We start from the raw sequence: 238,569 nt of genomic DNA, 5'->3' as shown, positions 1-238,569 counted from the left end.
ATCAAGGAGAAACACTGTTCATGCAAAGCTGGGTAGGTCTCTATACACTTATATAATCGTTATTATTTATAAAGCAAACGGACTACGCGAGTATAAAGTTGTATTTATTAGCAGCGTGTGCTAGCGTATCAACAATTAGGGCAGAGAACCGAAATCATGACCTAAACCAGCATAAAACTGTCTAACTAGTATAACTTCACAGTAAGGTTAAAAGCTAAATGTATCTTAGAGCAAAAGTGTGTTGTTGATCTTGAGGGGTTTCGCTGACTGAGGACGTCCACACAGTTTAATCCAAAGACGACACTTGTCAGTATTTAACTTCGGTTTTGGGAAGGGGAAAAAACGGACACCCCCTCCAACCTCTCTGGGAAACGCGTATCTGTGTTAGAAATGCCCCAGGCACAACGTTTAACCATATTTCTGATAAAACGACGACGTAATAGCCTGCCGAGACCAAAAATATGAGCCGCCTGCGTTGAAGTTAATGGAGCGCCGTGAAAAAGTGTCGGACCCTCTGTGGGAGCTCGTTCTTGGCTGCGCTGTGATTGGTCAATCTACATTCTAGGGCGTGGCTTAGCCAAAGGCGAATTACTTTATTTATTTATAGTTTATTCGGTCAGGACAGATACAGTGAACATAGATTATCTTCTCAAAGCAATCTCATGTCAGTATCATAGTGTTTATAGCCAAGGCTAATTCAATGGGACATCCTCGAGTCCCAGTGGAGGTGAAGACATTCCATGCCTGTCCCTATGAACTTCGCAGGCAGCGTTTGCGCACAAAGGTACCTCACAAAACGGATTTCAGACTTCTGAGGCAGCATAACTGTTTAATGAAATACAGCACTATATAGCTCAAGCTTTGTCTATAAGTAAGCAAATATTTAATTACTAAAAAAGTAATTTCTTACAACAAATATATATATATATATATAAATGTGTTATTCATTTTTCATTCTACTTTCTAGTTAGAGTGGGGATTTTTAAACTTTTTCATGCAAAGGACCCCCTACTTGGATGAGCGTAGGCAATTAAAAAAATATATTATCTCCTAAAAGTGGGGTCCCACAGTTATAATGGTTGTTGCACTCATAGGAACAAGAGAAAGGAACTCAAATATAATGCCAGTTCCAGGGATGTGTAAAGGAAAGGTTTTATGGGGCATGGAAATAATGCTTCATAAATAGAAAATATATTTAGGCATACCTGATTTGTGAAATGAAAGTCTTTGCTTTCACTAGAAGTCCTTTGATCATACAAATGCTATTTAGAATTGTGACCAGAGCCTTGTTGATTTGTGCCTGTTAAACACACAAAAACCAGAGAGCTTTTGGTTCGATGATAAGTTGAAAGCATTTCCACCCGATATAAAATGCTGACCGCTGATGGATGTTCTACCTGCATAATCAATTAGGCCTGCATGACAGTCTCCACTACAACACACTTATGAACCCTTTTCTTTCTTTTCCACCAATCTGATAAGCCATAATACATGGCATGCCGCACACTGACACAACGCATAAATTGTATCTATGCGATCACAAATTATAAATTGACTTTCAGCCCTTTTTGATAACGCATTTTCCGGTGGAGTAATCAAACTCGCATTACATGTAAACGTTCTGTCAGTGTGCGCTCTCTCTCCTCTATTAGGCCGGAGGACATGCCTTGTCTTATTGTTTTCTTATGCATGCTGTTGTTCCTGCTGAGGATGTTGGGATTCTAGGAGCAGCCTTTCATTGAACAGTGTCTCAGTGCTGAAGCAGATTGGACAAAGCAGCTGCCCCGGGCTGGAACGAGCGCTGCCGTGAGCAACTTAAGGGTGTTCTTTGTGGAGCTTTATTCACTTCTCTTAATGCGACATAGCTCTAGACACACTGCATAATAAGCAAATTAAACAGTTTTACATAGGACAGAAAATGTGTGGCCTTTACAAATAAGCACAAACCGAACCTACTGTGCAGACCCCACAGGGCCATTCTGAATCACCCAAACAGATGTTGAGGAGCCGCTTAACCCAGCTAAGTGCTTGAATATTTCTATATCTAAATCAATACACTTAATACAAGTTTACATCATTGCAGAAGCTGGTATTTCTATTGCTAGTGAGCTGCCTACTGCCTACTTATGCTGCTACCATCTAAGACAGCATCCTAACCATCATAACACCTCATAATGGACTTCCAGAGTGTCCAGCTTCCAGTGGATTTTTAATTGAGTGTGATTTTAGCATGTGGCTAAGCTAATGGCACAAAACTCAAATAAGCATACAAACTGTATGGAATAAGTATAATAAGGGGGGGGGGGGGGAGTTTGGTTGTGCAGCTATTTTCTTTTTCGCCGGCTGCTCGGAGGAAGTCATTTTTACTTTTCCCGCTGTTATATTAGAAGTTATGTGTGTGTCTGTCATGGATTTGCACTGAATTGATTCTCAAAAATACGGAACAAAGTGCGTTCCGTATCAGTTCAATACGGAACAAGACTTTTATGTGTCAAATACGGGACGATTCTGTATTATACGGAACGGTTGGCAACCCTAGTAGCTCACCTGACACAGCAATGTGGAGCACTTGTGTAGAATGGGGAACATGAGTCCTGTGAAACACATTTTTTTTCATTTATGCCTGCTACCCCTCCTGGGGCATAGGCCGCCAACAAGAGCTCTCCAGGCATCCCTGTCTTGGGCTTTTCTCTCCAGCTGGCTCCAGGTGTATCCAAGTTCTTTGGTATCAGCTGCCAGATCTCGGCGCCACGTATTTCTTGGCCTTCCTCTTTTCCTTTTGCCTTGGGGATTCCAGGTGAGCGCTTGCCTGGTGATGTTGGGAGCTGGCTTGCGGAGCGTGTGGCCAATCCATCTCCAGCGTCGTTTCAGGATCTCGTCTTCTGCAGGAAGCTGGTTGGTTCTCTGCCAAAGGTCCTGGTTGCTGATGGTGTTTGGCCAGCGTATCTGGAGGATTCTTCGCAGACAGGAGTTGACGAAGGTCTGAGCTTTCTTCATCATCACCACTGTTTTCCTCAATGTCTCTGCACCATAGAGAAGGACCGCCTTGACATTGGTCTTGAACAGCCTGACCTTTGTCCTTAGGCCCAGTTCCTTCGAGCTCCAGATGTTCCTCAGCTGTAGGAAGGCTGCTTTTGCTTTACATATCCGTGCCTTGACATCAGCGTCTGTTCCACTCTGCTTGTCGATGACACTGCCCAGGTAGGTGAAGGCCTCCACTTCTTCTAACGCCTCTCCGTCCAACTGGACTGGGTCGTTGTTGATGTTATTCACCTTAAGGATCTTTCTCTTCTGTTTGTTGATGTTCAGACCTAGTTGAGCGGAGGTGGCAGCTGTGCTGTTTATCTTTTCCTGCATCTGCTGTCGGGTGTGAGATAGCAAGGCAAAGTCGTCCGCAAAGTCCAGGTCGTCGAGTTGTGTGAAAGGTGTCCACTGGATTCCTGTTCTTATACGTGCCGTTGTAGTCTTAATTATCCAATCGATGGCTAGCATGAAGAGAAAGGGCGAGAGCAGGCATCCCTGACGAACCCCGGTTCTCACTTCAAAGGTCTCCGTAAGCTTCCCTCCATGGACCACTCTGCTGGTCATACCGTCGAACGAGTTTCGGATGATGTTAACACGGATGATGTTGACTGTGAAACACAACCCACCATAAAACAGCTTAAAGACTTAGAAGCAAGCCAAAATGACAGTGCACTACTCACCGGACACTTTATTTCAGAACTGAGACGATAGATCAACCAACATAGTAAAGCGTTGGCTGATTATTCTGTTTCGAATAAGACTGCATGCACTTTTAGTGGGCTTCACTGAACATTTCACTGCGAAATTGTTGCGAAACCTGAAGTAACGTAATATAATATTGCAGAAATGTTGTCACAGGCACGGGTTTCCAATTAGCATGTTTGTTTCTAAACTTTCTAAAAGTTAAAAAGTTCTTGTTCACAATCTTGGATTTTTTTTTTTTTTTTTTACAGAGATGAGCTCATCTCAACGCATTATGGGATATATGCGATGCTGCCTTGGGCCTGAAAGTGTCAAAATTAACCTGCCTTTAATTTGAAATAGTCTTTGTGTGATGTGAACGCATTTTTATGCTGGCATCTTGCTAGTTTGGAACAGAGCTCTTTTATACAGACCTTGAAGGAGCGAGAATGAGAAGGAAAAGAGAAAGAGTACAAGAGAGCCTCACAGGGGGTCAGAAACAGAGAAGGTGAAGATCATGCATACCTGTCAGACTATGGTTACACAAAGGTGAAGGAGGAATTTTATAGGCTGCAACACTTGCTTCCTCCAATCCAGTTCTCAAACTGCCTGGGGCTTCCTCTGCTATTTCTCTTTTCAGCTGAGAGAGAGAGAGAGAGAGAGAGAGAGAGAGAGAGAGAGAGAGAGAGAGAGAGAGAGAGAGAGAGACATCCACTTTTGCATTATTTAGACTAACCACATAATGGAACAGGCAATTCCCCAAACTCCCCTCTGATGTGTCAGATTTAAAGTGGAATAAAAGATTTAGCATTCTTTGTCTTCTTGTACTTTGAACTGCGGGAGATCTGTGATTCAGCTCTGAGTCGTTCGCTTGGCACTGAATTATCTGAGTTGAATAATTCTTGGTTGTTAACCCTACATGGTAACTAATAGAGCATTCAGTAAAAAAAAAAAAATTATATATATATATATACCGTATTTAATACTGGATTTTCTAGCTTACTACATGAGACACTCATTTCGCCCCTCCCCCCCCAAAAAAAAATCACAGAGAGAAATAGATACTTTTTAAAATCCCAAAGACGGTAAAGCCCATATTTAATTTATATGTATTGTTGAAATATTGCATGTAATTATTATTAAACAATTATTACAATTGCATTACAATAGAATTTAAACATACATTAAAGGCAATTACTGCTTCATGTATAATTTACTATTTTAATAATATACTTTATTTGCATTGTGACACAATTCTCCCAAATCCTCTTGGTACGGTTGAAGTTTCTTTCTTTCTTTTTATATTTCTTTACATTCTCAATCTGGGACGTCTTCCTAGCGGGTTTTGTGAGATTCACTGCTTTACAGAAGACACTGAGAGTAACCCACACAACAAAGATCCTCTTGCCCCTCCTGTGAACTGCAAATGCTCCCAGAGTGACAAAGGCGAGCCATTGGAGACATTGATCTCCCTTCCACAATCACCTCTGTCGAGCATGTCCTGTAAATCTGGCCACCTAAATCCTGCACATGTCGCAATTGACTAGTCTCGAAACGGACCCAACACACAGTCTCAACTGGCATTTACCAAGACCATCGATCTGTGTAGCCCAAATACTCACGCTTAGACAGGAAATGTAATGACCTCTGCCTGGGGAGAATTAGACGACCGGGTGCAGTGAAGAGCAACAGAGCTGTGATGACAACGGGGGGAAAAACAAAAGCAAACTCTTATCAGTATGTGAAGCATCGTCTTCCTGTCAGAGGTGTAATCCCACAGATGAATGTGTGCGGGGACGTCCAACCGTGATTAAACTTTGTGCAACAAGCCATAACACCGCCACATAATACTCACTCTCCATCCCGCTATCTATCCCTGGCTGCTTTGCTTAACTGGCTCAATAAATTAGCTTATGTTTGAGCCTAAGAAGCTGCTCCATATGAAACATGTTCCATATGAAATAATCTCTCTCTCTCTCTCTCTCTCTCTCTCTCTCTCTCTCTCTCTCTCTCTCTCTCTCTCTCTCTCTCTCTCTCTCTCTCTCCCTCTCCCTCTCTCTCTCTCTCTCTCTTGCACAGTGTGGGGTGTGAATGCTAATCAGCGAAAGCAGCTGACGCTTGTTTAATTGGTCTAACCTGCTTTGCTGAACTGTGGCAGTCCTATGAGAATATCTTGGCTGGTGTGGTAGGTTTTTGTCCCTATCCTATTCTGCATCCATTCTGTTCCATGCTACTATTTTTATTGCTCTAACAAGGTTCCGGGCAGGGTGTGCAGGAGGGCTGCAGGTGCATCGTGGGAAATGAATGGCCTTGTCACGGCTGGAGCCCCCTGTGGAGCATGAGGGGGCGTTGCCCCAAGGTGCTGTGGCAGCTGTGGAAGGTCAAAGAAGCATGAGGAGGCACAGGTGGCTTACAATGGAAGGAGACTGAGCGATAGATAGACACATCTAACAGCCCTGACCTTCACTGCCAGAGTATGCAATTTACAGCTTTTCTCAATCGCTTTGGCTTAAAGTCGGCATGAAATCAAAATTGACCCTATTTACTTTGTTAGCGGATATTACTAGTCTTGTGGTGAACAATTAATCAGTGCAAGTTAATACACAGAAAAAAATTGTTTGCCGAAGTTATCTTTAATCAAAGTCTGAAAAGTTACTTCCGGGTCTGGAATGGTTCTTTTTCTGATGACATAGGTTTGACGGCTTGGGTTGGTTAATCGCTTAACCACTCCCCTCAAACCGTTACTCTTTGTAACTTTGGTCACCTTTTCAAAACTTATTCAATGCATTCAATAATCACATCTTTCAATTACATTAATAGTTTTCTCACCCAAATTTAATGTGCCTACAGGCCAATTTGCATGTTTTCTCATGTTTTAGTGTATTTTGGATGTGAAATGTACTGCACTGCCAAGCTAAAAATTGCTAAGGAGAACTGTGTGAAAAAGTGACTTTAGATATACATGTTAGACATACTGTACATATATATTCCATAAATATCTATGATTTGAGTGCTTGTTTTGTCTGCTAAACTGGCAAATGACCTGCCATAGTGGTGAAATAGGTTCATAATCTTGCCAAACAACCGTTGACTTTCCCCCATTAATTTGACCAACTATTGAAGTATTTATCCAAAATGCTCGGTGTAATACACAAAGGTATTGAGCTGGACAAATCTGACATTCTTGTAGTATAATATAGTAAGCAGTCAGTGTCAGGGTTAGTTAAAGGCACGATATGTATGATTTTTGCATTAAAATATCCAAAAACCACTAACACACGTTATATATTTTTTTCATCGTGGCAAGTCTATGGCATTGCAATTAAAGTCTCCCTGTAGTCAATAATTGAATCCCTTAAAACTCTTTTTTTTATCACCAAAATGGCATATTTTAAATATTTTATCATGTGAAAGTTGTTTTATTCATGCTTTAAAATAACTTGAATATAACTCTACTCCCTTTCTTCATTTAGTATACATGGATTCATGAATATGCAAATGAGCCCCGCCTCCACTCACTCATACAGGCTCGTTTACATGTTGATGTATCAGAATGGTAATGCGTTTTATGTATCGCTATTTACAACGTCGGACACATAACAGTAATTAATATGATTAGCCTTTTGCTTGACAAAAAGCCAATAATGTGTTGCTAATGTTACACAAACCATATTCCCGTTCTCCATCTCAGAGTCTGTCAGCTGGCTTCTAAATAAGCATCCTTAGAAACGCTTTGAACAACTCAGAACGTCAGTGGAGAAAGGCATGTACCTCATCATAGGATAAAATCAAGATACATTTTTGTTGTTGATATGGACTATATTGACAAGAGTGATGTAGAGGTATTTACTGTGAAGCTTACACTGGCAATGTATCTTTGCATTAAGTGATCTAATTTTCAACAGTAAGAAAAAAGTGTTTTAAAGCTTATTGTTTTGCAGAACATCACAGTTATATAGGGCTATGATATGAGAATAGTAGCACTTGTAGTTAGGGAGTACATGTTATTTAAGGAAAATATTCAAATATATAACCTATGTTAATGATATGCCAAAGCCTGCCCGCACGTTGACGTGATTGGTTACAAGGTAGTTTGTGACGTAAGAAACATTGGCGACCGTCTTTTTTCACTGCAGTTTTAAGGACAAAATACTCAGCAATGGTGTTGACTCATTCATTTACACATGGTTTGTATTAAAGCATATTAAAAACACCTGATGGACATGAACAACATAAAAAACTTGATTTTCATCACAGGGGGTACTTACTTTCATTGAAGTATTTGTTAAACATAAATAGTAAGTCAGTGTCAGCCTTTTTGCAAATGCTGTGGGTACGTTCAAATGTACTTTCAGTATGATTGTTTTAAACATGTAAAAAGTGAGCTGTGTTACCCCACCATTTAATTTGACAAAAAAAGTGACATGTATGATTAGTAATTTAGCGTTAAACATTACGTTACTTGCAGATAATTCATTAGAATGAAATACAATGATGTGATAAATCTTTATTTTATTACCTCATCCATGAACATAATTTGTGAGTCCCATCGGATTGATTTCCATTGGCAGTGGGGGTGAAGACAACAACTCCCATCATTCCATAGCGTCATCAAGCTATGCCTTTGTCATTGTTTTGAATATGCGGCATCTAGCAGTGAAAATTACATACTGTGCCTTTAAATAAAATCATTAAAAAACATTTTTGTTACTTGAAAAAAAAGGTTAAAAAAAACCTTACACTTATTTTATTTCACCAGTACAGCTCACTTGATGAAAAAAAAGTTGTAACATTTTTGGTACCATTGGCCAATTTACTGACACAATAAGGTTACTTTGAAGTTGTGACAATTGCACTTTGATGTTCGACGTTGAGACTATTAAACCTGTTTAAAAATAATAATAAGCCAAAGCGATTGAGAAAAACCATAATACAAAAGCATCTCTTCCAGATGCCAAAAGAATCACTACCTCATAACCCACAATGTCAGATTGAACGCAAACAAAAACAGAATGAACTCCGAGCCGTCACAGGAAACGTGAGCAAGAGAGGAAACAATTTGTCAGGGAAAATTAACAATGATAAATTATTCAGCGGATCGATAAATGGGGACAAAAAAAGAGCCCTGTCTGTAAGCACAGGATCCGTATCAGCAGCCAGGATACTGACGGATGCGAGCGCTGTGACAGATGAGAGCCCAGCGGTGTCTGAGGTCAAGGTCAGTGGCGGGGCCCTGATGAGAAGCGCTCTATGACTTCAATCTCCCACTTTCAATGAGCGATGCCATAAATCACGGCCTGCGTTATAGGAAAGTACGAAAACAACGGGCCGAACGGGCTGCATAGGCCTTTTCTCACAACACTCTTAATTTCCTCTCGCATCCACATAATACAGCAATTTAACTCCAGTCTTGAGTGAACGCCGTGCCTGGGAATGCTTGAGTGTTTCATGGTTGACTGTGATGAGTGTGTCACTGTTTCTTTCTCTCGGGACTGTGCAAAGGGTCAGAGGTTCAACCTGATAGTGCGTCATTTGCCTCGGCTCGGCCTGATGTGGCTCAGCGGTGGATCTGATGTATGGAATTACAACTGTGAATGAGTCAGCTGAGGCTAATAGTGGGAGGATTCAAAGATGTCATGCTTGAAATGACGAAGAGATAGAAACAAGAACAGTGAGAAAGAAGAACCAGTATAGTGCTCGCTTGGAGATTTCCATTATCTAGCCACTCTTGAATCTTTTTGATAAGGATGGTGAAAATTAAATGATTTTGCAAGCATAACTACTGATGTCCCTTTCAGGGAGGGATTCACTGATCCATGTATTTATTCACAGCTGCGCTCTTATCGCCGTGACCGATTCGAATGCTCTCCACGGTCTTAAGAGAGTGAATGAAGTGGAGGTCTGAGGATGTGATCTAACTGTCTACGGGCTGCAGCCCTCAAAGTGCAGAGAATTCAGGAGATGCTTCGTGACCGCTGGTGAAACTGAAACAGATGTGCTTTACAACGCAACAGGCTCAGCGGATCAGCCTGTCAATACATGGAGAACTTGTTTGTCACCATCGACAGAAAGGCGGACAAAGAGAAAGAGGCAGGACTACACTGTAAAAAAAAAGGTTCCTAGATCAAGGAAATATGCACAAATAATCATATTTACTTGACAGCATCTAAATGTTGCTTTTCTATTAAGACCAAAAAGCATAGCAGATGAGTTTAATTCATCTTTTTTATGTAAAAATATACTACTGTACACTGAATTTTAAAAAAAAATCCTGGTAGGAATAATCCATATGGTGCATTGATTAACTGTTTGCTGGTTTAATTTCTATGTTTTTTTATCTTTTTTTTGTCACGTTAAGTAACTTCTTGTCTTGTGTCAGAATTAGTTTGTTATTCCACTCAAAATGATCAAGTAAATGTTATTCTTTTCATGGTATTTTTTTTTCCTACTATGGAAGTCAATGGGTACAGACTACTGTTTGGTTACTGACATTCTTCAAAATATCTTTCTTTGTGTTCAGCAGAAGAAATAAATGAATACAGGTTTGAAACAACTTGAGGGTGAGTAAATGATGACAGAATTTTAATTTTAAAGTGAACTATCCCTTTAAGTCTTGATGTCTGTGTCATTTCAAAGTATTTCAGTTTGGTCTTGAAACAAATATTCTTGTGGTGTTGTCGGTTCTCCATTACGTTTAATGAAACATACTTTTTTTATATAGCCTAACAGTTTAAAACCATGTAAATAAAGGGAATGTAAAAAAATGTCCTTTTAAATTGATCCTTAATAAATCTTTCTAAATTGTTGGTATAATGTAAGTCATGGCAACTTGACATTTGAAGTTCATTCAAGATATTTACTTAAATGTCTTTTTATTTACTTGAAATAAAAAAAAAGTTAATGAAAAAAACACCTTTGCAAACTGTTGACATCATCACGTGCACCTAATTTTTTAACCATGGAGTGGAGAAAATAGGTGTCTTAAGGCCTGTGTGAGTGTCATTTAAGGTATTTCATGCATCATGTTTTTATCTTATGATGAATGTTCCTGTTTTGTCGATACAGTTAGACAGCACAAAATTTCCTTGCCATGCCATTAAGTTGATAAAACGTAGGAAATCAGATATAATACTGTTTAAAAGTTAGGACAAATAGGCCTATATATTTTTAAATAAATAAATAAATTGTTCCAAAAGATTTCTATTTAAAATAAATGATGAGCTTTTAAACTTTTTACTCATCAAAGAATCCTGAAAAAAAAGTATTATGGTTTCCACAAAAATATTAAGCACCACAAATGTTTGCATTGATAATAATAAGAAATGTTTCCTAAACATCAAATCAGCATATCAGAAGGATTTCTGAAGGATCATGTGACACTATTTCAGTGTCTTTAAATTGTACTAATAGCCTATTTCACAATATTACTGCACTCTAAAAAATGTTGGGTTGTTTTAACCCAATTTTGGGTCAAATATGGACAAACCCAAACATTGGATCAAAAATGCTATTTAAAAATTTAACCCAATGGCTGGGTTTGTCCATATTTTACCCAAAATTGGGTTAAAACAACCCAGAATTTTTTTGAGTGTGTTTTGACTGTAATTTTGATCAAATAAATGCAGTCTTGGTGAGCATAAATGACTTTATTTTAAAAAAAAATCTTACTGACCCCAAACTTTTGTAAGGTACTGTACTTAATCTAAATAGGTAAATGTTACAATGATGGCAGATTTTAGCCATGTCAACTTAATGATATTTAATGAAAAAAGCCATGCAAACTGTTGCCATCAGTTCACCAGGAGCCCTGGAGCAGAGAAGATTGGTTTGGAGACCATGAGGAGTTCTTGCAGAGGAGGCATATGGAGAGAACGTCTGCCCAAGGGCACGAGTTCCCTGGCATCTTACTCCAATTCCTCTTCTGCCAGATCTAACGACCCACTCGCACATATACTGACAGTGAATGTCGCCATCCGTAGCCCCTCGTAACTGCACACCTCAGCATCTGCTGCCCGGGGGACGTTCTGCCGGTTCCACAGCCATTCTGCGAGGGGGAATGAAGTGTGACTGTGCCCTGTGCTTTCTTTCAAATTCATCAAAGCCTTGTGATCTCCATCTCAATGAGAGAGCTGTGAATTATAGAGCAGCCACATCGGGGTTGCTGATTCAACTTTAATGATGTCAAGAATGCTGTGAACAAACAGCAGTGCTCGCGTAGCTCTGAGATGTCTAAGCAGAATCGCATTCTCAGATATCTCTCTCTCCCGAACTTCTAGAGGAAAGGAAGAGGGACACTGAGGGTATTCCCATGGAAACCGAGTCTCGTTGTCGTGCGAGCCTGTGCCGTGGGGGATGAAAGATGGCCTCAGTCTTGATTAAAAAACTGTAGGCGATGCTTCACCTGGGTCCATTGTATTGGGAATCATCTTGATGGTTCTCCAGGGTTATCTCTCTTTTTCTAAATCTGACAGGTTAACACTATCAATTAGCAGCCATTGATCGGGTGAACAATAATAAAGGCTGTTTGAAAGATGATGTTGCCATTCATCTTCACCCATGAGGCTATTCTCGCTCATACAGCTGCACACACAACCATGTGAAATGACTGACCAAAAAGGGGAACCTAAAAATTTTTTTACACAGACACACAGTATTTTGTGGTTTGGGGTATTTTTATAGATTTATTTCTATTTACATTTTACAAGAAGTCTCGCAAAAGATTTCATCTTGAGCCAGCAAGATTTTCCTGATCCTTTCAAAAAAACATCACATGGGTCATTCCCCAAATATGCCCTGATACTATTTTAAGCATTTTTCTACAAAAATCCAGTAAATGTATTTATTTTCTTCTTTCTTCATGAGGATGTCTGTCATTCATGTCTTTGCTATATTAACAATTGCACTTTTTATTTGAAACAAAAAAAATGCTAATGGAAGCAAACATTTTTATTTCCTCTATTTAGGTTTTGGTAGACATATTTTATTAAAAACACTTCTAGTGGCACAAATGTAAATATATTTAATGTGTCATATCATAATAACCGTCTTTATATTTGTAGAAATATCAGCATTAAATAATTTTTGGTAACACTTTACAATACGGGTGCACTAATATGCATTAATTCATGCTTAACTAATAATCATGTGTTAATATGTGACTCATGAAGAACTAAACCATTAATTAATGATTACTGCATTAGCAACTAATACAGATTCTAAATGATTAATAGATAAAGTAATATATGAATTGTCATTAATTAAATGTGCATAATGTGTTAATTCCTTAATAACATATTTTATTAACTAATAGTGTAAATTAATGTGTTAATTACCACAATGAGTTGAAGCCATGTACTTCAACTTCAAATTGTCTGCTTTAATTAATCATTAGCTAATGATTTGCAAATGTACAGTATCATTATGTTATGACTTTACTTGTTGAGGCACATGACTATTAACTAACTGTTAAGTAATAAAATAATACTTAAACTGGAAAGAAAACAGAACAAATATATTGTATGACAAACAGTTCCCTAGCCTTTTGATATATTTGAAAAACAAAAGTATTGTGATACTGTAGGGTCTTGTTTTGTCTAGAATTGCCTGTGATTCATCTGGGTAAGAAGAAAAACACATATAGTAATTAATGTATACATTCTCTTTTAAATAAACCCTTTGTAGAGTCATGACCTTGCCTTGAGCACATGGATGGTAATGAACTGCAAAACTGTCAAACTCTAACACAACAATTTAGTCATAGTTTCTCTTTCTCTGATACAACGTTTATATTGAACTGATAAGAAGGCACCCATTACATGGAATGACCCCCGTGTAGTTTACCTGTGTCACCGCGAGGGGGCGCAGGCCATATTTCATCCGCGCGCTCTCTCTCTCTCCTCCAGCGGAGCCCTTGCCAACCGCCCCCTCTCTCCCTCTCCACGCTCCTTTCGCGACGCTGAGCCACAAAGCGGACTGTCGGCGCACGGCAGTGGCACCTCGCCGCTTCAGGGTGAAGATGTTCGGCAGTCTGTGCGCCCGTAAGCTGGCTCGCCGATCGCGGTCCGCGTTAATAGCCGCGCTGACAGTGCTGCTGGTCCAAACGCTCATCGTGTGGAACTTCAGCAGTCTGGACACGGGAGAAGACCGAAAAGACAACGGCAGAGAGAAGAGGGACCGATTCGGCATCAACAAAGCCTACAGCGAGAACCCGAAGAGCGGCTTCCTGAGGAGGCATCACCAGCCGCCGCTTGGGAAAGCGTCCATTCGACAAAAACAGCAGCCGGTAAGGCGGAATTTCCCCGTTCATCGCGCACCATTCATTCCTCACGGTCCGCCGTCATAACGGGCCCATTCTCTCTCGGAAATGATCCCCAGATCCAACGTTTCGGGGTGTTTATGTTTACACGAACGGTGGCTGGATGATTTGTTAGAGATGTGCTGAAATGTAGCCCTTTGTTGTCATGACTATATAACGTTAAACCGCAGCTGAGAATGTGACCGTCGCGCGCGGCGCGTAAGATGCAGTTGTGTTGTGTTGGATACTTTAGCATCTCGTGTGACGGATCGCTGTCCGTTTAAACTCACATTAAGTTGTTGCTATTGTAATTGTGTATGTCGGAGGAATAGGCAGTTCAGCTCTCATGCGTTGCTTTCAGATCATCTTCATGTCACATTGTTGGTGATATGTGCTGGGAGTGATCTCGTCGTCATGACCTTTATGAAGATTGAAATGATTTATGATAATCCGGTTCCATCGGCTATGGATATTGTGTAAAGTAAATACTTCGATTTTGTTATTAAATGCCCTCTATTTCTTATCCCCATATCAATCACTCTTACAATAAACACTATAGAAATGTTTTGTAAGGTAAAATAAAATATATTTCATATGATAACAAAAAAACTGGTATTCAACATGTCTTAAACATGTAAAAAAGTTTTACCTTGAACCCCTTTGCTTTTAGGCTCAGTTGGTTTTATTTACTTTTTATATATAAAGCACCAACATTGTTGTCCTCACTGACACCTCTAAAAAAGATAACTTGTGGCAGTTTAAAGTCCACATATTTTGCTATTGATTTTGTGGATTCGTAACGTCCTCCATTCAGTTTGTGCCTTGAAATGCTGGCTGATCTGTCTGGACACGATGCTCCTGCTCTGAGTCTTTGCCTGCAGCTTTGCTGACAGACCCTCCATGCCTTGCGTTGAGGACAGTGACCCGACTACATTAGGTAACATCAGTGAGAGTATGGTCAGTTCAGTTTAAAATAGCTCTTTAGTTCAAACCAGAAATGTTTTTCATTGCAAATGTTGCACTGCACTTGAGAGCAAAACCGGACTATATCCATCTCTATGACTGTCTAAAACCTAGTTGGCTATATAGCTACCTAGAAAGCATTTTTGGGAATTGATGCATGTTAAACTACAAAATGTATGATGCATGCACATGCCTAGGTAGGCAGCTTGCTCCGTTTTGAGACACAGCCAAGGTGTATAAAGCATGAAAGTGTTTGTAATTCATTCGCACAGAATAAATTAAACACCGCACCTCAGTAAAATCGCTACACTCCCTCATCAGTCTGCATAATTTTTTCAATTAATTGATGCTAATTATCATGTAGCATCACATTAACATAATGCTCCCAGACATAGGTTTGCCTAATCTAATTAGAAATCTTTCTGTCATCAATAGCTGTGTTGTGTTTGAACAGCTTTTTCCTCATTGAAGAAATATCATCCTAATTGTGTTCATGTAAATCTGAATAATGTAAAAATGTGAAGGCTGGAACAGATTGACACTGCAGGCTAACACTAACATCACCATTTGGCAACAATTTTGTACCGTACTTTTTAATTGCAGAGGTGTTCATTTAGCTTTCTAATCCAGGTGTAATGTAAACTACAGCGAGCCTGGAGCGACGTTCCATCTCATTTAGTCTCTCGCTAATATCCCCACAGACTTGTTGCTCTATCTGTGTCTAATGTGATAATTCTATTCTTCTGTGGTCGTATTTAATCCTGCAGTCTAAAGTGCACGTTATAATCCCTCCAGCACCAATCGACGGCACCTTCGGATGCCGAATTCTCAGCAGGACTTGCTTCTCAGACAGTTTTGCCTTCAAGATGTCGCAGTTTGGCAGGAGTGTTAATGTCCAGTAAATGTGTGCATGTCAGCAGAAGTGGCTCGGTGCCATCCCGCCTCGGCGGTGTGAAGTGTGTCCGTCTTTCGGTGTCGTCTGCTCTGAAATGCTCCCTGTAGAGCCATCATCCTGCTTGGATCTGACTCTGCTGCATGAAGCGCCCTATTCGACTCGATTCCTCCGTGCAATAATAATAGAGTGTGGCGTGACCCCAGCGCCGGTCACCTTTTCGTCCGTGCTCTTGTGTACACGCTCTGCTCTTCCATATCTCGGATTTGTTTGTGGCCTCGGTGGGCTGTTGATTCTGGCAAACAGGATTGGCAGAGGATTAAAGTGGGAGCCCGTAGCCGTGCGATTGTTTCAGCTGGTTATCTCGATCCTCGTCCTGAGACGGCATTGAATCGGCGAGGTGGGAAGTCTGGAGCGAGTGTTAGAAACCCGAGAGTGTTTCAGAAGATACATCCGAACCCCCTGAAGGCTCTCAATCCCACAGACGAGAAATAGATACCTATCAGTCTGCTTTTGTCCGAAATTAATCTTCATTGTGAAGTCACATAACCATTGGATTTCCTCATGGCTAATTTGTTGTTTCGAGCAATTTCAGGTAATCTGTCTGTTCTGGCTTTGCCGGTACATATGATTAGAGTGTAGTTTTCAATTCAATTCACATGTATTAGTATAGCTCTTTCCACAATACACGTTTCAAAGCAGCTTTACAGAAAATGCTTGTGTCTACTACATTAAAATGTAGAGTGATCTGTTATCAGAGGTGACTGTCAAGTAATGTAGGCCTATTTCAGAAATGTACAATCATGCAGTTAGCTAAGCTGACAATGTATTAATATAAGGCAGAAACAGTGAGCTGATAGAAGTAATGAGTACATTAAAAAATGATTAGGATATAGAAAGTTTGCATTGGTGCGTGTTGATTCAGAGTTTGCATCATCATGTAATGTGTTTGTGTCTGTCTAAAAAGCAGCATGAGTCTTTGTTGTCCGTGTGTTTCGGTGTAGTGCTACACTCTACCTGGCCTCTGTTGACTCAAAGAGAGCAAAATAGACAGGGGAGTGACGATCCCTTTTTGTTCTGCACTTTATGCCGACTGCTCTTTAATACCACAGTCACAACTCTGCCGGCACAAATTGTCTGCTCTTCAGCCTTTCTGATTAAAGAGGTGTGAGAGACAGATGACCTCTCACCTTTTGTGGGTCACTGCTGCCTTCTTAAACATGACATTAACCCAAACCCACACACAATCTGCGCCCACCAAAAACGCTTCTTCTCTCTTTTCTTTTATTCTTGCATGTTCTTATTTTGACTCATTTGACTCTGATTAAGATTTTTGATTGTTTAAATCTATTTTGCACAATTTCCACAGACTTCGCCTGGTCTTACATTGACCTCACTATTTGCATGTTATTTGGGTATTCAGCACTGGATTTCTTGTATGGTTTGTGCACTGTGTGTGTATTCCTTCCTGAAACCAAAACTGGAAGTTCCATTGCTTGTGGAAATGGCTGGGGATGTTGGCCGTGCACAATGGGAAGTGGATTAAACCTCAGATAAGTGTGGGATTTTCTGTAAATGGCAAAATTGGCTCATTTGGTCCATTTTTGTTGCAACTTTTTGGGGATTCTTTACTTATGTGAATAAATGCTTTTGTACTAGATAAGCAAAGAATTTCCAAGCCCAAATGGAACTTCAGATGTTGCTAGATTAAATTGAATTGAACTATTAATTGATTTGCTAAACTAGATATTGTAATACATATCTAGATATTTTCAACCCTAGTCAGTGGGTTGGGTCAATGATAAATTGATTAATCTGTCTTGGGGAAACCTTACTATTGTATACGTAATTTTATATTTTGATTTGTAATCCATGTTTTATGTATATAGTCTATTTCTCTTTCTCTATTAAAATAAAAAATGCTAGATAAATTGTCAACCTCACTAATTGAAATATTTCTGAAGGCACATTTAGTGCTGAGGAAAACAAGCCAGTGAAGGGTTGTGATGCTGGTGATGAAGTTAATTCCACTGACGATTCAGTTAGGCTAATTCCACATGTGTTTGGTGTGTTTTGGGGCCTGTGTTAATGCAGCAATAAACGGTACTTCCTTCATTTGCTTTAACTCGCTCTCATTAGCCAGGTGCCGCTGCGCACCAGGTGAGCTGAACGCCACATTTGTCTTGTTACTGCATGTTCTGATTCTCCTCAGGTCAGCCGGTCCCACATGCTCAAACACTGCTTGGGTTCCTGATGTGAGGGGAGTCTGGTTTGATGGTGATCAATCTCATATGTCGTGCTCAGCATGTGAATGTGCTCGTTATCTGCCGACCGCTCGCCACCTGAATTAGTGGTGGGATCCCAGAGGGAGGGGCTCTGGGGACCAAATGTGACATAAGTGCCCACACACACACACACACACACACACACACACACACACACACACACACACACACACACACACGTTAACATGCTACCTTGTGAGTTAAATTGTTTATTATTGAAAAGATGAATTGAATGTTGGTCATTAGATGATGAGCACATGCTCAAATCAGGTGAATTCGGGGAACTAAAACAAACATGACGGATTGAAAATAGTCAATGACAGAAATGTTACAACTCAGTCCATCAGAAAGACAGATAATGATTGTTTGTTACACTCCCTCTGCTGCACAGTCCATCGTGTAACCACACAAAATAAACACTAACAAAAAATTCTGCTTTTGTCTGGCCAACTGTGTCATTCCCAGTCACGCAACTACTTTTCTTCGCAGAAACTATTGTGGATACATTGTCTTTCTCTCAGTCTTTTCCTGTTATTGAGTTGTTCCATCCTCTCCTCGCCGTGCAGTGCTGACTCACACTCCGTCAGTATGCCTGAGTGCTTCTCTCTCTCTCTCTCTCTCTCTCTCTCTCTCTCTCTTTTTCTCTCTCTTTCTCTCTCTCTCTCATACTCAACATTTGATCCAGGCTGGTCGTTGTTTTGCTTGATCATCAGAAGTTGCCCCAGGGTGCTCGTTTGCCCCAGCTTCAGTTGGACAGCTGCCCTGTTAGCATTTCCTCCTCTCCATTAGCTCTTAAACAGAGAGGGGAGTATATCTCAGACCTTGTAAAGATTGATGACGGTGAATCAGTAACATTGGGCCAGGCTGTTTTTGCATGGCTTTCAAAGGCTAGAGGCGAAGTCAGATTTGTTTTCATGATGTTACCTTCGTTCCAGAAGTGCAGAAAAGACCAAACAGAGCACTTTCAGCTCTCTCTGACTGTTACGTAATGAACCGAGCCAACACCTATTGATTTGTTTCTCTGTGTTAAGCTGATGGTTATCAGAAACAATTCCATGATGTGCTCTCTTAATGAGCGGGCTAGGTCCCATTGCCTTGCCAATGACTTCATCTACTAAAAAGAAAGCAAGCGCTCGGGCTGATTTTATAGTTTACACTGAGCGCCGTGATAAAGACTTACTTTTCCTGGCGCAGCCATCGTTGTGAAAATGCTTTCAAGTGGCTGAATGTCTATTGCGTTAGGGTAGAATATTTAGCTAGGAGTGCTTTATGTCCTTTGTAAACATGTCCATAAAAAGTGAGTTAATTGTTATGTAAGCTTGACAGCACAATAGTGGGCTGTCACAGATATAGGAAAAACAGCAAATTGGTGCACCGTAATGCTACCATTAACATAACTGTGGTCGGGTGCTATTCATACTTGGCTAAGTACGCTGCTACAGGCCCTTAATTCCATCTCACCCCTGTCATTGTTGGCACCTTGTTATCACTCTTTGTGTGGAAATAGGAGGGGCGGGGCCTAAGGACGCTTGTGAGTAGTGGGCGGGGTAATGGAGTGTCTTTTGTGTGAGGTCTTTTTTGAGACGTGTGCGGTTTTGATTAATGCATTATATGCAGAATATTAGGGATGAACCAATATTAGAATTCTTTCTGAAGCCAATCATTATTTTCATGCTATGGCCCGATATTAAAATTCTGTACATTTTTGTCGAATTAAATAAAAAATAAAGCACTGAAAACTAAAATCAATCATGCTATACTCATTTTTAGCCATCACAACATTATAATGTACTACAGTATGAAATATGGGTATTCATTTGGAGATGTGCTAAAGATTACATTTAATAGTGTTAAGGACCGGTCACACTGCACTTTTCGTTCCATTGACTTCAATTCATACGCATGAATGAGACGGGAAGCATAAGCAAAGAAGTTATGCATTTCGCTGCGTTAGAAAGTTAACATTGGGTGAACTCTGTCCTGCGAATTCGTGTCACGTGAAGACGTGTGACTAATAGAAGATTTATACTCCACAGCGTAACAGTTTAGCAGAAAACGCTAACTTTAAACCTGTATGATTGCAGCATTGCAGTATAGATGGCATATTTTTATATTTTTGATTGTTGGATTATGTTTTTAAAAAAAGATGCCGCAGAGTGTAATGCCCTTTTCTAACTGTTGCAGTGTCTGGAAAACATTTTACATGCTCAAAAGTCTAGTGTGACCATGGCTGTATTAGATTATTATTGTAGAATTGTTTTTTAAAGATTAACTTTAGATGATAGATTAGCATTAGATGATCCAGGTGATCTGAATGTAAATATAAGGGAAATGACCATGCACAAATATGCAATATCAACTGATACTAATACATTTTAAAAAACTATAATATTGGCCAAGAACCAATATGGAACTGAGATATTGTGCACATGAATACTGCTTAACTGCTTAAATACACCGATATACAAATACATCAGTAAACGCACTAATGCTGTATGTGTTAGAGTTTAATATTATTTTTGTGTTAAATTGACGATTGGAGAAGACTGTGGTTAAGCAGGAGTCATCAGGGCGAGCGGTTGGCGCTGTAGATGAAGCGAGGGATTGTGTATTCATGTGAATACATTCCCTGTGAGCAGTGGAAAGCGTTGGTCAGGGTGTGTAACTGTGAGTGTCAAGGTGTGTCAGTATGACTATGTAACCGTGTGTTGGTCACATGAATGAGGCTTGTGTTACAGCTCAGTCAGTGACTGCCGAAAGAAAACAAACTCTGCCGTTCACTGGCTGCTTTACCTCCACCATCCAGACTCTTTGCTCTCTCTCTCTTTGTCTATGTGCTTTATTGGCATGATAAATAATGGACTCTCTACTCACGATCGCTTTCACATTTAGTCTCAGTGGCCACATTAACTTCCAGTGCATGCATTATTTTGCTTTATCAACTATTCATTTTTTGTATTATTCTTATTTGACTAAATTCTAACATTTTACTGTTTTATGGTAAACCATTTTTGTGTTAGTTGTATTGATTGATTGATTGATTGATTGAAAACCTCCATTTTTACACTAATGTAACACTCACTTAAAGTTAGGCTAATTGAATAACACCTCAAATTGAATATCCATTTTTCACACTGTACATTATAGTACTGTGATGCCTAAATGTACATGTTATGATTTTAGTTTTTATATATATATATATATATATATATATATATATATATATATATATATATATATATATATATATATATATTATGATTTAATTATGCAAAATATAATATAATTTTAATATTGGCCATTTATCAGTATCAGCTATAACATAAGTAAATATTTACTGACTTATTGGTATCGGCCAGAATCTATGCATCCCTACTTTGTCTTTCTGTCTTTTACAGTTCAATTCAGCTTTATTTTCAGTAACATGCACGTTTGATGTGGAGACCAAATTCAAGTTTATCGTGGTCATGTTTTATATTTGTAAATTTCTAAAAGAATGATTTTAGATTTATAACCAGTTTTTACTCAAAGTTCTGTAATATGAAGAATTACGCTACTCTGAATCTCTCTCCTGTCTCTATTTCCCCCACACTACCACACTCCCTCCGTAACACTCCCACACATCCAACAATATTCACATGGCATTGAAACATATGACACACACACACACACACACACACACACACACACACACACACACACACACACACACACACACACACACACACACAGACAGAGTAATCTTCTTTAGCTAAACAGGTTGAAGGGACTCAATACATTAGGTTTCTGAGTCTGTTATGTCTGTCCGTCTCTCTCTTTCCTGTCTCCTCTCCGAGTTGGTCTCACAGTCTGTTTCTCTTCGCCGTGTATATTGTGTCCTCTGCATTCCTGCGCTGAATGTGGGCCAAACCAGCTCGTCCGTGTATCCGTCGACATCACGCAGCCACCATAATCCACCCAGCATCAGATAATCACACTACTCTACAACAACCTCATTACACAAGGTCTAATATCTAATATCAGCCACGGATTTTAGCAGATGCAATAACAAATACTTCAAATCCATAATCCCAAAGGGAAAGACAAAAATCCCATTGGTAAGCATCTTAAACTAGTTTTTGTGTTTGTTTGTTTTTGTCTTATGCAGATAGCGAGAGGCATCCTGGGAATAAGGCCTGGTGTTGTTTTATGCTTGCGTGTGAAATTCAGAGAATTTAAATCACGATGTGAATTTTCAAGGCCCCGTTTGCAGGCATCTTCTGTTTTCCAAGACCTCTCATATCTCATTTTGGTTTTGTAGATGCCATAGACGTCAAAGCTAATGATCCTCTAGTCATTTTTGCATTCAACAGAGAATCATTTGTTGGACGTCTGTGAATGTTAGTGATTCATTTATTGTGGTAAACGAGGAGAATATTATCTGAAGATATTTTAATCACAAATAGCTTTGTCTACAAGCCATCAGGTGCTCCCAAATCTCCACCTTTTTCAAGCCACAAATGCCATTTCACCCATTCCATTATACAATATGCGTCCCGCAACAGAGACCTAATTAAAGTGCGCTGGAAGGGCATAATTCTAGGCAATGCCTGCTGGGGCTTGTGAGTCATGTCGGCTACATGTGACCAAGACGCAGGCTCTTTCAAAGCCCCGATCATGTGACTCTTCCGCTCTCTTTTTTAGCGGCAAGCGAGAGAATGCGAGTATATCACACGCTGGTGTGAATTCCCACTGAGCCTCTGAATGCTAATAAACTCCCTCTGCCACCCACGGTTAGATCCCCCCCCGACTCATCCTGGCAGAACAGAGGGTCCTGTTCGCACTCTTTTAGACGTAACCCCTGTGAATACCTCTAAACAGCTGGTCTGTGCATCTCTGATCGTTGTTTGTGCAAGCAGCAGGAGTAAACGCAAAGTTCGCAATTGATTTCTGACAGCGAACTGGAGCCCACTGTTGAAGAGCGACTGGAAGATGCAGTCGCAAGCTAACCAGAGAAGCGTCTGGAGCATCCAGGCTTAGTCTCTAGGAGTGATTAAGTGCAGGCTCCATGTTCAAGGAGAAAACTGCAATTTATGTATATTTTCTCCCTTTAAAAAAAAAAAATCCCTTAATCCGGCATCTACTCAAATCCCTGCGTAATCCTCAGCAATCCCAGAGGGTTTGACAATACTTTGTTGCTAGAGTATCTTTATTAAACTCATTGTTTGTCCAGACCACTGATACCACCGGACTGCTCGCAGTCCTTTTTCAGACTATCCTATGCATATTGCAGACAAACCTGGAAAGTACTTTCTTAGTCTGGCAAGAAGTAATCTGATTGTATAAAATTTTATAAATGTATCTTTTACTAATCAAATAAATGCAGCCTTGCTGTGTGTAAGAAACTTCTTTCATTTAAAAAAAATTTACTGATCCCAAACTTTAACTCATTTCTAAATGAATATGCTGTGCATTTTAATGTTTTGGTCCTTAAATTTACTTGCAGCATTTACCTAAGTAACAAATTATAATTTTTTTAACCAATTTAGACAAAATAGTATAGAATATAACGTATCCTTTCTAAGTGGGTGGTTCTTAGTGGGCGGAAATGTAGACCAGACCTTTTGCCATATAGGCCCTATCCCAAATGGCACCCTAAGGACTTGCGGTCTTCCTCTGAGTCCGCACTTTCGTGACGTAACGCACTTTGACTGTCGGGAAGAAGTCTGCTGTGGAGCTTGCATCAGTGCGGGCTCTGCAAAAGTGCGCATCGAGGGCGCAAATCGACCGCAAAGGGGGCACTCACGAGCACCCTTCTGAGACCTAAAATGGCAAATGGGACACCCTACGGTCTCACGGACTAAACGGACACGCGCACGCGGCAGCCATTGTAAGTCCACAAGACCAAAAGTGCATATGAAGTGTGCCATTTGGGACAGGGCCTTAGTCAAAGGTCTGGCTGTGAGTTGTATAACGTGTTTGGTAGCCTGGTAAGGTGTCCGCCTCTCGGGAGACAGTTTTCTTTTTTATTTGAGTGGGATTCGGTGGACAGGTGAATCATCTGATTATGAATCACCCTACCTCACAGTCTGTGCTTTTTCGCTTTAAGCTGGAGAGAAAGAATCGCTTAATGCCATTGCCAAGTGTCTGGTGTACATGGACGGACCAGTCACTAAAGCACAGCTCTCTGTTCGACTTTTTCACTTTGGGGTGCCCTTTCAGAAACTCTAAAGAAGAGAAATGGGGTATCCATTTAAGGCCAAATTCACAACCTGAAAAGGTTGAACAGCCGAATGAAAAGAATACTAATGAAGTGAGAGAATTGGCTTATTCTGACTTTGCTTGTGTCCTCTTTCTCCATAGTTTAGAGCGGATGGATAATGCCTCTGAACTGAGAGGTGTCAGTTAATGGTCAATTACAATTTAAAGCTAGAGTTTTAGTGTTGTTCACCCATGCAAAAGGGTTGCTTGCTTTGAGTGGTTGCCAGGGCCTTTTTTTAGCACGTTTCTTTGTGGTTGCTAGTTGGTTGCATGCTAGCCAAATGAGTCTTTTCTGAGATGTGGCTTAGGTCTCTCCATCAGTGTAAGTCTCTAGGACGTTTTTTTTTTCATCATCCATAAAAAAAAGCATTTGTCTAATTTCCAAAGTACGGTACTTTTCATTTACATTTACATTTATTCATTTTGCAGGCACTTTTATTCAGAAACTTGCATTCAGTGTTATTTTGGTATAATTTATTGTTACATATTATATATATATATATATATATATATACACGTTATCTTTAATTTAATTTGCAGTTAATTGTAAAGGCAAAATTTCTAATTTCAACATTTCTAACATTTATCTTCAAGTTTATCATGTAATATTTTTTTTTTTTTTTTTTTTTTCAGCTTGACTTCAAAGAATGTAATATATTTGTAATTTTAGAACTTTCAGTTAACAATAGCGTTACCCAGAAAGTACCCAAAAAGATGGAAATAAGGTAATAACTAGGGATGGGCATCTTTCAAAAATATTCTATTAGAATATTTGGGCTCATAAATTTGAATATTCGTTTATTTAAATTACGTTTAATGAGAGACTTTTTTTCAAGTTTTTGTCATTTGAATAAATGATTCAATGACTCAAAGACTCACAATTGCTTTATCACTGGATGAGTCAGCCTTTTTGAATGATTCTCTTAAATGAATGATTCAATGATAAATACATTAAGTTACTTGTCGCAACCTACTGGTGTAACAATGTATTTGATACAATCTTTATTAAGATGATTTTGACATTTTGATTGCTACCATAGACATTAGTGTTTATATCTGAAATACAAACTGTTATCCCAGTATATAATTATATTATATCCAATAATTTGAATCTTTGTAAGACAGAAATAACAGTACTTTGTGGTTTTTGAAGCTATTTCATACCTGTACACGACAATTGCTGTCTCTGGATCAGTGGCAGCGCAAACACAGATTTGAATGTTTCACTGTGGCTGTACTTGTCAAAGATTTATTTGACAGCCGAATCGTGTGGGTGTTTGAATCGAGATCACGATCGTTAAACTTTTAACGATTAATTAAGTACCACCAAGAAACATCATGGACATGCTGATATGCATGTACACTACACGAGTGAGTGCAAGTGCCTCATGATTTTGAACTCGCTGAAAAGATCCAATTGAGAGACACACCACTGAGTAATGGTGACTGAAAGGCTGCCAAAGCACTGGCTCAAAGAGTCAAGCTTTGCTTCTGTAATCCACTCTTGCGCCAATAGGAGGGTGCAAATAAATGACCATAATTATCCTGAGAGCTGTTATTTGCATATCTTTGCGTCCTTTTTCTCTGACATTAGTTTTCAGTCGCTTTGCCATTTAAGTTTCTATTTAGGTTGATTTAGTGTAAGTGTTAGTTACAGCCTCCATGACATTAAGGCAGCGCTGCTCATAAAAGACATCACCGAGTGTGTAAGTCTTGTTGCTAATCTACCTCAGCCCGCTGTTATTGCTCTTCAACACAGAGGCAACGGGGAAGGATTGTCCTAGCCTGCCACTGTGCCCGCAGTCTGTGTCAGAACGGTCTGCGACGCATTTTAGGGCAGTTTATGGAGGTATTAAAACACTTCCCCTCCAAACCAGCATAGTTAGTGTAATTAAAGTCTATGGCTGCCTCAAAGTTCTCTAATCACCCCCCCCCCCCCTCTCTCTCTCTTTCTCTCTCTCTCTGTGTGTCTCTGCTTATATTGCTCATCCTATTTCTCTCTCCAACTTTGTAATGGGAAGGATTTAGTTGTCTGATGAATAGCACTGCACTGGCTAACTGATCCCATAGGGTCTGAAGGGATGCTGATTCTGGCCAAGAAAAAAAGGCCACAGCCCTAGAGATCATCTGATGATGGCGGTCACACACTCCTCCAGCTGCACCACTTAAAGTCTCTACCGCCCATCGCAGACCAGTTTTGCCCAAGATAGGGAGTCTCCTTGTCTATTACAGGTCCTCTGTCTGTCCTGCCTGTTAATGCACCAGTCAACCGGCCATAAATCGGAACCTAACGGATTTTGCTTCAAACGCACGATCTGCAACCGGATTATTCGGCTTCAAACATAATTTCACAAAAGTCAGACTGTTCAGTATTTGCTTTAAATCTTGATATTATACAATCTAGTCTAATTCAAATGAAAAAAACAACTGCTCATGCTAAGTGTGTAGCATCTTTGTTTGGATAGTGATTAAAACGCAGTGCCTGCCTCTAATTACAAATAACATATTTTTCAAGCAACCTGTACAATAATTTTTTCACAAATCAGCAATCTGTAAAAAAATAATAATGGGTCTTTTTTTATTTTTTTTTTTAAAAAAAGGAGGTGATATAATAAAAAATAGTGTGTATGTTTTAAGGAAATTGTGGTTTAGTGTTGTAGAGAAAATACTGAGAACATACAAGAGAAACATTTTCCTCTTTTTTAATGAAACTTAAGCAGTTTTGAGACTTGAATTGAGGAACCTATTAAGCTGATAAAATTAAGGAAACAAGGCTACATATTTGTTTTAAGAGAATTAGTTATTTTAGGGGGCCCCATTTGGCGCTGATTGTTAGTTCCCAGCATGCTTTGTAAATGGCTGGAAATGAAGAGTAAATATTGAAGTTAAGTTATTTTATGTGTTTTTGAGTGAAGTGAAACATCTGTTAATGATTAATGATCAGTTACATTTTGACATTTGAAAGAGTTTCTATTATTTTGAAGTTTTGATCGTTACCATTGTGCAGAATAATTTTATTTCAATTTAAAATAATTTATTACTTTATCCTGATTTTTTTATGACATGGCACAAAACACAGTTTTTATTTTCTCTCAGATTGGCAGTATTTTTAAATAAAAATAAAAATGTACATTTAATTTTATAAATAATTTTTTTTAAGACATTTTATATTATTAAAAATAGTGCTATACAACTGAGCAAAATGCATTTTAACAGTAAAAAAAATTCTCTCCTTTCTTGCAACAAATGCATGTTATATGCATGTTTCTTCCTTCTAGGGAGTTTTGCAATCAATGAGGATGTGTGATTAAATAGTATTTTTCCCACCACTGTCTGTATTATCATTTCTCTATAAGGAATGACATAATGGTACTGAACAATTACCATATTTATATGCCATCCAAGATACTTCAGTCATACCATGGTATTTCCATGGTACATGTCCACGTTGCTGCTTTTTTGTGTGACAAATCCCTTTTGCCAGGAGAAAAGTGCATTGTGGGATTGCATCTGTAGTCACAGTGTCAGACTCATCCATAAACCTCTGTGTTCTTTTTTCTTTTCTCCCACAAGCACAGTGATGTACAATGCAACCACATTCAGCACATAGCCCTGACCACAGCCACATACTGTAAAGGAAATCAATACTTCATAACAGCTCCCAGGCAGGCAGGGAATCCTGCATCTGTGTCTACAAGTTGTAGGGAGAGACAGATAACTTCAGGTGTAACAGGATCAATGGTAGGAACCATCACACACACACACATAATGATAACTCTCCTGATATGATGCTGACGTGACGCTGGCCTGTGTTAGGATGGAAGTAGACTGGCAGCATGTGGAAGAGCTGTCAAAAGAGCTCAGGAAAAGCCAGATATGAGGGCCAAGGGGTTAGGCTCAGCCCCAATCTGAGGATCCATTTTCGACTCAAATTCTTCACAGTCATTCGTCACCTCTGCATTCCATTCATCTCTCTCTCTCTCTCTCTCTCTCTCTCTCTCTCTCTCTCTCTCTCTCTCTCTCTCTCTCTCTCTCTCTCTCTCTCTCTCTCTCTCTCTCTCTCTCTCTCTCTCTCTCTCTCTCCGTAGCCTGGCAGTCCCTCTGACTGTGTCATGTGAAGAGTTGTTCTAATCTCTTCTTTCAATTTTTGTGAGGCCTTTCCCTCCTTTTATGAGATTCTTTTCATGTTTTAATAGGCACATGAGTCTTTGAAGTGGGGTTCTCCACTCCATGTCCCATCATTGTTTCAAATTAAGGGCTTAAAGATAGCGCAGTTCCCTACATCTCAGCGTTTTTGCACAGCCTTTCCTCTCATTTCACTGCACACTCAAATTGATGAGCTCTGTGTAAACAGTTCTTAAATAAGTGTCTGAAGGGACTAGGGATGAACTCGTATTAATATTCTGGCGATAATTATTTTCATGTTATAAGTGATAACTGATAAAGGGCGATATTAAGATACTAAAATTAATGAACAAATAAAATTAATACATTTTATACTTTTAAAAAGTATAACATAAATTGCTCTAAAAATATACTCTTTATTTATATTATTATATTTATATTATAAATATATATATATACATTTATAAGTCTTGCTAGTTAAGATGCCTGGTGGGGATACTAGCATGCAAAACATTTGCATATGCATATAACAGTGCATGGTTAAGCCGGTCTCAGACCGAAGCTGTTAGAGATCAGGGTTAGCTGTACTTTGTTGGAAAGTTGGTTGCGCGTGGGCAAGTGGTGGGCAGGTTTATATCGGAGCCTGCAGCTACCTTCTACTATTATACATCTCGGACTGAGCAGAACAGATTGGCCTGAAGTTAGAACGAACAAAACTTGGGTACCAGGTTGGGCCATGTTTTTGAAACAGTGTGTCAATTACAGGTTATACATTGGTACTGTTCAATTAGATCACTTTTTTTGTTTGTAAAAGTTGTTGTTTCCACTTCAAATGAATAACACCCATTCGCAAAGAATGCACACTTGAATGCACAAGAATGCAGATGCTGTGGTTGTTTTTTAAACAAATGAATAGGCTATTTCTTTTTAGCAAGGATGCATTCAAAATTGACAGTAGCAATGGTACAAAAGATTTATATAAACAATGCTGGTCTTTTGAACTTTATATTTCTTACAATCCTGAAACATTTTTTTATTATGGTTTCCACAACAATATTAAGCAGCATAACTGATTCCAGCATTGATAATAGTAAGCAATGTTTCTTGAGCAGCAAATCAGCATGTGACACTGAAAACTGGAGTAATGATACTTTGACATCACAGAAATTGTTTTTTAGAAAATATATTAAAATAGAAAACAGTTATTATAAACTGTAATAATATTGCCCAATGGAAGAATTTTACTGTATTTTTGATCAAACAAAAATAGCCTTGGGGAGCATAAGAGACTTCTTTAACATTTTTTTTATTTATTTTTTTATCAGGTAGGTCACAAAAACACATTCTTACTTACAAGGACAGAATGCCAAGAGGTAGTTGGCTTCTTCAGGGAATACTGAGAATTAAACTGCTGAGACCTGAAGGAGATAAATCAAGCAAATGCCAGGCTGAGCTTGGATTAAATGTAGAACTGGGACGTCAGATGTGGATAATATTGTTATTTGGTTTCCAATCTGAGGGGCACATTAATGCATGGACAACAGGCATGAGCTATTATCAGAATTGGGTATGAGATGATGGAATTGCGCCGTGATGGATGGATGTAAATGAGATCTCTTAATGGAGAGGAGAGGTGATCAGTACAGGGCTTTTTTTTTCAGATTTATTGTGCTCTGTAACCAAAAAAGAAAAATGTCTTTGTTTCAGACAAACAACAGACCTCAGAACTCTCAATCGGATTGCAAGGTGTGTGGAGAAATGATGTGTGAATATTCAAACAGCATGTTTTGTTTTGCAGTAGTAGCAGAGCAGAGAGAGCAGCAAAAGTACTGAGTCATGAACAGAAGGAAAGCGTTTTTCGAGCGTCTGCTGGCATTGAATGCAGTTGCAGTGTTTTGCTGTCCGTGAAAGGGCACCCCGATGCTGAACAGGACTGTTGCATCACTATTCTAGTCAATTGATTTTCTCGTATCGCCATCCGCCCTGCATTACACTCAGATAAATGATGAATCGCGTGTTCTGCCAATGTTCTTCTAAATTGGTTTCCTGCTCACATATAGTCTATAATTGTCATTAAATATTTTTAGATATAGGCCTACAGTGACTTGTAGCAGAGAAATTTGGATGTACCTTCTGTTCCCTTTTGCATGACTGCAAAAGATTCTAATTATAATATGGCTTTCAGTTTGGTTATTTTTTACTGTTTGCTTGTTTTGTATCATTGCATGGTTTTATAAAGTAACTCTTAGTGGCGGATAATTAGGAAATGGCCTGTTTGAATGATTTGTATAGAAACTTACTTTTTATGTAATCAACACAATGACTGCAATTGTTGTGTAATTAGATTTCACAAGGGACTGTAGTTTCCCACATGCTGGCTTTCTACAGATTAGTAACTATTAAAGAAAATGGCTGGATTGCTGTTACCAACTAATATATATTTTATTCATTTGCTAACTATGTAAATTAATGAAGTTTGATTGTTGTTTTCAGACAAAAGTGCCCTTTCATTGTGGATCCGGGTGCTAATGCATTACCAAAAAGTCAAATTGAGACCTGCTGAGTTGTGCCGTTGGCCAGAGCCTTTGAAATCGGGATGGCAAGGATGGAATGGTATGCCAATTAACGGTCCAGTGCATTCTCGGGTTTTCTATTACAGATGGTGTATTGATACTCTGTATGCTTGTGCACGACTGGACCGTACAGGCAGAGAAGCCATCCGTCAAGTCCCATGTGTGTATAACCTAATCGAGCCAAACTCTACATCTGCAGTTTAGGGGTGTTAGCATGGCACCGGCATTTGCTGCAAAAACAAAGCAGGGGTAGACTGACCCAAGACGAGTTCTGCCGGTCCACTTTTGCGAGTCTGTTTGATGTTCTAATTCCTTCACATGGACCACGGAGAGCAGCCTGGATGTTTTAGTTCTCTGTTGGTTGATGCCTCCCAAATAACAGGCCTGTAAAACCGCCTTTTGCACTGACCTTGCTGCTGTCATTATGTCCAAATCTGGGTTGTTCCATTCATATACCTTACTATTAGCAATCACAGAAGAGATTAGCCCAAAATACACCCCATTTCAGTGTGCTGTTGGTGGTGCATGTGGCTGAGAGAACTGAAGGAACCAAGCCAGGGTGGGGCTGTTCTCGGTCCTGGTTCGTGGAAAGGTATTTCTGAGCACGTTGGGTTTTAGTCTGTTTACACAAGCGGAATGAAGGAGCAGTGGCTCTTCCTACACAGACCTGCTTTTTACACGTACGCCCCGCGGTCCTGTCGCCCACACAAAGCTGTAGTTCTCCCACGCTTCCTGGCTGAAAGGGGTGGTTATGTAAAGGCATTGGGGCCCAAGTCCCAGACCACTTCTTATGCGAGGAGGCCACATGTCGAGCAATCTGTCTCACAAGCAGCACCTTGAGCATTCATTAAGAAATCCTTAGCCGAGAGTGGCCGCATCCATTGTGGATTCTGTCTAATTGCTGCGCTGCCTCATTTGTATGCCTCTTTAAACATTCTGCCTACAAGGCTATACCCCCCCCTCATTAACGAAGGTTTCCTGTCGACGGAAAGGTGGTAGTTTGTTTGTTTTGATGCAACGGGTTTATTTAAAGAACAATCGTGTAATGTGATGTTGATCTTTGAAACAGATCAGGGGCCAGAATTAGGAAATTCTTCTTAAGAAAGATTTTCTTAAGGAATTTCTCAAGATAAATTCTAAGAATGAAAATTAGCCCATGATTGAATCACTCTCAAGTCATCCTAAGTGTACTGTATATGACATTCTTCTTTCAGACGAATACAATCTGAATTATATAAAAAAATGTCCTGGCTCTTCCAAGCTTCATAATGGTCGTTTCTGTCCATTATTCTGTAGTAAAAAGTCCATTAAAGTTCATCCATCCATGATAAAAGTAATCCACATGTCTCTGAGGGGTTAATAAAGGCCTTCTGAAGTGAACCGAAGCGATGTGTTTGTGTAAGAAAAATATCCATATTTAAAACTTTATAAAGTAAAATAACAAGTTTCTGGCATAACAAACATACGGATCCCACTTAAGTCTGAAGTGCAACTTATGTGAGTATTGCAACGTACTGCTGATATTTTCGTTACGCCTTGACGCACTGCGCTACTTCTGACGTGACAATTTGCCTACGTTTCGCTTTAGGTGCAAGTAGACTGCGTAAGCTAGAATTTTACTTCGTAACGTGTTAAATATTAATATTTTTCTTACACAAACTCATCTCTTCTCTTCAAAAGGTTTTATTAACCCCCCAGAGCCGTGTGGAGCTCTTTTATGATGGATAGATGCACTTTTATGGACTTCAAAACAGAAACGGCCATTCACTGCAATTATAAAGCTTGGAAGAGCCAGGACATGTTTTAATATAACTCCGATTGTATTCATCTGAAAGAGGAAAGTCATATACACTCAGGATGACTTGAGAGTAAATCATGGGCTAATTTTCATTTTTGACGAAATCGAAATAAGTTTTTGGAAATATAAAATATTGTGAACTTTATTCTTAAGTTAGAAAATAATAAGAGGAAAGCAGTTAAGAAGAATAATAGTTTAAGAATGTTTCATGTAACCGGTCCTAGGGTTGTGTGCCATTCAGAACTGATTTGAGAACGACTTAAATTCGATTTCAATTCCTGAATGTGAACTAAATTGTATTTATGGGACGTAGAAAGAAAGAAAGAAAGAAAGAAAGAAAGAAAGAAAGAAAGAAGAACCATCCTAACCTCCTGTGTGATGTGCCAGTTCTATTCAGTTCATTTCTTTACTTTTGAATTTTGCCCAATCCTGATACAGAAGAACAGAATGTGCAAGACTGATGAGATGTGGTGCTGGCAACTGGAAACCTTCTTAAAATGGCCAGCTTTCACTAGTTGAGCTGCGTGACTCCGTATCCCTCAGACTTAGGAAAGCATTTTCTGAGACAGTGCCAGAAATCCCTACCATAATGGATTACTGTTGACCACTTGATACAAAAGCCGCGGCCTTAAACCTTAAAGCAGCAGGCTAAGCCTGGCTTAATGTCTGCTCATTTGCACTGGTGAGAGCTGTGGGCCCTGCTCTTCAGCGGGAAGAGGATGATGCCAATCAGGCCTCATGCCAACAGGTGCTCAGCAAGCTTGGGGCTGTGTTCAATAGGAAAAACACCACAAAGCGCCTCAAGCAGAGGCTTTAGGGGGAATCTCAGCACTCTTCACAGAGAATCCAAAACTGATGATTCTGAGCTTAGTCCAGCACAGCTTACTAGCTTAGTGCACAAATCACAGACCAGATAGAGGTTCAAATGAAATCTTCATGCTTGAGGCACTGTCATTAATGCTTGAACAATTAGAGCTTGTGTCCTTGTATTAGTTCTGTTAATCTGTTAATGGTGAAGGCTGTATGCATGTATCAAAGCTAAAAGCAGATGCAATGCTTTTGAATACTATTATGGTTTTATTCATAAACTAAACATATTATTGTCTGTAATAAAGCACCAAACATAATCTAATGAGCCATTTCTTTAGCTCTTTATCATAATAAACCCCAAATAAGGTTAATTTTTAACAATTAGTGGAGTAAATACAGCATGCATAGTAAGAAGTAGGTCAGGGTGTTTTTCTGTGATTTTTCGTTATAGTTGGGTAGATTTGTGCTACGTCTGTGTACAAACGATCAGTCATGTTGTGGCAGGCCGTGATCAAGGACTGATGATGGCCTCTATCCTTACGTGCTGGAAAAGAAAGCTGTGTGCTTTCAAGTTCAGAAGCTTCATAAACATTGAAGTTGCCATGCAGAGGAGTCATCTTTTGAAGTCCCGCGATCTTGTTGCGTAGCGAGTTATCAAAGACCGTTTGAGCCGGTTACATTTTCCATCCATCATGAATGTTTGTCGGGATTCTAAATGGGTTTATCTCAGTGTTTTTGGGTGTGCATAGTGGAAAGTAACTAAGTGATTCTAAATTACAGACTTTAATGTGTGGAAATGCGATGGAAACTGTCATATGAGTGTTCCTGGTCATATTGTGATCGTTTGATCGTGCACATTTTTCCAAATAGCAACGTTTTGTCCTTTAATTAAACTGTAATAACTTGCTCTTCCTTTGAAATATGGGTAATTTAGATAATGTTAACAAATAGAGAAAAATATAGATGGGCACTATTTTAGCAAGCTCACGTTTGATCTGGCCTCTGTTCACGATTCAAACAATCGCGATGAATTGTTTGTTCTTGAAACTTTTTCCGTACTGGATCTCACAGCGCTGTATAGACCGATCAGTGAGTAAAGAAAGCCGAGCAGATAAATGGTCTGCTTGGTCTCGCTGTTTCGCTGTTAAACATCTTTATTGAAAAATGTCAGATTGTGGAAGTTGAAATTGTGCAAACGTAGGTTTTTTGTTTTTTGCCTGCACATGTTTTTTTTAAAGTCTTGATTAACCATGAACCACAGATGAAGTTCTCTTCCTCTTGTCGCCATTTCCCACATTCGCTATCTTTTTAGCTCTTATTCCCTTTTCTCTATCTTTTTCTCTTCTTCTAAACATTTGTCTTGTCTGCTTGGTCTCTGAGATAAACAATCTTCTCTAATGTAATATCTTTGTTCTGGCTTTGCGGCATCTCTTTGACTCCTGTTGGCCTTTTAGAAGAAGGTGTTGTAGCACTGACAGTCCGCTGAGTGTCTCATGCAGACCTGCTCTTCTCCACCTGGGGGGCTGAGCTGGGCTTATTTGTCATCTCTAGTGGAAGCGCTTTTCACTATTTTTCCCAGTAGCCCATTCAGAGCTGTGAGCAGGACTGGCTACGGGACCAGCCCCTTCATTAGACTGAATCACACAGGACAGGAACACTGCTCAGAGCAAAACAGTGTGAGATAAAGAAGGCAGAGCGATGTCTCTAGGTATGCGAATTGCGAATACTGTACTATACTGGTCATGTTTTTGTATGTGTGGTTGTTGCATGCATGTGTGTAAGACTGCATGGCTTGACAAACAACGAAAGACTTCCTCTGTGTTTTTTGCTGTTTGAAAGAAAAGCCAAGTTATGCATCAAGTTGTTTCTCTCTGCCTGTCCTCTGTGTCTGCCTCATTGTAAGGAACAACTGTGTTTGCAGAGGTGATGAAAGCCCACAGGCAATTCTCACTCAATCTGCCTAATATTCGAATCAATTTTAATTCAGTTCTGTTTAGCTCTGCCTCCATCTCCAGGATGAAAGCACAAGGTGATGGCAGCAAGATATAAACACCCTGAGAGTATGGTAGAAATTTTGGATGATGCCATTGACCAACATCTTGTGCTTAGCTTTATTTGGAATAGCATTATTCTGTAGTAAATAGCTTGAATACTGTGCACAATATGCAGATTCTTTTTTTTTTTTTTAAAGCTATTTGAATTGGAATATGAAGGGGAATTTAAGGAAGCTATATTTATTGAATTACATTTTTAAAATAAATTATATTTAAAATTCAACAGTTAATGGCATTCTGGGAATAGAAGTGTTCTTCCAACCTGGTCTATTTTTATGACATATAAAGTATATATAAAATGAGTAAACCTCAAGGCCTATACCTTAAATCTTTGAGTTTTGAAAAATCTTTTTTTTTATCTTTCAAATGCATGCATTAGTTATATGAATTTTCCTTTATTTATTTATTTATTTTTGTCTTCCTCCTTAAATTCAAATAGCAATTTTTCAATCTATTTGCTACCTTAAATTTTGGAAGTTAGGCTAAATGTTTTCCAAATCAGTTCTGAATGGCTCACTACCCTCATAATGACCTTCTGTATTTCATGTGCCCGATTTGAACCTCCATTTCCATGTGACTAATTTCAGCCCTGATTTTTTTCTTTTCTTTTTTCTTGACTCATTATTTGATAATACTGCCAACAACAGCTATCTCTCACTAGTCTTAAGTGTATAATGTGCTGTATGCAGTACACCAAACATAGCCCTAGTGTTCTTTTGTACTTGTCCACAGTTTGACCTTTACGAGCAGGTCGACTGTGGCTGTTTTTATTAAGATTCAGACACACACTCTGTGAATGAGGATTCGATGTGGATCGCTGCCATCGGTTCAGTTTGATTGAGTAGCTTGTAGACAGTCACAGTGATTGATGGAGCTGCTCACTGTGGTGTAGGAAAGGTCAGAGTTGGGTTTCAGTGCCCGTCCCGCATGCTATAACCGGCTCGCAAGCTCACCTTCTGTGTCTAGTCTGCACATGTGACTGCCCCAAACAACGCCCCTCCCCCCCACTCCCCACTATCCTGCCGGAGTTTTATGTGACTCATCCTGCACTGACCCTGCGCAGCCACCCAGGAAGGGAGGTCAGGGAGAGGGCAGCCTCTAGGAAGGTGACCCCTGCAGCCCTGGGGCACAGGGTGAGGCAAACTTTGCTGACCTTCTGCTGGGAGAAGCAAACTGTAAGGTGTTAGATATGGTCAGAAATAGCATGAGTAGTGATTGGTTGGATTTGCAGCCAGCTTTTCCCTGTACAAAAGCCTTATCATCTAAGCAAGTTTATTGCATTAGCAAATATAGGTGAGATGTTATAGGTCAGAGGCTATGAGATGCTGTTCATGAAAAGTGATGCTTTAGTTCCTGGGCCATTGTCTTGGGTCATAGTCGCATAGTTTCATTGCATGACTGCACATTTCATGTCTACATCCATACGTGCACCAGCTCACACATCCGTTCCCCTTGCATTTTTCCTCTTCTTTAAGCTTTAAGCTGAGTCATGTTATGTTTCCTGATGTCCTTTTGCTTCAGCTTCACAGAGGACTGAAGTATTTATGACTCTTATAATAGTTGACTAACAGTGCTTCCATTCAGTCCCATTGCTGTTAGTCCAACTAGCTTCTGCTGAGATGTGATTCACCTGTAGGTATCCAGGCGACTCATCTCCTGCACTTGGGTGCTAGTGCTACTACTACATGACTTGTAGGAGTTATGGACGACCATTATCCGCATTTTTTTATAATTGAATTTGAATACATCTTTACTTATTAGTCAGGCCATACAGATTGGTTCATAGCAGCTTTAAAGTGATAACAGGAAAATGATGCATTTCGGCTGTTGTTCAGTTCAGTGTTGAGTGGTGGTGCATGCTAAAAGAAGAGCATCAATATTATTGTTCATACTTGGTTAGAGCTGTGGTTCATAATCTTTTTGACTCCAGGATGCTTCATTGTCCACAACAATATTCAAAGGCCCTGTGGCTTTTCCAATTTATTGTTAAAAAATGAATGCATTTATTGCTTAAATTCTACTGTATCTTAAATAAAAAGTGACGGGTTTAATGACCCTTGAAGTCATATTATTTTTTCTGTTTGTTAGTGTGAAGCTGCTTTGAAACCATTTTTATTGTATAAAGCACTATGTAGATAAAGGTGACTTGAGATGTATCTCACACAAACATGTCCAGGTCAAATATCTATCAATTATATAAATGTCATTGAAATTGTCTTGAAAATATTGTAAAGAGGTTACTTTTTTATGCCATTAATTCGTTCTTTAATATTCTTTAAGAAATTAAGTTCCTGACAGGATTCATGTGATTCACCCAATAGGACTCGGATCAAGAGATGGAGTCAACCTGGATCAGAGCATTTTTCATAAATAATATTGTATTATTCCCACAGTATCCACATATTAGCTGCTGGACTGTGAAGTCGGAAGACAATCAGGACAGATTAAGGGAGTGTTGTTTGGTTTAAAGTTTCATGTGTGCACTCTCCCTCAAACCTTATTCATTCATTTAAACCATTAAGGTGTACAGTTACATATAACTATAGTTGTCAAACAGTCTCTGATGTGAGGCATTGAGAGAACAGGCAAAGCAGCATTCCATTCTTGGAGCGTTCCTCACCGCTATGCCAATGACTGCAGGGATGTCATCTCTTATATTTTATGTCATTTATATCAGCAATCATACATATCCACAGTTACACCAGAAACTAAAACTAAATTGCTCTTATTGTCATCAATCCAGCTGTGTACACAAGAAGTGCTCATCTGTGGCACAGTTACAGTAGACTGTACTTTTCGCTTTTCTTCTTAGATTTTTTAAATCGTGCGTCAGTGTTGACGATATAGCAGAATCTCTGCCGGTTGACACATATCTACGGTATACACTGCCGTACCTCCCAGTTCTAGTGTTTGTGTGTGTGTGGCCCGTGATGTTCTTCGCCATCAGAGAGGCAGAAAAAGAGCCAGATAAAAGTGTGCTTGATAAACGAGTGTGTGACTCCCACCCTTCCTCTGATGGATGATGCAAGAGAGAGGGGAGCCTCCTCCCCTTGAGAGAGAATACAGAAGGTCTGCGACTGCCAAGGTGCTCAGCGGTGCAGAGCAGGGCTCCCAGAGCACCTTGGGAAATGACAGATTTTTGCAAGCGATCGATAGTCTTCTCTCCAGCAGCCTAACTTACCTCCTGTGGTTGCTCAGGCTATTAATCCGGGGCACTGTAATTTCCTCCTGAAAGCTCCTGAAAGAGGAGGAGGAGTAGCAGACAGGAGTGTAGTCGGCTCTAAACGGCAGCCTTTAGAGGGCCAAAGTGTGGGTGACGCGACAGGGATTTGTCTTCGAAAGTTTTCCCTCGCAAATAATACACTCTCCGAGTTCACCAACAAGCATTAATAAATGTTCTGTTGACAAATTGCACCATAACAATAAGGAAATGAGAGTTGCAGCAGTGTAGTCTTACTTCCTGTCCTCATCTCCTTCTCTTTGATTTTCTGTTCGTTTGTCTCCATTTCCTCCTATTAATGTCTCTTGCTGTCTACTGTTATGTATTCTTTAAGACCGCCGCTGTAATCGGTGAACAAAATGAGTCGAGGAGGAAAAATAAGAGCAGTTGACAGGGGCATAGGAACTGTTTAAGAAGTCGGGAGACTCGATGCGTGGGGAAGTTAGTGAGAATGTTACAAGTGGTTGTTGTAATGTTGAAATGGTTGTTGTCACAATTTATATAAGGCTGAGATTTCCAAACACTCAATATGTTGTATTGACTGTTATGTAGTTCCACCTTGGAGTTAAAAGAATTAATCACATGTTTGATAATTCTGACCAGAAACTTTTCAATGGTAGTGTATTGTGTTTATGTATAGCCGTTGTTGTGTGAAAATTTTATATGAATTAATAATCAACATCTTTGTTCAGTATAAGACTGAGTTGGTTAACTTGTATGTTTAAGCTGAAATGGGCAAATGGATTGCTAATATGATCAGCAAAATATATAAAGAGATAAAGTGAGAAAAAAATAGCGCATTTATTTGCAAAACACCATTTAGATAGATCGTCATCCTGTCATGTCAGAGATCATATCCTCTCCTAAAGCTTTCACAGCAACCGAGACGTCTCCTGCAATCAGATCAGCGCTTAGGGCATGGCTGTAACCTCCTTCCTGTTGCACACCGTTGCCTGTGGAATATTTCATCAACAGTGACATTTGCAGGAAACTGCAAAATATCAAAAATGACCCATACGAAGTCATGCTCCCTGTGAATTACTGTGTGGTTAAAGGCAGATAAGGTTACATGTTCTTCTGAATATATTTACTGTTGCCAAATAACTCCTCATATACCCGTACACATGTAAATACACAGGCTTTTACAGCACACAAGTAAATGCTTTCTGAAATGTAAAACTAAGTAGTGCTGTGGGCGGTTGGCATGACAACGATGTTCGGTTGGTAGCAGTAACTGATTTCAGCTGTTTTGTCTTCATCTTTCAGGAAGGCTACTACTCGCACCGGCCCAAGGAGAAAGTCCGTGTGGACAGCAACAACGAGAACTCCGTTCCCAAAGACTTTGAGAACATAGACAACAGTAATTTCGGGGCACGTTCGCAGACACAGAGACATGCGCCTGGCAAGCACAAACAAGGCCTTCTGGAGAAGGCGCATGCGCAACAAAGCCTGGGCAAGAACTCTAATGAGGTCATTCAGTATGCACAGAACAAAGGGGGCTACAATCAGACGCACACCGAGCTTCACCGGAGGGCCAATCCCACCCTTCGTCCTCAGCAAACCCAGCAGCACCGGCACCACCTCCAGCAGGCCAAGCGATCGGCCACACCCACTGCAGACATCAAATACGACCAGCCACCCAAATGTGAGATCAGCGGCAAAGAGGCAATCTCCGCCCTTTCTCGCGCCAAGACCAAGGAGTGCCGGCAGCAGATAGTGGAGGTTTACTGCCGCCACAAAGAACGCCAGCTCATGCCCGAGAAGGTCACCCGTTATTGCCCCGTAGAGGGTGAGTTGACTTTCTTTAAACTTCATGCTCCATGTTAAAGGCATCATAAAATCAAAATAGGACTTTTGAGGCTTTTAGTCCATGTTTATTAGCTTTTTTTTTTTTTACCTTGTAACGTTTAATCAAAATGTCTTAACTCAAAATAACAGACTTCTCTCTGGTGACGTATGCTGGACTTTTCCAGTTCTTTTAGTCTGCATAAATCCAGCCCTCCACAATCGCCTACAAACTCACATTAATTTAAGTCAACGCCCACATCTCAAAATCCAAAATCCAAATCCAACAACAGATAGATGCAAGTTCCCGGCTTCTCGTCCTACTTATTAAAACCTGTTACACTCTGTAGATGTGTCGCTACTTCCATTTCATCGTGACTTTCCGATATATACATTTAAAAGTCTATCTTTTTCAGGAAAATAGACCAAAATATTGATTATTAATTCTACACAACCTTCTTACACTACATACTGTAGTTTCAGATGCTCTCTAGAAAGATAATGTCCCACCCCTCTGCAACTGACCAGCAATAGAAAATGGTTCATTGCTGTGATGTTACTAAAGCCTTTTTTTAAGGGGATGAGCTATTTGATATTTACTGTTCAAACTTCCTGTTTAAAAAGAAAGTACGTCACCACTGGACAGAAAACTGTGCGTGTCGGGTCTTTAACTCAATGTTATGACGTTTTCTTTTGGGATGAGGACTAATTAAAATCATCAACCTGTACTAGCATGAAGCGAAACATTAGCTGGAGTTTATGGGAGTTTAAGATAAATAATGCTCAAAATAATGATGGTTTTCCTGAAATAATTGCCATCCTGTCTTTGGAGGTTTATGGAAGTAGTGTATTAAGAGTCAAAGGGCTGGTAACAGACATTCACAGCACTTGTAATTACAATCAGAGACAGGCTGGAAATGAGATTCTGGATTTCCGCACGAGGTTAGACGGATGTAATTGCTGCACAGTGTCTTTTTTCCCTCTCCATCTCCCATAGCTGACTACAGAAAACATATTCATGCAATTATGCAGTGCTCAGTCTTCTGCACACAAATCAGGGCTATGGATGCGTTCAAATAGAACAGTGACATATCTTCTCGGGGCTCAGAGCCTCTGCCTGAAGAAACTTCCGTAAACCAGAATGGGTTTTGACAGATATGACAGGGACATCACCACAGAGACATGAGAGTCTGGGACATGCAGAGGTTTTAAGGGGGTGGGGCAGGGCAGGAACTCTTCTATTTCCAGCAAGTACAGTAGACCGACCTAGCCACATGGATGGTGTTTGAATGTATTTATAAACAGTAATTGCATTATGCGGTAACCGACGAAGACATTGATGGCGAACAAGTGAGTGGTTTGCCTCAATGTTTGGCAATTAGCACAGAAGCAACGCAAGTTTGAAGCTGGCGGCAGGTTTTTAATGAATATCGTCAGATGAATGAGTTTCAAATGTGGTCCAGGCTGTCGGTCATGAGGGCCCACAAGAAATCTGTGCATTTTTAACATTTGCTCTTGTTGACTGTTGAGAGAAGTCTGAAGAATAGATTTACTAAACTGAGAATACTGCCAAAGTTTCTAAACTCGGTGGCCCTTTTTGACAGCTTTTTACTTGAATGGAGAAATATTGAAATTTCCAAAGCTCTTTGTGAAGAATTATTTTCTAAAATCTGACAGTGGTGTTATGAAATTAGTCTCTGTAGAAAACATATATTATCCAGGCTGGTCCATGCGTTTACTAGAGTAAAAACAAGCAATGTTTCTAACCAAAAGTTAAACTCTTTTAACTGAAGGGACTGGAAGCACATCCATTCTATTCTTTTTTCTTTAGGGTCCCATCTACTCCTTTTTAATACTGTTTGCACTGTATATTTGTTCTGCTCCACTGTACTCTGAGATTTATATCCTTAGCTTATGTAAAAACAGTTTGTTTCCTCTAAAAAAGCACTACTGTTCAAAAGTTTAGGGTCAGTAAAAACATTTTGATTGAAATTAATACATTTATTCAGCAAAGATGCATTGGACTGATCAAATTACATTAAAGACATTTATAACATTACAAAAGATTTCTATTTTATATTCATGCCTTTCTTTTAAACTTTCTATTAATCAAAGAATTCTGAAAAAAAGGTTTACTGTTTCCTCAAATACATTTGGTAGCACTGTTTTTAACATTGATAATAAGAAATGTTTCTTGAGTAGCAAATCAGTATATTAGAATTATTTCTGATGGATCATGTGACACTGAAGACTGGAGTAATGATGCTGAACATTCAGCTTTGACATCACAGGAATAAAAAAAAAAATCTGTTTAGTAAAATAGAACACATTTATTTTAAATTGTAGTAATTTTACAATATTAGCTGACTGTTTTGACTGTATTTTGATCAAATAAATGCAAGCTTGAGAGACTTCTTTCAAAAAAGTAAAAATTCTGACCAAACCCAAACTTTTATTATTGGTGTTTGTCTCTATTACAGTGCAAGTCTATTAACACTGTTTTTAAATTCTTGCATTGTGGGCCGTGATTGTGTCAGCCTCGTGATGGAGCGGTATCGGAAAGATCTTGAAGCAAGAAGCAACACAGATGCTCCGACTTTTAAAAATGCTCACCGCTTCAGGCGAAATCACACAACTCCACTTCTATTCCTAGATGTTCACATACTCTGATAGAAGGCCCAGTGTTTCACTGAGAACAAGTAGGAAACAAAATTAAGCATAGGGACAGATGATGAACTGGCCAGTTCACACCCCATAGAGACAGAGGACACTGAGGAGTTAAGATGGTGTAATTGCCTTTAATAAAGGACATTCATGCCTTTCCCAGCCTCCACCCATCCAGGGTCAGCCAGGTCCTCCCTGAGGGCCAGGAGCGGTGCCTTCTCCTGCTCCCTCACAGGGTCTGGGAGACCGGTGCCGTTTGGGACAGTAACGACAGGCTCAGATCTCAGATTATAGTCATTACCCCCTCATGGTCCATGTCTTCAGTCAGCATGGCCTTATGCCAAAACATAGTGCCTTCAGTGTAATTTCATATGAGCTTTTAAAATTAACCTCGTGGCCTGTAATGAGTAATTCAGCTTGCCCTTCTTTAGAAGTGGCAGGCTATACCATGACATGGAGAGAGAAGTCCGCCATGTATTTATTCTGTGTGCATTTTTAGAAAGCCACAAATGACCGAGGCTCAGCCCTTGTGGTCTGTGCCAAGCTATTTGTGAGCGCTGAATATATGTCTGAAGGAAGGCAGGGATGGTGTCTTATATCTGCTATTGTGGAGATTGTATCAGTGAAACACTTATAGGCCAATAGGTGATCATGTGGTGGATTGCTGCGGTTCTGGATTCCGGCGCTATAGCAGTGTTCTCGGATGGATTGAGGTGCCCTCAACTCGGTTTAAGTGTTACAGAGGCTCATCTGTTTCATCTGGGACCATTGAGGGAAACTCTCAATGACTGCACCACACAGTCAGTTTTTGAGAGTGATGGAGTTATTTACTAACAGGAGTGTCTCCTAAATTGTCCTGTTCTTATATTAAACAAAGCCCTTTTTCTATTCCCACAATATTCATGAATAATAACTGTAACTATATTAGCAAAAGTAAATATCAAAGATGGCGACTGCCAGAATGAGTTGTCAGCTAAAATAGTGTTTTTTCATTAATTCTCTAAAATGAAAGCATTGTTTTTGCTCATTTTTTGCAGTATTTTTGCTCCCTTTAACCTCTAAAATTTGTGATCACATTGAAATCAAGTGACAATATTGACCAAAAACCAGTGAAAACTACTTTTTATGACAGCCATAATTATTCAAATGAAAAATTTAGAACTACCATACAATGGTTTGGTAAGATTTTTTTTAAAGGTTCACTATGTAACACTTTGGCACTCTAGCAGTTAAATGACAAAACTGCATGCATTCTGCAGAAGAACAATGTTTTGGTTGTGCTTTGGCTCTGCATGACTGTGTGGATGAATATGGTTATCCTGCAGCTCGTAACATATTCACTATTAGGCTTAAGAGAAATAACCAGTTTAGATGGAAAGGATCTTATGCTTAAGACTTTACTGTAGCTATAAACATTAATAGACACTGTATTTCATTGAAAATAAATTCCAGCAAAGCGCTACAACAAACATAGTGAAATGACCCTTCACAGTAATGCTTTACAACTAACTACGAACATATGTAGGGCTACATATGGCAATTCATCTGTCCAATAAAATAGTTAACTCACCTGTTGAGTAATAAAAATGGCATTTGCACATCGCTTTTACAACATTTCAAATCCCTCAGTTCTCGCCATCTCCAAAAAGCCAAGCCAATGTTGATTCTTGTTTTATTATGAGCTTTGTTGTGTTCTCTTTTTGTTAGCAGAAGCTCCTCTGTTCAGTTTTTTTTTTTTTTACGAGTGATTCCCTGGAGGTTTGAGATTTAGTTGCTTCATGTCAACCTTTATCGCTCGTTGTGACAACTAACCTACGCCACTCACACATGCGTCAAAGTAGAAAGAACAACTTTTCTCTATTTACGGATATGATACGACACGCACGGGCAAGTGACGGCAGAACAGCAATTATTTGAAAGATAAGTCTTTTGTAACATTATGAATATCTTTACTATCACTTTTGATTAATTGAATGTATCCTTGACAAATAAAAGTATTCATTTCTATAAACAACATTAGTGTACATCAATAAAATGATTAAATGACAGGTTTTGCCAAACTAATCAGATTTTTATTTGTATTTGTGAATGGTTAGAAAACATCATGCCCTCATAAAAGTAAAAATGCCTCTGAAAATCAAATACCAGGTGCAATCATTGCCCTTAAATTAATTTCTGACAACTGACAGCCTAAATATGTGTTATATCAAGAAACGGCTAATTTAGTCTAGAGTCTGTTTTGGCTAATGTGTGTGTGTGTGTGTGTGCTTGCGCAGGCAAAGTGAATGTGAATGTGCAATGGGAGGACGACTCGATGGAGACTGTGCCTGTGGTACCGGTGCGGATAGCCTTCATGTTGGTGGTCCATGGACGGGCCTCTCGCCAGGTGCAGCGTCTCTTCAAGGCCATATACCACACATCTCATTTCTACTACATTCATGTGGACCAGGTATGTCTTCAACACGCATCCGATTTTTATATTTGTATAATGGTGAGAATATTCTGAAAAGATTGAACAGCAGGAGAGGAGTTGTGGAGTTGTAAAGGTGTTAACAAATATATTAATATATAAATAAACTATTTAAACTCCCTAATTAACTAGGTGGTTGTTGGGTGAATTGTTGATCGTCTCTGAGAGCAATAGTGGGGGATAGGAAGAGAGGAGGATGCTGGGTAAACAGTGGGCTCCAAACCACTCCATTCATTCAGTACGCTGTTTCAAAAGTGTGATGGAGGATTATTAAAGAGCCATACCTCAGTGTCTTTCACACCATTCACTCTTTCAGCTTGGCAAGTGATAGAGTGTGAACATGAAAGGCTGTTTGTTCACACACACACACACACACACACACACACACACACACACACACACACACACACACACACATAATGTTGCAACCCCCTCCCTTAATTACACATACAAAAATACACTTAATAAGCTACTTGAATTTATGGCAGGAATGCGTAGGGTGAGTACTCTGTCTTGTAATTTTGAAAAAGCAGGATAAAGAGCTGCTTTTCAATCAGTCCATCATCGTGGAGACGAGCTTTATGGCTCCATAAAACGAGCAGAGGAAAAGAGGTGTTAAAGGTGGGGTGATGTAACACGGAAGCATAGGGAATCAAAGACTGTGATGTCTGAAGACCAACATAGTGCTTCACACTCACAAGTTTATCACAAGCACTATACTACCAAAAAATCACTTGTTTAGGATTTTTGTCTTGTTTTCTAGTAAAATATCTAAACATCATTAAAACAAGATATATGTACTTGAGAAGTAAAATTGTGTTCGCTTAGATAAATATTTATTTTCAGCATAATCTTCACTAAAAGTTTAGGGATACACAATATTGTGTATATATTAGAGAATTTTTAAAAATGTATCATTCAATATTGGATGTATATCGGTCTATATTTAATTGTACATTAATTGTTTAGGTTTCCTTTGCTGTCATCTAACTCTTAAGATTAATATTTAAAAACACTAATATTTGAATAACACTGTTCAGTGTAATGTTTAGCAAATCTCAAAATGATTATACATTTTTCATATTGTACTAAATTCATATGACTGATTTGAGTTTTTTGTGTTTTATTATTATACATTTTTTTAGACAAAGTAATATTGCATATCAATATCTGGAATTTATCGGTTATTGGCCATAGCATGTAAAGAATCCTTGGCTATTGAACATAATTTTAATATCTGTGCATCCTTGCTAAATTTTCTTGATTTATGCTTGACTTTTTGTCAATAAGGTAAGAAAAGTACATTTAATTAAATTTAATTCTTTGATGATTGTTACATACACCTTGTGATGCACTTTTGGACACACCATCAGTTATAGTTCCTGGGGTCATAGGGGGTTTTGGGTCTTTCAACTTCAGACCCCCTCACCCAGGCAACCCGACCGGGAGTGATCAGTTCCCAGCCTGTGTCCAAGAAGCGTTCACCCACTGTTTGTCCCTCCTGATCCACAACCATCCTGAGGCTTTTTCTGCAGCCTCTGAAGCTGCACTGATGGCTCTTCTCTTGCGTGCTCCTGTGATTCCCAGGAGGCTGTAGGCCCCGCAGAGTGACTTTTCTGCAAAGCCCCTTCCCCCAACCTCGATGGGAAAGCACTGTGCACGCCACCCCCATCCCCGACACTCCTCCACCAGCTCTGCATATTTCTCCCTTTTCCTTTCCCTCGCTTCCTCCATCCTCTCCTCCCAGGGCACTGTTAGCTCCAATAAGATAACCTGCTCCGATGTTACTGAGAACAGAACCATGTCGGGTCTAAGGCTAGTCTCCACAATGTCTCGGGGGAACTTGAATCGCTTCCCCAGTTCCACCCTTAGCTGCCAGGCATTCGCTGTTCCTAGCAGGCCTGTCTGAACTGTAGGTCGGGAAGGCGGGGGTTCTCCTGCTCTTAAGAATTAAATTTTTGCGCCTTGGTGGTTGTAAACGCTTGCTCTGATTGATGGCAGTAGTAATGGACTCAGCAACCACCTTCAGCACTTGGTCATGGCGCCAGCGGGTGCGGCCATCCCCAAGTGCTTTAGGACAGCTGCTGAGGATGTGTTCCAGCGATCCTCTTCCCTGGCACAAGGTACATGCCGGAGTCTCAACCTTGCCCCAACATAAGAGATTGGATGGACTGGACAGGGTGTCATTGACAGACTGAATGAGAAATTTGATGCGATAGGGCTCAGTCCTCCACAGCTCCGCCCATGAAATCTTTCTTTCCATGGCATCTTCCCATCTGGTCCATGCACCCTGTTGCCTCAATCCCACCATCTGGCTTGCACGCTGCTCCTCGATCCCTGCCCTCACTTCTTTTTGGACCAGGTCCCACCTGTCCTTACCCTTCAGTTTGTTGTAATGGGTTGTTGGAGTACTTCCCAGTCCTGCACGGCCAATCGCCACGGGACCCACCAGTTCCTTATGACGCAGCTGAGATTCTGCCTGCTCCACCGCATGTGATAGGTGATCATGTGCCCTCCACTTTCTGCCAGTCCTGACCTCAATGCCCTCTTGAAATACTCTTGGGTCCTTGGAATCCCTGTATTGAAGCACCTCCCTTGCTCTGGTAACCATGAACTCCTCACTAAGGCTGTTGATCGGCAGCGTTAGCTTGTTCTTTTTGCCGTAGAGGGAAATGCTGCTCAGACTTCTTGGCAAGCCCAACCACCGTCTAAGATAATTGCTCACCCTCCTCTCAAATCCTTCCACAATGGAAATTCGAAATTCGTACACCAACAATGGCCACAATATCCTAGGTAGGATTCCATGTTGGTATAACCAAGCTTTGAATTTCCCCGGTATGCCTGACTTGTCAACTGTATTCAGCCAGCTCTCCAGTTGTTCATTTGTTGCCCTGATGGAAGCGGCATCCTTTAGAGAGCAGTCAAAGGTTTTCCCAAGGCTCTTCACAGGATTCTCTGTGACTGATGGGATTTGGGTACTTCCTAGGGAGAAGTGAAACAGGTCTGTTACCTTCCCTCTCTTCAGTACCATGGATCTGGATTTTTCCGGCTTGAAACGCATCTTTTCCCAGGTGGTTAACCTCTCTAAGCCCTGAAAAATCCATCTGCATCCTGGGACTGTTAGAGTTGTTACAGTCAGATCGTCCATGAATGCCCTGATGGGGGGCTGACGGATTCCAGACTTGGTTTTGGGGCCTCTGCATTCCGGCTCAGCGGATTTGACCAGCATGTTCATGGCCATGGAAAAGAGAATCACTGAAACAGTGCATCCAGTGATAATCCCCTTTTCCAGATGATGCCGCTCAGATGTAACTTTGCCTGAAGTGATCCTCAGATTAAAGTTGTTATAATAATCCATTATGAGGATCTTGATGCTGCTTGGAACACGATGTCTCCCCAATGCTACCTCCACTAGCTTGTGGGGTATGGAGCCATACGCATTGGCTAAGTCCAGCCATAGTACAGCCAGGTTTAATTTCCCTTCACAAGCCTCTCTAATCAGTTGTGTCACTACTCCACTTTGTTCTAGGCACCTGGGAACCCCTGGGATCCCTCCTTTTTGACAGAGGGGTCGATGAACTGGTTCTTTAGGGAGTCTGACAGCCGTTAGGAATGAATACTGAAGAATATCTTCCCCTCGACGTTTAGCAGCGAGATGGTCCTAAACTGCTCTATAGTGGTTGACTTTTCTTCCTTCGGAACCCACACCCCATCTGCAGATCTCCATTGTTGGGCAACTTTCCCCCTCCTCCAGATGACCCTCAGGATCTTCCACAGATGATGCAGGAGCTTGGGGCACCTCTTATACACCAGATATGGCACACCATTCGGTCCTGGTACTGAGCTGGTTCTGGCAGCCTTAACAACAGCTTGAATTTCTTTCCAACCTGGTACTTTGATGTTGAAGTCAATGGTTGATATAGGTGGATTAATGAGGTGTCTGCATTCGCCAAGGTTCTCTTCCCAGGCTGCATCGCTATAGGTGTCATGCAAATAGGCACCTATCTCCTCTTTTGAGCAAGAAAGTTGGCCACTGCGCTTCTGGCCTAGTAGCTGTTTGGTAAACCCAAAAGGATTTACAAGGAAGGCAGCTCGTCTTTTGGCTCTCTCCTTAGCCCGCCTCCTATGCCACTCTGCTCGGCAGAGGGCCAGCAGCTTCTTTCTGAGGATGCCCCGTAGTTCTGCCAGCCCTGGCTTCATATCCTCGGTCGCCCCCTTTGAACTGTAAGGCTGGAGAAACTGGTTGGAGAGATAGACTGGTCTATGAAACAAAGGAACTTGCTGGAAATTAACATCTGACCTCCCCCATACAGTCTCACTCCCTCTCACGCCTAAAGACTCACACAAGAATATATATGTGGTTTAATATGAATGATTATTATGTTTAGTATCATTTAAAATGTCTCAGAGTGAGTGGTACAAATGTCTCATTTCCAACTTAGTTAAACAAAAAGAAATCAGGTTTTGAGAAGTTTAGAGAAACTGGCACAGAAAGGAAGGTTGTCTCTAGGCAAATGGTCTCCTACCCCCAAAAGGTGTCAACTCTGAATGTAAATTCCCATTGTTTAACATGTGAAAGAGGTTTTGGCTATTTAATGGAATGCGGCAGAGGAATCGGGGCGCTTTCTGTATCTAGACTGGCCCGTGATGGCTGGGAGTGACCGAGACTTCCAGCCTCATGTACTTGCATCAGGTTGGGTTCGCATCTCTTCTTTTTATTCATGTTTTATATTGATTATCTTTGAATTGATTATACAATTGACCTGATACCTGATTTAATAAATTGTTACATTTGATTATTCAAACTGATTTTGACCTTGTTCATTTAATAGTCTAAAAGTAATAATCAAACATTCGCTCACTTTTAGTGATGCATAGATATTATCAAAACCTTTCATTTATGGAGTCAGATGAAATAACGAGTAAATACATATGAGAAATGTATTGCATTTAACCCAAATTACTTTGAGATGCTGGAAAGACGGAACGCGCAAGAAACCTTCCCCGTGCTATTGGAAACCCCCATTGGACCAATATAGCGCGGCTTACAGAACTCTCTCTTCAGGAGTCGGAGTTCTTGTCTCAGCTATGCAATCTTCTCTGCCCTGCGGTTCTTGGAGTACTGGTTTGTAGCAGCGTGCTTCTGGCATAGTTCCTCCTGCGTCAAAACTAAGTAATTCCTTGAGCGCTGCTCTGGCTGCACTTTCACCAAACATCCCATTTTGGTCTGGTGGATCTTCAGACCTTGTGGGTTTTTGCAGCTCTTTCCAGATGGTATTCGTCGTTGATTGTCAGTTTGCGTGGTCCGTTGCCTGGTTGACCGTCCGTTCGGGGTGCTCATCCCCCCCCCCCCCCCCTCCTCCCGGCTCCCGGCTCCCCTGGGGGTATTTTTCTCTGGGACTCTTCGTAGCTGTGTTGGGGTTCTTCCTCACAGAAGATGCGAGTCGGGTTGCTGGGCCTTCCTGCCCCGGTTGCCGTCTCTCCATGCTGTTCTCTGTCTCTCCAGCTGTTGCCACTCTGTTCGTGGTCGTCAACCAGCCTATTCCTGGCAGTCACTGGCCTATCTAGATTAACATGATTGTTACAGATTGTAACATTTGAAAACAATATCTAATATATTGAGCAATTTTTGTTCCTCAAGAAAATGTATCTTTTGTTTTAGGATGTTTAGATATTAACATGTGAACAGGACAAATATATTAAGAAAATGTGTAGGTGTACACAAGGTACATGAAACTCTTTGCTGTTTGAAAAGCCTTCATTCACTTTATTTAATCAGTTTTCCCCCACAAGGTCAGACTTTGTTTATATCTCATGATAACTCTAGTCACGTTTGACTGACTGATCCCAGATAAAGTTCTCAGGCTCCAAATTACCCAGAGCCTGTCTTTTTTCACCCTGCAGCGATCTAACTACCTGCACAGGCAGATGGTGGCTCTGGCACACCAGTATCCCAACGTCCGGGTCACATCGTGGCGCATGTCTACGATATGGGGTGGTGCCAGCCTGCTCACCATGTATCTGAAGAGCATGAAGGACCTGCTGGCCATGCGAGATTGGTCCTGGGATTTCTTCATCAACCTGAGTGCTGCTGATTACCCAATCAGGTGAGTAATCATTCTCTCTCATTACTCGACTTTTTACTGATTATTCTATTGATATCATTTGCATTGCTTGCTTTGTCATTGTTTTCTCTCAGGAACGATTCAAGTTTATTGGTTGCCACAGAACAATTGAGTTAACACCTGACTTGCGTCTAGCCGTGGGCTGTTGGGAGATTAGTTCCAAGCAATGTCACAATTTAGTTTAGCAGGGGATTATGGGTAATTGAGATCACCATTAGCTGTTTGATCTGGTGTCAACAAGCTTGATGGTTCATAGAACTGTTCAGGGATTACATTGAAGCGTATTGTGGAGATTGTACTTTTTTATTCAGAATTAGCTCAATTTAATAATGACGGAGCCACAAGACCAAAGCAAACCAAGGAACTTGAAGTCTACCCCAAATATTTGAGGAAGAGTAAAATAAAAAACTCCAGTATTTCAGTATCTCATGATTACCTGTAACTCAATGTGTCATTTCTGTCTGTAAGTCGAACTGTGTCTGAAGATTTGAATTATCACCATGATAAATGACATTAGTGTGCATAACTCTTCAGTCCATAATGAGAGCAGGATGAGAGGTTGAGTAACCCAGCTACTCCCCCGGCTACAATCAATACTACAGCCATGTCATTTTCTGCAGCCCTCAGAAATCAGGGTGTTTGAGATCGATACGGCCGTGTGATGAATTCTGGCCTGTCCCGCATAGCTGTTCAAGGTTAATCCTGCCTCTCTATCACTCCGTCACATGCCACACCTCCAGACCGGATAGGGAAGTTAGCTGTGAGCCAAAGCCCCTTTAAAAGCGGAACATCAAAGAAAAATAAAATTATTATTTTCATCTCCAACGCTGAGTCGGGTTCAGGTGCATGCTATAAGTAGCCTGTCAGTGTGTGTGTGTGTACTGCAGTGATGTAGTTGCTATCATTTGTATTATACTGTGTACAGAAACACCATTTCTCTAAAACATGAGGACAAATCGGTCCATTAAGGAGTCTGATCCGGCTCCTCCGGTTGTGGTGATGGAGAGTTATTTCTCAGTCCAATAACAGAACAGAAACAGGGGTCAGCAGAGAGGAAGCTGTGAGGAAAATAACTTCAACAAAAGATAAGAAGAGTCATAATATATATACACAATGTGTGTGTGTGTATATATATATATATATATATATATATATACATGATACAACATTACAAAACTTTAATTTGAAGCAAGAAAGTATTTGAAAATCGGACAAAATGGCATAGGTACAAGACTGTATTTAACTGCTTTAATGAGAGAAGGAGCTGCAATCCCATCAAGCCTGGCAAATGACATAATAGAAATAAAAACGATGGTAAAATATAACTATTGATTTAAAGATGTTTATTACATAGGATGTTTAGATATTTATATACAACTATATTTTGTTTATTGCAAAATCTGAATATTATGCATACAAATATTTGAGTACTTTAAGAGCATAGGGAAACTTGACTACATCACTTGCATGGGCGCTTAATATACGGGTGTGATTTACATGTCGTGATTCTATGATTGGTGAAGATTTCTCTGTAGGTTTTCACCAGAAATTCTGCTGTTGAACACGATTATTTAAAAAAGAAGTTGAAATCATGCAAGCTGATGGCTCCAACAAAAGCATATACCATCGATTAACAACCTCGTAGCTAACAAAGTTATTGTTAAAATCAGTTCCCCTACAGAGAAAATTAATGGTATTTTTACTTCTGGTACCCAGCTGTTTCATCCTATTGCTGTAGGTTAAAGATCTCCTCTGATTGGATAGAACTGAGCACAGACTGACAGATGAAGAGGACGAAGCCTGTTTGGAGTTTATTAGACCTCGTCTCAATTTGGAATTTGGCCAGAGACATAAAGGGTTATCATCCAGACATTCCATGTTTTTTTCACATTCTTGCCACAATGGCTTTGACAGAGAAAGCGAGTGTGAGACAGGAAGTAAAGGTGAGAGACAGAGACAAAGCCACAGACAATGTTCGAATGCACGCTTGACTTCCAGTTTAGAGCCACAGTGTGTTTGCTGACACTGCAGACTTTGCTCGGCTTCATAGCGGCTGCTCCCATTACCGACTAATTGCGTATGACAACGCGTGTTAGAGGTCCTGGGGGGACATCTTCAGTGCTGGCCTTCCTAAAGACCTGTGCACAGCCCTTTCGCAGAACGTTTTGTCCGGATGTCGTGACTGCTGTGCCGAGGGACATGCAGTACCTGTGTCTGGTGACTTAGCCGCTTATTTTCCCCTCTAATTCCCTCCTGATGTCCATCCTTCTGCATGGATGCCTGTGAAAGGGGCTGACAAAAAGCTCTCTCCTCTATAGGCGAGGCTGGACGCCAGAGGCGGAGGGCTCCGTTACACAGTGCCTTTGTTGGGAGCGCCGGGCTCTTTTCTTCCATTTATCCGCACCATCTTGCTCTTTTCCTCCGGCCCTGTTTTTAAGTCAGCACAGCTGTATTTATAGCCTTTCCATGAAGAGAGAAAAGGAGAAAACAATGAGTCTGGATTGTGTTGTTCTCCTCTTCCCATGTGGTCACATGGGCTCCATGATGCCCTCTTCTGGAACGGAGCAGCTCTGCAAGTGTAGGATTCTTCATCTTGAAAAAATATATATATCCGGTTTTATAAAAAATAAATAAATAAAAAATCAGTTCAATGAAATAATTAGACAAGAAAAAGCTAAACTAAGAATATTGATATTACTTCTGGTTAATTCATCACACTAGAAATGAAATGCTGAGCATCACATTGTGGTATCCATGCATATATACTGCAGCAATAGTAAGATTAGTATGATAGTATGCTATAGGTCTGGGTGATATGGCCCAAAAATCATATCTCGGTGTGTATATATATATATATATAATTTTTTCTTACATTTTTTCCATTTAGATTAAAAGAAATTAAGAAAATTAAAACAAATTATTTCACATCTTGCCCAATACAAACGATGTTTATCACATTACATTCTAGCAACAACATTAGAGTCTAAAAACAAAAATAATGCTTTTTAAAGCATAAGTTAAAGGAACACGCCGACTTTTTGGGACTTTAGCTTATTCACCGTATCCCTCAGAGTTAGATAAGTCCATACATACCCTTTTCACCTCTGTGCATCCTGTAACTCTGTCTGACACACCCACAGCTAGCCTAGCTTAGCACAAAGACTGGAGGTAAACGGCTCCATATACTGCTCCCAATAAGTTACAAAATAACGCCAACATTTTCCTCTTTATATGTTGTGATTTGTATAGTCACAATGTGTACAAATAACAAGGTCACATGACACAGCCATCTTGTAAATGTTGGCATTATTTTGTCACTTGGGAGCAGTATGCTAGCTGGAGCCGTTTACCTCCAGTCTTTGTGCTAAGCTAGGCTAGCGGTGGGTGCGTCAGACAGAGTTACGGCACGCACGGAGATGAAAAGTTTATGTCTATGGACTTATCTAACTCTGGGGATAAGCTAAAGTCCCAAAAAGTCGGCGTGTTCCTTTAAATTAGCTAAAAAATGTAAATAAATAAAAACAATTCTCCTATTATATTGCGCTCTGTCTGTTTGGCGCGCTTGTTCACTGAAGTCTATGAAGTTTAGCAGAAACTCATTTGCATAAAGCTCGTCCGCTCCTGACAGCAAAATGAACATTTTTGCTTGTCTTTCTAACATTTACAAATGGAGAATATACCTGTGAAATGGAAGTTCTGCACTGTGGAAAACACATCTCAAACGTATTAAACAGAACAAGTATCTGTCAGAGCACATGGCAGGGTAAGCCGCGTTAACCATATCTGTTATTTCTAAGCTCTAAATATAACGCATGTCTCATGTTTAGGACAAATTGTTTTCATGCACTTTCTCTGCAGCAGCTCACTCAGGATCCTCTATTTTTCAAATGCGTCGTAATATCAAGCTACTGTATATCCATATAAACGGTATTGCCTCATCCTATATAATTTATACAAAATATATCAATATATGGTAAAAAAAATTCAATATACTTCCCAGCCCTAGTATGATATTTTGAACATAGCCTTCAATCTCTGCCTCAAGCCTTCCATGTCTCTGACAATGTTCAGAATAGTAATGGAATACTACTGCTTACTCCATACTGCACCATATTTACTATGTACAGGCTACTATGTCAAAAAATAGTTTTGCTTTATGCCAGAGATAGGCAACTTCGGTCCTGGAGGGCCACTGTCCTGCAGAGTTTAGCTCCAACCCTAATTAAACACACCTGAACAAGGCAATCAATGTTTTCAGGATTACTAGATAGATACAGGCAGGTGAGTTGTTATCAGGGCTGAAGCTAAACTCGGCAAGACAGTGGCCCTCCAGGACCGAAGTTGCCTATCCCTGCTTTATGCAATAAACTATCAAACTCTACAGTGCAACATTGTTGCCAAATAACCTCATTATGTTGCATGTTTAATTCAGAATTCAGTTGTTGAAAATGAATGAAGTGAAATGACGTGTAGCAAAGTATGGTGTCCAATACTCTTTGTGCTCTGCATTTTACCCATCCAAGTGAACACACACCCGGAGCAGTGGACAGGTTTTTTTTTTTTTTTTGCTGTGACGCCCGGGGAGTGATTGGGGGTTAGGTACCTTGCTCAGGATCACCTCAGTTGTGGGTAATGAGTGGAAGAGAGCGCTGTTCATCCACCTACATTTCCTGCCGGTACTGAGAATGAACTCGTTAACCATTAGGCCACAACTAAACATGTAAATACAAATGTTAATGTGAATTACAAGGTTTATACAAATGTAAAAGTGAAATTAAATGGTACGGCACTTTTAACATTAAACTCTTCAATTTGACTTTAATTTTTAGAACATTCACGATTCCTGTCTAACTGTAATTTGCGTGCTGTATTGTGATTGTATACTCTTATGTGATTGGTCATATTATATTATTATGCATATGCAGTATGCAAATTCAAATTGTTCTATGCTACATTGTTGCCACATGGCAACTGCTTTGTGCAAAAATATCCAAATTTTTGGCAGTCTGATTTCAAAAAGGATTCAAAAAAGATATCATTCGTTTCCAGTTCATACATTTAGAGATTTAGAGATTGTATTATGATATTAAGATTTAGTTGGGCTCATTGCATTATGGGATACAATATTCCTCATGGTTTGATCTGGTTGCATACTGTGCAAGGTCATCGGAGTATTCCCTGCCTACAGAAAATTTGCATACCGTGAAGAGACCTCAAAAATAATAAAGCGTAAACATCCTCTCCATCTCTCTTTCTCCTGCTCTCTCCCACTTGGACGGATGCTCATTATTATTGCACTGTTTTGAAGGCACTGCAGTCAGATTTGAAATCTCACTGGTAGCTCGGTTACAGAATACAGCACTCTAATAACCTGAGTGACTGTCAGCTGTACATGCAATAAACACTGGAGCAAGGTTTCGTTTCAAATGCCACACTGGCTTTCCCATGCTGACCTTTTTCAAACAGTCAAGCAACAGGAAAGACACTGCAGGTCAGAGTGCATTTGTGCATGTTCATCTTTTTACCAGTTAAACATTTAATGTGGTCTTATAATGAACGGTGGATGATATATCGCCTTAAGCTATTGAAATGAAACTTGTGAGATAAAGTGGTATATGATTGACGTGTGCAGCTGTAGGCATTTTGACGACATCATGCAAGTGATGATAGAATGGCAGCGTTTACTGAGCTAAAATTCACATGTTCAACAAATTCACCTCAGCTGTTTATTACTGTTTGTTGCCTTTTTTTGAAAGATGTTCTTCACCTATTTTCACAATTAATTCAGTTCCACCCACTTAAAGTAATTTTTCGAGGATCATTTCAAACTGAGGTCTGCTGTCTGTTTTTAGTATTTCTAAGCTTTTTAAGAAGTGCATAATTTAAAAAACAAAATGTAATGGTTTGGCACCTTTAACATTTTCATATTTGCATGCTGATATAGGATTGTTGATTCTTGTTCAGAGCCAAGGATAGTAACCAACAATTTGCTGGTTTTATCCCCAAAAATGAGAGCCAAGAGCTGCTGTTCCTTTGAGCAAGGCATTTTACAAATTCCACCGCCCCATGTATTGTAGCGATAAATAAAGTTTTCTTTTTTATCTTTAGTGTGAAGTCATTTCCTCTCTACCAGAAGCCTGCAGTGAAAAAACAAACGTGAGAGAGCAGTGTGTATGGGGAAAAATGACTACAAACGCTCAGGCAATGCATTGTGACAGGCAGTGAAACAGGGCAGCTGGCATTTGGGGCTGAAACTGGCTCTGCATGTGAGCTCGGACTCGCCCAGAATCCCTCATGCTCCACGCTCATTTACACTGTGGCTCATTAGCCTGATTAGCAGACTCTGTTACTCTTTCACTAGTTTTTGGTTTTCCCTTCCAACACTATTTCAATCTCTCCTCAGGACCAATGATCAGCTGGTGGCCTTCCTGTCCAAATACAGAGATATGAATTTCATCAAGTCTCACGGTAGAGATAACGCTCGGTGAGTGCTGATGTGTGATACTGCTGATGGCTTACGGTGCCCGAGGCTCAGAACGGGTGCCTTTTATAACCGATAAAAATAAATTTGTAATTTGCATTGTTGATAATCATCGCCAACAGATTCATCAGAAAACAAGGTTTGGACCGGCTTTTCTTCGAGTGTGACACCCATATGTGGCGGCTTGGAGACAGGAAAATTCCAGAAGGCATATCCGTGGATGGAGGCTCTGATTGGTTTCTGCTCAACCGAATGTTCGTGGAGTACGTCATCAACTCTCAAGACGACCTCGTGACCAACATGAAGCGTTTCTACGCATACACGCTACTACCTGCGGAGGTGAGATGCCAAATTACGCTCCAAAATCATGTTAAAGAAGTAAAAAATATTGTTTTTCAAAAAGAAATTACAACTTCCATCTTAAAACAGCTTCAATTTACTTAAATAATATATTTCTATTTCGATAATATATAGTGGATTATGTTTATCCTTGTTGTTTCTTGTTTAAAACTAGAAAAAAATGGGGTATAAATGTAAAAATAAAAGTTTAATATTGCTATATATATTCGTGATATAATATTATACTCTGAAAACAAGTCTTATCTTAGACAAAATTGCTTGTAAATAAAATGTATTTGTTTTAAGGCTGTTTAGATATTTTAAATAAAAAAACAGACAAATAATGATCAAGAAAATGACTTTTGCATTGCACAATATTACAAAGATTCTTCTACATTAATTCACTAGATTGGCGTTCCATTAATTTCTCTCACTTATTCGCCAAAGTTGAAGTTTACGATGATAAATTGAGTAAATTTCCAAAAAGCGAGAATGAATTTGCATAGTTGTATTTGCTCATTTGCATTGTGTATTTGCTCATTTGAAATGACTGTCAGTGTGTTAGTTTTAATGAAGGGCTTTTTGCTGTGCCACGGTGAAATTGGATTCTTCACTCTGTCTAGGTCTAGTTATTCACCGCTGAGATATTGGATATTGTGGCTTGAGAAGGCAATTGGCCCTTTTTTACTGATGTAGACATTTAACACACTAGACCTCCTGACAGGGCTATTCTGTTAGACATCCATCTTCATTTTATCAGATGTCATTATTCTGTTTCAACCTCTTAGTCATCTGTTTTCTTCTCTTTCTCTTCACCTCTTGCCGTCCCTTCCTATTTATCATCCTCCTCCCCTATTCTCCTTCTGTCTTCGCAGTCGTTCTTACACACAGTTCTGGAGAACAGTCCGCACTGCGAGAGCATGGTGGACAACAACCTTCGCATCACTAACTGGAATCGAAAGCTGGGCTGCAAGTGTCAATACAAGCACATCGTTGACTGGTGCGGGTGCTCGCCGAACGACTTCAAGCCCTCCGACCTGCCCCGTTTCCAGGTGAGCGTCTTGTACTCTTCCCACGATACTCTCAGTCCTCTCGTTGTCCAACTGTATCAGTGCAGCCGGCGCTAACAGGAACAGTTCAATGAACCTGATCATTAGTTAAACTCTTTTAAAGCCTTTTCAGTGACAGCGCTGACCTCACGCCTGAAGGAGACCTACGCCGCGTCCTGTTTAGTCTGAATAAGCACAATAGGCCTTTAATTTACCTTAAACAAACACCTAATAGTGTGAGACAAGCTCTCCAGTCAGTAGCGATTTCAATCGTGATTAGAAATCCAATGAGACTCAACTAAAGGAAAGCCTTGCTAACTCGTGCCTACACAGGGGATCTGTAATTAACTCTGCCCGGCAGAAAAGGACGATGAGGGATCAATTGCAAGGCGGTCTCTCATCAAAAGGATTCTGGTAGTGAGTCTAGTATGTGGAATGAGGCCGTGGAGCTTGACCGCAGCAGCCAATTCCCTTCTCTCCCCCCTAGCTTTGGTCTGGAAGTCTCTCATTGGCCTCCAGTACAGAGTCAATCCTAACATAGTCATGCCGACCTCGGTGACTCGCTCTCCCTACTGTAACTGGAGCTACAGGCCCCGTTGAAATGAGTTTTAAACTTGTCATTCCCAGCCTGGTGATTTTCACATAGCTGGCTGTGTTTTATTTTTTCCATTCTGCTGCAATAGAACTGCAACTTTGCATTTTCTCCCCTTTTTTAGTTTTCTCTCTCTTGCTCTATTTACCTCCATGTCGTGCTGCTTGCGGTATGGTTTCACATTAAACGATGCAGCGGTCTATTCGGCAGGCCGTTTCCTCATAAACTCCCTACTGTGCGTTCGTGTGCCAAACCATGACATCATCACCATGTGCCACATCAGGCAGCTTTTGCCACTTTTGCTCACTTTTTTTTTTTTCAAAACAGCCCAGCTGAAGAAGCCACTTTTTTTTTGGAACGTCAACATCCGTAATGGTGAATCTTGATGTTTATATGTTCTAATTTAAGTACCATTTTATTTTAACATTATTTTGGTTTTATTTATAAATAGTGTTCCCTGTTGTGAATGAGGCCTGAAAACCCAGCACCATCAGCGCAGTATTTCGAGCGTTGCTAAATGTTTGCAGCCACAACTCCTCTATATAATGGAGTCTTTCACAGAGTGTGCGGTTAACTCATTCAGGCCTGTGCTGGGGGAAGGGCCTGTGAGCGTTTAGCGGGTCATTATTACTGAAGGCATACCCAAAGTGAGTGTTGAGTAATTATCCTGTGACAATACCTCCTTTCTCACAGACAGCTCTGAAGAAAAAGGACAATGGGGGAAGAAGGGATGCTTGAAATGTGTCATGACAGTTCAGTTTTTTATCCGAGCATTTCTCACCCCTCACCCTATAAAGTCCCAAACCATATGAAAGAGCCTCTTCAAATCACTTTTATTAAATGTTTTCCTCACATTTTCGCCGCCTTTAACTGTTTAAAAAGAACAAAATTACTGAATACTATTTAAAGGGATAGTTCACCCAAAAATGAAAATTCATCAAAAAAAGTCATGACTTTCTTTCTTTTGTGGAACACAGAAGTAACGGTCGCTACAATGCAATTAAAAAAAATTGGTTCACAAGTTGCAATGAATGAATTATTTATGCATCATTCTTTCCAATAACTCAGTTGGTATACAATTACCAGTCTGAATGATTAGTTCGCGACTCATACTGATCTGATACTTCAGAATTTTTCCTTTAGTGTTGCATGGAATAAATAAAGTCATAACGGTTTGAAACAACATGGAAATGAGTAAATGATGACAGAATCTTACATTTTGGGGAATTTTCATTCCTTTCGAGGTTTGTGTTTTGATTTTTCCATCTTCTTGGTTGGTCTCCTGAAAGATGTCTGACAGGGGTCTGGTGTCACCTGAAAGCTATTTCAAGCGTGAAGATGTTTTTATCTCTTTGGTTCTTCTCAGATGTTGTCCCTCTTTTTATCTGTCTTAAGTTACACATGTTAGTCTGCGGGGAGCCAAGTTGGATGTGAATAATAAGCAACACCACCGTTTCATACCAGACATATGCCACTTTGATTTTTATTTTTGGTGTCAATTATCTCTGGAGATTTTGTCTCCGATTCTTTCCGCTTTTTCCCCCTTCTAGCACATCATATTGGATGGTGTACCACGCTTTTCAGTTTTCAGTCTCTTCGCTCTGTCACTATCTCTCTTTCTCTTCTTGTTTCTAAAGTCTCAGCAGGCTGTCTTGTCTATCAGCGTCTCTTTGTCTTCACACTCACGCTCTCTTTCTTTCTCTCTCTGTCTTTGTCTCCATCAGCAAACCACCAGGCCCACATTCTTTGCAAGGAAGTTTGAAGCCAGTGTAAATCAAGAGATAGTAAACCAGCTGGATGTCTTCCTGTTCGGGAGTGTGCCGCAGGGCATGCCGGGTCTCAAGGCCTACTGGGAGAATGTTTTTGATGAAGAGGATGGTATTCACAGCCTGTCCGACGCACATCTCACTTACTATCATGCCTTCGCGCGATTGGGTCTGGCACGAACTGTCAACTCGTTACAGGGTGACACCAATGACAACAGCTGCAGGTCAGTACTCAGTACATAGTTTTTTTGTTTGTTTGTTTTTTTTTAACTGTAAAATTAGTTAACTCAATTTTCTAGATTATCTGTAAAAAATAACAACAGAGCTATAATCTGAATGTATTGTCTTTAGAAGATTTGACCACATTAAAGGTTTTTCTTGTTTTATTCTTTTTTTTTTTTTTTAGCTTGAAAATTTCAGGTTGCCATTGACTTTTGCTGTATGGCAACAAGCGGCACATTTTCGTAAATCAGTGGGTTTGCTTCTGAACCCACGTTTTACTTGAGATCATGAGAGGACCAAACACATCCGAAAATTGGTTATCAAACAATAATGAATGTTGATGACTTTGTGCTTGGCAACCAATAATTCATTGCACAAATTATAGTCGACATAAACCGTTTATCCTTATTTCAAGTGAACCTGTTTTTAATGTGGTTTGGATTGTAATTTATTTTACCTTCAGTAGTTTATTTATGGTTTTCAAAGATTTCAAGAGAGCATTTGGCTGGCCTGACAGTCCCAAATTTACACCAAAATTACAGTTTGATTAGATGCACAGCCTTTGATGTAAAAACATTTTTTCTCAATTATAGATAAATTAATCGATAATATGTATACTGTAAAATGCCAGTGGAGGATTCCAAATACCATGTGCACAGCCTAGATTTGATTTATATTTAGATAAATATATTTAATTTTCAATAAATGTACTGTTTTTATACATTTTGACTAAATTTAGTGTTCATTTTATTTTAACAGGAAATGTATTAGTTGATCTTCATTGATTTTATTTATTACTGTTTTACTGCATTAAAACCCACTAATATTTTCAATCATATTTCCACAATTTATGGATTGTGAAATATTTCTGACATTAGTTTAGATTTTTGGTTTAAATCTAGTTATTGGTAAGTAATGATTTTTTTCCCTTTTGTGACTGCGACCGCAGATTAACCTTTCTAGGTGGCGTCCCACCATTCTGCTCTTAATAACTTAGACTTATAACTTATAACTTGGTTATATATAATATATAATAATAGTATATGTTGCTTATGATGACATCATTTTCAAGTGAATTGTTTTGAACAATTGTGTGTCTGTGCTTTTGTTAGTGTAGGTTTTTCATTGTAATTATGTTTTGTTTGAAACCGTATGTATATTGGCATTTTGGATATTCTGAAAGCTAAAGTGCACCCTCATTTGTGCTTTCTGCCGAGGGAAGCGCAGCTTTGATCTCACTTGGAGCAGATCTGAAGTTCCTCAGCTGTCCAAACATCTGTCATTACGGAGATAGAGTCGAGAGAGGATAAGGGGCCGTGTTTGTCAGTCTGGCTGCTGTGTTTATGTGTTTATCAGTGCAGTAATGCCTGGCGTCGCTGCTCTTTCTGTGCGAGGGGAGCGCTGGTGCATTCTGACAAGAGAGCCACAGTATTTGGACCCTGCAGAGGGACTCATCAGGCACAAGGAGGAGGTTGTTGCTGGTCGTGGGGGTTGGGTGGTGGCGCTCAGTGAGTGAGGGAGAGCTGTTTTTTTGCAGCCCTCTGTGACATCAGTTGTGAGAGTCTGAGGTGGGCCGCTTGAATAGCTGCTCTGTTAGTCCCTGCGTGCTGCCCACCTCCTGCGGTGACAGCGGACGGAGGAGGAGGGGGGAGGGCGGCCGCACCGGTGTAAATATTTGCTGTTCTGCTTGTCAGGCAAGCGATGCTGGGATGGAGCACCTCCAGCCTGTGCTGGAATACTGATGAGAGCACGGCGACGGAGCTCAGGGTGGAGATCACTGCGAGAGCAGCCATCCGCTCCGCATGAACACCTGCGTCTCTATCAGCTCCTGCTGCTCCTCTTTCTGTCTGTCTGTCTCAGTGTCTCTCAGCCCAGCACTTCACTCGCCTCTCCACAACACAAATAAACTTCGCTCAGAATACAACATTATTGGTTCTGTTGCTCAGAAGTTTTTTCAGGTTTTTAAAAGGCTTTAGGTGTTAACGAGAAACTTGAATTTAAGTCAGAGACAATTACTAGTCAAATAATTGGTCTTAATAAAGTCCTGGATTGCGAAAAGAATGGCATTTATTTGAAATAGAAATCTTTTGTAACATTGTAAAAGTCTTCACTGTCACTTTTGATCAGCGTGATGTGTCCTTGCTGGATAAAATTATTAATTTCTTTCATTAAAAAAACATCAGCATATGGCTAGAATTTGCTTCCTGTTGGTTTGGAGTGGCTATTTCCTTCTCAGCTAACATTATAAATCTCTTTGCTGTTACTTTTGATCAATTTAATGCATTCTTGCTTCAAAAAATATATTTTTTATGTGGGAATTATAATGTGGACATTGACATTCTTCATGTTAAGCCACCAAAACAAATACATTAGGGACAAAAATATATATTATTTTCAAAGAGATATAATGCAAAATAGTTGTATTTATATCATGGCCAGTGAGAAATATTTTTGAAAAAAATCCCCAATGAAGATGTCTTGGCATGTGTGGCAAAAAGTCAATTTTGAACCCTACATGTAAGGACTGTGAATTATTATTATTATTATTATTTCATTCTGACATTGTTTTGCCTGTAGGTATTATGCCATGGGACATCCTGTGTCTGTCCACATCTACTTCCTGTCTGATGAGTTCCAGGGATACCTGGTCAGGCATCACGCCACCAACCTGGCAACAAGCAAACTGGAAACCCTGGAGACCTGGCTCATGCCCAAACAGTTCTTCAAGTTCACCAATCCACCCAATACCTTCAACCGACTGCAGTTTGCAGAGGTAAGTAAACTCACAGCCTTACACAATACTCACACACACACTGGACATGAAGCATTTTTGTATACTATAATAGCTACCGGCTGTTGGGTAGCTCGTTTATGTGTCCTCTGTTGGTCATTTTTATTTATGAACTAACTATCGTCATACTGTTGTTCATGAATAAAAGTTTTAAGACAATGCTTATTTCGTTCTGGCTCACTGCAGTAAAAATGTCCTGGCAGTCTATAGGTGCAGAATCGCCCCCACACTACCCTCAGAATGTATGCATTGCTAAGAATATTGACCTCCGAATATTATTGGCAATCTTACACTGCTGCACATTGCGCTTGACATACTCCGTTAAACAACCAATAATTCAGACGTTCTTCATTGATTTAGCTGTCAGGCAGCGCCATACCTGTCATCTTGCCCTTTGGCGTAATCAGTGATTTGTCTGCCACGAGTATGGGGATAAAATAATGACTTCACGCTGAACTGCTCTCAGTTTATCTGTTGGAAGCCAAGGGTACATGTTCAGTTCCAGACACTAGAGTTAATGCATATAGATGACTTAAAACAGGATATGAAGATCTATAACTAGCTAATATGTTTTTTTATGTAAATATATATATATATATGGTTGAAATGAAAAAATATATATACTCTTCGCTAATGCAACTGGCATAAATTATTTACTGTAAATCAAAGGTGTACATTCAATTGACTAAATGTTAAATATATTTAAATTATAATATTGTGAATAATAATCAATATAAGAAATATTATTTGTTTTGTGATGCATGCAATTTCTCAGATATGTTTTTATTTATTTTGAAGACACAAGTAATGGCTGTTGAAACCTCAGCTTTGCCATTGCAGTAATGAATTACATTTTTTAAATTACATTTACATTTTAAGTTGGAATATTATTTCACAATATTACTGTTTTTACAGTATGACTGATCAAATAAATACAGTCTTGATGAGCATAAGAGACTTCTTTCAAAAACAATAAAAAAAATCTTATCAACCCCAAAATATATATCATATGTATTATATATACACCTTTATGGCTAGTAACTTTCTAAATTCATCTTTGTAGCAAAAAGTTAATGTTGGAGTCTGCCTGGACATCACTTCCTAAAAGCATTAAAGTACCCATCATCCATCCTTTGGTGTGACACCCATAGACAAGACAGCAGAGCTGTAAAGTGCTTAAACCAAGTCCTGCTGGGTCTCAGGCGTCTTCCAAACAGAATGATCAAATTGATTTGCCGTGTTTTACTGAGGTACGGGCACGGCCGGGGAGGGATATGGGGCTGGTCAACCGTAAAGAGACTCCTGCTGTCGGTCATGTCCTCGGTAGTGATGTAGTTTCTGAAAGTGGCTGGAGGCAGCTAGCGTTTGATGGCTTTAAGCCACCACCTCCCCCCATCCCACAAGTCAAATTACCTCACAGTGGGAGAAACATTACACTGGGCACTGCTGATCGTGTGATGCAATTATGCTCATCTCAGCTGGTACTGGCGGTCCCAATTGGTGCCATCTGTTTACTTACGATGGGATCTTGTGCAATTCATTTGGCTGTATATCCGTCTGTGCGCCTCTCTTAGGGAGCCACTGGTACAGTGCTCAGGCATCCCGTTACTCTGGTTTCTTAAGGGACTGAATTTCAAGGAAACAGAAAGTTTGTTCAGCTTCCATACCAATGAAGGCCTGTGCAGTGTCTGGAGGGGGTGAACTGACACATCTCTGCATCAAGAGCGACACACACTCTCTCAGAGCCCCGGGACTCTGTTCTCATCCTCTCTCACTTGCCTTCTTTCTCATTCTCTTACTCATTCGCCTTCTCTTTTAGTGTTTCTGCCTCTCCAACTTTGCTCTAGATCAGTGATTCCCAACCAGGGGTATATGGACCCCAAGGGGTAGTAGTATGCTGGCAGGTTCCAGGGGGTCCTTGGAAAGATTTAGCTTAAAACATGTTGAAAACAGTTTTAACCCATAACATTTTATGATAAATATATTAGAAAAATATAATAATCAAATCAATTGTAATATATTTATATAACAATATAAAAAAAAAATCAATTAAAGATGATTTTTCAGTTCCTTATTAAAGAAAACAAACACTTTTTATTAAATTAAATTAATACTTTTTTTAGCAAACGCATAAGTGACATTAAAGAAAACATTTTATGTTACAAAAGATTTCTCTTTCAAATAAATGCTTTTGAACTTCTTTCTTTGATAACTTTCATCAAAGAATCCTGAAAAAATTGTCTCGACATCGAGAATAAGAAATGTTTCTTAAGCAGCCAATCAGCATATTGATTTCTGAAGGATCATGTGACACTGAAGACTGGAGTAATGATGCTGAAAATTCAGCTTTGCATCACAGGAATAAATTGCACTTTAAATATATACTTTTACTGTTTTTAATGTATTTTTGATCAAAATAATGCAGCCTTGGTGAGCATAAAAGACTTCTTCCAAAAATATATTTTTAAAAATCTTACTGACCCCAAACATTTAAACAGTAGTGTATGGGATTATATGCGTTACTTGATCTGTTGTTCACCCACCGTATAAATTGTTTAATACATTTAATTGACTTTATTAGCATTAATTTTGATGTTAAATGATGTCTGGAGAGTATCTGGCTTGTGTCAATAAAGGGGTACTTGAGTCTAACTAGTGGGACTGTCGGGGTACATTAGGCTACTTCTCTTGACTTTCTTATCAGTTTAAATGTCATATATCTGTTCTTTGTCTTTTCTCTCATACATCAGATTGGAACAGACTGGGATGCTAAGGAAAGGATATTTCGGAACTTTGGGAAACTGATGGGACCCATGGACGAGCCTGTGGGAATGCAGAAATGGGGAAAAGGGTCAAATGTGACTGTGACTGTGGTGTGGATTGACCCCACCAATGTCATCGCTGCCACCTACGATATCCTGATCGACGCCAGTGCTGAATTCACACACTACAGGCCTCCGCTGAACCTGCCCCTGCGGCCCGGCATGTGGACCGTACGTGTGCTGCATCGCTGGAGCCCCGTGGCAGAGACACGCTTTCTCATCACTCCCCTTACCCACCACAAACACCTGCCTATACGCCAAGGTGAGAGTTACTCATTGATTCACAAAGTAAGAGTTTTTCTTTTGTTAGGTAGAAGATATTTTGGAATTATAAACAGTACAGCATTTGATAGAATTGATATAGCTTAATTGAAAGCATGGTGATAAACAACATTTAACATTTTACAAAAAAAGAAGACAACCTTCTTTTTTTAACCTTCTTTTTTTAACCATTTGAATGAACAATTCCCTAAAATAATTAAATCAAACTTCTCAATGCTACTGTTTACACAAAGGTTGTTTTTGTTAACTAAAACTAAAACTGTTAAAAAATGATTTGCATTACTTGAAATAAAGCTGAAATAAAAAAATAAAAATATATAAATATTAGATGAAAACCATTCACTTCAAAAACTAAAACAACAATTAAAAATATTACCTTGGAAACTTAATTTGAACTAAACATTTTATTTGAACTAAAATGAAGCTAAATAAAATATTTTTTAAATATTAACTGATAAAAATAGAAAAAGCACATAACAAAAATACTGAAACTTAAACTGAAACTCCATTTACACTTGACCACAAAACAAAATTATAAACCCGATCTTCCATTCCCGTGCTATATGCAAATTCAATGGAGTTCACGTCAGTGAATAGATAATTTGGTGTCACTTTCAGTTTCATTTGCAGCAGTTTGCAGGTCGGCTTGTAAAGAGATACTCACTCAGCTACTCATCTGCGGCGGGCCATATCTGTGGCAATGCGTGTTGCAGTAGTGTTGTCATATCTGGCTATACCACGGTATACCACACAGGTATACCATGCTCTCACTCACACCTTTTTACATTTTAGGAGAAGTAAAATTTACAAGAATCGGATGCATCTATAATTGTTCAGTTTCGTTCGGAATGCGTCTCAAACCACCTCCTGAAGTGGTTTGAGGGATCCGATTGAAATAAGTCTCGAAAGCATTGCAGAGGGCATTTACACTTGGTCTTCATGTTCCGATAGTAATCCAATCTGAGAAAATGCATAAAGTGACAGACCAGGTGTAATCAGCCCCTAAGCTAATGTGGATGTTAAAATACTTTCTCTTTTTTTTTTCCTGACAACTCATAGCTGAAAATGTTTTAAATATGCAAACCGCCTAATGCGCCTATCTTAGCATAGCATATAACTTGAGAAAATGCAGTTAAAAAACTCTACATTTGAAGCTTTGATTTATGCATTCTCGCAAGCTCGTATATATTTAAAACAGAATGAAAAAAAAAGTCTCCTTCCTCCAGATGTAATGACTAATCCTCTGGCGTTTTTCAAGCTCTTTTTGAAGACCATTGTCTGACACTATGGTACACTGTATATTAAACTGCCTCAACCTTTCAGGTCATCCCACCCCCTGCTTTCAAAGGCACTTTCTGCCTTCACATCTAGCAATGTGCCTGGGCCGCTTGGTTGCCTATAAATAGTCCCAGCTCACAGTCACGAATGAGTAATACACCACACATCGGGTCACCTTTCATTGGAATAAACTCAAAAAGATTACTGTGCAGGGGCCACGATTGGTATCTCTAGCCCATTAGGGGACATTGTGAAATACTAAGCACGGTGTGCGGTCATCAGCCGATCTGTCCTCAAAACGCTCCTAATGAGGGAGAGGTTGTGATTGTGGCTCGACGTGTGTCGTGGGAATGGGCGGGTGATAAACGCACATGATTTACCAGACTGTCCTATGATTAATGTCTACGGCAGGCACCGAGTCCTTTCGCTCGCCGTGCTTCTGCACCCTCAGCTAATAAAAGTTTATGGAGTGTGTTTATGCGGCCAAGTTTGGTCTGCACGCTGTAAGCAACGACGCTTGCCTGTCCACGCACTTCCTGGCGAGCGTGAAATGGAATGTTATAGAAGGGAGGAGAGGGACTGGGAAGGGAGAGAGGTGGGCGAACCTGGAGAGAGGGGTCAGGAAGAGACACAGAGGGCGATCTGTGAAGGCCGGCTGGAGAGAGAAGTGTGAGGAGCCTGAGGAATTTGCAGCTTTACCTCCAGGGCCGATGTGTCCTTCCTCACAGCTAAATGAGCCTTTTTTAGCTGTTGGATGTAGCTGATATACCGCAAGCTTGTGGTCTAGTTTATATTTGAAGATGTACAAAATGAGAGATTTTTTTTTTATGCAATTTTGATAGAGATTTTGTCAAATCCCCGCTGTACATCTGTACATCCCTCAAAAAGAGACTGAATATATTCAAACTGAAACTGCTCTTTTATAAGCCATAGATGTTAAGTTACAACATAAAGTATCATGTGTCTGGAGAGTCCTTGAGTTATCATCTTTTTCATCTTTCTTAGAAATAGTCTGCAAAATTACTTTTGATCAATCGAATGCGTCTTCTCTGAACATTTCAAATAAAAGCACATAATTATCAAAACTTAAACTAACATTCAAATTAAAATTGATCATATGAAAATAAAAGCTAATTCAAAATACTATAATAGTATATAAATAATATACTCCTGTCAATCGATTACAAATTAAGTAGATTAATAAAAAAAATTCTGTGATCGATCGCGATTAAAAACACTTACGGTTTTATACGTTTTTAGTATATTTTATAACGTAATAATTTCACAGTTAGTCTTCAAATTAATGTCGAAACAACATAGACAGTATATTTGAAACACTTGTTTAAACATCTTTTTATGAATGAAGGCCAGTATCACTGATACTAATACAGCTACTGATGTGATAAATGAATTTCCCCCCCAATTTTAAACATTTATTATAGTCATTCAACATTACAGTGTCATTTATTGGGCTTCAAATTTTTTTTACAACTTTTAATTTAAGTGAACTAAAACAATCCTCACATAAACCCATAATACATGTCATATTTACCTGTGCCCTGTGAAATATACATAAATTGAATAAAGTTATTAAACAGTATATAAATTATATAATTTTAAATTTTAAATAGATGTATCCTTATTAAAGCTACAAAAGTTCTTTCTCTGTTCCCTTTGTTCTTCGATTGACTTTAATAACAGAGAATTAGTGGCTGCTGTCACTTTAAGATCTGCCGCTGCTGCACAAGTCGCAGATTTGACATGCGTCCCATTTTCTCACAACTCTTTACGTTTATTTATTGAGCTAATTTAAGACTGATCTTATGAGGATACTCGACAAAACTGACAGACAGCGAATTCTCTTTTGTCTTGTCGCGCTTGAATGGTTTAAAAGCTTTTGCATGAATAAGAGTGTGAGTGTGATCATATCATATAATGTAATGCAAGCCAAAGGATGACTGCTTTAATTGCATTCAATTCTTTTAACGCGTTAAAACTGAGAAAAATGTATCCTATGCGTTAACGTTGACTGCACTAAAATAATACTAAAATAACACTGGTTTTATTAGTATTTAGTAGTTTTTTACCCTCATTCGATCATTCTAAGCACAAACAAAACAAAGCTAATGTGGATGTTAAAATACTTTCTCCTATCCAAGTTAACAAAGCTTTAAAGTTCTTTGCTCCCATAATAAACAGCATTGTTTATTCCTGACAACTCTCATAGCTAAAGAAAATGTTCTTGAGTCATCACCTTTTTTTCCCCCAAAAAAAATGAAATCAGGAATACTGTACTTTATTTTTCATGTCTGAAAATTTAAAACGTTCCAGCAAATTCAGTCATAATCCCAGTTTTGCTTCGCTTGCATTAAGTGCTTGTGCGACTCTTTTTCTTCTCTCTCACAGAGGATGCTTTAAGAACGCACAACGGGCCGGCCAAAAACAGCTATATGGAGCAGAGTTTCCACGGCCTGAACCCCATCCTCAACATCCCGGTCCACTTGGGTCAGGTCGAGGCAGCCGAGCACAACGCAGAGCTTACGGGGTCTGAGCTGGAGCACTGGGTGGACAGTCTGCTGGGCGACGTGTGGTCAGCTGTGGACGTGTGTTCAACAGGCCCCAGTGGCTGTCCAGTCATGCAGACTTGCAGGGAAACGGTGTGGAGCTCTCTCAGCCCGGACCCAAAGTCCCAGCTGGGCCCACCTAAAACCAATGGACGAATCAGGTAGCAGCATTCACTGCCCTGAAGACTCGCCTTCTTTCATTTCTTAGGCCATTTTGTTTTTATTATTTATTTTCCAGCATCGCTCGTGTGAATATGAGCAGAACGGACCTCTTTCAAACGCAAGACGCGGGCCAAGAAAGTTTACGCTGGGAAGTTTTTAAAGATTATTTAAAAAATGTGCATCCTCTGGCTATCTCAAACTCTGAGTGCTCTAGTGATGTGAGTGCTGTCAGGCTTCTCTATATTTTATTTATTTAAATTACTGTGATTTGAATCTTTGTCAACTGGACACAGCAGGTGATGCCTATGTGTAGGTGTTACAGCTGAATGCTGGGATTGGGATATTAAGCACAGAAAGGACCTTAACACTGGTTGTAAGACCAAAAGGGATGTTTGTATAGTAAGCCTCTTTATTTCAAATCAAACACACTTGCACCTACCGTGAATTATGGAATGTGTTTTTCAACCTAAACCTTATTAAAAATCAGAGTTTCAAGTCATATATAATTGTGTTTAGCACAACATTGCTGGTTTCTTTTAGTTTTCAGAAAAATAGATCTGGATCAAATGCAGTGAAAAACAGGCATTTCAATTCTTCAAACTCCCCTAATAAAGTCTCCTATTTAGTTATAATAAGTTATTGGTTGAAAAACATATGTTTTGATTTTAAAAAATTGTTTTTGACAAGAGGTGATCCAATGCCATGCAAGATGCAGAATCCTCCACAGAATCCTATTGCCTTTGGAGGCGGAGAGGTAGCAGTTTGTAATGCCTGTTCAAAAGTGTATCGCGTTATCTTCTGTATAATCAAAAACATTTTTTTTTGGTTATACTAGTAGCCCAAAGTGGTAGCTACAAATATGAAATGGTACAAATAATTGGTGGTTGCATGTTTGCTAGGCTAGCAGGGTGGTCGGTTAGCATTATGCTAACCTGGCAGGCTAAAAATGTAATAGTATGCTAAACTAGCAGACTGAAGTGTGCTAAAAGGCTTATAGGCCAGAGATATGCAAAGCTAGCATGCTGGAGAGTTTGCAAGCTAACTGAAAACAGAACAGGAAATGTCTAATTTGAGCATTAGCAGCTTTGGTTATATATTGTGTTACGCGATATACACTACCATTCAAAAGTTTGGGGTTGATTTAGGGTTACTTTTTAAAAATGTTTTTGAAAGTCTCTTTTGCTAAAAAGCAGAAATATTATTACAGATTAAAAATAATAATAATAATAATTGAATCATTGAAAATAACCATTTAAATGTAAACTTTTTGAATGGTAAATGGACTAGCGCTTTCACAGACCCAATGGCCACCAAAGCGCTTTACATATTGCCTCACATTCACCCATTCACTCACAATATATATTTTTTAAATTATATTTTAAAATGTAATTTATTCCTGTGAGATCAAAGCTGAATTTTCACTCCAGTTCAGTGTCACATGATCCTTCAGAAATCATTCTAATATGATGATTTGCTGTTCAAGAAACAATTCTGATATTTTTGTGGAAAACTTAATATCATATATAAAAAAATATATCAGGGTTATTTTAATGAATAGAAAGATCAAAAGAACAGCATTTATTTGCAATAGAAATCTTTACAAGCATTATAAATGTCTTTACTGTCACTTTTAATCAATTAATTGTGTCTTGGCTGAATAAAAGTATTAATTTCTTTCAACAAAAAAAATAATGACCCCAAACTTATCAACGGTAGTGTAAATTAAAAGACATTAGTTGCCGTCTAGCCAACAGAACATGCATCATAAAGCAATAGTGTTTCTGTCTGTATACTAATATTTCTAATCAGGCATCAAATGGAGTACTCACTGAGCGTTCTTTCAGTTGGTAGAATCACTTTGGGATAGGGTTCTGCGGAGCGATAGAAACTTGCATGATACCGGGCCACAAGAGAGAGAGTCTAGAGTAGCTTGCGAAGCGTCGTTCTGTCTGTATGCTGTTTCCCCTTCAGGCTCTTAAAACTTGAAATGGAAGGTGCCAGCTGTGCTGGCACACCACGGAACAATGTGTAATTTCTTCATCTTTTTATTGTTTTATAATTGTTTTTTTCCTTTCCCCTGAACAAAGGTACTGGTTAGCTGAGGGTTGTAAGTTGGCTATTTATTCATGTTTATATAAATGAAATAGATATTTTTTTAGTCAATGACTAATGTCTATATGCTGTTTTTGCAGCTCATTCAATACCTTTTGTAAACAAGCTGCCTTTATTTACAAAGGCTATCATCCCAACCATATTACAACTATAAACACAAGATGTGGTACTAGTACGGGCGTTGGTAAAGACCTTTCCGCCCCTCCACCTGAGGTCCATCTGTTTCATCAACTTTGAGCAGGAAACTAACTGGATTGACCTCAAGAACTGAGATTCCAGGCATTCTGCTTCTCATTTTCTTTATTCTAGTCGTTTTATATGAGCCAGTGTTTGGTAATTTCCCATATATTGCTCAAACGAACAAAAACGGACGTCGGTTGGACTGGCTGGTATAGCATCAGAGCAGTTTCAACACGGCTTCTAAAGTTCCTGGGCTCAGTAGCTTGGAGGATGCCTCAACCGCTTTCTTCTGCACGTACGCCATTTGGATGTCACGTTTTCCAGATCGGGCCGTCCGGATTGCTCACATCCATAATAATGATAGGGTGGCCTCTCAGATCTGACTGAGATGTATTTTTAGTGAGGAAGATTGCAAGCTTGCTGGACTCTACAGTTTGCATTGGACCAACATATTCTCAGTTTATAAAAACCTTTTATGTTTCTACATTGCAAATGTACAACACCATATTTAAACTGGGCTAGTGTGGCTTGTTGCGCTCTTTCATTTGAGGAGCGCGTCTCCTCTGGGACTCTTTGACCCTGGCCTAGCCATCACTTTGTATGCAATCTGATTGTTATCTGGTCCTCAGAGAGGTGGCGTCCCGCCCAGGCTGCGCAAACAGTGAAATGTCATTGCTGTCATGTGATCCAAAGGTGGATGCGACCTTAAAATTTCAATAAAGCACTCTTGTCATTCATATGTTCCCAGCGGGGTGCGGAATTGGAATGCATTGTTATTTAGATTTTTTAATAGAGCGTCTAATGCTTGTCTAAGTGGTGTTACATCCGTACTGTACGTGTGAAAGTGCAAATTATTTGATATTCTTAAAAGAGAAATTAAATGAAATTATCTATTCACATACATCTCATTGACTTCTGACTTAGAATCTTGGCTTGTTGATATGTGAGGATTCAGCCGCTGGATAGTTGAATATTAATGTTAAGAACCATTTTACTTTTAAAGGTGAAGTGTTTTATTTTATTCAAATTTTAAAATACTTTCTACTATCCCAGTTTAGTGTCCAAATGCTTCCCAATGAGTGCAAACACTGGCGTTTCTAGAACTGCCCTGGACTGCGTTTCCCAAAAGCATCGTAAGCCTAAGTTGATTGTAGAAACCATTGGTGTCCTACGATCAATCTACGATCAATTTAGACTTACGATACTTTTGGGAAACGCAGCCCTGTTTGTTTGAGCAGTTCAACATGTGTGTTTCTGGCTCAAGCAGTGGTGTGTGTTTGGGGCTGGGCTAGTTGTTTCAGAACATTGTGAGATGGGGCATGGCCTAAGACAATAGGTTGTGTTCGACTTTAACCGACAGACGAGAGTTGCCGCATGCCGTCAGAGTACATAAAAAAAAATACTGTTATAAAAACATGGATTTGTGAGCATAAGTGTAACTGAAGGTGTCAGAATAAACATGAAATGCGTCATCAGATTAAGCCAGCCGATTGCTCTCGAATCGCTCTTACACTGATCGGTCAGCAACGCATGAAGTCAAACACGCCAAATAATATTTGCAGCTGTTTGTTGCTACACAAATTAGACACTTCACCTTTAAAGGCCAAAACATTTTATCCTGTCATGATTTACTCACCCTCATGTCATACTATGGAGCAGAAAAGAAGATATTTTGAAAAATTATTTTTCTCCATGCAATGAAAGTCAATTGGGTTAGAAAAAACATTGGACCCCATTGACTTTCATTGTACAGACCAAAAAAGACAAAATATCTGTAAATAATGACTGAAGTTTAATTTTTATCCCGTTAATATCACATTACAGGATATTAACGGATGGATCCAACCTCACAAATAAAGCAACATACCTCTTTCTTTCACATTACTTACAATTTGAAATGTATATTCTAACATTCACATTAAAATTATATTTATTACTACATCACTCAGACATCTCTTCTGTACTATAGCTATTTTGGTAGGAATGACAATGTAAAGTATTTTATATTGGACTGATGTTCATAAAGTATTGTAAATAACATTGTTTTTAAAAAGAAAGTGGGTCAGATGTTGGTGTGTTGTGTGGCACTGTAGACCATCGAAACGTTCATGTGAAAGGGTTTGTGAAGGGCTGTGCTAGTGTGAGTGTGTGGTTCGGCTCTTAATGAACATTTTTGCCTTTCAGAGAATCTCATGCCAGATTGCCGTTCTCTGTGCTGGAATGTTTTGTTGAGCAACTGTTGCACAATTTATTTCAACTCTTCAGTCGGAGGGGACCTCTGTGCCTTAGCTGTTGTTCCCAACCTTTGTTTCTGTAAGCATTGAACATGTCGTCTCTGTATCTTTCATTTCTCCACAAAACCAAAAAACTGCTGTTGTAAATGCCTTCTGTATCAATGTTCTTTCGGTTTTGCTGTTCTTTTCTTCATACTGAATTTTTGAATAAAAAAAAAAAACCCTCCTCTGTCATATTTCTCCACATCAGATATGATGCTTGAATATCACACCAATAACACACAGCAGGAGAACCATCTCTGTGAGGCTCGTACTTCTAAAGACAGTCACATTAGCAGTAGATAAAGCAGCTGACATGCGGAGCGCTGCTCTTTACCGCCGTTACAAGACACGAGGGTGGAGATGAGAATCTGGTGCGCTGTCCCGAAAGATGTGTGTGTTCCCCTAGGGCTGATTTCAGGATTCCCTGCATCCCTCTATCCAGGATCAAAGAGCCACTTTTAGCCCATCGATCTTGCGCTACTTCCACCGACTTACTGAATAGGAAAAGGAGGTCTAATTAGCGACTACAGACGGCACACACCTGTCCCACCTGCAGCGTGGAAACACAGCTGCCCCTTTTTAGTCTGTCGGTCACTGATTTGACAGTGTATACTGATGTAATGCTGCAGGGATAAATAGATATTGATATTAGCACTTAATTGTTGCTACCCTCCATCTGCAGCCTGCCAGTCGCGCTTTAGGACTCGCATATGCTTTCTTAAACAATCGTGTCATTTTTAATGTAAGGGATGATGTACAATCAGCTGATATTATCATAAATTAACCGCTAACAGGGTTATCAGGACCTTGGCAAGAAGTGCAAAGTTATCATCCTGAAGGGGTTTCTTTTGCAATATTGGCCAAGCATATCCCCCTTATTACATGACTTCTTACCAAATAAAAGAAAACGTACTGTTTGTTTATAACAACAATTAATATTATTAACATCATTAGAGCTAGCATTATTTTTTTTAATCAATGCTTTTAATCCGCATGGATGCATACAATTGATTTCAAATAAATGTTCTTTGTCATTTTTATTCATAAAAGTATCAGCACTGCTGTTTTCAACATTGATAATAATAATGTTTCTTGAGCATCATATCATCATAAATATATATATATATATTTTTTTTTCCTTTAATCCTCCCTTGTTTGGCTTATGCTACTCTGAGCAATGCCTGAACTTTGTATTTTGAGCACTTTGTTTTTGCCTCTTCAAGATTACTCACTTGCTGTTAGTCCTCAGTTGTAAGTCGCTTTGGATAAAAGCGTCTGCTAAATGTAAATGTAAATATTAGACTGATTTCTAAATGATCATGTGACACTGAAGACTGGAGTAATGATGCTGAAAATTCAGCTTTGATCACAGGAATAAATTACATTTTACAATATTAACATTTAAGTTATTTCAGTATATTGTCACGGTATCTATTATTGTAGTGTATTTAGGAAGAATATATAAATATTTTAAAAAAAATTGTTTACTATTTAATTTTTAATCTTATCTGTAGATTATCTTCTACTTCCACAAAGAAATACAGCAACCGCGATATTAATAAAAAAAATATTAATAATATTAATATGTATAATTCTATATACATATCAAGTATTAAATATATATTTATTTATGAATATTATGTATGTATTCATATTATATATAATGAATATAATATATAATCTGCCTGATAGTTACAGCTCTATTTTCTTAAATGTTCAATAGTTCAGAAAGTACACGGGCTACATTTAACTCACTAAATGGATTTTTCTCAGAAAGCAAACAAGCATCTTCCTAGGATCCGAGATGACGTTATTCTCTCTTGTACACAGTGGAGGCAGAGGACACGGGCACTTAGCACATCAGACAGTCAGCGTGTCCCTCACAAGCCCCCTTTCCAAGCCCTTCCCTCTCGCTGCGCTGATGTGTGCTAAGCTGGACGTGTCTCTAGACACCCTGTCGTAGCGTATGCCGCCGTGGTCCCAGGCTTCCATTAGGTCTTGGTCATCTGAGTGCAGCACCAACACGGCGCACTAATGCACGGCCTCTCAGGGCTCCGCTTCTACAGAGAGCCCATTGCTTTCAGCCTGAAACAAGGGAGCAGACACCACTTTACACTGCACGTGTCCCTCTGTGCAAGGACCACTTGCTAAATTTACTTGACCTGATACACAAAGCTAATGGCTTGTTTTTAGGTGCATCTGGAGCAGCTCTTGTTTGTGAAGCCTGGAAGGGTCTTAATCATCTCGTATAGTAATGGTAGCTTCTCTGTCGCACAGTTTCAAATTTGGCAGAAGATGTTTTAATAAAGACGACTTTATTACATAGATGCTCTGGAGCTTTGAAGTCCTGACATCTCTGATCACCTTGTAGTCTGTTGACTTTGAAGTGAAGTTCAGAGGCTCTACCACAACCAAATCCACAATCAAGGTGCTTCTAAATGAGAGACTGTTTAGGGCAACAGGCTTTAGTTTTCATTTCTTTTAGAACAAGTTTGAGTGTGTTTGGTGTCTGTACCAAATGGAGTCTAACAGTTTTTGCAGCTCAGGAGGCCCAGTTAGTAAAATAAAACATGAACACTTGCTTTTTCGGGGAAGTATGTCCTAACGTTTGTCCCCACATAATGCACAATGACAACAAGGTGTACACATGCCCAGAGGGAGGTCACTCACTCGGGCCGGCTGATATCCTTCCTTTCGTCCTTTCGTGGCTGATGATGTTGGCATGGCGTCAACTCTACTTCAGTGGTGTATTTGTATTAAATACCATATTTTGTATGCTTAAATACCATATAAAAGCCAATTATTTAATTTTAGGAGAAAAAAAAATGTGTCTTTAATATCACACTTGGGTTTCCATGGACAATTGAAGAGGGGGAAAAAGCAAAATTTTGCTGTGAAAAGCTCAATACAAATAATTTGTAATGCTTTATACACGTTCAATATTTTCCTGATTATATTTTAATACTTTGTTTTGGCTTTAGAATATAAAGTCCAATTGTTTCATTTTAGATAAATATTTTGTCTTTATAATATCATACCTTGACATCCCAAAATCCATGGGATTGAACCACAAATGGCCTTAAAAATGAAGACTCCAAAAGAAAAGTTTGTTTTTGAGTAAATACTTTTAGAGTTAAAGGCACGCAAACTTTGGAAAAATTATATTTATGGCAGGTATATTATATGCAATTGCATTGATAAAAAAAAAAGATACATTTAAAGTTTCAACATTATTTGTGGTCCAGATTTTCCTCCTTAAAAGAAAAAAGTATCAGCTGTAAGAAAGGGACCCACATTTGTTTTTTTTCTACCACTAAAAATGTGTACAATTGACCAATTTACTCATGAAGCCACATTGGGATCTCCATTTCCCGATTGAACCATCGAGTGCCTTTAAAATGAAGATACCAAAAGAAATGTTTGTTAAGAACCCGAATCTATAAGGATATTGTATGTTTAAACGGGTGGTAAAGTATGATTTCACTTTTCTAACTTTAGTTAGTGTGAAATGTTGCTGTTTGAGCATAAAACAACATCTGCAAAGTTACAACGCTCAAAGTTCAAAGTAAAGGAAGATATTTGCTTTTAAAGAAAAGGACTACAACAAACGGCTGGTAGGGACTACACGACATTCCTCCCGGGTTAGTGACATCAGCAAGCCTAAAATGTACATAAACCCCGCCCCCCGGGAACACGCAGTCCATGTTGAGAAGAGCAAAAGTTGTTGTATAAGATTACATTTGTGAGTCAGCTCAAACTTTAGCATCCATCTTTTCACATGAAATAGAAAGTCACTCTGTGTGCATCTCACAACAGTTCCTATACGAGCAATTCATAGAGGGTTTTCATGACACGTCATCAATCTGGAAGTCGGCCATTTTGGAGGGACAGAACGTAAACAATGCCACTGAACTAAACGGACTCGCAAATTTGGCTGATTATTGCTGCTGAAAAATGGTCAAGTTTTGGTCTGTAGGCTACTAATCGGTCGCACCGGGAAAAAACATTTCGAGTTCTATAGACTGTCATAAGTTAAAGAGAAGAGTGCAAAAAACTGATGCAAGAATGCGTTTGTGGTTGAGAGATGTACAGCTTCATTGTAAGTGAAGCGTTGGCTAAAATGTTGATGTAATTAACTATGGCTACATTCACACTGTCAGTCCAAATCCGCCTATCTTTGTATCCGATTGGAATCTGATCTAAAATTATGTTCACACTGTGAATCCACAGTGCTCCATGCAGATCTTTGGCAATGACGTTGCGTTGATGGAGGGGGTTGCATTTGCAATAGAGATGTTGTCTTAAATAAATTTTACAATATGGAAATGTGCAGCCGCCGTGCTGGACTACTGTGTCTTGAGACTGCGGCAGAACTGTAGGAGGCTGTTATGTACAGCTTTTTTCCGCGCTCTTTTCTGCGCCAGTTTCTCGTCCGGCACTTTGCAACAACATAGCCTTGTTTCAGCAGCGACTTTCAGCATGTTTCCTATAATAACGTCTGACGTTTAAATTTTACGTGGCATGACTCACATACCACACGAAATCCGATCAGAACATTCAGACTGAAGCTGATGTCCTGATTTGTGATTTGAATAGGATTTCAAACCACATATGGATGTAGCTTGAAACGGATTTCATGTGCTTTTTTGGACTGACAATCTAAACGTAGCCTATGTCGGGATAAGAAATAGAAGGAAGAATTGCAGTAAGGACTAAAGAAGCTAGCTTGTTCGGATCTTTACCACATATTAACTTTAGTTTGTAAAAATGTCCTTCTCTATATGATTTCGCAGCTTCCACATGTTTTTTCTGTGGTTTATTAGTGTAAAAATGTGTTCAGTCGTACATACACAGTGCAATCCATGCTGTTGTTTACATCCGAGTACCTCCATAATGGCCGCACATCTGGGTTACTGCCCAGAACGTGACGTTAGTGAAAACCCTCTATAGATTACTATGACAGAATATCCTAATTGAAGATAGTTAACTCCACATCAGCAACATAAATTCATCAACTTACAATTCAGAGACGTCCTGTTGCATTCTACATGTTGTCACTTGAGTCTCTCCATCTTTGTCTGGCTCCGTTTTAACATTAAAGACAGAACCGTTTCTGTCATTTTAGTGTATCTGCGTGAGGTAATCGCAGCTGCTAACACACCAGCTCTCGAAACCCCGCCCTCTGCAGCAGCAGCTCATTTGCATTTAAAGGGCCAGGCACAAAACGGTCCATTTTTGCAAACCCTCAAAAAGTGACAACTTTAAGATGCTATATAAAAATATCTGTGGGGTATTTTGTAAAACTTCACACACACACTTGTGAAAATGGTGTGTGAAAATGGTGTTTACATCTTGTGAAAATGGCATTTTACCACCCCTTTAATACTTCTTGAGTTACAGGCATTCAAACTTGAAGCAAAAAAACATAAGTGCTTTTCCCCATTTTTGAAGTGTCAAGTTTGGCATATAATGCAGTAAAGATTGCTAAAGTAAACCGATTTAACTAACAGACCTACCGATATCTATGTAAAAACTAAATAATGATGCTGCCATCTTTCTAAAGTCATTTTTGCCCCCCTGTAATATGGCTCCAAATCTCAGGTGAAAATTGTCATTTTGATCCTCCCTCTACAAAGCAGTGAATTACTCAGTAAATCTGATGACATTTAATATTTTGGCTTTCTTCTTCATTTATGTATTTCTTTCACCAGAAAAAAAAAGATCAAAATATAAAATTGTAGTCAAGGACCTCTGAGTTGACACGGAATGAACCAATTAATTTTCTCACACATTATCTCACAGAAGATTAAATAGGTCTTTATGCATACAAATGCGTATCCGCCTTTATATTTTAGGCACGAGTAAGGATATCCCTTTCGTATTTGTGAGTCGTTTGGAAATCTCTGATATAAGTGACCAACAAAAAGCCACAGGTTAGTTCATTGTTCAATCCTTAATCATGTGACTAACCTACCATCCTAACAAAGTGCACAGACACTGAGAGAGCTGGAAGATAAATCAGGCTCACTTCATTCAGGGACCAACAGGAAAACAGGGCAACCCCATAATCCCCTTCTCTGAGCCAACACTTAAGGGAAGCACAATGAGGCTCTTTCCACCTCAACCAAAAAGCTAAGTGCTTTGAGACAGCATCCACCACGATGGAGATTGAGTACTCCGTGTTCAGCGCTCCTTTTTCGGGGTTTGAATGAAAGTCGCAGCTCTAGGATGCGTTTCCACAATCCCTAACAATATCATCACAGAGCCAACAGACAGTGGATCTCAGCTCTGGCTGCGTGCTCTGTGGAAGTGTGCGAATAGAGAGATAAAGGACGGAGTGGAGATAGACGCCGAGCAAACTCCCTGCAGAGCCTTAGAACAACAGTGTCTTCGTGACAAACAATACAAATAAGGTTGACCAGCCATGCACAAACTCAAATCCCCCAACAGAACGCCTGTCAGAGCCCAGCTTTCACTTGGCACACTAACAAAGCCCGAGATGAGAGAGGTGGGGGCAACGGAGAGCCCTGCTTATTTAACAATTTATCAACAGAGCAAATGTGGCATCACACGGCATTATCAATTAGAGAGATATCAGGGCACACATTGGCGTGCTGGCATATTAAATAAGGTATTAACCGCAATGCCTCGCTCTGCCAGCCCTGAGAAGCAACATTGAGAACGGTTCCCTGTTTATCTCATGGCACCTAAAGACAAGCGGTAAGGCGGCAAACCATGCAGATATATTCTAGAAACAGCAACAAAAGCAGCTTGTTCTGTAAGTCTCTGCATTTTGTCACACAGTGGCACTAGTTTATAAATGGCACAGAGATATTTGTAGGTGCCTGATTGCCAAAGCCGAACTACTACTTTCAAAGTTAAAGTGCGGAAATGCTCATTACTGTAGGAAAACAGGAAAAGCTCTGCTGTTTCTCACTCGAGGCCTGGCAGCACATCCCCATGGAGTCACAAAGCCTGCAGCCAGATGTCTCATGGCATAATGGCTGTATAATGCATTTTCCACATATATATTTTAATGTATGTCTTTGATAAATGGGAAGTGTTCCACTTTATGACGTGAGATGTAAATGTGTCTGGACCTGTGACGGAGAGGGGCCACTATAAGAGGCCGCAAAGGGATGTTTCCAAGAAAACTTCAATTATTACATTAATAAGTAATAGTCCCTAAATGAAGAAAATTATGGTGTTAATGGGAAGACTAATTAAATGTACACAACTAAGCCACTTAGATATCTATGCTTTATGTCATATCAAAATCAAACTTGAAATGGCCTGAAAACATGACTGTCTAAGGTTCATTTTAGTGCCTGTGTTTACCAAGCTTGATGACTGATGAAAATAAGATGACGATTAAAAAGAACAGCTGAGCATCAGTTCACAAATAAAATATATAGTTTAAATTGTTACTACCTTTAGTTATTATTTTGAAATAAAAGTAAAAATGCATAAAAAACTTGATGAGATTTATATTTGGTTTTACTGTAATAGAACATAAAAATACAAAATATAATTGTGCAGTCGTGCTCAAAAAGTTTACATACACCTTGCAGAATCTGCAAAATGTTATTTTGTTCAAATGTTAATTATTTTAACAAAATAAGAGGCATGTTATTTTCTATTTAGTACTCTCCTGAATAAGATGTTTTACATAAAATATGTTTACATATAGTCCACAAGACAAAAAATATAGCTGAATTTATAAAAATGATCCCGTTCAAAAGTTTTACATATACCCTTAATACTTAATTCTTAATACTGTCGTTACCTGGATGATCCAGGGATGTTTCTTAGTTTTTTTTGTGGTGGTGGTGGTGGTGGTTGATTTTACTGTATATTTTATCAAATAAATGCAGCTAATTTAAAAAATCGTACCAAACCCACAAAATATTTTATATATTTAATAATATATTATTTTCTAAATATTAGATTTAGTCTTTATATTTTGGGCTCTGCGTGTCATACAAATATCTGAATGTGAAGCACATATCACCCACTGCCTGAGTTTCCCTCTCTCACCTGTGGTGTGATCTCTCTTGTCAAAACCAGTGAGCAGTGGCCTTTATATAACAAACACCAGTGGCTGGGAGGCCAAATGTGAGCAGTATCAGCCTCCAGCAATTGGGACTGTACCGACACTTGATTTGCACTGACCTGCTGCAGTGTTTATCTGGTAAGCACAGATCCATCAGTTGGGTCAGTATGAAGCGTTCATAAGTTACAGCCCTTAATTCAGCCACTGAAGGATTTACTGGACAACAGCTGATTTATTGATTCAGGCTGACGCAAGTTTTGGTCTGCGGCTTGAAAGACATCATAGTCCACGGTTTATTATGTTGCAAGCTGCAGCTGATTGACAGAAAATGCCCTTGAAGTTGTGCACGCTGTCACGATTATTTCAAACCCGCCTTTGAACTCATAAAGCCGCTATATGGTCTCTCACTCTCACAGCGTGGAGTCGAGCCTCTTTAAATGGCAGGAGATGAATGAGGGGTGGGATTGGTCCCTTGCTCCTTCCATTATGTTGCTGGATTTATTAGCTTTTATCTATGTGCTTGTAATTAACCCTCCTTGTAGAAGTCTGCAGCCCCAGTACTATATAACTAGTACTGGCAAATGTTCCAATTCCTCTCAGTCAACCCTGTGTGCCCGCAGTCATTATTCAGAGGGACTCACAGAATTAGTCTGGTGTCCCTGGGGCTCATACAGAACCTGGATCCACTCCATCATCAGCCTCTGAGACTGAAGGTACGTCATGACCACTTTCAGACATCTGCCTTCTCCAGAGCGACTCCGGTTTTGTATCCTGTTTTTAGTTAGGCTCAACTGATCTCATGAGGAAAAGATTCAAGCAAAAACAAAGGCCATGACATATCAAATATAATGTGACCTGGTTAAATTAGCATGGTTAAATCATGCAGTGAACATACATTGTACAAATCTGCAGTTACTAGAACTAGATACTCTCTTAAAAATATTCTTTATGACGTTGATGGTTCCATGAAGAACCTTTAACATCCATGGAACCTTTCCATTCTACAAAAGATTATTAATAGTGGAAAATGGTTCTTTAGATTATTAAAAGGTTCTTCACTCGGAACGGACGGACGGACGGACGAATGGATGGATAGATAGACAGACAGACAGACAGACAGACAGACAGACAGACAGACAGAGACAGACAGACAGACAGACAGAACGAACTAGAGACACGCATCCCAACTTTAATTGAGGATAGTAAGAGTGCAAGGGCTTTAGATATTGCTTTGGATGCGACTAGCATAGTGAACTCTGTATATTGTTCGGTTCCGGCTGAAGTAGAGCCCGTGCAGCAGAGCAATTAGGTGACTGTGAGACGGTCTAGTTGTGGGACAAAACATTGCGCTTCCGTTCCGATTACAACATTAAACCGGTTCTCCCTACTCAGTGAAACACCCACTGAGAATCCTGAATGTGCCTTAGTTATTGGCGATTCTATTACACGGAACGTGAAAATATAGTCACCAGCCAGTCACATGTTTGCCGGGAGCCAGAGCGCCTGACATTAAAGCAAATTTAAAAGTACTGGCTAATGCTAATTGTAAATTATCTAAGATTATATTCACGTCGGCACTAATGATGTTCGACTTCGCCAGTCGGAGATCACTAAAATTAACATTAAAGAGGTGTGTGAACTCGCAAGTACGATGTCAGGCACTGTAATTTGCTCTGGCCCCCTTCCTGTTCGCAGGAGTGATGAGATAGTAGTCCACCGCCGTGGTACAACGAGCACATTCAGGCCCTTAAGAGAGCAACCAGAAAAATGGATTGCAACTGGAAGAAAACAAGACTAGAGGTATTTTGCATTTCATGGAAAGAGAGCTCAATTGCATATAGAGAGGCCATAAAAGATGGCAGATCTGTTTATTTTTCAACCCTATTAGAAGAAAATAAACAAAACCCTAGGTATTTATTTGAAATAGTGGCTAAACTAACGAAAAATAAAGCTTCAAGCCCAGAAGTTTTCAAGCAGCACAGCAGTAATGACTTTATGAACTTCTTAACTTATAAGATTGATAATATCAGGGAGAAAATTATAACTATGCAGCCGTCTACTACAGTATCGCATCAGGGAGTGCATTGTAGTCTCCCTAAGGAAAAAAATTATTTATTCATTACTATAGGAGAGGAAGAATTTTCTAAAATCGTTAAATCATCTAAATCGACAACATGTATGTTATGCTATGTTTGCCTAAATTGATCATTTTGTGGTGAACAATTCATCCATGCAAGTTAATCCACACCAAAAAATGTTTTGGCTTCGTAATCTTTAATCAAAATCTGAAAATGCCGCTCCCCTCTGCATTGGAGGACCTTCCCTTATGACGTAGGTTTGACGGTTTTGGTGTCTGCTTAACAATCGTAACCACACCCCTCCAACTGACAGTAGACAGGCTGAATGAAACACCTACTTTTCTAGATCCAATCAGGTGCTAGTTGGAAAAAAAGCCACGCCCACTATTTTTCCTCATTTAGCATTCCGTTTCTCTCGGAAATACGTCACAACACTGAAATAAAGTCGGTTGTAACTTCCGGTTCACGCGGACTTTAATGCATCATTGCTGAATAAAACATTTATTTTAAAACAAGAAAACATATTCTTGCCCCAAACCTTTGAACGATATTGTAACAAGGTTGGATGTTATGGGAAGAAGGAGGCGGGAACCGGCAGACATTTCAACAACTTTAATAAATAAATAAACAGATACAAAATGAAAGTATAAGCCAGCAGTCCCTCGCGGACGATTGCTGGCTACAGAAACAAAACACAACATAAAATCAGGCCTGTTCCTCTCTCGATCTTCACTGTTGCCGCTCCTCCTTTTATTTTTCCGCTCCTCCGTGAGAGATACGAGACCGGTGCGTCGCGCAGGTGTCGCTCATCAGTAGTCTCGCGTAGCCAGACCTTCAGACTGACGGCTGAAGGTCTGGAATTCATAGCAGCTTTCTTTGGCCAAGGCCCGCCCATAAGGCCGTTTGACCGACATGTCAAACAACCAATTACAGTTCGTTTCGTTCAGCGTCACGTTTCGGGGCGTGGAAATGTCCCCACAACAACAGACCGGCGTGCAACAAGTCTCCACTAAGTGCCTCAAACAAAACTTCTGGACATCTCTTAAAGAGTCTATGCCGTGAACCTCGCATACTTTTGAGAATCCTACGTTTAGCTGATCTTGATAAATGCTCATTGTCACTCATGTAAACAACAGTTTTTCTTCCGCAATCACACGTCTGCGCTTTGTTTCCCGGCGGACCGAAATTAAACGCGACACTCGCGCCCCCCGGAAATCCGATAAAATTCAACCAATCAGATGATGACTTCGACATTCCTGAAGTGTTTCCAGTTAAGTGTACCATATGCATCAGATGTTTAGCCAACGTTCCGTGGGCGTGACGTCTGAGGCTGAGACTAGCTCATCAGTAATCACGCCACCGGTCTCGCACCGCTCTCACGTCCCTCGACCTCGTCCTGCTCGCCACAAGTATTATGCCATTATGCAATATTCTGTATTCTGTAGCCTACATATTCTTTTCTGGAGCTAATAAAGTCCAGGATCAAATTTATGTTGTTTTAATAGCTAATATTCAGGTGTGAAAAGGTGCAGTTATTCACCAGAGGCGTGTACAAATGAAATTAGGAACATTAACAGCAACATTTATAAGATAAAAACAAGGGAAAAATGCTTTCAGTGTATATGGGGTTAAAATACAGCCATTGCATATTAAATCAATTGCCATTGCAATGAAGTGTGGCAGTGAACACCTGAAGCTACATAGTCAAGTTCAACCCCTGAAAAATGTTGACTCTTGGTGGCACATGGAGTTGTATGTTGTGGCACCTCCGTGAAGGGCAGGTGTGACAGTCTTTTAAATTAATCAAGTATTAATCATTAAAAGAAAGGACAAGACATCAATTCCCAGGGCCCCAGGGAGCGATTCCAGGCTTTTCTTTCAAATCCACAAGTTCACCTTTATTCTATGAGTGGGAATATGCATATTGAACAGTCTGCAATCTTGGCGGTCCATCAGAAAATTTAATAGGCTCCTCAGAGAAAAGACAGTCACCTTGACAGTTGCTATTATTCAAATGTAAACAAGAATGAGAAAAAGATAGCTCGGGACACCTTCCCCCATTCTTAAACTCGTCCTTGATGGTTAATAATGTTACAATTCAGGCAGCTGAATATACAGTGCTTTTCAATTGCTGTGCAATAGATCCTCAGTGTAGCCAGTTTTCCAACCACACCGCCTGCACTACACGGATATGTGACACTCCACTTCTCCAAACCAGACAGCAGGATCAAGCGGCGCAGGCTAACCACAGATCCCATTGACTCAGCAGTCTAACACACACAAAAAACACATCGACTCCCTTAATAAGAACAAGGGCAGTCTATCCCGCGTGGCACACACAGTGAGTTTGGAAGGGAGCATGTTGGGACACGGCTGGTGTGGTTAAAGAGGGACGTCAGCGGGCTCGGATCCAGCAGAAATAGCACTGTACTGCACCCTGGACCTCCATCATCACTGGGCAGATGGAGAACCATTAAAGCCATGATCAATACACAACACAGACTGCAGCAGCTGAGCCCATGCCTGGAATCTATCACGGCCTTTGCTTGCCTATAGTCCCATAGTGCCAGACAGCAGGAGCCCTGAGACATTTAGGATCAGCTTCCATCTGTCTCTGCGTGTAGACGGCAAAACTGTTCCAGGAATAGCACTTCTACAAAATTAATCATTGTGAATATGCTTAAAGAGATTTCATATTTATGTTCCGCTGGCTCTTAGGCCTGTTTTACACTTCATGCATGTAAGCAGCAGTAGCAGCAAAGCAGTAGCGCATCAGCAAACTAAAACTGATTTAGGTATATAAATAAATATAATTTTTTATTGTATTTTAATTTTTAAAAAAATTATATATATATATATATTTTCCCTTTTAATAATATTTTTTATTTACTCTTGATTTCGTTATTTCATTTAATAATGATTCATCTAATTTAATTATTCTTTTAATAATTTGTATTTATTTATGTATTTATTTATTTATTTATTTTAATGCTTATTTAATTATTTGTTTTAATAATAATTATTCTATATTATTATAAAATATTTATCTTATTTAATTATTTTAATAATTATTATTTTTAAAAAATGTAATGCTAATTTGATTATTTGATTAATTATGTCTATAGTTTCTTTTAAGTTACATTATTATGTTTCTTTTTTCTACGTATTATAGTTCATATATATATATTATACTAATATATTTACTCCCTTGCGGCCCTCATCAAATTGTCATCAAAAGTAGGCATCAAAAAATTTTTGTGTATTAATCTTACTATGACAATATTGGTATTATTTTAAAATAAATACAGAGAGGGAACTGTGCTACAAAAGGCATAGTATAAGTTATTTCCGTTATTTCAGACTTCTGTCTATAAGGAAAAATGCTTGTCTAGCATTACCAGGATCCACTGTGACACCTGCCCCGGACTGAAGTAGAAAAAAAGCCGATTTGCACATGCATGCACGAGCACACACACAGCACATCACTGCCTCATCTGCTACACGTCACCTGTTATGGCAGCATAATTACCTGCTGCTGTGCCAGGGCCTCATACGAGCCTCCCCTCAGTGTCGTTATGAGACAGGTGGCTGAGATAACCATGACTCTGACTGACTCAATCTCAGACCTGCATTAAATGTGGGAACAGCAGTCCAGGGACGCCACCGCATCAGCATAACAACAGGAAAGGAGCCCTGCTGTTTGGGATCCCACTGTTGGAGTCAAAGGGTCTCTACTTAAAAAATAGCATGTATTTTCTTTCTACGATTAAGGACAAACCACTCAAATATTGACCAGGAGGGCGGCCACATAATGGATAACTTATTTCTGACCCCAGTATGACCTGCACGATGAGTGATATAGCATGGCTGTTAAAGTGCTTTACTTCAAATATGATTTCTTTTGATAGATAGGACAATAATGATAAGAAATTGAAAACGGTTAAAGCCAGGGCCAGTACTGGATAGATGTAATACCATATATATATATGATTTATTAAAAATAAATTATTATTTTTATTCAATAAGGATGCCTTAAATTGGTTCAGCTTTACCATCACAGGAATATATTTGAAAATATATTAAAACAGTTGTTTTAAATTGTAATACAATTTTACAATACTGTTGTTTTACTGTATTTTTAATCAAATAAATCCAGCCTTCTTTCAAAATTTTTTTTTATTTTTTATTTATACTAACCCCAACCTTTGTATTCGTTTTGCTTATACTGTAACAATTGTAACAGTGTCATTCTCTCTGTATTTCTACAGACATTCATAACAGCAATATAAAAAAAAAACTTCATCTATATAGCCTACCTTAATTTGATTTTCTTTTGAAATGAGCATGGAAATGACATTTAATTAAATTATCCAACAATCCTAAATGAACTTAACATCTGCCCTCCTTCTACAGTGTGATCAAACAGGATCCCCTCCGAGGCCTCAGTGTACCCACCCAGCTGTTTGAAGAGTGCGCCCCATTGTTTGCTTATACATTGTTTTTTCATCAGGTTAAATTAAATTCAATAATGAAGACAAATATGTGAGGATGCTCATCCAAGCATAAAAGCACTTCTACATGTTTGTTGAGGGAGGCCTATATTTGCCTCAAATATACACACACACTACAATCATTGGCTACAGCTGCAAACTCAAGCTGTAGAATAGATGCAAATGGACTGGAAGGGAGTGTGTCTGGGCACTGCACGTCTGGCTATGCCTTTAGCAGCTGCTCTTATACCTTCTCATGTGAAACAGTTCCACGACAATAGTCTCACTTTCCCAACTCAAGCTAATGATAAACACGCTGGCATCTGGGAGGTTTGATAGCAATTCCCAGCAGTGTCATCTGCAGAGATGTAGAGATGCCAGGGGCGGCATTGAGGGAGAGAGCAGCACAGAGATAACAGAACCAGCTGCTGAAACATAGATCCTACTTTGGGCTCGTCTCTCTCCCAGAAAAGCCAGATCTGCGCAGTCAAGCAGGCTCGTGGACTCAGTGTGCTGCAGAGAGATGTTAAAAGGACAGCACCTGGTCAATACAGCATGCAGTGAAGACATTGGGACCCTCGCAAAGCAATGTTTCCTGGCAAGAGTGCTAAAAGAACAGAGGATTTAAAAAAGTCACCCATAATTGCTCTACAGAGACGTTATTGACTTTTATTGTGCAGATTCATCAGACAAATGCATGTTACAAAACCATTCATTTTTAAAACTTTCTGGCATTACACAGCAAGAGATTCCCAATGTGAGTAAACTGAATGTCTGATTTAAGTTACTTACTGGATGATATGTTTGTGCCATGCGAATAGTGGTTTCAAATCATGTAAGAAAGATCGTATTTATGAAGCCACTACAATGTTGTAATTACGAGTGGGTAACTTTCTTTGAGCCTCGCGTTAATGAGTTGGGGGCACATCCGTGAGAATACATGGCGGACGCAATGGATGCATTATCTGTATTGACGTAAATTTGTTGAAATTAATGTTGAAATAATTTTTTTTTACTATTTTATTTTTTACAATAAAACTTGCATAATAGTTGAATGTACAAAATAAAATAGTATTGTATACTTGCGATAAAATATATAACAATTCAGTTTAAAGCACCTTCATGAATTAAAAACACTCCTGATGAGCGTTCTTTATTTTTATTAGGTCATTTTGTAAAAAAAAAAGAAAAAAAAAACCAACATAACCATCTTGCTCTAACTGATTTGAACATACCTGACGTTGTTATGACTGAACAAGATCAACTGGAGCAACTGAACTCACCAAAAGTTCTGTTCTGGCTTATGAAAATCTTTGATAAGCAGAGCAACTGCATTGTGGTCAAGAGCATATTGATTGTGTTGAGGCTTCATTTAGTTGTGTTGTCAACTTTAACTTGCTTTTTACATTTTGTTGTCTTGTGAATCTATGGGTCACCGTAGAAGCATATTTTAGTGACTATAATATTCAACAAAATACTACAACAGCAATATTAAAAGATGGACCTGAGTCGTATCTAGACTTGAATGTGGGCTCTTTAGACTTTGGCTAGTAAGTAACCCTCCAGAACACCCTATCATTTGCGAAGCAACTAAAAACTGCTCAAAACACCCTAGATTTGTGGTTGTAACATTTTGACAAAGCAAGAACCAATCACATTTTTCTGAAAACAAGAACAAAAACCTAGTAGCTAGCTAGCGTAAATCATTTAAATCATCCCTGACTGATCTTTCAATGTGTCCTTGGTTGATCCTGTTGGAGAGATCCATCTCTCTCCTGTTCGCCTGCTGCCAAGGAGATGTGTGAATGAACAGGGAAAATTACACTCTCTGAGACCCTGCTAATGAAGTCATCTCCCTCGGCCCAGCCAACCAGTCAACTTTTTAATTAGTAACTAATCAAGTCAATACAGAACTCACCAATGAGAGGCGCGCTGGCCTACACACACAAACCTGCCTTAGTCCCTACGTCCTTTTTTCCCATGCAGCGACAATATTTACAGACTCCTCTCCTTTGGCAGCATGGGTTTAGATTACGTTAATTACTTGGGCCTTAGACGGCATTAGTGAAATGTGATCTCTAGTGTATCAGCTGTACAGAACTGTTGGCTTGTAAATAGAAAACCATAGGACACTAAAAGGGCTTAGAGTCGCTCTACTGTCTGAACGCAGGGGCACCGATAGGGGAAGTGAAGTCAGAGCAGCTGCCTGAGAGAGTAAACACAAATACACAAACAGCCCCCTGGAGAAACATCTGATACTGCGTGAACAATCATCCCTTCAATCATTCAGCTTTCACTCATGCAAGCAGGAATATACTGGAGGGGACCTTGAAATGAGAAACAGAAATGTGTAGTGATCAAGTAAGGAGGAAATACATTACTAAATACCAGGGAAAAAATACATTCCTTTTGATTGGTCAGTCATAATCTGCGGTCACAATTTTTTGTATGACTTTCTCAATAGCCGTTTATGATAACTATTCATTTATAGCAAAGCTTACAAACTTTCAGAGGACACTACAGTCTCCAGGCTCATGATGTCCCGTATACCAATATTTTAATGATTCAGAAAAGATGAATCACTGTCTGGCCAACTCAGATATCAGTACAGAGATGAGATAAAGGTTATTTTATCAAGATTTATGGGTAGTACTAGTACACCGTGAGTGTATATTAGCACCATCTTTTGGGGGGGATCTTATAGCATTTCGACCCTAAAATGGTGACGTGGGACATTAGACTTAAAGTGTTAGTTTACCCAAAAATGAAAATTCTGTCATTAATGACTCACCCTCATGTCGTTCCAAGCCCGTAAGACCTCCGTTCATCTTCGGAACACAGTTTAAGATATTTTAGATTTAGTCCGAGAGCTTTCTGTCCCTCCATTGAAAATGTATGCACGGTATACTGTCCATGTCCATAAAGGTAATAAAAACATCATCAAAGTAGTCCATGTGACATCAGTGGGTTAGTTAGAAGTTTTTGAAGCATCGAAAATACATTCTTGTCCAAAAATAATAAACTACAACTTTATTCAGCATTGTATTCTCTTCCGGGTCTGTTGTCAATCTGCGTTCACGACTCCGCAGTGACGCTGCTGACGTAAGACGCTGCTGACGTGTTATCTCGTACGTGTAGTATTCGGGTTCAAATAAATATGGATGGGCAAAAAAATGCAAGTCTTCCTCTGTGTCGAAATCCTTAGACATTTTTGCGAAGATTGTTTTGTTTACATCGTGCGTCTCCCTCAGACTGTAAACGAAGCTCGGGCGCACCAGATAACACGTCAGCAGCGTCTTACGCCAGCAGCGTCACTGCGGAGTCGTGAACGCAGATTGACAACAGACCCGGAAGAGAATACAATGCTGAATAAAGTCGTAGTTTATTATTTTTGGACAAGAATGTATTTTCGATGCTTCAAAAACTTCTAACTAACCCACTGATGTCACATGGACTACTTTGATGATGTTTGTATTACCTAATACATTGTATTACCATGTATTGTATTACCAATACATGGACATGGACAGTTATTTTTGGACAAGAATGTATTTTCGATGCTTCAAAAATTTCTAACTAACCCACTGATGTCACATGGACTACTGTGATGATGTTTTTATTACCTTTATGGACATGGACAGTATACCGTGCATACATTTTCAATGGAGGGACAGAAAGCTCTCGGACTAAATCTAAAATATCTTAAACTGTGTTCCGAAGATGAACGGAGGTCTTACGGGCTTAGAACGACATGAGGGTGAGTCATTAATGACATTATTTACATTTTTGGGTGAACTAACCCTTTAACAATCGGATAGCTATGGTAGATTCGTGTCTCCTGTATCACTGAACTGTATGTCTCTCTCTCTCTCTCTCTCTCTCTCTCTCTCTCTCTCTCTCTCTCTCTCTCTCTCTCTCCTTTTTTTACCGTTTTTACCATCACATTTACCGTTGTTCAGCCAATTTTCGTAGGTGAAACCCTTTAGGGTGCGGACACATATACCGTTGTTCAGCAAATTTTTGTTGGCGAAATCCTATAGGGTGCGGACACATTTACCGTTGTTCAGCGAATTTTCATCGGTGAAATCCTGTAAGGTGTGGTCACATTTACTGTTATTCAGCGATTTTTTGTAGGTGAAACCCTTTAGGGTGCGGTCACATTTACCGTTGTTCAGCGAATTTTCTCGTTCAACGAATTTTCGTTGGTGAAATCCTTTAGGGTGCGGACACATTTACTGTAGTTCAGCAAATTTTTGTTCGTGAAATCCTTTAGCATGCGGTCACATCACATTTAACATTGTTCAGCGAATTTTCAGTGAGAGCTGTGCTTCATACATCGTGACACTATTGACAACAGACTGGATATTTGATGACCATCTCCAATGAAATTTCACTCTAAAAGATCTGGTTCATGTGCCGCAGCACATCAATATTTGACATGTTTTTTAAAAGGAGAGGAAATGGATGTAGTGAATTAAATTTTTGGGGTGGCACCCAGGGTGGCCAATCAGATATCAGGGGTGCCCATGTGCCAGCCCGGACACCCCTCTGGCTCTACCACTTTTGGAGCAGTATAATTGTTCAGTATAGAAAGTTACACACACAGCTATTAGATCCATTCCACCCTCAGCCATACATTATGCCAAAGCAGTGCAGGATGCAGTTTCCTTTCGACACAGCATTTAATAAGTATTTAAACAGATACCTAGGTTTGCCTGATTGACATTGTAATCAATATTTATTTATTCATCGGAATCTAAGAGCAGCAGATTGTTTGATAACGAAAGCATTTGATCAACACTTTCAAGACTCACTTTGGCCCATTCCGACATTACAAAGCTAATTCTGTTATCAGCCAGACCAATCTTAATTGGGGTTTTATGCCTTTCAAACATGGCTAGAGAGCACTGATACATGAGCTGGCCTTGTGTCAAACTGCTGTTAATATTAGGAAAGCCGCTACTGCCCCCAAGCTCTCAGCTGAAGAACTCCATCCTTTGGATAAACTTCATGAAATGCCTCAGCATAGATCAAACCAAGGGATCTGCGTTTGGCTAGTTAGTATGTTCCAGCTATTTCTTGCTGGTAGATGTCGTAGCAAAACACTATTTTTCCATTGATGGGTGCTGAAAAGAAATAGGTGCTTTTTTTGTTGTTGCCAGAAACTAATATCGCAAATATTTAAATGAACTATATTAGCTTGCTAATAGTAGCCTACTATTTACCAAAGCCAAAAATTTGTTGTGCAGGGTTTCTAAAGGAATAGTTCACTTAAAAATAACATTCCGTCATCATTTACTCACTTTCATGTCCTTACAAATCTGTATGACGTAGCCTAGTATCTTCTTGAGAAAAAAAAACAAAAGGTATTATTCTAAAATATATATATATATATATATTTTTTTTATATAGAATGAAAGTCAATAGGTCCAATCTTGTTTGTCTAATGTTCTTCAAAATGTTTTCTTTTGTGTCCTGCAACATAAATAAAGTCATACAGGTTTGGAACCACATGAGAGTGAGTAAATGATGACAGAGTTTTGATTTTATAGGTAACTATCCCTTTAAAAGTACAATTCAACCATTTCTTTGTTTTCTTCCAGGGAGGATGTTTAAATTTAGGGAGAGAATGATAAGAGTGTCTAAGACATGAAGGGAGAGTTTTGTAATGCAGGGACCTGCTCATAAAACAGCATCCTCTTGTTCTCAGTCCCTTGAAGCCTAGTTTTCACAACTATGGACCACAAATGCCTTCTACAAGACAAAAATCCATTTGAAACAAACTGTCAAAGTCTTTGAGTGTTCAATGGCGAGAGGTTGTTTACTCGCATGCCTCTCTCAGAAAAACAACTCCTTACCAGCATTTTTTGAAGTCCACAGAGCACACTCTGTTCAGATCCCGCAGTCTGCCCACGTCCTGAACATCACCTTGGGTCCAGACAGGCCCTCTGCCTCTGTAAACAGCTCTCCTCACAGCTCAGCACAGCTAGCGCTCATTCATTCTTACCTCCAGCATCATACAAAATGTCACCTCATCTGGATTCATTCATAAATGATGATGATTAGCTCCTGGTTTGGTTTCAACCTCTCTGAGCGGAACAGGAGGGTCGGCTGCCCTTCCACTGCCATTGTGTTAATTGACTCATCAGCTCCGTGCTTGGCCCGGCCAAACCGGCCATTTCAGCTAATGCAGACAATATGGTTCTCTGACAGGCAGGAGGGCCGGCCTTCTGTCCTCTGCTTGGTCTCTACAGGACGCCTGCTCTCTCATCACGCTCTGAGAGGTACTGCTATGCTAAATGGGATGAAGAGAAAACAGTGATTGACTGATTTATGACTGACCTTTACAGGATTAGTTCACCCGAGAATGAAAATTCATGATTTATAATATGCTTTTTTTCTTCTTCTGTGGAACGCTATATAGAGAAATATGTAATTATGTTCTAGCACATTTTTTTTCCATATTTAGCTTCAAAATGGACATAAAACCAGAGTAAAATTATATTAAAAGTAGTCTTATGAAATCATACAGTAGCTTTATGTGATGAACAGACCAAAATGTAAGTCTTTATTCGCTGATAATGTATGAATACTTAAGATTACACCATTGCAACCAGATCTGTACTTGCAAGCAGAACATGAGAACCAGTTTTGTGCACACATCATTTAGACTGGTTTGTAAAACAATTCATTGATGATTGAATAAGACTTGGCTACTTATTTGGTCAACGTGTCAAGGAGATCTAGCGCTATAAAGCTATTGTATGACTTCAGAAGACTTGGACTATAGTGTACAGGTCGTATGAACCACATTCTCATACTCTCATTGTGCCTTTCTTTGATTTTGGAGCTTGACAGCTCCAGTCTCCATTCACTTTCATATATTGGAAAATAATGCACCTTTTGGTTCCAGAATGAAAGTCATAAGGGTTTGGAACTACATATGGTTGAATAAATAATGACATAACTTTAATGTTTGTGCATTCAATTTATAAAGTCTGCATGGAATGAAAATCTATTGTCTAAATGCATGCTATTTATCTTATTGTGAATGATTTATCCATGCATGTTTAAATTTTGGAGGATGTAAATTTTAATCAAAATGCCTTTCCATGGAATGACAGACTTCTCCAAACAGTTTGTTTCATATAAACCCCACCACTTCTATACAATTGACTGAGAGATCACAATTTCTCCCTCCAATCAACAACCCATAGAACCAAGTCACACCCTGACCCTACATTCTTTTCTTTTTTCGACTATCCACTAGAATCGGATCTATATCACAATATGTGAAAAAAAAAAACTTTGTCAACTCTGTCTTTAGTTTGTGACATTGCGAAAATGATGAATTGTGAAAAGAAAAGCTGCATTCACCAGATTGAGTCTGTGGCCTTCCTAAACCTCTTCCATTTTAGGACTCTCTGAATAGTGGCACATGGAGGTTCTACAATGGAGGAGTCAGGCAAGGCAACACGGTTAAAGCCAGTTTCTTGTTTCCTTGAAAGAGTGTTTTGATAACATTTCTTGGTAAGTTGCTGAAAAGCACCTATTAGGAAGTCTGAGATGGAGTGAGCGCTATAGCGGAGCCATCTATTTACAGTGCCTGTTTGTGCTCAAGCCCCAGGCTGCCCACCACTTTCTGTTTCTTCCTCTCTGTTGCATCCTTTTAATTACCAGTTGTGTTGTCAATGTCAAAAGGCTCTGTCTGTCTGCTACAATCTTCTCCTTTGTCTGGGTTTTCCTTGAAAGTACACTGCATTGAGTGCAATGAACTCCTATAATTTCCGTTCATGAAAGCAACAAATGTGCTTTCCGCAGTAAGACATACCGACACACCTAAACAATATAAAATGCATTAGATTACACGTTACGAACAGACAGTCGATTGAATGGAATCTCCTACTCTGCAAATTACGTTTTTACCATCTATTCAACAGCCATCCACCCTATAGTTACTGTGTGACGTTTGGCCAGTGATTATAGACTGAAAACTTCAGAAGGCGCATAATGAGGCACTACTAATAGAATTATAATGATTATAAAAATGTTGTCTTAAAAGATTATTGTTCCATACCATATATTACAATAACCTTTTATGCATTTGTTATATTTTGTCAAAAAAATTGTATGTATATATTTTTATTATTATTTAGAATAGGGAATAGAAGAGGGAAATGAAAAGAAAAATGTATTGATCATAATGATTTAATTTATATATGCAATCTGACTTTTATTGAATTAAAACAAAAAAGGTAATGAAAAACAATTATGATTAATAAATAAATAACTGAATAACTTTATAGTCCATACATTGGCACTGTTGGTGTGAATCGAACATTCATAGGTGATTTGTTAAACAGTTTCTCATGTGAAAGAGCCTAAAGAAAGATGCATGTTTAAGCAAACTGACTGACGTTTTTTTTGTTTATTTACAAAACTAATAAGAATTTCTAGACAGGCAACTAACTTCCTTAAAACATATAAAGGCTTCATCCTCTATGTTAATAGAATGAGCAAACTTTTAAATTCATGTAAACATTTGCTCATGCAACAGAATCTGGTTTAGAAGTGAACTACCTAAGCTTTTTTTAAAAACATTACATCTAATGTATGCACAGAGGATATGAATCAGGGAAATGTCACTTTAATCAGAGCATAATGTTTGATTAATGATGTAATTATGGGTGTTAAATAGTGTTTTGGGCAGACTTTCACTTTTGCATCAGCAGGACATTGTGAAACACCATTAAGGCATCACAGAGGAGCCCAGTCAAAAGAACAACCACATAGGCTGCTGCTCATTACACCAGTGGCGTCTGTGAGATTCAACGCACTACCCCATCAGCCCACAGAGAAGGTCCCGTCACACAGAAACGCACGACCAAATGGGCCTGAACAGCCAACATCTACAGTCATCAAAGAAGCCCTTAGCCAGCAGGGGCAATGGCCTGGACCTGATTACTGTCTTCACATCTGATATTACAGCTTCCATACTTGAAGGAAAAGTTATTATAGATGCCCAGGAGGAAGAAATGGTGGCTGCATTTAATACAAACTGGCTGTTTTGTTGCATTATAAGTCAGCAGCTTTGAAACGGTACATTTTCAGCCATGCAGAGTTGAAACTTCTTCAAATCATTTGGTTTCAAAACTTTTCCCTTAAAATGTTCGGTTTGCAAGCAGAAATGTAGACGTAGATGCTGAGCTGTTTTACCAGTAAATCATAAATACCTCAATTTGATTTACAAGTTAAGCACACTCCAAATCTAAATTCAGTCTCGGATTCATATACTGGGATTGTCAGAAAATAAGCACCTGCGTCCAACATAGCTTCCTTGGGAGAAGAACAGTTTTCAGAGCACAGGAAGGTTGAGATTGAAAGGTACAGAAAAACACCGTAACAGACATGTCTCCTCTTTTGACTCATCTCCAGTAAGCTGGTTGTCATGGCAGGAAGGACTCCAGTTGCTAGACAGAACATCAGGCAATGCTCACAGACGCTTAGTGATGGGTACTCAATCATGTCTAGAATAGTATTTCTCTACAGTATAGTATGCTCAAATTGTATTTTCTTAAATAGCTATTTTTTCCAGAAAACAAATCTGATTACCTAATGTTAACTGATTATCAGTGCTTAAAATTATTTATTTGACACTATTTTTTGACAGCATGCTAGTAGTCTGACCAAGGCTTTGACAAACTACATTCATGTAAAGTTCCAATCTGGGTTCATGGAAATAAGAATGATTGGCAAATGCTTCTTACTGCAAGACTCCAAATAAATGTAGTGTCAGTCTGTCATAAAATGAACACTACCTACCTTTTTCTGCATCTCCTTTTGATTCTAAAATGAACTCAAATGGCACTGAGAATTGGGTAAGAGACTAACATAAATGACTTAATATTGGAAATTGAGAGATGAAACCATGCTGATGACCTGGGTCTGTGGTGGAGTATATGGATATTTAGGATATGGACAAACAAATCTTTGGGGTGCGGACTGATGGGGCAGTAAACCAGAGGTTACCCCGTGAGTCAGTCCTAGAGCTCCTCCGGTCCGATTTTAGGGGAAACCGGGTCTATTGGAGACATCCAATAGATTTATTAGGTGCGACGCAAGAACACCACAGACATTAAAAAAATATATGATACACTGGTGTTTTACCACATGAGTTTATCTAGGATCATATTTTTACTCTTAATTCTTTATATCTGTATCATTTTTACATCTCTTTTAATTCCTTTGATAACCATTTTTATTTACCTTGCTTTTTTTAAATTAATTTCTGTGTAAAGCACTTCGAATTACCAGTGTATGAAATGTGCTATATAAATAAACTTGCCTTGCCATGCATCAAGCAACAAAGCAGCAGAGTGCCTCCTGCTGGTAGATCTGAGCAAATGTTCAAGACCATGCTCACTGCAAAACCAATGGGTCTGAGAAAGATGCTGAATATCATTCAAGCAATAAGCAGTGGTGAGCTTTTATGAAGTTAAATGATTAAGTTGTTCATTCATTTCTTTTCTTAAATAAAACCATGAAAATATATTTCAAGCTTCTAATGTAAAGTCAGAAAGTCAAGAGTGACATAAGCTTGATGAATGATCAAGGAATGTTTTTTTTATCCACCAACACAATTACTATGAAAAACTGGACTTCACTAAGCTTTGAAAAACTATTGTTTAATACCTTCAAATCATAACATTAGAAACCCCACACCTATTTGCTATTTAGAGACCTTTAAACTCCAAACAGCCCGACTCTGAAGCAAGTGCCAATTGTTTCACATGCTCAAAGTACACGAGGACTTGTTCCCATCTCGTACAGGCTCAGTTGAACATCTCTCTCCAAACCACAGTCTGGTCAAGATGAGACTTGAATACTCCAAGGAATGTGTATTTCAATGTGAACCCCATTAACACACACTCATTTCATTCCTCTTCCAGTTGCTAGTCATGAAATATTGCCACTTAAGTTGAACTGAGAGACAGTGATAAGTCACTGCATCTTTTCTGTTAAAAGGTCAGTTTCACACAAATGTGCTGGTCCCAGAAAAACAGACATTAAACACTCAAACTTATTCCAGCAGGGAAGTTTTAAAGCTTTTGAACTGCAAACGGAGTAAATGAAAAAGCCTTTTTCTAATAGATCTGCATTTGTGGAATGACAGCATCGATTTTGACAATTAAATATTGTACTACTTCCAGACAAGTCAAACACAACACAATTGGCAGAACAACTGTTTTCACTTGCAGTGTGCATCACATCTTGTGATTCTTTTGCTCCTGTGTTAATGAGAACATAGTGCGTTATGCATTAAGAAAGCAAAGCACACATACAACTTATCTTCCTTTGTTTATTTGTTGGTGACTTTACATGTTTAGAAAAAGAACCCAAGGATTTTTCCTCCTGTGTGTTTCCGTCTGGCCTCCTCGTGGTCCATGATGCCAGCTGAGGTTGTCAAAACAATGAATCTGCAAAGAATAAAAAACAAAAAACATTACCAGGCTATCCAAGATGGTGCTGCCCTTTGAATACATTTCACCCTAGGCAGATGTTTAGATGATTCTGCACTGCACACTGACATTTGCAAGATCTTATTGTAAATGCAAAGCAATGAAAAGGGATCATTTGGGACAAATGTAGGCAAATTTGGGCAAAACCAGCCTTTAGTTGGTCAAAAAGACAATTCAGTTACAAATAATGAACAAAAGTTCAATCAAACATGACTATGAATGGTTGACAAACGCAGATTTTTTTTTTTAATGGATGGCTGACTTGAGTGCAAAGTGGCCAAAAGCCAACATAATGCTGATAATTAAAAACAAAACTGAAAAATCAAGTGCATAAATAAAAAAAAAACGTTTTTTTATTTAGAGCTTCAAAATATATAACTCAAAAGATAGTTGAGGCGTAGTTTTTTTGCTGTTTGCCTCGTCAGGTGCTGACAGATACACGTGCTGACATTCTTGCGCTGCTTAATGTACAAGAGGCGTTTTCCTCAGTGCAGAACTTAAATTTCATCTGCATATTCTCTATCTGTAAATGTTAGAAAGTTTTGCAAATATTTCCATGTTGCTGTCAGGAGTGGACAAGCCTTATGCTAGTCTCTGCTAAGTGCTAAGAGTGCCACCGCTAGCATGCACACTGAACAGAAGGAGCGCAATAGAATAGGAGTGCAAATAAGCATATTCTTATGACACCATATATTAGGGGTGCAGAATTGTCCACATCCGGGTCGCAATGCAGTAATAGATACACTACTGACGTTTCTCTTAGATCGTCACATACGCACTTCTCGTGCTAGCATAAAATGGTAGAGGGGGCAGAAAAAAAAAATCCACCCACTATTTTAACAGTGTGTGAGCTCAAGTGTGTGCATTGTAACTTAAGTACACTTGACAGTTTCATGCACTTTTAGTAATTACTAGTGTTTGTTCTAAATGGTCCTGTTGTCTGCTGTGTTTAGGCTTAAATTGTGGTTGATACATTCAGGAAGTGCACTTTCTTGGAGCATATAACTTAAAAAGGGAGTTCATATAGCTGACAGCATGGATTCATTGACGAAAATGTAGCCATGTGCAGTAATATTGAAAAGTGAGGATGCAACGCATTGTGATATCGAATCGAACACAATCGTAAATGAACTGAATCCTGACTGACATTCTGACAAAAAAATACAGAGAACATTTTTTCCATATCAATCCCCATTTAAAAGGAGGGGAGAACGATTGCTGCTGTGAAAGGTATTCTTACGATTTTTTTAATAACCGCTACATGGCCTTATCTTCTCGTTGAAGTCGTGCATATTTACATATATGAATGACCATTTTAAATATTGATGTTTTTATATAGCAGAAATAGCATGTATTTGACAAATTTCTGAATTGTCAGCAAACCGACATAGATGGCAGGTAAATGTTTGAATGCTTGTAAATGAATGTGACATTACATTTTATTCCAAATTAAATGTCTTGGGTTCATTCTTGCCTATTTCTTGGGGAAACATTAACGCCAAAATGAATCGGATGTCCTTCATGATTACTTTCCTACAACAACGCATTGAACTTGTAATCGACTTCACATTCTATCTGAAATTTCCTAATCATTATTTCTGAAGGCAGCATAAGTCTGCTCTGATGTACACGAAAGTCACAGAGCCTGATACTAGGTTACTATTCTGTATTACATTTCTAGCTCAACTTCGTGAAAACTATATATAACTACCAATTATCTTTTTTTAAAAATCCAATCAAATAGTCATGAAAGAAAAGTTAAAATGCTGTAACTAAGAATTATAACAATATTAATGTGACGGCACAAAAAAAAGGAATAGTTATCTACCATTTTGATATTTGGTAAATCTATGCCTCATCCACATTCAAGCATTGTTGAATTTGCAGCTAATGTTGAAAATCTAAAATCTCAAAATTCAGTACAAACAAAATAATCAGTAGCTATGTTTCCTAAGTTACGAATTTAACTTGAGCGCAAAAATGTAATATCACATAAAACATTTGGAAATAAAGCACCAAAGTTTCCCATACAGTGAGCCGAAGAGTACAAAATCGTCACTTTGATAAACTGCCGCTAAATATCACTAAGAAAAATGGAAGGTGCTGCAATAGTAGCCACTTTATAAAATATTTTCATTTAGCCTATAATTTTCTTTATTACCTGTGCCTCAGAGCGCACGGACGAAACAAATGCAGTCATGTTATCTTGAGGCAGGTTATTACACCGACGACTTTGCTCAGACATTTCAGAACTAAAACAGCATTTAAGATGCTGTGCAATAAGATCGGTCCACTGGTTGATCCAGTTATGCCGCCCCATCGCAGTCACATGACATTTTTGATGCGTATTGAGGAATTTATTTTGTAAATGTTTCCATCGTAGTTTATGCATATGATTTCTTATCGAATAATTGATCTTACTCAATTTAGCGCATATGTTTTTTTATGCGCATAACATTAAGTGGATGGAAACTGCTTGTGAAAGACAGCATAAAGCTAATAAAACAGTAAAATGCTAAAAAATAAATAAAAAAAACTAAGTATTTACTCACCCGAACTGTCTGGACGGGAGAAGGTTGTTCTGCCACTTCTCCAGATCCTTCAACTGCACATCGAACCGTGGGCTGATAACGCCACACTGCATTACAGATAAAAAGTTCAGCTAAAGTGCTATAACTCCATTTACATAAAACACAAGTAGCAAAAGGTACAGTGCATCAGTAATAAATATGAACCCTTTTATATGATACAGAACCAATTCAATAAGGCTTGTCATTATGATGTTCTAAAAAATATATTGAACATTTTAAAACCAGCTGTGGGTTTTACCTAACAATGTAGGATAGCCGGGTCTATATTCACAATATCTACCATATTGCTTAAATATAGTAACCTTGACAACGAAAAAAAAAACGCATTTACCTAGTTGCTGTCCGTTTCCCTGGGCAGAACCCACAGAGACAACTAACCTTGGCACAGGGTGCAATAGTGCCTACATGTCAAGGACTATAACGTCTTACAGAAAAAGGCACTAAAATTCACTTACAGTTTATGAAAATTTACTTTAATATTTTCATTTAATTTAATAGAACCAATAAGTAGGGTTGGGTACCGAACTCTGTACTTTTAAGGGCACCGACCGAATTACGTTGGTACTACCGAGTACCGTCTAACATTAAATCAATCAGTGGCAAATTTCGGTACCCGAGAACGCATCTGGGTGAGAGAATAAGACTATTTAAATACGAATCCTGCATGTTCTGCGTGTCTGTGCGATTGAATGGCGCAGACGTGCAGTTTAATTTAACACACTGAAGCACACTCGGCTGTTTTCAGCCTCTGCGGTCTCTCAATATGAGGACATGAATGCATGAGCATCTCCTGGAAGACAGTGACCAAGGCAACTCTGGCATAATATCAATAAAACTTCAATACCTAAAAAAAAACAGAAATTTAAAGAAGTAAATATGCCTTAAGTACTGAAAAAAGGTACCACTGGGTATCATCAACGAATTTCATGTACTGGTTAAAATGTGAACGGTACCCAACCCTTACCAATAAAGCACTCCATGTTGTGTTATACTGTGAATATAGTAGATTGTGATCTCTCCACACAAGAAAGCCCTCTAGTTGTCACTAACCATGCACAGTACAAGTCTCTCATACTTAATGGTGTAATTCTAGACATTTATTGTGACTATCTAACGTTAGTTAAGGTTTATTAAACCACACTTACCTTGTTCAGCCTCCCTGTGAGATTGACAACAATTTTCCCGGCTCGGTGATCATCAATGATCTCAAATTCTCCAATATAACCTGCAAAGACACAACCAGATTGAGCAGCTTGTTCCACAATATATAACATCATAATCTGCTTTACAAGACACTGAAATGCTCATGAATTAACTCACCATGCTTCATCATCACAGTAAGAAAGCGCACTATAACTTTAGAGCAGGGCCTGATGAGAACCTGGCGTTTCCCACGTTTCTCAGCATTGTTGATGCTTTTCAACGCATCAGCGAGAACGTTCATGCGCACCATGATGCCTGTGGAGACAAAAAAAGGTAATTTACCCAATATTCAGTTAATATATCCATTATACAGCCTCATCCTCATAGCCACTGTCACAAACCAAACCTCTACTTTAAAAACCAGGTACACATTGACAAAGCAGGTTAAAGACAAAACGAACAATTTCGGTTCGTTATACAAGTTAGTTATGTGAAAACTGTAACGTTATAACATTTTCTCCGACAATATGCGCAATGCTTAACGCTTTAGCAGTGGGTAAATTAGTTAGCAAATTAAGCTACCTTGGTTTGCCACCACAATAAACTTTCTACTTAAATATAGCATATATTTGTGATTAACTTAGAAACAAGGCAACGGACTGCTTGAGGACTTTGGTTTGACTCGGGTTATTGGTGTCTGTCCCCAAGAAACATGGGCAGAGGCACTACTGAATGGTGGAGGATGGCGAATCATGAATATCAGGGAAATATATGCGTTTATATAGCCACGATTGACCAAATGACTCAAAAATCTGGCGTTTAGGCTGCTCATAAACACATATTTCAGTTTAGCTGTTGTTGATACACAACGATGTCCGTGATTTTAAACAGATTATTCAAGCATTGTAGGAATCCTGAACCTTACCAGTTCTGCAATATGGCGGAAAGAGGAAGGAAGAGAGGCGCGCGGTGCAATTTGGGAAAATTTGTACTCTCGCGAGAGCACAGGAGGGCTGTCTGCATGTTTAATCATCTAAACGGTACTGCCACCTAACTGTCTGGAGCGCCTCTTTGACAAACGCGTTTAACTGAAAATTATATTTTCATAAATATATCCTGTTTGCTTTTTCTCTTTATAGTCAATACTTATTGCAATCCTATATGCACTAGTATTCAGCTTCTTTTTTTTTAGAAAATTGTCTGTAATATTAATGTTCTGCCATCTTAACTGTTGGTATACAGTCGTGATCAAAAGTTGACACCTTGCAGAATCTGCAAAATGTTAATTATTGTAAATAATTTTCCCTGAGTCCTAAATAAGATTTTTGCATAAGAGACGTTTACATAATAGTCCACAAGACAAAAAATGACCCCGTTTTTACATGACCTTAATTATTAATACTGTGTCGTTTCCTGATCCATGGCTGTTTTTTTTTTTTTGTTTTTTTTTTTTGTGTGATGGTTGTTCTTGGGTCTCTTGTTTGTCCTGAAAAGTTAAACTGCCCAATGTTCAGAAAAACTCTCCAGGTCCCAAAAATTCTTTGATTTTCCAGCATGTTTTGCATATTTTAACCCTTTCCATCAGTGACTGATGATATTGAGATCCATCTTTTCACACTGAGGGACTCAAACACAACTATTAAAAAAAGGTTCAAACATTCACTGATGCTCCATGAAACTGGGTGAAAACTTTTTGAATTTGAAGATCAAGGTAAATTGTACCTATTTTGTCTTCTGGGACACATGTAGGCTAAGTGTCTTCTGTAGCTTCCGAAGGTCAGTCCTCAATGAAAAAAATATGACCTTTAAACAAATTAGGAAACATTTGGACATTTTCATCCTGTTCAAAAGTTTTTACCACCCGACTCTGTTTCCTTATGGAGCATCAGTGAATGTTTGAACCTTTTGTAAAATATCAATTGAGAAACTGAATTTGAAAAATTGATCTCAGCAGCATTTTTAATTTTTATTTATTTATTGCCCTGACATTTTCTATGGTCCTATTTTCTGCCATCTAGAGGTTGGAAAAACAAAACAAACAATAAAAACAGACCAAACACATTTCATGCACATTGTTTATTCTGTTGATCATTTCAGATTAATAATCTTAACAGACTGTGTTTTTATTTTTGTATAACAGTACAAAAGGAGCAGCTACGCTTAAAGGTAGCCTATAACAAAACAAAAAAAACAGAGTCACTTAAATGTTAAATGTCAGAGGAAGAATTGTTTGGGCCATATAATCTTTGATTGATGGCTTTAAGTGCCACACAGTAGACCACAAATCTGTCTGGTCAGAGTCTATGGTGCATTTCCATTTTGCTGGTTCTTCAGTAAGAGATCCATGTAAGCGCCATCTATCAGATCCTCCTGCTTCACTCCCAGCTCCAGCATCAGCTGGTTTGCGATGGTCACTCCTTCTTCTCTGCTCTGGTGTTCTTTCATCACCACCTCAAGCTCCATGAAGTCCCCCAGGCCCTGCACAGAATCAACATGCACCCTGGTCTGCCCCACCATGTACAGCCTCCTCTCCTTCTTCACCTGCCCCACTTGCCCCAGTGCATCCGTCAGAACCTTGACAAGCCCCTGTGGGTCGCTGGTAGGGGTTATGGAGTAGTTTGACAGCTTGGGTCCTTCTGTATCAGGCCTCTCATAGAAGATCAACTGTCCTGTCCCATCCTGGAAGTCCCTGAGTTTCAGCCGTCCTGCGGGTACTTTGAAAAACGTGTCCTGCTGACGGATCACAGTCCCATCGGTACCGCTCAGCTCCCTTGCACGCTGCGTGAGATCACGCAGGTCACGCAAAACTGCCTTTATTTCTACATTTGACGGCATGTTCACAAAAAAATGCTTACAATAGCGTGCTGCAGTAGATCCAGGAGCTATTGTTGCTTTGGCGCGCTTACACACAAAACTTTAAAGCGCATGTGTGGTAGTTGGTGACGCTATTGATTCCTCCAAGTGATTCGAATCTTTTGAATCAGTTCATGAAGAAGAACAAATCCGAAACGTTATAACTCGATTCATTTAAAAAGTCAACCTAAAAACGTCTTGTTGTACTTTATTACAATTATTAATAATAATTTAAAATAATATTTAAATATCACGCTTTCCTCATAGATGGCTACAAGCACACTCCCTCGATCAAGCTAGGCAACTATATTTAAAAAACCCAATAATAATAGCCTAAATAAATGTTTAATTATGTGGTCATCAGTACAATTCTTCCCTTCCCTTTCTTATCTTGATATTGAATACGATTGACATAACGAAAATATAAATCCGAAATGAACACGTATTTGTTCAGTGAAACGTACGTTAACTATGTCCATACAATTATATATTTTGTTCTATAATCAGTCTTTGAAGGTAGGATGAAAATATGAGCTCAGAAGGTGACGAGAACGATTCGTTCACTTACAAGATTCATCCAAAAAACGCAACTACGGCGCATGCGTACACAAATATAGCTTTTCACTGCTGTGACTGGTAAAATGTCGCATAGAACTCAAATGGATTTCTAAACAAAATATTTTCACGGCTTCAATGCATTGACATCTTTAGGACAACTGAATTTGTTTAGCTATCGGAATAGCACGTAATCCGTAGTGTCGCTCGCTAGTCTTCTTTGCTTTGCAGAGACATGTTTACATCCCAGACCTCTTCCTTCCAGGAGTCCATAGACGTGGATGAAAGGGATGTAGACTTCGACAACGAAGAGATCGCCGGATTCAGCCAGAAGATACAACAGATTAACAGCTACTATGCCATATACTACTACCAAAACACAAGGTACAGTGGTTTTCACTTACTAGCCATGAGTGACTTTGTGTTAAGGAGGTGTTCCAACTGCAGAATGCTTTACAAAATGCTAGTTGGTTTAGAAATATTTTGCCCATTTATGCCTCATATTAAAGACTAAATTGAATATTTGAGATTTATGCATGTGTAGGCCTAGCCAATTTAGCTTCTTTTCTACGCGTATGAGTTAAAATTCACTTCTTGTGCTTAGGAATTAAGAGTTGCTCGACATGAAGAGAATGTCTTACATTGGCAGCATAGTTCATAACAGTGAGTTAGTCTTATGAAATCATATGACTGTATCATGGAGGAGTTATGCACAGTATATGGACCCTAATATAAGACACTGTAAAACACCACACATGCACATGTAGGTCAGTTATAACCTGGGAGATCTTAACATAATGCTTATAAAGTATTAAATGCATTATCAAACTACCCAGATCTGAGGCTTCTGGCGAGAGTGTGGCCTGGAGCCAGAGGAGATCAGACTCAACCACAAGTCAGGATGACTTTAGGTAAAGAGGGGTCCATCCATCATCTCTGTCATCGCAGTCCAGTGGCTTTCAATGTTGTGATGGAAGAAAAATCATGGCTTCAGTCAAAAAAATCCACACAGGATTCTGCGTCTGGCTTTTCATCATGTTGACTTGCTCATCTCATTCATTACCATTGAACTAATCTGTCTAACGGCAAACTGTTTAGTATGTATCTCTGCTAGGTGCCTTTGGTGATTCTGTGAACATCTATGCTTCATTAACTGCTTGTCTGTCCGCTTGTTCACTTTGCCCTTCCTTGTTGTTGATATTAGGCCTATAGGTTTTTAACACGTATTTTTCACTCTTAAAGTCTCACCCTGCTGGACGCCAGCTTGCCATCCGAGGCAGAACCAGAACTACGAAGCTACATCTCCCGCAGGCTGAGCAAGGGCGCTTTGCTGGGGGGTATGGGTAACATTGCCACTGTGGAACTAAGGTACACCATATCAGTGTTGTTGTTAACTGACACTATAAAAAAGTTTTAGTTAATTGTGAAGCTGAAATAAAATACATGTAAAACTTTAACTTTTAAAACATAGAAATGTTAAATGAATTTTAACTGAAAATTATAAATATTGCTTTGGCAACTAACTGAAATAAGTTGAAGATGAAGTACTACTAGTTTTTAATTATCCTTCAGTGCACAAATAAATATCCAGAACCATACCTCATTGTCATTCAGTATAATATCACCATGTATTTTCTTTCTTAACTGATTCAATGATCGTTGGTGTTGAAGCATCCCTGAGCAAGCGGTGGGCTGTTACTGCTGTCTGCTGGAGCAAGAGAAATCTCCGGAACAGCCTGAGGCCGATGGCAATGGCTGGGTGGTGTGTCTTCTCGGAGGATCGGAGAAGGGCCTGAATCTATATCCTCAAATCACAAATGACTGACCATAAAGTAGCCATGAAACAGAAGTTTTAATAGTCTTTTCTTTTCCATTGTTCCGTATATCCGAGTGAAACAGCTTTTTCGAACAAGTAGAAAAATGTGGAATTGATTGTGTGGTTGTAGTTTGCTATTGTTATGATGTCATGTGAGTGACAGATTGTCCTGTCCTCGTGCCAGTAAACACAGAGAAGAGGTGTCACTGCAATCTGAGGGAGGGGAAGTTGTTTTGATTAATGATTATGAGGGCACATAAATAAAATAAAACATATGCATGCACAGATAAATCATTTATAATAATAATCTGCGATATTCCATAAAAATAATTGTGCATTTTAATTTCATGGTGACTTTAAACTGAAAAAAAAAACTGCATTTGTGCATTAAGGAATGAAGTGATATCAAGTTTTACCATTGCATTGAAATACTGTTCTCTCTTAATAGGATAATTAATTTTACTTAACCATACAAACATTCAGAATTGAGCTGGACAAGTACGTTCAGGGTCTGCAGGGCTGTTTGACTCAAGAGGTGAGGACAATGTTTTAGTTTTTTTTCAGAATGTTGAAATCGGTCTGTTTTGTTGAAGTTATAAATCTGCTGGCACGCTGCCTTTAATATTAATTTGCTGTAAACATTGTTGGTAACCTCTTGTTACAGATGCATAACTTGGAGACAGATGTCAGGCCCTACCTGAACCAGTGGTATGAAGAGTCAGTAATGCACATTCACAGAGTGGTTCAGCTGTTGCAGACAAACGTCGGGTTCCTTCTGCATGCTGTAAGAAACCACTGCTGTCTAGACTCAAGATTATATACACTTTACATCTGAAAACAATAATATACTGTATTCAATTAAGTGGTAAATGAGCGTAACATCACGTCTCTGCTGCAGGCTTTGAGTCACAAGCTTGTAGAGGTCACAGGGACGGATGAGAAGACAAAAGCGGATGTAGCAAGGTGAGCAGAACAAAGTTCTTTGTACGCAAGTACTCTTGCAGTTTAAGTACTGATAGTTACTGCAGCTTGATCAATTGTGTTGATTAGATTCATCAAAGCGGCAAGCCTGCAGGGTCTAGTCCAGGAAGACACCACTACAGCCTCCCTCTGTAAGGCCATGTCAGAGGACTCTCACACCAACCTGATCATCAACTGCTCAACCAGCCCTCCCACACCAACCAATGAAGGTCAGCAGGAGCATCATCATCATAAGCCACTAAATCTACAGGCTTTCTTCTTTCATGTTATTTTGAGAATGTTGTGTTGTTATTTTAACCTCTGCAGTCAGTAACCGGTTCTGTGACGACTGGATCCAGGCCTTCCTCAATGCTGCTGAGCGCTTTAACCCTTTCCTCCTTCGTCAGATCATGGAGAACTTTAAACTTAAGGTTAATGTTGTGTTCACTCATTTTTGTTGCTTGCTCAATTTACTTTATTAAAATTGAATAATACATATGTATTAATACATTCATATGACAGAAGTTTACTTAAATATTTGTGTTAGGAGCACCTCAATAATTTTCATTGGCTTTAATAAAGAATTGCTGAAAAGGTTACATCTTAGCATGCTAACATGCTATTGGTAGATAGCATGTTGAAGATATTTTGAAGAATGTTGATAACCAAACAGCTTCAGTTCCCATTAAAACGTTGTATTTTTTTGTCTATAAAATGGAAGTCAGTGGGATCCAAAACTGTCTGGTTACCAACTATTCTTCAAAATATCTTTTGTGTTCCACGGATGAAAGGAAATCATACAGGTTGAGTAAATGATGATAGAATTTTTGGGTGGACTATCCCTTTAAATGCAGGAGATTTATTTGAGTTATTATAATTTTATTTAGGTCAAAGAATATTTTTTAAATGTTATATTGGTAACCGTAACACTCTTCTGTCTGGTTTTCAGATCTCGCATATAACACTTGTAATTACTTATTTGTTTCTGGTAACCCTCTGCAATCTGCAGTTTGATTAATTTATTAATATCTTGTAAACATTTGCTCACAGTAAAATGTATACGCGTTATAGTATGTTAAATGTAATTTAATACATTAGAAAATGAAATACTACATTTTAAAAGCATTAAAAAGTTCAAGTATTTCAAGTATTAACTAATAATAATTATTAATCAGCTAAATTATTAAATGAACAAATAAACTGTTGAATATCTGTATATTATAATCTGTATATTACCCAACCTGATTTAAGAGTGATCATATTCAGAAATGGCAATTACATCATTGTGGCTGTCTTCAACATGCTCATTCTTTCTCCATGCAGGCCATCCAGGACATGAACAACCTGAAGCGCTTCATCCGTCAGGCTGAAATGAGCCACTACGCTCTGTTCCGCTGCTGTCTGTTCCTGCAAAGCTGTGGAAACGGGGATGTGCTGCTGCAGAACGCACGCGCCGAGCACAGCAGCTTTCCCGAGGCCTGTGGAATCATAAACGTGCTGGAGGAGTTCCTCGGTGAGCAGGCGCAGGGCACGCTGTACTGACACCTCCCCGTCTGCAGGGGGGTTCATACACTTACCTATCTGAGAGCACCTTGAAAGGAGTTGCCCCTGATTTGCTATTCAGCCCCCATGATCATAGCAGTGTGGTCTGCATTTTGGGCACTTAAAAACACTAAATATAGTCCATCTTTTTGTGTGTTTTGAGGTTCAACAGCAAAGATTGAAAAAGATTTAGCTATGACGTGCTGCTGTATGTTGTTGTAACTATTCATGTTAATCTGAATAGACCCTATGAAATGGGCCAATGAAAAATCCATGTGATTAAACTTTATTTAAATTCTTCTTAATAATGTGTATATGTTAACACAATAGTGTTTAAATGTGATTCTAGGGTGTAGTCATTGTTTAGATTTTAAAACAATCTGCAATCTGTTCTGCAGACCGCACTATACATTGTAGGAAGCTAATCACGTACCGGTAATCATGAAGCTCTGCACAAGCCAATAGCCTATTATCACTCCACTGCATTCCAGTAGAAAAATGACTGTGACCTGCGCAATGCATTGCCTGTTTTATCATTTTATTTTTAGATAAGTGCATAATTTGATGGTTTGATATTCCTTTTTGTTCTTGTTTGCTATTTCAAAATCTCTGATAATCATAAATTCAGAAATCGGATGTAAATGTAATGGTCAGAAATAACAGGTTTAAAAACATATACTTTAAACATGATATATATATATATATATATATATATATATATATATATATATATATATTAATAGGCGACAGCTGTAAGTGGCAGTAATGCGTATAATTATCATGTGTGGTTCCCCCTCTTGTTCAGATTTGACATGACTGTACTGTGAAAAATTTGTTCCTGGAACATTTCATTTGTGTGAATTTGTAAATTAAAGAAATATATAACACTGGATTGAGTTACTGTTAACACTTTTTCCGCCATTGACGGATTTTTCCGTCTTTCTGTGTTTTCACTGTTATATGGTAGGGGGCGCTATGACATTTTCTGAAAGAGTACTACATTTCCTGATAAAAACACAGGAAAAAAAGAAGCAGGAATTAACAAACGGACTGTAAAGCTTTAGGGGTGTTGATGGGGCCCATGACCCGGAAACCGGACATCTCAATTCTCTAATTGCACTGTGAGGAATGAGGAGCGAGGAAGCTTCCTGAGGAGTCATGAAGGAGGACACACTGTTAATTAATGCAGACAAAACTGTAGTTTTTATACTTTTTTTAATCTAACTGCTTAAACTTCAAGCACCTCATACAGGATGGAATAGGCAGAGAAATACATCACAAGCTGTTTTACCTGTAGCATTAGTTGGTAGGAACCAATTGTAGATTGTTGAATGTTATGTTATATCATTGTTAATTTAAAAGGACTTCAGCGGGACAGATTAAGTAGGAGTCTTGGCTGGAGGAAACAATCATTTATTACCACACGTTACTTTCATGTATCAGGATTATAACACATAATTGGATACTGGAACTACTGTACTTCAACATGGTAAATATGATCTGTAAGTTTTGTAATGGAATATCAGGCATATTTCTACAACAGTTTCTAAAGTTTAATTGTATTCAATTTATATATTCTATATATATATATATAATATATATATATATATATATATATATATATATATATATATATATATATATATATATATATATATATATATATATATATATAGAATTTCATTGAAAGTCACCACCCAAAAAAATAAATATACAGTAGTTACGTCCTACACACTGGTTTATCACTAAATAACAACAAGACACCTTGTAAGTATATAAACTTTTAAACATGGTTAAATAAAATCACATTAAAAAAAATATTTACTATACACAGCATCACTGTAATATTTGATTTCCACCCCAAATAAAATTAAAGAATATTGTTGAATGATAAAAAAAAATCTTTCATCAACTTAAAAAGGTTTATGAGACACAAATGTCAAGAACAAAATTAATATAAAAAATCCAAAACAAATCTAGACGTACACAGTCCTGTGTCCTATTACAGCTCCTGCCATACTGTAGACGTACAAATTAAAAAAAATTTTTTATAACAAATTATAATGAGCTTAAGCAACACAATTGCTACACATTTTGTCTTAACCCAATTTGATTGTGTTCAATCTGCTTAAATATATGTCAAATTTTAATTTACTTAATCAGTTTGTGTTGGATTACATGAATGATTTGTGTTGCATTAACTGAAACTGGGCGGTGCTTGTTAGTTCCCAGCATGCTTTGCATATGGCTGAATTAAGAGAGAATAAATGTTGAAATTAAGTGTTATTTTATGTGTTTTTGAGAAAAGGGGAAGACTGGATAGTGTGTAATTGTGTTTAATGTTCAATTATATTGGAATTATTAGAACCATTTATATTATTGTGATGAAGAGTGGATCATTTGGTTAGGCTGTGGACTTACTATATCATTTGAATTGTTCTGGCTGAAGGAGCATGTAAATCTTAAATTTTAAGATGCTAATAAATACATTTTGAAATTGCGCCACCTATTGGTCAAAAATGATAATCCATTAAATCATATATATGATTATTCAACTATTGTGCCTTAAATCATCTTAAAATGTCTTTAATTGCTCCCTACAGCAGTTGGACTGACACTCCCAGCCATGTTGGCATGTCCTATTGTCATCTTGGGCTTGGCCCCGATAATTTCTGCTTGCAGCTATATTTTGTTTTTGACTTGTCTAGTTGTAAAAGTTCATCTCTTTTACTCAAAAGAACTTGATTTTGGAGGAGGCCAATTACAGCTTTTGCGAAGTATGATTTTGTAACATTTAGAAGAACGGGTCCTGTTACCTCTTCTTCTGGTTTAATCCCAATTGCCTTCGACCATGCGCTTCATTCCAGTCCGACCATGGTATAGAACTGTAGTCTAAAAAGAGCAAATTATAGGACATTTATAAAAAGGGCATATCAATACCAAATAAGTTAAGAAAAATAATGATGTCCTATTTATTAAAAAATTCACATTTTGAAAGGTATATCTATAAATAATTTAATAATCTAAAAAAAAAAAAAAACTGCCTCTAAGCTGTCAGGGTTTTGTTTAGTTCCGTTTAGTGTCATTTTGTTTCGGTTACATATTCTCTGTTCCCCTTTTTCCTGAACCTGTTCTTTTTTACCTTGATCACTCCCGTGTATTTAAATCCTGAGTTCTTTGTTTATTGTCTGGTATCTTTTTTATCTTTAGTTTACATGGAAGTTTTCTATTATTATTATTCCTGTGATTCCTAATTGGATTAGTGAATAAAAGAATTTGAGTTAGGCCGAGATTTACCCCAAAGCCTTCAACACCTTGTGGCTATACACACCTCACCGCCTATATGGGCTCTCAACTTAACATTACACAAATCAGGACAAGATTGCCTTCCTATTTACGAGGATTAAACCATGAAGTACCACTACTGAAAATAGACTTTGTCTCGTGAAATTTGTGAAACAAGAGATTTAAACTTTCTATTGAAAGGTTAATTTGTTTGATTAGAAATTTATTTTGAACTACAACAGGACAAAGGAAAGGAAAGGAAAAAAGATGTGTTGTTGGCACTTCCCTGTTTAGCATAGAAGCCCAGGGACAGTTTGAAACTCCACAATGAACACATTTTAATCATTGTTCTACATTAACGATGACAGTCTGGATGGAAAATTAACAATATAAGGTTTAACACATTTACCGGTATTCTCATCCCAGTCTTGCTAGTGACTCGGGCTCACAGAGGAGCAGTTTTTACCCAGGCAGCAGATTCACTGTCCAAACAGGCTATCATGTCATTTAGAAGATCATCACCCTCAGGACTCTCACTACTGCTGCGGTGAGATTCTGCAAAAAGCAAATCACACATCCACTGGTTTGGTAAGTACATTTCATTTTCAAATACATAATATTGCAAATATGTTGAGCTGACCTAGTTATAACTCCTGAGTCAGACACATGATAAAACAAGAAATTAAGACACTGAAAATCCTATATTCTCTACACTTTTAAAAAATAAAGGTTACTTATTGGCATCAATGGTTCCATGAAGCACCTTTAACATCCATGGTAATACCACAAATGGTTCTTTATAGTAGAAAAATGTCTTTTAGATTATTAAAAAATGGTTATTTTAAAACCTGAAAGGTTCTTTGGGGAACCAAAAACAATTCTACCAAGGCATCGCTGTGAAACCCATCTATTGGAAACTTTTCTTTTTTTTTTTTAAAGGGACAGACAACACAACAGTCAACACAAATATTGTGAAAATGCCCATCAACCTGTAATTTTCTAAGATCTTACCAATTGTATGTTCAGTCAGTTTCCTAATCAATGCGTTTGGGACATCATAGATGTTTTCAGTCACCTCTGTAAAATGGAGAACAATCACAGCACACTGTGCGGAATATATGAATGTTTACAGTGTAAATGTATCATTTGAGTGGGTGGAGACTTGCCATGCTCTCCCTCATTGGTTGACCAATTGGAAGGGGGAGTGTCATAGATGACTTCTTCAGCAACTGCAATCAATCATTAGAAATCAGCATCAATCAATTATCAAGAGTAATAGGTTCAAACAATATACAATACTTTTTACCCATGAATAAGTTTACAGCTGGCAAGGCAAACCTAAATGCAGACATGTGAACATTCTAAGTTAAAATATTATATTATCAGATGTCATTATATTAATATATTATGTTTAACAAAGCATTTATGAAAAAAAGTTCATTATACACACATTTTCGAGATGGCAGAACGTCATATTCATAGTCAGTCAGTATAAACTCCTCAGTACTTTGCTCCATTTCATTGTCTGTGTGCAGAGTTTGAGTCTCATCAGCATCTGAGGACACAAATTCTTGTAAGAGTCTTTCTTCAGAGATATTCATAAATGTATTTCAGTTATTTATTTATTTATTGCCTGTGATGTTTCCCAGACACAAGGTTGACAAGAATATTAATCTGCTAAATAAAATATCTTAAAGTGATGGTTCACCCAAAAATGAAAGGTCTATCATACTTTACTACACTTTTGTTAATCTTCAAAACACAAATGAAGATATTTTAATGAAACCTTAGTCTCTCCATTGAAAGTCCATTACACCAAAACTTCGACACAATATTGTTTTTCACAATATAATAAAGGCATTTTATTATTACACTTAGTCACCATGAAACCAAAATTTACAATTCTTCATAAGTTTCCCCTCCCTCTTGGATCAACATTCGCTCGATGTGATGGTGAAGCTGTTTAACTTTAATCAGTCATAATACAGAAGAAAAAAACATCACAAATTCTGTTTCATTGTCAACTTTAAGAGTGACAGTTTTGAATTACAGAAGGTATTGCAGAAAAGCATTACAAGTCAGTAGGAAGTGGAGCTGGAGAAAGTCGCACCACAAATGCGGGACATACCAGTGAAGGACTGGAATGATTCTTGACCAATGGAGAGACATCTGCTGTCCATTGAAGTGCTGCCGGTCTCAGTATTTGATTCTTCACACCGGCTAGACCGCGCTTCAGGGTTGTTATCTGGCACCAGCTCCCTAATCTCAATAACACACACAACACATTCAGAGCGTTATAAATCTCATACAAATACAAACACTGACATGAAGCGTCTTAAAGTGCAGCGGTACCCATTGGAGACAGATCCAGTTCTGTCGGGTCCATTGAGCAGCATGGCTTTCCAGAGCTGGTCCATCCACTCCTGCCTGACATCAGCTGTATCTGCAGCCTATTAGCACACATTTCACAAATGGATTGCAAATGTTTATGGACAAAAGAGGCATAAAGAGGGTATTCATAACGCCTTCACTCACAGTGCAATGCATGTTCCTTTTTTTTAAATGAAACTATCATGACAGTCCTGTCTTAGTCTAAAAAAAATATGACATTATTCACAAGTGGTTGATGGCAGACCACATCCTCAAACACAGATTATAGACACTCTCCTGATTAATGTGGAAACTCACCAGCATTTTCTTCTTCCCATTTTTCATTGTGATCTCAAATAGATAGCGATTGTTCTCTGATCGGTTTACCTCCCGCACAGACTGAACCTGTTAAGCCATGTTGTTAACATGAGCACTTATTTGGCCTATGATACAATGATACTCAGATAATATTACAAATCAACTTTACCTCATATATGTAATATTGTCCCCTGAGGTCTAACTGTTGGGGTTGAAGAAAAACAATAGATAAATAACCTTAAAAATAAGAATATTCGACAAAACAGCAGTAAATTGCATTTTTAATTTTAAGCAGAGGTCTTCAGTTGGTCCATTTTTTTTTATCTCACACACTACACAAAAAAAACGAAGTCTGACCTCTGAAGTCCATTTAAAATGCACTATAAAATATTAAATCAAACACTTTAATACTTACAGCACTCCCATGTTTTTTAGTGTAGAAAAAAAGTGTTGTGTTGTAAAGTCTGAACCAGTATGTCACCCACCGAAGCCTCTGAGGAAAATATATTGAATTACTGAGCAAAGAGATTCCCTCAGAGCATATATTATGTAATGAGTATTAATTAGATCATAAATTAGATAATGTATAAAGCACAAAAACTGCTGCTGCTAGAACTACTTTTAACATAAAGTAGTAAGTATAGAAAAGAAAATAGTAAAGAAAATAAGTATTCCGCAACTAACTTTTAGACTGTCTAAAAGTCAAATGATTCCTCCAAAAGAATAATAGTAATATGTACATTATATTCATACCATTTTGTCTTTCCGTTTCTTCAGAAAGCCCTGGCAGAGTGGAGGTGGCACTCCTCTTCCAGTCGACATGCTCATGCTTAGTTTTGTAAGCTGAAAGTGTTCACACTTCACCATAAACATAAATCAACATCATGACTTCCCCTTGAAACTGTCACATTTTCACTTCAGATTTTTGTAGAATAAAGAGATGCTGTCCTCAGTCAAATGCCAAAATATGGGGGAGGTTCTAGTTCATTTGCTTTGCAGTTCTCAATTTTATAAAATTTGTACGCACCCAGTAAGTGTCATTATAATGTGATAATGAAAAAAAAAACTATACATAAAATCGAAAGTATTTCTATAATGCTTTCAATATTCACTGTAATGTTATTGGAGTAGTTTTTGTTTCTGAGTAATGTACTTAACTGCCATGAAACTGCCATGTCTTAAAATAAGTCAATTAATATGCAAGTAAATAGGCTTAATTTATTTTATGCAAAATTATTATTAATTTATTATTATTATTATTATTATTAGATAGGGGGAGACAATTATTTGAGCATAAAGTAATGCAAAAAAAATGCCTATGAAGTAAAATTCAAGTAGGCACAGTTTCTAAAGTAAACAACAGGCAGATTTATTCACACAATTATTTATTGTAAATGTTTGAAAACCCACAAGTGCAACAATCCCACGGTTTTGAACAGAGAGCATTGCATTGAAAGTTACATATCCATACGAGCTAAAACATTAGACAAACAAAATGACTTTGTCTCTACATGATTGTTAGTTGGGAAGAATTTCATACAGTCCTTGTAATGTAGTGAAGAGGAACTATTTAGTCTGATTTAGAACAAACCTAGTTATGCCATATTACAGAAAATAAAAAGGTTTTTATAAAGGCCATGGGTAGTATGGAAAAGAAAAGAAATACAACTTAAAATAAAAACCAAATATTGCATAAAAGAATCCCTTGTTCTATGCATGTTTCAAGCAATGCCAAAAACAACATAGAAAAGGCTAATAAATTAATAAACAGCTGTGATGTGCTAAGAGCAAAATGACCTTTACATTTGAGAAATGGCTTTGTTTCAGTGCTTCTCCCTAAAGCACGAGTGTCTATGTGATAGAGTTCAAATATGGTTTGTTCACTAGCTAGAGACAATTGTATAATGTCCAGTAAGATATATACATATATAAACAGTTCATTCACCTATCAGAGTAAATCCTGACGCTCTCTTTTTTCAATATAGGTCACACCAATTATACTGACCTGAGGAAAACATCAGTGCGCATCAATAAAAACCTCCTGTCGGATCAGCAGAGGACGCTATTACAGCTCCTGCCATACTGTAGATGTCCCGTGCAGTACACGGCTGATGAGGCGAGTTCCTATAACACTTGGTTTGGGAAAGGCAGTTTTTATACAAAATGTATCTAACTATTTCTAGGAATCTTCTGTCCTAAATGAAATAAGGATGGAATGAGGGATCATGGGGTTTTTAAGAGGGCCTGGGTTGCTGTAACATGCCGGTTTCACTGATCACCGTTGCTTGAGGAGAGCTTTGTACATGGCGAAGCCAAGAACAGCAAACACGGTGGCACCGACACTCGCCCTCAGCCAAAACGTTGAGTTTTTCAGGTCAGCTTGGGTCATGTGTCTGTAGAAAAGCAAAAGTAAGAGAAACAACATGATTGTTAAGAAATACAGTTTGAGATGACAAAATGTCTGAATCGGCAAGTTAGTATTTTCACCCCCAATTTTTTTTTTTTTGCTGTATTGTGTCAGTAGGAAATATCAGTTTACATTTCCAAACATTCCTTTTGCCATTACCAATGGTAATTGTAATAATCCAGTGAGACAACAGCCGGTGTGATCCACACAGAGATCTGATCTCACCATCATCTCAGTCCATCTGGGATTACATGAAGAAACAGAAAAAACAGAGACCGACTGAATCCAGAAGAACTACAGCAACGTCTTCAAGATGATTGAAGAAACCTTCCTGCAAAGCTATAGTACTGTGAAAAGTTTTAGGCACTTTTGTAAAACTGTTTTAAAGTGACAATGCTTTCAAAAATAATGTCAATTTCATTTATGAATTAACTTCTATTAACTAAATCCAATCAATATTTGGTGTGACCACCCTTTGCGTTTAAAACAGCTTTTGTCCTAGGTACAGTTGCACATAGTTTTTAAAGGTAGATTTGCAGGAAGGTTTCTTCAAGCGTCTTGGAGACATTGCCTCAGTTCTTCTGCATTTAGTCGGTCTCAGTTTTTTCCTGTTTCTTCATGTAATCCCAGACAGACTCGATGATGGTGAGATCAGTGGATCTCCGTGTGGATCACACCATCTGTTATCAGACTCCTTGTGCATTCAAATATCTCACTGGATTATTACAATTAATGGCAAAAGGAATGTTTGGAAATGTAAACTGATATTTCATGAAAATTCACAGTGAGAGACAATTATTTGATGATATAGGTATTTTTTTTAATTCCATTTATAGGCATTTAAGCATACCGTAGGATTTATACTTAATGCAATTGAATTTTGTTTTGCTTTTGGACATCTGATAATATACAAAGACAGTGGAGATGCTGAAACTGGAAAAGAGGCAGCATGGGAAAGCAAGAATCAGTCGGCTAATGTTTTCAGGGGCAAAAAGCCAAAAATGTTGATAGAACACTGCTCAGACGGTAAAGACAGGGTGAAAGAGAGAAACACTACTGGAACAAGAGGTTTTTTGTGAGGTTAAACTCACCCAACAAGCATCCAGAATGTTTAAACAGCTCAACACTACCTATCCAAATTCCAGGTTCAGACAAAACTTTAAAGGCTTATAGCGATGTTTGTTTGAGTGAAACATATGAAAAATATTGTTGTTAAAGGGAAAACGGCCATCAAAGCAACTAAGGTGATATGGCATTCACAAAGCAACAAACACAGAGTAATTTGCAGAATTCCATCCAGACATCTGCAGATATCTTAAGGATGTGGTGAAAAACAAATTCATAAAAGTGAAGAAGAAATTAATTTTATTTAACCACCTGACTGCAAACCGGTCACACAGATTTCTTGTTTGAACTTAACATCCCATTTAAAATCCCATTGTGGCACTGGCACCTTGTACCCCAGGAAGGGGGTCTTTACCTGTTGCAAACGGGCAGAAACGGGTCGACAGACGACTCCATGTAGACAGAGTCCTCTACAAAGCTGACTGCATGAACCTGATGGGTGAGGCCGGACTCCTCGTCAGCCAACAGAAAAGTGCCCACATCTTGTATAAAAGATCTCAACCTTATACACACATGCACACAGCATGGCAGTTCAACAACCGCACACCTGACAGGACCACCCCAACATACCCCACTGCTCACCACATGCTGTAAACATACAAACATTGCACACCACTTATTACCGAGAAATAGCAGCTTTGTAACTAAAAACTAACATATTGGGAATTCCGAATGCTTTTGTCCATTTTAACAAATGTTTTGTGTTTTCAAGCTTAGCAATGAATGCCACTTTAAATGTCTATTTTATATATTATATATATATTATATAAAACAAAAATTCAGAAAATCACATTGTATGATTTTTAAATAATTAATTAGCATTTTATTGCATGACATAAGTATTTGATCACCTACCAACCGGTAAGAATTCCGGCTCTCACAGACCTGTTAGTTTTTATTTAAGAAGCCCTTCTGTTCTCCACTCATTACCTGTATTGACTGCACCTGTTTGAACTCGTTACCTGTATAAAAGACACCTGTCCACACAATCAAACAGACTCCAACCTCTCCACAATGGCCAAGACCAGAGAGCTGTGTAAGGACATCAGGGATAAAATTGTAGACCTGCTCAAGGCTGGGATGGGCTACAGGACAATAGGCAAGCAGCTTGGTAAGAAGGCAACAACTGTTGGCGCAATTATTAGAAAATGGAAGAAGTTCAAGAGGACGGTCAATCTCCCTTGGTCTGGGGCACCATGCAAGATCTCACCTCGTGGGGCATCAATGATCATGAGGAAGGTGAGGGATCAGCCCAGAACTACACAGCAGGACCTGGTCAATGACCTGAAGAGAGCTGGGACCAAAGTCTCAAAGAAAACCATTAGTATCACACTACGCCGTCATGGATTCAAATCCTGCAGCCAAAGGTCCCCCTGCTCAAGCCAGCGCATGTCCAGGCCCGTCTGAAGTTTGCCAATGACCATCTGGATGATCCAGAGGAGGAATGGGAGAAGGTCATGTGGTCTGATGAGACAAAAATAGAGCTTTTTGGTCTAAACTCCACTCGCAGTGTTTGGAGGAAGAAGGATGAGTACAACCAAGAACACCATCCCAACCGTGAAGCACGGAGGTGGAAACATCATTCTCTGGGGATGCTTTTCTGCAAAGGGGACAGGACGACTGCACCGTATTGAGGGGAGGATGGATGGGGCCATGTATCGTGAGATTTTGCCCAACAACCTCCTTCCCTCAGTAAGAGCATTGAAGATGGGTCGTGGCTGGGTCTTCCAGCATGACAACGACCCGAAACACACAGCCAGGGCGACTAAGAAGTGGCTCCGTAAAAAGCATCTCAAGGTCCTGGAGTGGCCTAGCCAGTCTCCAGACCTGATCCCAATTGAAAATCTTTGGGAGCTGAAAGTCTGTATTGCCGAGCGACAGCCCTGAAACCTGAAGGATCTGGAGAAGGTCTGTATGGAGGAGTGGGCCAAAATCCCTGCTGCAGTGTGTAAAACCTGGTCAAGAACTACAGGAAACGTATGATCTCTGTAATAGCAAACAAAGGCTTCTGTACCAAATATTAAGTTCTGCTTTTCTGATGTATCAAATACTTATGTCATGCAATAAAATGCAAATTAATTACTTAAAAATCATACAATGTGATTTTCTGGATTTTTGTTTTAGATTCCGTCACTCACAGTTGAGTAGCTATGATAAAAATTACAGACTTCTACATGCTTTGTAAGTGGGAAAATCTGCAAAATCGGCAGTGTATCAAATACTTGTTCTCCCCACTGTATACACACACACACACAAATGGGTTGGACTATGAAATTGAAATAATTTTTTTTTATATGGTGTATCCTTTTGCCTCCAAAACAGCATCAGTTCATCTTGGGAATGACAGATGAAAGTACTGCACAGTGGTCAGAGCGATTTTGAGGCATTCCTCTTGCAGAACAGTGGCCAGAGCACTGTGATGCTGGTGCAGGAAAACGTTTTCTGACTTGCTTCTCCAAAATACTCCAAAGTGGCTGAAAAATATTTAGATCTGGTGACTGTGGTTCAGGAGTTCTAGGCAGTAACGAATGCTTTTGAATGCCCCATCAAGCACAGAAGAGAATGCCATGATATTGCAGCCCAAACCATCACTGGGCAGCAACAGTCCTGGGGCCTCATTTATAACCATTGCGTACGCACAAAACAGGCCCTGAAAGAGGCGTACGCCACTTCCGACGTATAAGTTGTGATTTATAAAAACAAACTTGACGGGAACATTTGCACACCTGCACGCAAACTCTGACCCATGCGTACGAACATTTTGGAGATGGAGCAGTTTGGCGACACCGATGGTGAGATGGAGTTAAATGTCTTTTTGGTCACTTTTAGAATTATAAAATTATACTTATACAGAAAGATAATACAAATATAATTTGAAATATGAAATATAATTTCACTCACCAAGCCTATAACTTGAAGCAAATATCCATCCCTTCTTAAATGTCCGCGACAGCGAGCGCGTTTGGCCGTGTTAAACTGACGCATGCATATCTAACGGCAGATGAAGTATGTAAATCTTCATTATAAATCCTAATCATAAATACAGTGCATGTTCACATTATCAGTTTAAATAAAAGAATGATTTAATTCTGATATAAACATTAATAGATAAAATATGGCATTCTCATTAATGGAGTTAAACACTTAAACTACATGAAATCATTACTGAGAAGTTTTAAATTATATATATATATATATATATATATATATATATATATATATATATATATATACACACACAATAAATAGATATATTTGTATGCAATGCTTTTGAACACTTTTCCTCTGGCATGCTGTGTTTTAATGTTTTAAATACAGAGATAATTGCTTATGATAATAATAATAGCAGATTGTCTGAGAAAATGGTTTCGTGCAAATAATGCACAACAAGGTCTGTTTCCATTAATAATATAAATAAATTAAAAATACTATTTGGCCAGTGGAAAAGATTGAGAAAAACTTTCTTTGAAATGTATTTTACACTATTTGATTTATTTATTTATTCAAAAACAAGGCAAGGATAAGATACTAAATTATTTATATTAATGTAATTTGATGGCACATCCGTATTTCATATTTTCCTAAGGTCTTGTATCGTTAAACATGTTATCACGTGGATGAATATAAAAATGGTATGCAGATTTACTATGATATGCATAGTAAAACTAGGCGCTGTAAGCTCCATATATGGTTATTTTGGGGAGGAGACGCATGTGCGCACAATCTTTCGCTGACTGGGATTTATAAAGTGACTCCAGCGCAGGTTCTGTCCATTTTTGGCTTTCAGGCGTACACACACTTTTAGTAAGGATCCTACGCACAGTTTTATAAATGAGGCCCCTGGTGTTAAGCCTCTTTGGGGCTTCTCCACACTATAACCCACGGATGTGGGAAAGACTCAGAGAACAATACATTTTCACATCGGCACCAATGAAACCAACATTTGGCATTGGCATGAGTGACCAAAGGTTTGGCTATAGCAGCCCGGTCATGAATATTGACTGTGGAGCTCCCAATTAACCAGTTTGGTGGAAACAGGAGAGTCGAGGAGCGGATTTTATTCTGCAGTCGGTTGGGCAGCTGTGGTTTTATGCTTTTTGTATATATTCCGGGTTTATACCTGGACATCCCTTTCAGAGACCTTTCTCTTGCGTTGACAGTTACTCCTGTTGGATGTGATTCTGGTTCTTTGTGGTGGTTTGCCAACATTACCCTGGATACCATAGCTCTCCATACACCACAAAGACTAGTCAGAGATAAGCCAGCGAGACACGCACCAACAATTTGTCCTCTTTTGAACTCTGATGTGTCTCCCATACAGCTGTGCTATTGCTCTGATAATTCAACCTTCACACTCTGATCTTACTGATTGAATGTAAAATCACTAAAGATCGGCCACCAGCCCGCACGTATATAGGGGTGAAACCTCCAACACTAATTGCCAGTGTTTCAGTTTCAATGTCCAATCCCTCTGTGTGTGTGTGACATTACAATGCATATAACACACACATTTGTAATCAAAATTATACAATGCCCATTGCAAATCAGGTTTATTGGCAACATTTACAGACTTTCAGCTGTTTGCAATGAACAAATCTTAGAAAGTAATTGAAATAGCTCAACACAACAAAAGTTTTAAGTGGTTCCCCCAATTTCAACCGAAAATGCAACTTTTAAAGACTTCTGCAGTCTCAAAAATGTTCAACCACTGAATAGAATAAGTTAAGAGAATATATCATTGCCCTTCACAAACAAGGAACAGGATACAAAAAGATAGTGAAGGCACTAAATGTTCCTAGAGACACAATTGGAAGCATACTAAAGATGCTTTCCATGGAGGGGTTGAATCATTTTAAAACTGCAGAAGTCATTCGTTGAATTTGGGGAAACCACTTGAAACATTTATTGTGTTGACTTTTGTTTGATTTGTTCATTGCAAACAGCTGAAAGTCTGTACATTTTGCCAATAAACCTGGGGGTTAAATCATTTTACCGGTAATTACAACTGTTTATATATGCATGCATTGTTTTTTTGTTTTTTTAATAAAATTTACTTCTGCCATTTACTGAGAACTGCGTATGGAAAACCAATAAATAACCTGAATTTTAAGACCATACACAACTTAAAAATCAGACTGGCTATAAAACAGAATAAACAACAACAAAAATACTATTCGTCAAAGCACCAAACAATACTGGCAAGAGAAGCATGTGTTATAGATGAAATTACATTAGCAGCAACGGGTTAGACATGTTAGCCATTCAAATACGGACACAATGCAACACAAACTAAGCCCCCTTAGATGTCAAACCACTGCATATGAACAGTTAGTCCTGAGGAAGCTTTCTTAATTAGTGCTGAGAAACATAACATGGTTAGAAGAGGGACAGACACACCATTAGGGACTGCTAACATGATGTTAAGAGATGCAAAACAAAGACGAAAAGGGCTAGCCAAACAAATGAAAAGGAACACCTATGGAGGGACAGAACAAAACAAATTCACAAGATTACATTTAACAGACAGGACTTGGATATATAAAAAAGGTTTAACCAAATGATTTTCATGCACCATTAGCATGACATTAAAAACCATAGAAGTGTAAGAAAGGCATATGCTTAGAAGAACATTTTATGAAATAAAACTGTTTTAGTCATGCACTAACTTTAGACATTAACGATCACTTATTCTTTACTATGTGAATAAGGAAATAAATAATACAACTCACACCCATGCATTTCACCTGGTGTTACATTTTAGAGGCAGTAAGAAAGATTAGGAGATCTACCAAATCTAAGAGAGCAACTGCTCAATATGAAATAACTCAGTAAGGATTGCAACCAAAAAAGAAAGGCTTATATGAACCTTGCGGCCACATTTGACCCTGAAGCAAGGATGAGTGAATTAGTGCAGATTTACAGCTTGCATATCCACCTCAACTGACTAGAGAAAAGGGTTCAACATCATCACAACATGAGGACAAATGCCAATCTGTCTTATTCTGTCCAAAATCCAAAAGGATGCCTTTACAAACAAGTGTTTTTAATGCTTATGGCATGTTTGAGAACAACCGTATCCATTTTCACGAATTATAAACGGAAACAAGGCTGCATGACATTTGAAATGGAAATCATAAAGAATTTAACGTTTATGACTCTGACCATACAAAAGTTTGGGATACGATTTTTGAAATAAGGCCTTGTCCACACTAATACATTTAGTATGAAAACGCATATTTTTCTCTCCGTTTTGGCCTTCTGTCCACACTGAGAAAGCGTTTTTATTTATGAAAATGCTCTCCAAAGTGGATAAATTTGAAAACGCAGTTTTCGCATTGTAGTGTGGACTGTCAAAACGGAGGTATTAAAAAACGATGATGTAAGTTTAGTCATGTGATGCATTTTGTACTAATAGATATTCATGTTTATACCGGTATTGTGCCAGTTATGTGCCATTCACTTTCACACTGTTGCTAAAATATGTTACTTTGCACACTCTTCATATCAGTCCTGACTAAAATTTTAAAATCACATTTGCTGTCCTGCAGCAATACATGAGAGCAGTTGCGTTTTAGACCAAACATATTGTGACAGTGCGACCTGAATCAGTAAATGGTGAGATATTTTGCAAAATAAAATTATCCTGTCAGAAGAATTGCACGATAACTATTTATTTTTCCGTCTGTATCATCTCAGTGAGCTTATGTGAGGTTTTACACATGCCCAGTAAGGCGAATTTAGCGTTTTCAGGCATTTTCCAAAAGTTTTTCATCCACACTGAAACGTCGGAAAACGCCTGAAAACACTAGTGTGGACGGAGAGCATTTTAAAACGAAAACGCTGTTTTCAAATGTATCCGGATGAATGTAGACATAGCCTAAGTCTCTCATATTCACCCATGCTGCATTTATTTGATCAAAAATACAGTAAAAACATTAACAGTGTAAAATATTACAATTTAAAATAACTTTTCTATCACAATACTTTTTTTTAAATGTCATTTATTCATGTGATCAAAGCTGAATTTTCAGCATCATTACTCCAGTCTTCAGTGTCACAATGATCCTTCAGAAATAATTCTAATATTATGATTTGCTGCTTAAGAAACATTGTTTTATTATCAATGTTGAAAGCAGTTATGCTGCTTAAAGTTCATAGGAAGTAAAATAAATTGTAATAATGTTAAAGTCTTTACTGTCACTTTTGATCAATTTAATGGGTCTTTGCTAAAAAGTAGCAATGTCTTAATAAAAAAAAATAAAAAAAGATTTAGTGAACTTTTGCATTTAAAAAAAAAAAAGATACTCATCTCTAGTTTTACTTCGGTTTACATTAGTCTTAAGCTCAATCATACAAGCAATATTCAGTCTGCACTTTGCAAACTGGGTTAAGATACGGTTGGTAAGATGCATCACAGGCTGAAGCAGAAGTGAAAGTGCGATATCATGCCTCATATCCATCACTGATACTTATATAGAAAATACTAGATTCAAATACAATGTTAATCAATAAGAGCTGCTATAAAAACAAGTTTGGGCCTTGTGTGGATGAAATGCATTATTCTGGCCGAACAATGTGTACCAGTACTTTAGTTATGATAAATTCAGTGAAACAAACTTTAAAATAACACAGCCTTCATTTTACCATATAGCCAGAAAATTTCCCAACTTCCCTCTGTGGATATGCAATGTAAACCTTTCAGGCCAACAGCAAATAAAGGGGTGTTAAGAAGCCGAGATTAGAGATCGCCCTGCAAAGAGAGAGGGTGGAGGTATATAGAGCTGTACTCAGAGACCTGTTCAGAACTGCACTGTAGATTTTGGCCTTTACAGAGCGCACCAGCTCACAGTTCAGGAGGTTGTGACAGATGCAAAAGGTACACCTGTTGCAGCTGCACATGCAGCGTAATTTGGCGTGGCTGCAAAAACACACACAGACAAGAAGAATAAGCATCACGTGACGAAGTTCCAAGAGAGCTGGATCCTCCACTTGGGCTTGGACATGAAGTAGTGCAGGGAGGTAAGCACAGTAAAAAATATATATATATTAATTTGCTGGGAGAAGAGAATTGTGGGGGGAAACGGCAATCTATTGACAAGTTACGAAAGAGGAAAAAAACAGGAAAAGAAAGAGCACTCTGGGAAGGCTTGAAACATCATAATCCAAACATATAAAAAGGAAAGATTTATACAACTTGGCAAAACAAGCAAAAAGCTTTAATAGGGCTGCACGATTAGGTGAAATAAAACTGAAATTGTGATATGACGTGATGATCAAATCGCATAGGCTGCAATTTAATTCTATAAATATTTGCATTGCACGTCTCAAGGGATGCACACGGTTTTTATTTACACGTGAGCAGCTTTTTTGGGCAAACTGTGCAGCCCTACCAAAAATAAAATAAAGACAGTTAAAAATAAATGTATACTTGAATTACATATTTATACTTAAAGTTCTTTCCTAAGAATCGCTTACCAAAAACTTAAGTACTCTGTATTGTATAAACTGGACCATGAGTAGGTGTTTTCACACACACAGCCTTTTCCATAAAAAATAAATGTAAAAAAAGTTTTCAAAATCAGTTATCTAATACTAAGTTCTTGCACACAGCCTTAGGAAAGAACATAACTTTCATCACCACCAGCCACTACAGAACCGTTTTCCCTGATATTATGCACTTCAGTAGAAGACCATGGTACAAATGATACTTGAATGTCTCCGAAACCGCACCAATGAAACAGCTTTCCAAGATACTGCTAATATGACACCTACCTAACAGCTTTAAAAGCACAAGGAGAGCATAACTAGATAGACAAACACAAAAGAGGCGAGCAGAGAGAGCCGGAGGAGCCAATCACAATCTAACAGGAGTAGCAGACAGTGGGGCAGATTGGTTGGGTTAAAGAAGGGTCTACAGTATATACTCACGGATACATGGCCATAGTGGTGAGTTTGGTGTAGATGTCTTTGCTGGGAGCTTCGGCTGTGTTACAGGTGAACAGCTGTGGCGGGTGAAGCTTGTGTTTCCGGCAAAAATCCAACGGGGACAGGCTGTAGTACTGACGCGCTTCATGCAGGTCTGACTTGGCAGCAAGAATCACACAGGGTGTCTTGCTGTCCATATAGTGTTTCTGTGCAAAAAACATGGTGTTAAAAAAAATCCTTGACCAGCATAACAACATATATTTGGAGTTATTTCAGTGTTTTTGTTGAGCTTAAAAAAGGATGCAAACAAAAGCACAATTCTTCCCCCAAATCTCATCCTGAACAGTAGGAAAGAAGCTACACATGTACACACAGACCATGTAGACCAGTGGAAACAGACCAATAGATTGTTGAGCCTGCCAGTCGAGCTTTAACTTAAACTAATTCACAATAAAATTGACAAACAAGAGAAATAAAAAGTTTCACAATCATAACTTGGAGAAACAAGGGTTTTATTGTAGAATCAATGGGCAGATTTTGCTTAGTAAACTTTTTTGGATCCACAAGACACTGAAATAATATATAAGCTGTTATTTTAAGTCCATACATTACCATTCAAAAGTTTGTGGTCAGTACAATGGTTTTTAATTAATACTTTTATTCAGCAAGGACACATGTACTTGATCGAAAGTGACAAAGACATTTATATTGTTATAAAAGATTTCTATTTCCGTCTACGGAGAGCCTGGCCACTCCCTATTAAGTCCTATCGTATCGAATTGTGGTTGTAGTTCCACCAGAGTTCCACTGGGGGCGATCACCCCCGAGTGCAAAATGAATGGGAGTCTATGGAGCTAGACGGCTAAATTTGTCTCTTTCACCCGATTGCCGTTGAGAAATCTCAGATTTGATTGTAGGTTTTGCAAGTTCAACATGGGTTAAAGGTCGAAAGTTGAATGAACGAGTACTTATGTCCTTTCGATTTCTTACAGGTTGAGTTGTTGCCCATAACACGCTAGCATTCTGCTAATGAACGCTGATTGGTCCGTGAAGGACTGATTACGACCAGAGATACCGCTTGATGGCATCGTGGCATCCGAAGCAGGATCAGAATGTCTCCTAGCAAAAACTAGTCTTCTAGCACGTGTATTTACCTGTGTCAGCTGCGTTGTGTGTTTACCTGTGTCAGCTGTGTTGTGTGTTTACCTGTGTCAGCTGTGTTGTGTGTTTACCTGTGTCAGCTGTGTTGGCGATGCCTCGAGAGAAAAGAAAGTGCAGAGCGCGAAAGCACCAAAGTGACTGAAGGATTGCCGTAAAGCAGTATCTCTGGTCGTACGATGTGTATGACGTCATTGAAATTTTCAAAGACTTTTAAAGCAAATAAGTGACTCTAAAAAATATAACACCCAGCAATGTGTAATTTCTTTGCATCTCCTTTCGAATACAACATTCAAATTACTAGACAAACAATTATATCCTGAGAAAAGTGGATTTTGAGGGGTATAGCTCCATAGACCTCCATTCATTCTGCACTCGTCCTGTGAGCGCCCTCATGTGGAACCAGAGTGGAACCCCTTATTAGACATTCTCTGTATGAACCCAAGAAAACCATACAAGAAACCCACAATAACGACATTCAAACTTTAAAATAAATTTGACACTAATTCAATACATAGCTTTATTGCTACTGCACAGATACAATCAACAGCTGGGATGCACGTTTACAAAAAAGGCCCATTTCAGCAACATAACCAGAAACCTAATTTACTGAAACCACCATATCAAATTGAAGTCTTGCCAATAAACATTTAAAAAATATACTGACCTTGTAGACTTTAGTGCAGTACTCAAATGAGCACGGGTTGCTTATGTCATACACCAGGCAAACAACATCACAAGCCATATCAGCCTCAGAAAGGAACTCAAAGTCTGGCAGCACCTCATGCAGCTGAGAGAGAAAAGAACCGCTAATCAGCACTTGCCAGACATGAAGACTACCATATATTAGTGTGAAAAGCAAAATAACTTTGACTTACGAGGAGATATTTCTCTTGTCCATAAACATAAGTTGTGCTAATGGCATAGTAAGACTTGTGGTCTTCTCTTATCCTCTTCTGACGCTGCAATATGAAGAGGGAGAAAGTCGAAAATCAAAGTAAAAGTGCTAGACGCTCATGTAAGGTATTTGTACTCACTGCAAGGTTCCTGCCCAGGAAAGCCTGCAGAAAGCCACTTTTACCACTGCCCCGAGCACCTAGGACATTGCAGCGGAAAACACTGCGCTGGGTCTGTTTCTTCTGCAGATCGATGCGCTTATTCCTGGTGACTGCACAAGGAAGGACACAATAATAGTTTATAAATCAGCCTTACAGATAAATTAACGAATAAAGATACATGCTAAAACACACTTACTTGTTATAGCGGCTGCCTGTGACTCCTGTTCTTGGATAATAGAGTAACCAAGATAACCAAGATACTCCAAACATCGCTGCACATCTAGGTATGTTGTTAGCCTGAGATGGAGATAAATCATTGGTTAAACATTTGAATGAATGAATGACTTCAGCAAAATCAAAAGGTTCATTGTTTCCATCTTCAAATCCTGCGGGATTGCACTCACGTCCACTGGGAAAGGTAGCCTTGATAAGTGATCCAGCCCTGCTCATTGGTGAAGACCGTGTGGTTGACATCAGGACCCCAGGGCATGTAGGGAAAGACCTTGAACAAATCCTTCAACTCATCAGGAGACAGGGAACAGTCTCGATCCTGACAAACATTTAGGGTGGGGAAAAATAAAGATTCGTTTAATAAGGCATTCTTCATTTTCATATTGCTTTTTCTACATAAAATAAGCACCACATGGGCATCTTTAAAGGGCCCCTATTATGGATTTTTGAAAATGACCTTTTTTATGTAGTGTGTAACATATCTCTAAGTGAATGAAAACATCCTGCAAAGTTTTAAATCTGAAAGTGCACCGTATATAAAGTAATTGTCTTTCAAAAGTAAGAGTCGACTCGGAGTCAATAAAATGTATTGTTTTTTAAAAGAGTCAAAAGTTTCGTTGTGACGTCAAGACGAAACATTAGCATATTTTCTTCACTGCCCAAGGACGAGCATGTGAAGAATCCGTGGTTAAAATTCATCTTTACTACGATACCACAGCTGTCAGCTGAGCTGTCTGGCCATTAAGAGCAGAGTAGCTCATGGAAAGGAGGGATTTAGAGAGATTAATTCATTTGGCGAGTCGTTTGAGAATCATTGAATATCTGGTGATGTGCAAATGTATATTATGCGAAAATTAAGCTGTTTTTTTTTACCTTTGATGCATGTAAACCTGTTGTAGGAGACTCTAAAACAACATTAGGCAACTTTAAAATAGCATAATAGGGGCCCTTTAACTTTTGCATCACATCTCACTACTTTTTCAGCATCTTATGACAACTTATAAAAATGTGAATGGCCATTATGATGTCATTATTTTAGGTGCTGTAAAATACACCTTTGTATTATACAATTAAACAGAAGGCCAGGCCATTAATCATAGAAGGTTTAATCATCTTTATTCAAACAGTTACATAGCTGTCCTTATCAAATGCAGCTATTTGGGAAACTCCGTGGCATTTTGCTATGCTCACCTTGTCATGCTTGTCAAAAACGCTCTGGAGGAAGAGGTAGGCATTGTGGTTCAGCTCTGTGGTGCAGTCTGGGGGTAGTTTTAACCTAGAAAAATAACTGACCTCATTAGAAAACATTTATTTGATTATTTAAAAAAAACAGGGCAGCGCAACAGATTTGCAAAAACAATGTGATCCAATCAGAGATTATGAGGTACTTACAGTTTTTCTCAAATGCTAAAACACAAAAGCCAATCCTCTAAACCAAATGACCAGTCGTCTAAACACATTCTAAATCTAGCCATCATTTTCCAATATCATAAACACATTTCACATGACACAATTCACAAAACACAATACTCCGTTCTCATAAATCTTAACACATTTTTCCTTGCTAAAACACAACTTGCAAAAGAACTCCTCATATTCTCAAATGAAAGCTCATGTGATGCAAAATGCTTGCCACAGTCAGCAATATTTGAACACAATGAACACACCTGGCGTCATGATACTTGTTGCTAATGCTGTGACCACATGTATAAAAGCAAGTTCAGAGTGCACAGTTTGCTGAAGATTCCAAACAAAGACAATGGATGAAGGCAGAGTCAGGGGAAGAGGAATTCGAGTCAGAGGAGGGAGAAGAGCTGGCCATGGAAGAAGAGGAGGAGGCCAACAAGGGAGAGGAGAAGGTCCAGGAGGGAGAGCAAGACAACCTCGCACCATCATTACGGACGAGATGCGAGCAACAGTCATTGACCATGTCATTGTCCATGGCATGACAATGGCTGAAGCAGGACTAAGAGTCTGTCAAAACCTGAGTAGGTTCACCGTGGCCACCATTATCAGGGCATTCAGACAACACAACAGGTATTGTACTCTATTGCTTTCTTTGTCACAATACAATTTTACAAGCCTGTGAAAGTAGTCTATTGGTTTCAAATCAGTTATTACTGTATTGTAAAACATGTCAATTGACAACACATGTTTCTTTAGAGTTGAAAGAATTCCACATAAAGGGTGGGAGGGTTGCCATATTTACAGCGGCACAAGAAACCCTCATTGTGGATATGGTTCGTGAGAACAACCTCATCAGACTCCGTGAGATCAGAGACAAAGTCATTGCCGATAATGTCAACTTTGAGAGCATTGATGATGTCAGCTTGGCCACAATAGACCGAGTTTTCCGGCGCCAAAAGATGCGGATGAAACGGGGTTCTATAGGGTTCCCTTTGAGCGCAACTCTGCGTGACACAAAGACCTACGAGTATGTGCAAGTAAGTATACATCCATGTTCACAGTACAGTTAGTGGACATACTGTGTTGCTCAGTGGCCTACATAACTTCTGGCCATCACTGAGGTTCCTGGCCAACGGGGGGGTAATATTACTCTGTGCGGCCATGGATTTGGAGGGGCTTGTCCACCGGCGTGCTGTCCTTGGGTCTTACAACACCCAACGTCTCCTCACCTTCCTAGAGGAGCTAAAAGACATCCTCCTGGACCGCCAACAACACCATCCTGGGCCCGCACATCACATTTATGTGATCATTTGGGACAATGTATGCTTCCACAGAACAAACCAAATCAGAGAGTGGTTCACCACCAACAGTAACCACTTTTTAAACGTCTGTCTGCCACCCTACTCCCCTTCCCTGAACCCTATAGAGGAGTTCTTCTCATCGTGGAGATGGAAGGTTTATGACAGACAACCATACACTAGAGAGAACCTCCTTAATGGGAATGGAGCTGGCCTGTGTTGATATCCCAGTGGAGGCCTTCCAAGGATGGATTTGCCATTCCAGGGCGTTTTTCCCGCGGTGCCTGGCAAGAGACAATATAGCCTGCGATGTGGATGAGGTGATGTGGCCCGATGCAGCTCAGCGACATGATGCCGCACAGTGATTGTGGTGTGTGTGTGGTGTGAATAAAGTAAATAAAAAACTCCACACCCTGATCATGTTTTCAAGAGTACTGTTGTGTGCAATAGATTCTGTTTTTGCATTGACTTGTGTTACAGTAGTGTACATGCAGAATTTACTATAGATTTATACTCTTCATATGAAACTCACAAATCTAAATGCCTAATCCTCTGCAGAGATCTAAGAAGATTTATTACTGTAAAGTTTCTAAAAATATGCATTGGCAGTTATGAAACAAATAACCTTCTCACAAATTGAGCATTGTGTTTTCAATTGTTTTGCTGTAGTGTGTAATGATGTGTATAGTGTTTACATTTTTGAAAGCTTCGAGCTGCTCTTTTGGTGTGAAAGTTTGAGTTTTGAAGTGGGAAGGTGTGGTTGTGTTTATGTAGCTTTAGAAAAGGGCGTTGTGTTTAGACATTGGGGGAACACGGAGGAAACGTTTGTGAAATGTGTTTTAGCATTTGAGAAAAACTGTAATGTGGCATGACTCATTTAAAGTTGAAGTACTGGATTTGGAGTGGGACTCACAGTGGAAACAGGTATTCTTGTGTCAGCTCCAGATCATCATCATAACCAAACCTCCTGAGCACGGTCCATGTGGTCTCATGCCTTCCCCGCTGAATGAAGAGTGTATGAAGGAACAAGAAACCTAGAAAACAGAGAACACGCATCAGACACAAACAGAACCTGATGGATGAACGCATTACAAAATTTCATATAACATTTATATATTATCTACTATTATATTAAATGAATTATAAACTTAAAATTATCAGGAAAAAATATAATTACATTATCTAAGATTATCATATATTAAATACTTATTGATAAACTTAAAATATGTATAAGATTTGTATTCATACACTTAAAATATCTAATAAAAATTATAATATTCTTTTTAATCATAATTTTTATAACAAAATGATATCTATGGGATGCCAAATATCACTGTGATATAAACAGTCGGTGGCATTTGCCTTTCTACTCAGCTCACCCTTCCGTGTGAGGCCGTTGTCTTTTACCCCATCTGACATATTTTTCCGCACAACATTCTTCACGTCCTCCAGGGCTTGAGGTGCCAGGGGTATGTTAAAACAAGTTCTCTGCAAGGCAGGACCACCAATCATCATCAATGTTGCTTGAGAAAATATGACAATTTTCTTTCACTCTCATTAAGGTGCAGTTTGTGCAGCTGTGTGCGTAATCAACCTCTCCTGTCACTAATCTGGGGAAGTATAAAAATGCCACAGCAGTTTGAGCACAAAGTGCTGAAGAAACCTGCTCTCACCTGGAAGAAATTAAGCTCATTATCATTCAGAACGCCATCATTGTCAAGGTCTGATATTTTGAAAATGCGAGTAAGTGCTTTGATGCAAGATGGCTTCATCTGGAGAATAAACAGAAAGAAACTCATTACTATACAGCATTACAGATAGGGTTGGGTATCGTTTCAATTTTAGCGATTCCGATTCTCGAATACGGTTCTTATCGATTCTTGTTTCCGATTCCAATAATTTTTTTTAAGAAAAAGGGCAAATACTTGAAGAATAAATATTTCTTCCTTTTATTCTTGCCAATTTTAAGCAATAACCAATAAAATGGCTAAAGTGAAAGGAGTCTCTTCAAATAAAGATTGTGTTGATTACATTATTAGCCTACTCCAGTATAGGTGGCAAAAATCGACAGTTAAATTTTTTTTCCCATTTAATCATTTATTCAAGATTAAAAAACGGTGAATCATCTATTAATTAAACAGGTATTTATAAATGAGACTGAATTAATTAGTTTTAAACGTGTTTGAATTAATGATTCAAATGCGTTTTTTTTGTGTGTTTTTTTAATAGACTGGGACATGTTTCTGTGTAGTTGTCTGATGCATGTAATCGTGATCTCCATTTTAAACAAAACAAAAAAGATTTTAAACCAAATAGCTTCTGTGTTTATTATGAATTAGGGCCGTTCACATATCGAGTCTAAAACCCCGTGGAAAGCACGGGGTCACTTTCTCTTTTCCACACGCGCTTACGCTACCGTGGCGTCTGTCGTTGCTATGCAACCATGAACTGCGCTCTCCATGATGACGAGAAAGTATCAGCAAAGGATTCATTGATTTCTAGCCCTTGCATTAGCTTTACTACTAGATATATTTATGGAGATGAGAAATAAAAACCCGCCCTGTCCAGCTATGATCAGCTGTTCGGCCGAGCTTTCGATGTGGTCATGGAAAGGTCGGTTGTTTTTTGTCACATGACCTGTGTGCGCTTGCGGCATTCTGAAAAGTTGAGATGTTTTCATCTCGTAGCGGCATAGGCGCGCCTGGAAATTTGAAATAAGGAATTTGCACACGCAAAAAACGCGATATGTGAACGCCCCCCAAAGTCAGGAATCGAAATGCGTGCTTATCGAATCCCCGATTCTTGGAAATTCGTTACCGATTCTAAAATGGAACCGGTTCTCGATACCCAACCCTAATTACAGATCATTTTAATTTTTAGACGTAGGGATCCATCCAACCCACTCATGTGCTTCTTTGCAATAGAAAGAGGCCAGATTCAGGTCCAACAGAAGTAATATGAAGTGCTAAATTTCTTACCTCTTTCTCTTCTGGAGAGTACAGGGGTCCTGTTGGGTGCAGAACAGCCTTCTGGGCGTAGTAGAACAACTCTGAGATATTCTTCAGGTTTTTGGCTGAACACTAAGAAAGAGAAATACATTTTAACCATGATGGGCTTTCTTGATGTACAGTATGTCTTTTTCAAACATTTATTTTACTCTACTTCTAATATGCTAACAACTTTAATATACCAACGCTCAATAAAAGTTATTTTGATCTTTATAAGATGGGTTCTTTAACCTTATCAACCCAAGAATCCATTAACTAAAAATTAGCATTTGTTAAAGTATTTATTAATCTTTGTAAACGTTAGTTAAGACCAATACGACTGTTCAGTGGTTAAAATGTAACCTTATTGTAAAGTTTTACAAATAATCATTATTGATGTATAGAGTCATAATATACTTGTACAGTACATTTGAATTTTACTTAACATATTTTTAAAAAAAATTCATAATTGACTTTTTTTTTTTTTTTAATCAAACAATAACTAGCAGACATCCTGCAGTACCGGACTGATTTGATTTGCATTTACTGGACTCTTAGTGTGAGAGCTCTGTCTCTCCTTTCAGACAGAAACCAATGCCTCTAATAATGCAGGAATGAGTGACGGACACATGACCCAAAGAATGATGTCACTTTCCTCCATAGCACTACTGCCCCTCTGCACACACTCCATCTCATAGGGACCGGAGAGGCATGCACAGAACATCACATGCGTTCAGACCAAAATCACACTTTTCAGACAGAGCATCTCTCACCTCCACGCAGGTCTCAATGTCAGAGTACTGGTTCATGATGGGCAGGATGGTCTCCATGCTGCTGTGCTCCACTAGGTCAGATTTATTCCCCACCAGGATCAATGGTACTCTGTGACAAGAAACATTGATTAAAATATTTTACAGCTTCAGACAAAGTCCTTGAATATACATTTCTGTGAGGCATTGTGGCATCAAACAAAATTTCAAACAAGCAGCAATTATTATATGGGAAGTACATGGATTATAATTTTGTTTCATTGCCAATCACCAGGAGGACTATCTTCATGGGGAGGACGGAGTAAACAAGTCATAAAATTAATAAAAAACTATATAAAGCAGTGAGTACATGGGATCATTGTTATCATTTAATGATATTTGCTGTACTGACAATAACAGCCTGTCAAATAACTATTTACCAGGCACTTATCTAATATTTGCATAATTATATTATGCAAATATAACCATCCAAAAATACAGTGCATCTCATTTTTACTGTACATGACATCTCAATACAGATATATTATATTATATATTGTTATATTATGTTCAAATTAATCAAAAGTCACATCTTTCTGTTCCAGAAAGAATACAGACTACTCTTTTTAAATGCATGTGGAAAGACCAAAGCGCATTCATGAGACCCGAGGCTTCCAAGAGCCTGGCAGGAAGCCACACACCTGCTGTCCTTATCCGTCCTCTCATTGATGAGGGGAATCCAATGACTTGTCACCTACAGGGAAGCCAATATAAGGAGACACAACAGAACCTTTCAGACTATCAGAAGTTAAATAGCAAGACTACAGAACTACAGAAAGAAAGAAAAATGAGTATGGGATACACAGAAAAAAAACTTACCTTTTCGATAGATTTCTTGTTGTTTACTGAATATACGATGCATATAACATTGGCCTGTGTCGAGAGAGAAAATGCTAGGGAGGTGAATAAAACAATAATATCAAACTCCATTGTGTCATCAAAGAGACTAAAACAAGCCACACCTTTGTTATTTCTTGGTAAAGCTGCTCATCTGACTGTTCTGCTTCTGTGGGATAAAAAAATAAAATAAAATATGAAAGCACACAAAACACCAGAGGATTAACCTTGTCAGTAGAGGTTTGCATATTAGTACTTAAATAAGAACAGCGATGCAGGCTATATGAATCTCATCATACAGAGATATGTGATCATGCATCCTTACCCGAGTAGTCCACTATATGTGTGGGCACTCTCTCAGGTGTAACATCAGCAGGAATAGTGATCTCTTCGGCTCTGAGAGGAACCTTCATGAGATATGCAATACAAGTGAGAAACACCACCCTAATGCAATGCATTTAAGCAAGTATAAAATTGGGTTAATATAATAAAGTTAGTTTAATTAGTACCTCATCAGGGAACTCCTCACTGACAAGTGACATGATCAGGGAGGTCTTCCCCACTTTGGCTGTGAAGAAAAGGATTTCCAAAGTGACCGTTGAGTTCTAGATCTATTCGCACTAAAAGATTCCCAGAAACATGCCTGTCAAGATTTGAGTGCCCTTAAAAAGGGTCAGTTGACAATGTTAAAGCCGAATGGTTCTATTTGCATTTTGAACTTTTATGGCCTCAAATTGCAAGACTACTTTCAAAAAAATAAACAATAAACAAATGTTTGTTTTGGGCATAAACATCTATGTACATTTTAACCTAAAATCTTAATGTTGAAAAAAGAAAAGCTTGTGACCAAGTCCTGATCAGTGTTATTTATAATTGAGAAACTAGTAAAACATTGTATTAACATTTTGAATTACTTTTTTCCCCATTTTCATTTTGGTTAAAGTCTAAGTAATGTTTATTTTATTTCAAGTGACAATTTATGGTTTTAGTTAAGTATAAATAACCTAGGTTGTTCTGATATTTCCAAAAATACAAATGTACTGATCCTGTGATCGGTATGTTAGCCTATGTTCTCAAAGTGTTGGTGTTACTATCTAAATATTAACACTTGTAAGATGCTGAAATGTCAAAATATCAATTATGACTGAAGTTGTGTGAACACTGAAGCTTGATGTTTTGGCATTGGTGAGCAGTACGTTTAAATGGACACGTACTATTTTGGCTGACCCATCTAAACTTTGGCAGCTCCTACAGTCGGTGTCTGAGACTGAGAGTTGCTCTTAAAACTGCTATAAATAACCCTGATAAACAGGGGTGAATCTAACAAAAGTTATCAACAAAACATTAATGATGGACATCATGGACTAGTGTCATTCTTCATGTCAGGGTTTTCTGATCTGGTCAATTATAATTAAAAACTGCATTTTTTTCAGTTATTTTACTTCGAAGGGACATGTAACGTTATGTAGATTAATATAACGAGACATGACTGTTGACAACGTTTAAAAACATACATAGCTCAGTAACTTGGCCCTGTTGTTTTATTTCTGGGCCAAAACGTTTCATTCTGTCACTCGTCAACATATTCTCCCAAATGGCTGAATAGAATTGTTTGTGAAAAAGATCAAATACAGAAGGAAAGGGGGTTATTATGCAAATAATAGTGAACTGCACAGCAGCTCATGTTGACTAACGTTAACTAGAGATAGCAGCTATGCGATTTCAATTCAGCAACTGCAGCCAGCTAACACAAATAATACAACAGGGAAACAAGGTTAATTCACTTACGTTCTCCGACTAGTAATATCCTCACGTCCTTTCTCATCGTTGCAACTTTAATGTGATCAAAATAAATATTGAACAAGTCCTTTGTCGTGGATCATTGATCCTGCTGCTAACGTTATATGTAATAAGGCGGGCCTGTGTAGGGCAAAACGGACGGATCCACTTCTGTCTGCCTCAGTCTGTATAAAACTTTAGGTCGCACAAGTTTAACACACAGACGAGATTCATGCCATTGGGACAAAGCGTTTCCGCGAATATGTAGGCAGTCCTTGCTTTCTTCAGATTCACTTCATGACATTTCTGGGTTCACATTTCAAGCTCACGCCAGAGGCGGCTGACCTCCAATAATAACCGGTAACTACGGAACACAATTACGGACAAACGCGATTCTCCTTGCGCTGACATTTTGTGATAACAACATTCGCAGTTATACTGTTATACCGTCTCCTGTAGGACTGGAGAGGAAACGCGTGTCACCTTTCCGAGCCTGGCTCTGGCCACGCTAGCTAAAAAATATTCCACAGTTCTTTGCTGAGAATGATGGCCTCTAGAGTCCCTATTATCTGTGAAACTGCTATTGTACTGGGTATTTTGTCTGATTTATATGTTTTACCTATGTTCTAATTATTATAATAGAGTAGAGTATGTTTTAGTTAAATTTAGTTTGTGTATTTGTTTTTAGTGTTCTTATTATGGGTTATTTTATAGGGTAGGCTACAGTTGGTTTTGAGCGAAAGTTGTGTTTTAGGAATGTAGTCAGGCAGATAGATCGCTGTTGGCTGTGTGCAAGAACTGAATGTGAATGCTGCTACTGTAACAAATCTAATTTCCTGTGAAGGATTAATAAAGTATCTATCTTATTACTTCACTATAAATAATAGACACGTTGCATAATATTTTAAATATATAATTGATTAATACATAAATACATTCAATACATATTACTATCAACATACTGCTTTAGTTGTTAGGGTAACACTTTACAATAAGGTTCATTAGTTAATGTATTAACTAACATGAACTAACCATGAGCAATCCATTTGTTACTGTATTTGTTAATCTTTGTTAACGTTAGTTAATAGAAATACAGCTGTTCATTGTTAGTTCATGTTAGTTCACAGTGCATTAACTAATGTGCACAATATTTAAATAAAGTATTAGTAAATTGTGAAATTAACATTAACAAAGATTAATAAATGCTGTATACGTGCAATTCATTATTAGTTCATGTTAACTAATGTAGTTAACTAATGTTAACTAACGAACCTTATTGTAAAGTGTTACCGTTGTTAGTCTACGAAACAAAAAACCTTTTAACAGAAAACATGGGTATTATATACTTAGTATTGATGATGATAGAAGAAAGATTTTAATATAAAAAAAATTGAAGAATTGAACATTAACATAATTCTGATTTGTTCAGTCGCCCATATGATTATAAATCAGAAAACAAAAAGTGTCCAAATGTCCGTTTAATGAAACCTCTGTGTTGTACAATGATCATTTTTTCCACACACTCCATGTCACTTGCATTCTCCATTTCTGTACAGCCATAATTCCTTATTTTTAGCTTCTATTTTGTGTCTCAGCTCCTGCATGTCGAGTCACTGTCACATGTGTGTCTAATTCAGTTCTCCCGCATAGGCCTAAAATGAGATTCACTGCTTGGTCAAGGCTCAGAATGTCTCCTTGTATTGAGTCAAGATCTTATCCATCTTCATGTCATTTCTGCCTCCCAGAGAGCTCAACCAGATGGTCCATCCTCATCCCCTACTGCAATCTTCTCAGATTGGTTTCACATCCCAAAATGCAGGCCAAGTGGGAATATTTTTTTTAACTGCTTGTTAGAAACAATGCCCAAAAGTGACATTCTTCCAAGGTTCCCGTTAAGTAAATAATTTCTGGGACTTAAATGTTACCCTTTGATTCACCCAGAATATCTGGTTTCATTTTAAGATTTAGTGACAGAGTCCATGTGTCCAGAGTGTTGTGCTCTGAGCTTATTATCCCATCCAGCCATTGTGTTCACCTCCGTCTACGAATATTGGCTTCGGCTGAAAAAGAGGCAAGAGTTTTAGTTTTTTTTACAAACTCAGTTATGTTTTGTTATATTTAATTAACACACTTGATAGAGAGTGGCGTAATCTTACTGGTGTAATCTTGGGGCATCATAGGTTTCGAGATGACTGTTTTCAAGACCTCCACCCACTCTCTTTGATCTCGCTCCTGCTCACACATGAAGACGAACTGCCGATCCGGCGTCTCCACAATTACCCCACACTTCCATTTGTTGCCTCTTGTGCCTTTAGGGACACACTCTCTCACTGAATACCCATGATTCTCTGAGCCAATAAAAACAACTCCAAGCTCAATGGCATCCTTTAGGATAAAAAAAAAGTAAATTCACAATTTTTTTATTTTTTTTATTGATTTCACTTACCATGTGTTTCTAGTTTAGATTTTTGCTGAACTGAAAAACAGCCAACACTTACTCAGTAGGAAAGGAAAAAGCAATGCAATTCATACCAGTTGTGTTTTAAAATAGAGTAGTTTCCTGTCCAGGGAATCCAAGATAAACCATCTTTTCTTGAACGGCTCTCGCTGCTGTTCAACATAAACAGAGTCAGAGATGTTTGTTTTGGTGTCAAATCACTTTTAAATTAATTTCAAAGGTTTAAAGTTCAAAATGTATTTGTCACATGCTCAACATAAGTGGTAGGAATATTATACTTTCCTTGAGACAGCAGGACAATAAAACACAATTCAGAAACATTCGTTACAGAATATGCAGAACTATGCAGATGTAGAAAATATACAGATATGTACACATTGGCCTAACGTAGTGGTGTTTTAGTTTTGTGAGTGTGTAAAGAGGTGTTTGAGGAGTGTTTTAGAAGAATAGCATGATTTATCCTTAAAGGGTTAGTTTACCCAAAAATGACATTTCATTAATTACTCACCTTCATGTTGTTCCAAACCCGTGATTACAGTGGTTCAAATGTAATCTTATGAAGCGACGAGAATACTTTTTGTGTGCAAAAATAACTACTTTATTCAACAATTTCTTCTCTTCTGTGTCAGATCCCCTACGCTATTTGGGTAGTAAACACAGTCCAGCGCTTCCGGTTCTATGCCAGAATGCCGGCTAATTATTGGCCGACGCTGTACACGTGAGCACCACAACACATGCATGTGATGCTGATGCAGGAGCCGGCCAATGGTGAGCCGGCACTCTGAAGTAGAACCCGGATGCGCTGGACTGTTTACTATGCGAATAGCGTAGGAGAGCTGACACAGAAGAGAAGAAATTGTTGAATAAAGTATTTATTTATTTTTTGTTTTTGCGCACAAAAAGTACTCTCGTCTTCACTTCACTCGTCACATGGACTATTTTAACAGTGTCTTTACTACCTTTCTGGGCCTGGAAAGTTGCAATAAATTAATATAGCATATTAAGGGATCAGAAAGCTCTCGGATTTCATCAAAAATATCTTCATTTGTGTTTCGAAGATGAACATGAGGGTGAGTAAATATTGACAGAATTAAATTTTTTGGGTGAACTATCCCTTTAAATGTTTGTCCAATTTAAAGACAACTACAAATACCTTTCTATACTGAAAAATCTAGATTTTTAAATATACATATAAATGAAAAAATAGAGAATCATTTGTCGACAAAAAAAAGAAAGAAAACTTACCAGAGGGCCAGTCTTCTCCATGTAACCCTCTTTCAGGTAGTTTCTGGTTGTCCATGGTATTAGCTTAAGACAAAAAAATATTAAATAAAATTTTACAATTATGATATTAATAAAGAAATTATTAACCCTCAACACATGGGTTTTTTTAACAAATGTTTCATGGTGCTTTTGCTAGTTTCTTGAGACAACAACTTGTGCTCCTTGGACACATTATCGGTGATGAACCCGGGGCTCATGGGGTGTTTTGGGTCTTAGATCATCAGACACCCTGCCTGATCGACCCAGCCGGGGGAGATCAGTCCCTGGCTTGTGTCCAAGTGGCGCGCTACACCATTGCTCACCCTTCATAATCCACAGTCACCTCAACGCTTTTTCTGCAGTTTCGTTTATGTTTTTGGTGGCTTTCATTTCCTGCAACCCTTTAATGCCAGAGACTGAATGCCTGATGTAATGACTGCCCTGCAAAGCCTCTGCCTGCAGCCAACCTCAATGGCCTTCCAACCATGTCTCCTACATTCCTCAACCAGCTCGTTGGGATTGGGGTTCTTGAGCCCCTGCCCCTTTAATAGCGAAAGCGTCCTTCTCTGTCGTATAGCGCGGTGCCCTATGGAAAACACTATTTTTAAAGAGGGGGGCCCAGCTCCAGAACTCTATTTCGCCACTGCGCCTTATTCACCAATAAGCCACAAATGGAAACCACAGAGTTGAACATGTAGCACTAATATCATTGATGTATACATCTATGGTGATTTTCTGCGATTCTGTGATGATGCACCAATCACAGAACAATTTGTTCCTCGAATAGACTAGAAAACTATTAAAATATACTTACTACACATATAACATTCTGTTTGTTAACCAACTAAAATAAAGGTGTTTCTTGTTTAGAGATGCAGCAACTCACAAAAAAAACACATTTGCGTGTCCTGTTAACATTGTTGTGGTGTAGGGCGTTAATCTGATGATCATTCATGTTGTGAAATTGGAGAGAGGGCAGGCCTTTAGCTGTTGATGGTTTTAGGAAGTAAAATCACTTGGAAAAGGGGAAACTTACAGAACTTCCTTTTTATGTGACAATGTTAGCTACAACATGAGAAGGCTCAACACGTTTTTGAGAAATTCAAAAACTTTGTAAAGCAAATGAAAAGCACTGAGGAGACACGTGGTACTTGGTAGTAAGTCAAAAGCAAGTATACAAAAAGTACTTACATCTCTATCACTTGCTGTAGGAAAGGCTGTTTTCAGGTAGATGTGGCGAATAGCTCTAATGGCATTAAACCAATTGACAATCTCCTGAAATGGAGAAATTACAGAGCAGATACTCTTTGTACAAGTTGCCTTTGAAACTCATTAAGTTAAATTCAAACTCATTAAATATGAGGTGCACTACAGCTGCACAATTCTTTGGAACAAAGCAGGAAAAAAAGCCTGTAAAAATAGATTTACCTGACCATTTTTATTGTAAACAAAAAGGTTTCGGGTGTGATCATCCACACAGTAAGTGATCTGAAGGCCGTGAGCATGTCCTATCTTCTCAGGCTGGAAGGTTGCATTCAGGTCCTTCACAGAAATAGTAGCCTTTGGCCCCTTAGATTCCTGACAAGCACAGACACTATTTAATAAATTGTGCAACTAATATTCATTTGATTCTAAAAAATAAATAAATCAAAGGCAAATATTTTCAAACAGAGCTAGTATCATGTTAAAAGGATATTGGGTAATGTATGCATATCTTTGATTGTCTTAAAAGTCAAAGATACTTTTAGTATAAATATAGTTATTCTCAGTCTGTGCTGTGTTTTACCACAAATACATTCACTAAAAAAACATCATTTCTAAATGGTGCAAAAACTTCATTGCTCAATGAAACGTTTTTTTTTTTCTTTTCTTACATCCTCCTTGTAGTATTTGAGGGTAAAATCACAGACTGAAAGAACAAACTTCCTCTCGAGAAACTGTCCATTATCCTTTCCTTTCTTCCACAGCATGCCCTCATAGACACCTAGAGCCAGGCAAAACAATTTTGTTGAAAGATGAATGTTAATATTAGCAGATAGAACAGACTTAAGTAAACAGACTAAGATGCAAGCTGAAAGCATTAAGTATAATATCAGTTATTAATCTATCATTTTTATTATGCAAGTGTGGGCCATTTGGAATGATTCGCCTGCTGCTCAGTCAATCTGAGCTGATTTTCTTCAATAATACACTTTTTTACACTGATTTAAATGTAAGGAGTTTAAAAGAAAACTTCTGGGAGCTGAAATGGATTACCTGCTGTGAAGGGTCTTTCTGTATTTTTCTCTGTAAACTCCATTCTTTCGTATTTGGCTCGAATCCATTGTTCTCGAAGGACCCTATACAGTGCACATATAATGCATTTTGTTGAGCTACATGGAGTCAACTGATGTATAAATGTCATTATATCTATATTACAAATTATAGTACACTTACAATACTATTTTATAATAAATTAGATTGTACTATTTCAGTTGAATATGAACATATATTCAACTAATACATGCGCAATGAAGCATTAAGAATCGAGAACACAACTGACAGGATCAAAGGAATGGACTTCAATACCCTTTTAGTGGAATTAGTAGTTCCTGTTACTGTGATCAACAGTAGTACACAGCGTTTTTTCTTGCCAGTAAGATGTTCGCTTGATCAGCCCTTTTTTTTTAAACTTCCCAAATCAGAGATCTGTTCCATTATGCTATAAATGTAGTGTTTCAGCTGTAAATGAATGTGTTTAACTTGACTTTTCAGTCAGTAGAAGAGCCTGGGCTACTCACTCGCAATCATCTGTGTGGGGCTGATAATAAAAGACAGGGACAAATTTCTCATAGAAGTTTTTGGCAGGACGGTTACCATTGGCCTTCATGAACTTCTCATCCGAAAATGCATTGAAAGGAAACAAAATGGTGTTAGGGTTCACATTCAAGACTTAATGGAACCACTAGATGCTGACATGTAAAACAGTGCCTATGCAAAAAGTGACATGTAATAATCAATATCTTAAAAACATTTAGTTCACAAGCTTCTTTTTACCTGCACAAGTTCATCATCCCAGAAGTCTAAGCGTATGGACTTGATACGACTTACTGTAGGAAGATTGCGATGAGTTCCAGAACAGTTTAGACACACAAATATTCCCAGAGTACATGAAGCCCAGTCTGGATCTTCAAGTGATAACAGAGTAAGTTAGTGAGGCAAACAATTGATAAATAAAGTTCCCACATTCATGGAAAAGCATGGTCATTTTAAAATTGTGATTTCCAGGAAAGGCAGAGTAAAAGAGATATTTTTATATTAAATATATTTTCTTAATTACGAAATCACGAATGACTAAATATTATGGAAAAGTCACAAAAAGGCATGGAAATTCGTGGGTTAAATGTGTGTGGGAACCATAGGGTGGGAACCCTGCCAACCATTCTGTCAAAAACAATTCTGAAGAAATGTCATATATGAATAGATTCTAAATGCTACTGGTTTCGAAACAAATGGCAGCTTGTTTATAGAATGAAACCATTGTTACACTGTTTACTCATGTCATGGCTATATACCTACAGCAGAACTATAACTTTAAACTATAAACAGGGTGTCAAAATATTGTGTCAGAGAACTTTCTAATAATTACTTGCATTCCCGGTAAAAGTACACAAATAACTACTGGCTGAGTGAATAAAGTGTTGACAATAGCCGTTCCTGTAGCCTAACGTTACTCACCTGCAGCTCCACAGTCAGCACAGCAGCTATTCTCTGGCAGCTTCACCAACTCTAGAAGCGTCTTCTTGTTCTTTTCCCGATTTGCCATAGGCAAAATGCTTTTAAACACATAAAGGTTGTAGTTTCAACTCGCTTATCTGTTTCTTTATGTGTTGGTTATCCCGGAGGGTGTGGTATCGCGGTATATTTCATTCAGTCACCTAAAACTGTAGCGCACCAGTCGCGTCAGACTCGAAACTTGAATGCGCATCAGCGCGGCAAAACGCTCGGTCTCAGCAGCTGGACTCGAGGTCTTCCGCAACTATTCACTAAAACCCCCCCTTCGTATTCACTTCCTAGAGAAAACAACAAACTCGGAGCTACACCTAAGATACGTGATCTATTTAATAATCCATTAACTCTTATTAAATATGAGAGGATAATTAGGCAATAATGAAACCAAGTTGTAAACAGTGACTCACTGGGAGTAGCTTTTCGTGCTTAATAAGGTTAAAATATTAGCCTACATATTAAAATATTACATTTGTACCAAACAAACATGATGAGAATGATTATCAAGATTGAGTTAACTCATTATAAATAGGTTATAGGTGCCAACAGCTATAATATTCTTACCTAGCTAGTAGCTTATTTACTCCAGTCACACACTGAGACTGCATACAAAACAAAAAATGTTGCATTTTCAGGGTTTAATATGTATAAAGTTATCTTCCTGGATTCAAGTGGACTAAAACCGTCCCATTTAGGAGATGTGGAAGTGAAAAGTGCGCTTCACAACTCAGTTTCACGAAAAACAATGTAAGGTCTATCATCTCATGATACAATATGAAATAGGGTGGTGGTGATTGGGGGGGGGTCATACACAACCTGTACACAAATGTCAATAGCACCATCGTGTTTGCAGAGATCTTGCAATTTACATACATATAAAAAGTAAAATAAAAACACATGTTTGCTGGCAAATAGCAAATCCACATTTATTACTTGATAAAACTTTTTGGAAGATGCATGACAAAAAGTACAAAACAAAAATGATCAGCAAATGAAAAACATCAGTACAAATGTAAGGTCTACAACAACATAAAACCACTCCTTCTGAGTATATATTACTGTACAAATGCATATTCACCAGCAGCCCTTAAGCGGCTGCCTAAAGATGCGTGTAATTTAAGGAAACTCGGAAGCCAGGAAATCCACTGTGCTTTTTGGAAGAGTGAAGTGTATACCATCCAAATAGTGCAAGAACCTGTAAAAGTAGGGGGAAAACACAACACTATGATCATTTTGTTAAATATGGATCTTTAGAGTAGCTTTGCCACTACAAGATAAGTGAATGTGATAATTTAACATATTAACAGTTTTGTTTCTTGTTTATGTCGATATGAGTCTTAGGTTTTGTTGACTTGTTTTAAATTATGACCTCATGCCATATTTAAGCTTTGCAAAAGCCACATCCTGTCCCTCCACTGCATTGTTTTTTTTAGACCTGTGCACTATGACCAAGTTGAATTTTGACACGTCTTTGTCAGTTAAGCAAAAAACAAATGCATCAGATACTAAACATTATGCGAGTTCAGACTGTAAAACTGTGGTTAGTTACTGTTAGACCATCAAATATAGTGTTCAAGCTTCATTAGACAGCAGGATTTTTGACAGTTGTTTTCTTTGCGACGCTTTTGCCTACTGTAAATATAGGGTATAATCTTAACTTGTGAAATGTGCCCACTGTGTTAAGGGTATTTCCATAGTCAGTGTTTAACTCAAGTTTGATATCTGAATATCTGGAAATTATCTCACATTGATAATTGTAACAAAGAACAGGGTCTCTTGTTCATAAACAAGGGTGTGCCTGTCATGCATTTGAGACATTTCATGCTTTCAGGGTGGTCAAGACAATAGTGTATTGTCTATTTTAAACCAAAAGATATATCTCTTAACCTGCCACAGGGTTTCCATACCTCTTAAATAATCAATTTCTATGACTTTTTAGTCATGGAAACACACTTAAATAATACAGTCGTAATGCCCATTTCAAATACAGGAACATACTCCAGATATCTCACTGATGCCCCACCTAGTGGCAGCGAATGATGCCTGCTATAATTAACAGTATAATATGATTGATATTAATAAATCAGTAATATGCAACAAAACAAAAAAATCACTATAATTAGAAAAAGACAGTTCTTTCAAATGTGTAATTGTGTAACCCCTAATGACATATGGTCACTGCAGATAGTCTATAAATGTATCTAATAACTCCTCACCTGCGTTTGATCTTTCCCTGCTCCTTCAGTCTCTCTGACCTACAGATGGTGCGTAGAGAGGGGAGGTAGTCCAGAGCCACTGCTGCTCGGTTTCCCAGCGTACCGGCTGACATGGTGGAGAGCAGCGACTTCATCACCTCACTTCTCCTCTCCATCAGCCTGTACAAAACAAAATGAACAATCTTACAGCACGTTGTGTATAAACCGCCTCACAGGGCAGAGGTCAGTGGAAACGTAAAACATTGAGACAAGGGATGGAATATTTGTGTTAAGTTTACAATGGTTTTGAAGAGTTTTTTGGTTTTCCAAAGACTGTCATTAAACTAGTTTCACGATCCTTGTTGAACATTAATACATATTTTAATAAACTTTAGTGGAAAAACTTTCAGTATTGGCATTTTGATATACTATTTTGGTAACAAAAAGGTTTGCAAAAAGGTTTCATTAGTTATCTACATTAGTTAACATGAACTAAGAATTAACAATACATCTACAACATTTGTTAATCTTAGTTAATGTTCATTTAAACATTTACTAATACATTATTAAAATCAAATGATATATTTGTTAACATAAGTACATGCACTGTGAACTAACATGAACAAACAATGAACGGCTGGATTTTTATTAACTAACATTAATTAAGATGAATAAATACAGTAACATGTTACAGTAACATATATATACGAGAGAGAGAGAGAGAGAGAGAGAGAGAGAGAGAGAGAGAGAGAGAGAGAGAGAGAGAGAATAGAATATGTAAACACATGTAGGTTAATATTGTTACTATGTATTAATGAGATTTTATTTTTAGATACATGACCTACCCTTGGATTAAATGCAGTATAAATAAAAGCAAAAAACAAACAGGCTGAATTCTCACCTTGGTTCACAAGGTGTGACTTGAGCGAGGCTGAAGCCATCTCTGTGTGGAGCCACAGGGAGGGTGAGCTCCTCCTCTGCCTCTCTTCTGATCTCCTCCTCCAGTTGCTGTGCTCTGTCCCATGCCTCAGAGACTACAGCCTTGCACTTCCTAAAGCTCAAATGCCCCAATGCAGCGTGGATTTCATCAACACTAACACTATTTACCCGGCTGACACACTCTAACCGAATGTCATCGGTCATCCCACTTTTGACCTTCGCACCGGTCCAGCCAAAGTCCTGTGGTCTGCAGGAACCCTCTGCCTGCAAAGGCTGGTAGTGCAATGAGGAGTCCAGGAAGGACATGTGGTCCATATACTCTGCTAAACTGCTTAAGCAATGCATCACTGGCTTGCTCTTCTTTCTATCGGCTTCAGATAACACAATGCGCCTCGGTTTTATCGGTGCAGCTTCAGGCACATTCATGGACAGATTGGCTGCTTCCGCATTAGTGCTTTTAGCAGGATCTCTGCTGGCTTTTGGCAGTGAGAGGAAGTCTTCCTCCGACTCTGAATCAGACTGGAAAACGTCTTTATTGCCCATCTTCTTGCGCCCTCTCATTCTGGAAGACAATTTAAGGGGACTAGCTTCCTCAGAGGGCTCTTCCAAGGCTTCTAACCTCACATTTTGAGGTACTTGCTCAGGTTGGGACTGTGGGTTTGGTGCTGATTGTGATTTGAGGGTGGACTGTGGTAAAAGGCGAATTGGCAGAGGAAGAAGACACTCCATATTGGAGTAGAGAAGTTCCACTCCCATTCTGTGGACCTTTGAGAGAATATCCCAGCACGTAATGCTCTCTAGTATTGAAGAGTCGTACTGTAAAATAAGATCAGATTGATCAGGAACAAATTCTGGAAATGAACATGTTTAAACAATTATATTTTTAGTGTATGAATAATTAAATACCAATGATACACAATATATTGGTACTATATCTGTTATTGGCCAATATGTTTTTTTGTTTTTTTTTATCAGTATTGATATTGGATAATTTAACAACAATTATTTTATAAAATATATTTTGCTTTGTATTAATTCTTTAGACAGTATGTATATATATATATATATATATATATATATATATATATATATATATATATATATATATATATATATATATATATATATATATATATATATATATATATATATATACACACACACACACACATATATACAGGTGCTGGTCATATAATTAGAATATCATCAAAAAGGTGATTTATTTCAAGAATTCAACTTAACAGGTGAAACTAATATATTATATAGACTCATTACATGCAAAGTGAGATTTTTCAAGCCTTTATTTGTTATAATTTTGATGATTATGGCTTACAGATTATGAAACCCACAAAATCAAAATCCCAGAAAATTAGAATATTACATGAAATCACACAGTAATTACACAGTAACACCATGGTCATTGAACCAGGTTATGGTTCTTTTGGCAGTGTGGGCAGGTGCAAATCCTGCTGGAAAATGAAGGAAGCATGAAGTGCTCTGAAAATGTCCTGGTAGACGGCTGCGTTGACTCTGGACTTAATAAAGCACAGTGGACCAAAGTCCTATTTTCTGGTGAGAGCAAATTTTGCATCTCATTTGGAAATCAAGGTCCCAGAATCTGGAGGAAGAGAAGAAAGGCACAGAATCCACGTTGCTTGAAGTCCAGTGTAAAGTTTCCACAGTCAGTGATGGTTTGGGGTACCATGTCATCTGCTGGTGTTGGTCCACTGTGTTTTCTGAGGTCCAGGGTCAACGCAGCCGTCTACCAGGAAGTTTTAGAGCACTTCATGCTTCCTGCTGCTGACCAACTTTATGGAGATGCAGATTTCATTCTCCAACAGGACTTGGCACCTGCACACAGTGCCAAAGCTACCAGTACCTGGTTTAAGGACCATGGTATCCCTGTTCTTAATTGGCCAGCAAACCCGCCTGACCTTAACCCTGAAAAACTATGGGGTATTGTAAAGAGGAAGATGTGATACGCCAGACCCAACAATGCAGAAGAGCTGAAGGCCACTATCAGAGCAACCTGGGCTCTCATAACACCTGAGCAGTGCCACAGACTGATCGACTCCATGCCACGCCGCATTGCTAAGTATTGAGTGCTGTACATGCTCATACTTTTCATGTTCATACTTTTCAGTTGGCCAGCATTTCTAAAAATCCTAATTTTGTATTGGTCTTACGTACCGGTAATATTCTAATTTTCTGAGATACTGAATTTGGGATTATCATTAGTTGTCAGTTATAATCATCAAAATTAAAAGAAATAAACATTTGAAATATATCAGTCTGTGTGTAATGAATGAATATAATATACAAGTTTCACTTTTTGAATGGAATTACTGAATTAAATCAACTTTTTCATTATATTCTAATTATATGACCAGCACCTGTATATATATATATATATATATATATATATATATATGGCAGTGAAGAGTATTCAGTTATTGCCAATACTGTAAAATAATTATTGGCTTAACAGTATTGGACAAAATCATTGCATTCTTAATTTGAAAATATCACAAATTCAATACTCACCTTTAGCAGAAAATCTGCAATATTTTTTGTTTGCATATTGCGGATTCCCAGCAAAGTCTCGGTGCATGCAGTGTGGCAAGGAGGTAGTTTATCCTCATTTAGACCCTGAGCTTTGATAGGGTGAGGATGAATGTCACCCGTGACGTTCCATTTGAGGTCTATAACGTGAAACAAGATGTTTTTGATAACTATATACAGATATTATGATATAAATCCAAAAGTTCTTAGTGCACCTTTTTTAAATCAATTCAATATATCTTTACCTGATGAAGGCAAAGGTCTCTGCATCTGCTGTCCACCACCACTGCATGCCCAAAATTGTAGGTGCAGGAGGCTTTGCCGAATATCACAGCTGTTCCAATCTAGCAGACAGGACACATCCTTAGTGTCCGTTCTCATGTTTTCTACCAGACACAGCAGCTGGAGGTAACTTGACACATCCGCCTGGAAAAACCCAATGCGTTGACTATCACAAACCAAACACAATACAAAAGAATATAGGAGAGAAAGTAATTAGAAAAGTAGAAAAAAATAAAATTAACTGCACTTACCACTGAAGGAGATTTGAAATGGATTTCCTCAAAGTACCCATCAAATGTAGCACCAAAGGTCAGATCTAGACAAAAAGGTCCAATGATGACTAATTCACAAATCTTGCATAGTACATTTCTGTTCACGGCCAACTTTACTCACCACTGGTTGTTAAAATAACTGGTCTCTTGGTTGTGGTCATGAAGGTTTTTATTGCAGCCAGGAATCCAGTGTCATCATCAAAAATTATGTCCACCTCCTCAAATAAGATGAGGGATGTGGCAGTTTTCTTGCCCTGGTCTTCAGCGGAGATCTTGGTGCCGGCTGGAGCTCCACTGGGACACTCTTTGCTTTTGCAGTCAATCTCTTTTGCTTTGGCAGAATTTTTCGGACATGCTTATAATAAAACATGAAATGCCATTAGAAAGGTCTCAAACATGAAGCTTGAAAACAATTTCCTTAAAAGGGTGGTAAAATGCCATTTTCACAAGATCTGGATGTCCCCAGAGTTTGTGTGTGCATTATGTTGCTGATGTGGGGTTAACTATCTTCAATTAGGATATTCTGTCATGGTAATCTATAAATCGCTCGTATAGGAACTGTTGTGAGATGCACACAGAGTGACTTTCTATTGCATGTGAAAAGATGGATGCTAAAGTTTGAGCTGACTCACAAATGTACTCTTATACAACAACTTTTCTTCTTCTCAACATGGACTGTGTGTTCCCGGGGGCGGGGTTTATGTACATTTTAGGGTTGGTGATGTCACTAACCCCAGAGGAATGTCGTGTAGTCCCTACCAGCCGTTTGTTGTAGTCCTTTTCTTTAAAAGCAAATATCTTCCTTTGCGTTGAACTTTGAGCGTTGTAACTTTGCAGATGTTGTTTATGCTCAAACAGCAACATTTCACACTAACTAAAGTTAGAAAAGTGAAATCATACTTTACCACCCCTTTAATATAGCTCACAATAAATGTCAAAATCATTTCAATATTTGTGTTCGGTAACACTTGACTTAGATCACTGGCTTTTGAATTATTACCAGGTTGTGTGTTCTTGTCTTGACTGTTTGCTTCTTTGCCAGTGGTTCTTCCACCTGCTTTGAAGAAATTGGCCAGAGATGTCGGAGCCAAGCCACCTTTTCTGGATGGAGCACTTCGAGGAGACTGAGGAGGCTTCCTGGGCGATGATACAACCCTTCTGGGGGAGTTCACCTTTCCTGTGATTAGAAGAGACACTGAGAACTCATACGAATAGTCATGCACACTATATATTGTAGTGCAATCATCAAAGAAGAGAAAATTCATACTGGGAGAGGAGCCAGGTTTGATGGTGGTGCTGTTGCTGCTATAATTGCTGAAGTAGGACGGTTTGTGAGCGTTGACACCTTGGATGTCCACTTGGTGGGACTGAGTGGCTTCCTTCAGCTGGGATAAGATCTGACGACCACTCCTTTGAGAGGAGGAGTTTACCTCAAATACCTTGAAGGAAAAAAACAACCGGGTGGGTAGAAATACTTTACTATTTTGAGACCGTGAATAGTGACGCTCAAAAAAGGAAAGTGAAATGAAAAATGAACCAGACCTTGAATCCCAGTTCTTGCGCACAGGCATAGACTGCAGCAGTCTTGCCCACTCCAGTGGGTCCTGTGATAAGAAGTGTGTTACACAGATGATCTTCTGTCTCATCCAGGCCTTCACCTATGAGCCAGGAGTCTGCATAGAAATAAAGTTGAGACAATGACATGAATATTGGTACAGCTGAAAATGGCAAGCAAAACAGCAAGTAAATTTAGGATAATTTCATACCGTTACTGTCCTCCTCTTGCTTTTTTTCCTGCTGTTTCCTCTTCTCTTCCCGGTCAGCTCTCAATTTCCACTCTTTCAGCCAGCTAACGGTAACGATCAAAATGAAATTGGAAGAATTGTATTAAAAAAAACAATCCTTACTGACACGTTAATTAGTGAATGGTAACTTTCACAATCTTTGATTAAACTTTGCAGGATAACAACCTGTGTAGTCTCCGGACAGACTCCATATTCCCGATTATTTCACTGGAGTGCTGAGGCTGATATTTCTCTGTCCAAAGCACATCCTCTTTCACTCCATCTAGAAATTAAAATTTAAACAACATATAGTGCAAACAAGTTTAAGAAACATATATAAATATTTGGTAATACTTTAGGTTCAGTTCATTCAGTATCATACACTAACAATTACCAACCATGTTGTACAGCATGTATTATTCTAGATAAATGTTAGTTTATAAATACACTACCGTTCAAAGGTATGAGGTCAGGTTTTTAAAAATAAATTAATAAATGTATTCAGCAAGGCCGGACTAATTTGATCAACACTAACAGTAAAGACTTTTACATGGTTACCAAAAAATGACATTTCAAATAATGCGGTTCTTTTTAGATTTCTATTCTTAAAAGCATCCTGAATTTTGTTTTAAGCGTGGGATCCCCAAAATATTAAGCAGTACAGCTGTTTTCAACATTGATAATAAGAAGAAATGTTTTGAGCATCAAATCATCATATTAGAATGAGTTCTGAAGGATCATGTGACTCTGAAGACTGCAGTAATGATACTGAAAATTCAGCTTTGATCACAGGAATAAATTACATTTTACAGTGTATAAAAATAGAAAATGTGCTGATCCCAAACTTTTATACTATTGCTCATTGTTAATTCATGTTCATTTATAATACATAAACTGATTTATACAACATAAAATGTAAAAATGTGTATAGAAATGAACAATTAATGAATTCTGTAAAATTACAACTACCGGTAATGCTAATGAATTGAACATTATAGTAAAATGTTACCAAAATTTTCACACAGATTTTAAGAGGAAGAGAACTACTCAGAGTGTGAAAAGATTGTCTACAAACTTATTTCGTTTTCACCTTCTGTGCTTGAAATTTCTGGGACAGAGGACTCTACTATAATGTGAATGTCCTTCTGGTTCCCCACAGGTGAGAGTAACTCTGCTGGCTTGGGTTCTTCTTTTTGCTTTTGCCTCTGTGATCGACCTCTTCGACTTCTGCCAGATGGAACTGTGTCAGAGGCATTCTGTGCTGCCTGACCTCCTGATGGTGGACTTTCTTCAATCACTATGATATCCCCTTCTGAGTGACTGGCCTTTGGTTTTTTACCCACTTTGCCTGTTGTCTCTCCTTCATCTACACGCTTCCGTTTCCTTCCGACGCCATCAGATGATCCAGCAGGGCGGGATACCTTAGACTCACCTTCAGGTTCTACAAATAATCATATAAATAGACATATGCAAAAACTCTGTGAATAATTCTGGGTTACATGTTTTATTTTAAATACATGTATGCATTATATCTTCATGTGGGAAGAAAAAACAAAAACAAAATGATTAATTGTATTTTTTAGTCACCTGAGGCAGAGGCTTGGAGGATGCAGTCTTCATGTCTCTTAACAAACCGCATAAAGAAACGTTGATGAGGGAAGGATGGATTGGAGATTCTCATCTCCTCTAAAAGATGCTGTCTGATTGGCTCAGAAAACTCTGAATTCCGACAAGAAACCTAAACAATAAATAAAAATAAAAACAAGTTAAATTTGTTGCTGTACATAAATACAAGATGCATAAAAAAAGTATCCTTTGCTCACCCAAGCTGCATTTATTTGATTAAATATACAGTAAATACAGTGATATTATCGTTACAATTTAAAGGTGCAGTATGTTCGATTGACAGCTAGTGGTTTGAAATGGGTACTGCAGTTCAAATTCAAAATATTAGAGAGGGTTGTTTCCCCGCCACCTTCTCCTCAGACTCTAAGCTCACGAGGGTTTCCATATTTTTAAAAAACCGTGAGTTTTATTTGTGATGCTTTGATTAATAAAAACTTCAAATAACAGCATTCATTTAAAATAGATTCCTTTTGTAACATTATAAATATTTTTACTGTCACTTTTGATCAGTTGAATGCATCCTTGCTCAATAAAAATAAGAAACATTTTGCCTTTTGAAAATGTGAAAAACTTTAAATCTAAAAATTGTCACCAAAAGATTACCAACCTTCTGGCAAAATGCTCTCTTAGCAGGAACTGTAGCATAACCTAAAGACTTCTCCAAAGACATCAGTTGAACAGCTGGTAAATTATAGGACTCCTTTATGCACACAAGGAAAGGATTTGTAGGCCACTGGAGGTTCCAAACAGAACAATCTGACATGGAAAGAAATCAACACATTAGTCTTACATTATTCTCAAATACACACACACACAGATCAATGTAATGCTCTGACCAAGAGAAGACCGGTCAGCTTACCTGCAGCGCTCTGCTGAACATGCACCACTGTCTGGAAGGAAGCACAGGCCTGACTATAAGCATCTCGGCTGGCTGCCGTTTTTGCGATCTGCTTTTTAAAAGACTCCGGAAGGCCGCTCTTCAGAAACTCTCTCTTTGCTTTGAACTGTTCATCATCTTGCGAGTTCTCGGATGCCTCTCGACTGACAGGGTTTAGTTTGGGAAAAAGCATTTATTAGATTTTTAAACTAATGAGAAAATAAGAGCATTGAAGAGAATTTGCCAATTCAAATACTGTCTGTTTTTTATAAGCGTAATACCTGCTGTCGTCAAAAATGGAGATGACAACAGACGTTCTCTGGGCTTTTTTGTCAACAAACAGAGGAGCCAGTTTAGAAGCTGAAAAAGACATCGTAAATAGACACGAATACATTTTTTTAATTTACTTGAATGTAGTTTCCATGTTTGCCTCCCAAAAAAACCTTCAGATATTAATGCAAACATTGACTTAATTTTAACTATTTGTGTCAGTCCAAGTTACCTGCAGGAGTTTTGGATGTTTTGTTTTGAGTTGTATTTTTACCCAAAACCTCATTCAAACTACGAATCTTCTTTTGGCTTTTGTCACTTTCCTGTGAGGTGACTGGAGTGCTTTCGCTTTTATCCAAAAAAACTACAGAGTCCTAAAAAGATGACATTGATATAAATGAGAGAATAACTTGAACAATTATTAGCAGCATTTATAAAACAATTACACCATTTCACTTAAGATGCATCCACTATCTCACCTCATCTTCACAGTAATTTATGATTGACTCTTTGCCTCTTGAAGAGCGTCGTACAGTGTCTTTCTCCTTATTAGTGTCCTTTTTACTTTGCTGAAGAGCTTTGGCTTTCTGCACCAGCTTTCTAGCTTGTTTTCTTTTTTTAACTGCATTTAATTCCTAACAAATGAGAGTTTTTGTGAGTTATCTTTAATCTTAAAACATCTGCCAATAATAATTATTATTATTTGTATTTATTATATGCATTTATTATTTTAATGTTTTTGTATAGATTTTCTTCATTAAAAACAACTATATAAAACACTTTTATAAACAACAAAATATAAATAGTACATACAAATCATGTTTAAAATTAAAAAAAATGATACAGCATTATTTTTTGTGACATACATAAATCATAAATGTTAGTTACCTGAGTGGAGAGAGGACTTGATATTTCAAAATCACCAGCTTTTGTAGCAGAGGATGGAAATACTCTGGTGATTTTCATCCTATCAAACAAAATGGCAAATACATGAGACAAATAAACAGAGCAATTGCAATAGGGTCCTCTCACCATCTGTGCTCGGGCCCTAATAAATAATTCAAGAAAAAAAATAAAAGGAGATTGTAGGAAATTAAAATGTTAGTCTCACCTGATGGGGCTGCCTTTCTTGCCTGGTGGGCACAGCATTTCAGCTCTATAAATGCCCCTTTTGGGCCTGTGAGCTTTTGGGGTGGAGGCCAAAGAGGGTGCGGGTGTATTTTGGGACTCATCGTCATCCTTCACAGTGTTCTCTTGCCTCTCTTTCTTCTGCGACACACTGTTGAGCACAGCGGCTGATTGTCTGCTCGACCTCCTCAGCTCTCTGTTGTTATTATCAGCTGACCTACTCTCGTTGTTGACCTCGATGTCTGCGGTGGGTTCTTCGGGTTTCGGAGTTGCAGCTTGTGCATCTTCAGCTTTCTTAGCTTGTCCCTTTTTACCAGGCTTCCTACCTCGCTTCTTTTTGTCCCCAGGACAGCTCTTCTGTTCTTCATTCTGCTCAGAGCTGGTTTCTGGTTTGTACTCAAGAGGTTTTTCTTCATGTTCCTTGTCTGTTGTCTCTGGATCCTTCTCTTGAACCGGGTTCTGCTTGCTCTGACCTTTGCTGGTTTTGCTTTTAAATCCATCAAGACTAGGCTGCTTAAAGGCATTCATAAACTGCTTTCTCTCCGCCTCCGTGCTTTTAGGAGGATTGGAGCTGGATTCCATCACATCAAGTTCAAGATCTTCCTCGAGCACAACAACGTTAGACTTCCTTTTGAGGTCAGGCAATACGTCCGGTTTAACCTCTGGGATAGGAGAAGACAAACTCCTGTCTTCTTTTGTTTGACTTTTTTTATTCCTACTAAAAATTGATGCGACTTTTAAATCCTTGGCAGCTTTGACAGACTCGTGATGATCGGGGGAAATGGGATGCACCTCAGCTTGGATGGTGAGAGTTCGGGGTGACACCTGCAGAGGACCGATTGCAGAATCACTCTGACCATTACAGGTGTTGCCTTCATTTGACATCTCAGCTGTGTCAGTTTTGGGAATCGTATTGCTCTCCTCCTGCTCTTGGTTCTGATTTTGTAGGAAGTCTTCAAATGAGATTGTGACGGTGCTACTTTTCTTTTCCTCACTTTCCTCCAATTTAGCGTCACATACAGGCTCTTGAGCATCAGCATCACATTCCTTAGTCTCTTCACTGCCCCCTTTCGCCTTTCGGTTTCTCCTCACAGCCGATTTTCTGTTCCCACAATCTTTCATCCTGCTTTGGTTTAAAGAGGGTTTTTGCTCAGAACTTTCCCCCAAAATCTTAACTGTCAGGACATCTGGCTCAGCCTCTGTAGTGTTTTTCCCCACGCCAGATTCTTTATTGGAGAACGCATCATTACAGGCTTGAGCTGGAACAACAACAGTATCCCTTTCCTTTACAGCTGATTCACTGGTACTCTCTATCAAGACAACATCATCTGTGACTATCTGTGCATCCTCCTCTTTGGACTTCTTGTGGTCCTTGGCCTTCCTGGTTCGCTTCTGCCCCTGTCCTCTTATAGGTTTTCTAGGGACTTCTCGACTTCCTTGCTCTGAAGGTTGTGGGGACTTCTCTTTTGCTACAAGAGAGCAGCTTTTTATTTCTTGTGCAGGCGAGGTTCTCTTAAAGTAGTCCATAATGTTGTTAGACCGTGGAGGTGAGAACGGTTTCTCCACTGGCTTGGGCATAAAGTAGTTAGTAATAGTTTTGACAGATGGTGCATCGCCATCCTTCCTCAATTTCTTGCATGGCTGGAGATGGAGAAACAGAGCAATATTGACAAATTATGAAATTCATTCAGTGTATTTCGAATATTAAAGCATAATATTCGTGCCATATGTCAGCATATCAACTTTTTATATGACACATACCTGACCCTCAAAATCTTCTATGACAGCTGCCATAGCAACGGCACCAGCCATTGTTTCACCCCCAAAACTAAAAATCTGTATGGAATTAACAGACAAATCCAAGGTTTTAGAAGAGTTTAAAGACAAATACACAAAATAAAGCCTCATCAAATACATTTTCAAAGTGTATTTAAACATATTTGCAACATGTAAGTTTGAATAATTTCATAATTCATAAGGAGCTAACGTACAGTTACAGTTTGAATAAACGTTGCCTCCATAATGGCATAATATTCAAAGTTTACCTGTCAACAAACGTCATGTGCTTGTAGAAAATTCATAAACATTGCACACTCACCGGTTATTTACCTTCCTTCGGTGATACGTTGATACATGCTCCAAAATTACAGATCACAGTGTATAAACTATGAATACAACAACGAGTTAAAGTAAACACAAAGCCTATCTATCAACACATTTTCCAAACATCGATATACATTCCCAAACAAACATAACACGTGGTACTATCCAACCCGAAACCCGCCTTGCGTGTAAATCTAAAATTAAAAGTACATTTTACACTAATAATGAGAGACCATATTCTGTAATAATGTAGGTTTTGGTGTAGTTGAATTGTTTTCGACAAATGGCGCCAAATATCATGGATGTCTTTCGCCGCGCCGGTTCGGCCAATCACAGTCCGTTTCGTCATACATTCTCAAACAGGAAAAAGCGCGACTTTAGATTTCAAAATATCAACACTCCAACAGTCAATCTGGGAAAGGTTTGCCACAAGAACAAAAAGGTATTTCTTTAATTAATTTCAATTAATATAGTTATATTGTCCTATTAAATGTAATTTACTTTAACTATGGGTTACATCATGTCATATCCTCCAAACATATCTCACATTTGAGGTTTAAACGTATGTGTATTATGACAAAACACTCTAAGATGCTCTTTAATAAGTATCTTAACATTTTCTGTCAGATCAAGGGTGTCCCCTCTCCCTCTCTCGCTGTCAATTTGTTAATAAATTAAATTTAAGTCATTAATAAGAGCAATTAATGTATGCTGTCATGTAGAACGGGTGATTGGCACCTTTATTTTGAAAGATGAGCCGAACGGTTTGATACGGGCTTGTTGATGCGACGGTCACACTTGCTTACGCCGCTTTTCCAACTACCGTCTACAAAAGAAACGACGGATGCTTAAACGAATTTAATCCAAAGTCCAAGGTATTTTATATTAATTTATATGTAAATTTCAGCGTGTGAAATGCAATTCTTATTTTAACAGAAAACTTTTCCTTTTTAAAACACACAGCAAAGCATCAAGTTACTAGTATTTATGCTAACAGTATCAGCTTTGTCTGTAACGTTACACTATTTTTGTACACCAGGCTTTGCAAATGTATTAGAAATGCTCATTTTAGAACAAAACAAACAAAAAAGGGCAATATACCTCAAATTAAGTTAAAGATTTTCAAATAGTTCAATTTGTTTTATTTATTTTGTTAGTTAGCCAGACATGTTACATTGATATTAGATTCAAAGTCCTGTTATGAGTTTTAGTGTTATTTTCAATTATAATAATGAATGCATAATTAAAACTAATACCGAAACTCTTACCACGCAATTAAAATGTAGATTTAATGGAACATACAAACAAAAGTTTTCTGTATATTTAAAACCTTAAATATATAAATAAATTAATATAACATATTAATATGAAAGTCCTTGGATGCAACTATATTCTTACTAACGATTATATTATTATTAAAGTCACCGAAAGACTCTGGAGATTAGTCTGATTTACAAGCATACATGTGATTTTTAGTATTTATTGTGTGTGTGTGTGTGTGTGTGTGTGTGTGTGTGTGTGTGTGTGCCTTGCAGTTATTTTCTCATCTTGACTTCTTTCAGGATCATCTGGGTGTGTGTAATTATGTGCACGGCCTCATAGCCTCTTCATTTCTCAGGAGGGGAAGAGTGTTTGTGGTCTCTGTGAGACTAACTGAGGACTGGAGAGCCAGTAACAGGGTTTTTAATCAGCCTCACATTGAGGAGTATTTCTGTGAGTGTATGCATGTGTGTCATCATGGGCGACGTCATTGACTTGGACAGACAGATCGAGCAACTGAGACGTTGTGAACTTATCAAGGAAAATGAGGTCAAGGCGCTGTGTGCTAAAGCAAGGTAATGCCTACACTCCGGTGTTTAAGAGACCAGATGTCTCATTATGCATGCCTTAGGCCTATTCGTTTTTTTTATATGCATCTAAATGGTTATCGCTGATTGTTCTTAAGTTGTATATCAGTATAGAGTTGATTATTGAATTAACGTTGCAAGTGTCGTTGTTTTGCTCTATAGGGAGATTCTTGTGGAAGAGAGTAATGTTCAGAGGGTAGATTCTCCTGTCACAGTGTGTATTTCTTTTTAAATGTACTATATAACTAACTTGTCATAGAATTATGCAATTGAAACCAAATCACTATTTTGTTTACAGGTCTGTGGAGATATACATGGACAGTTTTATGATTTAAAGGAGCTATTTAGGGTAAGCAATTGAGAATGCAACATTACATTAATTGAATTCACAAAACATTTACTTTCAAATTTGTATTGCCCTTGGTAGATCTTTTTTCTTTTCTTTTTTTACCCAATGTGTGTGTCATTTGATTCTGATTGTTGTCCTCTGGGTTTTCAGGTGGGGGGTGAAGTTCCAGAGACAAACTACCTCTTCATGGGGGACTTTGTGGACAGAGGGTTCTATAGTGTTGAGACTTTTCTATTGCTGCTTGCATTTAAGGTGCAATATCTGTCCAGAAGTTCTTGAATCTTGTTTGCTTGTAATGTTATAGCTGCGTTAAAGTTGTTCTACACTCTGTAGTCTGTTCTATTCTCAGTTCTTTGTTTATGTCTTCAGGTGCGATACCCTGACCGAATAACGCTGATCAGAGGGAACCACGAGTCGAGGCAGATCACACAAGTGTATGGCTTTTATGATGAGTGTCTCCGAAAATATGGCTCTGTTACAGTCTGGAGGTACTGCACAGAGATATTTGACTACTTATCCCTCTCTGCCATTGTTGATGGCAAGGTAGGTCCTCTTATATTTTAGTATCTCTCCACTTTCTATAACTTTTAAATTTTACTACATACACGTTAGGGATGGGATGCACCAACATAATTTTTTTTGGCCGATACTGATTTTAACAAACAACTATTGACAGCTACCAATATTTTTTACTTGGTGTCTTATTTTAAAGGGCACCTATTATGACATTTAAAATGTTCCTAATGTTGTTTAGGGAGTCCCCAACAACAGTTTTACGTGCATGCAATGTCAAAAAACACTTGTTTTCGTATAATATGCATTTATTTTTACCTGATTTGCTCACCGACTCCCAAATGAATCGTTCAACGACTAATTTTTCAAACCCCTCCTTTGCGCGACGCTAATCTGCGATTGGTCAGATGACCCAGCAGTGTTTACAGAGATAATACTTATTGTTTAACACGGAGTACAATGATGCTTTTATCAATTAAATTGTGTTATAATAATGATTATAGTCCACTGCTTTATAGTTTGTAGTAAAAAAACTAAAAATAAGATAAAGAATTTAATGTTATGTTAGCGAGCTTAGCCCAGAGTTCATATTGTAAAAGCACAATCAGTCTTTGTTTGCGTTAGCCCGATGCATAAACATAACGTTTTAAAAAAAAAAAAATGCAGTTACGTTACTACGAGGTATTATTCTATTCTTTAAGACAACTCCGAAAACAACGACAAACACTTCACATATCTCAATACAATTGTCATTGAAGACCTAGAAGCTAAACGGTGCTTACACAACAAACAAAATAATTATTAAGCATGCTACATAAAACATAAAAGCATCAATTATTAATAACACTTACAGGTTGTGATACGGAGGAGGAAGCTGATGCAAATACACTTCGAACTCGGCTCGCGAATCCAAGTTTGATTGCATTTAAAAGCAATCGTCTTCAAAATGGCGCGAACAAAGCACAAGGCTCGGACTATACTTCTGTGGTATAGTTGTATATATGAATTGTAGCCACTTAGTCTTCAAATGCTCCTCCTTGGGCAGATGAAAAAAGTTGGCTTTTGAGCCGCACTTCAGAACACAGCGTCTCGTCGCCCTGATGTTTTCCCCTGGCCTTGGAGCGCAATAAGTGGGCGTATCGTATTCAAATAACTTGACAAGTTGACGTCATCTAGTCAGAGAAAAAGCTTCGGTCTTCTAACGATTCATAAAAATGACTCAGAGTCGACTCTTACTTTTGAAAGACAATAACTTTATATACGGTGCACTTTCATATTTCAAACTTTGCAGGATGTTTTTGTTCACTTAGATCTATGTTACACACTACATGAAAGGTAAATTTCAAAATTCCATAATAGGTGCCCTTTAACTTTTGTCGATAAAATAGATTTTTCTCTCTTTGCACGTTTTTAAGACTTTACACGAATTTAAATAAATTAAGAAGCAAAGCCAATTTGACAGTAGTCGTAGAAGTCACACTGCAGTAGGGCTGCACGATATTGTTTGATAATAATTCAAACATCAACAAGAGGTTACGCCAACCGAGATCGCTTAGAGCACCTTTAATAGGGAGTGGCCAAGTTCTTATCTATGGCTTTAATATTTCGCAAATAATTATGGAATTATGTAATAAGAAATAAAACCATTTTTGACTAGTTAAATCTAATATCTAGAAACCTACATTACATTGTGAAGAGCCAATGTCAAGTTCCAACACACTTCTGAATGCTTGGTCCCAGTTTTCATAATGCATTTCAGAATGGTAGGCTTCACTTTATAATGGTTTGTGGTATTTTCTGTCATGGTAGTTTTCCAGTATGAAATACCTGATTGGTAAGTGTCAATTTGTGGTAGCACATACCCCTGCTGGTTTTACTTTAGTTGTGGCCACCTATCTTAATTATTTTATAATTCCAAAAGACACCGCTGAACTATCAATCCTATGCAAATAGAAAAATAAATTGAGTTATCAAAACAACTCTGTATTTACAATATGCATTTAATTACATTGTGAAAATTATTAAAATAAAAAAAGAAACTTATTATAATGAAAAAAATACAACAAGCCCACAGGGCAGATATTAAATAGGGAGAAGCTTAATGGTTGTAACGATTGCCCCCGGGATGTAATAAACTCAGTTTGAAAACAACTAATTAAATGTCGTTCTGCCGTTTAGTGCATATATGTTACAACATCTACATAATGAGCAGCAGACAGTGGCATGTGTCACTAAGCTACTGAAGGTGCCACAACATACGGCGACATGCTCCGCAAAAACACCAGTGGCACATGACGCAATCCATCGGCACGTCACAAGTTTTATTGGCACATAGCACATTGGCACATTTAACGGCATGTGCCAATTGCTTCTGTGCGCAAGATGCCATGACACTTAATGTTAATACCGCCTCTGATGGTTTTAAATTGATAAAAAATCGGCCAATACATTATAGATGGATCTCTAATACACTCGCGCGCACACACACAGTATCTCTACTACACGCGCACACAAACACACACACACACACACACACACTCTCTCTTTCAAAAGTTCAGGGGGGTTTTGTGTGTGTGAAACAGAAAGTCTCTTATGCTCACCAAGGCTGCATTTGTTTGATCAAAAATACAGTAAAAACTGTATTACAATTTAATTGTAAAATCAAACTATTCCTGTAATGGCAAAGCCATTACTCCAGACCAGTTACACATTTGAGATCGAAATCTTTTGTATCAGTGTAAAACAATTTGTCACTTTTGATCAAGTTAATGCATCCATGCTGAATTAAAAATAAATAAAACAATTATTGACTTTTTAATGATACTGTATGTATACTGTTTTTGCTCCCCAGATATTTTGTGTGCATGGTGGGCTTTCTCCATCTATTCAAACTTTGGATCAGATCAGAACTATTGACCGAAAGCAGGAAGTTCCTCATGATGGACCCATGTGTGACCTACTGTGGTCTGACCCTGAGGGTGAGAGACTAATAAAATGCAACACAAAAGAAGAACCTTTAATTTGTTGACCTAAAGACCTTAGATTGTTTGCTCCCTTTATCGTTTCTAGACACCACAGGGTGGGGAGTGAGTCCAAGAGGGGCTGGATATCTGTTTGGCAGTGATGTGGTGGCGCAGTTTAATGCTGCCAATGATATCAGCATGATCTGCAGAGCTCATCAGCTGGTGATGGAGGGCTACAAGTGGCATTTCAGTGAGACCGTGTTAACTGTGTGGTCTGCGCCAAACTACTGTTATAGGTGTGTGGAGTATTTTTCACTCTTAAGGTGATGATACACAGGACAACTTTTTGAGCGATTGTTGCTTGGGCACTTTTCAATTGAAAATGTGCAATAAATCTGGATAAATCTTTCTATCTGGATAATTTAGATCGGTCGTGGGCCCTGTGTCTCATCTGGTTGCCCGTTGATGGCAACATTGCTCAAAAAGTTGGCCTGTGTATCACCTTTACAGTGATTCCATAACTTGTATGTACAAATGATTATTTAGATGTAAGCATGCTGTTTTGCATTCTAAGAAATGTCTCACCAGGAACTGTTTTTATTTTATTTCCTTCTCTTTTTATATTTTCTTAGGTGTGGTAATGTGGCGGCCATTTTGGAGCTTGATGAGCATCTCCAGAAGGAGTTTATCATATTTGAAGCTGCACCTCAGGAAACCAGAGGCCTCCCCTCTAAGAAACCTGTGGCTGACTACTTTCTTTGACTTTCCAGTCCAGGAGGACATTTGGAAGCGTCAGAAACAACACCTGTATAGACTGCCTTTTTTAATGCTTTTTTTTTTTTTGCTGGCCAGCTTTTATCTGCACAACATCAGTACTTCTGTGAATGGACCAGTTACAGCATTTAGTTTTCATTTCTCATAAGCTTTCACATTCCTTCCTCATTGCAAACTTTTTCTTACATCTTGTAAAATGTATTTTAAACTGTTATGACTGTCCCCAATTATGTGGTAGTTTTGTATTTTCAAACTGGTGATATTTTTTTCCCAACAAAAATAAAATGAGTAGGTTTATATATTTGCATATATAAATCTGTACAGAAATGTGCATATTCATGAACTTGTGGTTAGTTTTTTGCTGCTTGTATTTATATAACCGGTGTTGCATATTTGTAATCAGTTAGAGCTGATCAAAATGTTTATATTCGCACCTGAATAATTTACAAAATCTTGAATCATAGACCATGGAAGAGAAGCTTTCAATGTAAGCGATAAAAACGTCAAGGACATGATCATACACTAAAGATAACTCTTACTCATTTTTAGGTGCTCTGTGAAAACTCGAGTCACTACATTGTATGATTCACAGGTTTCATATGGTAATGGAATCTCATTGATGCGCACACACGCATACATATATATGCAGAGTTTTAAAGTCCAAGTTCAGAAAGTAAAAGTCCTCAGTATATTTTATTATTATTTTTTGGATTTGTTAATTATCAGTTTTTCAGCCAGGAGACAGAACTAATTAGATAAATCAGCTGGCTGAGTTCGTGTGTGCAATAAACATGGCAGGACTTTTACTTTCTGACCTCTGGACTTTACACCTCTGCATATATATATATATATTAGAGCTGGGCAATGATTAATCGCATCTAAAATAAAAGTTTGTGTTTACATAATGTGTACAATTTTTTTGTATATAAATACACACATATGCATGTGTATATTAAATAAATATTTGCATGTATATATTGTATATATATTTATACATCATTTATATTGTATATATAAATAACAAAAATTGTCTTCAATATATACATGCATGTGTGTGTATTTCTATATACAAAATAATTATTGACACTACACACGCATATATTATGTAAACACAAACTTTTATTTTGGATGCAATTAATTGGTGCCCAGCACTGTTTTAAAAAATATATATTTGTGATTTCTTTAAAAAAAAAAAAAACATTTGTTCTATATTTTATTTTTAAATCATGAAACTTTATGTAAAAAAAAAATGTGTCCAGCATTTTCATGTCACTATGCCAAATCAGTGTGTGTTTTAGTCCATTGGCTGAGACCTCTCTCTATTGTGTGCCTCTCTCTCATAGCCTCTCTTTCATTATAGATAGGTACCATAATTTTGAGGGAAATGTGTTCTAAAGTCTGAAATTCTGTGTGTAACTTTAAGGGACGTCACTACCAAACACCTTTTTTTCTGTAATAAAGCAAACTTTTTTTGGGTGTAATTCCATAAAATTTAGTTTTTGTGTGTACAACTGTTCAGAACTGTGCTAGGTAACCATGTGCTGGCTATCATCTTTGAACTAGGCTCAAAAGTATCTTAAATTGTCACTACCGAAACAGTCATGACCGGAACATGCCATCATTGTTTTGGAACAAAGGGGAACACAGTCATTTATTTGGGGGAAATAAACAACATTTTTGTACAGTTTCGCAAATCATTAGTATCTTAGTATGTTATATGTGCCGTCACGACAGAAACATGCATGTTTTGTCTAAAATAAAGTATACTGAATTATCAACTAATATGTTATTAGTGTTTGGTTCAATGTATATTCAAACTAATGAATCCTTAACTTTGAAATCAGTACTTAATGCCTTTTACAAAGAAAGATTGGGTTCAAAATAAAACAAATCTTATAAATTACACTTGAAATATTGTTAAAATTGTAATTGGTTTACCTGAGAAAACTTATAAAACAATATATTTACAAGGTAGATGTAAACAAAATATGAATAGGTCAATATAAACCTTCTTATTAAATTATATCATTGTGTTTCGGTAATGACAAATTTGGGGGAGAGGAAAAATAATATCCCAAAACTTTCTGAAAATACAATATGATAATTAACTGCACAATTACTAGAAATGTGTACCTTGGATATTATACAATTTGCATAATTGCAACGCCCTTAATGCACACGTCACTTAAAAATAAAAATAAATAAAAACTCTGTGAAGTGTGTCCCATCTAGTAATCAAAAGTTCAACACACACTTGCAGTCTTTACGCCTACTTGAACACTTGGGCCAAATAGAGAAAATACACCATGCAAGTAGACAGGTCAAGTGCAAAGACCGCAACTTCGCAAGTTATTGGACAAGGCATGTGTGTGTAAGTTCATTGTCTTGCTTAAATGTCCATCCTCGTTTCATCATCATCCTCCTGCATGGTAGATGGAAACAGATTTTTAGCAAGAATGTCTCTGTACATTTTTCCATTCATCCTTCCTTCCTTCAATTATATGAAGTTTGCCAGTACCGTATATGCTGAAAAACAGCCCTCACCTCCAAACTTCACTGTTGGTATGGTGTTTTTTGGGGTGATATGCAGTGCCATTTCTCCACCAAATGTGTTTTATGGCATCCAAAGAGTTGAATTTTGGTCTCATCTAACCAAACTATACTCTCAGTATTTCACAGGCTTGTCCAAATGTTGTGCAGAAAACTTTAAACGACATTCAACATGCTTTTTCTTTAGCAATGGAGTCTTGCGTGGAGCCATGGCCGTTAAGTGCATTACTTATTGTTTTCTTTGAAACAACTGTACCTGCCATTTCCAGGTATTTCTGAAGCGGTCCACAAGTGGCCCTTGGCTCTTGGACAACTGTTCTGATAATTATTTTACCTCATCTGTCAGAAATCTTGCGAGGAGCACCTGGTCGTGGCCGGTTTATGGTGAAATGATGTTCAATCTTTCCACTCCAGATTACGGCACCAACAGTGTTCACTGGAACATTCAGAAGTTTTGAAATCCTGTTTTGACCCATCATGAGATGTTTCTTGTGTGACACCTTGGTAATACGACACCTTTTTTTAGGGCATCAGTTGGGACTGAACCAGCTGATATTAATTTGCACTGACAAAGAATTACCGATTGTCTTACCTTTCCATGCCTTTTTGCACCTCCCTTGCTTCATGTCTTAAATACTTTCCCCCTGTGTCATACATTAAGTTATGTAATAATCATAACAATTTATGGACATCTATGGTTTTGATTTCTTTGCATGTGTGGATCGCATGGTTTGTTACCAACATCTGGTGAAAATTTCATGTCAATAACACCTTTAGAAATATATACTGTGAAAAATGGTGACGTGTTCAATACTTATTTTACTTATATATATATATATAACTATTTTACAAAATGTCCAAAATATTGTGATGTTCAATCTCCACAATTGAGCAATTGCATTTATTCCTATTGATAGACCAACATTTTTATTGGTTGTACTAATTTGCTGACTGAAATTTTTTGAGTGGTCAACTTAAATGGACCAAAGATGTGTGAGGAGAAACTGGACAATGTTTCACTTGTATAATTTAATGTTTTAAATTCGAGTTTGAATGTGCTCTAAATAATGAATTCCGGAGGTATACCTTTCTTTGCCACACACACAAAAAAAATCCCTAAAAGGGACACAATCAAGTATTTGATGTGCAGTATGTGGTGTGATGAACTCTTTTCTTTATCTCCTGTCCTCTCCATACTAGATGTTTCTTCTCTCTTATAGAAGATGAGTTATCACTGAAATGGACACAACAAATAATCATTTGACAGATTTCATCATATGTGCCACAGTCAACCAGATGGCATTAGAGGCCATAATCAAAGCCATGATTTTGTCACCATGGAATTATTTAAAACTTTAGCTCTGATGAAAATGAGATACAAGAGACAGATCTTTCAATCTCATCATCTATAACTCTGTCCCCTAATCTGATAATTTTGTTACCCGGCCTAGACGCATAGTGAATACTATTGAGAAGATTTAGAGACCAAATTACTTAGACCTGGGAATCTAGCAGCACAAAGAGTCATTGAAATCTAAGACTATAATATAATCAGTGATGTCAACATGGCTCAGTTGTCAGTGGAGAATGACTGGCAATTTTTGCAAGGTTAAAAATCAATGTTAAATTAATTTCCCTGGTTTCACACACCAGCATTACTGATGACATAAAATCTGTTGAAAAAGGCAATGCGTGAATATACACAACTGAAGTGCCTTAATGTCCCTCGTTTTTTTAGCGAAAATTGTATTGAACCATTAATATCCCTTTAATAACAATTCAAAAGAAACAGGCTTTCAGAGAATTCACATTATTCATGTTCAGACCAAGCAGACAAAACTTTTTTTAATTTTTCTTGCTCTAGTACCGTAGTTGCTTTTGAGTATGTCAAAATAAAATAAATTGAACCACTTCAGAATCAAAGTATCACAGATGACCAAATCATTTTCTTTTAATTATTGGAATATAGCACAGCAGACAGAAGGTAAAGCAACACACGGAGTAAGTGTACAGTATGAGATGGCTTATTCCTTTGGTTATTACAGAGACAGTACATGCATAAGCTGACCAAGTTCTTATTCAGGTAATAGTGTTCAGTTCAGTCTAACAAGAATAACTTAAATAATCAGTAAGCCTTCATTTTCGGTAGCCATGCTTTATACTGGATTTTAAGAAAGTGCACAGATATGGGTCACACTCCGTATTAATATGTGCCAGCACATTTGAATTATGTCTCCAAGCTACAGTTCTTATGCTTCTGTCAAATTAGATTCTCCTTCCTTTATGTCACAGCAGAAAGGCACTTTTACCAGTTACCAGTGGGTATTCCTTTCCTTAGCAACTGTCTCCAGGAAATGCAAGTGATTCGCATAAAGGTCCAAGGAGGAGTCAACATCAATCCAACTCACTTGACCAGCATCATCGCCTGCTTGCAATGGAAACTCACTTACACTATTGCCTAGATGGAAATAAACTGAATCAAACACGTGGGGTAGAACAATGTACTTGTATTATTAAGTGTTTCATCAATATACTGTTTTTACCTGATTCATCATGGAAATTGACCGCAACTGTCTCCATCCAAGCATTATCTGTGTTTCTTGGATCATCTACATAACCTTTATACACCTATAGAAAAAAGTTGCTGTGTTATAAAACACTGCAACACTTAGGCTGTGGTTACCATTGTTCATTGTGAGGTGTGATTCATGCATCACTACACTATTGACAATGGACCTTTTCTCTCGTGAAATTTCACTAATGTGGCTGCACCTTTAGTCACTGTGAAAACCACATATAAGCACATGACCTCACCTGAAGACCTTCTGAGCTGAAAAGCTTAGTGATTCGCTTTTGGATATTTTCCGTCACACTTGCAGATGCTTGCAGAGAGTTCATTGCCTCTTCTGAGAACTCGCGCTGCAATGTTTGAGAAATGCGCTCCCCGGGGTCTACCATACCCTGAACGCACAACAACAACAGATTATAACCCTATGTTAGCACATTAGCAGAATGAATTAAAAAATAAAAGCTTAAAAATCACCCCACACATGCTGCTCACTCAAAAGAACCATTCTGAAAATTTGACTCAAAATGTATTGTGAGATGGTCCCTGTTAAAAATATATAATAGATAAATGCTTACATAAGCATCGCAGTTTATACTCACCCCTGGGATGGCCCATTCGCCGCAGTCCAGCCTCTTGATGGACACAAATTGCAGCATGGGTAGTTGTGAGGTAGTGTGGTGGACACGTTGTCCTTCCGAGTCTCTTTTCCACCTGTATGAAGCAGCCACAGGAAACCGGAATGGGTGATTGTTTTAAGCATGTGTACTCTGCCACATTGAACACGAAATACCTTGAATGCATGGAATTGTTAAACCGGTTAAATGGGAGAAAGACGGCAGTTGAAAGGTTTGTTCCCATTTGTTAGTACCTGGTAACTATTGGATCAGCAGCGTGGTTTGGACCCCACCTTCCCAGTAATCCTCTGCCCTCGAGTCCAGTTCTTCCATGTGGATTACTGAGGATAATTGACAGCGAGTAGATTTTAATAAGCAGCAAATCAAGCCTTGTAAATATAGCAAATATTTTGGATGACCTAGTATTTTAATGTTTTGAATCTCTTAATTTCATAATAGATTAATTTTGCAGCATTGACAGTTATTGAACTGGATTGAATCAACATTCGAGCTGAATAACTACACTAATGTCTTCAGTAGAGCCGCTTATAGCTGAACTGAACTTTTATAATTACACTGAATCTGCTTTGATACAAGCGCAATATAAATAAAGGTGACTTGACTTTGACTCACAGTGGTTTTCCATTCAGGATAAGATATAAACCATCGTGGCTTCTCCTGTCCACAGATCCATCCAAGGAATTGAACTGTGGGGGAAATTCACTAAAGGAAGTGTAAATAGTCTAAATGAATTAAAATAAACTTTTAAACATACATTTAAAAACATTATCAGGTGTTTTTAACCACTATAATTCTCTTGTGCAGTTTTAAATCTGTAAGATAAATTTTCAGTGCAGCGTTTTAGATTGAAAAATATATATAACGGTATATAATGAAAACAAATAAAATAATATATTCATTTGATTTTTTATTTTCATAATGGTTACACCAGATTCTGTGACCGTCAAAATCTATGACTGTAGTGAGCGTGGTTGTCACTGTCCTGGGTGATCTACGCAAACAGCGTAACTTGACTATAAGCCAAAGTATAACAAAGTAACGTTACTATAATATTCTGTTACCCTCCTCTATTTCAAAACGTGCACGGACATCAGCGTCGTTCTCGCGCGAATGTTTAATGAACAACACGGAAAAAACATATACAGTATATAAAAAATAAAAAAACAATTGAGCTCAATCTGGGCAAGCAAATAATCATCCTGTACTCATGGTGCGTTTTATGTTGTTCTCACCCAATCTCTGGGTCAGCCCAAACAGGCTTTTTCAGCACAGTGGGGGCCGTATAGTTAACAGGGTAGTACTGGGGCCAGTCTGTCTTCCAGTCAACTTTGTCATCTGGGACAGGAAAGCGGCTTGTGTCTGAGCCAGGATATACTGGACAACGAGCCTTAATGTGCGCGACAGTAGACATGTAGACAGATGTTGATGAACAGAGACTGGGAGTGCTGTTAATGGCGTTCTTCCTACTGAAAATGGGTTAAAATAAACCAAGTTTAAATTTCACAAAGTCAGTGATGTTTCTTAAAATAATAATAATACTTGTAATACTCACAAGACAAAATACAAGGTACTACAAGAAAACGAACATTATTAAGACATGAAAAAAGAAAGCTTTATCATTTGAAATTAATTTCATTCATTACAGTAATTTACATACCAGATTCCACTTGTACCCGCAGAGTACGGAAGCCCAAGAAGACTAAGCGCTACTTGCACCGACGCAACCAAGTTACGAGAAACTGTTTTCATTCCGAATTAAATGAAACCCACCAGGAAGTGAGAGATCAGCCCAGCCTTTCAGTGACGTAATTCATGCGACTTGCTGTAATGATCACGAGCCACTAGGGTGCTCTGATGGATGATCAGTAAAATCCTTTTATATACATACATAATACTGTCTATGGTAAAATCTCTCTGGTAGTATATATATATATATATATATATATATATATATATATATATATATATATATATATATATATATATAAAACGCACCATGAGTACAGGATGATTATATATATATATTGTAGTGCTGTCAAATCGACAAGTTTTTGTTTACATAATACGTGTGTGTATATATTTTATATATGTCTCTCTGCGGACGGGTGTGTGTGTGTGTGTCTATCACACAATTTATACATGCATACATTAATCGCTAAAATGATATCATATATAATGAAGGAAAATATGCCGAGTTCGTATACTATTTCTCTTGCATTTCTTGTTAAGATATCCTCTTCTGTCTTTAGTTTTTTTCCAACCACAAACTGTAAATCACGCCGGGTGCCTACTAACCGTAACCGTGGGAGGCATTCTGCACACCCACTCGAGCGCTGTGTAAATGCGTCTGCTTTGTGGCTTTTCACGCGCAGCGCGCGCCCCCGAATGTTGTACAGGAGAAATGCGCGTTCGCGCTCACAATCAGTTTGGTTTAGATGCACGCTCGTTCCGCACTCGCATCCACAGGGGGGCCTTGACGACTCCTCTTCGACTGTCAAGAAAGCGCACCGTATAACGGCAACCTTTGCCATCCAATAAACCTGTCTTTGATCTGAAGGCAAATAACGAGCCCCCCTCCCGCCAAAGACTGAGCGAAGTCGACTGATTTGTGGACAGAAACGATGGCGGAATCGGGCAGCAGCGCGGCGGCGGTCGGAGCCGCGGGCTCGAATAGCAGCGCCACCGGGACTGGAGGAGCCGTCGCACCCGGGGGAGCGAATGGAGCGGCGGGATCCAAGCCTGGCCTGGAGTCGGTGAAGGGACAAAATTTTGACGTTGGCCCCCGATACACCGATCTTCAGTACATCGGGGAAGGGGCCTATGGAATGGTCTGGTAAGCGGAAACTGCTCGTTTTTGCAGTCGCACACTTCGATGGAGATAACGTTACTGTTGGATCGGGGCGATAATTAGTGGGCTAGTAACGTTACTACTGATCAGCTCTTCGTAGTAAAGAAAAAAAGGGTGTTTATTCGCCGAAAACAAATTGCATTCCAATTTCAAGATCAGAAAAGCAGATATAAACGTTGTTTCGAAATCAACAGAATAATTTGTTTGGCTCAACAAGTTTTTGCATATCCTTCCCAGAATATCAGGGCTAACAATAGATTTCGAGTAATGCATTGGATTAAATCCCATTTCTTCAACATTGGCTGTGTTTCAGAACACAGCGAACTGCCTACATAAACATATTTTCTTTCTCGTTCTGCATCATAGGCACCTTTAAAATGTTCAAAAAATCCTATCTAAGTAACGTTAACGTTAGGCAGCTCACTTGGTTTAAAGGCACAACAGTGTCTCGCTGCACGTGAATCTGTGTTATTGAGAACAGGCGTTTAGTTTAGACGTTGAATGTCCCTTGTCACTCTTGATTTTAGGAGTCTCTTTAGTTGTTTGCATTCTGAATCTGCACGCTAGGGCTGTTAGCGCCACAGCTAGCAATCTGACATCTCACTCCGAGCTCGTAAAACAGGCGTGGTTACGATGCGGCCAAATAATGGGCATTGTGTTTTAGGAAATGTTTTTGTAAAAATACATACCCACTATTTCTGAAATATAATGTCAACTGCTTATAATATGACATAAAATGATGGTAAACAAAATAGATAGCCTAAGGTGCAGAATTCAGAGCTGAGCGCGTTTGTCTGCCCTCCATCCTCAAAATGACTGTCAAGTTTAGCAGGAGGATGTAAACAAACCCCCTGTAACAAAAAGGCCTTCTATGGAGATCTTTGGTTAGGGCCATCAGACTGCTGCGGAAGGAGAATGAAAAATATATAGAATCTAGATACTAGGATTTTTCCACCAATACAGTGCACTTGAAATCCATGAAATCTTTGGAAAATTTGATATTTTGCCCTGTGAAATCTCATAGGGTTTTCTCTCAAAATTATATAAAAATGTTGTAATTTTGATATGTTGATTCGATGTTCAATTTGGTAAACATTTTTAAATGTCTAAATTATTTGTCTTTTATTAAATGTATGTGTATGTATGTATAGTGTATGTATGTATAGTATATATATATATATATATATATATATATATATATATATATATACATATATAAACCTTTAATAAAAATATAACAATCTTATATAACAATAAACAACTCCTAAAATGTTTAGTATGGCTTGAGGTTGACACCATTTACTTTCAAATGTGCCACTAAATCATGCAGTATGTTTTTCCACATTATATACGAGTTAAATACGTGCACAAGCTTATGAGTTTATTTTTTTTTATTTTTTTTTCTCTCCTCTCTTCCCATCATCTCTTTTCCTGCCGCCTGCAGCTCAGCTTTTGATAATGTGAATAAGATCCGAGTGGCCATTAAGAAGATCAGTCCATTTGAACATCAGACCTACTGCCAGCGCACCCTGAGGGAGATCAAAATCCTCCTGCGGTTCCGTCATGAGAACATCATAGGCATCAATGACATCCTGAGAGCTCGCCGCATCGAATTTATGAGGGATGTGTATCCTTAAACATGCACACTAACTGGCTCACAATGCACTAGGCCAAATTGTATCTTGAACATAGTGTTTGTACATTATCACATTGTTATATTGTGTGTTGCGTTGTAGTTCTTTAACACCGTTACAGCTATATCGTACAGGACCTGATGGAGACCGATCTTTACAAATTGCTGAAGACACAGCAACTCAGCAACGACCACATCTGCTACTTTCTGTACCAGATCCTGAGAGGGCTGAAATACATTCACTCTGCCAATGTCCTGCACAGAGACCTGAAGCCTTCAAACCTTCTCATCAACACCACTTGTGACCTCAAGGTCAGAACAGCCAAACCAAACATGAAACTCTTAATATAAGAAGTTGTGTTTAGTATACAATTGGTAATAATACAGCAGCATTTAACCTGACATTAAAAAATTAATGGATATAAAACAAATGTGATTTTAATGAGTGGAAATTATTTCGTAATAGATCTATTTTGGTGAAGATATCTTTGAGAAACGCAGGACCAAATTTAGTAATATAGTTCTTGTGCTTTGGGCAATGATCCTAGTGAAGCTAAATATAGAAGTTAGAGGCTGTTTTTTAAGCAAAATTGCATGTTGGAGGGTTGTATAGAGGACAATTATATTTCCTCACCCATAGATCTGTGACTTTGGCCTGGCACGGATAGCCGATCCAGAACATGACCACACTGGGTTCCTCACAGAGTATGTGGCTACTCGCTGGTACCGTGCCCCAGAGATCATGCTCAACTCCAAGGTTTGTGCATGTGTGTTTGTCTTTAGCATTTAAGATATGAACTGGGTGCATATTTTGACATGATCTCTTTATCTTTCAGGGCTACACCATGTCCATTGATATTTGGTCTGTGGGTTGCATCCTGGCTGAGATGTTGTCCAACAGGCCCATCTTCCCTGGAAAGCACTATCTGGACCAGCTCAACCACATATTGGGTAAGAACATGAGTGTAATGCTAAATGGAATTTCCTCTTTTTCCAACTTCTCTTTTATTCTCAAATCTGCACTACCTGAAACAGAATAGACCTGAAGCTCTGAAGAGAATAGACTATCAGCTTCTGAACAGTGTGCAATGGTGTAAGCTAACTTCCCTGGGCTTAGGTTCAGAAATAACATAAAAGTACACTAGTACACTATCGTTTAAAGGTTTTGGGTCAGGGAGATTAATACTCTTATTAAAGGACTCATATAATTTATCAAAAGTGATAGTAACATTTTTTTTCAAATGTTCTATTCATCAAATAATCCTGTAAAAAAAATGTATCATGGTTTCCACAAAAATATGAAGCAGCACAACCGTTTTCAACACTGATATCAAGCAATAATTGAGCAACAGATTAGCATGAAGACTGAAGTAATGATGCTGAAAATTCAGCTTCAAAATCACAGGAATAAATTACATTTTATGTTAAGAGCATATACTAAAGCAGTGGATCCGTGGATCTTTTTGACATGACATCTAGAATGTATTTAGTCAAATGTATATTAATTTTATTACTGTATTTAAAGGACAAGTTCGGTATTTTACACTTAAAGCCATGTTTTTTAGATCGTTTCTGATGAAATAGAACGGTTAAGATTAAAATTTGTACACATGCTGCTGTCCCGAGAATTTTCGGTTTCTTTCGCTTTCCCCCCCCACCTCCACAATGGCTGCATAGGTGCACTGGAATAATCCTTCCTAAAACAAATTAAACTTTCGTTTACAAAGACGTGAAACTCACCGAGTGGTAGGGGTGGGACGATACAGGTACCTCACGATTCAATTCTGTGGCGATATGTGGTCCACGATATGATAATATCACGATTCGCGATATCTACGATATTCAATATATTGGAAGAAAATTCATCAACGATATATCACGATATATGTGACTGAAAAGAAAAAGGATAAGGAAATAAGGAAATTTTATGCATTTATTAATGCCAACATTGTACAAAGAAATATGCATTTGCATAATAACTCACTAACTTGACGATATCCATATGGGGCTATACCTCAGTGGTAGCAACCATACAGCGTGCGCATACACTGTCAGACACACACACACACACACACACACACACACACACACACACACACACACACACACACATTCTCTCTCTTTCTCTCTCTCTCTCTCTCTTGTTTTTTTATGTTGAACGGAATGGCTACTGTTCTCTAATTTTCAACAAATCATTTGCACACACATTCTGTAATTTTTCTATCTGAAGCTATTGCCTGCAACATTGAAAGCTCCGGTCTCTGTGTTTAGCACGAATGCTCACGTGATTGCCGCCGGCTCGGGATAAAATTTGTGCAGGACAGTCGTGCCGTGTACCAGCTGCTTTGACGCGATTATCAGTTTAACTGACTCGTAATGTGTGCAATATCTCACGACCTCCCGAGTGTCCGAACTCGCACCGTGTACGCCGGACGCCCGCCTTTACTTGTGTTCTTCACCGGCCGCTGTTTGCGCCACTTACCCCTATTTACTCGAACAGCGCCCCCCGCAAACAGAATGGTAGATATTGGGTAGTGACACTGACAACGGGTAAATTAATAATTTTGTGTTGTAATAAAATATCGATATTGGGCGTTAGTGTATCGATTATTTATTGCGACAGAGAGCACAACAATATATTGCAATATCGATTTTTTTCCCCACCCCTACCGAGTGGTCTGGGGTGTTCACTGATATGCTCACACAAAAATCGCTGCAAAAGATATTTTCCAACAGGTTTTATCGTAGTTTTTGTCCAACTCCATTGACTTGTATTGGATGTGCTGTGAGGTACAAGTCAATGGATCTGAAAACAAGGCTTTAAGTGTAAAATACCAAACTTGTCCTTTAAGTGGCAACCCAGCACAGTACCAAAATTGTGTATTGTATGAAAATAAGCAAAAATGTCTTTAATCAATCTTTAAAATGTATTATTATTATTAATATAAATAATAATTTACCTTTGCAGTGAACTCACATTTAGCTTCTACTTGGCATATAGTTTTGTTTAACTATTTTTGGTTTAAGAATCTTCTAACAAGATAGATTTTGAATGAATTTATGCCAAAATACTGTTTTCAGAAGAATTTTCTACTCTCTTTTAAAAACTGAAAAGCTTAACCAGGCACAAATATAATGTTAGTTAAACATTTTACTAGCATTTAAGCATTATTTTTTATTCAGAAACTGTCCGTTTTACACAAGCAAACCCAAGGAGATTGTAGAAACAATGATTTTCTGTTGATGACCACTGTATTGTTTTTTGATTCATTTGGGCGTGCAAGCATTTTAGCTTGTTCATTATGTGTTCATTTTCCTGCCCCATCAACCAGGTATTTTGGGCTCCCCCGGTCAAGATGATCTAAACTGCATCATCAACATGAAGGCCAGGAACTACCTCCAGTCTTTACCCCAGAAACCGAAAATCCCATGGACCAAGCTGTTCCCCAAAGCAGACAACAAAGGTAGGCTCACGCATTAGGATCTTTAGGAATGTTTAGTGAATGGACTAACTAAATGATGTTTTGTTTTTATTAAAAAAATGCCAAAAGTTCTCTGTGATGAGTAGGGTTAGTGTAACACTGTGTTTTCACCGGACACGAGTGGCATGATGTGACAAATCCGAAGAGAACCCATTATATCCAGTAATCTGTCTACATTGGATGTGGTTCGACTGCGACACAACAAATTCCCAACAGTAAACGGATGTCCCATTCCATTTTTGTTTTACTTCTGACACAAAGAATAAATTCGCAACGGTCACTTTGTCGCTTCTAGGTTAGACAGCTGCCAGTTTTTGCGGCGCGATTCGACGTGACAACTGTCACATCTGTTGCCGACACAGTGTAAGGGGATAGGGTATACAGTTTGTACAGTATAAAAACCATTACGCCTATGGAGAGTCCCTGTAAACCACATATACAAGTGTGTGCGTGTGTGCATGTGGGAGTACTGAACAAATGTGGGTGTCAACAAATGGTCTTTTGATGGTCTGGCTGCCTTGTCCAAGTATGTTTAATGAAACATTGGCTGGAAAGACAGAAAAAGAAAAATGAACTACTGTGTTTGTACGTTTACATCCTGGTATGCCTTTTCTCTGTGACTATTGGTTTGTTTTTTGTTAGCTGTGCATGATTTATAGGCTGTAAATTAATTTAGCACTAATAAAATAAGTTCTTTTGTAATCATAGATTTGTAATCATAGATTTAACATAGTAGCGTGGAACTTCTTTATGTACTTCTACTTTTGTGTTTCAGCTCTGGATTTATTGGACCGCATGCTAACCTTTAACCCCATCAAACGTATAACCGTGGAGGAAGCACTGGCCCACCCCTACCTGGAGCAGTACTATGACCCCTCTGATGAGGTATCTCTCTTTCCCCTCCAGCTTCATCCATTTCACTCCCCTTCAATCTGTCATCTGTACACTCCCATATCTCTTAGGCTGCGTTTACACTTGGCATTAACATGCGATCACTGTGATCCGATCAAGCAGATCATAAGCCAACCAGGACACGGTGCATTTACACCTGTCCACATCAAGTGGCTTCTGTATCTGGATAACAGATCGGATCTCGCATTCCCGCGAAAAAAAGGGTAGCGTGAAGTGCAGGGTTTTCTTTTAACAACAGTTTTCAGTTGGGGACATTTTACAAATCTCGTCAAATGGGGCGGGGTTTTGTGTGACGTTCACCTGTGAACGCAGACACGATGGCTGGATTGCGTTTACATTACACTGAGATCCCATCACAGGCAACTTATGCTGGGAAACTAGCCTCAGCTGTGAGATTCTCTAACACTGACCGACAGGAACTGCATTTACACTTGGCATTAACATGCGATCACCATGATCCGATCAAGCAGATCGGATCATTAGCCAATCTGGACACGGTGCGTTTACATTTGTTCATATCTAGCCTCTGTATCTGGATAACCGATCGGATTTCTGTTTTTGCATAATATTTAAATTAGGTCTGTAGCACGACACCAAATTAAGAGTAAAGATTATACAAATTAAGCAATGTCCCAATTGCTTTCACTCACTTTTACTTTTTCTATGCAATCTCCAGTCATCAAATTACGTTTTTTGAATGAAGGAATATTTACAGAGTTGATACAAAAATAGCTGGGTTGATCGTGTTAAACAAGTCACATCATCGATCATCGGGGTTTAAGGTTATAGCGTGCAATGACTATATGGGAGATTAATAAACATGCTGAAACAATAAAAACATTCAACATTTAAAACATTAAAAAATAAAAAGTGTATTCCCGTTATTCCTCTGGCAAAGCAGCGCACGCTCTTCATTAAGATCTCATGATCACAGCTGTGATTGTACAGGTATTCGCCTCGTTCAGATAATGTTGCACAATTAAAATGAAAAATGACACACAGTATCATGTAAGTCTAAATAAACTGTTTTAAATATTGACGTTAATTGTAAGGTTCAAATAAGTTTAATTTATTGTCTAAACGCGTCTGGTCATTATTTTCTGACAGCCACGTGTGGAGACTGGGTGGGGATTTATATGACGTCCACCTGTAAATGCAGACACGTTTACATTACACTGAGATTCGATCACAATGCGTCCTCGGCTACCTCTGGACCAGGACACACTGATCAGATAACATTCCCATCAGAAACCCGTTTACACTTGTCTTTTCAATGTGTATGTGGACAACATCCGGATACAGGTCGCATGTTAATGTCAAGTGTAAACGCAGCCTTAGTTAAGCCTAATAGCATTTCATATTGTTTGCAAATTTAGCCGGTGGCTGAGGAGCCCTTCACTTTCAACATGGAGCTGGACGACCTTCCTAAAGAGAAGCTGAAAGAGCTAATCTTTGAGGAGACGGCACGCTTCCAGGCCAACTACCAGGGCTCTTGAGAGGGACAGGTACAAAAACGCATGACAAAAGATCTACAAGTTTAATATATTTATATATACATTTTAAGGCATGCAAGACAGAAATGATAGATTTCAAGAAATGTGACTAAAATAAGTTTAGAGGAAGTCAAATGCCATGAGCAATTAAAGACATAGTTCACCCAAAAATGAATTGATGACTTGATTGATGAATTGACTTACTTACTTCCATTAAAAACACAATAACGAGATATTATTTAAAAAAAACGTACTTTTCCAGAAAAGACATATGGTGACCAGAGGTTGTCAAACTGCAAAAAGGCAACAAAAAACACACCATTAAAATAGTCTATATGACTCATGCACTATATTTGTGCAAGATCTTTGAATGGTTATTCTCAATTTGAATTTGTGCATATTATTTGACATATTCGTATTGGCAATGCATCTCAATGTACATGTACAAATAAGATTTGAAATCTACTGCTGTCTATTTTTGGGTGAATTATTCCTTCAACATTTATTTAAAAATATTTATTTTATTTTTCCAACAAAAACTAAATCTTAATCATAATTATTTGTGGTCTACTAACATGCGTGTATCGAGAATTCTTTTAAAGAGACACTGTGTAGTTTTTTTTAAGTATTTTATTAACTAAAAATAAATGTCTTTATTCATAAATATGTCCTCACTGGTGTACAATTACCTCTCCCAACGATCCGACTTATCCTCGTACGCGAAGAATTTCTTATCTTTATTTACATGGGACAGGTAACTCCACAGAGGCTTCCATGTCGTTCCGTCATCTTGAAAAACTATAATAGCAGAGAGGGACAAAAAGCACTAGGCTACCTCAACGCTTTTCCACAATGGGTTTTCGTACAGAGCCAGCGTCACATGACTGAAACCAGCAGAAGCGGACAAGGAGAGAGGCGTAATGCGTGTCACTTCCCCAGTAAATTTAAAAGGCTGCACTGCACGGTACTTCATTTTAAAAATTCGAATTCAAAAACCGAGGGTAAATAACGGGATAGCCCAGTTGGAAAAAGCTAAAGAAGGAGAAAGGCTTTGAAAGGGACACTGAAGTTTCCTGCTTTCTTCTCGACGGGTAAGTCAATGTTACGGTCTAAATTACAAGCTTTTTTTTTTTCATTGCTTGGTTATGTAATTCATTATATAGACAGCATAACAGTAGAACATGTATAGTTAAACTCGATGATGTGATATTGTTGTCATAGCTTCTTGGTTCATAACGGCTACTGTAGTTGCAACAACACGCATTTGAAAAAGCGAGGCACTAGAGAGCACTATTCGTTTGAATGCAAAATAAAATTTCACCGCTAGATGGGAGAAATTCCTATACAGTGTCCCTTTAAGGTTATATAATTTCATTATAAAGATCATTTGAAATTATATAACCTTCAAAATAATTCTCGGTACATGTATGTGAATATACTGAACAGACCATTTTTTGTGTTTGTTAAAAAATACTGGAATGTATTTAAACCTTGTTTAAACCTGTTGATGTCCACTGATGGTCAGTAATCCTTTTTTGCAGCCATCATTGAGAATAATGGAGCAGCGTGGAGTCTCAGATAAAGATAACTCCAGACAACCTGCGAAAACATATACATGCATATATACATAAAAAAAAAAATCAAGATAAAAAGAGGAAAAATGTACATTTAAAAACTTCAACTTTGTTTTATCTGTCCATCTCTCTTTCTTGCTGGGAAGCTGTGCGCTAGTTTGGGCTTCTAACATCTTATCATAATGCCATTAATGGGGGCCGTCAGACTTTCTATTCTCTTCGTATACCGCGCACAGCTCTCTGAAACAATTGCATCTTTCACCCTTTCTATCAATACCCTGCTTCTCTCTGTATCCGTCTCTTTCGCTTTATGTCTCTCTCGAAGGGTGTCTCTTTACTGGTCTGTGCTGTTCTGGGTGTTTTTCCCCCCCATTCCAACAGAGATGGAGAGAGAGAGAAAGAGAATCTCTACGATGGGCACTGACTGGTGTGTGTGTGTATATATAAGTGGTTTTGAATTTCATTGGAGTATTGTAAGTTGGCAATCTGTATGTACACTGTAATTTGAACGTTAAGATCAGTTACAAATCGTGTTTTGTAATGTTGGGAATTTATATTAGAGTATCTTTTGAAATATAAAGTCATTGCTTGTGTTTCTTTTTCTTTTTTTTAATTCATTCAAAGACAAATTATGTTACATTTAATGAGCTTAGACTTTTATTTTGTTTTCTGTTGTGAGAAAAAGAGGTCTTGCTTTGATTCTTGAGAAATATATTGCGTAAAAGAGAAACGGCGACAGGCAGGTTGAACGGAGGAAAGAGAGCAAGATGGAATAGGATCATCTGCTGTAAAATATAATGTTCTACTGTTGAGAACTGAGACTATTTCTTGCCAATGTTCTTGGGAAAATCAAGCCATCAGTATCATCTTTTCTTTTTTTTAATGTTGGCTTCCTTTCCCTCCTTCTCTTCTCCTCCTCTCGCTCGTCTGTTCATTTCATGGAGGTTCTGTGGCTTCTGTGCAGACCTTCATCGTGTGTTTTTTTTTATGGGGGGTTGATACTGATTTCTTTGTGAATAACAATAGTTGTCATTGGTTACCATGTCCATGGCTACTGTTGCCATGATTCTTTTCTGATAAGTCACACATAGTTCCCCACATTCTGGCTTTGTTACTCGCATATATATCGGCCCCTTACTCTTTCTTTCGCATCATCCTTGTTCTCTTTTGTTTAGCTTTTCTTCACTTGTCCTGGAGTGATTGAGGAATCATAGCCAAGCTTAACACTTTCAGAGCCATAGCACATTTTTTCCTCATTCCCTCCCTGTGATGTCAGAACTTTTCAAAGGGCTTTTCCACAGGGCTTGCTGACCTCATGCCTCTCCTGCCTGTGATTGGCTCATCTAGTCTCGAACTGACTTACTCTGCATGCATTGCATCTAAGACGTAACAACCTGCCTTTATTACATGTTTTCAATGGAGAAAAAAAGAGCTGTTTTTAAAGAAACCGTCATTGCTTTTGGCCAGTCGTGGATGAGGAAAGCATGTTCAAGTGGGAAGTTAAAATGGCACAGTGTGTAGCTGTTTTTGTATAAATACAGGGTGTGATTTGCATAAATTAATAACCTCCCCCCCCCCCCCCCCTTGTGTAAAACCCCATTGAGACGAGCCCCAACTGCAGAGGAAATTCACACCGCACGTCAATCACGTGACATTTTTCAATCGGTGCACCTGCACTTTGTGTCCATGACCAAACGTTTTTAGTGCAATTTTATTCTGTTATATCTATTCCTGTGACAAAAGGTTTCTGTCTGTTTTCTTTCTATGCTTTAGTCTTTCTTAATCCACCACTTGTTAGGGTCAAATCTAATGTAACAGGCAATGACGGTTGGTCGCGTCCCATGTCTGTGTCTGTACGTCTGTCTTTTCCAACCAGAAGCTGCTCTTCTCCGCTTCCTCATGAGGAGGGGAGATCATCCCGCTCTGTGATCTGAGGGAAACATTCATTACCAAGAAAAAGATTATTTATATTACTGTATTGTCAATGGCAATGATATGCTTATTGTGAATGGGACCATGGGGACTGTCAACAGTCTTACACACACACACACACACACACACACACACACACACACACACACACACACACACACACACACACTTAAGGATGTATTTCTCACATATAAACCTGCACGCATACAGTATATGATTTCAAAAGCCTGCAAAGGAGGCAGATATCATAATGTTCTTTTAATGGCTGTTATTATGATTATTGCTGGTGTTATATTGGTGGTCTTTTTTATTTTAAACTGAAAAGGGATTTTAAAACTTTTGTCCTTTTTTAAAGTATGTTTTGCTTTTCTTTCATTTTGTTCGCTTTGGGTGTGAAAAATAATTGGCTGTTCACTCTTTCTGAAGTCTTTTTTCCCTGAATCTTATAAGGAATTATTTTAAAAGATGATTAAACGATATGAGTAGATTGTCAAGAGAAATGAGCTATGGATGGTTATAGTCTATGTATATGCTTATGGGTATAATAAATTAAACAATTAACAAAAACAGAATTATATACATATATTAAATAAAATTCCTGATACTGTAAGTCCTTGTGTTGTCTGTTTTGTTTTTAGAATAAAGAAAACCTTTAATCCTGCTTGACAGATTTTTGCTAAACAGAAAAATGTACAATTAAACAATATTTTTCAACAAACATGAAAATTAAATGTATGTACACCATTTATCTTTTTAAATAATCATATATGTAGCATATTAACATCAAATCTTTTGAAGTTAAAATATATTTGCAAATTATCTTTTAAAAAGTAAATTCACATTCTCCTTTAATTCAGGTATTTTAGTTTTTGTTTGGTTTAAAACCTAATTGTGCAAGTGTCAAATCAAATTAAAATCGACTGCTCTGCTCATGCACTTATGGCAAAAATAATAAAAAAAATTATTGCACTCAATTATTTATATAATTATATTGCCACTCAAATATAGATCGTTATTTTTTCTCTCTATTAGTGTATTAACAATGCATTTATGACCTTGCTTCCATTTCAAAAGGAATAGCTAGAAGGTCTGTTCCAAAGTGTATTGTGATTAAATTGCAATCTGACAGCCGCAGTTAGTTGCCTTTAGCCATATTTAGTCATGATGGAAGAAGAAAGTTATCTGGTTTCCTGTGAAGGGAGTGGCATAGCAATCGAAATCTACTTAATTCTTCTTAGCTATGGAAAAATAAAGCATGGATCATGGAGCATTAAACTGAGCAAAGGTTAACTTTATTGGAAGTTGATGATTCATTATTTTATGGATAATTAATGGCCTAATATTTTCTTGTTTTCTGGGAGCTCTTTTACCTTTTTTTTCTTTCACATATGCCAAGTTGCCAGTCCAGTTGGACCACTCCTCTGCTTCGACAACATGTTCCAGCACGGCTCGAGAATTCAGCTGCGAGGCATTCTGCTCTTCAAGACAGATCGAGCTGTTTGGGTTGACGGTGTGCTTTTCTACCACTGATCCAAATGCAAAAACTGTGACCTAATACATTGATTCATTGCGATTTTTACATGAGACTGAGATGAATCAATGCTGTTACAAATTAGGAATGAATTATTAGTGTTTATCTCAGCCTCACTTCCCATCTGTCTCTGTCTCCCTTTATTTGTTCAGTAACAGTCTCTCAGCAATTCTATACAAAACCAGAACAATAGAAAACAAAAATGTTCTGCTGACAGTGTATATTACTGAGAGTTTGCATTTATCCCACCCTAAGCCGTTGTTAAACACTGAAATGTGTGAAAACATGAATACTGACCAAACATAAAATTTGGTTGTTTCTTCCTTCAAAACTGGCCTAGTTTGCACTAGTGAGAACATGTATATGTTAACTACTGAACAAAAACAGGACAAAAGCACGCACGTCACTGACAAAAATGCTCAAGTTGGGAGCTTGACAAAAGAAATAACAGGTCATGTGATCCTTAATTAATCACCTGGCTGTTAGTATAAAGGCTTGTTGGTTTAAATTTTTAATTGTCCGATAAAGAGCCAGCGTGCTCAAAACATCACCTTGTGTGAGAGACCATTATTACATTTTTGAAATGGAGCTTTGGTGTGCCAACTTTTTTCCTGTTTTTTTATGTTTACTACTATAAAGTCATGAAGCACATGTAAAGTGCAAGCAGATTAATGTGTGCTGGGATTCCACTGACAACCTGTGCTTGCCACATGCACTCCAAACCACATTCCAAAACACTCATACCCCATTTAGTCACAAAAAAAAAGAGGAGGGAATTAGGAGTCACAAAGAGTGAAACTACCAGTGACTGACTGATTACTGCAAACACACCTAGAGAGAAAGATTGCATATTTCGGTCTGTTTCCTTGCATTGATATTAGTAGGAATGAAGGAAAAAAGGAGAGACCTTTACATTTCTGTGTAGTTTTGCTTGGCTTTGAAGCAAATTGGGCAACATTTCTTGCAAAGTAATATGATAGGTAGGCAAGGTAAAGGAATTCAGAACAGGAGGGGCTGAGAAACTAGTAAACTGAGATACAAGGGAAAAAAAGGAAAGATACGGACATCATATTGACATACGCATTGAAGACAGGTGCTTGTGGGAGTTGCCGTGTTCTTGGATCAGATACACCAGGATATCTCAATTAAGGAGTAAATAGTCCTGGTAAGTTTTTTTTATTTATTAGGATAATTAAGGGTCCATCATTTATGGGATAAACAGAGAAAAAGTAGATGGTTTATTTGTTTTTGTTGTATGTATTGTATATATATATACATTAAAATATTTATTTTACGCCTGTTCTGATGAGTATATATAATACTTAATATTATTTATTATTCAATGTTATTATATATATATATATATATATATATATATATATATATATATATATATATATATATATATATGCACACACACACACATAGCCTACATAAAAATATTTATTTGACACTTTTACTTTAATGAGTGTAATACCCTGGTTTCGCAGACAAGGCTAAAGGTTAGCCCCAGACTAAAATGTATGTTTGAGCAACTTGCACTGGCAGATCTTAAAGGCCTGGATATAATAAAATGTATTTAATATATTTATTGTGTAATATTCACATTTTGATTGAACAAAATAAAATTAAACTTTCCTTCAAAGATCAGATTTCTGTTTTTGCATTCACCTGCTGCTCTCCCCCAGAGCCCTCGAGACATCTTTCAATTTCCCGTGGGAATTATGGCGAGCTACCTGTACTACCTGCTCCCGGCAGTAGGGGGCTACGCTCTCACGTCACTGTACTTTCTGAAGAACCCTCATATTCTGCACAGGAGGAAGCAGACAGCCTTCTACTGCACCCACATCTCTCACAGGGGAGGTACAGTATCTGACCTGAGTTCGTAACCACCTCGTGGGTTTGGGATAGCCTACTTGCCTTCGCGTTTAAGATTTAAGCCACATTAAACCTAATTCATTGTTATAATGCTGCAGTTGACTAATCAACTATCGTTCAAAATAAACCAAAATTGTTGCTCTATGCATGTCACAGCCAAATTCCTTCAAGGATAGATTGTCTATCATACAGCATTAAAAGTTATAAACTTATGTTAGAGAAATCCTGTGACTATTTCATAAAACTGTCAGTGAATGGCATTCGATAATTCTGTGTTTATGACAGCGTTTGTGAACGTTTTCCTCATGGGGTTTGTATATAAAGTGCTAGTTAATATGTCACCGAGTGAGTGATTAACTCTTTGAGGAATTTTTATGTTTGTTGTGTGTGTAAGAGTCGGTCCACAGTTTCTGACCTCCTGTTTGTTCTCCGTCCTCAGGCTGTGGTGAAAGGATTGAGAACACTATAGAGGCCTTTACACAGTGAGTGGGAAGCCTATATATGCCTCAAAGCTTTCGGACAGAACAGTAGATCAGTATCAGCTTATTTTAAGTCCCTACTTATATTTGTATGACTGCTTGTCTTTTCACAATCCTTTTATGCCTGCTACAGACTGTGTGATTTCTGCAACCATACATTGCAGATCACTCTGTAGGCTACGACATGGATCTAATGGTGCGTTCATGTCATGTCGTGAAGATCGTATTTACGAGTTTACATGTGCACAATGTCGGATATACGAGTGGGAAGCTCGGGATTTCCAATCTTTACTAGTTGGGGCGTCAATAAGAAACATGGCGGAATACCACCATACTTTATGCTGTGATATTGTCAGGCTTTTCTGTTTACAGCGAAGTAAGCTAATTGCCGGCACAAAATATGACAGTATTATAATATAACAATTGATTATGTAACGACAAATTAATTAAAAACATAAAAAATCAAAACGCACCTGAAGCAAACACACTAAGATGATTATGCTAAATTTCTGACACTGTCAGAAAATGATCGCAGGCTATCTTTGGTCGCAAGACCGTTACAATGGCCATCTTTCACCTCTCTCACTGTACGACGTAGGACCACCGTTTAGGAGCCATGACCACAGAAATGACCACAATTGGTCATCTTTCGTCTGGGACAGCCCAAAGTCGTACAATGTGTACCGGGAATTAGGGGAATATGTCTCCCTAAAATGAACATTCTCTCACTATTTACTCATTATGTTTTTCCGAACATGTATGATTTTATTAGAACATGCTCCAAAATGACAAGAAGTGCCTCAAAACAAGTATAATAAAAATACTTAATATGATTTTTTAAAATGAAATGTCAAGTCTTCTAAATCTGTTTTTTTTCTCAACCAGGGGGCCCAATAAGTCTTAAAATTATTTAAATGTAGTTATATTAGCAGCATAATCTTAAATAATAATGCTAAAAAATAAAAATAAATATGTACAACGTGAAACTGGCATATTTTTTAGTTTCATTTATTAAAACAGAAGTAACAGAGGCACATATAGGAGGGCCTTCGATTATTGAATCTTGGATAAAAGGATAGGCCTTGGAATCAAAATGTGTGAGATCAACTGGTCTAAATTCATATAATAGCTTTGTGTGAGGAACAGAATAAAATATAAAATATAGCTGCAAGCAGCAATTATCCGGGCCAAGCACAAAGAAGACAATGTAAAATTAGTTTGCACGGTATTCAAGAACGGTTTGACGAATCAACTTGAATTCCATAACTTTTTGTCGGCATGGTCTGAAGATGATCTGGTTCAACTTTCGTGAATCGGAGCAACCATCTAGGACGAGTTCGAAAAAGTAGGTTTAAAAAAAAAAGCAAAATGGCAGAAAGATTTACATGACGGAAAATGACGTCATATGATGCAATCGAATCGTCTTGAGCCAAGGAATCAGTGGGAAAATTATGTTTCTATTAAAGTTATTAGCATAAAAATTAGTGAAACTTTGGTTAGTTGGTGGCGCTAGAGGGATTGAGTTAGAGACTCCAATTTTGCTATGGTGACTGTTCAGACTGTTCATAACTTTCCCGCAAGTGGTTCTAAGTTCTATGGGCTGCCATAGACTTCCATACGGAAGAAGAAGAAGAACGCCAAAGATTTCAATAGGTGCCTATACGCACTTTCAGTGCTTGGCCCCTAATAAAGTCATTATTCACTGAAAACATCTGCCCTGACTTGATTAAAATCCTCTCTGTTTGCCTCTCAGTGCTGTTGAAGTGGGCACAGAGATGCTGGAGTTGGACTGTCACTTGACTAAAGATGGTCATGTGATTGTGTCACATGATGAGGACCTCCTGCGGCAGACTGGGCAAGATGTCACCGTCTCCTCCCTAAACCTGGAGGTCAGTGGTCAACACTAACATTTTCTCCTGATATGCTTTTACAAATAATTATCTTATAATTAATAAGGTGGTGCAGTTTCCATGTGGACCTACACAACAGTACTTTTATTCAGCAAGGATAAATACATTTATAATGAAGATTTCTATTACAAGATATATGTTTTTTTTTTTTATTCATCAAATAATCCTGAGAACAATTAATCACGGTTTCCGCTAAAATATTAAGCAGTATAACTGTTTTCAATTGATAAAATGAGAATTATTTATTAAGCAGGAAATCAGCGTATTAGCTGAAGGATCATATGACACTGAAGATTTCATATTACATATTTCAGCATGATGCTGAAAATTCAGCTTTCACATCACAGGAAAAAATTACATTTTTAAATATATTCAAAATTATTTAAACTGTAATAATATTTCACAAACACAATAGACAATATTACTATTTTACTGTAGTTTTGATCAAATCAATGTAGCCTTGTGAGAATAATAGACTTCTTTCAAAAACATTAAAAATCCTTAAGAAATTTTGAACGATAGTTTATATGTTACATGTTCTCTGTTTTGTGTACCTTGTGTTTCTGTTTTTTTTTTGGACCAGATCATATTCTGCCCGGTTCTTTTCTTGTTTCCTGTTCCTGCTTGTAGTCAGTTTGTAGTTTTCTTGTTGATTAGTTGATTGTTCCAAGGTGTGTCTTGTTTGCCAGTTACCCCTTGTGTATATAAACCCCAGTGTTTCTTGGGTCTTGTCCAATGTTGGATGTGTTTTGGTGTCCTCAGTTCTGCTCCTGTGGTTCCTGGTTTCTGCTCCTTGTGCTTGTGTTGTTGTGTGTCTAATAAACTGCATTTGGATCCTACCCTCCCCCGTCTTTGAGTTCTCACCAGCGTTACATGTATAAAAACATTCCTTTTTGGTTAAGTTGTTTTCTGTTTTCATATTTCTTTTCAGGAGTTGCCACCTTATAAAGAGACAATCGAGGTCACCTTCAAGACAGGTTTGTGTTTTTTAGTAATGAAATTGCCAACATATAAAAATCTTTATTAATGCATAATGATTATGCTCTCATTAATTCCCCTTGTACAGGCCACTTCAGCACTGGATCTGACAGAAACTTTGCATTATTAGAGGATGTTTTCTGCAAATTTCCTCATACAGCTGTGAACATCGAAGTGAAGGAAAATAACCCCATGCTGATTGAGAAGGCAAGAGCGGGGTCATTATCGACTTGCACTTCAATATCTGAGTCACATTATGGCCCCATATTTAACTACATCTATTTACTAAGCCTCCCTATTTTCTTTTTAACATTTAGGTTTTATACACTGTCTCTTTCAGATTTCTGATCTTGTGAAAAAATACAACAGAGATGGTATCTCAGTTTGGGCCTCTGTTGACTCCTCCATCATGAGAAATTGTCGCAAAACAGTACGTGTGCATTCATGTCCCACTCTACCTGTTTTGTTTCAGTAATAAATAGTCTTTATACTTTGCTCTTATCTACATCTTTGTCAATGGCAGAACTCCTCTATGCCCTATATGTTCACTGTAAATCGAGGTTTACAGCTGCTCCTGCTGTACTACACTGGTCTTCTGCCATTTGTTCCCCTCGGAGAAAGTTTCCTGCAGTTCTACTTGCCACAAATCTTCAACAGGTCTGTATACACTAACAATTTCCATACTATGTTGTATGCTTGGTAATCACACCGATGCATATTCACTGAGCTCTTTCCTACAGAAACTTTATACCTGATATGTGGATTTTGAGAAGCAGTCTGGTCGTCTTTTTAATTGAAAGGTAACATCTTAGAAGTGGTGTCAAAATAAACCTAAAAATGTCATTTTGTTTGAAATGGTTTTCTGTGCTATACATATTTTTTTGGCAGACTGACATTGAGAAAAGGGATGTTCAAGCACCTCAGAGACCGAGGAATTCAGGTTTGTGGTCATGCTATATCATGTCCTGTTTTGTAATATTAAGAAACTGTATAGTGTATTGAGTAACTTGTTTTATGTGAGAAGCTGTCTAGTTGCATAAACTGCTTAGACAAGTCTTACAAGCTAGTCGTCATTAAAAAAAAACAAAAAACGTTTGGTGCGTCAGTTACATGAAAGTACACTGGTCTAATTTGAATCAAAAAAGTAAAACTTATTACCCTTTGACTAACTGCTAGTTGGTCAGATTAGTTCTAAAGATTGTCTTAACAGTGGCTGTGTTTATGCTATTTGCCTCTGGTCTCAAATTGTAAGTACCTACATGCTTCAAAATTAATAAAACCATGTTCTTCTTTCTGTTTCTCTTTTAGATTCATCTCTTTGTTTGCAATTCGGAACAGGATATTGAGGCTGCATTTGCCGCAGGGGCAACTGGAGTCATGTCTGACTATCCCACCCTGTTATCAAACTATATTAGAAGGTGCAAACAAGCCACATGATCAAATGCACAGAGTGTACCTTTTGTCTAGTCAAACACTGTAAAATTGCAGTTTGCAAGCCAAGTTTATTTTAATGCCACTATTATATTATCAACACTGGCCATAAAGTACAGATGAAACTTGGTTTATGGAATCTTTTTGGGACAATTTGTGACTGAATGAATACATAAAATAAATGGAACTCTCATATTCTACTGTTTAACTTTTTATGGGTGTTCTCTTTGGTCCTTACATTATTATCCCACCATGTCTATTGCATGTTTATTATGGTTTTCAGTCAGTCAGTGTCAGTTTAGCGCCTCCCTCCCTGCCCATGTTTGCAAACAAACATTATTCGACTTTAGTGAGAGACCGTGCAAAGTCCTTTCCAGCTGTGTGACCAACATAGAATCAGTCGACATCAAAGGCTGCCCTGTCCTTTGTCAAATGTAAAATCTTATTTACATCCAAAAATACATTCGTTTTTAGAGAAACATTTTATGTCATACAAAACGTCGGCCGAGGTTCATGCATGCTATATTCAAATCGTCTACGTGACTTATTAATTATCGAACAACCAGGGGACACAAAAATCGCCACTTCCAAAAAAGCGATAAGATAAAGATGACTAAAACACGAGGGCTTGTTGTTTTGACTGGTTGAAATGTTAATGCAACTGTATAGTTCAGGTGACTTCAAAGGCACGGGAAGAACGCATCTGATTGGCTGACCTATATTCAGGACGTCTTTTTCTGGATTGTGATTGGTCGACGGCGTTTTGTTTTGAGCCATATGACGTATAAGACACTTCCTCAAAAAATACAGTAAACAAATTTACGGATTATATTCGGCTGCGACATATTCTGCACGGTGGCTTGTTTGAGTTTTGGAAATTACGAGGCTTTCAGTTAATACCACACGGTTTTTCCATTAGAGCGGGTCGACAGGAGGGACACAAAGGAGGGAATTGTAGGAAAAGCGCAGCGTGCCGCACGATTGTTTGGTTGAGTGCGCTCAAAGTGAGCTCAGTGAATGCTCAGGCTTCATGTCGTTGAGTTGAGAACGCTTCTCTTCTGGTGACAATACTGCGAACAGCGTTTGTCTTGAAGAAATCATTCATAATAGGTGGGTCCTCTTTTATTGTTGCGTAGCATTTCACATGGAGCGAGCATGTTAGAAAGGTTCTAATGTAAAACGACTCCACTCATGGGTTGGGAACCTGAATAATATGCTGAAATTATGAAGCGATATTACTTGAATATGTTAATAAGCTTAGTTTGAAACGTTAATTTAGCGGGCATTGATCTAGCCGCGCGAGTTAGTGATATTTTCCAGTAGCCTAACGTTAGTGATTGGAAGTCCGAATTAATTCCATGTTTCGGCTCTTTCGAACAGTTCGTTTAAAAAAAAACTATTCGGTTCTTTTTTGTATGTTGTTATTACGTAATAGAGTTGTCACCCATCCCGACGTGTCTTTCCCCAACTTCTTTTAAATTTGGCCTTTATATGTTATTTTAATTTCAAAAAAAAAATTTTTTGCAGTGGTGATTCATCTAATAAAATGTTATTTAGTACCTAATTCATTTACTATTTGAATGGTACTTTTAAGTAAAAGTTCTATTTCAATTTACGTTTAAATAAGAGTGTTGGCACATTTTAGTTTAATGCTATTATGGATTGACACAAAGTGAAGTGAATTCGTTTACAGTAAGCTTTATTTGTAATATTGTTGCGATTTGCAAAATTATTTTTGCCCCATCAGTCAAATTCTGGGCTTACTGCAAATTCACTGAATTTTAACATATTTTCGGTTTATTTCGAATCGGTTCTGTACACCGGTTCAAACAAATCGTTGAAGGCACCCGACTCATATGAACGATTCGTTCGCGAGAATCGCGACTCGCGCATCGTTATTTTCCAGCTGCATTGTGGGCCAAGCTGTAGCACTTGAGTCCATACAAAAAAACCTAAATTTAAATCGTAAGGATCTCTGTGGAGATTTATTAACTTGGTAAAGATTTTATAACACAAAATTGTATCTAAACCTGTATTATTACTGCATGCCATAGTTATCCATTGCCTCTCACTCTTGTTTACCCTTGTGCCTGGCGGGCCATATATGGGGTAACTACAGTGTGGGCAGCCAAGCAAAGTAGGTCATGTGGATGTTTCTTTTTTCCTGGTATATCTCTGAAAAAGGATATGAGATGATATTAAAATGTGTTTCAATTGCCTAAACAAAAAATTGCTGTAAATGTCACATCCAGCATGCATAAAAAAATCTATCTCAAAGCATTTAGTCTGCTTTGATGTTCACAACATTACTGGTTTATGTCAATGCCATGCTTCCTAACTACGCAAGACTATTTGGCAACCTCGCCATGAAATGTGTTGGCAGTCAAAGCTGTTTTGTAGCATTTGCCTTTGAGTTTTCATGGTTAGATTCAGATGAGAAGGGGCAGCAGGATTTCTGATCCTTGCAGATATGATCTGACATTGTTTTTGTTTGTGTGTTCTTCAAAGACATGGTGAAGCAGACCAAGGCCAAAACTTTCCAGGCCTATCTAGACTCCTGTCACCGTCGCTACAGCTGCGTCCACTGCCGTGCACACCTGGCTAACCATGATGACCTCATTTCAAAGGTGAGCGTTACTTTCTGTGACTTTTGTGGCACATTTACAGCTAGATTTAGACTCGCTAGAGAGACTTGTTAGACTCGCATGTTTGTGTGTTTTCAGTCATTTCAAGGCAGTCAAGGACGTGCCTACCTGTTCAATTCTGTGTGAGTATCACTTCTAGAGAAAAAAAAAATATCTCAGAAATTTGATCACATCTTGATAGAGGAAATATTTTGTTTAACTGCCATTTTGTGATTCCAGGGTGAACGTGGGTTGTGGTCCAGCAGAGGAAAGGCTGCTGCTGACCGGTCTTCATGCTGTGGCTGATATTTACTGTGAGAATTGCCATACCACACTGGGCTGGAAATATGTAAGTATGTTTTCGAGAAAAATGAACTAGGACACATGCCTACATTACTTATTATCATTACCTTACAGTCTGATCACATTTTCTGTTTTTGTGCTCTTTCTCCCTTCCTCTACAGGAGCAGGCATTTGAGTTAAGTCAGAAGTACAAGGAGGGGAAGTTTATTATTGAATTATCTCACATGATTAAGGATAATGGCTGGGACTGAAGCCTTCAGCCTTTGCTTTAACTTGCTGTCACCACTTGCAATGGCATGAGATATGCTTTCTTTTATATATATATATATATATATTGGGTGATTTGGTGTGTGTTTTATGTGTTTGGAGGTGTACTTGTGTGCAAGGCAGGCTTAGGAGAAACTGTGCTAAAATTCTTAATCAACCACTTAAATTTAGTTTTAAAAAATTCTTGATTTTTGTTGGGATTTTGACATAAGCCCTCAAATTCTCCCTATTAAGTGCAATTCATGAGGTTTAAGCAAAGTGTGATCAAAATGCCAAGATCCAATGACTTTTTATTCAATTAATTTTTACTTTAAAGAACGAGGTCTTTGTAAACGAGGTAGTGTGAGTAAAATTATTTTACTATGCGTTTTGTGTGTGCATGGCTTAGAGAGGATTATGTGCAATATGCGTGTGTGTGTGCATGTGAGAGTTTGCATAAAGGATGATTCATGCCTCCAAATTCAGTCATTTCGGTTGAATTCATCTTTTAATTTACCAAGTCACTGAGGAATCCCAACAAATGAACATCTGCTCATAAGTGTGTTTGTGTGAGCGAGCTTCAGGCTTATTGGCTGTAGAATAGAGAGGGTCCACAGTTGACTGATATTCTTAATACACTTCACTTACAGCTTATACGATGTAATTCATCTTTATGTTCGTCTTGTTTCGTGCATTTTTGTCAATGAGAATGTTGTAAGTATAATCTAACATTTGAGGAGCATGTACAGAGACATTGATCTGATCATGCTAGAGCAGACATGCCATGTAAATGTGTTTATGATTGTGTAGCAAAGTATTTCTTTGAATGCTAAACCATTAATGTATATTATATTAACCTGAATTCTTTACATTAAAGTATGGGGTATAAATGAAAACTTTTGTGTTTTTTAAACTTTATTATTTTTCACCTCCATTGAAATTAGGAGATTTTTTAAAAATCATTTTTAACATTACAGGGCATTAAAAGTAGTGTGCAGTGATCATAAGCATGATGGACTTTTTACAATGGAACATTTTTACTCGCATGTTTACACACACACACACAAATAATATATAGCCTATGACATATGTATAATTAACATGGTACCTTCATACAACAGTTGTAATAAAATAAGTTTCTCAAATTATTTAATGGCTTTCTTCGCAAACTTAAGTAGAAAGGGCACAACTCCTAAATTATTAAGCGTTACATAATGGTCTACAGACGACGCAATTTATAAATAGTCTAGGGCGGAAACGAGAAATCGCCTTTGTTCTTCAGAAACCGCGCGAGCGAAACGGAATAAAGACTACAACCTCCATAATGCTTTGCGAAAACCGGTGAGTCGCGGTGAGCGGTGACGTGGCTACAGTTGCCCAGCAGACCGGGGTGATTTGAACTTCATTTGGATGTGAGTAAAATTAAAATTATATGTCGTTTCTTACGTTTCATTTTAACAATGATATTTGTCAATAGTACTTTGTACACGCTAAAACACGCTGCTTTATTACAGCCCATAATTTTACATCACTATGTCCGGGAAAATCAAAAGCAGGAGTGCTGCAAATGCCGATTCAATATCTGGCAGTGTGTCCTGCGACGAGCGCATCTTACGGGACTGCCATCAGATGTACATAGAACCGGATAGCGGTAAACGACTAACTTACATTCTCATTCATTTATTTGGTTTAAGAAGGTATCAAGAAATTAGATCTGTCTCCAGACGTGGGTGAGAGGTGCTAACGGTAGCCGGATAGCTAAACCCGCCTGTTGGTTTGACATAACGTTATTCACTTTAGAGTGCCCAAAGCATTTAACCTGTTTGCATTCATTACCCTGTAATCCGATAAAGTTTTCTTCTGCATTAAAGGTTAGTTTGCCCAAAAATGAAATTGTCACTCACTCAGTCTCTGAACCTGGATTAAAAATAAATGACACAATTTCTTTCCCAGTCCAGTTTGTCTAACCATAATTCCCTTGTCCTGTAGGACTCATAACAATCGCTCAAACTGTTGGGGTGACCTTGCTGCCTCCCCGAAAAAAGATAACTGTGATGTTGATGGGGAACCACTCAGCTGGAAAGAGCAGCTTTATCAATTGGTAGGCTAATATACATGCATTACAACCGTGTGTGTGTGAGACTGAGAAAGCCTCACAAGCAATAACCCATGCTTTTATTGCTTTTGTAGGTATGTGGAGGAGCATATACAAAGGACAGGGGTCGCTATAGAGACACAGGGCTTCAGCTTTGTTACCAGTGGGCGAAAGAGGGAGTCTCTCACTGTAAGTTTGATCCTCATACATTTCACATACACATTTCATTAAATGTTTTGTGTGACGTGGTTTGGGCACGAAAATGGCACCATTGATATAAATGTATTTCACCTTTTATTGTATAACAACTGTTGTTTGATTTTAGGGAAATGCAACACTGCATCTCTATCCGCACTTCAAACCACTGCAAGACTTTAAAGGTTTGTTGTTGAATTTTGGAAAGTGTATTAAAAGCAGGCCCACACGCATTTAGGTTTACATTGCAAATATGCATGAATTTGTTGAAAAAGCAACTTTCTCTCAATTTCAGGGTTGTCAGAATACCTCGGCACTGAGATTTGCACTTCAAGACAGAAACGTTTCAGCTTGGTGACGTTTGTTGATAGTCCTGGTCTGGTGGATGGAGATATGAAGTACCCCTTTGATGTGGACCAAGCTATTCTGTGGCTCGGTGTGTTTGTGTGTTTAGGAGTTGACATTGTTTTAATGTTTTTATTGCATGTCTATATGTTTAGCATTCTAAATGTATGTTTATGATCCTAATATATGTCTCTGTATTACGATTCTACCTGTCTATATCAGGTGAGCTCTGTGACCTGATCCTGGTCTTCTTTGACCCAATGGGACAGGCTTTATGCAAGCGCACGCTCAGCATTGTAGAGAAACTGAATGAGAAGCAAGGGGACCGTCTCCGTTTTTATCTCAGTAAAGCTGATGAGGCTGGAGGAGAGTCTGATCGACAAGTAAACTGCTCTTATACACACTCATCTTCACTTATATGTTTTATTTTGCATGTACACTACCGTTCAAAGCCATTCTCTTCTGCTCACCAATGCTCATATATTTTTATTTGAATGTATTCAAATATTAACATCTTTTAAAAATAAACAATTTATTCCTGTGGCGGCAAAGCTGAAAGTCTAGACAATGAATAAACAGTGTTTATTTGAAATATAATTTTTTTTGTAGAATTATAATTGTCTTTCCTATCATTTCCATCAATTTTAAAGGTCCTTACCAAATAAACTAATATAATTTAAAAAAAAAATTTTTTACTGACACCAAAGTTTTAAAAGGTAGTGCATGTGACTGTTTTAAGGAAAATAGTTTTTGTTTGACTGCTTGATAATCACATTGATGGCTGTGTTACTGGTTATTTCAGAGAGTTATGATGCAGATTGTGCAGGAGCTATGCAAGCGTCCAGGACTTAACAAGTGTGGTTTTGACATGCCCACCATCTACGTTCCCAACCCTAACAAGGTATCATAAATCTTTCAGCTCCTCGCCATTTTATGCGACAACCGCTTATTTTGTAATATTAATGTATCTTCCCTCACTGACTCCATCAGCCCAGCCGATGTGTCAATCAGATTGAGGAGGCGTGTCGGACTATAGAAAAGACCATAAATCAGACTGTGCAGAACACGCTTAACTCATTGGAGAAGGACTGTAACCTCATCACTGAGGCCATCACTGAGACACTTCATAATGACAGGTAGTGCATTCTTAGATGGGCGTTTGCCTATACAATTTGTATAAATATAATGTTCATCAGATTGCAAATGTCTACTATTATAGTTGCAATTGAGTGTTTTACTCCCTATAGGCAATGCAGTATAGAGAACCGTCGAGCACGTTTTAAGGGTTGTTTGTTGGGCATGCTGGGTTTCACTGTGCCCCTGCTGCTGCTCGTCGCCCTGGTGCTTGGCAGCCTCTCCAGAGGAGTACTGGAGCTCATGCTGGGGGATAAAGGCACAGAGGCACTCTCACTATATGTGGTTAGTATGTATATGCATTCATGTGTACGTGTGTTTGTAATTCTCTGTAGATACTGATGTAAGTGTGGGTTTGTGTGTTCAGGCTCCTGCAGTGAAGGCGTTTGAGTCCCTGTCAGTGGAAGTGCAGCTGTACAGTTGTGCTGGACTGGTTCTGTTGTCCTTCATCTTTCTCCTCCTTGCACGCTTCTCTTTCAGGTGAAAAAAAGCAGATTATAAACTTAAGCCCTATTTGGATGGTAATTGTTTCTCATGTGAATATCAGTAAAACATTTTATTTGCTTGGCACCTCAGTGATAAAACTCATGCATTCGGATGGTGATTTATTCACGGTGGAGTAGTGAGTTTTGTGATACTACGAACCTGGAAACGTGCTGCTCACGTGGTCAGTCGCATGATTGTCTGCTGTAAATAGAATGCCATTTGTTTTGAATAATATGAATACATTTACATTTAATGAAATAATAGGAAAATTATTCTATTAAATCTACTGTTTAAAAATAGGAAGATGGACCCGCTAAAATAGTTCTGTCTTGCATTTTTATCTCAAAATGATGAATGTCATTTTAAAAATATGGAAATTAACGTAAATAAGTTAACGCGGCCTCTTATTTACATGAGGTAAACATAAAGCTGCTTGGTTATTTTTAATGTAGCCTAGGCCTATATAATTGTGTGTATAATAAATGTTATTGCTTTAATGGCTCATTTCAAATGTTTGTGCTTTTTTTCCATCTTTCACTGAGGTGGAGCAGTGATGAAATATTGTTCTTGTAAATAATTCCCAGAATTTCAGTAATACAAGTATACATATTTAGAATGCATACAAATTACAGTGAAGCGCAACAGATATCGTATGGTGCTCCGCAGTGATCAAAACTGATTTAAATGGTGAATTATGAATTGATCTCCTCTTGTAGATTCGGACGGCAATTAAATTGCCACACGATCTTGGTGTTTGCCATAAAACAGTAGGTAATTCGGCAGGGGACTTTTAGGCGGGTAGCGGGAGATAAACGGATTCAGACGGCAAAAAAAAATAATCACTGACTAGCCCCTGTAAATGTTGAAAATAACTTGCGTCCTCATGAGAAACAATTACCGCCCAAATAGGGCTTTAATACATCCAGACACTTGTAGTTTAAAGGGATACATTGCAATTTACTCAGTCATTATTAAGTCTGGCTTTTTCTGTGGTGCACATAAGTACCGGTAGATATTTAGATAAGGGGGGGATATAAATAAAAATCGTATAGTTATTTTATGTCTTGAAATCTTGGAATATAGTATACAAGTTTTATGGTGTATGTACTTTTATTGTGTCTGTGTTCTTTTTCTCTTCATTCCACTTTTAGGACCAAACCAACACTCTCTGGGAAACAAAAGAGACAGCTTCAGGAAAAACTGGAATATGTGCAGGAGGTGGTCAAGACCAAAAAGGTAAAGTGTGCATCTGTATTGTTGATGCATCTAAAGACAGCTACAGTGGTGACTGACTCATCTAATGATTTGCTTGTGTTTTTTTGCAGAAAAATCTTTATGAGGAGTACCTGCGTCAGAGTGTGGGTGATCAAGACATGAACTGAGAGGGATTCTACACTTCAAGGATCTGGATGGGAAGAACACGGCACCCAGCAGTACCACTAAACTGCATCTAATCATTCCTCTAATGTAGTTGACACGGATAAGCTAGTTTATGGGCGCTTAGTTACACATTACTGCTCCTGTAAGCTCTGTCTACCAGCATTAAATAATGATGGAGCTGTGGACCAATACTATGTTTTATTTTATCTCATTGCAATACAATTGTACTGTAAAGGTTAATTGAAGGGCCACATTATGAGATTGGACCTAATGCTCTAAAATATCCTATTGTTGTGTATTAGCATTTTTAAAGTCATCCTCCTCTTCTCTGCCTTGTACCTAAAATATTCCGTATTTTATGGTAAATTACTACAATGACTGAAGAATGAGGAGCCCTTAATATATGGCATGAGATTCTAATGACTCCTGGTATTTATTCACATCATTGTCAATTTTAATAGAAATATTGAAGCTGGCTTTTTGTATACCATGGTTTCCTACATTTGTATGTCAACTTATTGCTGTTGTGATAATAAAATATAATAAATCTATGTGTATTTGGTTTATAATTGGCATCCAGGAACTTTCAGAAAGATTCTTAACTAGGTCAAAGTCAACATCCAAATCCTCCCTGGAATCTGTTGCATTTGTGTTGAAAAATCATATTTCAAATTCTTTGTTTTGCTGTAATTTGTATATTTTAATATGAAATCAGAATCTAATGTCAAAAAACTAAATCGTGCGACCATTATTTTCCTGAGCCCAAATTGTTGGAGAAAAAATATGTCTTAATCAGGCCTTTACGAGTATTTTAATTTAGATTATTTGATCATGGAAATGTCTATAGTGAATTTACGTCATGACTGCATTCAAGCAGACCGCATGGGATCTCTTGGATTGTCCACATCCTCTCTGGATCCGTCTCAAAATCTAGTGAGCTGCCTACCTAGACAGCATCACAGGCGCGCGCTCTCAGTCTGTGGACGCCTTTGCTTTGAGGCCCAAAAACGCGGTCTGTGTAACTAGCTCAGCTCACTAGATTTAAACCAGTCTGCGTGTAAGTGTGTGTGTGGCTGGCTGACTGGCTCTAGGGAGGATGGTTAGGTAACATCCGCAGGATTGAACCGGGGAAAGTTGTTTCCTGAACTCTTGGTGCAGTTTGTTGAAGCCCGGCCCTGCTACACTTCACACAGGAAAGGGAAGACGGATGCGGACGAAGGGAAAAATATCGAAACGAAACGAAAATATCGATATAAATGACTTGAGACCATGGAAGTGTCGGACACATCAGCATTGCGCAGTGAGGAGAATAATGGTATGAATATATTAGTACATGTAAATTACAGTGTGTCGATGTAAACATTGTTGTTAGTTATTCCGTGATTTTTTTAGATTAACGCTGTCTTCATGTGCTATCGGAAATTTCCTACTTCCCACGTCTGAAGTCGTCATTACGAGCACATCGCATTAAAATGTCGACTTGAGAGGGGAAAACTAGTATTTACGATAATCACGATCTAGCAGAAATCCATAACAATGACCATTTTGAGCTCGACCTGCAAACACATCCGATCATGTAACGTTAGCTGACAAAGCTTTAAAGCGTAAGTTACAGACCTCATTATATTTGACATAAGGGTTTCACAAAAATTGTGGACCGTTTTCTATTGATAAGAATAATAGCAGAAAAGCGGTGCAGCAAAAATCAACAGGTGTTTACAACTAGAGTCAATATAAGAATCTTAGCCGTGTCAGGTTTAAATCTTGAATAGGCATCGGACAAATCAAATCAAGTACTTTGTGGGTTAATCTGCTTTTGGCAAAATCCATCTTGTTAATGAAGTAGAGCTTTCATGTGTGTCACTTATCTGTCACACACCTGTTTTCATATTATGCACCTGTTTTAAACGATTCTTTAAAAACAAGACGGAGGATAAGAAAGGGAACAAGGCTACTATTTAGAAGAGTTTCAGAAGTCCTGTATTGTTTCCCTGCAGAACTACAGACACAGCTAATCGAGTGCCGAGCTCAGCTGGAACACTGGCAGGGTGTGGCGAGGATCTGTGAGCTGAGCAAACAGGAGGAGCTGCAGGATCTGCAAAAACAATGTGACCAGGAGATTCAGTCCTTGCATGAGGCTCTGAGAGGTGAGGAGCGAGAGGGAGGGAGAGATTGCATTAGTATGGTCCACCTAAGGTGGAGGTAAAGCACAAGTCCGTTTGGGGATTGTTGATTGGTTAGTTCACTTTCAAAAAAACTTTTGCTGATAATTTACTCACCCCCATGTCATCCAAGATGTCCATGTCTTTCTTTCTTCAGTCGAAAAGAAATTAAGGTTTTTGATGAAAACATTTCTGCGTATTACGTGACTTCACGAACGCGCATCACAGAACAGAGCAAGGCGAGCATTTGTGCTTATAAAACTTAAACTTTTTTATTTATTTTTGAAATGACGAGCGTTTCGCTAGATAAGACCCTTATTCATCGTCTGGTATCGTTTAAAGCCCGTTGAAGCGGCACTGACACTGTCATTTGGACCTTGAACCGTTTGGTCCCCAGTGAAGTACATTATATGGTTCTACCCTATGGTGATGATAGGGTAGAAAAGATACCCATATATCCGAGTGAAGCGGCTTCTCAAACAAGAAAAGATGTAGAACAGGACTTGATTTTGTCCATCAGGATTTCATTGGATCATTGGATCCTTGTGGTTTGCTTTTGCTGCAATCTCATGTGAGTGACGGGTTGTCCCTAGCCTGGCTCCGCCCTCCTACGTACTTCCGCTCAATTTTCATTTTCCTTCAGTACTACGTCTGGGCTTGCGGTCTTGGGTTTTCTCCACTAAATTTTTTACCTGTTCAACCAGCGAACAGAGGGAGTGGTTGAGAACGATGACGTTTAGGTCGTGTGCTAGTTTGAGTCGTCATACGTCAGGAGACTCACAACCAAACGTTAGCGATTGGTTATGGCAGATCCAGAGTGGCTCTGGGCAGATCCAATAGTTTTAAACTTCAACAGAGTACCCGCACAAGGAAGTTAATGCTTGTCAATGGAGAGAGGCCAGACTCTCTGTCCAAATGAAATGTACGAGAGTCTGGTAGGACCAGGCTAGGTTGTCCCGCCCTCACGCTAGCAAACATTGTCGATTGATTTGCAAATTAAAATGAACCGTTCTTATTTTTCATTGAACATTGTTATTATAAATTATTTATCGTTGCACACATTATTATTTAAAAAAAAATGAATGTGCCCGTAAAATCTTTAATCAAAGTAACTCTTGCAGTAACTGCTCTTCTCTGATGATGTGTTTACTGACGTGAGGACGGGACAACCTGTCACTCACGTGACATCACAGCAATAGCGAACCACAATCATCCAATCAAGAAATCAAAGAAACAATTACATACACAAAATATTGTCACATAAAATGATGGACAAACAAATACAATTATAACCGAATATTACTAGGGCTGTAATCTCCCAGTCGATTAGTCGATTGTTGGTCGATACGTTCTGTTAATATTACATTAAAACACATAATGTAAATAATATATACATAAAAAATAAATTATAAAATAAAAATTGGGTCACACACCTTAGATTAGGGTACAATTCTCACTATTAACTAACTACTATCTATGATTTTTGCCTCAAACTCCTAATTACTGCTTATTAATAGTTAATAAGGTAGGTGTAAAGTTTAGGTATTGGGTAGGATTAAGGGATATAGAATATTTTTATGCAGAATAAGGCATTAATATGTGCTTTAGGCACACACGCACACTAGCACACACACGCAAGGTCTCTCTCTCCCTCTCCCTGGCGTGCGCGTGCTACGCATGCGCGCTCTTGCTCGCTCGCTCTAGATTCTGTGAGATTTTAACTCATTTGCGGGCATCGGGGAGCCGCTATCAATATGCGGGAGACTTGCGGGAGACTTGGCATGTCTGAGCAGTATAAATCACTTTACTCTGCTGACGTATTTTAACCCGGTCGCTCTAAATCTGTCTCCATTCCTGTATACAACACTTGCTTTTCACAATCCAGTTAACAACTGCCTTCCTGTTGCTCAAACAGTAGAGTATGGAACTGAACTGATTCAAAACATATAGTATACCTTGAATGTAATGTAAGTCACTTTGGATAAAAGCATCTGCCAAATGCATAAATGTAAATGCAATCGATACAATAAAATCTCACCCTACATTTGTTTTTTGTCCGATAAGCCATCGCACTCAGATTTGTCACAATTCAGAAGTCGGTTGCATTTTCCATTCCATTTGCTAACTTGTAATGTCACGAAGTAGAATTTTACCCAAAGAACTGGAATCGACAGGAAATGTTTCATAATTACTCAATGACTGATTCCAATTCCTTGACATCCAGTTCTTCTGTTATTTTCCCACCTCAGAAACAGCTGCTCAGTATGAGGCCAGATTATCTGCTTTGCAGTCAGAGCGAGCACAGTGGAGGAGAGCCGTTCTGCCCCATGACACTAAGGTTAGTGTGTTTCTGTGTCCTCCCTCTTTTTTCTCTCTCTATCTCTTATCCAAGGACCCATGCCAAGACACAAGTACTGGTGTTGTCTCAAAAAGTTTATTTCCCCTAGTCATATTATTGCAAACTTCTTTCACTTTCTGTATTACAGTGTCCCTCTTTCACTTTTAGTCTTTTTCTAAATCATTTCTCACTTCTCATTGTGCATGTAGGGCAATAAGGGCACCTTAAAAAAGGGCAAGCTGGCGGATACCTCTCCCAACAGTGAGGGAGCACAGGGTGACTCCTCTCCCCCGCGATGTTCTGACCATGAGGGGTCAGGGTCCGACTCTGATCCACTGGAGCTGTTGGGAGAGACGTCAGATACAGAGACGACAGGCCTCATGATGGATTACTTCCCCCAGCACTGTGACTCTGCCTCCATGTCTTCTTTCTCTATGGACACTCCCTCCTTCCCCCGACATCCGCCTCCTCAAGAAGACACCGCCTCACTGGTGTCCACAGGAACGCTGGTGCCTGAAGCTATCTACCTGCCTCCACCAGGACACAGGCTGATCTCGCATACTGACTGGGACAAATTGCAAGCACATGTCAGTATAATTCTAGTCATCCTAGCAGGGTTTTTATTGCCATGGACAACTGGATCAGGAAATTTTAAAACTGCTGTTACCAGGCCTGGAAATGTACAAAATACTAAAAAGTAATGGAAAGTTTTCCTAGTTACGCTTGGCTCTAAAATATTTTATCAATTAGAAATTGCTCTTCATGAGCGCAGCCCTTATCCAGTAAGTTGCAAACAGTTGAAAACATCATAGACATTTGCCATTTAAAAAGTGTGGGACATTTCTAGCCTGTTGTTTGTTAATCAGTGCGTTAGAGATCACTGATGTCAATGCGGGATGCCACCATCTATCAACTTATTTGTTGAATGTTTTGCAATGCCATTATAGCTTGTAGAGCTACAAGAGGAGCTGACAGAGCTTCAAAAGCAGAAAGCTGATCTGGAGAGAGAACTGGATGTGCAAAGCACAGAGACGCAAAAACAGGTACAGAAACTCTCAGTTGCTGTCTTTCGCCAGAGATCTTTTGTTGCAAACAAGGCATGGACAAATTAAAAAGCACATATATGCAAAAAATTATTTGACCATCTCTTATGTCTGGATTACATTGCACTTATGGACTGTAACTCTTAAATTCTCCCCTTTGTATGATAAAGAAATGATCTGGGATACAGCTTTATAAAATATATTACTGTTCAAAACTTTAGAGTCGGTAAGATTTAACTTTAGTCTATTTTAAAATGTAATTTATTCCTGTCAGCATTATTATTCCAGTCTTCAGTGTCACACTATCCTTTAGAAATCATGATGATTTGCTGCTCAATTTCTTATTTCATGATAAAAACAGTTGTGCTGCTTAATATTTTAGTGCCAACAAAATATTTTTGATGAATAGAAAGTTCAAAAGAGTAGTAACGTTATAAAAGTATTTACTGTCACTTTTGATCAATTTAATGTCTCCTTGCTGAATAAAGGTATCAGTCTTACTGACACCAAACTTTTTAATGGATGTAAAAATATAATATAGTTTTCTAATGTGGTTTAATTTCTCTGAGCATACACCCTGATATAGCATGACTGCAGATGATTACTTGCAAAACAAATTCTCATATATTGATATCTTTGTGTTTTTGTTTTTGTTTATTGCAGTTGTCATTACTTCAGTCTCAGGTGCTGACTTCTGAGGCCCTCCTTCAAGACCTACAGAAATCTTTTAGCCAGTCACAAAATGCTGTTCAGAGCAGATTGGTGAGTAGTAGGTTGACTCCATGAGCCAAAATCCTGATAAGAACACAAACTCACAAACTCACTAAGTCTGCATGTATTTTTTTTTACCCAGGCAGAGCTGTCTTACTCTCAGAAGAGAGTCTGTAATGAACTCTCCAAGTTGAAAGGTGAAGACACTGATGTGGATGAAAATAGCCTTCCGCCCCACAGTCCAACTCTAGAGGTATGCAAGTGTGTATCTTTACAAGTGGATTTGATGAAAGGAAGCCAGAGGTCTGGAATAATTTAATGTTGTGTGTGTATTTGTGTTAATGAGTCTATATCTCAGTGTATATCTCTATACATAGGCAGCTCACTGTGAGGAGAGGCTTCGTATCGAAATCGTCAACCTACAGGAACAGCTGGAGACACGCACAGAGGAGAGTGGTCAGTCTATAATATATTACATTACATTCACATTTGTGCATTTGGCAGATGCTTTAATCCAAAGTGACTTACATTGCATTCAAGCTATATAGTTTTGCACAATAAAACATTTGATTCATGTCTGCCAATCTGTTCTGTTTGTTGAAGCTTTTGATTGTTTTCTCTGCATTGACGCATGTGTTCTCCTCTCTCTCCTCCTCCTCATCTTTCTTGTCACATCTGCTCCTCCAGAGATTTTAGAAGGCAAGTCACGTATACTTTGACTTTTAGTCAGTTCTAGTTCACAGAAAAATAACAAAAGATCCTAGTTGTTATTTGAGGGTAGGTGTTGATATTCTAGTGTGCCCAGTGTCAGTTTGTGATTTAAAATCTCTCGCCCTCAGTCAAGCTTGCCAGCCTGACAGTAGAGACGGACCGCATACAGATCCAAAGGGAAAAGGTAGTCTATTCTTATATTAATTCTTAGGTGTGTGATTTCTTGTGGGACTAGCTGGTTTTCAAAAAGGCTTCCTTTTTTTCTTTTTTTTGGGTTGGGGGATTCACAATCAAAAAATTCCTTCAAGATATCTTGTAAACGTCAAATCCCATTTGTTTGTACTTCAGTGCCATTGTAACCTGTGAAGGATTTCTCTATAAGTTTAGGTCCTTTGCTTTTAGTCCTACCATTTCCAGTGTGATATCATCGGTGTATTGTTGTTGTTATTGTATATAAAACGTATATATAAATTCTAATTCTAAATATACTTTTTTTCATAACATGATCGTCTCATTATTTAATCACATTACCGGTACGAAGAGTTAAGACATTTTTATACAAAATTGGATTACGAAATGGAAAAATAATCCCATTCATCCCTTATAATTGGATGCACTCACAAAATGAAACGTGTACATAATCCGGCCATGTGACAACCATGTAGAATAGTGCTGTTGCATATTACAAAAACTATCAGTGTATATACGATGCGTTATGCCAGTATTCCAGTGAGAACGTAGCCATCATTCCATCTGTGTGTGTGCAGCTGAAGGCTGAGCTGCAGGAGTGTCGCGTGGAGGTGCAGGGTCTGCGGGTGGCGCTTGCTCACCTTCAGAAAGAGAACAAGTCTCACATCCAGGAGAAGGTAGGCCTGCATCTTGTTGTGCAAAGTTGAATATGATTGCATTTTATTCTGGTAGTTTACATCTCTGTATCTTTCAGGCGGTGTTAAAGCAGCAGTGTTTAGAGTATCGCAGTCAGGTGATCAGTCTGCGCTCTCAACTAGACACTAGTCAGGCTGTGCAGAAGGATTTTGTGCATCTTTCACAGTCACTGCAGGTACTGGATCAGCATGACGTTCTTACTCTTCTAACAATGCAGTCTCTGTTGACAATCAATTTTTGATGTACAAATAAGGACTTGCTCTCACTACATGATTTCTACTCTAATTTTGGTATTGCATACAAAACTTTGAGCATGAGATGCAATTTTTGACGTCACATATAATATTTTGTTTGAATTTATTGCTACATTCTTGTAGTTTGAGCCAGTAGTGTATCTCATTCAATGAGAGAGCATAAAGCAGGATTAAGCCTGAACAAAAAACAACTTTAAACAAAAATATTTATATATATATTTTATTAATGTGTTCTGTGTATGTCTGTTTTTATAAAATCTTTGATTAAAAATAAATGTAAAAACAATAAAAAAAATTATAACCCAAAATTCATATTAAATTACACATTGTGTAATATTTTTACAAGTAGAAAAAATTTGCCCTCATACAAGGAAAAAATAATGATTCATTATTAAAAATAATAATATTATTAATAAGTTAATACATTTTTGACATGACTTGACTGTCCTGCTGCACTTTTTGTATTCTGACAGTTGTCTAGTGAGCTCACAAGTCTTGTATATAAGACTCTCCACAAGTCTTATGTACTTTATAACTGTGACAGTTTTTTTTGTGTGTGTTAATTTGTGTTGGAAATTTTGTGTTAAAGTTTGCACTGTTTTTAAATAGATTTTAATTTCCTCTCTGCATTCTCAGGTGAAATTGGAGCAGATTCGCCAAGCAGAATCATTGAACCAAGTCAAGCAGATCCTAGGAGAGGAGATTGAAGAAATCAGTGATTTACCTGCTGATGCCACATAAAACAATAAATATAAGAACAGGTGACTTTTTTTCAGAAGACCAAAAGAAAGAGACTCTGTGGGCAAAGAGGTGGTCCCAAGTTGAGGTGGGCTGCCTACATTTAAAGAAATGCATTGACATTGATCGAAGACCATTCCTGCACACATGGATTCACAATGCTTCCAATGATCTCAAAACATACCGGCTAAACATGATTCCTTATCAATCTGAACAAATTGGAATTGCTAATACTTGAATTTTGTGAAATTCAAACTACTATCTGTTCTAGACTTAATGCTACTGCAGTGTAAGTTGTATATTGCTGGCCTAATCCTTCTTTCCTAGTAGATACTGACGGATATAAATAAATAACTCATTATCAGCACCTGTCACCAGCAAAAACCAAAAACATACTGGGGATGGAGACTGGGGGCAATTGTACATTATTATTATTATTCCCCCATTATAATAAACTACTATAGATCAACCTGATATATTTAAGAAATATAAGAAAATAAAACCTATGTGCCAAAGTAACCGTACCATTAATAAACAATATTTGATATTATGAGTCTTTATCAATATATATTACATGTCTTTAATTGCTGAATATTTTTGGTGCTAATATATTAGCTGTGTAAAAAATGTTTAAAGTAAAAGTGGGTCATGAATACAACTGTTAGATATGAGATACATAATTTTTACTAAAATATTTTACTATTTAATATATATTTTAAGTGTAACTAGTTTTTGACTAGATACGAATCTAATGATGGTTTGTGAAATTACTAGTGAAATCATGCTTATTTGTGTGTTTTTTGTTTTTTTTAACTAGTGTTACAATTGTCCCCGGCCATGATGAAATCTTTTGAGTACTACCAGCAACAGTGTTAGCATATTCCTTCAGTTAACTTAAAACCAACAATAAATACATTAAAACTTTAAACAGCATAAGAAAATGTAACATGTAATGTAATAATTTTTATACCTCAAATGATTTTTATGTGGAAACGTTCTCTCAACTCAGTATATGCTGAAAAGGTGTCATCACTTAAATCTGCATATATTTTGTGTGTTACAGTTACCCCTCACTATACTATTATCTACCCTACAATAATGAGTCGTGCATTCAGTTTATGGCCAAAGTCACTTTACTGGAAAGAGCCATCAGTTCATTATGAAGTATCTGGTGCCTGAGCCAATGAGCAGTGGAAGATTAATGATATGTGATAAAACTCTAAATCTGTTTGAATGGGGCTAATAAATGTTAATGTAAATGTAGCACAATGTTAGTAACAAATCTGAATGCATTAAATATGAAAAATTAAGAATAAACTAAAAGACGGTATCAGACCACGCTTGTTTTTTATACACATCTTTATTTTAAGAATAGCATTTTCATTGGAATATACTGTTCATAACAATATATATTAAGTCTTAATACATATACATAACACTTTTTACTTAAATAACTTTTTTTTTTCTTTTGGTTTAACATTTTATGGGTGATTTTCACTGGTTCACAGTGTTCACTTTTTCACTCCTCGTGAATTTTCTGTTTTTCTCAGTTCTTCTTTTTCTCTTTTTCAGTCCCACTTTTTGGACACTAGATTCTCATCTCTCTCTGTTAAAGAAAATCAGTTATGTGAGACAGGATGCCATAAAGATTAGTCCACAACACTATTGCAAAGTTTGAATAATATAGGCATACATTGATTTGCAGCACATAATCCTTAAAGTCATAATTACGTAAATATTATTTAAACTAATTGCTTTAATTGAGCAGAATCTGTACTGTTTTAATCTGACAGAACCACATATATGAGGATGAATTTGGCATTAAGACATTAAGCATCTACAATGGCATGTATTACTATATGGCGCATTACTGCACAGTCATTCACTGATTCAGATCTGAGGAGCTCCGTGACTGACAGTATAATATTTACATGTCAATCAACAAGCCAAAGAACATAGCACAATTTGTCTATACGCAAACAGACACAGGGCCGCAGGCAGGCAGAGACAGAGGATTGTGGGATACCTTGCTTTGTTACAGGAATATGGAGGGGAACAGGATTAGGCTGGAATGAGATAAAGAGGGGTTAAATAGGGGATTGCGTAAAGAGTGAGGAGAAGGGTAAAGAAGAATTTTTACACCACTGGAAAAAATGGGGTGCAGAGAGGAGGGGTTAAAAGCGATAAATATAGGAGAATACAATATTAAAAGGGAAATTAATAAATCATCCTGGGAATTTATTTGCTTATTAATATTCAATTAGTTATCAAGTCTTCATTACATACAGAAAGTTGTTATAACTAACATTTTAGGTTTGTGTTTGTATGTTACATTTTAAATATGCTTAGAGTGTTTAGTTTAAATATCAGTATTTAGGAACTGTTGTATATTTACATGAAAATGTATTTATCATTTATTTAATATTTTGTAAATCTAAATTTGTCAGTATGTTTTTGAGTGTGTTAAATGGTTACTCACGCTCCAGGTAGTTGCGAGCAACGAACTTGAGCACCTCGTCGATGAGGATGACGGGGAAAGAAAGCTTCAGTACAACGAGCCACTGTTCTACATTGAGATGGGTTAGCTTGAAGATCATCTGTTAGAAAAAAGGCAGAGATTAGCAAATGAGAAATGACAGATGATAAAAAGCAATTGGATTTAAACCGAATGATGCGAATTAAAGAAAGAAAAATATTGGCACTTTTATGCATTTGCTATTAAATCCAGCAGTGTCTCATGGTCTCCTGGGCACATATGTCTTTGGTCGCCCCCTAATGGCAGACCCTTTAGCCTGTGATATTGATAAACACACAAACTGAACCAAATTTAGCATGCTGGATGGATGCAGTACTTACAGGCAGAGGGTCCACATAGATGATCATGAAGTGCAGAGACATGGAGAGAGACATGGCTCCAACCAACCACAGATTGCTCCATGGAGGCATACGCAGCAGAGACTGATTCTCGGACAAGCTGCAAAAACATGCACAAATGTATGTTACAATCAGCCAAAAAAAGTACATTGAGCTGCTTTGTGATGTTTGGATTTGGAGTAGATCAGTTCTGACCTGTTCAGAGCATTGCACATCTCAATAGTGACCAGCACAGACAGAGCCATTGTCATGGGTGGAGCGGCCTCAAACACCCCGCATTCAATGCCGGCAAAGTCCTCGTTATCAGGAGTGCACTGCATGAAGTGGGACTAGGGACAGAGAATAGGTACAGCATTGTTATTTTATTGTGAAATGTATCACGTTGTTACTGTATTTTACAGTTAGCAATTGCTTCATTCTCAACATTCAGATATGCGAGGCAGCAACTATTGTATCCCTATAGCTAGTGCCGTATTACTAAAGTCCAAAACCATATTTTTAGGAGAATTTGGAATACACTCTGACTTGAAAGAGCTGATCTCGACTAGTCATAGAAAATATGGTCTTGGACTCTGTCTTGATTACTGCAACACTGCCTGTAGCATTAGTTAAGATAATGCTAGACTCACCAGCTGGTAGAAGGAGACCATGGGGCCCTCGTCGCAGTAGATGAACCACCACCCAGCAGCAGCAACAGTTGCAGCACCAACATACCCTGAGAGAAAAAGAGATTGAACAGAATATGTAATGCAATTTGAGGTAATCAGGGAAGACACAATGGCATGCATGAATGGTGAACCTATAATGGATCACGAATAAATCAGAAGAATGGAAAGTTGCATACCTCCAATGGCCAGGTACCTGAAGAACAGCCAGCCAGAGATGAGGGGCTCTTTGGGGGAGCGGGGAGCCTTGCCCATGATGTCCAAATCGGGGGGGTTGAAGCCCAGAGCGGTGGCAGGAAGACCATCAGTCACCAGGTTCACCCACAGAAGCTGAACTGGGATCAGAGCCTCAGGAAGACCAAGAGCAGCTGTCAGGAAGATACTGAAGAAGATGGAGAAAATAAATAAGGTTTAGAATCAACCTATGCCTGATTTCAGAAGGGAAATAGATATGTGCGTTTGAGCGAGAGGCTGTCACCCACCAGACGACCTCACCGACGTTAGAGGAGATGAGGTAGCGGATAAACTGCTTCATGTTGTTGTAAATGGCTCTGCCCTCCTCAACAGCAGCCACAATGCTGGAGAAGTTGTCGTCGGCCAGGACCATCTCAGAGGCTGACTTGGCAACAGCGGTGCCAGAGCCCATGGCAATGCCAATCTCTGCCTTCTTCAGGGCAGGAGCATCATTCACACCATCACCAGTCTAGAGTATGTATAATGGGGGTAATGGAATATTAAAAAGGTAAGACTTAATTTTGTGGTAAAAAAACACAAGCATGTTACATTTAGTGGATTATAAACTACGATGCAGTCCACTTCAACTTAAAGGAGTGACATTTTCTGACCAAGTGACCAAGATCCTGTCTGGTCAAAGATGCTCTTTGGTCTTTTGTCCCATTTAATTTGCTCCATTCAGTTCACTTACCATGGCGGTGATCTCATCAAAGCCTTGAAGGAACTCAACGATCTTGCTCTTGTGAGAGGGCTCGACACGAGCATAACAGCAAGCCTTACGCACAGCTTCTCTCTGCTGGGCCAGTGGCAGGTCATCAAACTCACGGCCAGTGAAAGCACGTCCTGTCACATCTTCATCATCAGTAAAGATGCCAATACGGCGGCAGATAGCCACAGCGGTACCCTTGTTATCTCCTGGAAACGAGAAAAGTTGAGAAAGTATTAGGATATTTTCAGGATTACTCCAATAATATTAACCTTTTCTTTTTTCAAATGTTCTGTGCCCGTGAAGTATCATTGTGAGAGATTAAATGACAATTTCTGCTAACTTGTGAAGTTAACATCACAAGCAAGTTTACTGTTGTGCATTTATTTTTTCAGGAATAGTTTTTAAAAAAAGAGGCAAAGCAGGCAATTAATCGTTGTGTCACAGAGCAACACACAGACTGACAGTCTGTCTAGAATGACATGTTCCAGTGCTGTTTTAAGAAATGTCAGCACTGATTTGATAATTTAACATGGTTTACCTGTGATCATGATCACACGGATTCCAGCAGCCCTGCACAGCTCAATGGATCCAACAACCTCTTTACGAGGAGGATCCAACATACCAACACAACCCACAAAGGTGAGATCAATCTGTGAGGAAAGCAAAAAAATAAGAAGAAAAAGGCATGGTTAAATCATGTTAGATGGAATATTTGGCCATGTTTATCTCTCTTTAACAAAAATACCTCATATTCAGCAAACTTGGTGGAGTCCTCCAGGTTCATTTCCTCCCGTCTCAGAGGGTTGTCACGGGTTGCCAGAGCCAGGCAGCGCAGGGTATCACGGCCAGTACCCCATTCCTTGATTACAGCCATGATCTTATCCTTAACTGGACCAGTCAGGGGCACACGGTTGGTGCCAACACGCACATAGGCACATCTGTCAATCACACCCTCAGGAGCACCCTACAACAATAACGGTTTTGTGTTTAGATTCTTGTTAAGGTATTCATTTTACAAGTTCATTTTAAGGATCGGTCTTACCTTGACAAACATCTTGTTTCCAACAGGGGCCTTGGAGGCCTTTGCAGGGGAGCAATAGGCAGACATGGACTTTCTGTCACGGGAGAACTCAAGAGTAAAGTCCTTCTTCATAAGCTGTTTGATCACCTAGGAAACCAAGAGCAGCAAACTACATAGATATAATATATATAATATATAATTTCCTGAAAATTCAATCTTGGCACATGGCATTTAACAGTTGCACATCTCAATACATTACAAAAATCCAGCCATAAACTCAAGTGTGTAGAAATAAATACTACTATCATAACTATCCTTGTGATATTTCAGTCATGAAAACAGTACTAAAGATTTCAACTAGAACTGAAATATATTCAGACACAGTACAGCTGTCCAAAATGAACTTAAAGGGCACATAAGAGACTGAGATACTTACAGTGCAGCATGTATTGGCTCTATCAACCTTGGACAGACCACGGACGTCAGTGTTGAACACGTTCATCTTTTCAACCAGGCAGCACAGGGCAGTCTCTGTAGCCTCACCCACTTTTTCATAGATTCCTTTAGACTGTAAAACAAAGAGAGTGAGAGTAAAGCTCTGATGTTGCTCCACAACTGGAATAGCTTAGATGAGATGGAGACCGAATAAAGCTTTGTTTACCTCATTGAAGTCCAGAGAAGAGTCATTGCACAAGGCGCAGATGGTTGCCAGCTCAACAAGGCCATCGTACTGGCCACACTTGACAGGAAGTCCCCTCTTAGTACTGCATGGTAAAGAAAGAAAAATGGTGAGTCTGTGTGTGCTTGTGCGTGAGTGTCACTTAATAAATATAAATCACTTACACTTCTCCCTCTGGTGTGTACTTTGATCCAGAAATGTCATACTGGTCAAGAGCCACAGATTCACCCTCCACCTTTTCAACGATGAACATCTAAATACAAAGAGAATGAAGCTTAAAACGGTGTGTAAAGGAGAAGGATTTTCTGGTTGTATCGAGACTGGTACATTAGTGATTGCTTTTGGAGTTAGACTCTCGCAAACCTTTGTAACACACATCTGGTTGGTGGTGAGGGTGCCAGTCTTGTCTGAACAAATGACAGATGTGCAGCCCAGAGTCTCTACAGAGGGAAGAGAGCGGACAATGGCATTCTTCTTAGCCATACGTCGGGTTCCCAGAGCCAAGCAGGTAGTGATGACAGCAGGCAGACCTGCTCGGAAAAGAAAAGAGTCAAATACTCTCTGTTGGATTTGCTCAACTTACAAAGTCTGCATTGAAAAGGGGAGTCATGAATCTTGTCTGCATTTTACCCTTGATTTCACACTGATTTGTTTCATGACTCCTGTATTCTCACCTTCGGGGATGGCGGCAACGGCAAGAGCCACAGCGATCTTGAAGTAGTAGACAGCACCACGGATCCAGGAGCCGCCGTGGACTGGGTCGTTGAAGTGGCCAATGTTGATGAGCCAGACAGCCACACAGATGAGGGAGATGACTTTGGAGAGCTGCTCACCGAACTCATCCAGCTTCTGCTGCAAGGGGGTCTTCTCTTGCTCAGTGGCAGCCATCTGATCACGGATCTTACCGATCTCAGTTGAGACACCGGTGGCAACCACAACTCCGATAGCCTTGCCAGCAGCGATGTTAGTGCCCTGTGACAATGAGAGGGAGAAGATGTTTCAGGGCTAGTGCTGGAGACAGAGGAGAACAGCAACAAAAGGCTGAAGGAAGGAAAACTCACAGAGAAAAGCATGTTCTTCTTGTCCTGGTTGACAGCCCTGAGGTCAGGAACAGACTCTGTGTGTTTAATCACACTTACAGACTCACCTGAGAATAAAGTGATAAAGGAGGTCAGAGAAGGCCAAAAAAGTAGGTGTATTTTTGTGTGTATTGGGAGCCCAGATATTTTAAATCAGAGACTAACCAGTGAGGATAGATTGATCCACACGCAGAGTTGTAGAGCGGATGGCGGTGATTCTGATATCAGCAGGGACTTTGTCACCAACTACACAGGAAGAAGTTAAGAATTGAGAACACGCATATATGAAGAACAATACATGCTCAAAACTAATACTAACGAAGTATAGAAAGGCTCTAGAGTGACACTTAATGTTAGGGGTTATGGTGTCTCATCATTCCTATTCTTGATTTGATTGAGTTTTCTTTCAATATTTCCAATGATTTTATTATAAAAGTTTCTAAAATTATTTATATTCAAAGCTTCTCTAGAATATCAATCTGATTAATGGTTTGGCAATGATTTGTTTTGTTTTTCCTAGTCCAGTCTGGGTTGTCTAATCCTGTTCTTGGAGGTCCACCTTCTTACAGAGTTTAGCTCCAACCCTACTAAAACACACATGAACCAGCTAACCAAGTAGGATTGATTAAATATCCAAGCAGATATGTTGGATCTACATTTTGCAGGGAAATGACCCACCAGAAGCAGGATTGACCCCTAATCTAGTCTAAAGATGTCACTGTCAATAATGTTTACAGATCTTTTGGTGAAAGATTAGAGATCAAAAAGGAGGATCTGATCAGGGGGCAATTGAATGAAAAAGAAAAGCAAGGACAAGTTGACCTTCCTAGTGGTGTAAACAAGAGGCCTGCAGAGAAAAATGAGTGATGAGGAAGGAACAGGTGGAAGAGGGAAAGAGAAGGGGCTAGGGATTGAGAGAGGGCAAGTAGAGGAACAGGTGCTGGGATGTATTTATATACAGGCCTTTTCTTTGCTTGTGCTCTCGCGAGTTCTTTCAGCGTTTTCTGATCCCATTACTCTCTAGGCTATATGCTTCCTCCCGCTGTCACACACACACCCCTTAATTGCCTTAAAAGGATGCTCACACTTTCTCAAGGGCATGAGTCCCATATAGTCTTGTCCCCTCTACACATTACTTGACATCGTTGTGGTTACACAGTGTAACAGTTGGCTTGAAGGTGTTGCTTACTCTGCATTTCCATTTTCAGACGCTTGTGCTATTCTGATGTGTGTAAGCATTATGGGATCGTTCTGTGCTACCGATGCTCTGCTGTCAGATGCTCAGATCCATTGGTATACCTGACACTTCCACAATGTCTCCAGGAACGATCTCTCTGGCTTTGATCATCTGAACGCTCTTTCTGTCAGCACGGTAGACTTTTCCCATTTCTGGCTCATACTCCTTTAGAGCCTCAATTGCGCTCTCTGCATTGCGCTCCTGTAAAAACAAACATCTAGATCAGCTCCTGCTCCCCTTAGGATTTTACACCTTGACAGCCCTCTCCTTCCAAGGGCGTGCATACTTTCTAAATTACTATTGTGCCAGCCCCCTGGACCCTTGATGAAATCTGACCAGCTTCTAGTATTTTTTCCATTGTCGTCATTTGTGTTCCTGAGGCCCCTAGGGTAAATATGGCTCTGCCTTTAACATGTGATGTAATTTACACCACCAGTTTTAGGCTCTTAAGTTTCTCTTGAAATGTATGAATTTTATTGTATTAGATTACAAAATATCAAACCAAATGGCATCTCATTGAAAATGGCTAAAAGTAAAGATCATTTGTAAAGTAAAGTTGATTATTTTATTTCTTGAATATATAGGCTATATATATTTTTTTTTCATTTATCTGTTTCTTTACAAATAAGTTTATCTTGTTTCGACATTTTATAGAATTTTATTTATTTTTATTATTTGTTTGTTTGTTTGTTTGTTTGTTTGTTTGTTTGTTTGTTTTGTTTTGAGGCTGCCTTCAGTGTCCAAATACTTTTTGGGGCCACTGTATTGGGAATGTAAAATCGATGTGCATATTCACCTGCCACACTCCAACCACAGCATTGGCGATAAGGATGAGGAGAATGACCAAAGGCTCAACAAAGGCAGTGACGGTTTCCTCACCTTCCTCAAACAAGGCCAGTACCTGGTGAACAGAGAGAGAGAGTGAGAGAGACATCTAAGATCCATTCGAGAGGTAGAAAAGAAATAGATTTAAGAACTACTATTTGTGCACCTCATTAGAGTCTAATTAAAGAGCCAGTGGGTGTATGTGAAATTGTGAATGAGTGTGTGCATCCTCTGAAAGTTTTGCACCCCCCCTTCCTACCACACACACACACACATACACTCTCTCTCTATCACTTCATCTGAACATTGAGTTATGGTTGAAGTGTACAGCTGATCCTCTTCCAGTAATTCTCACATGTTCGCATACTTTACTCGATGTACGGCACGTTAGCACCTGTTGTATGTCTTTCTCTTCTTCACCTTTACTGTCTTTCTACTGATCTGTCTTTCATTCCTTCCATCTTTGACCTTTGTGGGTGGATACAGTTTCTTGGACTGGCTTAAGTCCACCTTAAAATAACACTCTTCCTCTCTCTGTCTTAATCGCTCACTCTTTCTTTTCTCTTTTTCTCTCCTTTATTTATCTGTCCTTGCTTCTCTTCAAAGCTTCTTTCCTGGCCTTCTAAGGCCATAATGACAGCTGTGATGTCATGGGCCTGAACAAAACAGCAGAACTAATGCTGCCTGCTTCATTTATTCCAAAACAGATTTGGAAGAAAGAATGAAATGCAGTGTTATGTGCAGACACGGTTTCATTATCAGTACGGAATGCACTCAAATTTCAACAGCAAGGGCATATGCGTGCATCTGGGACTAAAAAAAAAGATGCCTCATGGTAGCGGTGTTGTTTTATGCAACTAAGAGTTCCATACTACCCGGCACAGATAAACAGCTAGATTATGGTCTTCCCATTATATACACAGGGCTGAAGGGTTAACGTTTAACTTGATTGACAGGAACGGATGGGAATGTTGGAAATGTGTCCCTGTCCTTCTCATGTACATTATTAATCATTGTCTGCATCCATAAATGAAAGTCTGTGAAGTCATTAAAATGTTACAACTCTGTGACTTTAGACTTTAGACCCAAGTCAGCATAACCCAGGCTATGAAATTACTGAAGCACGGTGGAAAGTGAGGTTTCTGAAGATTTAGACTACATTATGATGTCATGTTGTTATTTACTTACAAAAGAGATGCAGGCAGCCAACAGCAGGATCCTGACCAAGAGATCTTCAAACTGCTCAACCACCAGCTCCCAGATGGTCTTGCCTGAGAGAGAAGGCAGGTAGATAGATGCGTATGATAGACAGACAATATGCGTAAAATACAGACATGCCGTCAATTCTAGTTCTAGGTCTTGTCATATAAAGCTATAAAAACAGTAAACGAAAAACGTACCTTCTTCAGCGGGCAGCTCTGTGATTGGGTAATTTAGTCCAGTCGACAAGAAGAATGGAGGAGGTGGTCAAAACAGAAGCATTAGAATTAGACATTAATATCTTTCCCATCAACAATCACCATGACATAGCATATTAAATTATTGTATAATATGGTTCATTCTGAAATTAGATTGGACGTATAAAACTATTCAATTAGTAGTCTAGCAATATGTCCTTCCGTTTGACCTTCTTCTGAAGTCCCTGTAGGCTTAAAATGGTCCCTGTGTTTCAGCTGTCACTTTTTTCTTTCTTTGTCTTTCTAATCTTGCTTTTGCAACTTAATGTTATCGTGCATCATCGATCAGTGCATCTGTTCAGGGTTATTTTGCCTTTGGTTGAGAGCTCTAATTTCTTCTAAATGCAGCATGTTCTGGTAAGAAAACACTTCTGGAGATGTATGTGTTCTCTCAGTTTTGAATGCATTTGAATAAGTCTTAAGATACAGTGTTACTCATTCATCTTGTCTGATGCCTGTTCTCAACTAACTAATCACAACTAATTCTACACAAAACACATTCTTAATACTAAGTTGGGAATTCTTGCTTTAAAATAGCTTCTACTGTCAATTCATTCCAACTCTGTTTCATTGTAATCAAACATCCATTCATATTTTAATCAATCCACTTGTCCATGCTTTCCTCACCGTTGAATCCAAACTTTTCTTGGCTTTTCTTGACCTGATCTAGAGCGAGGCCTGTGCTCTCGCTCACGCCGAAGTAGGCCAGGCATTCTGCTGTTTCCTTGGTGTGTGCGTTCTCCATCCTGTCTGCTCAAAGGGGAGACTTCACAAAAACAATACAAGATGTAGGTAAGTTGGATTTCCACTCAGAAAAGTTGAGAAATGTCCGGTTATAACACTTTTTACAGGTCTTTGAGAAACAAATGAATCCCTTAATTACAAAAAAGAAAAGAAAAAAGATTTTGAGAAAGTACGCACCAACACTTTTTAAAGTGTAGGATAGGGACAAAACAGATGGCCCCTTGATTCTTTCTCCCCTCTCTCTTTCTCTCTCTGCTCTCCTTCCTCTGGAGTGCAGGGCTGACAGAAAGTGCAAACTTCCACTCATCTCTGTAGAGTTTTATAAAGACACCAGGCAAACCATCGCCCAGGTCACACCCAGAGGAGGAACCCTATTGGCTGAGATATTACAAATATGGTGGGGAAGGGGCAAGGCATTGTGAAAAGAGATGAAGAGATATGATTGGAGCAATTGGGTGACAACTGCAGCGGGAGTGAGCAGCCTTGAAAGCGGGGTTAAAATTGGGGTCTGTTTTTGGAACATGCACCAACAGGGGAATGGAGACGGTGAATGGGGAATTGTGGTGTTGGGATGGTGATGGTGATGGTGGGGAGGGTCAGATGAATGATAGCTCAAATGATTTTGGGATGTTGATATGCATGACCAAGGACTTGGATTTTTGTGGGGATTCAAAACTTGCAGGACTTTGTTATAATTATGTGGTACAATTATGTGGTACGGGAGTAAAATATCTATCCATTCTATAAGAACTATAATGTGAGGGTACGTTTGAAAATGTATGAAGAGTGTCAGGTCTCCATCCTCAGAGAGGATTAGCACCAGGGATGGACAGTTATGGAAAAAGTGAGTGAGGGTAAAGCAGCACTTCAGACATGGCAAGTGTGCTGTAAAACAGTCTGAGGAGGGATTAATTGGCAAGAGTGCATAAAGAAAGAAGGAAGAAAGGGGGGGGGTGGATTAAGTTACAAATGAGGGCTCTACGTTTATAGATCTTTTATCTTGACAGAGATGGATGACTGGTTAAATAGTTTTTGTCAAATCAATTCACCGACAAGAAGAAACCACCATGTGATTTTAGCCCATTTAATGCCCATTCTTTATCTTTTCCTCTTTAAAAAAAAAACTTTTTCAAACTTTTTTTCAAATGCAATGCTTTCAATTAAAAGCTTGGGGTAAACAAAGTAAAGCAATGGATAAAGTAGGACAAACAAGTTTTTGCATTTAGTATTTCTTCTTTTCCCACTGTATTGTGTAGTGGAGATCTTTAGTTGTTTAAAATGATATTGTGTGAGTGGGTTAAGACATTTGGCATCATAATTTAAAACATCAAAAATGACAAATGATGGTCATTTCAATCTTGCAGACCATTTGATTTAGAGTGGGTTCACTCTGTCATTCCAATGTCAGCTGAAACTAAATCCATTACATGGACAACAATTAAAAAAATTCTCTGTGTTTAGTATATTTATTCAGTTTAATTGGCTACATTATTTGCACAGGTCTAATGCACAAGTCAAGTCTCCTTAATTTATATAGCGCTTTTCACAATACAGATTGTTTCAAAACAGCTTCAGTGATACCAGGAAAATAATGAAACAAAGTTTGTTTTGGCTGTACAGCAGATCTAGAAGAAAATAGTGTCATATTCCTGCTTAAGTAAGTTCAGTGATTGTTCATTTCTGCTGTAAACAAGTTATTAATTTAGTTCATTTATCTGTACAGCCGCTCTGGAGAAAACAGTGATGTCATCGTCCAGCTCAGTTCAGTTCTCATACAACGGTGTCAATGCAGGCAGATCAATAATATTGTTAAATATTAAGTTCCCCAACTAAGCAAGGCAAAAGCCGAAGGCGACAGTAGCAAGGAACCAAAACTCCATCTAGCATTACAGGTCAGAAGTCAGATTGGATCAGAACATTCAAAATATATAATTCTTATGTTTTGGCACTTGGTCATGCAGTCCAATGTGCATTACACAGTCAAGCTCACCAGAGCATTAAGACTGTCAGATGGGTAAGTAAATGTCTTATTCATGTTTTATTACAGGATAAACAATACAATTGATGATCATTTCTGAAAATGTTTTCATTCATCATCTCTTTACTTTTTTCACTCTATCACTCTTTCCCTTATTTTCAAGACAGCACACTTTATAGAACATATCGTGTTGTTGTTTTTAATTAAGACTATAACAGTTAAAGTAGTCTTCGTTAACTAAACCAAAAAAATATATATATTAGATAGAAAAACTTTCTAATTTTCTAATTTTAAGTAGTGAAATTAATAAAACTAATTAACCTGAAATAAATATGAATTAAAGCTAAACGGAAAAATAAAAAATGAATAATATGACAAAATATCAATGAAACTGAAAATACAAAAATAAACGTTAATTCAATATATTTATAAAATAGTATATAAATAATAAATAAAAAAATACTGTCCACAATAAAAAAAAATTATTTAACATAGCATGTTAATGCTGGTCTACAATGGTCAGTCTCTGAAAACCATTCTTTGCCTCTCCCACTGAAATGTTTCGTGAAGACTTGTTCTCAGCTATTGTTATGTGTCACAGTGGAACTAGACACTCTTGTCTGTGTCGTTGGGGGCTGATGGTTCTTTTGGTACTTGTGTAACTGTAGATTGAGCTGCAGTTGTGTGTGTCCTGTATAAATAGATCTGAGTGATGTGGACCAGCAGCAGCTCAACCCAATTGTTGGATTTTTGCTCCCGCCACAGCTCCAGTGCTGCTGAAGAAAAGAGCATGAGGGTTACAGAAGATAATTTAGCCATTCTTAGCCAATGTTGAAGTTCACACACAGGTCTCATGCATCCTTGTGTGTTTCATTTGTCTTTCACCTGTTATTTCATTCTTTTGAAAGTACTTTAACTATTTTTCACCACTGACTCTCTGTGACTTTTCAACTCTGACCCCTTGCTCCCTTTCTGACCCTGGCCCCATCAGGTGTGCTTGTGTGTCATGATTCTGACGTGCCTCCCTGTCGTCCCACAGAATGTGTCCCGGTGCTGCTGGCATGTCTGTGCTCATGTTGCAGCATGTTTCACATAGCTGGAAAAAAAATTATCATTCAGAGTCATTGGACTTTTTCTTATATTCAAAATGACAAACTAATTTCTATATAGTCAAGTCAAGTCAAGTCAAGAATATTTATATAGCGCTTTTCACAATACAGATCGCATCAAAGCAGCTTCACAGTATTAAATTAAAATAATAATAAAACGTCCATGTTTGGTAATGCTAATCAATATTACTATTGATTCATTAAATTGAATATCCCCAACTGAGCAAGCCAAAGGCAACAGTGGCAAGGAAACGAAAAACTCCATCAGGTGACCCAATGGTGAGAATGGTGACCCAATATAAAGAATTATAATACCCCGACCCCTTTTTATGAAGGATATAATACATTTTTGACAACTACATTAAATATTTTGGGAGATAAAACAGTGCCATTATATACGTTATATAAAATTACAAAATATCTAATTTAGTTGTCAAAAATGACAAAAATGTAATATTTTGGGGAATAAAACAGTGCCATATATATATATATATATATATATATATATATATATACACGTGTGTGTGTGTGTGTGTGTGTGTGTGTGTGTGTGTGTGTGTGTGTGTGTGTGTGTGTGTGTGTGTGTGTGTGTGTGTGTGTGTGTAGAAAATATTTATGAAATATCATTACATGTTATCAGTAAACCAGCTGCTAGGTGTGAAAGATAGCAGTGCACAAAATGGCAAAGCACTTGGACTTTATGAACAGGAAGTTTGATAGAAATGGTTTCATTCAGTGGGAATAGCAGGACATAATATGATGTTTTACTGGAAAGAGTCAGTTCACATGGATCTGACAGGTTAGTGCCAAAAGATTTAAGAAATAAAGTTCCCTGGATTTATGGGTATATTTATCCTTCTGTAACTCTGTCATTGTGTATGTGTCTTCCCTTTTAGGTCTACACTTGCCCTGCGGAACATACAGAGACGCTGCTGATGACAGGAAGACGGATCAAGGGAAAGAGAAGAGGGACTCAGGAAAGCCAAGATGCAGGGATGAATTGAAGGTTAAATATATACAGTGGCGAGTGAGAGGAGTGTAGAATGGAGATAGCGAAACTAGTATGAAGAAAAAGTGAAAGAGTAAAAAATGTGCACATGTGGAATCAGAGAAAGTAACAAATGGGACAATAAGGGGGAACAACAGCTTGGGACAGTGGTTCAGCTGTTAGAGTTTTAGTTAACTGCAACTGACAAATTCCTTAAGTGATTAATGTGGCCTTTCTTTCTCATTCACTTTTTAAATTCATAAATAAACATGAATATAGTAAAAAATAAAGGTTATTTGCATCAATGGTTCCATAAAGAACCTTTACCATCCATGGAACCTTTCCATTCTACAAAATGTTCTTTATGGTGGAAAACATTTCTTTAGATTATTCAAATGTTCTTTAGACTAAGAAAACAGAACTGTTCGCTGAATGGTTCTTTTGGAAACCAAACAAGGTTCTTTTTACCCCCTTTTGGAACTTTTATTTTTAAGAGTGTACCATATGCAGAGGCCAATGTCATTTTACACACGTGTACAGTATGTTGTGTACATGTGTGTGTGCCAAACAAGTGTGTGACAGGTGTTGGACAGGAATGGTGTTAAATTCTCAGCACTGTCCCTATTCTTGGTTATTTGAATCTCTGGCTCCAAAGTATGGTGCCGTAATCCGGTCTTTAATGACTAACACCTCTATATAGGCTTCACACGCAGAAGGCACGTGCATACATTCATAAGATCATCTGGATGGACCCGGAAAAGCACTTTTTACAACAATGATGTTTTACATTTACATTAAGAAGGGATGTATTGCTTGCTTTGCTGCCCCTAAAAATGTTTTGTCAAATAATCTAAAGTGCTCATGCGGCAACTTCTAAACTAATTTTTTTTTTTTTATGAAAAATATTATTTAATATTACTTAATCTACATTAGGTTACACAAGTGTTATATTGTAGCCTACATTTTATTCCCAATTTAACTTAGCAGCTAATGCAATAAAACGTGTTCCTTTGTTATTTAAGTTTGAAACCATTTATGATTTAATGTGTTTTGACACATCTCGCTCTATGGAATAAAAGATGCACCGGCCGTCATAAAAGCAGGGACAAACATTATATATGTAGGTTGTTGGGTACATCAGATGTCACAGCTGTGAAAAAACAGTTATCAGCTTTTACAGTGAAGGAACATTTCTGTGGGAACAGCTTCTTACCGCTATTAATAATAGCGAGGGTTGTCCTTGGGTATTCTTGAAAGAGGAGAGGGCAGAGGATATCCCAAAGAAAGCCCAACACTCTAACTCAAAAAACTCTCTCTCTCTCTCTCTCTCTCTCTCTCTCTCTCTCTCTCTCTCTCTCTCGCTCTCTCTCTCTCTCTCTCTCTCTCTCTCTCTCTCTCTCTCTCTCTCTCTCTCTCTCTCTCTCTCTCTCTCTCTCTCTCTCTTTCTCTCTCTCTCTCTCTCTCTCTCTCTCTCTCTCTCTCTCTCTCTCTCTCTCTCTCTCTCTCTCTCTCTCTCTCTCTCTCTTTCTACTCTCCAGGTTATATTTAGCTCGGCTATAGGGGTGTCGACCTCTTGCTCTGCTGCAGGCTGTAGCCTTACAAGGCCCAACCACAAGTATTGTTTCTTAGCAACGCTTGATGTTTTCACCTAAGTGGATGGGTCCACCAATGTGCTGTTGTAGCAGCTAATCATTATAAACATCCTATAAGCATCACCAGCAGCAGCAGAATGAGCATGTGCACCTCACGTCTGCTGATGCTCCTTAGTTAATGCAAAGTTAATGCATAACTGGTGTCATTTAAAAATGTTACTGCAAAATATTTAAAAAAACTGCTACATTTATTAGAATAGTCTTGTATTGCCAGTTAATGTATACGATGTTCTAAAACTGTTTTTTTTTAGCTGGTTTTGTAATCATGAAAATGCACTTTAGGCAAGCTTTGTTACGTGAATTTCTACATTGACCAGCCTGGCCAGTCAACAATGTAGCTGTTTTTACACAAACAAAGAATAAAACTAAAATGGACAAAGACTGACAGGTTAATCTATTCAATTTAATTAAAATGCTGTTTAACGAATAATTATACTTTATTTTACAGTATCCTTTTTACACGTTACATGTAGTTACTATTGTACCATAATTACTATGCATTACTAACACTTAATGCTATATATTCAATGCCATTTATTTAAAAAAAAATCTAGTGTGTGTATTAGTTTGTTTTATGAGCGTAAGCATGTATATGTGGTTGTAGTATGTGAAACACTGGGATCAACTTAGAGGTGAACTATATGCATTCTGCATGTGTTTGGGTGTGAGTATGGGCATCTGTTTGTCTGATAATAAATTAAGTTGTCCTGTCAGTGCAGTTGTCCTGTCCATTATAGAGTTACAATATTTGTTCCCATACAATTAAGATTATATTTAGGGTTATATGGACAAACAAACAGCTAAATGTACTGTATATGTATGGGGATCAAGGAGCTAGGATGTTTTTTAAGAACATGCCATGCGTCCATGCTATATGTGTACATGGATCCTCTTTACTGTCCCGCTCTGTTTTTGATGTGGTGTTTTTTTGTTTTAATGTTCCTCCATGCTTGAGGTTGTACTTTTTGTGGTGGGTCATGTTTTGATTGGAATGCTCTGCCCCCAAAAGGGTCGTCCTTGTCATGCCATGGACACTGATTTAAACTAGGGAGAGGGTTTGAAATGCTGCATTTCACACGTAGTGGCCTGACACTCACATTCATGGCTTACTGTCACAGCAGAAACACACATGCCTGATGCCAACATAATAACAGTGCTCATCATTATAACTCATCAGCAGCTGTTACAAAGACGATTGAATGTGTTACTTATGACTAAAACTAATAGCTTCAGTAGCATTGAAGGAGTATTTTGGGTTCAATACAAGTTAAGTTCAATTGAAAGCATTTGTGGCATAATGTTGATTGCCACAAAAATGTCCACTTTCCCCTTCTTTTCTTAAAAAGACAACAACTCTGGGTTACAGTGAGTCACAAGGAAAGTGAATGAGGCCAATCCATAAATGTTAAAATATTTTCCAATAGTGTATCACCACAGGACATCATAGAACGATTTTAGTGTGAAAATGGCTTACTAACCTTTTCTGTGTAAATTTATAATTAATTTTACAACAAAGTTGTAAACGAAAAGCCTAAATCCCTAAAAACTGTATAAATTATTATTTTAAACATAATTTATTTTACAGCTCAATTAATACACAAGTGTTAACAGATTAATTAATGTAAGTTCTTTTCTAAAAGTATAAGCTTCACATTTCTGCTTTTAAATCTTTCATAAATTCCTATATTAAATCCGTAATTTACTTAAATAATTTAAATATTTTATTGTAATAATCAACATTATGCCACTTGTTTAAAATATTTATTTAACTGCTACACTTTTAAAAATAAAAGTTCTTTATTGGAATATGGTTCCATGAAGACCCTTTTAAATCAATAAAAACTTTCCACTATACCCAAAAGGTTCTATATAGTGGAAAAGTCTTTTAAGATTATTAAAAATCATCATCACACACACACACAAAAAAAAAGGTTATTTCAAGAACTGTTCACTGAACGGTTCTTTGAATCCTAGATGGTTCTTTCGCGTCATTGTGAAACTGTGGATGGTTGGCATCACTTTTTTAAAAATTCTTCTTTCTTTAAAAAAAGAGAGATAATTTGTGTTTTCTCTGAATATTTGTCAATTTATTAGTCATACGTATAAACGGTCATATACATGTTTGCAGTCACGTGGCCATGGTGAACAGTGTCACCTGTGTACTTAATCTTGAGGATGTATTGAACATCAATAACTTCACACATATAACACAGAATCATTGAAATAGGATATGAGCAGTAAAAGTAAGAGTCACCTCATGTACTTTTGTGCATCTTTGCAATGTGTGCTACAATTTGACATTCAATATCATTTTAGTAACTCCAGATGGTGTTGCACTCTAGTCTAGATGAATTGCATAATTCCATTAAACATCTGATGTATGTGTGAGGGATTGTTCCACGAAGAAGCCAGTTAATTTGTATTGGAAGGGTGTTTGGATGAGGCAGGGATCAGTCTCTAAAGTCGAGGAAGATAATGTCATAGTCTCTTTTTGGCTGTGCTCATGCCTGGGTTCAAAGCCTTCCAGGAAATACGACAGAGGGATTTGTGTTTGTCTGTTTTACAGTAAGTACGTACTGCCCCCTGCTGCTTATGTCAGTAACTGCAGCATAAATGTGTAAGATACAAATCCATTTAGCCCAAAGTCATCAGTGAATCTGCTCCTTCAACTCTGGTTATAATCTCGGTGCATTTTGTGTTATTATGTCAGTCTTTATGGCCTGTAGTCATTTTTGATAGATATTCATTTGATATATGCAATGTGACAAGTCCATAATACATGGATACTGCCTGACTCTTGTTTGAGAATGCCATCTACTGGTTTGTTTGTTTATTTATTTGAAGAAATATAAAGTCACTGTTTAGATTTATTTTTAGAGTAGCCTACATAAAAAAACGACAACACTTTTTGAAATAAATATTAAACATTTTATTTACATAGTTTACATAGTACATATACCACAACATTTATCAACATGTAACTTTAGGAAAACATGAATGAAAAATAATGTAAAATCACCTCTTAAAAATGTCAAGCTTATTTTTTTAAGTCAAAACATATTGACTAAATTAATGTCAAGTTGCAGAGCACTTTGTTTAGTAGCAAAATGTTTTCAAGAGCAGATGGAGTAAACTAATACTATGCAGTGATATGATGGTTTACATATCATTTTTGGACTGAAGAAAGGTGTGAGCATTAGGGGTGTAAAAAAAGGAGTCCCTGCACCATTCAGTTCATGAGGTGTTTTAATCCACCTCTTCAATAGTTGGTCCCTGGGAAGCGGCCCCTGATCCGCCACGTGCCTGAGCTCCACAGCCTCCAGCTGGCATCCCTCCCTGATAGAGCT

General features: G+C 38.3%; 16 protein-coding genes across 36 annotated transcripts in view; 8 read left to right on the top strand and 8 right to left on the bottom strand.

Moving 5' to 3' along the window:
* Positions 1-13,608: 13,608 nt before the first annotated feature.
* Positions 13,609-74,053, top strand: xylt1 (xylosyltransferase I). The gene is made up of 11 exons (XM_079609536.1): positions 13,609-13,987; positions 40,226-40,748; positions 45,685-45,857; positions 51,783-51,985; positions 58,407-58,487; positions 58,607-58,823; positions 59,699-59,875; positions 62,189-62,454; positions 65,030-65,225; positions 67,994-68,327; positions 72,032-74,053. The coding sequence occupies exons 1-11, from the start codon at positions 13,721-13,723 to the stop codon at positions 72,352-72,354; spliced, it is 2,760 nt and encodes a 919-aa protein (XP_079465662.1). The 5' UTR covers positions 13,609-13,720; the 3' UTR covers positions 72,355-74,053.
* Positions 74,054-102,885: 28,832 nt separating this feature from the next.
* On the bottom strand, positions 102,886-107,818 carry rps15a (ribosomal protein S15a). Its single transcript, XM_079626142.1, has 5 exons — positions 107,719-107,818; positions 106,971-107,108; positions 106,796-106,875; positions 105,612-105,697; positions 102,886-103,017 (listed from the first exon to the last, which is right to left on the bottom strand). The coding sequence occupies exons 2-5, from the start codon at positions 107,101-107,103 to the stop codon at positions 102,924-102,926; spliced, it is 393 nt and encodes a 130-aa protein (XP_079482268.1). The 5' UTR covers positions 107,104-107,108; positions 107,719-107,818; the 3' UTR covers positions 102,886-102,923.
* A 2,419-nt stretch (positions 107,819-110,237) lies between these two features.
* Positions 110,238-115,415, top strand: cUnh17orf75 (chromosome Un C17orf75 homolog). 2 transcript variants are annotated; one of them, XM_079620116.1, is made up of 10 exons: positions 110,238-110,585; positions 111,038-111,112; positions 111,444-111,569; positions 111,873-112,003; positions 112,497-112,552; positions 112,682-112,801; positions 112,916-112,980; positions 113,068-113,207; positions 113,305-113,408; positions 114,301-115,415. In XM_079620116.1, the coding sequence occupies exons 1-10, from the start codon at positions 110,437-110,439 to the stop codon at positions 114,517-114,519; spliced, it is 1,185 nt and encodes a 394-aa protein (XP_079476242.1). In that variant the 5' UTR covers positions 110,238-110,436; the 3' UTR covers positions 114,520-115,415. The 2 variants fall into 2 exon arrangements, with proteins under 2 accessions (XP_079476242.1, XP_079476243.1); XM_079620117.1 differs by lacking the exon at positions 111,038-111,112 and having other exon boundaries at positions 114,301-115,414.
* Positions 115,416-116,178: 763 nt separating this feature from the next.
* Positions 116,179-121,385, bottom strand: LOC307002483 (uncharacterized protein). 3 transcript variants are annotated; one of them, XM_079620135.1, is made up of 11 exons: positions 121,246-121,385; positions 120,908-120,985; positions 120,662-120,694; positions 120,493-120,579; positions 120,157-120,254; positions 119,933-120,063; positions 119,255-119,359; positions 118,971-119,033; positions 118,816-118,881; positions 118,214-118,359; positions 116,179-117,411 (listed from the first exon to the last, which is right to left on the bottom strand). In XM_079620135.1, the coding sequence occupies exons 1-10, from the start codon at positions 121,363-121,365 to the stop codon at positions 118,250-118,252; spliced, it is 891 nt and encodes a 296-aa protein (XP_079476261.1). In that variant the 5' UTR covers positions 121,366-121,385; the 3' UTR covers positions 116,179-117,411; positions 118,214-118,249. The 3 variants fall into 3 exon arrangements, with proteins under 3 accessions (XP_079476261.1, XP_079476260.1, XP_079476262.1); XM_079620134.1 differs by having other exon boundaries at positions 116,179-118,359; XM_079620136.1 differs by lacking the exon at positions 120,662-120,694 and having other exon boundaries at positions 116,179-118,359.
* Positions 121,386-121,841: 456 nt separating this feature from the next.
* rhot1a (ras homolog family member T1a) lies at positions 121,842-145,071 on the bottom strand. Of its 4 annotated transcripts, XM_079624108.1 has the most exons (21): positions 144,523-144,898; positions 143,244-143,302; positions 143,060-143,141; positions 142,860-142,903; positions 142,717-142,770; positions 142,539-142,591; positions 141,862-141,970; positions 141,080-141,181; positions 139,775-139,873; positions 139,481-139,589; positions 139,015-139,135; positions 136,588-136,672; positions 135,570-135,715; positions 135,362-135,462; positions 135,145-135,275; positions 134,986-135,069; positions 134,775-134,897; positions 132,953-133,155; positions 131,820-131,942; positions 124,380-124,526; positions 121,867-122,885 (listed from the first exon to the last, which is right to left on the bottom strand). In XM_079624108.1, exons 1-21 carry the CDS (start codon positions 144,557-144,559, stop codon positions 122,768-122,770), a joined length of 2,130 nt encoding a protein of 709 aa, XP_079480234.1. In that variant the 5' UTR covers positions 144,560-144,898; the 3' UTR covers positions 121,867-122,767. The 4 variants fall into 4 exon arrangements, with proteins under 4 accessions (XP_079480237.1, XP_079480235.1, XP_079480234.1 ...); XM_079624109.1 differs by lacking the exon at positions 124,380-124,526 and having other exon boundaries at positions 121,863-122,885; XM_079624110.1 differs by lacking the exons at positions 121,867-122,885; positions 124,380-124,526 and adding an exon at positions 129,067-129,500.
* A 339-nt stretch (positions 145,072-145,410) lies between these two features.
* adap2 (ArfGAP with dual PH domains 2) lies at positions 145,411-152,755 on the bottom strand. Of its 4 annotated transcripts, none has more exons than XM_079624194.1 (12): positions 152,567-152,755; positions 151,952-152,049; positions 151,271-151,401; positions 151,015-151,106; positions 150,491-150,573; positions 150,109-150,218; positions 149,663-149,812; positions 149,426-149,509; positions 148,217-148,279; positions 147,046-147,120; positions 146,670-146,898; positions 145,411-146,573 (listed from the first exon to the last, which is right to left on the bottom strand). In XM_079624194.1, exons 1-12 carry the CDS (start codon positions 152,629-152,631, stop codon positions 146,545-146,547), a joined length of 1,209 nt encoding a protein of 402 aa, XP_079480320.1. In that variant the 5' UTR covers positions 152,632-152,755; the 3' UTR covers positions 145,411-146,544. The 4 variants fall into 4 exon arrangements, with proteins under 4 accessions (XP_079480320.1, XP_079480322.1, XP_079480319.1 ...); XM_079624196.1 differs by having other exon boundaries at positions 147,046-147,123; positions 151,325-151,401; positions 152,567-152,753; XM_079624193.1 differs by having other exon boundaries at positions 147,046-147,123; positions 152,567-152,752.
* On the bottom strand, positions 152,629-166,381 carry atad5a (ATPase family AAA domain containing 5a). The gene is made up of 23 exons (XM_079623953.1): positions 166,036-166,381; positions 165,699-165,773; positions 163,921-165,578; positions 163,698-163,776; positions 163,289-163,444; positions 163,042-163,183; positions 162,821-162,899; positions 162,522-162,703; positions 162,270-162,418; positions 161,624-161,774; positions 161,127-161,477; positions 160,223-160,319; positions 160,019-160,101; positions 159,795-159,925; positions 159,520-159,691; positions 159,253-159,429; positions 158,374-158,607; positions 158,232-158,296; positions 157,944-158,124; positions 157,681-157,838; positions 155,099-155,952; positions 154,219-154,377; positions 152,629-153,197 (listed from the first exon to the last, which is right to left on the bottom strand). The coding sequence occupies exons 2-23, from the start codon at positions 165,747-165,749 to the stop codon at positions 153,119-153,121; spliced, it is 5,388 nt and encodes a 1,795-aa protein (XP_079480079.1). The 5' UTR covers positions 165,750-165,773; positions 166,036-166,381; the 3' UTR covers positions 152,629-153,118.
* On the top strand, positions 166,373-173,388 carry ppp4ca (protein phosphatase 4, catalytic subunit a). 5 transcript variants are annotated; one of them, XM_079624252.1, is made up of 9 exons: positions 166,373-166,482; positions 167,603-167,875; positions 168,050-168,101; positions 168,186-168,236; positions 168,387-168,488; positions 168,606-168,779; positions 171,601-171,727; positions 171,819-172,008; positions 172,345-173,381. In XM_079624252.1, the coding sequence occupies exons 2-9, from the start codon at positions 167,766-167,768 to the stop codon at positions 172,472-172,474; spliced, it is 936 nt and encodes a 311-aa protein (XP_079480378.1). In that variant the 5' UTR covers positions 166,373-166,482; positions 167,603-167,765; the 3' UTR covers positions 172,475-173,381. The 5 variants fall into 5 exon arrangements, with proteins under 5 accessions (XP_079480378.1, XP_079480377.1, XP_079480376.1 ...); XM_079624251.1 differs by having other exon boundaries at positions 166,434-166,482; positions 167,576-167,875; XM_079624250.1 differs by lacking the exon at positions 166,373-166,482 and adding an exon at positions 166,738-166,915 and having other exon boundaries at positions 167,576-167,875.
* A 3,566-nt stretch (positions 173,389-176,954) lies between these two features.
* Positions 176,955-180,822, bottom strand: nudt9 (nudix (nucleoside diphosphate linked moiety X)-type motif 9). Of its 2 annotated transcripts, none has more exons than XM_079612948.1 (9): positions 180,536-180,822; positions 179,898-180,091; positions 179,473-179,706; positions 178,853-178,942; positions 178,474-178,560; positions 178,205-178,316; positions 177,851-177,997; positions 177,580-177,664; positions 176,955-177,494 (listed from the first exon to the last, which is right to left on the bottom strand). In XM_079612948.1, exons 2-9 carry the CDS (start codon positions 179,987-179,989, stop codon positions 177,349-177,351), a joined length of 993 nt encoding a protein of 330 aa, XP_079469074.1. In that variant the 5' UTR covers positions 179,990-180,091; positions 180,536-180,822; the 3' UTR covers positions 176,955-177,348. The 2 variants fall into 2 exon arrangements, with proteins under 2 accessions (XP_079469074.1, XP_079469073.1); XM_079612947.1 differs by lacking the exon at positions 180,536-180,822 and adding an exon at positions 179,793-179,810 and having other exon boundaries at positions 179,898-180,028.
* On the top strand, positions 180,815-192,287 carry mapk3 (mitogen-activated protein kinase 3). The gene is made up of 9 exons (XM_079612934.1): positions 180,815-181,073; positions 182,533-182,715; positions 182,844-183,033; positions 183,362-183,478; positions 183,558-183,672; positions 186,054-186,185; positions 186,979-187,088; positions 188,492-188,620; positions 190,150-192,287. The coding sequence occupies exons 1-8, from the start codon at positions 180,862-180,864 to the stop codon at positions 188,609-188,611; spliced, it is 1,179 nt and encodes a 392-aa protein (XP_079469060.1). The 5' UTR covers positions 180,815-180,861; the 3' UTR covers positions 188,612-188,620; positions 190,150-192,287.
* Positions 192,288-194,459: 2,172 nt separating this feature from the next.
* Positions 194,460-200,797, top strand: gdpd3a (glycerophosphodiester phosphodiesterase domain containing 3a). The gene is made up of 11 exons (XM_079624240.1): positions 194,460-194,810; positions 195,334-195,508; positions 195,963-196,005; positions 197,756-197,891; positions 198,844-198,889; positions 198,979-199,097; positions 199,231-199,320; positions 199,414-199,547; positions 199,631-199,690; positions 199,779-199,830; positions 200,199-200,797. Exons 2-11 carry the CDS (start codon positions 195,370-195,372, stop codon positions 200,325-200,327), a joined length of 948 nt encoding a protein of 315 aa, XP_079480366.1. The 5' UTR covers positions 194,460-194,810; positions 195,334-195,369; the 3' UTR covers positions 200,328-200,797.
* On the top strand, positions 200,199-204,386 carry ypel3 (yippee-like 3). Of its 2 annotated transcripts, none has more exons than XM_079624303.1 (5): positions 200,199-200,308; positions 202,830-202,948; positions 203,045-203,088; positions 203,186-203,294; positions 203,410-204,386. In XM_079624303.1, the coding sequence occupies exons 2-5, from the start codon at positions 202,832-202,834 to the stop codon at positions 203,497-203,499; spliced, it is 360 nt and encodes a 119-aa protein (XP_079480429.1). In that variant the 5' UTR covers positions 200,199-200,308; positions 202,830-202,831; the 3' UTR covers positions 203,500-204,386. The 2 variants fall into 2 exon arrangements, with proteins under 2 accessions (XP_079480429.1, XP_079480428.1); XM_079624302.1 differs by lacking the exon at positions 200,199-200,308 and adding an exon at positions 201,128-201,431.
* A 375-nt stretch (positions 204,387-204,761) lies between these two features.
* On the top strand, positions 204,762-209,680 carry LOC307004741 (uncharacterized protein). 2 transcript variants are annotated; one of them, XM_079624162.1, is made up of 13 exons: positions 204,762-204,906; positions 205,009-205,145; positions 205,484-205,595; positions 205,685-205,778; positions 205,915-205,969; positions 206,080-206,220; positions 206,352-206,512; positions 206,932-207,030; positions 207,120-207,265; positions 207,377-207,548; positions 207,631-207,743; positions 208,901-208,985; positions 209,075-209,680. In XM_079624162.1, exons 2-13 carry the CDS (start codon positions 205,028-205,030, stop codon positions 209,129-209,131), a joined length of 1,353 nt encoding a protein of 450 aa, XP_079480288.1. In that variant the 5' UTR covers positions 204,762-204,906; positions 205,009-205,027; the 3' UTR covers positions 209,132-209,680. The 2 variants fall into 2 exon arrangements, 1 of the variants encoding a protein (XP_079480288.1); XR_013799131.1 differs by having other exon boundaries at positions 204,782-204,906; positions 207,631-208,105; positions 208,775-208,985.
* A 581-nt stretch (positions 209,681-210,261) lies between these two features.
* rabep2 (rabaptin, RAB GTPase binding effector protein 2) lies at positions 210,262-219,305 on the top strand. Of its 3 annotated transcripts, none has more exons than XM_079624141.1 (12): positions 210,262-210,444; positions 211,127-211,276; positions 213,541-213,629; positions 213,848-214,216; positions 214,577-214,672; positions 215,336-215,434; positions 215,526-215,636; positions 215,761-215,839; positions 216,223-216,278; positions 216,862-216,960; positions 217,038-217,154; positions 217,870-219,305. In XM_079624141.1, exons 1-12 carry the CDS (start codon positions 210,399-210,401, stop codon positions 217,972-217,974), a joined length of 1,416 nt encoding a protein of 471 aa, XP_079480267.1. In that variant the 5' UTR covers positions 210,262-210,398; the 3' UTR covers positions 217,975-219,305. The 3 variants fall into 3 exon arrangements, with proteins under 3 accessions (XP_079480267.1, XP_079480266.1, XP_079480268.1); XM_079624140.1 differs by having other exon boundaries at positions 213,839-214,216; XM_079624142.1 differs by lacking the exons at positions 216,223-216,278; positions 216,862-216,960; positions 217,038-217,154; positions 217,870-219,305 and having other exon boundaries at positions 213,839-214,216; positions 215,761-216,063.
* A 216-nt stretch (positions 219,306-219,521) lies between these two features.
* On the bottom strand, positions 219,522-229,806 carry atp2a1 (ATPase sarcoplasmic/endoplasmic reticulum Ca2+ transporting 1). Of its 2 annotated transcripts, XM_079624003.1 has the most exons (25): positions 229,673-229,806; positions 229,379-229,517; positions 228,695-228,712; positions 228,483-228,565; positions 227,266-227,370; positions 226,532-226,670; positions 225,398-225,478; positions 225,215-225,300; positions 224,828-225,125; positions 224,517-224,683; positions 224,318-224,406; positions 224,136-224,238; positions 223,911-224,042; positions 223,496-223,621; positions 223,199-223,417; positions 222,992-223,103; positions 222,436-222,659; positions 221,993-222,213; positions 221,690-221,892; positions 221,475-221,560; positions 221,041-221,174; positions 220,828-220,945; positions 220,451-220,568; positions 219,998-220,037; positions 219,522-219,577 (listed from the first exon to the last, which is right to left on the bottom strand). In XM_079624003.1, exons 2-24 carry the CDS (start codon positions 229,494-229,496, stop codon positions 220,033-220,035), a joined length of 2,985 nt encoding a protein of 994 aa, XP_079480129.1. In that variant the 5' UTR covers positions 229,497-229,517; positions 229,673-229,806; the 3' UTR covers positions 219,522-219,577; positions 219,998-220,032. The 2 variants fall into 2 exon arrangements, with proteins under 2 accessions (XP_079480129.1, XP_079480128.1); XM_079624002.1 differs by lacking the exon at positions 219,998-220,037.
* An 8,326-nt stretch (positions 229,807-238,132) lies between these two features.
* The window catches only part of LOC307002266 (heat shock 70 kDa protein-like), a 2,877-nt gene continuing 2,440 nt past the window's right edge, over positions 238,133-238,569 (bottom strand). The window contains exon 2 of one of the 2 annotated variants that reach the window (XM_079619718.1): positions 238,133-238,569. This exon is cut by the window's right edge and continues 1,858 nt beyond it. In XM_079619718.1, coding sequence (XP_079475844.1) covers positions 238,469-238,569 — 101 coding nt within the window. In that variant the 3' untranslated portion in view covers positions 238,133-238,468. The other variant, XM_079619719.1, reaches the window with a different exon arrangement.

The sequence above is a fragment of the Phoxinus phoxinus genome, assembly GCF_949152265.1.
Source record: "Phoxinus phoxinus genome assembly, chromosome: 1".
NCBI classification, from domain to species: Eukaryota; Metazoa; Chordata; class Actinopteri; order Cypriniformes; family Leuciscidae; genus Phoxinus; species Phoxinus phoxinus.
This window is presented reverse-complemented; position numbering and strand designations above follow the sequence as displayed.

What these genes read in the sequence shown, in the direction of transcription:
- xylt1 (XM_079609536.1), top strand. Translation starts at nt 13,721, where the DNA reads ATGTTCGGCAGTCTGTGCGCCCGTAAGCTGGCTCGCCGATCGCGGTCC. An exon ending in TTCGACAAAAACAGCAGCCG is followed by an intron (nt 13,988 to 40,225) that starts GTAAGGCGGAAT and finishes TTCATCTTTCAG; the next exon opens with GAAGGCTACTACTCGCACCG. An exon ending in CCGTTATTGCCCCGTAGAGG is followed by an intron (nt 40,749 to 45,684) that starts GTGAGTTGACTT and finishes GTGCTTGCGCAG; the next exon opens with GCAAAGTGAATGTGAATGTG.
- rps15a (XM_079626142.1), bottom strand. Translation starts at nt 107,103, where the DNA reads ATGGTGCGCATGAACGTTCTCGCTGATGCGTTGAAAAGCATCAACAAT. An exon ending in TACTGTGATGATGAAGCATG is followed by an intron (nt 106,876 to 106,970) that starts GTGAGTTAATTC and finishes GTGTCTTTGCAG; the next exon opens with GTTATATTGGAGAATTTGAG. An exon ending in CTCCCGTCCAGACAGTTCGG is followed by an intron (nt 103,018 to 105,611) that starts GTGAGTAAATAC and finishes TATTCTTTGCAG; the next exon opens with ATTCATTGTTTTGACAACCT.
- cUnh17orf75 (XM_079620116.1), top strand. Translation starts at nt 110,437, where the DNA reads ATGTTTACATCCCAGACCTCTTCCTTCCAGGAGTCCATAGACGTGGAT. An exon ending in TCGGGTTCCTTCTGCATGCT is followed by an intron (nt 112,802 to 112,915) that starts GTAAGAAACCAC and finishes TCTCTGCTGCAG; the next exon opens with GCTTTGAGTCACAAGCTTGT. An exon ending in ACAAAAGCGGATGTAGCAAG is followed by an intron (nt 112,981 to 113,067) that starts GTGAGCAGAACA and finishes TGTGTTGATTAG; the next exon opens with ATTCATCAAAGCGGCAAGCC.
- LOC307002483 (XM_079620134.1), bottom strand. Translation starts at nt 121,365, where the DNA reads ATGTTTATGGTGAAGTGTGAACACTTTCAGCTTACAAAACTAAGCATG. An exon ending in ATGGGAAGAAGAAAATGCTG is followed by an intron (nt 120,255 to 120,492) that starts GTGAGTTTCCAC and finishes GTGTGCTAATAG; the next exon opens with GCTGCAGATACAGCTGATGT. An exon ending in CGTTCTGCCATCTCGAAAAT is followed by an intron (nt 119,034 to 119,254) that starts GTGTGTATAATG and finishes GATTGATTGCAG; the next exon opens with TTGCTGAAGAAGTCATCTAT.
- rhot1a (XM_079624108.1), bottom strand. Translation starts at nt 144,559, where the DNA reads ATGAGAAAGGACGTGAGGATATTACTAGTCGGAGAAC. An exon ending in ACATATAGTGGACTACTCGG is followed by an intron (nt 142,904 to 143,059) that starts GTAAGGATGCAT and finishes TTTATCCCACAG; the next exon opens with AAGCAGAACAGTCAGATGAG. An exon ending in AGGACGGATAAGGACAGCAG is followed by an intron (nt 141,971 to 142,538) that starts GTGTGTGGCTTC and finishes TTCTTGTCACAG; the next exon opens with AGTACCATTGATCCTGGTGG.
- adap2 (XM_079624193.1), bottom strand. Translation starts at nt 152,631, where the DNA reads ATGCAACATTTTTTGTTTTGTATGCAGTCTCAGTGTGTGACTGGAGTA. An exon ending in GGGATGATGAACTTGTGCAG is followed by an intron (nt 151,107 to 151,270) that starts GTAAAAAGAAGC and finishes TCGGATGAGAAG; the next exon opens with TTCATGAAGGCCAATGGTAA. An exon ending in CCCCACACAGATGATTGCGA is followed by an intron (nt 150,574 to 151,014) that starts GTGAGTAGCCCA and finishes TGCACTGTATAG; the next exon opens with GGTCCTTCGAGAACAATGGA.
- atad5a (XM_079623953.1), bottom strand. Translation starts at nt 165,749, where the DNA reads ATGGCTGGTGCCGTTGCTATGGCAGCTGTCATAGAAGATTTTGAGGGT. An exon ending in CGCAAGAACTGGGATTCAAG is followed by an intron (nt 159,692 to 159,794) that starts GTCTGGTTCATT and finishes TTTTCCTTCAAG; the next exon opens with GTATTTGAGGTAAACTCCTC. An exon ending in TTGCAGATTTTCTGCTAAAG is followed by an intron (nt 155,953 to 157,680) that starts GTGAGTATTGAA and finishes CTTATTTTACAG; the next exon opens with TACGACTCTTCAATACTAGA.
- ppp4ca (XM_079624249.1), top strand. Translation starts at nt 167,766, where the DNA reads ATGTGTGTCATCATGGGCGACGTCATTGACTTGGACAGACAGATCGAG. An exon ending in GGGTAGATTCTCCTGTCACA is followed by an intron (nt 168,102 to 168,185) that starts GTGTGTATTTCT and finishes TTTTGTTTACAG; the next exon opens with GTCTGTGGAGATATACATGG. An exon ending in TATTGCTGCTTGCATTTAAG is followed by an intron (nt 168,489 to 168,605) that starts GTGCAATATCTG and finishes TTATGTCTTCAG; the next exon opens with GTGCGATACCCTGACCGAAT.
- nudt9 (XM_079612947.1), bottom strand. Translation starts at nt 179,989, where the DNA reads ATGAAAACAGTTTCTCGTAACTTGGTTGCGTCGGTGCAAGTAGCGCTT. An exon ending in ATCCTGAATGGAAAACCACT is followed by an intron (nt 178,561 to 178,852) that starts GTGAGTCAAAGT and finishes AATTATCCTCAG; the next exon opens with TAATCCACATGGAAGAACTG. An exon ending in GCTGATCCAATAGTTACCAG is followed by an intron (nt 178,317 to 178,473) that starts GTACTAACAAAT and finishes TGCTTCATACAG; the next exon opens with GTGGAAAAGAGACTCGGAAG.
- mapk3 (XM_079612934.1), top strand. Translation starts at nt 180,862, where the DNA reads ATGGCGGAATCGGGCAGCAGCGCGGCGGCGGTCGGAGCCGCGGGCTCG. An exon ending in CCAGCTCAACCACATATTGG is followed by an intron (nt 183,673 to 186,053) that starts GTAAGAACATGA and finishes CCCATCAACCAG; the next exon opens with GTATTTTGGGCTCCCCCGGT. An exon ending in CCCCAAAGCAGACAACAAAG is followed by an intron (nt 186,186 to 186,978) that starts GTAGGCTCACGC and finishes TTTGTGTTTCAG; the next exon opens with CTCTGGATTTATTGGACCGC.
- gdpd3a (XM_079624240.1), top strand. Translation starts at nt 195,370, where the DNA reads ATGGCGAGCTACCTGTACTACCTGCTCCCGGCAGTAGGGGGCTACGCT. An exon ending in ACCCCATGCTGATTGAGAAG is followed by an intron (nt 199,098 to 199,230) that starts GCAAGAGCGGGG and finishes TGTCTCTTTCAG; the next exon opens with ATTTCTGATCTTGTGAAAAA. An exon ending in TCAGAGACCGAGGAATTCAG is followed by an intron (nt 199,831 to 200,198) that starts GTTTGTGGTCAT and finishes TTTCTCTTTTAG; the next exon opens with ATTCATCTCTTTGTTTGCAA.
- ypel3 (XM_079624303.1), top strand. Translation starts at nt 202,832, where the DNA reads ATGGTGAAGCAGACCAAGGCCAAAACTTTCCAGGCCTATCTAGACTCC. An exon ending in ATGATGACCTCATTTCAAAG is followed by an intron (nt 202,949 to 203,044) that starts GTGAGCGTTACT and finishes GTGTGTTTTCAG; the next exon opens with TCATTTCAAGGCAGTCAAGG. An exon ending in CCACACTGGGCTGGAAATAT is followed by an intron (nt 203,295 to 203,409) that starts GTAAGTATGTTT and finishes CTTCCTCTACAG; the next exon opens with GAGCAGGCATTTGAGTTAAG.
- LOC307004741 (XM_079624162.1), top strand. Translation starts at nt 205,028, where the DNA reads ATGTCCGGGAAAATCAAAAGCAGGAGTGCTGCAAATGCCGATTCAATA. An exon ending in AGGCACTCTCACTATATGTG is followed by an intron (nt 207,549 to 207,630) that starts GTTAGTATGTAT and finishes TTGTGTGTTCAG; the next exon opens with GCTCCTGCAGTGAAGGCGTT. An exon ending in CTTGCACGCTTCTCTTTCAG is followed by an intron (nt 207,744 to 208,900) that starts GTGAAAAAAAGC and finishes TTCCACTTTTAG; the next exon opens with GACCAAACCAACACTCTCTG.
- rabep2 (XM_079624140.1), top strand. Translation starts at nt 210,399, where the DNA reads ATGGAAGTGTCGGACACATCAGCATTGCGCAGTGAGGAGAATAATG. An exon ending in CTTGCATGAGGCTCTGAGAG is followed by an intron (nt 211,277 to 213,540) that starts GTGAGGAGCGAG and finishes TTCCCACCTCAG; the next exon opens with AAACAGCTGCTCAGTATGAG. An exon ending in TACAGATCCAAAGGGAAAAG is followed by an intron (nt 216,279 to 216,861) that starts GTAGTCTATTCT and finishes GTGTGTGTGCAG; the next exon opens with CTGAAGGCTGAGCTGCAGGA.
- atp2a1 (XM_079624002.1), bottom strand. Translation starts at nt 229,496, where the DNA reads ATGGAGAACGCACACACCAAGGAAACAGCAGAATGCCTGGCCTACTTC. An exon ending in AGACATTGTGGAAGTGTCAG is followed by an intron (nt 225,479 to 226,531) that starts GTATACCAATGG and finishes CTTCCTGTGTAG; the next exon opens with TTGGTGACAAAGTCCCTGCT. An exon ending in GGATCAATCTATCCTCACTG is followed by an intron (nt 225,301 to 225,397) that starts GTTAGTCTCTGA and finishes CTTTATTCTCAG; the next exon opens with GTGAGTCTGTAAGTGTGATT.